Source organism: Sinohyriopsis cumingii, chromosome 7 (assembly GCF_028554795.1).
Source record: "Sinohyriopsis cumingii isolate HCF-2022 chromosome 7, ASM2855479v2, whole genome shotgun sequence".
NCBI classification, from domain to species: domain Eukaryota; kingdom Metazoa; phylum Mollusca; class Bivalvia; order Unionida; family Unionidae; genus Sinohyriopsis; species Sinohyriopsis cumingii.
Genome location: NC_142967.1, coordinates 59,761,642 through 60,015,495, shown reverse-complemented (window position 1 = coordinate 60,015,495; position 253,854 = coordinate 59,761,642). Strand labels below are relative to the sequence as shown.

General features: G+C 35.9%; 2 protein-coding genes across 2 annotated transcripts; one reads left to right on the top strand and one right to left on the bottom strand.

The window, feature by feature from the left end:
* Positions 1-6,526: 6,526 nt before the first annotated feature.
* Positions 6,527-24,979, bottom strand: LOC149795348 (uncharacterized). Its single transcript, XM_089965123.1, has 5 exons — positions 24,700-24,979; positions 18,050-18,479; positions 10,666-10,994; positions 9,976-10,306; positions 6,527-9,283 (listed from the first exon to the last, which is right to left on the bottom strand). The coding sequence occupies exons 2-5, from the start codon at positions 18,147-18,149 to the stop codon at positions 7,944-7,946; spliced, it is 2,100 nt and encodes a 699-aa protein (XP_089821249.1). The 5' UTR covers positions 18,150-18,479; positions 24,700-24,979; the 3' UTR covers positions 6,527-7,943.
* An 83,081-nt stretch (positions 24,980-108,060) lies between these two features.
* On the top strand, positions 108,061-233,267 carry LOC149795347 (limbin-like). The gene is made up of 29 exons (XM_089965122.1): positions 108,061-108,155; positions 110,358-110,518; positions 110,666-110,785; positions 115,061-115,244; positions 119,119-119,222; positions 121,759-121,830; positions 126,252-126,389; positions 130,573-130,664; positions 138,971-139,048; positions 143,139-143,382; positions 144,483-144,563; positions 145,715-145,825; positions 147,632-147,856; positions 153,939-154,018; positions 156,091-156,323; positions 165,745-165,936; positions 176,286-176,395; positions 177,324-177,421; positions 182,015-182,107; positions 184,390-184,498; positions 190,557-190,703; positions 193,456-193,557; positions 202,509-202,634; positions 208,734-208,787; positions 209,853-210,016; positions 213,814-213,901; positions 215,477-215,652; positions 220,738-220,839; positions 225,017-233,267. The coding sequence occupies exons 2-29, from the start codon at positions 110,360-110,362 to the stop codon at positions 225,297-225,299; spliced, it is 3,765 nt and encodes a 1,254-aa protein (XP_089821248.1). The 5' UTR covers positions 108,061-108,155; positions 110,358-110,359; the 3' UTR covers positions 225,300-233,267.
* The last annotated feature ends 20,587 nt before the right edge of the window (positions 233,268-253,854 follow it).

Here is a 253,854-nt window from a genome sequence, read left to right as displayed (position 1 = left end):
AGAAATAAGCTGCGTAACTTTAAAAAGTTTGTCTAATGTCCGCTAAAATTCAAACGCCGACTGAACCCAGTCGAACAGGTTATGTATTGGACAAATTATTATTGAGGTTTCACCCCCGCGTTTCCTATGCGTACGTACATTATCTGAGGAGGAAAAATAACATACGCAGCCGTATGTATTTGGGTTACCCCCCACCATGCGCACGTACTAAATGGACGGCCCCTTATATGATATGATCCTGTATTCATGAAACATTTGTTATTGTTGTAGGGTTTAACGCCATTTTTCAGCACACGCTAGGCTATACATTGGCGGCCAATATTAATGGTGGAGGAAGAACTCGGAAAGAACCACCGAACCACGAGAAGCTATTGGCAAGCTTTCTCACATACCCACATAAAACATTTCTAAACTGTTATTGTTTGCAGGGTGGGTGCTAACTTGCCTCTGGCAGAAACTTATAATTGAGTGAACTAAATCTGATTTCACATGGATCTTTTTTTTTTAAAGTAATGTACACGTGTCCTGTCTTAGTGTAGTTCCTTTAACTGGTTCCCATTTTCATCCCCTCTGGGAAGATAAATTATATCTTTTGAAGTTCCTTTATATTTGTTAAATTAGCCTTGCAGTCAGCATGCAAAATTGCTGTCGGTCTGATGCTAGCCGATTTCAGCGGACTGGGGCAAACAATTAATAGTCAAGCCAGTCCGTCTTTTTAGGCATATCGGGTAAGTTTAGTCTGCAGATTTTATATTTATATTAAAGAAATGCTAAAAACCAAGTGTAAAGTGAATAATGGTGAATCGTTTCTGATCACGCGTGAATCGGGGTAAAATGAGAAAATAAATAACTTGCGCTTAATTTTGCGTTCACTAGATGCTGGTAACTCCAATTAAAGATGAATGCGTCTGTGCGACGTCTGATGACCTGCTGCTTCGATGCACAATATCAAAATATTGATGTATTTAGATGCCTTTAATCACGCCAGAGGCAAAAATAGTCAGTGGGGGAAAAAAGAAATATTCAAAAGGAATACCATATGAAACGAAAACTATAATCGGGTTACAGAATTTGCTTGGAATATAGAAACTGTATGCATGCTAATACCATGACAATTGTTACAGTTCGTTCAGCTCAGCCTAGCAAATGATATCCGAGACTGTAGCCAAGTGAATTTGCACGTGAGCCTCGCAAAATTGTAGCTAAACTTAACAAATTCATTTATTGCATGAATGAGTTCAACACCAATTGTTTTATTATACGATGCAACACTATTGCTAGAATTCGTCTTTTCGCATACATAATTTCAAGAGCAGCTTTACATTGACTACCAAATCCCAGTCTTTTGAGGCTGGGTCTAGTTTTGATGCCATCAATGACAAGTCAATGGATGAAGCTCCTACTTCATATATAAACTATAATTCAGATTGGTCACCAATGATTACATTATGATGCCCAGCTATAGATGAGTTATGTATGGATTTGGATCAGCTGAACTTTAAGCATCGTTGTCCTGGTCGGTAATTTTAGGTTATGTTATGCGGAACAGAATAAAATAATAAATTTTGCACATGATATACATAGCTTTTTTTTGTTCCGTGTTATAAATAACCATAGTAAGGTGTGATATTCATGTCTACCTGCATTAACCACGAGTCATTGTACAGCCTGTGCTGAAGAAACTAACACTCGACCATAGCAATTGAAAGAACTACCACCCAGTTTATAATCCCCCATTCATATCAAACATCTTAGAAAAGGTTGTTCTATCCCAACTTTTATCTCATCTGAATTCAGTCTTTTTAGCAATGAACAATCTGCATATCACCCTTGCCACAGTACTGAAACTACTCTTCTAAAAGTAGTTAATGACACTCTCTCTGCTTTGGATAGCGGAAAGATTACAGTCCTCACCCTCATTGATTTGTCTGCAGCATTTGACACAATAGACCATGATATATTACTTCACCGTCTTCAGCATGCATTTGGCATTCATGATAGAGCCTTACTGTGGTTCAAGTCCTGCTTAGTCAACAGGACACAAATTGTGTCTGTAAATGGAATACACTCCAGCCCGGTTAATCTACGTTTTGGTGCTCCACAGGGGTCTGTTCTTTGACCTGTTCTCTTCATTCTATACATTCAGCCGCTCTCAAGTGTCATAGATCATCCAGTGTTTCACCAATTGTACGCTGACGACACCCAAATATACAAATCTAGCCACCCAACTGAAGTTGATGCTACTATTCAATGTGTAGAGAGGTGCATTTCTGATGTGAAATCATGGATGACATGTAACAACCTACAGATGAATGATGATAAAACTGAGGCCATTCTGATCACAACACAAGGACTTTCTCAGTCACATCCTTTACCTCAAACAATAAATATCAGCAACACCAACATTAAATTCACACATCCAGTACGAAACCTAGGTGTCACTCTGGACAGTACTCTCACGTTGCACCAACATGTCATGAACATATGCAAGGCTGCATATCTTGAGCTAAGACGCATCAGCTCCATTTGCAAATATCTTTCAGTTGATGCCACTAAAACACTTGTATGTTCATTAGTACTTTCAAGACTGGACTACTGTAACAATTATGTCTGGTTCATCTCAGTATCTACTTCAGAAACTTCAAAAATTTAAAAACACAACTGCTCGGGTCATGCTTAGAGTACCACGATCAGAGCACACCTCCCCGCTGCTCTGTACCCTACACTGGCTATCTATTCGATCCAGAATCAAACAAAAAATGTGTTCCTATGCTATGTTTCACTGACGGACTCCAGTCCAACATACCTATCCGACCTCACCCATGTGTATACATCAGCAAGATACTTACGCTCCTCTTCTGACAATCGTATACTCATTATTCCCACTACGAAAACGAAGTCATATGGACAACGTTTTTTCGCATACCAGGTCCCAGCAAAGTGGAATGAATTGCCCACTGAACTTAGACACAAAGACACAGTGATCCCATTCAAGAGTGCTCTTAAAACTCACTTATTTGGACTGCAAGAACAAACTTAAAGACCTAATAATGTTCACCACCGTAAATATTTTCAGCATGTTTTTATGTTATCTAATTTCATGATGTTTGTGTTTTGTAATAATATCATTATATATGTTTTTTATGTGATATGTGTTGTCTAATGTTGTAAAGCGCTGAGAGCTTCTAAAGATTAGGCGCTATACAAAGTCCTCATTATTATTATTATTATTATTATTATTATTATTGTATAATGAAATGTAGGACCAGTAGCATTTTCAGGTTACTGGTCCGGTGGGCTTGCAGGATTGTTTTGGCGAATTTCGCTCGCTGCTTGCAATCAATTTCTTTCTTCGTTAAGGCATGGCAGACTGTGCATAGATATATCGACATGAATATAGATTGTTTAGTCGATTCTTGACAAGAAATATCCAGCTATTGTCGTAACTAGAATATACTCTGAAACTGTTATGATCTTGATGAGATTTGTAAATGATGCAGAAAGGCTTATATAGAACATACACGCACGCACACTTTTCAAGACGGTGAATAATTGAAATATTTCATCATTTATAAACACATTACCTGCTGTCATTACGAAAAATGGTGTCTACTTTTTAACATTCCTGTTGTGACTAGCTTCATCTATATTGGAGACTTCCTATATCACATTCCTAACCAATTTTATTTTGTTCAGCTTACTCTCTTTTCATTCCATCTGGTCATAGATCAGAAGAGCTGGTGATCTCCTGTTGTCCGTTGTCCAAAGCCCAAGTTTGTTATCATTACTCTGAGGATACTACAGTTACAATTGTCGTGAAATGCTTCACTCATTCCCAGCTCTAATTGGTCCCAGATGAAAATAGTGCCCCTCGGAGACCCAAAAGGCTGACACATCATCATTTTGAAACCATATTATCACTATTCATGAACAGATGGTCTTTTCGTCACGGAGGATGGGACCATTAGGACTTGTTATGATGTCTAGCTGGTTCTAAATGAAAAATAGTGACAGGCTGACATCCAGTATGGCCATAAATGTGGTCATCTTGACAATCGTATTAGCACAGCTCCTTTTGAACAAACGATCATATCGACATGGAGTTTTCATTATAAGATTTCTTGTAGTGTCTAGTTGGTTCTAAATGAAAATGCTGCCCGTCGAATATCCAATATTGAGTCTTGAAAATGTTACACCTACTACGATAAGAATGGTTATATCGACATTCACTTTGTTGTGTTTTTATGTACAAATAAAGATAAAATACCCAATGTCTAGTTGGACCTAAGTGAAAATGTTGCTAATGTAGCCAATATGATTGCCACTGTGACCATATTGAAAATCTTGTAGCTACTTCTTATTTGTAGTTAGTCTTAAATGAAAATGGTGCCAACAAGACATTCAGTGTGACTGCCATGGTAGCCATGTTGAATATCTTGTTAAGCTCATTTGAATATATGGTCATATTACATGGGGTTTTCTATAAAAAGACTTCTTAGACTGCTCGGGTGGCCCAAGTGGTTAGAGCATTAAGAGGTTAGTGCTAGGACTGGTCGGGCTGGTGTCAGGATAGTGTTACTGGCTGGGAGATGATGCTACATGTCTGCGGCATGATGCCCCAGTGCTATACATCATTGTACCGATATGACTAAAATTCCTAAAGCTACGTTAAAAATCCAAATGACACACACACACTCAAAAAGATACCTGGTTGGTCCTAAATAAAAATGGTGCTAATTAGACCACCAACATTATGGTCAAGGTGGCCATCTTGAAAATCTTATGAATACTGCTGAATAGTGGATGGTTGTGTTGTCAGTTGATTAAAAACTTCTTTACTATTTGTAGTTGGTTCTAGATAAATATATGCAACTTTCCAAAATGGCATCAGTCTCATAATAACAAGACCTCCAATGAACGACTACAATCCTGATAATCTACACATGACCACACCGATAGAAATAATAATAATAATAATCTTATTACAATTTTTAGTTATTTCTATATTGAAATTATGCTGTTCTTGTATTAAAATTATGCTCATTCCAGCAGCTCCAGTGGATGCCTTGACGGCCATCCTGAACACCATCTTCTTTTGAACGAATGATCGTATCAACATATGGTTTTCACTTATACATGCATACATGATAATCTTTAGCAATTTCAGAATAAAAAATGAGCTCGTCTGACCTCCAACATAGCACAGTAATGGCCGCTTTGTATTACAACTGCTCTTCATTAAATGGTTGCATTGATATGGGGTTTTCACTCAAATACTTCCTACAATAAATATAATAGCTTTTTGCATGTCTCACCCAACATATCTGCACATTTTTGAGAGAGTTTTAAAAACTACACCAAATTGTTCTTCGGATGAAGACAAAAATCATTGCCTGTATTTCTGTTCTTCATTACGCTTATGAATATATTGACGTGTACATTTGCAAGTGAATTTTGACTAGACTTTACTACTGTATTTAGTTACATTCCAATGGACAAGTTGATAGCTCGCTGACATAGTTCTTGATTCGGGTTATTAAATGTACTGACGTGTGTATGATAATAGTAAGTGTAAATGGATTTCCATCAACCCAATTTGTGGATACACTTTGTATAGTACTACTTCAATATTTTTTTTTATCCAAGAAAATATACATTATAGATTTAGCCAAACATATCGTTTGGGTATATCTTGCCATTGTCCTGGAACAAGTTTAATGATTTTCAATTTATGATATCGATTTAAAGATCGATAGCCATGGTAGAGAATGTTGTACTGTACGGACAAATATATTGTGAACATGTTATCTCGCACATGTAAGACGACGTTGTTATCAACTTTTGCATGTTGAAGTCTCTAAAGAATATCAAAGATTGTTTAAATACTCAGCGATAAAATTAAATGACAGAAGAGACGGATTTATCTTGGATTCCATGAAATTCTTTCTTATCACTACAACGTCAAACCCTACGAGGAATTGTGTTCATCTCTGTGTGTCGAGTACCAATGTCACAAAATAGTATTAATTGTCACGGTGGAAATTGGAAAGGGTGACTACCTTTGTGCTTTCTAAAACAAAGCCATTGTATTTTCACCCCACCCCCCAAAAATGTTTTATCACTGAGAACAATGTAGGGACTACATCCTCAAATTGATGAACCTCTTATCTTGGTAAAGAAAAAATAATCAATAGCGTCCAATATACAAAGAAAGTAAATATCTCAATTGTTTTCATCAACAGATTTTTTAAATATAATTTTATAACGAAAAATATATGAAATTGTGATTTGGAAGTACATATCAGTGCATTATCATTATGCAAATTATTATAGTTTGGGGCAATTCATATAATATAAGCGGGGAAGGGGTAAAAGAAGAAGGATGTACGATGCAGAAAATAATGAAGAAACATGGTTATTATGTACTTTCTATCGTCTATATTTTCACATGTATCATACGCATGATCACTTTGAAGAGGAAATTTGGTGAAACTGGGACATGACCGAAGAATAAACAAGACCCGTAGATGTTTCTAATAATGTTGTATTTACTTTAACTACATTGCACCAACAAACACAATTCCGACCACACTTTTACCGAATACAGAAAATAAAGCATAAATGATGATCGTTTTGTATGTTTACGTAGATATAATTTTCCTGTTCTCAATACAAAATGGAAATAAAATGAAATAACTATTTATTTTAGCCAAGTTTCCAATGTTTCTATAACTGATTACTTTTCGTGTTTTTTTTTTCTCTCCTTGAAGCTAAAACAATCTTGTGAGCTTGAGTTGTTAATATTCATCAAATGTCATAATTCTTTGTCTAAAGTGCTTTAATTCGGCTGTTCTAAAGGATATTGCAAATAAGTTACGAACATGAGCGCCTTGTTACGGAGCACGAGACCTGATATTTTTTGGATGAAAAACATGTTTTCTTTTTTTGTTGTTGTCACTTTCAAATGCTAGACTACAAACACACGATCAAGTTCTTGTATTTTGTATATTCTAAACTAAATAAAACCAAATATTAAAGCTAAAGTACAAAAATGTCTTTGTTATTAGCAGCGGTACTTTTCAGTTTAAACAAGTCATTCGGTTAAATATGTACATTTATCAATAACTCTCGTCATTTTCTACCAAAGATAAAACCTTACCCGGTAAGTTACAATTGAAATGTATTGATCAACTTATTGTAATGGTCATCTGTATTAAGCAATCACGTGTCTAATATATTTTAATGTCAAGTAAACCAAATTGTGTAGTCAAGACATGTATTAAAGCAGCCACCTGTCGTCAGTGTCAAAGTTTATCTCCCTTCTTTTCTTTTTCTTTTTTTGGTGGGGGATGATGGGTCCCTTCTTAGGGCAGGAGGCACTTTCGGTTTGTATATCTCGACAGAAAGAGCTGCAAGTTGCGTTAGTATTAATGCTGCTTATATATTTTTGCATAACGCGGTTGTTAGTATAAATTCATGGAATACGTTTCGTCTTAAATGGATGAAAATAGTATAGTAGCACTAGTCACAATAGTGACGAATCGTACATTAAATGAGACAGGATTTGTGCACTAAATGTATATTCTATACAGACAAAAACGTGCACATATATTCTTTAGATCAGCAGTACAAACGCATCGTTCTGTTATACAGAGCAGTATCTATACAGATTTTGATAAATAAATAAACAAACAAATTAATTAATTAATAAAATTAAACGACAACAGCACATTTGTATGCAATGTACATTCAATGCAATATAATGTATTGAAAGAAAACCACAAATTCTTTAAATTGCTTCCAATAAATCTTATAGCACCCAAAATGCAGGCGTGAACAACCAGCTCAGATGACTGTTTGCATATTAGGGTCCATATCAAGAAGCTTTCGCTGTTATCTTGAAAATTCAGGTCTTTTTACACTGTAATTTTGATATGCCAGTTTTAAAATTTCGGTTCGATTTTGATGTCAAAAAGATCCCGACAAAGCAGAATGTCCTTGACCCTAAAAGGTAGGTCAACTTGGTCAACAAGCTCATGAATCTTGAATCCTAAACTTTTTCTCAAATAATTTCGACATAAGTCTGATAAATGTCGTGGGTTCTGGGTATGCTGAAGTAAAAGCTCCCTTATATCTTCTGACCCAACTGATAACAATTCCTCTATGTCCTCCGACTTTATATCATATCCAGCAAGCAGAAGTAATTTTGTCGTCTGCGGATATTTTCGTTTGATAGAACAATACAAAGGCGACCTTAATTTTGCACTGCTTACTCTATTCATGTCGTCAAATTCGTAGTCGCACAAGCCAATTTTGTAAGCGTTCTCGTGTGCAAAACACTCAATTGTGACATTTGCAAACACGAGTTCCCGTATCACGCTCTCAGCATTCCAGTATACCGCGTGCCAAAACGGAGTAGCGTTGCAAATATCGCGTGCGCCCTGATCAGCACCAAGTTGAAGAAGCGTTCGTAGTGCCGGAATGTTTTGTTCCTCGACTGCAAAATGCAGTGGCGTACGTCCAAAACAGTCACGCGCATTGACATCATGACCATTATGAATCAAGTGACGGATAACCCCATCAACGTTGATCCATTGTGATAAACTCCATATAGCTACCATAGGTGACATGCAAGTTCCTTTCAAATCAAACTGTATTTCCTCCTCTTCGCTGTTAGGATTCTCATCCATTTTATCCCGTTTAGGGTCCTGACTTGTACCACTTGACTCCAAAGATGCTCCACGCCTCCATAATGAACGTGCGATTTGTCTTCCGTCACAGTTGACTGCTTTAGATTTTTGCACGTTTATGGAGTGTTCAGAAACTACATTTTCTTTTTCTTCCATGGTTAAGGCTGCATCACTCATGCAAGTAGCACCGGCAAAATTACTTTGATTGTCATAGCTTTCGACACATTTGTACTCAACCTGCTTGTTGCCTTCGTCGTTTGCATTTTCAGAGTTATCACACACGTTAATGCTCGAAGAATTACGGAATACGCTTCCATGTCCTTTCACCAAAAGACGAGTTCTATTTATGCACCCAAGATCCTCCAGTACAGATATACTATCACTGAATCCAAGTAAATACGCCCAGTCTATCGGTGTCATCCCACACACCTGGACAAACGTGTTAGCGCCATACTGCAGAAGCAGCTGCAGACATTTTGCAGCGTTTCTAAGCACGGCTATAAGCAGGACCGTTGCTGTTATATGATACCCATGGAAGCTGAAGTTAGGACTGCATCCATTGTCTAGAAGAATCTTCAACGCTGAGTCATTGTCTACAAAAAACGAAAATATCCTTATTCATGTATTTGCAAGCTTTTACAAGAAGTTTCAACACTAATGATAACATGTGGAGTATGGATGCTGCTGATAGATGAACCTAGTGTCTTTTGATCTATTCGATAACAAGAATAAATTATGATACAGAGGACTATGATGACAACTGACGTTGTGACTGAACATATGTAAGGAAACTCATTATTTTTATATCTCGCGCCTCTCTCTCTCTCTCTCTCTCTCTCTCTCTCTCTCTCTCTTTCTCTCTCTCTCTCTCTCTCTCTCTCACACACACACACACACACACACACACACACACACACACACACACACATCAACTATAAACTGGTTCCAGATTGGGACAGGGGCTGAGACTGGTGAATTCTTATATCAAAAGAGGGGAGAAAACCAACTACCTAATTTTGCAATTAAGCGTCACGTGTAAGCAATTCCTTTACGTCCATCTTCATCCAAGTCAATCTACCTGCTCATCATATATTTGCCAGTCCCCGTTTCTTTAATAACTTTACTGCCACAATGGGAAAAGATCCTGTAAAACTGGTCTTTTGGGTCCGTTTTTACAGGACATTTTAAATGCCTTCTGAAAATTCGCATGAAATGCATCCATAAAGTATTGAGAGAGAGAGAGAGAGAGAGAGAGAGAGAGAGAGAGAGAGAGAGATTATATTACCTTGTTTGAGTGCCTCCAACAAAGCACCAGGGTGCTGAAGCGCTTGGATCCGTCGTTCGTCTGCGTCTTCCGGTTCACAGTCAGCATCTTCCATTCCAGTTTCGGAACTGAAAACACTTTTCTCTGCTGTTAGTAGAAGATTTATCATTTCCACTGAATTGTTCTGCACAGCGAACATTAGTGGCGTCTGCTCTACGGAGTTTCGATAGGAAAGGTCGAGGTTCTTGGTCATAAGAAGATACCTCACCATGTCCACTTGTCCGTACATGACGGCCAACATAAGCGGCGAGTAGGCCGTGCCGTGACAATAGATCTCCGCATTGATGTCAACCTGTTGATATATTACACATTTAATCAGATGACCAGGCACCATAAATCATAATCAGCCATAGTGAATGACAGCAACAAATTGTCAAATAATGGTCGATGTGATTTATGTTTTACAGACACATACTTTATCATTATGATTTTATTGACTTCTTATGAGATAATATAACTGTAAATGTCAAGCTTTAAGTTTCTTGAACATGTAAATTAGCACTTTGATTTCTGGAAAGTAATGGCTTTCACGCCCCGAATGAATATCATCATTACCACCACCGTCATCGTCTTCATTATCGATATCATCATCATTACCACCACCATCACTACCACCACCATCACTGCTATTATCGTCATCAGTAGTATTACCTGTTGAGTTAGAAGATAACAGAAGACGTTGAAGTGACCATGGATAATAGACAAATGAAGTGGTCTCAACTCGTAAAGCCCAGATTTGGTCTCCAAGCTGCAACCATTTTTCTGCAAGTACTTCAAGACTTCAAACTTCCCCAGGGCAGCTGTTATAAGGATTAATTTTGTGGATGCTTGGATGGGAGAGTGAAGACCAGGGCGGATGTTCCTGTGGACTCGACGGTGCCAACATTTTCCGGTGGATATGTACTGCAGGACGCCCTTTGTGTTCAAAAAATACTCTAAGTTCCTGGCACATAGGCAGTGGTTGGTAAGCGTGCTGCATTCTGTAAAACATAAAAAGTAACTCTATATTGTTAATGTGTCAAAATTTATTTGGCTAAGAAACAATAGCGAGTTATGGAGTTATTTGAAGATTATTGTCTACATTAGGGTGACTATAACATTCGCCTTTGCATATCTCAAGTTAAATGCATTATCATACTAAACTAAAACAAGAACAAAACAAGCCTGTACATGTTTGGCTTCGTTTTTTTGTGACTCATACTTACATGTACTTAACTATGCATGGTATTCTTCTGAGTGACCGCAACCGCGCTTTCTATTTTGTTATCTCACAGAACTAGGCCTGTCCAACGTGTAAACGGGGACGAGATTAAGTATAGAGTGTACGAGTGAGCCGCCTGCTGTTGGATGTCCATGAACGTTGAGCTGATACCCTGAACGTATGATTACAAACAACGCTCGACGTCGCTTCCAGATATATTTATACGTTATCAGCATTGGGCGATAACTAAATGATTGATTGCCAGTGTCTCTGCTTGTCTAACCTTAAACAGTAAAGCTCTGTACGTCTTTTTGGATTCACCGTATAACATGTAGCACGTAGAAGCGATTATACTTGCCTTAGAAGACAGGTGGGGGATGCGTGCATTCAAATGTCATTCGTTTGCTCTCTCTCTCTCTCTCTCTCTCTCTCTCTCTCTCATGTTGTCGAACCTATGTTGTTTTAGGTGCTGTCATTTCTAATCTTCACTTTAAACCATGGGGTCTCATATCATCCCACCTCTCTACTGAAGTCATATTTCTATCGGATAAAGGATAATCTCGGATCACTTGAAAGACAATACGGTTAAATGTATGTGAAAATTCATGCCTTGGGATTTTCCATTTTAACTGGTTTAGAGATATGAAAGCACTTCATTGTTTGTTTTCCTCTTCTTTTATAAGGGCATACACACAATTTCCAAAAATAGATATGTACGAAGTGTAAGAAAATAAGTACGTATTTTTCGTGCATTTTTTCCAGACCAGGGGCTAGATAGGCTTTTACTAGGCTTTTTTATTTTATTTTGATAGAAAGGGTGTGCGTGTTATCTCTGCGAGAGCGAAACGTATTTTGTTTTTTAGTATCTCGGAAGAGTACGGAATATAAGAGGGTGAGATAGATTTTCCATTTACTCTTTGTAACTAGACAATGTACAGGTCTACTAACGTTCGATTTTGAATTTCGTTTGGAGCATTGCTCATTTCTTATCATTCTGTACAGAGCTAATGAACATGTTATTTATTACAGAAAATCCTGTCAATACAGCTCTTAAGACCAAGGCGTCGTATCCAAGGAGAGCAAAGAGAGTGAAATCCTTTTATATATTTTTTAAAACTGTTGGTAGTCTAACAAGCAATAAATACTGTCTTTATCTGTCAATTGTAAATTTTCCTTTCCAACAGCACAATCGAAAACTTAGTTCACTTGTATCGCACACATGGATTAGCTCTCTGGAGACAAAAGGCAAATAATCTTGTTTGAATTACCTTAAAAAGTGTACATTTTTTTTTACAAATGTGATCTCAAAGGGGTAATATATCCATGACCCACATGGAACTCCTCCCACTCAGTAGATGGTCATAGTCCACGCTCCTTTTGCTCTTTTTCTTTATCAAAAATCTGAGTTAGACATCTAAGGAGAATTATTTACGGTTGGGTAGGTGGGTAATGAATGATAAGTTAAGCGGTTTTACTTCATTTTCATTCAAAATATACAGATGCCTCAACCTGAAACAGATTCCCTGGACCAGATTTATCTATACCTAGATGCTGAATCCATAATGCAAATTGTCAAAGTGTTTGTGCACATGTTGTGCGAATTTTTATCTTTTTTTTAAAAGCCCTTAAGCATTAAGCACATGTTTATGGAACATTCAACGTTAACACTCGTTTCAGTTTTTATTCACATGAGATAAAGGTAGAAAGACATTAACTCGTTCGAGCAAAATATGTCAGATCAGTCGTCGTCCTTCAATGTAAACTATTTGGAATTTCTCAAAATCCACTTGACAAACGGCAACCAAATTTTGCAGTTATCACCCTGGAACGAAGGGCTTTCAGGTTTTAACCAATGCTGCAGATTGGTTCTCAAGGAACGAAGGGCTTTCAGGTCTTTACCAATGATGCCGATTGGCCCTCAAGGAACGAAGGGCTTTTTCGATCTTTACCAACGATGCCGATTGGCCCTCAAGGAACGAAGGGCTTTAATGTCTTTACCAATTATGCCTATTGGCCCTCAAATATCGCTGTTGTTACTGAAAACATTTTCTAAAAATAAAAAAAACACGATCGATTTCTTTTCACAAGCAGCCGAATGTAATTGGATCAAATTTGACAATGGAATCACAGGCCAGTTCGATAAGGGTTGTTACGTCCCCTAATTTACCCATGATGCAACGCTCTTCCGGCGAGCAAATCTATATGCTGCTATGGTGCTGACCCATATTTTTTTAACAATAAATAGATGAGCTTTTAGAAATATAGAGGGCACGGGGTACACATTTATATTAATATGATTTCACGCTGTTCATTATCTTAACGTATGATTCATAAAATTCATATATGTAGTTATTAAAAGTTTCTTGTATTAAAATGATCCATCTTGTAAGAAAATATTAACTCAAGGACCTTGGAGTCTCTCAAAACTCTATATCCTTTTTGAAGCATCGTAGAATATTAAACCATATTAATCAACACATGATTGATTGATTCATTCATTCATTCATCCATCCATTCGTTCATTCATTCATTCTTTCCGTGCCTTTTCATTCTTAGCGTTAGGGGTATATCAGTGTACTATGTATGTCATATGCAAATGTTTAACAAAAACAATAGTGAAATCCGTATGTTCTACTTAAATCTCCATCACACTCTATTTTAATAGAAAGGAAGTAGCCACATCAGAAATTAGTTAATCGTAAATATGATCGAAAAGTTGAGTCGCTGACAGTTGCCAGAAAATCTTAAATTCACCTACATTTATATGAGAATCACTTGAATACAGCACTTAGATGAAATATTGTTGTTGTTTTATTGCTTTTTGAAATCCAAATTTTTGTTGTAAAATTTTCCCTACTCTCACGTTCTTCATGGGGTCATATACGGTCATATTAAAAAGACTTTTATTTCTCATTCTCTTCGGTTCCTTGCTTTTTTGCCGCCCCATCACTACCCCCTTCCAACCCCCAAACCCCACCTAAAAAAAACAACAACAAAAAAAGAAGAGACGTATATCTTGGATTCTGTACGTCTGTCACACTTTCGTTTCCGGTGCATAACTTGAAAGTCGTTTGTGATTCGGGATAAAACTTGGTATCATAATACATCATCATAAAAGGTGCCTCGTATAACATTGGGGGTCCTATCTTCAAGGTTAAGAATGGCTCGATATTTCGAGATTTCAATCTGATTTCTCCTTCGCTTTACATTCTGATTAAATCAGACTGTCTGCTAAATAACATCAGATCCTTCTAAGATGGGCGAGACTTTTTATACCCCAAACTCACAATAGTGTATATCGTCTGCAACAATATGGTTCATATTTTCAAGGTCAAGGACACTACTTAAATATCTGAATTTTCGGTCACAGTTTCCTTTCGACTCTAAATGTTGCAGCCGTTTCAGATTAAGGAATGTATCTGGGTATACGTACATATCATTGTTAGATGAAGGCATGTCAAGTGTAATATTGGGGTTCTATTTTGAATGTCAAGGTTATCGTTCCATTCCATTCTTTAATTTAAGAGCCTTTTGAAATTAAGGGAGGCAGCTTTAAAGCTGGAAGACATTCAGATTCACTGACCTACATATGTTTCTACATTAGCGCGGGGAACAGTGGGGATTCTTTCTTCAAGGTCAATGTAGTGGTGCAGCATGTTGAAACTTTCCATTACAATGTTTGTTCCATTCTATAATTTTGGAGCCATTTGAAATGAAGAGACAAGGTTTAGTATAACTATACCATCACTGAAAGGCGTGCCACATACCTAAATGGTAGCCTTATATTCGAGGTCAAGGTTGCAATTCAATATTTTAGGTTTCAGTCACATTCTTCATTCAGTTTTTAGCTTAAAAACTGTTTAAGACAAACGGATGAAGTTTTGCATATTTATGTATCGTAACCAGGATATTTGTTGCATTGCACGTTTGCCGTCAAGGATATAGGTCCGTATTTAATATTTCTGTTTCTGCATTCTGTCGTGAAGGCTGTTAGAGGTACATAGATAAACAGCAATACGCGTATTATAGTTATATGTTACTGTATTTGTATTGGAAAATATGAACGAGTTTTTTTGGATGGAAATACTGCACGACCTTGGGAGTGCAGTATATCCATACGACAAAACTATTTCATATTTCCCCATACAAATGCAGTAACCTTTTTATTATATACTCAATTTTTTTATTCTACCTAAGGTTTAATTATGTAAACAAAAATACACTACACGAAACAAAGTAACTGAATGTTTGCCGTATTCCAAACTAAATACACAAGCGCAGATTCATCATTACACACAATAACATTATTAAAGCCCAATTAACTCCGCCCAGATAAATTTGAACTTAGTCGCACGCTAGACATAACTTTCAAATGAAAATGGCGTTTTGGTCTACTTAAAATTGAAATTTGGAGTCATATTGTAAATGAATGTGCATTGCAACAACTTTTCCATTCGATCTGGAATGAATAGATTTTGGTATTTTTATCGTTTCTACGAAATTTCGTGATCATGGACTGGATTTATGTACCAATTCTACACGAAGTACATTAGATTTCAGCGGTGACGGAGCAGCGTGTTGACATCTGCAAGTGTGTTTCTGTTCTGCCATTCAATATTTGAAATCATGATATGGGCAAAATATGAAGTCATTCAATTTCAATTATCAAAAAGACGCTATGGAATACAATGTGTACTTCATTTTGAGTGCATTAAGGAGGATGTTATTGCACTTGGAATATAGTCGAAATTACAGTACAATTTCGAAATGCGTAATCAAGGTTGAGAACCCATGACATGGCTCATGTAATTCGGATTTGCAGAACTACGAAAGTACATTTTGAGGAAATTCAAGATATAAAACTGTGAGTATATTTTTTGCCAGCCTTATTACCAGCTAAAAAAGACATTGTATGCCTTGTCACTTGCATGTTATTTGTAGGTACCCAGCAATTTTATGAAATATGGCGTCTATCACCAAAATCCGAAATACTGTATCAAACGCGGAATGTAGCAAAGCAGCTGGTGTGTGGCAGTCCACAAAACATCTGTTTTAGTTCATTCAGAAACAAATTTAATCAACCAAAACGTAAAGCGTCTGCTACACGTGTGTACATGATTTGTTTACAAAGTAGTTCCTAATACACTATTGGGCACACGTGTCCTGCACGTGAGTGCAATTTGAAGGTGTGAAATATTGTACAATACTGAACGATTCTAACAATGTAAAGTTAAGGGAGAAAAAAATGAGCATATAATAATGTTTCATATTTAATGTCAATGTCACTAATAAACTTTCTAACCCTTTTTTCTGCACATTTCTTCAAATGCCTTTGAAAAATGTCAATGTTACTTTGTTACCTTCGATGTTTGTACAGTAGCTTTACAACTGTCTTTAAGAGCATGGTAATATTTTATTACCATGATTTGTTTTTACCTCACCAGTGTGTGCGGAGAACAAAATTTAATCGAATTTGCTTGTTAAAATTGGAACTTTCAATCTGAAGTTTGAAGTTGACTTCCAATTTGCTCATAAACATCTGACAATTCAAAACCGATTAATTAAATCGTGTCACTAGTGGGCTATGAATGATTCCAATTAATACAAAGCATTTTTTTCCGTTTATAGGTTTACATTTGTTGCTTTCATTAGCTTTTCTAAGCAAGACAAATACACCCTGACCTCCATTATATGACATCTATAATGTTACACAGGGTTAATCAGATGTTTGCCTTTGATGGAATAAATGTCCATTCAATGTCCCCAGATCAGCATACGGGAAGGATATAAACAGTCAAGATAAACCTTGCATACTTCACTAAATACAGAGGCCAAAATACCTGGCTACAACTATATTATACACTTTTATACATGGGGCCACGCAGGTCTAAGACAGCCTCTGGTTGTTTTATTTACCTTCTTGTGCAGTTTGGAACACAAACTTCAGTTAGGAATGACAAATCACCGTCGTGTGGTCTGTGGGCTCGAATCGATAACCGCCATATTCACAACAGAGCCGGATTGGAGGTTGGGGTATCCTGAGTTTCCGACCCCCCACCCTGCTAAAACAAAAGTACACACAGACACACACAAACGTACAGTCACTTATCACTTGATATTTGACCATCGTTTTATTGTTGTACGCTTTTATTGGGTATTATGCACATTTTGCGTAAACAGACGCACAGACTTTAGTTTTGGTGCTCTTCCAAGGAAAGTCAGGGCTCTTTTTAAATTTTTGAAACCCCCTCCCGCTCTTCAACTCTTGACCTGATTAGGCCCTGCATAAATATTAAATTTAGGGCAATACTCTAACTCACTTAGCCATGCAGGCTTGCACGTAACAATCGAAAAGTAGTCCTATTAACGTATCCACATAAGTTGCACAAAGTCAATACACTGTGCACTTGTTTATGCGCAAAACCGAGGTGTAAGCTGGAAGTGGGTGTATGTAAGAATGTGATAGCACCCCCAACAAAATCCACACCTTCAATCTCACCCAAAATTGTATCTAGCAGTCAGAAGGACTCAGACACCTGTAAATAAATAATTTTTCACAAAGTATCCGTGCATAAGGTCTTGTCGCCAAATAGCGTTTGCTCATAATCAAAAGACAAAGTTAGTGGATATTGCCACCACCACCTCCACCCCTGTGTGAAAATTTGTCGGGTCTTTTCACGTTATTCTTTAGCCATCATTTTTGTCCACCACTCAGATGGCCGATGTACCCTTCCTTTTATATTCTGTTTATTGTGTTGCAAGGAGCTGTGGAGATATGCAATAAGTGGAGAGAGAGAGAGAGAGAGAGAGAGAGAGAGAGAGAGAGAGAGATACCAAATGATATCGGTTGATCAAGAAGAGCTCTTTCGTTGTCGAATCCTTCAACTGCTACAGACTGAGGCTTCTCAATTAAAATGTGTACCAGTCCTTCCATATTGCTGCCCAATAACTTAATGCTTTAATGTTTGTTATTAATTTTCGTCATTCAATCCGTTTATATGATTTGACTTTAAACTATTCCCCATCATTTTGCATTCATGTGTACTCTTGGTGGTGATGCTGTGGTTGTCCCCACCTCCGTAGTTGAAGCTGCTGGAAATGGTACAATATTTGTGTTTAATTCTGGGATGATTCTCATGTTTTTTTTTTTCTCCCCCTAATATATTAACGTAAATTTATTTCGTTGCTAAGTTAAGGCATATAAACTCCTTATTCGTTCCCTTTTGGCAAGTCCATTTACACACGTTTTCTCCATGGGTTGTATCTGAAAGTATAATTTATAAATTGTTGAAAATAACCATTTTACTCTCTTTGGAAAGGAGCTGCATTCCCGCTGCTATGTCATTTAATGTAAGTTAAGTCATTTCTTTTAATAACCTAGCTCGACTCTTGGTAACCCTAGTACTTCTGCAACACTAATAATTCAGGGTATGTAGATTGATTTCTTGAAGGAAACATATACACGTGTATTAGTAAACAAATGGCGCAAAACTGCATCTGTATTAAAAAAATAGTGACTGTAAACTTAACACAGTCCAGTTATCCTTATGTAGCTTTCATTTAATTTTCTCTTTCTTTATATCACTTCAAAGTAACGGGGGGGGGGGGTGTTTGTGAGATTTGGATTTTTAAATTAGCTTTAACAATTTTTCCAGTCATATCGTCAAAGTGTCTGCAGTGTGACAGTTCATTGTGATGTCCAGCACTGAGACACCATGCCGCAGACATGTAGCATCATGTCCTACACAGTCGCATTATCCTGACACCATGTCGACAAGTCTGAACACTAACCTCTTAAAGGCACAATAGTGCAGCTGAGGGTGAATTTGCTTGCAAAAATGTTGGGACATTTATGTATATCACCTGATTAAATACTATCTAAAAGGCAATTCTGGGGTAATGTCAAATACGTAGAGGTTTTCGTTATGAAATACGAGCTCTCTGAAATCTTCGTACGTAGAGGAACAAATCTATCGTCTCCATATTGAAATTCCGCTCGGCAGTGATCGGCAAATCCCGAACGAATAACAAACATAATTGCGGTGACGGAAATTTGCATAATTATATGCCGTATTGTTAACACTAAAGATGATGACGTAAAACACAACCACACTACGAGACCGCGCCAAATGTCAACAACAGTGAGTAAGATCTTCTTCTGATCTCGTTCTTTTCTCCTTATCCTTTTCCTTTCTAATTTTAATTTTTATAGGAAACATTGAAGTGTATGTAAAACTACATTTATAGTTATATTTGAACGTTTTTGTGGTACGAAAATAATTTAAATCGACGTGCTGAGCGCCAAGCGAGGTAACTGTTAGTACCATTGTTAGAAGTCTTTGGTATGATTCGGCTGGTGTTCGACCTCCCGCATCAGAGGGGGATGCACTTATCACTAAGGCCACCTAAGCGGTCGATCAAAGTAAAGGATATAAAGGCATAATAAAAGAAAACTTTTTATAGTAAAATCGGAAATTAAAAACTGAAATTTGTGGTCACTTACTGAATACACGGTCGATAAGGTGTTTTGTAGTTTCCAATGTTAAAAAAATTATTTGGCATTTTTGTTCGTATGTTATATGAAACAAAAATAGACAAAAGTATGAACAAAAATGAATTTATATTCTGAGTTTAAATCGCAATTCAAGACTTCTTGTGGATAATTCAATTATGCATACTTTTGCCACAGGTTGTCCAAGTGCATTGAAAGAGTGCGCAAATTCGATTTGTCACCAAGTAAGGAAACTTTCAGTTGAGAGGGCAATCTTTCCTTCATCAAAGTCCCTAGGCCTAAAATGACCATTTGCATGTAAATGACCGCATGGGATGATCCGCGTTGTGATTTCAGATTGGTTGAATTTTTCAGTTGTATTCAGCTTGAATTTAGCTCCTACCAGGGCGCGTTTCTCCTAATTGGTATATGCCTTGCTGGTTGAGCAAGTTTGCTACTTGACACAGTGACTGACACCTGATTTAATTGATCACTGATAAATGTTAATTGGCGGTCTGCCAAGACAAATCAGCTGACACATGCTTTCTTCAAACCTTATTTGATACATGAGAATAATAATAATAATAATAATAATAATCCATGTGTTTCATCAATCACACCTTATTAATCCATGTAACATGTTGTTCCAGCTTTTTATAGCCCTACTATGTGGTTTTAAAACTCTGCTTTTAACCTCACTTTTGACGTCTACCCAGCTGTATGGAAGGTGAGGATGTTTAGGTAACCTGCAGTGAACTGGTGTCCCATGTAGAAGGAGCTGATCCACTCTCAGTTGCTTTGACACACACGTACAGAAAAAATGTTTATGGTTCCATTCGTATGAATCCCCTGATGGTTTGCGAAGATTGTAGTAATAATCTTTACATGATAAAATGGACAAGCGTACCATACGAAACATTTGCGTGGAGCCCATCCAGGTAATCGAATGGTAGGTTATTTGAAAATTCGCCAAAGGGTAGATAAACATTCCTACTCAGTTGTTTCGCATTGACCGTAAAATAGACATTTAAAAAAATATTATGATGTGATCAACAAGGATGAGGAGGTCGCGGGTTCAAACCCCGGCCGAGTCATACCAAAGACTTATGGCAATGGTACCAGCAGCTTCCTCGCGCTTGGTGCTCAATATGAAGCGGTTAATGTTAGGTCTGGTCGGCCTGGTGTAATGATAATGTGACTGGGTGGGACATCATGCTACATGTTTGCGAGATGATGCACCAGTGCTAGACATCACTATAAGCTGCCACACTGCAGACATCGTAACGATATGACTGAAAAATTGTTAAAGCGACATAATAAAAAAAATCCACCACCCACCCACCCACAGGTAGACTGCTCTTAACCTCACGTGTAATCTCACACACATAATGTGATCAAATTAAAATATTTGTTACAGTTACAATTTCACGACAGTTTATTAAAGTCAACGACGTTATCATCTTCGCTAGCCAAGGTTCCGATATGATAATCCTGTAGATAGGGTTGTCACATTGGAACCTTGGCTAGCGAAGATCCAACGTTTTAGCAATGTAACGACACCTATCGAAGAGTCTATGTTTGGCAAAAGGTTGAAGGGACCGTGGGTGGCCGTGTTGTCTAAAGCGCTCGCATTGTCCGATCACTGCTATCTCACCTCTGTCCTCGTGGGTTTGAGTCTCTAGCTCAACCACTGTCGATATATGAAAAAGCTGCCAGTAGCTTCCCATGGGTCGGTGGATTTTACCTAGGTTTTCTTCCTCCACCAATTCTACTTGTCGCCATGTATAAGTGTTTTGCGCTCTGAAAAGTCGTTAAACTCAAAAACAACAGCAACAACAACAGCAACAGAAACAACAAAAGAATCAACAGTAATATGCTCCGGGTGCTACTGCTTACCGAATCACGCATAGTTCACAATTCGATTGATCAGTGGTGAACTGGAATTTTTAATACAAAACAAATGGTGCTTAGTATTTTTTGTCAGCGGCGTACTGAAGGTAAATATCGCCCAGGCGACAATGATGGCCCAAACCGGTTTTGGCGCCCCAACACCTCTGACGCCCAGGTAAACCTCCCCGTCCCCCCCCCCCGTTATTACGCCACTGATTTTTATTATAGTGACTAGGTTCATCCTACACATTAAAGCATACCTGTATAGTCCGAGTTTCCTGTGACCCTTGTAACCCCTTTTTTGATATTTAGACATTTATGTTGGGGTGTAGGGTTAGAGTCAATTCCCTATCGACAAGTTGGAATTCGCCGACACCATTTGGTGTCTGCATAGGGTAGCCACTTACTAACCGGCCTAGGAAACTAAAACGGTCGTTCACCGAGAAATACCTGCATGAAATCGATATGAATATGATCTATTTCCTCAAAAATAGCGAATATAGCATTCTTTATATCTTTAATCCGCTGACAGACGAGATGTAACTACAGCGTTGATGAAATTTGACCTGGAACTATCCATTCGGATTCCGAGTCACATGACCACACAAATCTCGCAACCTACATGTCAATGACATCAGAGGTCCAATACTCACGTGATATCAAAAATATACCATTTCGAAAATTGTTGTACATAGAATTCGAAAATATTAATTAAAAGTCACGTAATCATTTTACATAAATATAATGTACACTTAATTACCAACATATTTATTTTGTCGGTATCGCAGCAAGTTGGAGAAAACCAGATTCATCAAATTCTAAGCACGTGTCGGCAATGCATTTTGTTGGTATCACGTGACTACCGCATTGACATGTGCTCTCCGCTTGTTGAATATGGTTCTTTCCAAGTTGCTCAACATTTACAGATTTCTGGTCGTTGTTTTCAGAATAAATATTTTTAGAAGTTTATGTTCTTTCATTTTTCTGTAAATAGTACGTGACTTTCATTTATATGTTCCATTTTTTTCCTGCAGCAACATTAGAAATGATTTATTGTTGATATCACGTGACTATTTGAACTCTGATGTCATTGACATGTAGGTCGCGAGATTTGTGTAGTCATGTGAATCGGAATGCAAATGGCGAGTTCCAGGTCAAATTTCATCAACGCTATTGTTCAGGCTAGTCTCTCAGCAGATTAAAGATATAACAAATGCTCTACTCGCAATATCTGAGAAAATAAATCATATTCCTATCGATTTCATGCAGGTATATTTCGGTGAAAGTTCGTTAAAGTTTGCTAGGCCGGCTAGTAAGCGGCTATCCCATGCCGACACCAAATGGTGTCGGCGAATTCCAACTTTTCGACAGAGAATTGATTCTGAGCCTACACCTCAACATAAATGTCCAAATATCAAAAATGTGGTGGCATGGGTCAGAGGAAACTCGGACTGATGCCTGTACGATTGTACACACATAATTCAGCATAACCGTTGAGTTTATACGGCAGTCTCACCTCTATCAGGTGTAAAACAACAAATTAAGTTACAGCACCGTGAGTTCTACAATGAAATATTGTGAAACTACTTGGGCGACCGACTCATCGTCACAAGGGCTCTGACAAACAAACGGTTACAGGCAGATAGTTTGCAATCTTACTTTCCAACGATCTTCTTGTATTAATGTTGATAAATATTTTATTGACTATCGTTAGCTTTCTTGTAAAGCGCTCTAGAGTGTCTTATTTTTCCCCCAGAAGTAAATTGGATACAGCAATAAACCGTTGCAACTGTAGTCCGATACTATATATGATTCCACGTCGTGTACCAAGTACGGAAATACCTTCTTGCACGGGTACGAGTCGCGAATGCGAAATCATAAATTATTAAAATGACCCATGAATAAAACTGAAACAAGAGATGTAGTTTAGATTTTCTAAGAAACAATATTTTTCGTCTGTGTCTTTGCGTTTGTCACTTTGTCTCTCATTCTCTTTGTTCAATATTGTGATATTTTACGCGGTGCAGATACAAGTAATTACATCAAAACAAGTGTTACCCTGCTTTTCACATACCGGAAACAATGTGATCTTTCCTTTCCGCATATTCGTTCATACACGTGTGCGTTATGCCGCTAAACTCTGTCTTTGTTGTGTTAACATGAGTTTTAACAGTTGGATAACATTTTCCTGCAATGATCATTTACGTTCGTCTACTGTGCTTGAGTGCTTGCCCTGATGAATGCGAAATGTTGCACAACTATTATAGACTCTATACCTTTGGAATATGGCTGGAATTAAAATCCATATGCGCTATACCTTTGGAATATGGCTGGAAATAAAATCCAAATGCCCGTCGCTGCTTTTTACCCTTGTGATCTATCAGGAGTGTAACAGGGTGGTGGTGGTTGAAGAGGAAATGGACTGTGTATAAATGAAACGAGCACTAGGATGTTCTTATTTACTACGATCTTCTGGTCAGGTTTTATCTCCAGAGTGATTGTTGATAACTACATGAAATTTTCCACTTTTTCTACTTTATCGATATAGAATACTCCTGTCACTTTTGGAAAGTTTCATCTTAAACTAAATTATTAATTTTATAGTTTGAGTTTAAAGTAAAAGTTTTTTTTTTTATCTCACAAGATTTATGAATTTTAGTTAGTATTTACCCCTCCCCACACCTTCGACGATGAGGTGAGAGTTTCTACATGCGTAAGACATGAGGGCTGGCTGAGCAAAATGAAGAACAGACAGTGAAGCAAGCATGCTGCAGGTTTAAATTTGTATGTTCAAAAAAAATAATGATATGTTTAGCAAAATATACAAGATCGTTTTATTTTCTTTTTTTACTTGTTGTCCCAAATCAACAGAAGGAACGTCTCCACCCATACGACCAACCAGCTATTGAAACGCTTGTAGAAAATAAAAGTCAGGTAGCATAACCTTAGATTTCCGCGTTCTCTCGTCATATATGATTGTTGCTGCCTAAAACTGACTGGTCTGACTGCTATACAAATATTTATTTCTCACAAATATACGCACATAATCAAGAATACACCAGTACTGAGTATATCAAAGGTAAATACTCGTTTTCATACATACCTGGTCATATTATATCAGCTCTCTCAGCTTTGAATCTATTAGAATGTGCATTAAATTTTAAATTCGTGCCATGGTCCAAAGCCTTCGTATTTTCTTGAACAATATTTCTTGACTTTTGTTTGTGGCTATCCCCAGAATGCTGATCCTTTTATGGGCACTCGCAAACTAATGAACGAAGACTTTCGAAACAGCCGACTGCCTAAATATGCTAGGATTGCTATTATGACTGTGTCCTTTTCCAGTATAAATACACCTTGAACCTGACCCTAATCAGTATTGACTGGTTTTGATTATTACCAGTTAACCTACGCTACCGGTGCTACTAAATGGTGTTTTGAAGCGATCAATGGTTCAGATATGCACGCTACTGTTATGGGAAACACTATATTTCAATGTCCCACCTTGTTCCAGGCGGTAAGACATGCTGAAACCCGTAATGATTTTTAACAAAGCACTTAGATCTAATTTATAAGCAATGGTTTGTGTACAAGATTTATACCACGTCGTTATTTGCAACAAAAGAGATAAAGATATGTTTGAATGAATGTGGAATATTCATACAGGAATATAAAAACACAGTAGATAACAATTGTACAGCTGCACTGTAATTAGATATTGTTTTATTCATTTGATATGCTATATCGTTCATTTGTTTGAGCAAACAATAGCAATGGCAAAAAAAGAAAACAAATTTATTCTATTCTAACCTGTTTTAGAACAATGTATTATAAGATCAAAACTAAATTTTATGAACACATTCAAATACCTGACACAGTTTCGTGACTATGGGGGCATCATTTTTTTTTTGTCGCATAATGCGCCGTCAGATCAGGGTCTAATCGGTTCGTTCAATCTATGGTTTAATGAAAACGGCGCGAAACCTAAATATGATCTGCCGGTTTATTATGTGGCTTGTGTCTACGGTGATCGCAGTTTCGTGCAGGTCCAACATGGATAAATAATGTAATAGGTACAGCTTGACAAAACTTACAGATCTTTCATGAATATCGCGGTGTTTTTACAAGTTGCAATGCATCAAGGCCCTGAATATAAGGAGAAAAATATCAACCTTTTGGTATGGGACACCAGACCATGGCATATTAACCCACGGTTGATCTTCGTAACTGTTTACAGCTAGGTCAGCTGACTCAGCTGTCGGTTAGAATTGTACTGAGCAAGAACAAACAAACAATTTGCAGGAGAGACCCCATCTTCGCTAGCCATGGTTCCGATATGTTAACCCTATCTACACCTCGGCGGATCGAACACATATTTCTGTGATTTGGGTCTGTGAATTTCGTTGGATAAAAATTAAGTTGTTCAAATTTGAACAGTTCCTACATGATCGAGCCAAGGTGAGAACACAGCTTGAATGGACTCATAAATAAGCAATTTTCCAGTGCTGGTCCGTGTTGGTACAAATACCTTTCAGTCAAATACACCTGTAATGGCTTCTCTCTGGTCTATAGTCATAATTTTCGATGTAAAACTTACAAAGTATCCCTTTGAAGTCAGTTGCCTCCACCATTTACGGCCGATATACAATGTGCCGCTGTTACACGCTGTTGGTTAGTTGGCATTACCTACTAAGAGAGGCAACTCATGAAATCCAATAGATGTCGACAAGAGAAAGCACTATATCTGCTCTATTCGCGAGGGTGGAGAAACCTCGAACTCGTGACTTTACAACTGACCAGTGCGCCAATCCGATTAATACCAGATCTTCACTGTAGCGTAAGGCAGTGGAGATCTGGTTTACTCAGATGGACCAGTGCGCCAAATTTCAGGTCAGGCTGAACAATCCCTCCCCACTTTTGAAGCATATAAACTCGACATCTGCTGTCTTGCTTAACATTCTAACATTATGCACGTTTCCCTTGTTGGAACCTTGCATTGTATAGAACCTTTATCTTTTCCTCTCATTCATGAATGATGTAAACTTAGGTGAAATAAAACCAGGAGACTTTATAACTTTAACATACTGGCATTTTTTTCTCAGAACAAAAGTGCATAATCTATGAATTGTGTGTGTGTGTGTGTGTGTGTGTGTGTGTGTGTGTGTGTGTGATGAATACTTGTTTTTCAGACAAACAAAATCCATCCATTACTGACCAGCTGGAAAAGCGGTTTCAGTGCGCATGTATTCACAATATGACTATAAATTTCAGTTTTAAGCAGACCAAAACAAGACTTTTTTTGAAATATGTCGAGCTCGCGACAAAGTTCAAAGGTCGCTGGTCCGTAATATGTGCGCGTTAATATTGTTGTTGTATACTGATGAATCTATGGTTGTGTATTTATTTTGGAATACAGTATAAATTCAATTACTTTGTTTCGTGTAATTTATTCTTTTTATTATTAAGCCCTAGCGAGAAAAATGAAACTGAGTTTATTATAAAACGTTTACTGCATTTATTTGGGAAAAAATTAACTCGTTTCTTCGGACTAACACTGAACTGCATCCCGTAGTGATTCCAAACTTCCCTTAGTGACTCAAAAGTTCCGATAATGACCCATCTATGTTAAGTTCCCCTACATCCCAATACCCTACGTGGACCCAGTGGGAAAAAAGATGCGGCCGGTTGAACATGGGGATTTTATATGCATTAGTTGGTGCTGCCATTAACTGTTTATTCACACTTGACATTCTGTTCGTAAGGCAAATGCAAACTTTCTTTTGGAGACTTTGTTGTTGAGTAGTGCCTGATAAGGGGCAACGAGTGACAATTCTTCCAATATGAAGGTCATCAAATTTGATTTATTTTCAAAGAAAAGTTTTGAACTGACGTCTGCAAAGCATCTATTCGCAAGCTGAAACGTAGGTTTTTGCATGCGATTTAATACCGGTTATTAGTTAGGTTTTGCTCATTCATCGATTACAACCGAAGTGTATTCTTCGTGCAACGCAACCCGTATTTAATATTTCCTGACTTGTATTTGTCAGCTTTGGTTAACATAGGCTAGAATTGTCCCGATTTAAAAAAAAACAAACGGCATAAAGGATATAGAAGATGCCAAAAAATTTGTACTTTTATTCATTAATTTTTAATTTCTAACCTGATTGTGGCCAGGTGTTCCAAACACCGTCAACTTGTTGGCGTTTTGAATCAAACGAGAGTTTCATTGGTAATACGGGCGCCATATTATCACGGGTGTGTCTATATTTCCAAGCATCGGATGTAATGTAGTTCATCGTCTTTGATAATCTCAACAATCCCGTCAATTTTGGAGTTACATCTCTTTGAATACATTTATTCAAGCCAGTAAATGACGATACAATATGTAAGCTTGTCATTTATTTTGTTTTACCACTTCATCGTGTCTTTTTACATTCCTATCAGTAATCCGTTTAGAAGCCACTATACAGTCGCAATAATGACTGTCCTAAAGTTCGTATATATATATATATATATATATATATATATATATATATATATATATATATATATATATATATTTGTAAGTTGTAAATAAGTTGTTTAATGATACCTGAGTTCAAGGTCTAGCCTCATTTACTAACTTAGAATGTTACGGAAGCTAATTTGTAACCCACGTCATGGTCATTTTACTGTGTCTTAGTTTTGTTTAAAAGCCCGAGGTAAACGGAATTATTCATTCCTATTTTAAGTTTGGTTAATGGAATTATTTACTGTTGTGTTCATATATAATTTCAAGCGAATCATTTATTTAAATTATCCATTGGAATTACAAAGTGATCACTAACTTTTGGACTTAAACACTATTTTGGAATTTGTGCGAATTCATTTAATGACGATCTCGATTATATCATAGTGATACACCAAGACTGTTGATACATCAACCTACTAAGGACTACTGGTACATCAGTACTTTTGGGCTTGTGAAAAAAACTTTTAGGATTATTTGGAATTTAGTTCACAATACTTTAAGTTCATTTTAAATGTTCACATTTTTATTCTAACGAAATAAATTATTTAAGACCATAGAGTCGTAACAACAACAAAAAGAACAACCCCTAATCCGGCTACCATGGCCGATATGAGATAGATGAACCTCAACCGGCATGGCAATGTGAATAACAAGGTCTTACTTGTAGCTGACTAGTTCATTAGAATGTGATTTTGGAAAGCTCATGTTCTTGAGATACCATGTCAGGAGCTTCTGCAATTATTGATGCTAATTTGTTACAAGTCCTATTGTACGTAGAAAGAAGCTGAACTTGAAAAAAAAATTGTTAATGTTGACTTTAATTGGAAATTCTTGCTGTGGTTTGCTCTGGTTTGTATCTTCTTTTCCAGAGAATGACTTGAGCTTGGATTTTACTTTTTGGTGATTTCTTATCCTCGCAAACTTTTTTGCCGGCACCACCTTCTCCTTCTTTTTTATTACTTCAGAACATCGTGTTTTTAAAAGGAAACAGAAGGAAATATATAGACCCTTTTACAATGGCAATAAGAACAACAAGCATTACATAAAACAACAAGAAAGGAGACAGCATCAGGGGATGAAAACGATGAATAAGCAATAGAAAGAAGTACGTGAGATTTCTGATGCATCTTCAGGGGAAACCAAAGAGAAAGAAACCTACACCAATATCCAAACATTATATGACACTGAGTATCAGCAAGATTGCAGCGGCGGCAGCAGCAACCACCACCGTGTTTGGTTTTTTCTCTAGTGCAAAACTTAAGTCTCCCTCCTATAAAATATGTGTGACTGTGTCCATTATAATTACTACAATAACAAATCAAGACATGGATACACTTACGTGTTGGTGTATACTTGTAAACTAAAATTAAAATGAAATTTCAAACAAGTTACAAAGGTCAAATTTTTCTCTTTTTTTGGATTTTCTTGTTTTGCATTTTTCACTGTAATGTTTTCTTTTGCTGTTTTTTCTGCTTGTCTTGCATTGAATTCATTTGCTGGAATGGGTCCTTTTCTGTTTCTTCTGCTTCGGAACGCGTCTCTTTGTTCATTTTTACTTTTTGTGACACTGAAGACTAATATCCTTTTTCTCAACAATTATAATATATATCTTTACTTTTGTCTACTGATCTGGTTTATACTCTCATCGGGATTCGTTTTCTTTGACGTTGGGGGACGTTCTGGAGGCCCAAGGTCTTTTACCTTTGCAGACATAACAGGTATATTTAACTTTATCTCAATATGAGTAGTCTTCCTTTTCTCCAGACGTCTTGTTGGAATTCTATTGTCGTATGACACAATAATCTTTGATAATATATGTGCTCAGTTTTGACTCTTCCATCTTCACAGATTAATAGTAAAACTGAATTATAAGCCGTGTAACCCTTGAGAAATCAAACTTGTATAGTTCACCGTCATTAAACGATCATAGCCTTATAAGGAAACATCACAAACAAAGAAACGACAACGTTCTGTCTCGCCACATAACGTCAGGGAAGTTTAGGCAGAAGCTAACTCTAGCGACCCTGAAGACGAATTATAGATCCAAATTCAATACCATCCACACCCTCTTTAAAACTAAGAGTCAAAATTGGCCATGAAAGAAACTAGATCGTTAGCTCCAGAAGACATTCGATCTACTCACATTGTGACTTACATAAAATTTAGAACGACAAACACCAACTTTGTGCAATTTAAAGAATTCAAGTCCCAAGTCACGGAAGGGATAACAACTGCATTCAGTATCGACTTACTGGAGTTTGTGTTAGAGGCGTTGAAACGACCGTGCCGAACTGAACAGCACTATCTTTTAAGCCTTTTAATTAATAAAGACAATTTAAAATTTCCTGCCTGGATCGATTTAGGACATAGATAAAATTAGTCACTTCATACATATTCGATAAAGTTCAGTACGTACAACAATCCCATGATGGTTTGACATAACCTATGGAAAAGCCACTCTTCAAATGAACCTGATCAGACGGGTTTATCCCGCGCAATGAAAGCGATTATAGAAAAGCGGTAGACAATCGGACAGAGCCAAACAACGGATGGAAATAGAACTATATTTGGAACAAATATGAATTTTCAAAGAACGCGCGCGCGCGCGCGTGTGTGTGTGTGTAGGGGTGGAGCAAAATACGCTCTTACGCTCTTAACTCTATAATGAGCTAAACTTGATTACGGCTGTTAAGTGTATGGATAACATGGAACCGTTGCTGCAACTCGGGAGTAGTGAATAGGGCCACCCTAGCGTCAAGGGGACTTACCATTAAAAACACCCCTGGGCCACTCTAGCGTCAATGGAAATTTAACATGGGAAAAAATCGTGGGCCACTCTAGCGTCAAGGGAAATTTAACATGGGGAAAAAATCGTGGGACAATCTAGCGTCAAGGGAAATTTAACATGGGAATAAATCGTGGGACTGTCTAGCGTCAAGAGAAAATGGAACAGGGTCGGGACCCTATTTTAATACGGTCCAGACCTGATGGGTCCATGGAAATGGAACAGGCGAAACAATTGAAACAGGGAGGGGTCTCTTTTTTTTTTTTAAAAATAAAAAAAAAATATAAAAGGGGTAGGCAATTGAAAGTCTATCTCTTTTCGAGAGATGTGGGTGGACCTGAAAAGGGCCTTTGGGTTTTATGTTAATATTAAGATATAATAACATAAAGGGCACTGCATTGGTCTTCTTCTTGTCCTTAGGCTGCGCCTGACTGCAGGACCGCAAATCAGGACTCTTTTGAGGCATCCTTGACGCTCCACATATACTCTTCGCATCCACAGACTGGTGTCTGTCCTGTGGACAACTGTCCACTTGGATCGGACATACATCGGTATGTCTGTCCGGAACATCATAGAAGATACAAGGGTTGAAGATTGGACGTCGGTATACATGTTGAGGCGATGAGAACAACTGAAGGAATGCAGTGAACTGCACTTATTTATAGGGAGGGGAAGGATTGAAACGGATTGAGTTTGTTGACCAATCCAAACACGCGTTACAAAATTCAGTCAGCCCACATCCAATCCGAAGAGAGCAGTCTGTGACGTCACGTGGTCTATATAGATTCGCTAGCGCCTGTGCGCAGTCAATTCATGCGACAGTTATTCAACATGACGGAAACTCAGAAAATGATCAATTGGGGTGCACCAGCAGTGGAGACCACCCAAGGGAACCCGGACTTACTTTCAGAAGAGGTGAATTGGAATTTTGTGGATTTTCTTAACTCGCAAGAATTTGTTCTGGAACCTTCGTCACCATCTTCATTACCGCACGTGGAGAATTTTAGACAGAGACAGAAAGAAGAATTGGAGAAATTTATACAACAGCAAAAGGAAGCGGAACAAGCTTTTCTCCTACAGCAACAACAGCAAGAAGAAGAGGTAAGAAAAAAACAACAAGAAGAAGAAGCAGCAGCAAAGAAACAAGGGTGTGAAAATCAAACGGTCACGGTACTGTTAGACATTATAGCGGAGTTAAGAAGTCTGAAACAAATGTATCAGACTTCTTTATTACGACCGAAGAGAATACGACCTTCCCGAGCTAAACACGGCAACCCTGTGACTAAGCCTACCGTACCACCCTTAGTGATTTCAACCAAATCATCATCATCATCATCAACAGTACGCAGTCCAGAAGTAGGCCTTGGCCGTGGCAAAGGCTTAAGACAGTTAAAGTTGATTGCTTAAACTCACCCCTACACCAAAAAAGGCCCTTTTCAGGGCCACCCACGTCTCTCGAAAAGAGATAGACTTTCAATTGCCAACCTCCATTCAAACTAAAAAAAAACAACATTTTACCCCCTATAGTACGTGTCTGTGTATATGAGTGCGTGAGTGTAGCTTCTTATTTTAAAATCAAAACTCAAAGACACTTACCTTTTCATACCTAATTTATTCTTTTATAAATATTTACAATCCAATTCACAATTCACAACATAACACTTTAAAAAGTTCATACACTTCTTCTATCTCATTGTTCACTCTCTGTTTTTTGAATTTCTTCACAGTCACAGTCTTTTCCTCCTCTTCCTCCTCACTTTCTTCCCTTCTTTTCTTTTCCTGTTTCTTTTTCTTCACCTGTTTGTTTTCTTCCTTTTCTTCCTCTGAAGAATCCCTCTCTTCTTCTGACTCTTCTTGTTTCTTTATTGGGCAATCTGGAGACCAATGTCCTTTTTCTTGACAATGATAACAGGTATCTTGACTTTTGTCTCTTTTAACCCCTGTTTTTCTTTTTTGCCGGTCTGGACACTCTGAAGACCAATGCCCTTTCTTCTGACAGATATAGCAAGTATCTTCACTTTTATCTCGAAAAGAAGGAGAGTAGTCCGAAGGCTGGTCTGAAGAAAATTTTCTAATGACCCCTCGCAAAGTTCTGATGAAACGTTCGATCTGGGTAGTCTCTTCCATCGTTCTACTCGGTTTGGGAGTGAAATGAATAGTGAAAGGACAAGATACTTACCCTTTATATACGCTGGTCTGCCAGGACTATAAAGTAGCCCACGGTGTTTAAACTTTAGTCATTTGACATTTTGCTATCAAGATGAAACGATTCAATTCATATGAGAAGAAAGAAGAAGAAAGTAAGAGGCAGAAACCTGATCTATCGCCTCGTACCAGGGCTGAAGTCTTGGCACAAATTCATGCCAGTGATTTTGAAGAGGACATGAGTGAACCAGAATTCAAACCCTCTAAACAAAGTTCACCATCCTTAGTCAACCCTGAAAACTACTATTCCATTCGAGAGACAGAAATGCGCTCCTCTAGAAAATTTAGAACCACGGCTTACAAATACACGGTGAAGTTTAAAGATTTCAAGTCCGAAGTACCGTTGGAGAAAGCAGAAGGGTTCATCACCGGGGTGTGGGATTCTTTACTTACCACACTCAAGCTACAATGTCAACCCAAAGAAGATGATCGCTTGAGACTTTCCATACAACACGACGGTTTGAAATCCCCTGTTTGGATCGAGTTTAGCACCCCTGCAGAATTGACTGCTTCCAAAGTCATGGACAAAATTCAACACGTACAACAATCCAATAACCAGTTTGACATCACCGATGGAAAAGCCACACTGGACATGACCCACGTCTCTCCTCCTCAAGGGACTGGACGCAAAAAGATGTTATTGGTGGACGAGCTTCGCAGCACCAAAACAAGTCTCATCCGAATTCACAACCCTCAAGACCAGATATGTTTAGCCAGGGCTATCGTGGTGGGACGAACCTATGCCAACAAGAACGACACGGCAGAATGGAAAAGAGCCTGGAAAACTATTCAACAATCGGACCGAGCCAAACAACGAAGTGAAGCAGAACTCCTGTTACAACAAGCCGGCCTGTCCAAAGACACACCCTGTGGCATTCCTGAAATGCAAACATTGCAAGATGTCCTAGCTCCACGCTATACCTTGAAAGTGCAGCCTCAAGAAGTGCGTGGGCCTCTGTTGTTTCGAGGGAAAGACTTTAAGGATGGAAAATACATTCATGTCTATCCTCACGATGACCATTTCGATACCATTACCACTATCACCGGATTCCTGGGATACATACATTACTGTGAGAAATGTGACTATGGCTATAACAATCGAGAGCAACACAAGCATTGTGGATCGAAATGCTCAGGATGTTTGGCCTCTCCACCCTGTCTGAACGAAGGGCAAGAACCAGTGCATTGTCCTGCTTCTCTGCGCACGTTTGTCAGCCCTACCTGTTACCAATATTTGAAGACGCAAGGTTCACAGCAGAAATGTGCTTGTCAACTCCTGAGATTGTGCCCTACCTGTGGACAAGGCCTATGTACCAATACAGTCAAGGCACACGTATGTCGAGGAAACAAAAAATGTCACATTTGTCATCACATCGTGGACTTGGAACACCAATGCTACGTGCAAAAATACCAACCCCAACCAGAGAAAGAGGATGGTCACCAGAAGAAAGGCAATTTCATCTTTTTCGATTTCGAATGCATGCAAGAGACCGGCATTCACATTCCTAATTTCTGCGTGGCTCATCGAGCGTGCGAGAAGTGCATTCAAGAACCTATCTTGAGTTATTGTCCTCACTGCAGCAAGATTCCTGGAGGGCGTGAAAAAATGTTTCGAGGGCCGAACACGCTAGCCGATTTCGCCCGATGGGTCTTAGACCCCATCGACAAGACATGGAGCCAAGAGGACATCGAACGTTACGGAGATTGTCATCGCCATGCCACAGTGATGGCTCACAATTTCTCCGGATACAATGGACAGTTTCTTTTGAGGTACTATACGGAACAAGGCACCGAACGTCCTAAAGTCACTTTGAACGGAGCCAAAATCATTTTCATGCAAGTGGGACAAGTGCAGTTTAAAGATTCGATGAGTTACTTGGCCATGCCTTTGAGTCGAATGTCTAAAACGTTTGGAATGACAAAAATGGCTAAAGGTTATTTTCCTCACTTTTTCAATACGGAAGCCAACCAACATGCCGTTCTACCCCATTTACCTGAGGCTCACTATTACGACCCCGACAACATGCGAACCGAACAACGAGAAGCTTTCTACGCTTGGTACCAGGCTCACGCCTCGGACCCTTTCGACTTTCAGGAAGAAATGCTAAAGTATTGTCGTTCCGACGTGGACATTTTACGGCGTTGCTGTGGAAAATTTCGAGAACTGTTCATGGAACACGGAGGGGTCGATCCTTTGAAAGAAGCTTGCACCATTGCCAAAGCGTGTTCCTTAGTGTACCGCCAACGATTCATGCCTGAAAACACCGTGGCTGTCATCAGTCCTCAAACGACCAACTATGTCAAACGTCAATACTCGGTCAAAGCCCTACGCTGGTTACATTACTTGTGCGACAAGGAAGACAAGTGGATTCAGCATGCCCGCAACGGAGGGGGCGAAAAGACCATCGGAACACATTTGGTCGATGGATGGGACTTAGAAAACCCCAAGATCGTGTACGAGTTTAACGGTTGCTTATTTCACGGATGTCCCGTCTGTTACCCTGACCGCGGCACTAAAAATCAGTTTTTACAACGAACCATGGAAGACTTGTACCAGGCCACTTGTCAGCGACACCTAAAGTTAGAACAGGAAGGATACCAAGTGGTGGAAATGTGGGAACACGAGTACGATCACCGTTTGAAAACCGATCCCGAATTTAAACACCTCGTGGAAAGTTACCAGTTCATGGACCCCCTGAACCCGAGGGATAGTTTGTACGGAGGAAGGACCAATGCCACATGTTTGCTGTACCAAGCCGACGAAGAGAAAGGAGAAGAAATCAAATACTTGGACGTGTGTTCGCTGTATCCCTACGTATGCAAATATTGTCGCTTTCCTGCAGGGCACCCACAATTATTCACCGAACACATCGACCTGAAAAACATTCGACAATACGAAGTCTTGATCAATTGCAAAGTTTTGCCTCCCACGGACTTGTACCATCCCGTCTTACCTCACCATTGCCAAGGCAAACTGATGTTTCCTTTGTGCCGTACTTGTGCCGAAACGTGCAACCAAGATCAACCTTGTCATCACACCCAGGAAGAACGGACCTTGACGGGGACGTGGGTCAGCGTAGAATTGTTCAAAGCTCTGGACATGGGATATCAACTGTTAGTAGTGTACGAAATTTGCCACTTTCCCAAGACACAACAATACCACAAGGGTGACCCCACGCAGTAAGGCATTTTCGAGATTACGTGGATGCCTTTTTGAAACTGAAGGAAGAAGCCAGCGGCTATCCTTCCTGGTGTCACACTCCCGAAGTCCAAAAGACATTCAAAGAGAAATACCGGACACAAGAAGGCATCACTTTAGATCACATCGAGAAAAACGAAGGCAGGCGATCGTTTGCCAAAGTGATGTTAAATTGCTTGTGGGGCAAAATGGCACAACGACCGTGTTTACCCAAGACGGAATATTTGACCGAACCTTCCCGCTACTTCCAGATCATTCACGACAAAAACCAAATTCATGAAACACGTGGACGTCGTTCGCGAGAATTTGATCTTGGTCAATTACGAAGAAGATCTGGACTTTGTACAAGACGACCCCTTTGGAAATGTCATCATTGCGGCTTACGTGACAGCTCATGCTCGCTTAAAATTGTACGAAGCTTTAGAACTGTTAGGGGAACGTGTCCTGTACTTTGACACGGATAGTTGCATTTACATCCATCACCCGAGTCAACATCACCCTGACATCGAAGGAGACCGTTTAGGAGCCTGGACAGACAAGCATCCCGACGACAAGATTCTAAGTTTCGTCAGTGGCGGTCCCAAAAATTACGGCTACGAATACCGGGACCAACAAGGAGAAGTGCACACGAAGTGTAAAGTGAACGGAATGACTCTGAATTATCGTACCAGTCGTGTGGTCAACTTTGGGGTATTGAAAGAAGCCTTGCAATCTGGAGAGGATGGAAACTTTAAAGTGACCACTCACCAACCCAACAAGATTGTACGTTTACCCACTCACCACATCGTCAGTCGACCCTTGGAAAAAGTCTATCAAATCGTGTACCAGAAGCGAGTGCGACTTCCCAATCATTTCACCTTACCGTATGGACACGTCGGTATTGGCCTGTATATAAAAAGGAACCCTAGGCAAGATCGATAGTTCATTGTGACTACCAAGACCAAGCGAACAAGATGAATACTTTCAGAGAAACACAAAACAAGTTCAGACAGGCACAATTCAAGTTTGGGGGCTCTGAAGTGGAATGCGATTGTGAGCCTTGCGATGGGAACGATGCTGTACGTTGTGACCTTAGCGATGCCGTAAAGCATCATGGGAACTTTGTTCTCACTACCCCATCATGGAAAGTGATGCTGTGCGTGTCAAACCTGAGGGATGCGAAAGCGATGCCACTCGTCCTCTTGGACACTTTACTGGGTTTCGTTTTAAAGGTGAATGTCCACCTTCACGTCTACCTCCCTACGGATGTCATCCAGCCCTGAGCAAACTCCTGTCCATGTCACCCAACCCTCATCGAAACGAACCTGTGAAAGACGAATATTCGTTCCCTGTGCGTTTGTCGGAATACTGCGACTTTGAAAATCGTCTTCAGTCGTTGAAAGGAAAATGGCCTAAGTATCTGGGAGGACCGACCCCCGAAGAATTAGCCAGAGCCGGAATTTTCTACTTGGGCGAAGGGGATAAAGTCAAGTGCTTCAGTTGCGGTGTGTCACTTCACCACTGGGAACCGCAAGATTCGGCCTACCTAGAACATGCTCGATGGTCACCGAATTGTCATTACTTACCCTTAGTGGGACCGAGACATTAAAGTAACTTACCATGTCGTTGAAGAAGAAGAACCCAGACTGGCTAGGAGTCAAATGTTGGACATCACCGAGACCAGTATTTAAACTTCATTTCAAAAACGATATTGAATCATTACCTAAAGAACTGCAAGAGAAGATTTACAAAGAAGTTTGGCAGGGGCTTGCCAGAGTGAAATCTCAATGGGTGACTGTAGAACTTTTATGTCAAGAAATTCACAAGAGGAAAGTGAAAAAAGTCAACCAGTGTGTTCGATTTCTCTGGGTCAAGGGTGCATTCATCCTATTATATTACTCTAAACCGTTTACATTAAAAGAGTTCAATGAGATTCTTGGACGTTACCCTGAGTGGCAGTGGTCAGAAATTACTCACTATGTGGATTACTTTTGCTCTAGGAGAAGATTGTGAATTGTACGGACTGACCTATTCATGGATGCTTTGCTAGAGAACATTCGTGCTTTGCCTGTGGAGTTGAGAGAACGCATTTACCGAGAACTGGTCAAAATACAAGTGAAACGTAAAGAATAATTGCATCCGTTACGTCACCGGTGTTTGAACCACTGGTACCTGAATGCTATACAAGGGCTGATTCAGTTGAAAGTGTTCCATTGGACAGACATTGATCAACGACCCCCTAGTTTTAAAAAGGATTGGTTTGCTATTGATGATTCTATCTACTACAATGTAAACTTACTGCATCGAATTCCAGAGGAAGAGTTAACGAATTACCAACATCTTTTTCACAATGTCAGCTTTGTGAAAGAGGAAACTTCTGAACGAATTGTAATGTGCAAATTAGTGATGACACGATTTAAATTCGACACTGAAGTAAAACCATGTCTGTGCAAACGGTACATTTCTTGTGTCAGAAAGAGGATTTAGTATGACCTATTCATGGATACTTTGCTAGAGAACATTCGTGCTTTGCCTGTGGAGTTGAGAGAACGCATTTACCGAAAGCTGGTCAAAATACAAGTCAAACGTAAAGAACAGTTGCATCCGTTACGTCACCAGATCTTTAACCACTGGTACCTGAATGGCATAAGAGAACTGATTCGTCAGAAATTGTTTCAGTGGTCAGACCTTGTTTAATACTTCCAGGCCTCCAATAATCCACGTATTGATCATTTTGGTTACTTCGAGATTCACCTAGTGCAACGCATTGAGGAAGACAAGTTAAAGGATTACCAACATATTTTACGTGGAATCTACTTAGAGGAAGAGGAAGCTTCTAATCGAACTTTGAAGTTTAGGTTACAGTTTGGAGCATTTAGATTCCCCACTGGAGAACGAAGATCTCTGGCTAGAAAGTACGTGTATTGTTTCCGAAACAAAGAGAGTATAAAAACAGGCTGCCATGCCACGACTTTTATCACATGTAATTGAACAGATTCCGTGGCAGGAACTCAATGACCATATTCAAACCGTGGATCATTACCATCAATTATTACAAGAACTGTATCCAATCAATTTGGGACGACGCATAGTGTGTGTCTTAGTGACTTGTTTTCTGGGATTTCGTTTACCAGCCGATTCCTTGTGGACTCTTTACGAACAGTACTTACCACCCCAATGGCCTTAAATGGTCACGAAAGACTCCTTTTACTCAAAGCCTTGCGTTTTCATCTGGATACTTCTCGACCTCTACGGGAAAAAAAGATTCGTCAACTTTTAGCTACCGAAGACGTATATGACGATGTGTGTGTAGCTTGTGACTTAACACCCCCATTGGACAGATGTCCGTGACTGGAAAAAAGGGGGTTTTGAGGCTTGGACCCAAGAAGTGGCCCAGTATGCACGAGAGCTGTTCAAGGAAAAAAGTTACTTTTCAACCTGTGTTAGTGACAGTACCAGAAGAAGAAGAACCCGTCACCCAGGATAGGACTGTCGTGGACATGCCTGAAAGACCCTTTCGGGAGGACACTTGTGTGACCTTACCCCCTATAGAACTGGTCAGAACATTACCCAAAACATGTTGTACAGACACTTGTGTTTATTCCACGTTAATGGTTTTCATGTGCCTTTTATCATTGTACTTAATCCTTTGACTTTTATGTATTTTTGTCTTTCGTGTTCATGTTTAAAACATTCAATAAACGTGTTCTGAAAAAGTATATAAACTCTTGTCTTGTCTGTTTTCGTGTCACAAGTGACATTCCTAACACTATGGCTACCTCTGCTGTCTCTGCTCCCTCTTCCTCCACTGTCAAAGTCATCGACGAACACTTAGATCGTGCCTGTTGGGAGGCTTTGTATCTTCGCCATCCCTTTAACATGCTTATTGCTGGACCTAGCGGTTCAGGCAAAACCGAATTCGTCAAACGTTTGATCGAACATAAACATCATTTGATCGATCGACCACCTCAGCGGATCGTGTGGTGTTACAAAGAGTGGCAATCGGCGTACAACCTCTTGCGAGAAAGTCAAGGCGATTCCATCGTGTTTGTGGAAGGCATTCCTAAAGAAGACGACGGCATCGTCTCTGACTCCCGTCAAACCCATTTGGTCATTTTTGACGACATGTTAGGAGAAGACGAAGAAGAAATTAAACTGTGGTTCACGCGCAAAGGGCATCACCGTAATGCCAGTGTCGTTTACATCACTCAACATTTGTTTCAACAAAGTAAAGCCCATCGCACCATTAGCCTCAATGCGCATTACGTGGTCTTGTTTAAAAGCCCTCGAGATAAATCGCAAGTGCAAGTCTTAGCCAAACAGTTAGGAACGCCTTGGCTGACTCAGGCGTACGACGATGCCACTCAAATTCCACACGCCTATTTACTCGTCGATTTGAAACCTACGACCCCCGATGATTTGCGATTTCTTACCCACTTGTTTCACCACTGGTGCCAAGACGGAGGGCCTGTCCTGTACACGTCTACGTCCTCGACTTAACTTCACTCAACTAAAAAATCTATAAAAACCTCAGACCCTTTTCGTCTGTCTCACACACATTTTGAACATGACGTCCCTTCAGTCGCATCTTCCCGTCAAATTGATTCGTGCCTTGTATGGCATCAGTCGAGAAAAAAATCCACAAACACGAGCTCGTGTCTTGGAAGCTAGTCTCAAAGAAATCTTACGATGGTTCACGGTGACTGCACGTCAATTACTGCAGGGGATCATTCAGATTCCTCATCAAACCAAACGCTTTTTTGATCGAAAGAAAGTCGCTTTGACCCAACTGGCCGATCCCCGCATCGACACTCAAACCAAAAAACAAATCATTTTGAAACCTGGAGGGAGCGGTACTCTAGGAGGGGTCATCATTCGCTCTCTCTTAAGATGGGATCCTAATGCCCCCAAAGTTCTCCCCAAGAAAAAAGTCAAGCGAAGTTCCAAGAAGAAGAAAAAGACCAGGTCCCCAAGGAGACCTGTGTCTCCAAGAACTTCTCCAGTGGCGGGACCCTCCTCTTACCAGACACCACCCCGGAAAAAGAAAAGAAGCCCCCAGAAAAAGAAGCAGAGAAAAAGTCCCCAGAAAAAGAAAAGTCCACAAAAAACTAGTCGCAAGAGAGGCACTTCGGCCAGGACGCAACCTTACACTCGCAAACCACGACCTGCAACGGCGGTGACCGCGTCTCCGGCAGCCTCAAGTTCATCCACTTCCCCGTTGATGACACCAAGAACTGAAGAGTACTTGGAGACGTTGATCACACCAAGAACTTCTCCGTTGATGACCCCAAGAACTTTCCCAGTGGCAGGACCCTCCAATTTAGTGGCAGTGGCTGCTGCTCACAAAGTACCTGCTCCCAAAATCAAAGTTCAAGAAAGATCGGGCATGTTACAAAGTTTGCTGGATTTGTCCAAGCAAGAACTGGCTCGATTTAGTCCGTTGCGTACCCCTGCACGACGTGTCATGCCTGTCCTGAAGTTGATAAGACGTAAAGACAATCAAAGGCGACGCGTTCCAGTATAAAAAAGGTGTGTGACCAAGTAGGGTATCAGTGTTTTGGTGCTCCTGAAGATGTCATCCTGCAGGAAAACATCCCTCTTCTAAACAACCCCAAGGAAAGAAAAGGAAAGGACTACCTCATCGTTTAGTCAAACATGGGGACATGTTATCTGTCCTGTCCAAAGCTTCTCCACCCCTACGAAAAAAACTCATTCAATCAGCCTCCAAAGAGGTCATCGATACCGTGTGCGAATGTTGTTTGAACGTCTTGAAAGGCACGATCCCTTTGTCCAAACACCAGAAACAATGCGTAGACAAACATCGTCACGTTCTTCGCCAAATGGTTCAAAAGAAAATTCCCATTCGTCAAAAAAAGAAGATGTTGGTTCAACGTGGAGACATTTTACCCCTCTTGTTAGGTCCCATACTGAAAGGAGTCTTGGGAACCATGTTGGGAGGACTGGTGGGAGCAAGATAAAAAGGCCCTCGGAAGTCCCAAGATCTCAGAATCGACCCCTGACAATCCCATGGAAGGACGAAAACTAGCTTTAGTGCCTTACAAACGATGGATGGAATACCATCGGTGGCAAGAACAACGCACCCCGCATTTACCTCCCAATCCCCATTTGAGCGATATGTCCCAGTTACAACACGAATTGCAGTCCTTGATGGATCGCCAAGATTTGTCCGAAACAGAAAAATCGCAAAAGTACGGTCAACTCTTGCAACGACTGCAACTCTTTCACCAGAAAGCCTCTGACGAAACAGCTCTTCCCACTCTGAAAGATTTTAAGACCTTGATGAAAAGTCCAGCACCATCACCAGTACCACTACCACCACTACCAGTGACCAAGACAGAAAAGGGAGAAGAAGAAGAAGGGTTTCAAACTCCACCAGAAAAAGTACGCAAGTTAACAACACCACCTACCTCCAGAATTGGATGGATTAAAAAGATGATCACCACCCCTTCTTGTGAAGACAGAAGTGAAGACAGAAGTGAAACAAGAACCGATATCCCCTGTTCAGACATCCTCCTCCTCGACACCTATTGCAGGTCGCACACGCAAAGTATTGCAATCCAAAAAGGTACCCCAAGAGAAAAAGAGTAGCATCCTCCAAGAGTGGGTGTCTTATTAACAAACAAATAAAAATGGAAAAAGTGCTAGCCAGTATTTACTACGATCCCTCCCATCCTGCAGGTTACGCAGGAGGTCAAAAATTGTATCGTGCTGCCAAAACGCGACTGAAAATTCTCCGTTTACTTCAAGTGCAAGGATGGTTACAAGAACAAGCTACCTACACTTTACACAAACCCATTCGACGCAAGTTTGCCAGAAGTCGCACCCGAATGGAAGGCATCGACCATCAATGGCAAGCCGATTTAGCCGATGTCTCTCATTTGGCCAGCTACAATCGCGGCTACAAATATTTGCTTTGTGTCATCGACATCTTTTCCAAATTTGCCTGGGTCGTACCCTTGACTTCCAAATCGAGCAGCGAGTTAGTGCGAGCCCTGCAACGAGAGTTGAAACAAAGTGGTCGTCACCCTCTTCGATGGCAAACGGACAAAGGCACCGAATTTCTGAACCAAGCGTTCCAAAAAGAATTAAAGAAACTTGACATTCATTTTTTTTACCAGCGAGAATCCCGAAACCAAAGCCAGCATCGTGGAAAGTTTTCAACGCACTTTGAAAGAACGTATGTGGAAATATTTTACGCATCACCAGACTCTGAAGTACATCGACATCTTACCGCACCTGGTGCAAGCGTACAACCAATCTTACCATCGAAGCATTGGACGTGCCCCGCAAGAAGTGACTCCCGAGAACGAAGTGTTGGTGTTTGAGCGCCTGTTTGGTACGTCCCCGACGAGGGCTGCCCCCAAGAAAAGTGGAGTGTTGACCATAGGAGATTGGGTGCGCAATGGCAAAACCAAACGCACTTTCGACAAAGGTTACTTACCTAACTGGACTACCGAATTGTTTCGTGTCACTAGACGAGTGCATGGCCGTCATCCTGCCGTCTATAAATTGGAAGACATGAACGGAGAAGTGCTCAAAGGAACGTTTTACTTACCCGAGTTACAACGTGTCACCAAAAAAGAAGACGACGTGTACGACATCGAAAGCATTCTCGAACGCAGAACCCGTAAAGTGGGCAAACGACGTGTCAAAGAAGTCAAAGTACGTTGGAAAGGATATCCACCCAGTTTTGATTCTTGGATCGACGCTTCGCAAGTCATCGACTATAAAAAGAAGTGACCATCATGCCCTTTCACACAGACGCAGCTACGGCGACCGCTCCTTCACCTAGTTCTTCTCTGCAAGATTTACAAAAACAACCTTTGTGGGAGTGGTGTGGAGAACGTGTGCCTAAAACGCAAATCGTCTTTTTCTGCCAAATCTTCGTGGTGTATTGTGTCATCGGGACAGCCATCGCCAATTTAAGTTTGCAACAAGGAGACAAACAATTGTGGACCATTTTATTGAGCAGCTGCATCGGTTACCTGCTTCACAATCCCTCCCTGAAATTCTCCTCGAACGGGAACAACGGGAACCTTGTGTCCAGTGCCAGTGTCAATCACCACTCCAATAACAACAACAACCCTATTTTGGGCGGAGACACTCCTCTGACATCCAGTAACCCCTCGGACAGCCACAGAACTCTGGAATTATGAACAGTAACAACCAATTTTACTTAACCTTACCCAGTGACAGTTCCATGGAGGTGTTTCCCAACAACACGTTGTGCTGTTACACGGCCAAATTACCTCAGACCATCCAATTAGATCACGAAGCCCATTGGGAAGTGGCTTTAGTAGAAATCATTCACCCGACCCAAGTCCTCAATGTCCTTCCCAATCAAAACTTTTTTGATGTGGAAGTTCATGACGAGTAAATGCAACAGTACTTGGATACCCATCTCAAATATAACATAAAAACCCCAGGCACACAAAATCAAAAGTACACCACCTATCACTTGTTCATTCCGCCAGGCTATTATTTTAGTGGTCAACATTTGGTGAGCACCATAGCCTCCAGGTTTAATGTCGTGTTTCTGAAAGCTTTGGAAAGTGTCAAAAAAAGTGTCACCATGGAATACCACAAAGCAGCTCGTCGCTTCTTGATGAAATTTGACGGGAGTAAAATCGTGTCCATTTTATTTTGTCCTGAATTGTTTGACATGTTGGGCGGAGACATGGACATGAGAATGGCCATGCTCAAGAAAAACGAATTACCAATCATTTACGAGAACGAGTCTTTTAGCAAGTTATTTCGTGCCCCGGTAGAACTGAACCAAGGACTGAATTTGATGTTTGTGTACTCCGATGTGGTGGAGTATAACGTGGTGGGACATACCTCTGTGCCGTTACTGCGTGTCATTCCTTTCAAAGTGGATTCTGCCACGACCGCTGACGAGGAAGGTGGAAACACTTACCACGTCCACCGCGAATTTGTACATCCTCACTATTTGCCTGTCAGCAAGTCGTATTTGGACACGGTCAACATTGCTATAAAAGGAGATCTGGGACAAAATATTCCATTCACCAAAGGAAAAGTCACGGTGAAACTCCATTTTCGAAAACGGTTCTCTCACGACTCGTAAGTCATGTATCCAGTGTACCGAGGGGTTGGTCGACAGCGAGGACACGGTTTAGGAGATATGCTGAAATCGGCCTTTCGTTCGGTGGCTCCGGTGTTGAAACCGATGGTGACACGCGGATTGCACGCCTTGAAAGATGCCGCACTGACGCAAGGCAAAGAATTTCTCCAAAATGTCATCATCGACAAACAAAACCCTAAAGAAGCTTTCTTGAGGGCAGGCAAAAATGTCTTGCTGCAAACGGGCAAAGACCTTTTGGGCCGACGAGAAACACCTATAAATGCCCTGCATGCTACCGAGTCAGGCATTCAGCAAGGACAAGGCAGAAAGAGACGATGAAGAAAACACCCTTTCACCAGACTTTACATTTCTAAAGCTAGAAAGGCAAAGAAAAGAAGAACCATCCGAGACTTAGACGTTTTCGATTATTGAGACACAGAGAAAATGATGCACCGAGAGTCTTGCGCCTGTTCCAAGTCGGAACTGGATCTGTTTGCCATGCCCCCCACCATGATGACGATGCAAGAATCCCAATGGGTGGAATTTCACCCCGTCTCCTCTTTGACGGATTCCGCTCTCATCGAGTTTGAAATCAAAGGTCAGCCCGAAGATTACATCGATCTGAATAGCAGTTACCTATACTTGAAAGTGAAAGTGATCAAAACGGACAACACAAATCCAGGAGGCGATGCTAGAATAGCTCCTGTCAACAATTTCATGCATTCCTTGTTCAGCGAAGTGGACTTGTACTTGAATAACAAACTGGTCAGCAGCAACATGGATACTTACCCATACCGTGCCTACTTGGAAAATCTCTTGACGTACGGAAAAGAAGCCAAGAATACTCATCTGGATGCTTGCGTGGTATGGAAACCTGACACGGTAGGTGTAGGCACGTTTATCGACACAGCCCTAACAGAAGATGAAAATCCTCACAATGTGGGGTTTAACGACCGTCGTAAGAAAATTCTGTAAGGGCGTAGTTTAGAACTGATGGATCGTTTGCATTTGGACATGTGGTTACAAGAAAAGTATTTGCTGAACGGGGTGGATATCCGTCTGAGACTGAATCGTAGCAGTGCCGCTTTCCATTTGATGGCCCATGCCAATGAATACAAAACTATCATTCAAGAAGCCCGACTTTACGTGCGTCGTGTGGAAGTGTTACCTAAAGTGGGAAACGACGTCAGTCAGACGTTGAGCAGAACGACCGCCAAGTATCCGATACGACGCGTAGAAGTGAAAACGTTCACCATTCCTGCTGGACAGCGATCTATGATCGAAGATCATCTGTTCCAAGGACAGTTACCCAAGCGTCTGATTGTTGGTATCGTCAGGAATTCAGCCTTCAAGGGAATGTACAACGAAAACCCTTTTGAGTTTCAACATTTTGGCGTGTCCAAGATTGAAGTCAGTCGTGATGGCAAGACCTTGTGTACCCGACCCTTTGAACCTAACTTTGGTGCCGCGAAGAATTACTTGAGATCGTACTTGTCCCTGTACGAAGCCAAGGGACAGTTAGGAACCAACACCAGTCACGGTATTTCGTACGACGATTATGCAGGAGGCTATGCTTTGTGGGGTTTTGATTTCACTCCAGACCAAGACAGCGACGAGGGACATTTCCACCCTATAAAATCGGGTCAGATTCGTGTGGAAATTCAGTTTGCAAACCGAGGCCCTGATGTAACAGTGAACGTCCTCCTGTATGCAGAATTCGATAATACCATAGAAATCAACAGTTTGAGAGAAGTCATTCTAGACTATTAGAAGCTATGGAAGACTGTTATCCCTCTTTACCTAGTGAAAAATTTGAAGATGGAATGTGAGGAGACCGGGGAAGAAGAATCTCAAGACAAAGACGAAGAAGTTATCATGATGAAGTCGAGATGGCCAGAACAAGAAGCCCATTTAGTCTCCTGTTTTGCTACATTCCTGGCAGATATAATGAAAGAATTGATCAAGGAAGAGTGTTATGGATGTCACAACGATCATCCCAGTCAAATTCAACACGACAAATGTCTGATGTTAAGTCAAGAAGAAAAATTGGACGAATATCTGGACAAAGCTTGGGATCACATCGAAATAGAATTCGTGTTGAACGAGTGGTATAAAGGCCTGGATAAACATTCTTCTCCTCTATTAACGTCTATGGAGTGCCGTCGCATCGAATCTCTCTTTGACCAGAGTAAGAAGTCGGAGCTAAACGCCTTTTACTTGTCAGACATTTTCAAGCAAAAAGTCAGGATCGAATTGATCACTTATCATTACCTGTGAAGAAAAAAACACACAAATCAAGGGATACCTGGGAACTTAATTACCTTTTGAACCACAGCTCGTACACGGCTTCTTGGAATCCTGTCGTCTGTGCTAAAGATGAACTCCCTCATCGTAAACCTCAAGACCATCTAGCTTATGTGATCAACACGGACGACAGTCATCTCCTAGGAACCCACTGGGTAGCCGTCTACTTTCCTCAAGAAGGATGTGTGGAATATTTCGATTCGTATGGATTGCCTGCTTTGGAAGACGATATCATTGACTTTATGAGAAGAAATGCTCAGACCACCCGATTCAATAATGTGAAATTACAAGGCACAGATTCCTTGGTGTGTGGACAATATTGTGTGTATTTTCTGCATCATCGCAGCCTGGGTTATTCCTTAGAACATTTAGTGACTCATTTTGATCCTCGTTCTTCTTCTAGAAACGATGTGAAAGTAGATCAATGGTTTTGTGACCATTGTGACCGTGCTTATCTTTTGTCTCAAGCTAGGAAACGTAGTGTCCATCAATGGCCTAATGACTTCCAACAGTGGAAATCACAATTTCATTCACAACGTTGTCAGCCTTGTCCAAAATAATGTGTTAGTTGGAAAAAAAATGTTTGTCATTTGAAAAAAAATGTTTGATGTTATATTGTTGGATTATTGTTAAAAATGTTATAGTTGTTTGTTAGTGTTAAGTGACTTTGAATAAAAAAATGTTGTTTTGAAAAAAAATGCCTTTGTCTTTTTGTTTGGCTATAAGAATTATGATTGATGCTCTTTGACTTCTTACTATCCCTCTCATGACACTCATTGAACGTTCCGACTCTAAAACCGTGTAGGGATGTTTTCCTTCACGTCCGCGCCTTGACTTTAAAAACCGGGGTAGTTTCCAGTCTAACCATCCATTGCCGACTCATCCTCCTACGAAGATGTGCTCCAAACTAGCTAAACTAAACGAAGCCCACGTGACTTTGCATAGGGTCAGACACAGTCTGATACCGAAGCCAGAAGAGATAGAGAATGTGAGAATGTTAAAAGTCACTGAAGACCTGATAGAAGAGCTCTTCAGAGAAGAAGTGAACAGGGAGAAAGAAGAATGGACAGAGAAGTACAGACCTCAGAAACAGCAGAGGGAGCAGCAACAGCAGCAACAACAGCAGCAGCAGCAACCTGAACCTGACAGAGGCTTTGTCGATTGTCGTATCGACACCAAAGAGTTCTTCTTCTCTTTCCGAAGAAGCAGACCTATCGTCAGAAAGTCTATCCTCAGAGGACGTCGCATTCTCAGAAACTAAAAGATCGCCCTAGCTTCAACTTCGTACACAAAAAACAGCCCTTTTCAGAGCTACCCCAATCTCTAGAAAAGAAATAACAATCGATTTGCCAATGTAGAGTAGTGTGAATATAAACACTGACTCTTATGTGGTGTGAGTATATGTGTCTGTGTGGATAGTAGATAATGATCATGTTTTTTTTTTTGCTGTTTGACGTGAGTGGAGAGTAGATTTTGGGTTTGATTTGATTGCTTTGCGTATGTGAATAGTATATTATTTGTTTAATGAAATTTTTTTAGAATAGTGATATGTAGTATTAAAAAGTGAGTGAGTGTTTCCGCGTTGTTTGGTCATGATTTAGGTAATATAAATTTAGTTTTAGGGGATGTTTTCCTTGACGTCCGCGCTTTTAGTATAAATTGAAAACTAATCGTCAGTTGGGCTACCCATCGTCGACCTGTTAACAGCAAGACAATGAATACAAGGATTGTGAAACTGCTAGAACTCCAGATGCACCTGGAATATGCCAGGCGCATAGTAAATGAACTGGCTGCGGAGGCCATGGTAGAAGAGGAAAGAATAAAGAAGGAAGAGGAGGAGAGAAAACAGAGGGAACAGGAGGAAAAGAAAATAGGAGAGAGGATGACTTACAAGATACCAGAGACAGAGGATTGGGGTGCTGAAGCCAATCATCCTCCCTCTGCGCTCTCAAGAAAAAAAGTAAAAGGAGACTGGGGAAGAAGATGTATGTGTGGTGCCAGACCTGGAAGGTGCCATCATTAACCAGGTGCCACTGGAGTTCAAAAACAAACAGCCCTTTTCAGGGCTACCCATCTTTAGAAAAGAAATAGTAATCGATTTGCCAATTGTGTATGTAGAGTAGTGTGAATATAAACACTGACTCTTTTTTTCCGTGTGTGTGTGTGTGTAAGCACTCACGTACGTTTGTGTGGATAGTAGATTATTGGGTTTCATTATAATGCTTTGCGTGTGTGGATAGTAGATTTGGGGTTTGTTAATTGCTGCTTCACTTATGTGGATAGTATATTATATGAAATGAGAAAAGTAGGGGTATGTTTTCCTTCACGTCCGCGCTTTAAGTATAAGAACCCACAAGGTTCAATGTTAGAACCATTATACGGAATAACCAAAACAAAGATGGAGGTGTCACAACTGTTTAATGATTTAAGGCATGTTTATTTTTGGATGGTGGATGGGGAATATGGAGTTGAAAGGATTGAAAGAGATTGGAGGTTAAGAACAAGTCTGCACTACGTGAGCGAACTAAAATTAGCCAGGGAGATGATAGAGGGATTAAATGAAGAAGAAGTGAAGAGATTGAGAGGTCTGATAAATCCCCCTTATTTCAGAGTGGGGACAATAAAAGAGGCCATGGAGAAGGTAAAAGAAGCAAGAAGGTTCTTGGAAGAGATAGAACAAAGGTCAGAGTGGCCCTTTGTCAAAAGGAGTGTTGAACAATTGAAAAAAGGGGAAGAAAAGACGAGAAAGGTGATAGATGAAGAAGTGCAGAAAATCAAGGACAGGTGGGCAAAAGATAGGAAAGAAGAAGAAAATAGAAAGAGAAAGGAAGAACTAGAGAAACTGAACGCTAACTGGATGAAAATCCAACATAAGTTCCGAGCCATGGGTCACCCGGACTGGATACCGGAAACAGAAAAGAAGAAGAAGAAAGGAATGATGGAAAAATAAGGGGATGGATAAAGAAGGTAAGGAGTTAGTTAAAGAAGAAGAAGAAACCCAAAGGCCCTTTTCAGGGCCACCCACATCTCTCGAAAAGAGATAGACTTTCAATTGCCTACCCCTTTTTTTATTTTTTTATTTTAAAAAAAAATCCTATGTTCAATTCCCCTTGTCCCTAGAGTGACCCACACTCTATTCCCATGTTCAATTCCCCTTGTCCCTAGAGTGACCCAGCAATTTTTCCCATGTTAAATTTACATTGTCCCCAGATTGACCCAGCAATTTTTCCCGTGGTCAATTTACATTGTCCCTAGAGTGACTCAGCAATTTTTCCCATGTTAAATTTCCCTTGACGCTAGAGTGTCCCACGATTTTTTCCCATGTTAAATTTCCCTTGACGCTAGAGTGGCCCATGATTTTTTCCCATGTTAAATTTCCATTGACGCTAGAGTGGCCCAGGGGTGTTTTTAATGGTAAGTCCCCTTGACGCTAGGGTGGCCCTATTCACTACTCTCGGGTATGAATAAATGATGATCAAGCCTTTTATGTGCATTGCAATATACGGAGCAACCATCTAACATTCCAAACCAGTAAAAAGTGCAACAAACCTTTCCGCAAAAAACACGAGCAACAAAATGCTTAGCAGAATGGTCATATCCAACCTAAAAGAGAACTAGAAATAAGCCCTGAATAAATTAAATATTTCCAAAATCCACCATGGCCTAAAACCACACCAAGAGTGGAGTTTACCTTCAAACAGCCAGGAAAGAAAAAGAAGACCTGATAGGGATCAGAGCATCGAAAATAAGTACAGATGATCCAAAACTAAAACCCATAAAACACAGCAGTAGGAATGGTTATGACACAAATATACATAGCGTTTGTAAGGAAATTATCAGACGAGTGCGCTGTTTATACTGTATAATTTATTGTGCTATTCTCAGTGCTAAAAATTCATCAGGGCTAAATATCTGCCCCAAATATGACCAAGAAAGAAGTTCAAGAACAGCAGAAATAATTTGGTTCACTCAGCGCACATACCCGGAACTTCTCAGGTCAAAAGAGAAATTTGGGAACTACATATAACAATCTCTTGGCATTCATTAAAAAAATAAGAAAAAGAGGCAAAATATAAGTCAGCAGCAAAAGTCGAATCTCAGCTGTCTAGGACGGGAGAGGAAACATCATGGTCACTGATGGAAGGGATTGGCTAGACCACCTCTACTAGGGGGTATGGTTGGTGGGGATCTGTCAAGCCCCGTCCCCATTGACTAAAGAAAATTCCAGCCCCAAACAGAGACAGCTTAACCCGCACTAAACAAAATAACATTAGGTACACCCACCGAAAAAAAAAAAAAAAACAACAAACAAAACACACGAACAGCAAAAGAAACAAACTGATACGCTAGTAATTAACCGCCTAAGAAAGTAAATACTAAAACACTAACGGAAACTCAGTTAGGTACATCGAAGTAAGAACATCAAGGTCAATAAAAAGATGAGGCGTCTGCATTTTGTTCTTCTCCTTAAGTCGTATTAGAGTCAAGAAAATGGACGACCTGCGGTTAGACATTTCCCAAAATGAATAAATTAATCTAAGTGCGAGATAACTGAAGTAAAAGTGCGGAAGAAAATAACCAAAACAGACCAGAGAACTATTCGAGGTTGTTCACCATGTAGAAGAGACAACCTGTGTCAGCGAACAAGACTACGATTAAGAGAAACATATGTATAAGTAGCAGCAGAAGGGGCGAACAGACCGACTTTGGAAGCGTCCAAAAACCGAAATAAGGCTTCTAACTAAAAATATTTCGAGCTGAGTATTTGCTTGAAATAAATGATTGTCTAAACAAATTGAGGATTCTCCGGTTAATTAGACCATTTATTTTCGTAAATTGCTTTTCTGGTCTGAAAACTCGTGAAATTAAAATTACTATTACAAAAAACGAACCAACTTGAGGTCATGCCCCCTTTGCTGCTATTAATTTATCCAAATATTTTATCGAGTCCGATTCGATATCTTGTTCTAGGATCGTGCAAATTTATTGTTATAAATCCATGCGGAGTAGCTTGCGCTCGTGAAAAGAAGTTTCTGAATTTAATTATATCCATGTCACCGCTGCACCAGGTTTGATGAATATTTCGCAACGTATGTGTATCAACTCCATTAAATACAACTAAAATATTACAGTTATTTCTGATCACTTTTGGTATTTGTGTGTATCGTTGAGTAACATAATAACATCGGTGTTTTTATGTCTACCTCGAGAAAAAATCCTAGCTGGATTTGATTGTTTGTCCAGCATCACATCGTCGTATACAACTAAATTATTAATAAATCCGTCTATGGAATCAACTGATTGTGCTTCATCAATATCGGTTATAAACTCGATAACATCGTTATCTTTATCTATTTGCGCGTTTTCATTAAAATCCTTAAGCACATCATGACATCGTTGATCATCAACTGACGGGGCTACTAAATACAATTTATCCCACTTTAACCATCTCATTATAAGACTGAGTAACAACTGCGTCTTTCCACTTCCAGATGGTCCTATTATTATCATTCTGATGGAATTTGGTAACGCTGGATGGTGCTTGACAGGTTCTCGTTTTCTTGTCGCTGAGAAATCAATTATATCCATGCTGTATAAAATATCCATGGATTTATATTGTGTGAAGTGCAGGACGCGCACCCCGACGGATACACTAACAACTATTATCACAAAAAATAATAGATCAGCGGTTACGGGTGCGCGGTGTGGTACAAAGAAATTTAAATTTATTCCCGGTGATCATTCAGGGACAAAGTCAGCGTTAACAAAAAAGCAACACGGGGGTGATATTGCAGCAAAATTAACAAAATTACCCGGGACTCCGTGGGCTAAATACCCAGGAGAAAAACACCTACCAGGATATAATTATTGCGGTCCTGGTACTCGACTCGATATCAGGCTTGATAATCAGGATCAACCAAAACCAGGCGAGGAACCAATAAACGCTATTGATAAAGCATGTCATGCTCATGATGTTGCATATAAAAGCAATGATCTACAACATAGGCATATTGCAGATGTGAAATTGATTCATGCGCTAGATTCTATAAAAAATAAAAATATCAAAGAAAAATTAGCTAATTGGTTAGTAAGATCCGCGATGAAAGGTAAATTAGCACTAGGGGCTGGTAATATATGAAATGGAATCGATTTATTATTCATCAATTGGATACTGGAAGGGTAAAGCAGCAATTAGTAAACTTGCTGATGCAGCAGCGGTTAAACGTTCTACTGCTAAAGCGTGGTTATCCAAACAGGCAATATGGCAAATTTATCTACCACCACCTAAGCAAATTCGATTTGCACATTTCAGTGTCAGTGTTCCTAATGAAGTTCATCAAGCTGATATTCTGTTTTTACCACATGATACTGTACGTAGAAAAACGTATAAATACGCGCTAACTGTTGTTGATGTTGCAAGTAGATATAAAGATGCAGAACCGCTGTCAACAAAGACAGCTGCTGAAGTTGCTTCTGCGTTTAAACGAATTTATCAACGAGGTGGTCTACGATGGCCACAGCTGCTACAAGTTGATCCTGGCAAGGAATTTCTTGGTCCAGTATCATCGTTAATGGAGCAACACAATACCAAAATACGACGAGGACATCCTGCAATTCATCGTGATCAGGCAATTGTTGAACGATTTAATCGAACGCTTGCTGAGCGGTTATTTGGATATCAATACGCGAAGGAATTGATTCAGGATACGAGATCTCGTGAATGGGTGGCAAGATTACCAAATGTGATAACTGCATTAAATAATGAGATTACTCGAACAACCAACATGAAACCTATTAATGTATTGCAAGCGCGCACATACCAATACAACGACGTGATTTTTCAGCGCAACCATTATTAGGTAATATCACTGTCAGGTATTTATATGAGCCCGGTGAACATGAAGGTGGTAAAAAAAGAGCGACTGATCCTATTTGGAGTATTACGACGCACAAGATATCCACCGTGACAAGATCCTCAGGTAGACCAGCAATCTACAGACTGGATTCAACTGCTCCTCAACGTGGATTTGTACGTGAACAATTACAAGTAATTCCCGATAACACACAATTACCACCCAAATCACTTAACTAGCGCCAAGTGTGCCAGCACCCTGACGTCGATTACATTCAAGACAGGTCAACATGATATTTTCTCGTGTATGACCAAGATTGTTATTTGTTCTATCTACGGTAAATTGTCTTGGATCATTTTTCAGATAGCGCCATAACATTATACAATTACAACTTGCACAATGATTATTCTATTGTTGTTTCAGCGCATTAATAAAATCAACATCAAGATCAAAATCGCGTTTTTTTTATCACACTGTTTATAACTAGATAATTTTTTTCTTATTATATCGCTTTGACATTCGTCAATATCATCACTAATCACTGTCGAGTCCATGACGATTCGTCTCAATTGAGATATTTTTCTAACTCGAGACACTGCAAGATAAACCAAGTTCGACCATTCGATAAGATCATCAATGATCCAAACAATTGTAACAGTAATAGTTAATCCCTGAGATGAATGAATCGTCATCGCGTATCCAAGCGTCCACGGGGATTTATCAGCACGTAGAGCATCTTCAACAACATCAACATCAACTGCAACAATATCATTCAACACAAGATTCTGTTTCCTTGACTCTGTCAAGTGTCCTGGTATATCAACGTCAATATTTTGCCGTCGTGTATCTGCTGGTCGATAACATAACGGAACTGGCAACGTTGGAAACTTTTCTCGTTGTAACTGAAACAACTGCCGTTGAAGTGTATCACGAACTATCTTTCTACTTGCAACGATCAAATCGTTTGGTCTCCACGCGCGCAAAAAGTCTTTCATGGGTGTTTCTGAAATTATCTCGCGCATTACTTCACACTGAATTTTATTCGGTTGTAGTCTGATTAATTTTTTAAATTCCTTCAACGTTGCATCAAGTGCTCTATGATCATCAGATACTTCTTCGAAGTGGTCAACACAATTTTTCAGCCAATCATGTGGAGATGGTCCAGCTACGGGTGGTGGTTGACCGTGATCGCCGCACATTATCACGGCAGTATTTCTTGTTAATAACCAATCAAGAAATATTTTTAATGTTTCTAGCGGTACAGTGCATATTTCATCCCATATTATAATCATTGGAATGTATTTCTCGCCCATCCTTAAAGATGTCCATGCATCACCCTTCCATCGAAAAAAGCTGTGATAAGTACATGATTGTACTCCTCGTTGTTTCATTTCTCGCGCGAGTCTATGTGTAGGTGTTAGCACAATCATATCTGAATTCTGAAATAGTTCGACAGCTCGAGTGGTTTTACCAGAACTGCCAGGTCCGTTTAGATAAACTGTTTTGTGTCTAGTTATTGCATTGTATACCGATGGTGCAGAAGATATCTGATTATTTCTGCCTGATTTTATCAGGTAAATATCTTTAACCGCAACATCAGCGGATTCGGAATAATCGAGTATATATTCCTTTTTTATTCTCCACGAACCCCACGATGCACAAGTGTCTATGTTTAATTTTTCTAACAGTATTGAATATTTTTTACTTATATAAAACGAATCAGTAGCAACTCTGACAGCGAACTTAGAAACCTTATTTATCATCGATAATAGGTTTATTGAAACGTACGCGAACATCGATGATCTTAAATGAGTATACTGCGGTGACTCACCGTCCATGTAGCTCACAATTGTACCTAGTTTATTTCCATTTGACAAGAAAGCTGTTTCTTGACTTATAAACGTGTTCTTGTTCGTTGCATTAGCGATTATAAAATCTAACTCAGCATCATCCATAATCAATCTTGTACAAGGTCGTCTGTGATCATATGCTCCTCCTTGGGTAAACTTGCCGATTATTTTTCTACCAAGATCTTTTGTAATCTTGTTCTCGTAATCGGTTTCATCCGAATACTCCTTTTGTTGTGGTAACCAAACTTCGGTTTTTTTTTCGATATGATATAATTGCTTCGCTGATCGTCAGCGATATTAATATCGCACAATCAAGCATATACCATAATAACACTATTGGTGTCCACATTTTTTCTGAAAAATGTTTTCCAAACCAAACATAACAAATTGGATGAAGTCCTTTAGACATTTAGAATGACTCAATACGAGCAAATCCAGTCAGTTCAAAATCCGGTAATGGTCCATTTATCGATACTCGCGTCATTTCGTGCGTCAGATGACCGAATCGCTCAAAATGCACAGAACAATCTCCGTATCCAAGAAAACTTCCGGGATAACACGCGACCATATCAACTGAAATAACATCTCTGTGATTGTATTTAGTATTCCACAATCCGTCGTGTCCATATTCGACACAACTCAGTATTATGTCATCAAGAAAATCAAACCTAGTTGGTTTCCACGAATTTTTCTTTCTAGCAAAATGAGCCGCAACTGACGGAACAGTAAAACAGTTTCTCAATAGTTCGTCAGTGTCATCAGTATATTGCAGTGCAAGATTTTTCATTTTCTCGTGAAGAAGATCTGTTCGATAAATAACGCCATTTGGTCTCACAAACTGATCAAATTTATTTTTTTCTTCCACACAAGACTGAAATAACCATACTGACACAGGATCGTTTTTACTTATTTCGTTAATAAAATCAAACATATTTCCATCAGAATTATCACCGGGATAACATTTAACAGTTCGATCTCGTGGAAATATTGTTACTGCGTTAGTCCACGCGTGTGCGTTATGATCAATATTTTCGATCGAAGCTCCTTTTGATCTATATTTTGATTCATACAAAATCTCTCCTGTTATCGTCGCTACGGTTATTGGAAATTTTAATCTTTTTCCTAACTCAGCGACATCTTTGATAGACGCACCGGTATCTTTAACCATTTCTCCCCATGTGTTTATTATTTTACGTCTTTTATCCGTTAGACCGTTTCCACGAGTTGAAACGGTAAAATGTTCTGTTACTCGTTCAGCCAGACAATTTATTTTTGAAAATTTCATCGGTGCCAGTTTATCAACGCTGGATTTTTCATTTATCACATAGATTTCATAAACAACCGCGGTCACAGGATATGCTCGTTCATAATACGGTTTGTCAGTACCTGTCAATAGACCTGGTTTGGAATCTCTACTTAGTAAGACAGTTTTTTTATTACCGTGGACAGGATCATATTTGTCACGGATAATCCAATCATCTGTTTCTGTCAACACGACAAATTTTATTCTGAAAAGATATTTGCGATTATCAAGATAGTTATTGATAATTGCTGCTCGTTTGTCGTTCATCATAGCGTCGATGATATCTTTGTTGCGTATAATCTTGAACGTTGACCAGACATGAGATGCACCATCTGTGTGAAATTCTTTCTTGGCGTCGTGAATTTTATTAATCAAACCTTTGTTTTTCGGATCAACCAGATCTTGCATCGGTAGGTTAGGAGATATTCTGTCGAGATTAAATTTATCTCCGCTCAGGGGCTTTATTCGGGATAATCTATCGAATTCGTTCATATTATATTTCAAGCAAATATTTAAATTAAAATATTATGTATACAATGTCTCAATGCAAATGGCTCATGGTGGGTTCATTGACTCGTTGTAATAAATCCTGTAAAAAGGAATTCTGCGGACAACACATGCAAAACTTTCACCGTGGAAGCTTAGGACCAATACCATGTCTGCGATGTGGTGCTGGAGTGCGAGAAAAAACACAGTTGTGTGCGTGTTGTGGTGGTAAACGATACAGAGAGCTTAAAAGATATTATGACAAAAAATAACGTCAATAACAACGCTATAAAATCCGTGGAGGATTATCTAAGTTTTCAGACAAATTATGATTTAAACAAATAATATTATTGTATGATGGAGCAAAATAAGTTTATTCCACATCCTACAATAACAAACTACGAATCAAATATTGATGGCATGATAAGACACTGTCGATTGAAAAAACCAGTTGGTTTTGTCATTAATACTGGCTATGTGATGTTTTCTGCAGCGAAGAAAACTTATTTCTGTCATCTTTTCATATACGAGTGTCACAAGGGGTTTATCAAAGACGGTCTTATGATCGATCACATTAACGGCGTGAAAATTGACAATATTTTTTTCAATCTTCGAGCTGTTACACAAAGCGAGAACTCTGCACGGGGAGGTACTGGTAAATATGACAGAACATTTGTAAGGAGGGCGGTAAAATCCACAAACATAGAGACGGGTGAAGAAATTATATTTCAATCAATGTAATCAGCTGCGAAATACTTTGATATTAACTCGCGTGTGGTAAAATACGTCGCAGAAAATATGACCAAAACTACTTTTTCCAGTAAATATAAACAGAAAATCACCTTCCAATATTATTGAGAAAAACTACCATCACTACCTCAAATGATATTTATTAACCATTTTTTGACCATTTATCCTTTTTTGTCAGAAAGCCTCATTGTTACACTACTGAATTTTTGATTATGCAAAAGGGAGATTACTTCTGTAATATATAGTTTTTTCATAGATTTCCGATTTTTTATGGTCATAATTGGTTAATTAATCATCTACGTCGTAATTAATTATACGAAAGAAAGACATTTATGGTCTCTAACTTACAAAATAGAAAAATAAACGTATTTCCCATCATACCCTATAGCGAGCTATTTTTAAACCTGTTATGAGAAATCGAGGCAAAACATGCTGTTTTTAATGCAGATATTTACAATCTGTTCAGAAATACAGAAATATTTAAACCGATCTGTAGGTGGTAAAACGTTTGATGGTGCCGTGGTAGTACAGAACACGCCGTTAGTGCAAAGATATTACGAGAAATCTTGGCACAGCACGCTGTTTTTAATGCACAAGTATTTACAATCTATTCAGAACACGCTGTTTATAATACAGAAATTTACAATCTATTCAGAACCGCTGTTTTAATACAGAAATTTACAATCTATTCAGAACCGCTGTTTTAATGCAGCAATATTTAAACCGATCTGTAGCTATATAATAACCTTTGAAACATATATGGTTAGAAGAATTCGATAGCTCAATTGGTAACGCATCTGGCTGTGATGCTCGAGGCCGCAGGATCGAATCCCATGACTGACAACTCGTCGGTGGTTACGCATATTAGCGATTTTTATAATTGATTGGGGCACCGCCAGTCCCCCTCCGCTCAACAGAACCCTCAACCACACATCACTGGTAGTTGATACATGTTATGTATCACCCACGGGCTGATTGTTGCGGGGGTGTTCTGTTGAGCGTAGAAAATGGCCTCATTTCATTTCATTCTTTCATTCATTTCATCTCATTCATTCATTTCATTTCATTCATTGCATATATTTAATTACATACTTACTGAACCTGCTAAAAGACTCGAATAGAGGTTCATTCATTGAATATATGTTTGTGCCATCCTTAATTAAGATTGTCGTTCATTGCATACTTACTGAACCTGCTAAAACACTCGAATAGAGGTTCATTCATTGCATATATGATTGTGCTGTCCTCCCTCTTGGGCCTCTAGACCGTTGTTTGACGGGTTAGGGGCTCTCAAAGGGGATAGTATTTCGTGTGCCCGTTGAACTTGGTAGAATGCGATGGCAAGCTACGAGTTCTGGGTTGTGCCGTCCTTAATTAAGATTTCATTCATTGCATACTTACTGAACCTGCTAAAACACTCGAATAGAGGTTCAATCATTCATTGTATATGTTGTGCTGTGCCTCTTCCTGAACTTGCTAAAAGACTCGAATAGATGTTCATAGAGGAAATATTTTTTTATTTTAAATATATATATACTAAATAATGAACTACGAAAATATTAATGATGTAATTGTTGCTATTAAAAAATTGGAAAAAGATGGAATTAATATATCCGATGAATTAAATCCTGAAAAAATAGTTTCTGATTTTGAAATTTTACAAGAACGTAAAACCAAGGAATACACACACTATCATCTGAATACAAGTTCATGAAACGGATTCAGGCGGCGATGTTTTAGTCACTAGCTAATGTAGAAGATAATCAAGTGAAGGAATTCGTTCCTCTCTCTGCCGCAGTAGAAGAAATTAGATTGCTGTTATCCCACGAGTACGAGGAAAAGAAAACAATTAGTACTCGCATAAGACTATTGAGAAAAATTATGCTAGCGAGTAACCTAGTTGGTGAAGTAGTACAAAATAATTCTGGTGAAAATGAAAATGAAAGTTTCGGTAACTGGGGTCCTGTCAACGCTGACCACGTGTAGATCTTTGATCTTAATATTTTATTTTATCATATCTTAATATTTTATTTTTTCTGAAATATTTTATTTATTCTGAAATTATATTTATTCTGAAATTATATTTATTCTGAAATATTATATATTTATTCTGAAATATTTTATTTTTTCTGAAATATTTTATTTTTTCTGAAATTGATGGGCTAGTTGGTACTCAGAATCATGCAAACCAATCAATTTCGTAATTTTGATGGGCTAGTTGGTACTCAGAACTATGTAAAATGATCAAATTTTCAGAAAAAAATAAAATATTTCAACATTTGTTATTTTACGTCGATTTGTTAAGAAAAATTGATGAATTTTCCAATATCATCAGGTCAAACCTCAAGCGGTTCTCTAATTGATTTATCGATAAATCATTAAAAATCAGTAAAATTAGCTCAAAAATGAGATTTTTCATGCGATTTTTGTTAACTTTTCTGGTAATTTTCGAAAAAATGAGGATTTTTAACGATTTATCGATAAATCATATAGAGAACCGCTTGAGGTTTGACCTAACGAAAAACTGTAATCTGACAACTTTTCCTTGACAAATCGGCTAAAATAGCTGAAAAAAATAACAAATTTGACTAAAAATGTTGAAATGTTTCTGATAAAATAAAATAAAATATTTCTGATAAAATAAAATAACATAAATTATTTCTGATAAAATAAAATAAAATATTTCTGATCAAAGATCTATGATAAAAAATCATTGCGATAAAAGTCTTTAAGACGAAGATCTACGATCAGAAATCTATGATTTTACATGTAGATTGACAATCAACTCCTCCCCACGCAGGTCAATTAATCGTCCTATGTGGTCTGTGAGTTTAAAATTTATTCGTGACAAATACTGATTATGTGTACGCAGATAAACAGGATTGGTTGGTACTTGCACGATCAAATCCCCAGGGGGATCTTGTGGTGTGAACGTGTATAGGATGTATCCTTGTTGAGCCTGATTTGATTTTCCAAGATCTATTTGATAACTGCCTTCGATTACGTCACAAACTAGATTAACCGCGATTGTCGATTCTGGGAGATACATGTCTGCCACCGCCGTGTGGATCATTATTATATCTAAGAACAGTTGCTGGTGGAGTTATTTTTTTCCATGCATCGATTATTTTAGGAAAATATTCATCAATGACATCATTGACAGATTTTCTTAATCTATCTGGATCATAATCAGGGAACTTAAACGTTACAATGTCAGCTTCGGGTATTTTGTATTTGGTTGCGAAAAACCTTCTATAATCGCCCGATGATTCAAAAACCAGATTTATGATTCTATTGTGAAAATATTCAATGGTATCAGCTATATGATTTAAAATTTCTATTCGTTTAATAATTTCTTCACGAATAGATGTCAAATCAGACAAATATTCATGAAAAAGATCACGTAAAATAACTAGTTGTTCTTTATGGTCTGAATTTATATGAATGACATTATTGATATTTATATCGTAAAATGAATTATACAGGTTATTACCGTTATCAGCGTTGTGTAAAAGCCAATAGTATTCACCAATATTATTGACACGAAATTGATCCCGTTTATCCCATACTCGTTTTTCTATGTTCCACCAAAAACTTGTATAATTCATTTTAATATTATGATGAAAACTTTTCGTCGATGTAAAATCAGCCCGGGTTGGTTCTTGTGGTCCATGATATTCTGGCGCAATATCAGGTCAACCTAGTACGGATCTTATCGTGGACTGATAAATATCAACGGCATAATCAGGCGAGTTTATTTCAACCGCAGAAGATAGCGTTGGTTCATGAACGTTAATTGATATTTTTGCTTCTTTTCCGGTTATTGATTTTATTCTACGAACAAATTCATCATTGATTTGTTCGATCTCATAACTGCCAGTTGGTATTCCAACAACAACCCAGTCAGGTGTTCCATCGGGTTTATTCTTATTAGCAAATACAAGCGAATTATTTGCTGATGTACCATTAAATGATTTCGATCTGATATTTGGCCAACTATGGTATACTCGTAATTGCGCTAGTGCAATTTCATTAGCGCGAATTGCAGTTGGAAAATTGATGCTAAATTCAGGATAAATCGAGCTTACCGAGATCATCGTGGTCTTGTGTGGGGTTGTGTTCGTCACGATCTGCTGGAGTAATTCCGTCATTATTAATACTCGTACCTTTAATACCAGCGCAATTGTATATTTTAATCATCTCTGAAAATTCAAAATCGGATATAATTCTATCACTGAGACTCGCTGATAACAACGAGGATAACTTCGAGTATGCGAGAGTTGTTATGTGTAATTTTATCATGTAATCGGATAATTTTTCATTCGTGCAAGTACATATTTTTTTTTGCAATGATATTAAGCACACCTGCAATCGTTGTTGCAGCTGAAATACAAATAGTCACAGCTACTGGTGCCATCTTTGTTACCGCGGATAATATTATTCCAGCTCCAGCAACAACAGCGGATATCGAATAAACAACAACGTCGATGATAACTAGTCGTCGTTGATACTTTTTTATTTTTACTGTATATTGTTCGACTCGATCTTTCAACGCTGCCTGCCATTCACGCGCTTGATTGTACCTAAATTTTTGAACGTCGATTGAGGTACTCATTATATTTTATGCAGTAACCAATTGAGGTGTTTCAGCTACAAATTCCAAACACCACCAGACAGATGTTGCGGTTAATTTCTTATCAGCTGCTTCCAGAATAAATATTTCCTCGTTTCCGCTATTTAATATAACAGATACAACCCCGGAAAACTTATCAGTTGAATGACGCCATGGATACGTTGTAAATATTTCAAATTTTGCAGCACTAAACACAGACAGCCTGTACACGCCAGTGACTGTTGCGGTATATTTGATAGTTTTATTTTGCTGCGACCATGTTGCGAATCCCGATGATACCGTGTATACGATGTTGGTAATATGCCCGGGAGTAACCCCGCCGGGAATTTTAATCAAACTGGTTTTATTAACGATATCAGGAATCCCCGCTACGATATTTTGCTGTGTTTGTTTGATCGTGTCGATGTTCGTCTTGATATCAACGAGTTTTATGTCAATGGCGTGCGGAGTGTCGAAGAATTTATCTATGGATTCATCGGCTTTTTGAAAATTTCTTCGAAATCTTCCAAAAGCGCCTACGTGAACGTCATACTCGGCCCTCAACGTGGATAATTTACCATCTACGGTATTGTAGTTGACGTCAACGTATTTTTTGTTGCTGCGTCTTCGTCGGATGTTGGATCTCTCAAAACTACTGTCTTATTCCCGTTCATGCTAAGTTCACCTGTCATTGTGTCACCGGTATTTTTCACGCGATTAGCAACACTTGCTGTAATTTGATTTCTGATGGTTGTAAACGATACACTTGAATCCCTGATTTTGCCGCTGTCAGTAAACACAGGTATATTATCCGTAACTGCACCAAGTACTCGTCGAATTATATCATTCCATTTGATATTGCTCGTTTTTAGTTTACCATGTCCATCCTGAAAAATAACAACCTCATCTGGGTAAACTCCAGCCAGGTTCATAATATCAGCGAGGTCATCCTTAGTCGCGTACTTCGACAGATCAACGTCATCGGACTTTGTCTTAACGCATGAAGATCTTCTTCCGTAAATATCAACCATTATAATCTAAGATCTGTTTAAAACGAAGCGGTTGCTTGTATAATCATGCACGACTTTATGTGGTGGTTTGGATGATTTTGATATAGCGTTAAGTACATTAATTGCCTCACGGCCGCATATTGGCGGATCTGTCATTGTTTGTGTGGGTAGCGTTGAATACCAGACTTGTGCGTGAAGTGGTGCAACATACTTGATAAATTCAACAGGTGGAGCTAACCCGTATGAATCAAAATAAACGATTCCACGTGGATCAACCGCGTATGATACCCAATGAGTACCAGGTCCTGAATTCGAGTCAAGATTAATAATGCCTGTTTCGAGTTGTTCGGTTGTTTTGGTAATTGATCTCGCATAAAAATACCTCTGAAGTTTTTTATTTTTAATCGTTTAGCAGCATCAAGTAAATCAAAATTTGATGCTGGAGCGTCTAACGAATTGATCCTGGAAGCCTTAGACCTCTCCCCCAACGAGATCCTGGCAATCTTAAGCCGCATCCCTTTTTTATATCCATTTCCTGTTGCTTTCTTTAGAGCCATTTCAGCAGCTGTGCCAACAGCACCTAACGCGGCTGCTTTTGCTACGGCTGGAGCGGCAGCAGCTATTAGCGCTGGAATAGCCGCGAGAAGTGGAAAAATACCACCGGTTTTAATTGAGTCTTTAACCGCACCCGCAGAGAGATTAAGTTTGACGCCTGTTTTTGATTGTTTAGCGCCGTTGAAATGTTTAAGCTGGCGTTCTGATAATGATAGTTTATTTTGACCACCCGTGATCTGATCTCGCTTTAGTGATATTTTCATTCCGCAGTTTTTTGCTGAATTTGATTGAAGGTTTTTAATCTGACCAGGAGTCAGACTGACACTAACGTGATGATATGGCATTTTATGATAAATACTTGCCACGCTCCAAATAATGATTAAAGATTTTCCACTGGTGCATCAATGACTCTCATTCGACCACTACCACCTTCAAGTAACATGGCTTTATCGCTGAGTATAACCGCGATTGCTCTATAATTAACATTACCTGTATCTAATGTTGCTTTAAGATGTATATCAACGACAGATTGTTTTGATAGATCAAGATGTTCCAGTGAAAAATAATAAATCGGATACAAAATTCTGAAATCATGCTGTGATATTTGCAACCCAGTATCTACATTTTGATCGTGTCCCATGAATGACATCAAACGATGATATGCACGTCCTATATGATTTTGTGCATAATTTAGTTGTATATTCTCTGTTGGTTCTTGTTGTCCGTGTATCCGTAAGGAAATATTTGTGAGACCTAGTTGGTCAAATATCATATGAGAGTGAGTTTGTGAGTTTAAACGATTATGGTTCTGAAACGCAATAAAAATATGCCGTGGTGCAGAAACACCTTGCTGTGATGCTATATGCCATGTAAACTGACCTTTAACGTCAGTTTGCATACTATGTGTGCTTGTTGTTAACCATGACAACAAGGATTTACCACCTGTGTCCATGAAAGAAATCAATTTCTGTTCTTCTGCGATCGTTGGAGTCATTACCGGCATCCACAGTGAAAGTTGCGATAATACTACTTTACCAGCATCACCAAGAGGTCTCCACAGAGCATCGTTATCATCATCCTTTCTTACAAGAACAACCGTGTGTCTAGCTCCAAAAATAACCTTTTTAACATTCCTACAAAATCCAAAAATATGCGATAGTGGAATTGTACATGAAAATCTTCTGTTGGCTTCTAGCAACATATTTCTACGCGTTGTAAATCCCAAGTTGAAATTTTCATTAGCACCATGAACCACTGGCCACACAGCAGCATCAGCGGTATTGGTATCGTTTCTTGGTCGTCTTATATTATGCTGATCGCTTTCAGGGTTACCAGAATTATCTTTCACAAACATCATTGTGGGACCTGCTGATCTTGTATAATCATCAGAATATCTTGCCAACCCTATTATTGTTGTAGCAACGTCGACATCTTTCTGAATTGATTCAATATTTTTTCCATCGATCATATATGTGGCGCTATCAAATAATGCCATGATCCCGTTGTTGACAAAACCAATTTTTACTTCATTTGCATAATTAGTATTATCCGTTTTTATAATTGTACCTTCTACCTCAATAAAAGCGCCAGCGGGTAGAAAATATCTACTTGTGTCATGAACTTGTAGTTCAATTCTTCCACGTTGATCTGGTGTTCGTGCGTCATAAGAATAAAATTGATAATCACGTACCGATTCATCTTTAATGACAGGTGCTTCCATGTCAGATACTGTGTCGGATACGCGCTTGAACATTTTATTATAATTATTTCCGTCTAACACGTTGATTACCGCGTTCGTGAAGTTCCACCTCGGGAAGTTCCACTTCCTGATATTAAACTTGAAATATTATTTCCCGATTCACCGAGTCCTTGATCTGCTAACGCTGCTAGTTTTTGATTTGCAGCTTGATTTATTATTTTACTGACATCTGCGGGCATAATTTCAGTACTTGGCAATTTTACTGGTTGTCGTTTTCGTCTTATTAATCGTGCTAGTCTATCTTTGATCGCCGAGAACGCCTTACCAGCAACATTGACAATTGCACCAGGAGCTTTTTCACGAACAATATCAATAGCTTTCATCGATAATTGTTTTGCAATAGGCGCTGCTTTTGGGGCTAACCTTGTAAATAATCCCTGAATAACATCACCAAGTCCATCTCCGTAAATTGCTCTATAGATTGGTAATCGTGAGTTTACTGCTCTGACCTGTACGGATTTACGATGATTATTGTGTACTATCATCTTATTTTATTTACCATTTATCTAATCGCGGTGACTAATCATCAATTGAGCTCATCAATAAGTTCTCGGTAAACGCCAATATCCATGATACCACCTTGAAATGAAATAATCGCCGACAAATATCAGCTGCTTCATTGGTTATTTCTGGTGAGTTATTTCGGGCACGTTTTCCCCCTATGAGAACTTCTAACCGTGACACGTCATTGAAGATATTATCAGGACATAAACCAGAACCTTTTTTAGGTTCATCTTGAGATGTTTTAAATACTGGTGGTTGCATTACCGGATAAAATGATTCAGTGATGACCGGGTGTGTGCCAGGTGAATCGCTTCGAAATCCACGTGGTGAATCTACCGGTGTAAATGTCATCACCGGCGCAGAAATTATTTTACGTTGTAAGGGTGGAGGAAGCTGATGTGAAGGTTCCTGTACCTTTGGAGAAAATTGGTATGAAGATTCCTGCTGCGGTGGAGGAACTTCCTGCTGGGAGAGTTGTTCCAGTCTCTCTCCATAAAGTCTTTTTACTTCTTCATTAATACTTTTGTATTCTGGACCTCTAGCTTGTTTTTTGTTTCTATATATGCGATATATCCATCTAATAAGATCATCATTACTTACTTTTTTACGACTGGGTTTTAAAATATTAGATTTATTAAATATACCAAATAACATTATTTCGATAATTTTTTTTTTCTCTTTTTTTTAGTATTTCTAATATCTTCGACAAACCCCTCGTTAAATTTTGCAAACAATTCTGCGTTTACTTCTACTGGTTCGGGTTCAGATGCAAGTTCTTTTCTCACGTCGGCGACTTCAGTACGAAGTTTTCCAATATCTTCACCAACTGGTGGAGGTTGAGCTGCAGCTATATCAGTTGGAAGATCTCGTAAAATCATTTTTGGTTGTTTGGTTCTTCTTGCTATTTTTTCAGTCTGCGCTGCAGTTTGTTCTAATACTGGAAAAATACCCTTTTTCCTCTTCTCATCATCCTCAATATCTCCACATATAATTTTTTCAACAGCTACTGCAGCTTTCTTGGTAGCTGCAGTGACGGGTTTAAATAGTTTTTCAGTGTCTTCTTCGTACTCAACTTGTGCTTCCTGCTGCGCTTGTAGTTTTTTTCTGAATGAATCTCTAACAGGAAGAAATTTTTTAATTGCTTCTAATCGTTCTCGAGCTATCCTTGCAGTATGAGATTCCGGATATACCATTTTATTATAACATAATGATTTAATTATAGCAGCAGAGGAGGCATGACCTCAAGTTGGTTCGTTTTTTTGTAATAGTAATTTTAATTTCACGAGTTTTCAGATCAGGAAAGCAATTTACGAAAATAAATGGTCTAATTAACCGGAGAATCCTCAATTTTTTTAGACAATCATTTATTTTAAGCAAATATTCAGCACGAAGTATTTTTGGTTAGAAGCCTTATTTCGGTTTTTGGACGCTCCCAAAGTCGGTCTGTTCGCCCCCTCTGCTGCTTAAGTATACAATACACCCACCAACCGAGCAAAACATGTATAGTATAACACTGAACACAGAAAACGAACATATTTATAGCATATACACTGTACAACACACACACACACACACACAAAACCTGTCTTCCACATATAGCATCACATACATACAAATAATTTTCCTATCATTTATACGTAGGGCCTTCAGTCTGACCTAAGAAACCCCTCTTCAGACTAAAACTGGGTGGCCCTGGGAAAAAAATGATTGACAAGCTACTGATAGAACTAACTAGACAGCGTCGCGAAACCCAAATTAAGATCATTAAAAGCAATAGGCAACCTCTTTGGTACACCTATCTGGAACACAAAACGGTACGCACATTACACACAAAGTACAAACCGCTTAGTAGCAAAATTCATAAACTCACAAACATTCAAACTGGATGTGTGATTACCACATATTTGGCGCTAGAATCGGAAAAGCCTAAAAAAAAAAAAAAATCAGCAACTAGGCATAATTTTGAAAAAAGTAGCAAAAATGGCAGGTGGTGGGCAGGTGGAGTCGAACAGACAACCGGAAGGACTAAAGGAGTCAGGAAGAAGGACCAAGCATGCATTCAAAGAACACTGCGATCATTGTACTTAAATGAATTAGGCCTAGGCACTTTTTGCTACATTTAATGACCCTGTCTTGAAAATTTACTGAAATACGGATAGGAAATATTTGCGATGCTTATAACTAAATGTAGTTGTTATGGTAACGGGAAAGTAAAACATGAACAGTTGCTCACAGTTTTCAGATTATAAACAAGAAAATGTTTGTATCAATTATGGTTTCATAACAATAGCCCAATCACCAAATTGTACCCTAGTGCTTTAAGGAAAATATGGTAATTTCAGAGTTCAGGGTTGGATCCAGAAATATCTCTCGGTATCGTTTAGGAAAGGGAGCCTCGGATGAAATCCGTCGCTATTGAGAACTATATTCTGAACCACTTTCGTTCGCCAAACCACATCGGAATACTCTTAGCCTTTGACGATGTGTGATGTTCCGATCACAACGTGTTAAACTTTTGGGAAAAAAATTAGACAAGGAACCAGTCTAAAACTTAGAGGTAGCTGCGAGTACCATTTTTATAGGTCTTTTGTATGACTCGACCTGGTTTGAATCCGCAACCTTCCTCATCCGAGGCGGACGCTCTTACCATTCGGGCCACGGGAGCGGCGCCTACAATTTATTGTCGAAGTTACTCGGCTCTCGTCGGAAAGTAGTCTGGTTCCTTCTCTCTCTCTCTCTCTCTCTCTCTCTCTCTCTGTATATATATATATATATATATATATATATATATATATATATATATATATATATATATATATATATATATTACGAAGAGTAATGGAGTGGTGAGAGGTCATTGAACCAGACTAGTCGAAAAGAACAATCCTAACTTTGCGTGGAAATGTCCGTGAAACAGACTGGGACTACATTCCAACTGAACTGGAAATAATAACTGTGACCTTAGTTATATTTCGAATCAATTTGGCTAATTACGAAATAAGCATTGATCGAGAACTTACTTATGGTGGAACTATTTTTTCATTCCTAACCTCTCGGTTAATCCTACAGTCAGCCTAAATAGCCTCTATGTTAATCCTTATTAGTAAAAATAATTTGAGAAATTTACAGCGAACAAAATGTATGATTTTTCACTATGCATCGCCTTAAAATAAACCCCACTGTTATCCGGCGATTTACTATCTAATTTTGGATATTTTTTCCAACGCCGATCAAGTCGGAGGTCACATCTGTCAGGTTAAGGTAAGAAATTATTATACTAGTCACATGGGACATGTAGGCATACAATACCGACTATTTCAGTACTGGGTGTAATTTTTTAGAATTTGATTCTACATACCTTTAAGTGGCAAGTATTCACTTCATTTGGATTCGTGTACATCCATATTCCTTTGGAAGGTCGTTATTTAGACGCTCTGATAGGTGCATACGACAAAATCAATGTTCAAGTACGAAGACATGTCTATACGAAATGAACCTACATGTTTGATCCAGTACAATCCAGATTGACTGTTGCGCACAGTGATGTTACAAAGAAAGCTACGTATGTTAATAAACAAATTCGTACTACGCTCGAAAATGGCGATTCCACTCGACGCGCTCTTAATTTGACCCAAGTTTAGTACATGAAACACCATTGTAAAAGTCCATACCGATATATAATTTTCTTCTGGAAGTTTCACGGTGACAGTAAAGGTGCAGAACATTCAATAATCAGGATTGAATAGACTTTGGTTAAAGAAAAATAATGCTACATTTTACGTGAACAATTTATATTAATTTAAAATGAATAAATGCGCATGCATGACCCATGTGACTTACACTATAGTTCGAAACACGTAGCTATAGTTCTAAACACTTTGTTTATTTTCATTACCTGCCTAGATCAGCCTGATATATCTCTTGATTTTAATTGAAACTAAACACAATTCTATGCAAAAATGTGACATCGCGTTTAAGTAAAGCGAAATACCCCTGCTTACTGGAACGCTTCTGTTGCCGTATCTTCAGTTTCGGAGGCGCGTTGTTACCAAACGGAGCTGGCAATTCCTTACGGATGCAAATCTGAATAAAGGCCAAGCTGTATACCCTGAAAACCAATTAAAACCCAATCAGGACCGGATCTGATGGATGGGAAGCAGGCTGTCCGGGTCCCCCCAGGCTAAAAAAAACCCACAAAACAAAACAAAACAAAAAATGGACACACAGACGTAAAGTCATTTGTCACTTGAACTTTGACCATCGTTTTGTTCTTGTGTAAGTTTATTGGGTATTATATACACTCTGAGTAAATAGGTATATAAACTTTCGTTTTGGTGCCGTTTCGAGGCAAGTTTTCCCTTTTGAAATCTTGAAAAATCCCCCCCCCCCCCATACCAACACTTGGGGGACGTCCATTAATTATGTCAACAATTTTTAGGCAATTTTTTACCCCCCCCCTTGTCAACAACTGTCAAACTTTCAGTGACCCCCCCCCAATAAAATTTTACCACCACCCCCCACACAAACTAACAATATTTTATACGGCGGGCTTTTATGCTAAAAATAGAATTATGGAAATTAAAAGGTCTACAAATAAATTTTAATACATTTTTTTACTTGTTTAACATATTTCAAATGACTATAACACTTTGAATTCATGAAAAAATCGAGAGTTTATATTCTAGCTTCTATCATCTTCCCATGGGGAAGCCAAATGTTTCTCAATTGTTATAATGGGCATAGTGGCTGATTCATTAATTTCTTGTGGAACCGATACACCCGAGAAGTCAACATCATCTTCATCTAACCATTCTGCGTTCTCCATGAGCAATAATTGCCATCAGCTCTCACTGTCTTTTGGCAGCCACTCGTATTGGCCGAATTCTTTGCGGTTGAGGAGCATGTGGTAATTGCCTAGGCCCAAGATCGCGTTGTCGGTGCTGTTGAATATGCTTCTTCAACATGACTTGTGAAGCAACATGGAGGTTACAGATTTTGCAGATCCGTTCAAGCAACGACAACTGAATGGAAGGACAATATAGATCATATGGAAGAATTTTGAATGCCTTTGCCGATCGAGGTAGCATGTTATCAACTTTCAAAGACTGATTGAAGAAAAGAGATGGACATCTGTGCAAGTCGCTCTCAGATGCATCTGGTGCTTTAAGGCCTGTCTACAGTCTACAATCTACACTGAATAAAAACAAAATATGATGATGCAAGACTATGACTTCCTTGGCAAGAGCTCAACCGGTTCAGGATTAAACTGGTGGGCTGTTGACGGGCGAGCGAGTGTGTGCCATACCAACGCACCGACCAATTTCCTATTTTTTGATTTATTAAATTTATTATAAAAAATAACACTGTTTTGACGTCAATTTATCTTGAACTCCCCCCTCCCCCATGTCAACAATTGTCAAACTTCTTCAAACCCCCTCCACCCCCACCCCCCACCCCCCATTTTGTTGACATAATTAATGGACCTGATCTGGTGTGGTATTAAGTTTTGACCCTTGTTGAATTCTGACTCGGTCGGATCATTTTTCAACAGCCGTTATCAAAATTTCACATTAAAATCTGACCCTTTTTAAATGTTCTGTTAAATAACGACCCAGATATAGTATTAAGTTTTGACCCTCGTTGAATTCTGACCCGGTCGGGTCATTTTTTAAACGTTGTGATCGCATAAAAATTAGCCCCATCTCAGCATATATTGCTGAATAGGATTTAGAAGTAACACCATGTTTTTTCTTAAAATGTGTGTCTTGCATGTGTTTCCCTGTTCACCCATATAGTGTTTGATATTTGGATGTGTAGGTCCTTCAAAACCACCTCTGAAGTTACGTCGCTCTCATTCTCAAATCGGTGTCGTTTGATGCAACACACATGATAGGTAAAGGGATGTTTATTATGTCGAAACACCCAATATAGAACGATAAGCTCCGCCCACCTCGTAACTGTTGATATCGTGAAAATGGCGGATTCAGTAGCATCAGCAATAGATTCAATGGACAATATTCTCGACAACATTTCTGAAACTTTCCAAACTGATTGCAAAATTCTTTCAGATCGTGCGTTAACGAAAGGGTTGAACTACACACATATATATATGTATATCAATAAAATTAGGATTTTCGATGGCGAAAATAAGGTCAAAGTTGCAGCACCTTGCTTGCGATCCATGAAGAACTAACATCATGACAAACTTAAAGAAGACATTTTAATAGAAGAGGACAAAAGAGCAAAATCTAGCTGCTCTTGCTTATTAGTTATCAGAATTTCTAGTATGGTTTAACTTTAAAAAAAAATTAAAATAAAGCTTTCGTTATGTGTGTGCACCCGTTAAATTTATATCGTGCATGTATAATTATCTTATAAGAACAAAACAAGTGCTTTTCAAATCTAGAATTAATAATTTTATTATGTTTAGGAAAACAAATATTAAAATTACAGTAAATGAACAATTTAAACAAAGTTGCCTGAGTAATTGAAGGGAATATTTTACATTCTTAACGCCGGGTGAACCTGTATCATCAGTTGGACGGATCAATCATTTTGTAAAGGTATCATTGATAAACTAGTACGTTTAAATTTTTATCAGATCCTTGTAAAACGATCCTTTTTCTTAAGCCCTTAAAAAAGAAGGAAATAATAATGACACATCGAAATAAGCCACTAAGGCATGTTGACAGGATATATAAATGCATCCACTTTTACATTTGTTCCCCAATTAGTGTGATTCGTTTCATCTTACTTCATTGATGTCGTAACATTTGCAGGTGTTGTAAAATTAGTAATTTGCAAGAGATCAATATTATTCTCGTCAGTATGACAAACATTTAAATAAATGACAGGAGATAGCTTGCTGTTATTTATAGTCTCAAGCCTAATAAAGACATAAGAAATATTTTATTACAGTTTCACCTCTTTATTAAGTTAAAATATTTGTTACAAACCTTCTATAAAAATTGTATTCAAAATAATTAAATTTAACATTGTGAAATAATGGATGTAAAAATCCAATTTTTAAAGTATACGGTGGTATTTTGTCAAGTTGACATCAACAAATTCAATAATATCATTATTTAAAAACAGTTGTATGTACTTATATATGAAATATGATTATAAATAATGTATCACTTCTATTGCGGTGTTTAGTTTTGGACAAAAAAATTATTACAAAAATATCATCTTGAATTCGTTCATAATAACGACAATTTGCATCGCATGTGCCCAAAGCACAACGGCGAACTATTTTTCAGGTATATTTTCATCGATTTTCTGCGTAATCTGTCAAATTCCTCTGTATTGTAATAAGGAAGGAACCGAGCGTGGTCTATGTGAGCAAATGTTGCAGACAGCAACGCGTAACTACGCAGTGAAATCGATGCCTATATTTCATTGGTCGATGTGCCTAGTTTGATTGACAGGTCAATTGTAATGTTTGGGTTTGTAAATGACAGAGGAAAAAATTTGTTTATACAGACACACGTTTATTCCACAGCATACATCCTATAATTGACACTTTGTCAGACCTATATTTAGTACCCTATATATCAGTCTTATCACTATCTCTAAGCGGCCGATTCAGCAGTGGGAAAGTCTATATTACCATATAGCACTGATTCTAGAACAGTCATCCCTTCTTTTCTTTCAGAGTTAAAATGTATGTGTTTAAATTGAAAATCAGTTTACTATGGTTCGAACTAATCATATTGATAAGAATACATTTTCTAACAGCAGAAATTCCGATAGTAGAAATTCACGAGTATTTTCAATTTGCGTCTTAATTTTCTGATACTGTACAAAATGGTCAACTTAGAACTGGGTAAAGTATGTTTACAGTTCTCATGGTCACGTCATAATAATGTTCTGGGTTTTTACTGATGAACTCCGTCATTGCCGGTCCCAAGCCCAGATTTTAAAGGAGGAGGGTTGGGCGTGGAGCTAGCAACCAGACCCTGTAAAACCCAACTTGCTACAAAAACGTCAAAAGAGGAAAAACAGGAAAATGAAAGCATGAGGGAGGAAGGGTCTTCTTCTAGAAGACTTATGACGCTATGTGGTGAAAGCCGCGATCCCGCGGAAGCCATAAAGCAGACCACCTTTCTATCAAACAGCAGAATTAACATTGCAACATGGAAATTGAAGACAATGTATGAGGCAGGAAAAAGAACACAGGTACCAGCAGAGATGAGGAACTAAAATCTATCCCTACTGGGCATTAGGACGAAAAGATGGATTCAAACTGGACAAAGAAGGCCGTTGACGGGAGAGATGCTACTGTATTCAGGACATGAGGCAGATGACGTACCTCATATACAAGGGGTGGGGCTAATGCTGGCAAGCATATAATGCACTGATAGGATGGGAATCACACGGGCCCAGAATCCTCACGGCAACATTTAGGACCAAGAAGGAGAAAATAAAGATGAACGTCATAAAGTGATACGCTCCAACAAATGACTGCGAAGAAAAAGATAAGGATCATTTTACAACAGACTACAGAACATATTAGAGAACTTCGCAGATAAAGACATCAACATTCTCATGGGTGACTTCAATGCTAAAGCTGGGTCAGACAACACAGGGAAAGAACAAACCATGGGGATTCAAGGCCTGGACGAGATGAGCGAAAATGGAGAGAGAGTCGCAGACCTTTGTGCACTGAACAACCCGGTCATTGGGGGTACCATCTTTCCCCACAAAAGAATCCACAAGAACACATGGATATCACCAGACCATGTGACAGAAAATCTGATTGACCACATCTGCATAGTCAAGAAGTTCAGAAGATCCCTGCAAGATGTGAGGGTGAAGAGGGGAGAAGATGTGACATCTAGCCACCTCTTAGTTGTCGCAAGGCTGAAACTTAAGGTGAAGAGGAACTGGATGGGCACAAAAGAGAAGAAAACAAAGTATAACATTAGCCTGTTGAAATTTGCAAAGACTAAAGAATACAGACTGACGCTTAACAAGAAGTACCAAGTGTTATAAGAGCTTCTTGAAGATGAGAAGACAATGCGAACAACAGATGGCAGAAAGTTATGGAGGTAGTAAAAAATCAACATCCCCAGAAGTACTAGGCTCCATTAAGCACAAGCAGAAAGAATGGATTTCAGCCGAAACTTTGCGCAAAATCCAGGAGCAGAAACAGACGAAATCAGCAGTAAATAGCAGTAGGACAAGAACTACAAAAATAAAGGTACAAAAAGAATACACTGACGCACCAGAGAAGTGAAACAAATCATTAAGATAGACAAGAGAAACTACGTTAAAGGACTGGCAGCAGAGGCAGAAGAAGCGTCCGGAAGTTGAAACATGAAGAAGCTGTACGACATCGGCAAGAAGCTGTCCGGTAAGTACAGCAAAACTGAGAGACCCGTAAAGGACAAGCAAGGAAAGACCATGGCAAGTACAGAACACCAATTGAACAGATGTGCAGACATAACATTTTGAAGCACTGTTGAACAGGCCAGCACCACTAAATCCCCCCAGAAATCCATCCAGCCAACGCAGATTTCCACATAAGCTGTGACAATCCCACAAGAGACGAGATCAGGAAAGCAATCACCCAGCTGAAGAACGGCAAGGCAGCTGAACCTGACGACATTTCAGCAGAAGCCCTCAGGGCACACCTGAGATGAAGAAGTACCGACTGACTAGAAAGAGGGATACCTCATCAAGAAAAAGAAAGGCGACCTCAGCAACTGCTCAAACTACAAAGGAATCACACTCTTGTCAGTACTAGGGAAAGTCTTCAACCCTATCCTTTTGGAGGCTGTCGACCCACATTTACGAGATGATCAGGCGGGATTTCGGCAGAACAGATCTGTACGGACAAAATAGATACTCTTCGCATCATAGTCGTGCAATCGTTAGAGTGGAATTCTTTTCTATACATCAACTTTGTCGATTATGAGAAGGCATTCGTGGACCGATAGACACTCTGGAAAATTCTTTGCCACTACGGCATACCAACCAATCTAGTGAATTAGGTCAAGAACGCTTGTAATGGAATGTCCTGCAGAGTCATTCATTTAGGACAGCACACAGACAGCTTCCTAGTGCGGACTAGCATGAGGCAAGGCTGCTTTCTGTCCCCGTTTCTCTTCCTTCTATCCATCGACTGGATTATGATGACGTCAATCAAAAGGCGGAGAAATGGGATCCAGTGGACATTATGGAGTCAGCTTGAAAACCTGGACGTTGCCGATGATCAAGCGCTCTTGTCCCATAGTCAGCAGCAAAAGCAAGACAAGACCGTCCTACTGGCAGGCACATCAGCACAGGTTGGCCTCAACATCCACAAACACAAGATTAAGATCCTCAAGATCAATTATATCAGCAACAAACCAGTCACACTGCATGGAAGTCCCCTGGAAGAGGTGGAGTCCTTCACGTACCTGGGCAGCATTATCAACCAGCATGGTGGCACAGATGCAGACATCAAGGCAAGGATAGGAAAATCGATAGCAGCTTTCATACATCTCATACATTTCATATATACATTTCAAGAACATCTGGAGCTCCAAAGAAATTTCGTTGCCTAGCAAGATCAGACTGTTCAACACCGATGTGAAGTCAGTCCTACTGTATGGAGCAGAGACATGGAGAACCACCAAGTCGGCCGTAAATAGAATTCAGACCTTCATCAATAGCTTCATAGGAAGAATTCTCTAGATCCGCTGGCAAGACACCATGTACAACCTTCCAGCTTCCAGTAGAGGACGAGATCAAGAAGAGATGGTGTGGTTGGATAGGGCACACCCTACGTAAGCTGCCAGTCATCATTGCCAGACAGGTATTAAGGTGAAACCCTCAAGGCAAGCGGAGAAGGAGCCGACCAAGAAACACCTGGATACGCGACCTTGGGGCGGACATCACTAAGATGGGTCACACCTGGAGTCAGCTCGAGGGGTTGGCACAGGACAGAAACCTTTGGTGATATTTTGTGGGCGGTGAGTAAGGGGTGACGGGCAAAACTTTTTTCTGATGGTCGAATTCAACTTCAGCATGTTCAACTAAATTGCCATTATTTGAGATACATGTTATTGTTATTGACTCTCTCGATCCACATAACAGTTTACAGCTGCAACATACTACACTATTTATATGTAAAACATAGCTACACAATGCATGTGGTAAAGCTTCTAAAAGTTTTGCATCATTTTGGACACACATAATCCTTCAGGTAGTCTGGTGGTTATCTGACTCGTGATGATTTTCTTAATGTTAAGTCTGATGTTGAACATGTGTTGCATGCATCTTCACCCTTCTGTAGATTTATTGTATCAAATGCTGGTCGTCCAATAGAGGAATATGGGGTGAATTCTTTACTGTCTTGAAGAATGACGCATTTCTAGTGATCTGATGGTCTTCTATTTTCGCTGCTATCATCGATCATGTTTTGTTGATGTTTGGGGTTGACAACTTGTCTTGCTTTTCTTGCGTCGCTTGAACACTGTCTCCAAATTTGAAACCTGACTTCGCTTTTCGAATTTGACCTGCATAGCTCTTCATCCTTTCCTTTGTGTCAGTATATGTTTTTATAGTTTTGTTGTCTTCTGATTTCATTTGCATACTTGTGCGTTTATTCTTACTTTTCGTCCAAGTACCATCTCGGCGGACGATATGTTGGTTGTTGAATTGCGTAAAAAGTTACATATTTCTTGCTTCCAATTTTTATGTTCCGCATTAGTTGCTTGAATCGCTTTTCCAATTGTCCGCATAAACCTTTCTGCTTCACCATCAGCTTGAGACCATAACTGTATGATTTTCCTATGCTTAAATCCCATGTATTCTGCAAATGTTGTAAACTCTTGTCCATGGAAAAGAGGTTCATTATCTGTTTTTACAACTTCTGGTATTTCGAACATTGAAAATATCTGGTCAAGTTGCGAGATGACAGTCTTTGCAGCTGGTGAGTTAATAATCGCAACGACTGTATACCTTGAGTAGTCATAGATAAATACCATTAAGTATATTCCAGATGAAATCCATGCTAATTTGAAACCAATGGTTGTCTGGTATAATTGTCATTTTTTAGCAGCTCCGTCATTTGCTTGGATACAAGACATGGTATACAACATTGACAGAAATCCTCTACTTGTTTTTCAATACCAGGAAACCATATTTTCTCACGAAGAAGTTGTTTTGTCTTGACTATGCCCTGATAGTCTTCATGTACTAGCTCTATCACTCTGTTCTGTAGTCCTTTTGTTATTACTAGTTTCCTGTCACACAGTAGGACAACACCATTAGTAACTGGAACGATGTGAGTTCATGTCTGATGCTTTGAAAATGTTTACAAGGTTTTGTTTTGTTTGGTTGAATGTTTACAATTTGCAGATTGTATCGATCTGATAACACGCTGAAGGTCCTTGTTCACTAAAGTAGCTATCTTAATCTCTTCAGTAATCGTAGCTTTGGGTACATATATTGCGGTACCAACTATACAACTCCAGGTGAGTAATATGATAGAGTGGTGGTTTTGGACCACTTTTTCAGGAAGGGTCGCTGCTATATATAAAATGGTGTGGTTCTTGACCGATTTGTTAAGAGGTGGTCACTTCCATGCATAGAAAGGTATTTTCTATAGCTGTATCCATATGCAGCACAAAATGGGGTGGTTTTGGATCATTTTTTTCAGTGGTGTATTTAAGCGGATGGATGGTTATGGGACATGGGATGAAAGGTATCAAAACAAAGGGGAGTTTTGACTCAGTGTGAGTGAAAATATATTAGAGGCTACATTATAGTGTACAATGATTGATGTTCGAGAGACATCATTGTCTTATCTGCGACTATGGAGAGAATTGTGGTTGGACACACTGTGAGTCACAGAGTCGTCGCCGATGTCCACAGCAGAGTTGACTGCGACAGTGAAGGATGACACTGAGGAAATACTGAAAGGCTTCGACGAGGCTGTGACGTTTGTAAATCATGATTTGCGTTATATTCCAGAGATGTTATTTTGTATGGTGCACATAGAAGAGTATGAAGATGATTATTGGAGGAGACCATGTCAAAGTCACCAGGGACCAGTGCAGAGATATATTGAGCAGTACCATCTCCAGAATAAATTAAGGCAATAAATCTATCAGCATCACAGCGAGATCAGTTTTGTCAGTTGTCTAACCTGTTGACTTGAGCTTAGCTTCCAGGTCGTCAGAAATTTATAAAATTGTATTAGGTGTTTGAGCGTATTTTTGAGGTGATGGTACTTCCATGGCATGCAGCGAAGTGTCAACCAGTCTATGTTAAAAGGTGTCAGCATGTCATGATAAAATTATAGTGGAGGAATTAGTGCATCATGCGCTCAGTTCGTCGGGGATGTCAAGGCCGCCGTCGGAATCCAAGAGTTAAAGCTGTCCAGATAATCCAACCATTTGACGAGAGATTTGTTACCTTTGCCTGAAAGAACCTTTTCGATCCTGAACACCGCTTGGTTGGTTTACTGTAATTCTTGCTCGTAAAAACAACCCTTGATGGATCGTCCTGAGGTATCTTCAAGCATGTACGTGACCGGCATTGTTTTCTTGAATGTATCCATCACAAAGATTTCCTCCGTCCAGCTGAGTGTGTATCGTTTCTTCTATGTGATTTGTCTGCTGATTCTCACTTGGTCATCTCCCTGAGATTTATGTATATAATTAAGACTTATATGACCTCCTGTTTTCGGTCACGGTCACCATGTGGGGGTTACTGTGTGGTATCGTAGTTCACTTGCTAGTTCTAACTACTTGTTCCCCCTAGTAGCCGAAATCCATCATGGAAGCTTATTGATGTGTATTCAGATTGTGTGATAATAAATACTGTTTGTGTAACAATTTGAGAATCCCTCGTTTTTATGACATGGTGTCAGATCTGACTCCAGAAGATACAAAAACTTTTGCAGTGAGTGGAAATTGAGAAATTCCAGGCACCGGAGAGCTTTAACTTTGGGGAGCCAGTTGTGTGGCCGGATCGTAAACAGCGTTTCACGCACTTTAGGATCGCCACCAAACTAAATAAGGAAGATGAGGCAGTTCAAGTAAGTTCACTAATATATGCAATAGGGAAAGAAGCAGAACAAATATTTAAATCGTTTGAGTTTGCTAACGCAGAAGATGCCGCCAGGTACGCACCAGTTTTGCATAAATATGATGATGTAATCCAAGAAAGAGCATGTTTTCACGAACTTAGTCAAAAACCAGGAGTGTCTGTGGAGGAATTTGTAAGAAGCTGTATGAAATTGCCGATCATTGTGAATTTGGCACACAAAAGGACGAAGCAATAAGGGATGGTCTTGTGATTGGAATTCTGGATAAAGAGGTTTCAGAAAAGCTACAAATGGAGGCCAGCCTTTCCTTTGTGAAGGCTATACAAATAGCGCGACATTCAGAAATGGTAAAAAGTCAAATTAAGCGATCAAAGTCAGACGGTCAAAGATTTGGATGAAATTTCTAAACATAACAAGGAATCAAGCACTTAACCATGCTCGACCAACCAAAATGGACAGCGTCAATGGCGAAAACTAAAACAGATTGGTCGAACAACAGCACAACAAATATGTCACAAATGCAACAGGAGGCATAGTAGAGGGGAGAGATGTCCCGCTAAAGGAAAACGATAAAGAAGGTGTAACAAGTTTGACCACTTTACCATTGTCTGTTGCTCAAAAAGAGTAAATAAGGTCACATTCAATGAAACACCAGCTACAGATTATGCAGAATACCAAGAATCATTCTTCCTTGGCTCAGTACCTATGTGCCATGATAAGAATGAGACATAGCGTGTGATTTTAAACATATTGAATCCTCCATTCACTTCAAAATATACATTTGAGCAGACGCAACAGTTATGTATGAAGCAACATACAACTCTTTTCCAACAAAACCAAAGCTGAGACAATCGGAATCCAAGTTGTGCAGCCCTGGAGGGATTCTGGATTCAAGAGGCGAGTTTATGGCACATACTACTTATAAGGAAATATCGTACCAGTTTCGGGTATTTGTCATTTAGAGACCACGTGCCAATAATCCTCTTGAACGTGCAGTTGCACATGCAATGGGTCTAGTGAAAAGAGTTGAAGAGATCAACAAAACATCTTTTGAGAACTTTGGCCTGTTAAAGTGTGTGCCAGTAAAGATCAGTAAAGATCATACTCCAGGATGATGCCAGGCCATATGTTATAGCAGCACCCAGGCGTGTACCATTTCCCTTGTTGTCTAAGTTGAAAGAAGAACTGTTCCATATGAAGCAGGAAGGCATCATTGAGAAAGTAACTGAGCCCACAGAATGGTGTGCGCCTATGGTATAAGTCCCTAAGAAAAATGGCGAAATCAGAATTTGTGTTGACTTGAAGAAGGCTGTAAAACGGAAAAGATATATGCTCCCTACTCTAGATATTATATCACCGAAGCTGACAAGCTCCACTGTCTTCTCCAAACTTGATGCAGAAAGCGGATTTTATCAAATACCTTTACATTCAGAAAGTACAAAACTGACAACCTTTATTACACCGCTAGGTCGCTTCTGCTTTACACGAGTCTCATTTGGTATTACGTCGGGTCCAGAGATTTTTCAGAGAAAAATGACATAGCTGCTGACTGGCTATGAAGGGGCAGAGGCCATTATGGATGATATACTCATTTATGGCAGAACCTTAGAGGAGCATGACAGACGCCTAAATGTGGTACTGGAAAAGCTCTATAGGAGTAGTACAAGCTCAACCAAAAAAAAATGAAATTTATGAAGAACAAACTGGAATTCTTCGGTCAGGTGATCAGCTCGGATGGCGTACTCCCCAGTCCAGCAAAGGTTGCGCAGTAAAAGAGCTACCTGCTCCACTAAATATCAGTGAGTCGCATCATGGGCATGATCAACTACCTTGGTAGATTTCTCCCAGACTTGTCTACAATAATGGGACCAATGATGGACCTGCTGAAATCAGATACAGCCTGGTATTAGGGCCCAGGCCAGGATTAAGCCTTCACGAAAGTTAAGGATATGCTGACATCCACACCAGTCTTTAGCAGTTTATGACGTTGTCAAGTTAACAGTTGTCAGCACTAATGGCAGCAGTTATGGAATTGATGGGGCAATATTTCAACAACGTGGAGAGAAACTCAAGCCAGTTACTATTTGGTTCAGAACATTCACCCCTGCAGAGGTTAAATATGCACAGATAGAGGAGTGCCTCGCATGTGAGTGGGCCTGTGAGAATTTTTCACGATATCTTGTTGGACTGGACTCATCCAGATTGCTTATTGACCACAAAACCTTTAGTGCAACTGATCAACACACGTTTTAGATATAGCTCCTTTGAGGTGTCAACGATTGTTGATGCGGTTGAAAAGCTTCATCGCAAAGGCACAGTATGTAGCTCTTAAGCTTTTGGTAGTTCCAGACACTCTTTCTCTGAGCTCTCTCCTAGGGCCAGGAAGCCACATACGAAGAGGAAATTGAAATTTTTATAAAGGCAATGGAGACATGCAGGCCAATTTCCGATATAAAATTAGAACAAAGAAAAGAAGGTTACAGGAGTGACCACCATCTGCAGACCGCAATGACTTTCACCAGAAATGGATGTCCGGATAAAAAAAAGCTGTCCCCTAGATGTACATCCATGATTTGCTGTACGTAGCGAGCTCTCAATTCAGAACGATCTTTTTCTTTTTAGGAACAGAGTTATCATACCTACAGTCTTAAGGCCCGGAATTCTTGATAACATTCATGAGGGTCATCAGGGATTAGCCAAATGCCGTGAGAGAGCCCAAAGTTGTGTATGGTGGCCTGGAATCGCGAGACAGATCCAAGACAAAATATACACATGTGAATTTTGTCAGATTAGGAAGCCAGCACAAAAGATGGAACCACTGAAGACAACCTCTCTACCAGACAGACCAATTTGTGAAGCCAAACAAGAAAGATACATGGTAGCTATTGACTACTTTTCATGCTATTTGGAAATTATGCATCTAACAAAAACAACCTCCCAGCAGGTAATTGGAAAGCTAAAGAGCACATGTGCACTATGGGGAATCCCAGAAATTGTAGTATCAGACAATGGGACCAGTTCACTTCCTCAGAATTCATGTAGTTTGCTGAGAAATAAAACTTCAAACAAGTATTTACCAGTTCTCACTACTCACAAAGTGAATGGTAAAGCAGAACGTGGTGTCAAAATAGCAAAGTCCATATTTAAACAGGATGATGTATTCTTTACCTTGACGGCTTATAGAGCCACACCGACAGATGCGACATGTGTCATCTCAGCCCGATTGATGATGGGACGCCAGATGAGGACAACTTTGCCCATTATTGAAAAGAAGTTAAACCCCAAGTGGTCCAACCTCGAAATCAACAGGCAGAGAGACCTTAAGACAAAACAAACATATTAATTCTTTTACAACCAGCGCCACACTACACCTAATTTACCATATATTACTGAGGGAGACAGCGTCAAATGAATCAAATGGCATGGAAATGGTAGCAAGTGGTCAACACAAGGCATTGCTATTCAAGCCGACAAATACCGAATCAGCTACTTGGTAAAAACTCCCCAAGGAATATACGGCCGCAATCGAATCCATGTACAGCGGATGAAAAGCCCTGAATATCTACTTCCAGTCAATTCAAAGTCGTCTACAGACATTGCAACAAAGTCCCCACAGTGTCCTGTCAGGACTCATTTGGAGTCCAGCACAAAGTCTCTCAATAACATGGAACCCGTGCCACCATCTGATGATTCTACTACCGAGCGTGATCCAGTGCAGTTGACCCCTAGCAAGCCAGCTGTACCCAATCGGCCCAACAGTCGAACACTGCAGTGCGGACATTAAGTGAGGGTCGTCCGAAAACCAGCCAGATTCAGTGATTTTGCCTAAGAAAGTGACTTTTATAAATGTGCCAACTCATAGTTTAGTATTCGATTTTTGAATTATTACAATAGATTTGGACTTTTAGGTTTCTATTGCCTTCAGATCTGGACTATCCTGTGCAAGTTTACAGTAACTTATTATATATATCAATTCCGTCAATTCTTTTAGTGGATGGTTCAGATACAAGGACAGTAAATTTATTGCTTACTTATTTAATGTTTCATATTGGCGGAATTATTTCTTCTTTTTTTCCTATATAGTCTAAGCAAAATGTTATGTTCGGATAATCTCAACAGTGGGGAGATATGTGGCATCGTAGTTTACTTGCTAGTTCTAACTAATAACTGCTCCCCTTAGTAGTTGCAACATTAGATAGAGACTACTCCCGGAGGCAGGGGCGCCGCGATCCACCATGGAAGCTTATTGATGTGTACTCAGAACGTGTGTGAATAAATACTGTTTGTGGTTTTCATGACAGTTACTGATGAAGCTTCTGTTGGAAACATTGTAATGCTTCGAAGCCATGCTTGATTATACTAGCTAACCATCTCTGGCAGCTTGCTTTTTGCTCTGGCAACCTCGTCGCTGACTGCGTTGCTGAGGCATTTTGATATATAATATTTCTTACACAATTGATCGTTGTCTACACAATGATGTTCATTTTTCCATTCAGCACGTCCATGGTCATAACTCGATCGGATGTCACTAATGAATAACAAACATATTCAGCACCATAATTAGCAATAGTCCAACGGATCTCGATTTCGGCTGGGGAATCATAAATACGTTCTGAATGTGCTTAGACGCATCGAAATGAAAAATGGGATACAACGTGGCGAATTCATCCAGCAACACCTGCGTGCCGGTATCTGTATCTTGGTATTTTTGCATGGCCTCCATGAGCATCAAGTACACACGTGAATAATTTCTCGTGGCTGCAGCAAAATTACACGCCAGTTCTCATTCTGGATAATGTCCGGAATTGATAACAATATGAATACAAGATGGATATTGTCTGGAATTGATAACAATATGAGTACAAGATAAAATTATACGATCGAATATTTGTTTATTTATAGTTTGATTTTCGCGCGGTGCCGCTAACTGAAAGGCCACAAACATATCTTTGAAGCTCGGTCCCTGGATTCTTGGCCACCCTCCACGACGTGGTCACTTGTGCTTAAAAGAACTGTTGCATGTGAATTCAGTTTTGTTAAAAGTAAAGGTTTTTGGTAAATCAAGCCGATTATAATTCGAGCATGTGATCAGCCGATGGTTTGATTTTAGGCTTATGCAGTGCGAGCCACGTCTTAATGAACTGACCATCTGATAAAGCTCCAACTGCACCCATTCTGTACATATACTTCGTTAGAGAATCTCTTTCTAAGATCAGCATATGTTTAACCCATCTGAAGATCGTGCGGATATTAAGACACTTTCCGAAAATGCAGCACAGTGGAGTCATCATTCAATTTCTTGACTGTAATCGGTAAGAGATCTACGTACAGCGAATCCCACATTGTACTTGCCATGTCGGGCAAAAGCAAAATTATTTCTGAAATTACCTCCGTTGAGAGCATCGGCATAACCAACACCAGCCTCTGGGAGCATATCAGCCATGGCAGCGAATTCTGTACTTGTGGCAGCACCAGTATTGGTATCTTTCAACCACCAAATGTTGGTCGCATACGATCGCATGTAATTATCGCTGAACATCGTTAAATTCAGGATCGTGCTAGCTTGTGGTAAAAATCCATTGATTTCTTACACAGTATGGTTATTCATTTGGTATTGTGCTGATTTAAATAACGACCAACCATTATTCTGCAGCCTGATCTGATCATTAGGGGTATAATATCCTCCTCCAACCAAAGGCTGTATCTTTCCTCTAATCTCCAGAAAAGCTTTGTGAGGAATTAAATAAGCATCCTCGTCACGTGTTTCTATTTTTCTGTGCATGCTCGCATTGAGATTAATGATATTGGTATCCTAATGTTCCACATACTCGTATTCCGTAGTGAAATCGTCGACGGGAGTATCATCGTTCAGCCTCAGGTAATTGGGAGTAAATCTCGAATCCCCAACGGACCTACTATTACTCACCTGCATGCGATTTTGTTTCCCACCGATTTTAGTTCTTTGACCCCGGATGGTTTAACGCTGAGATGATAAAGTATCCGTCCTACCCTCGTAAATTATGAGCTATGACTAGAATGAAACGGGGATCTTTGAAATGGAGGTCGTATTGGAAGTGAACAGCACCGAGATAACGTGCAGTGATGTGGCAGTGATTTCTGACTATTTATCATGCGGTTTAAATTACTCTTCGCAGATACGATCACTCTGTCGCGACATCCAGTTCTAAACATGATTTCCTGACGTTTCATCATCGATAGTATAACAACATGTCGTTTGAAAAGATCACCAGTAAACGTCAGCGCGAGGACATGCTCAAAACATTTGTCGAGCAACAGGCGGCATTACGTCAAAAAGAAATCGAGGCTAAAGTGGATCAGCAGGTGTTTCAGCGCGATGTCGCCCAGGGGTTTCTCAAAACCGTCACATAGCTATCAGCCAAACATCCCCAAAAACATTGAAAAGTACATGTTGTTCTCAATCAGACCCTTTCGATTTATTAATTCGTCCGGTCTTTATTCATCTCGACGAAAGTATTCCAGATAAAATACATCGACTCAAACAAAAACGAATTTACCCTTACGAGTACACAGATAGCTACTCACGGTTTGAAGAAACTTCTGTTCCAAATAAAGACGCCTTTTATTCCTCACTCTACATAGATCACTTCACCGACGACGAATACGACAGAGCACTCGCTGTCTGGAAAACCTTTGGCTGTCAGACTCGTATCGATTCCCACGATGTGTATCTGAAAACAGACGTGCTGTTACTCGTAGACGTGCATAAAAAGTTCAGAGATACCTGCCAGAAACATTATCATTTGGATTCTCCGTGGTACTATTCATCATCCGGTTTATCATGAGACGTTCTACTTATAACACGTCAGGTACAACTCAAGCTTTTCACCGACCCAGACATGTTAATGTTTACAGAGCAGATGGTGCGAGGGTTAATCTCCTTCGTCACAAAAAAAGATGCCCTCGCCAACAACAAATACATGTACAACTACGATCCCAATAAACCTTCTACATATATCCTTTATCTAGACGCCAATAATCTCCACAGGTGGATTTCACTGGATATCGGGTGAAAAGTTTATGCAGGAACGTACTGACGGGTATGTAGACAACGTTGGCTATTTTGTCGAAGTAGACCTGACCTACCCACAGCACTTACATGATCTACACAACAATTATCCCTTCTGCGTCCTAAATGAGATGTTTTCTCCGGAACAACTAGCACAAAAAGACAAATTGGCCATGGAGATACCAACGTAAACGAAAACTAAACTTACACCCAGTTGTCATGAACAAGACCAAGTACATCATGCACTACCGTTTACTAGATCAGGCGCTGATAAAAATTCATCGTTCACTCAAGTTTAGTCAGACTCCGTGGATGAAAGTTACATTGACTTCCATATATTGTAACGAACCAAAGTTAACATAGACTTCGACAAAGATTTCCTCAAACTCCTGAAAACACTAGAAATCTCAGAAAGACTGAAATCGTTAGCGCTGTGCGACGACTTGATAAACTTGTCCCATCGAATGCATTCATGCACATGAAAATTTTTGACGAAGAGTTAGTTGAAATCGAGTCCAGAAAACCCAAGTTTAAGCTGGACCATCCCCATTTACGTTGGTGCCGCTGTACTCGATCTTTCTAAAATGTTCGTTATCGATTTACATTATGGATTTATCAAGTCGATCTACGGAGATCGAGCTAGTCTGCTCATGACGGATACCGATTCACTCATCTATGAGATTCAAATTGAAGATGTTTACCAGGATATGTACGATCACCGAGAATACTTTGACCTCAGTGAGTATCCAGTGGATAACCCGTTTTACTATGCTGATAATAAAAAGTTTCTTGGAAAGTTCAAGGACGAAGCCAGTGGTGATCTCGTAGTCTAATTCATCGCACTAAGATCGAAAATGTACTGTTTCATAACAAATACAGGCGACTGAGTGACTACCCATGAAAAAGCATGACTGAAATAGTGGTCCAGAACACCTACTCTAACATACTACTCATGTGTGTAGAGCTGAAGGAACAATGTATTCAGAAATAAACAACATAACTAGCTACGATTGGTGCATTATGTAAAAGTTGTAGTTTCTGTCAGGCTTAAAAAATGTTGAGTCTTTTGGCAACATATGAGATTATGTTAATTCATATCTAGAAAATATTTTGTAGTTTTAATGATTTTTTTAAATATGTCTTACACATCATTGAAAAGCATCGGTTTTAACTGGCAACTCTTAACCCTGTTTATTTCCTACCGAGTTATTTCTCCTGAATGCAGTTGAGTACCTCGTTCTGTCGTTATCAAATGGACAATCTAACATTGTTCTGTATGACAGTGTGTGACACGCATGCTGACTTAGGATAGAAGTATAATTGTTTCACAAAAACATTAACACTGAGGTCTATGGAAAAACAACTGGTATCGTGATACTAGTCCGATAAATCAACCCCCCCCCCCGCCCCGAATATGTGTTGATACTGATGAATGATATATTGGTCTGATGTCATCTGTTCATTAAAATGTACAATTTTGCTGCATGCAAATCATTCCGGAAGAATCCTGCGTACACTTAATCACATACCGGTAACTGTTAACAGCCATATCTAGCACGAAATTTAAAATGGCCACAGGACAGATGGCTTTGCTATTCCAAGATAATTTACAAGTCACAAAATAAAGATCTTGCTCCGAAATATAATGTACATGTCATCAAAAGAACCCTTCAGCAGACGGTAGCTCCACAGCCACGAGAAATACCGGTAAGTGTATAAAATGTACACCGATGTGTGTTGACCAAAGTGACTGCGAATACTTGCAGCTTTCAGTGAATAGGTGATATCAGCCCCTAACCCGAAAATCAACATTATCTCGGGTGAGGAGTTGTTTTATCGGCCTAATGTAATACCTACAGCATTAACATATATGAACTGAACATAAGCTTCTGCAACTTCAGAATGTTTACAGCATTCAGTTTCAGTCTTGGGATATCGCGAAATGTAATCTGCTGAATTTATTTTTAAACTACTTTGAATTTGTATGCTTGTAATCTCAATCGCCATCTTTCAGTTCTTGCAGAGGGTCGTGATTTTGGATTGTTGAAAATGAATTGCAAGGGCTTGTGGTCACTTATTACCTTAAATGTGTGACCAAACGTTTGCTTCACGTTTCGTCTGTGAATACCGTTTTTCCACATCTGAAAGTGCTCTACTGGCGTTTCCAATAACCTTTCCATTCTGAGTTAATAATGTGCCTAGACCAACATGAATTGCATCTACAATAGCAGCGGGGATGGTGTGTGTGTGTGTGTGTGTGTGTGTGTGTGTGTGAACAGACCGTTTTTGGGAATGTCTGTTTTTGAAAATAAAATACAAGGTCAATTAACGTCGAACCGAAGCCTCTAACCGACCGAGATTTCCTCTAATGGGTTAGCTCATTTTGTTACTTTATCTTTGTCGCTTGTGTTTTCTGTTTTTTGTATGTGTGTTTGTTTACCCGTCGGACACTCATTGTTGTTCGTTCACCCTCCCTGCTGCTGTCTTTTAACCGAAAATTTTATCAAGATCTACAAGATATCGCGACCGAGGATCATGTAAATTTATTTTGATAAATCCCTGTGGGGTAGATTGTGCTTTTGAAAAGAAATTTATTAATTAATCATATCCATATCCCCTGAACACCAAGTCTGATGACTGTTTCTGGGAGTATGCATATCAACTCCATTAAATACAACTAAAATATTACAGTTATCTCTGATCACTTTATGTATATCGCTGAGTAACATAAATCACGTTTGTGTTTTTAGTATCTCCCTCGAGAAAATATCCGAGCTGTATTTGAGTTTGTACAGCATCACATCATCGTATACTACGAGATTATTAAAAAAAATTTTCGAGGTCATCTACAGATACAGCTTCATCAATTGTGCGTTTTCATTAAAATCTTTAAGCACATTGTATCATCGCTGATCATCTATGGATGGTGCCACTAAATATAATTTATCCCAAATCTCATTATCAGATTAAGTAATAATTGCGTCTAACCAGATCCAGATGGACCAATGATAATTGCTCTGATAGAATTTTGTAGCGCTGAATGATGTTTGACTGGCTCATGCTTTCGTGTCTCTCAAAATCAATGATATCCATGTTGTAGAAATATAATAAATAATATGGATTTTTATTGTGTTCGATGCAGAGCATCTACCTACACAAGTGGATTAACAACAGTAATAAAAGAAAATAAAAGGCGTGCACTTACAGGCAAATGTGTAAAATGTGGTACAAAAACTTTTACAAATTTATCTCCCGACACAAAGTGTCTGGCACTGATATCGCTGCTTTACTGGAAAAATTACCAAGAACTCCGTGGGCTAAATACTCAGGAGAAAACAACTTTGATATAATTATTGTGATCCTGGAACCTGACTTGATATCCGACTTGACGAGCGAGATCAACCAAGATCTGTAGAGTAATCAATAAATGCGATTGCTCAAGCATGTCACGTTCATAGCGTATAAAAAGCAAAATCTACAACAACGACATATTGCAGATCTGCAGTTGACTCACTCGTTAAATTCCATAAAAATACATCTCTTAGAGAAAAAAGTGCTAGCTTACTATGAAAATCTGCGATGAAATGTAAACTATGCTAGAGGCAGGTAATTAGTCGGCCGTTTATTATGATAATACGTGAATCGATTTATTATAGCCCAAAGGACATTGGAAAGGTAGAGCAGCGATTAGTAAACTCACTGATGCAGCAGGTGTCTTACGTTCCGTTGCTGCAAATTGGTTAGCACGACAGGCAATATGGAAAATTTATTTACCACCACCTAAACAAATTCAATACGTACATTTTGATGACATCACTCCGAATAAAGTTCATCAAGCAGATATTTTATTTTTATCACACTATACTATTAAAACACGTAGACGTCAATCGCGCGTATAAAATACGCGTTCACTATCGTTGACGTTGCAAGTAGATTTAAAGAAGCAGAACCACTATCAACCAAAGCAGCAACTGTAGTTGCATCTGCGTTTGTACAAATTTATCAACGTGGTGGCGTATCCTGGCAAATAATTTCTTGGTGCAGTATCATCTTTGATGAAAAAACATAACGTCAAAATCAGACGAGGTCATACACATACTGTAATTCATCGGGATCAGGCAATTGTTGAACGATTTAATCGAACATTTGCTGAGCAATTGTTTGGATATAAGTAGCGAAGGAAATAATTCACAAAGACAAAAGATTGTATGAATGGGTTGCAATACTACAAAGTGTGATAGCTGCGTTAAATAATGAAATTACTCTAGGCAATTCCTACAAAACCCATCAATGCAAACACAAGAACACATATACCACTACAACGACATGAGTTTTCAAAACAACCAGTACTATGTAATGTGACTGTAATATATTTATATGAACCTGGTGAACTTGAAGAAAATAAAACTGATCCTATTTGGAGTGTGACGACACATACAATTTCCAGCGTGATTACATCTACGGGTAGACCTGCAATCTACATATTAGACTCAACTGCTCGTCAGCGTGGATTTGTACGTGAACAATTACAAGTAATTCCTGAAGACATACAGTTACCACCTTATTCACTTTTATCAACTGGCACCTCGACGTCGATTACATTCAAGACAGTTCAGCGTCACATTGTCGCTTGTGTGACCATGCCTACTATTAATTCTATCTACTGTAAACTGTCTTGGATTATTATTTGAGTATTGCCACAACATTACTGTGTTACACCTCGCACAATGATTATTATGTTGTTGTTTCAATGTCATGATACATTCAACATCGAGATCAAAGTCGCGATTATTTTTTTTTGTCACAGTGTTCATAACCAGCTATCTTTTTTACTACATCATCGCCAACAACTCCGTTGTCGTTGCCTGTAATGGTTTTCTGAGTTTATTATTTTCTGTGAAAAAGATAACCCTCCGCATCTGAGATATTCTTCTGACACGAGACTCTGCGAGATAAGCTAAATTTGACCAATCAATACGATCATCAACAATCCAAATATTATTATCGGAAATGGTTAATCCTTGTGTGCAATGAATCGTTATAGTATATCATAGCGTCCATGGAGTTTTAACCATTGTTAATGCACCCTTAACAAAACTGACAGGAACTAAAACAATATCATTTAATATAAGATTTTGTCGTCCTCCACCTGGAATCTCAACATCGATATTTTGCCGTCGAGTATTTACTGGGCCATAACACAAAGGTACGGGTAGATTTGACTTGGTCTATGTAACCGAAAGAATTGTTGTTGAAGTGTATCACAAACTATCTTTCTAATTGCAACTATCAAATAATCTGGTCTCCACACTTCAAGAAAATCATTCATAGGAATTTCTGGAATTACTATACATATAGCCTCACATTGGATCTTATATGATTGTAGTCTGATTAATTGTTTAAGCTCTAATAATTCTGGATCAAGCGCTCTGTGATCATCATTAATTTCTTCATAATGATCAACACATTTTTTAACCATTCATGTGGGGACAGTCCTACAAAAGGTGGAGGCTGACCATGATCGCCGCACATTATCACAGCTGTACCTTTCAATAATAACCAGTCAAGAAATATTTTTAATGTTTCTAGCGAACTGTACATATTTCGTCCTAGAAAATAATTTTTGGAATATATTTTTTACACGTTCGTTCATGAGTCTATGTATCTCCCTTCTTTCGATAAAAGCTATGATAAGTATGAGATTTTAACTCATCGTTCGTTCATTTCCATGGCTAGTCTACGTGTAGATGTTAAAACAATCATGTCAACAGTGTTTGGAGAACTCTGACGAAGTAATTCGATCACACGTGTTGTCTTACCAGAACCACCTAGTCTGTTTGGATAAACTGTTTCATGTCTAATCACAGGATCATATACCTATGGTGCAGATGACCATTCTGACGTTTGATTATTTTTGTAATAAGTATCCTTCATTTTAACGTCGGCAAATTCAGAATAACTAAGTATATTTCTCATTTTAGTCTCTATTCGCCCCATGATGCATCAGCGCCTATATGTTGTTCTAGCAATTTTGCATATTTTTTTACTGATATAAAATGAATTTGTGGCGATTCTAACTGAAAATTCAGGAAACCGATTTATCATCGATAATAAATTTATCGAAACATACGCGAGCACTGAAGATCTTAAATGAGTAAACTATGGTGACTCACCAACCAATATAGCTCACAAGTGTACCTAATTTTGTTCATCAGGTAAGTTAACATTACTTCGACTTATACATATATTTCTCTTCGTTGCATCAGCAATTATAAAATCTTACTCAGCATCATCTTTAAATAATTTTGTACAATGTAGTTTACTGATATTTCTGATAAAATCGAACAGATCACAGTTCTAAAACTTGACAGTTCGATCTCGTGGTAATATTGTCACCGTCGATGTCCACGTATGCACATTATGATCAATAATATTTATAGGAGTCCTTTCGATTTATATTTCGATTCGCACAATATCTCTCCTATTATTGTTTTACTTTTATTGGGAATTTTAATTTTTCCTAGTTCAGCAACATCTTTGATGGACGCTCAATTATCTTTGTTTCTGCCTACACATTTACTGTTTTACATCTTAAATTCGTTCAACCTTTTCCACGTATCGCATTTGTGAAATGTTCCTTCACTTATTCTGCAACACAATTTATTTTTTGTCAGTGACGAGAATTTCATCGGCATAAGATCACCAACGTTAGGTTTATCATTCAGCGGATATATAGCATAAATAACTACGGTTACATGATACGCTCGTTCATAATACAGGTTATCAATTCATGTCAATATTCAATATTCCTGGTTTGGAATTTTTATTTAACGTAACAATTTTACCGTCTAGTTCCTTCATATATTTTACTCTAAAAAATATGTTTGATTGTCGAGATAATTAATGATCGTCATCGCTCATTGATCATTCATTGTAGCTTCAATAACACTTCCAGTTTCGCGCATAATTCTGATTGTTGTCCACACATCAGTTGCACCATCGTTGGGGAATTCTCTCTTGGCGTCACAAATAATTTTAATTAGATTATCATTTGCTGGATCAGTCAGAAATCGTCTTCGTAAATCAGGAGTTCTTTTATCAAGATCAAATCTGTAAGAAAGATCTTTTTCAATATCGAATGAAATTCATCCATATAATACTTAAGCAGGTATATATCTAATTAATACATTTTATATTATTTTAATGACCGAACAAAACAAAAATAATTTTAAAAAATTTAAAAAATGTAGGTGGTTGTTACTTGGTTCTATGGATTTTTGTAATCGTAATTGCATAAATAAATATTGTGCATATCACACACAGTATGTGAAACAAGGAAGTAAAGGACCAATTCGGTGTGTAAATTGCAAATATGGAGTACGAGGAAAAACATAATTATGTGCAAAGGCGGGGGTAAAAAGTGTCGAGAACTAATACGGTATTATAAAAGGAAATACAACATTGATGTTATTAACTGTGTCGAAGATTATATGGACAAATCTCCAGATATATATTTGAATGCCCCAGTATTAAATCATGGCAAAAAAGAAATTTGTAAAACATCCAATAATTAAGGAATACGAAGAATCTCGTGATGGAATCATTAGAAATTGTAAATTAAAACGACAAATTGGTACTATCATTAATACTGGTTATTTTATGTTCAGGATTAAAATTAAGGCGTACCTTTCTCATAGATTTACTTATGAATGTTTTTATCGACTAATTGGGAAAGATCTTGCAATTGATCATATTAATTCAAATCCAGGAGATAATACTCTTTCTAATCTGAAAGCTGTCACCCGAATTCAGAATTGTAAAAATGTAAATTTAGAAAGATTATCGCAGTCGTTGAAATAACTGAAATTAAATTTCAATCAATATGCGCAGCTGTTAAATACTTTGACATTAAATCATGTTTGGTAAAATATGTTGCCGGCGGTAGATCTTATCTAGAATTTTCAAATAAATATAATACGTGGATAGCGTTTTATTATGTTTACCTTTCATATAATGAAATTGTAACAAGATAACCGGGTGGGATTTCGGATTCAGAACAGAACACTTGATGGTGATACAAATACAATGTTTAATGATGAATGATTTGAAGGTAGAACAAAAAGACCATATCTAACAAGTGCGTAAATAGGATCCAAATATTGGACATTTAACATAATGATACGCACAGAGTTAAATATCCCATATAATTAAAACAGTTCCGAACAGGAATGAATTATGATATAAACGAAAACTGAACTGATATCAAACAAAAAAATTAAACGCAAGAAAAGAAACCAAGATAAATTACGATACGATTCCACTCAATGATAAGATAAGTCATGTAAACAATAAGTTATCATCCAAATAATGATAAATGATTCATGCGGCCAATCTCAAACTTTGATTCAAAAAAAGGCAAATAATTTTGAAACAAAGCCTAATGATTATGATTTACAAATAAATGATAACGATGCTCACACAAATAAAATATTTCGCACACAGGAAACAAAGACTTTCACTCAATCAATAATGACGTTAACAATAAAAAATTTTTTCGCTCAAATAGCGATAATGACGTTAGCTCAAATAGCTATAATGATAGTATTTATGGTTCTGTAGCAATGATGGTGGTTTTTTATGCTCGATTAGTGATCATGATATGTAACCTAAACGGTGGGAGATAACCTGATGTCCAAAATGACACATGGTACCTTCAGTGCCACCATGTCGAATGGTGAAGGAGCCACCACACATGGCCCGCCCCCTCCCAGTCTATCCATGGATACCTTGGACACTGCAAGTCCGTTGGTTCCGGAGCCCTGATTCCTCTACACGAGATAACCGCAATCTCCCTATGAACCTAACGTGTCCACCGACAGCAGCACACTAGGTACATATCGAGTCACAAAGAACCACCACTCGACACCCAAACCAGCACCATGGCTAAAACCTCCCCTCTAACACAGTTTCGCAGCTGACAACACAAACACCAACAGCTCTACAGTGGCCCAACAAACATGGACAGTCGCTGGCTTTCCCATCAGCTCCATCACATCACATCACAGACAGTAAAGTTCAGACACAAAGACGGAGAGCATCGACTGCTCTAAAGTGGCGCAACACACACAGACAGTCACTGGCTTTCTCATCAGCTCCATCACATCACAGACAGTTAAGTTCAGACACAAAGATGGACAGCATCGACTGCTCTAAAGTGGCACAACACACACAGACAGTCACTGGCTTTCTCATCAGCTCCATCACATCACATCACAGACAGTAAAGTTCAGACACAAAGACGGACAGCATCGACTGCTCTACAGTGGTCCAACACACACAGTCACTGGCTTTCTCATCAATATCGCCTACATGAACTGTGTCTTGCACTTCAAGATACATGACCTGTATGTCTTGTATGGCCCTACAGCTACCGTCAGCCTTAAACATCTACAGTCTATACATCTCTAGTCAACTCTAGACATAGCCACAGTCACAATCACAATCACAATCATGGCCACAATCAGCTACAATAAAACCAAATTGGTGATAATAATAGTTTCTGTAAAATCTCTAGATATATGATAACACATCAACCTCTAATAGTGACTTGTAATTCAAAGTTCAAATCTGCGTTGTAATGAATCCATTATTACGCGATAAGACATTATACACCGAATAAGCTTTGCATATCAAATGAAGTATAAATTTAAAACTTACCCCTATGGCTGGAGAACAATGGAGAGCGTACACTCCTTGACGTGATCCAAAACGACCAATGTCGGTTTTAGAAATCGATCTTACTTAAATCCATAGGAGAGTGAGCAATAGTCAGGGTAAAATATCTGTGCATATAATGTTATTAATGTTCCTTCGTCACAAGTAATTTCTGGCGAGGTACATGTTAATACAGTCGCTTACCCGGAAAAACACTTATTTACCCTAGATAACGTTGCACGCATGTACAACGAGAAATAGTCAAATAGTTCTAAGGCAAAACCAAGTTAATTTTTGCCTAATTCTGTGACAGAAATTGTTTTTTGTCAAATTCGTAACTCGTTCCATTTGTGCAAACATTTTTCAGATTCTGAAATATTGGTTAACGATGTTGATTTTCTTAAAATTCTTTTAAGATGATTTTACAAAGAAAAACCAGTTGAATTTCGTTTTTTCGACAGATCAAATCGCACACAATTCCCTAAATGATTTTGACGATTTCTTAATAAAACACGGTTCTTGATATATTGAAGCTGATGTGTTTTGTTTGAATTAATACTGATTTTTCAACTGAAAATGAACAGAATCGACAAAATTATCAAGAAGTCGTCAAAGTCATTTAGAGAATTGCGTGAGGTTTCGCCCTCTGAAATCTTCAAAATTCAACTGATTTTTCATTGCAAAATCGACTAATATCGGTGAGAAAAAGAGAAATGTTAACTAAATTTCATCAAAATCTCAAAATATTCTAAGAAAATCAGCATCATTAGTAAATATTTCAGAGTCATTTTGTAACGACAAAACTATTGTTCAACGAATATTGTTGCAGAATAAGAAAATAATTTTTCAACTATCATTATTCAAAGGATTTTTTTTTACAAACTAATCAAATTTCAAATTCTCTAAGAGTGAAAATCTTGCCCGATTCTCTAATTGATTTTATGATTTATCGATAAAATACAGTCATTGACAAAGTCAAGATGATGTTTTATGACTGATTTTTTTTAGTGAATTTTCAACTGAAGATCAACCGAAAAAAGAGAAACTTATGGATAAATCGTCAAAATCACTTAGAGAATCGCGTGAGGTTTGACCGGTAGAAAAATAAAATTCAACTGATTTTCAGTTGAAAAATCGACTAAAATATGTGAAAAAGGATTAATTTTAACAAAATTTCATCAAAATCTTATTTTATAAAATAGAAAATCAGCATCATTGATAAATATTGTTGCCGAAAAAAATTATTCCAAAAAAATAATCAGTGAATAACATTTTATTATGCATCATATTTAAGCAATTAGATGTTTGGATATATGAATCAAGAAAATATTAACGCTGTTATAAGTGAAGTTGAAAAATTAAGATCTTTAGGATTGTTAAAATGAACACCCAGCAATAATAAAACTGATAAAACCCCCTATGAGATATTTAATCCTGAATGTATCAAAGGTGAATTTAATTCAATAGAGACATCACGATTATATAATAAATGTTCATTATCAAATGAATATCGTATTTATCAATTACTTGAAGATGCAATGACAGAATTCATTACTTTATATATCAGTGGAAGATATTTCTAAATTCGGCCCCCCCCCCTTTTCTCATTTGATTAGGCATGTTGAAGATATAATATCTAACGAATACGAGAAAAGAAAGATTATTAGTAATCATGTATCTATATTAAGGAATATTTTAGAAATGAATGAAATTAATTCCCCTTCAGTAGAGCATTATCAAGAATCTCCTCAAGAAACTGAGCCACGTTGATTTCTTTTACGGATATCAAAGACGATTTTGTTTTATTGTACGATTTATTCCTTTGTTCTGCGGAATTAATGGCTTCATCCCGCTCTTTTTTGGCTTTAATTTTGAATAATTTTAATTTGAGATATTTATTTGAAGCGGAAATTTTATTATATAAATCCGTTTTATTATTAATCTCATTTTTTAAAACAAAATTTACGAAATCGTCAAGTTTTTGAGTTTTAACATTAATTTTGGATATTTCTATTTTGAGCCTCTTTTGTAGCGCATTTTTTCATTATATAAATCTGTTTCATTCTTAATTTCATTTCCTGCAAGAGTAATGGCTTCATCCAACTCTTTTTTTTTCTAACATTAATTATAGATAATTCTATTTCAATATTTTTATTTGTGGTGTAGATTTAATTATGTAAATATTTTTCATTCTTAATTTCACCTTTTGTAATTTGAATAGCTTCACCCAACTTATGAATTTGCGCAGTAAGATCTTTACGTTTAGTTACTTCAGCGCTTCTGCGGGAAACTTTGTATTTTTATGTTATTTTGTCGGAAAACTTTGTATTTTTATGTTATTTTGTCGGAATTTTATATAGATGATTTAAACCAATATGAAACGTTTTTGCAATTTTTGGTGGTGTATTCACTTCCACGTAAGCTTATTATTTTTTCATCGCTCGGAGATAGGTATGTGGGAGCTCGTGGCATATATTTAGTAAAAATTGCCATCAATTACATCTCATACAAGATTGACTGTTGATGTTATATTAAAAACACCTGGTGAAATATGACGACCTCCACCGTATGGATCATTGTTATGCTTGAGAATATCTGCTAGTGGTGCTATTTTTCTCCATGACGCGACAGTTTTGGGGAAATATTCATTGACCGATTCGTCGACCGATTTTGTTAGTTTGTCGATAATAAATCCTGGTACTACAACTGTTGGTAATTTTTCTTTGGTTATTTTAACAAGTGCGAAAAATAATTGATTAAATATATATTTCGATATACTATCATTTGCAGCATCAAAACTTTCCTTATCTGGGTCAATCACTGCTTTAACGATATTTTCATTAACATGATCAAGATCTGATGTAACCTGGTTTATATGTTTTATTGTGTCAATGATCTGTCGTTTTATTTCTTCAGAATAAAATTGTGTTATACCAGAAAATAAATGTCGTAACATACCGAGTACACGTGTGTGTTCAGATTTAATCTCTCCAGAAATTGCGCTGATATATTCTCCATCGACACATCTTCTCCAGCTCCTGGCATAAAAGTACGCAAGAATCTTTCTAATATAGGAGGAATCTTATCATAATCAGTACAATAAATTTTCTCTTTCATATAATGTGTAAGGCATCTCCATAGACTCTTTCGATATTGTGGAGTATTTATAAATATTTTTTTGTCCTTGATGAAATCAGCGAGTTTTGGTTCTGGTAGTCATTGATAAACAGGTTGTATTTCTGGCTGTCCTAATACGGTTCTGATCGATGATTGATATATATCTACGGCATAATCTAGAGAGTTTATTTATATCGCTGATGATAATGTTGGTTCGTGAACAGTGATAACAATTTTAGATTCTTTTTCTACAATAGATTTGATTTCTGCGTTGGAAGTCATCGTTTAATTGTTAAATTTGATAATTGCTTGTGGGAATACTAACAACTTGCCAATTGGCAGTTCCATCTGGTTTATTTTTATGTGCAAATACCAGTGAGTTATTTGCGTGCAACCCATCGAAAAAATTCGATCTAATATTTGGCCAACTATGATATACTCGTAATTGTGCAAGTGCTATTTCTTTCGCTGGAATTGAAGTTGGAAAGTTGACGCTAAATTCAGGATTGATTGAGCTTGCTGATATATCATAGTTTTTGTCGGAGTTGTATTAGCGACGATATGTTTCAGTGATTCGTTTGACGTTGACATTGTTGTTATTATTATTATTATTTAAATTGGACGTATATTCCGACAGTCATTGCGTCGTTGTAAATCTTAATCATTTCTGTAAACTCAGTACCTGATATTATTCCATCGCTAAAATCTGATTATATCAACGACGATAATTTGGAGTATGCTAGTATCGCTGCATGTAATTTTATTGCATACTCAAAGCAATTTTGTATTTGTATATGTAAATAATATTTTGGCGATGATATCAAGAATATCAGCAATTGTTGTTGCAGCTGAAACACAAATTGTTGATAGCAATACGCCGGTTCAAGCGTTAACAGCGGACGCCGAATACACAATTATGTCAACGACAACTACATGTCTGCAATATTTTTTCACTTTTACTGTATACTCGTCAACAATATTTTTCAGGTTGGTTTGCCACTCACATACTTGATTGCATCTGAAATATTGAACGTTGATTGGGGATCTCGTTATATTCTAAGTAGATGGTAGTTTAGCGACTAATTCAAGGCACCAATAGTACAACAAACCTAAATTTTGTTCTTCGGGTTCCACAACAAATCTTTCATTGTCGTTTTTCTCCAACATCACTCACATATATCCAGAAGATCCAGTTAGTGGAATTGTTGTAGATATAGTAAATGTCGTAGTACCGAGTACTGAGAACCTGTATATACTGGTAACCTCAACGCTATGTTTGATGAATTTATTAAGTAGTGTCCATAAGGCTGATCCAGATATTGCTGTATATACTACATCGTCGGTGATCTTTTTGATGTCGGAGAGTTTAATGCCGACAAGTGTTGGGCTTAGAAAGAAATCAACGATTCCATTTATTCTTTTGCGATAATTCAAAAATGTGTTTACATGAGTAGTATAATCAGATTTAAATGTGGTCGTTATTAATTGAAACTAACGAGCTAATCATTGTGATGTTTCTATTGTCGATGTATTTCTTCGTTGCAGCGTCGTTGTCCGATTCTGGTTCTCCAAAACAGTATTTTTATCATTACCCATATTGAGAGAACCAGTCATTATATCACCGGTGGATCGTAAAAGATCAGCAAAACGTTTTATAATTTCATTTCTAATAGTGATTGGTACATCTGAGTCTCTGATTTTTCCGCCGTCAGTAAATACTGGAATGTTATCCAGGATAGCACCGAGAACTCTATGAACTATGTCGACCCACTTAATATTACTCGACATTAAAACACCATATTCATCAAGAAAAATAACAACCACATCCTGGTCAACTCCAGAGAGGTTCATAATATTAAAAAGATCATTATAATTAGACAAATCAATATATTTTCTTTTCTTGTCTTTGATAGAAGATCTTCCATAAATACCAACCATTATACTTTAAGATCTGTTTAAAACAGAACTTGTGTACGCATATACAACCTTATGAGGTGCATCGGAAGATTTTGACACAGAGTCGAGTACAGCGATTACTCCACGGCCACATATTGGCGGATCAGTTATTGTCTGTGTTGGTAATGTTGAATACCAGATTGCAGGAATACTACTTCTTCCAGTGTCGACATATTTTAAAAAATTTTTTGGTGTCACCAACCCATACGAATCGAAATAAGTAATTCCACGTGGATCAATCGCGTATGCAACCCAATGAGTATCTGAACCAGAACTCATAACGATATTAATGATATCGGTCTCAACACGATTTGATTGTTCTGGTAATTGGTCACGCATAAAAACACACCTGAAATGTTTGATATTTAATCGCTTAACATCATCAATTAAGTCAAAATTGGACATAGGAAGGAGACGTTCTGCGTCTAACGAAGTCCCAAACCGCTTCCATACCACTGGGGAGTTCCTGGTAGTCTTAGAAGCCTCCCCCGCGAAGTCTTCATTCCATGACCTGTTGATTTTTTATATATGCCATCGCAGCAGCAGTTCCAACAGCACCAAATGCAGCTGCTTTTGCAACAGCTGGGGCTGCACGTCTATTAACGCTGGTATAGCTGCAAGAAGTGGAAATATACCACTCGTCTTGACTACGTCTTTAATGGCAACCGCATAAATATTAAGTCTAATCCCGGTTTTTGATTGTTTGGCGTTATAGAAGTGCCTGAGTTGACGTTCTATCAGTGACAGTTTATTTGCACCACCTTCGATTTGTTCTTTTTTAGTGATAAATTTGTTCCGCATTTATTTGCTGATTTGGATTGCAGCTTTTTAATCTGACCAGGAGTCAGACTAACACTAACGTGATGATATGACATTATAATATGAGTGATTTAATTACATGTGTTCTACTGAGGCATCAATAACTCTCATGCGTGAACCAACACCTTCAAGTAACATTGTTTTGTCGGTGAGTATAACAGCGACTGCTCTGTAATTAGCTATCGCTCCTCTTGACACACGAGCTCGAAAGTATTTCAACGGCAGATTGTCTAAATGAATCCACGTGTTCCAGTGAAAATTAATAGATCGGATACATCGTTGTAAAATCTAGTTGTGACATTTGTAGATCAGAATCAGTATTTTGGTCACATCCCATGAATGTCATCAAACAATCATATGCACGTGCTACATGATTATTCTCAAAATTCAATTAAATATCCTCAGATGGTTCTTTATGTCCATTTATTTTCAGTGAAACTTCAGTAATACCAAGTTTGTCAAATATCATTATGCTGTGTGTTTGTGAGTTTATTCGTGTAGCATCTTGGAAAGCAACAAATATATGTCGCGGTGCAGAAACACCCTGCTATGACGCTATCTGCCATGTGAATAAACCATTAATGTTACTCTGAACACTATCTGTGGTCATCGTCAACCATGATAATGTTGATTTACCACCTGAGTCCATAAAGGAGAGCAACCGTTGTTCTTCAGTGAGTGATGGTATTATTGTTGGCATCCACAACGAAAGTTTTGTCAGCATTACTTTGCCAGCATCACCGATAGAGCGCCAGATTGCATCGTTGTCAGTAGCCTTTCTTATAAACACAACTGTATATTTGGCTCTGAAAATGACTTCTTTGAGATTTCTACAAAATCCAAAAGATGTGGGACAGTGGAATTGCGCATGAAAATCTTCTACGACCATCTTTCAGCATTGATCGACGCGCTGTAAATCCTAAGTTGAATTTTGGATTAGCACCATGAACCACCGGCCATACATCAGCGTCATTATTGTTGGCGAAGTTTCTTGGTCATCTTATATTATGTTGTATGTTATTAGCGTGATCAAAAGTGACTTTGTCAAACATCATTGACGGACCAGCTGATCTTGAATAGTCATCGGAATATCTTGCTAGACCCAATATCGTCGTGGCAACATCGACTTCGTTCTGGCATATTTCAATGTTTTTATGTTTTTTTCCGTCAATCGTGTATGTAGCGCTGTTAAATAACGCCATAATACATTTATTAACAAAATCAATACTAACGTCTGTATTATATTAGTATCATCCGTTTTTAAAATTTCACCTTCTACTTCAATAAATGCTTCAGCGGGTAAGAAATATCTGCTTGTATCCTGAATTTGCAGTTCGATTCAATCACGCTGATTTGGTTCTCGTGCGTCATAAGACTAATACTGATAATCGCGTACAGATTCATCTTTAAGATCTGGCGCATCCATATAAAATGCTGGATCAGATATACGTTTAACATTTTATTATAACTGTTATCGTCTAAATCGAAGACCACTTCCTGTTATCAGACTAGCCGATATATTTTTTTCTTTTTTCCGATAGTGGTACACCAGCCAAATGTGCTAGTGTTTTATTTGTAGCTTGATTTATTATTTTACTAAAATTTAAAGGCATAACTTCAGTGCTGGGTAATTTTACTGGCTATGGTTTTCGTCGTATTAATCGTGCTAGTCTATCCTTGATTGCTGAGAATGCTTTGCTGTCTACATCACCAACTGTACCAATAACTTTATCAAGAACAACGTCAATAGCTTTCAATGATAATTGTTTTGCAATCGGTATTGCTTTTGGGGCTATCCTTCTGAATAGACCCTGAACAATATCACCGAGCCCATCACCCTAGATCGCTTTGTATGTTGGTAATCGTAAATTTATCGCTCTAACCATTACAGGTCCACGTTGAGCATTATGTATACTCATCTTATTTTCTTGTCACTGATCTAACTGCATACCTTCAATCACTGCGGTAATCATCAACGATTTCATCGATGAGTGACCGATAAACATTAGTGTCCATGATACCACCTGTAAATAATCGTTGACAAATATCAGCTGCTTCATTAATAATTTCTGGGGAATTACTACCGGCTCGTCTTCCGCCAATGAGACTTTCTAGTCTGTCAACATCGGCAAGGACATTGCTGGGGCATGGAGTAATAAAACCACTTCCTCCAGTAGCAATATCACTTCCATTTGTTTCTTCTGTTCTTTCTTACTTGGTGAACATATTTCTTTCCTTAGTCTAATTTCTTCAAATACCAAATCTTCTTCTTTTTGTTTTCTTGCTCGTTCAACATCCTTAAATTTCGACTTCATTTCTTTTCGCTTCCTTTCTGCTTTTTTTTTTTTAAGTCTCTGCTCAATTTCTTTGTATCTTTGTTCCCTTTCCTGCATTGCTTGTCTAATATGTCCATCTAATGCCTGGTTAAAAATAACATCTTTATTAGATCTAATCTGCATAGTATTAGTAGCGATGCGATATATATCCCTAATCCAATCGGCAGCTTTTGAAGTTTTAACATATTCGGGTTTTACATAATTATCTCTGTCACGATATCTAAACACGGCAATATTAATTATTTGGTCTGGGTCATAGATAGCAGCAATACCTTCGGGCGTGAACTTATCTTTGATGTTAATTCTAACTCTTGGCAGAGGTTGTGGTTGAGGGGGTTGCTGGAGTGGTGGTTGAGCTGCTTGAAGAAGGCCAGCAATATCAACAGGCAATGTTTCAAGAAGTTTTTTGAGCCGCCTCAGTTGCTGTAACAATGATCCTTGTTGTTTAGACACTTGATTTTAATAACTCTTCTGCACCTTCTGTAAATTCCACCTGAGACTCCTGACGCGCTTGTAGTTGCTGCTTGACAGAATCACGTACTGGAATATATTTTTTAATTGCCTCTAGTCGCTGTCGAGCTAATTTAGATGTGTGAGATTTCATTATTGATATAATAATTATTTAATAACTCACACATTACAGCAGCGGGGGTGGGGGTGGGGCGACCAACAATAAGTGTCCGACGGGTAAACAAACACAGATACACTTTTGAAAACACAAGCGACAAAAGGTAAAGTAACAAAATGAGCTAACCCAATTTATAAAAAAAAAACTCGGACGGTTAGAGGCTTCGGTTTGACGTTATTGACCTTGTATTTTTATTTTTCTTAGGACGTTTTGTTTCAAAATTAGACACTTCCAAAAATGGTCGGTTCCCCGCCCCCTGCTACAATTAAATGTGTTTCCCTATCGTACTTTTCAGTCCATTCCCATGGTTGATTTTGTTTGGTTCAGGTTCGAAAAGGTGCATTGATAGTTGAATAATTTGGTACAAATCGTTCAAACATAGTTTGTCATGCCTAGAAAACTGCGTACTTCTGATGTGTTTGATTGAATGCAGCAGGCGAAGTACAAACAAAATTCCATTATATCCCTTTCAAATAAGGAAGATAACTATATTCATAATTTCATTACTGCATGTACTACATTACATTCCTTTTGCTGATTTTATATAATGCATTTCCTTTTTGACGATTCATAAACCATTGTATGCGGAACATAAAACAATATCCGTTAAAATTACCGGAAATCAGATCAAAATTCAACGCTGAGATCATTATTCAACGACTGTGGAAATCAATATTCAACGTTAAGAATTGACCCTGGGTCAACTTTCAACGTTAGTAGCAGTGTGGGTCAGAAGTATATAGGGTCATAATTTAATGCTACACCGATCCTGTCAGTCATACACCAAATTAATGGGAATTTAGAGTTCTTTTAATAGTACCTATGTTTTATTCAGCCAGAATAACCAGTGAAGAAAATCTGGGAAATTTATTTTCCTTAAAAATGCAAATTTCGAAGGAACAGAGAACAATCGTAGCTTATGAAATGCTCGCCCCTGGATGTTCTTGGTAACGGTACAAACAATTGCGAGTGGAAGTATTCCGAATGGATTTATTTGTTTACTTCCTGTGATTGGTTACAACATGAATTCCTAGTTTGATTTATTTAAAACTCATTATTTTGTGGCATATGGTTAAATACTATATCAAATATAGACTACACAATAGTTTAACTAGAGAGCATGATCAGGTGAGGTTTGAAATATTACCGAAACACCGAAATATATTTGAAAATATGTTTGTTCTATTTTTGAACTGCAAAACTTGTCATTTCACTTTCAGTGTACATATTCAGGCCAAAAATAAAAGAAATGAAGCTACATGATAATATGGTTTTATTTTAAATTTCTTATCATTCTTAACACAATCTACAAATAAAGAAAATAAAAAGGCCAATATGTGTCAGAAATATCAAGATTCATTTCATTAGGAGCACTGACCCCAATCCTTTCAAACAATTTTGAGACGATTTGTACAGATGTATCAGATGACATAAAAATCAGCCAGGAACTTTCAGGATTTGGAATTTGCCCTTATCTAGAAATGGAATAAATGCAGCAGCGAAAAATTATGAGATTGTTTGAATATAATGAGACAGATGTATGTAAAACATGCACAATATCAATACGTAAATTTGTTATTAACTTGATTTTTAAATCATCAAAGGGACTGATTGTAAAATATATTTAAATACCTGTTCATAAAATGGACATTTCTTTTTTCTAGTAATGGTTAAGAATTGTGAATGAACATTTAGCAATTTGTGGGTAGGAATATTTGTTGTCTAGTAGTTGTCACAAATTAAATTCTCTCTGGATAAAACACAAATATTTGCTAAATCATTTCTTAATTATTACAATTTGTGTAATGAATAATTACCATTCCATTATGTGTTTTGAGGGGTTCTGGGTTTGAGTCTTGGTTTGGCCAGTGTGGATATGTGAAAAAGCTTGCTTAAAGCTTCTCATGGGTCAGGTGGTTCTTCCTGGGGTTTCCTGGACTCGTCCTAAACCAAATATACTGGCCACCATGTATGGCCATATCATGTGCTAAACATGGCATTAAACCTCCCAAAAATCAGAAATCACTTGTGTTTTGCCTGTTCTGAGGCAATGATGCCTTGACCAAAATATTTTTTCTTTATGCTTGTCAACAATGATCCAGGTGAACAGAATGTTGTTTGGAAATTTGTGTTATTAAAAGTTCAGAAAGACCTTTTGGATACCACATTACAGCCTCATAACCTGTAGCCTGCATAAGCACCCACACCTAGACCCAAAAAAACCCAAATCCAAAATAATTTCTCAGGCGAGCCCCAACTCATTCCTCAGACAAGTCTGAAGATTAAAATGTATGGTCAGGCCTATATTTTATAGAACTGGACTAGTACATTAATAAAGTTTATTACATTATGGAAGGTTTGTGAAACTTGTGTCAGTCACACAAATTGAACATGAATTTAGAAAAATAAAATGGGTCCTTCTTAATACTTATCAGTAATAAATCATTATGAAAAATGTTTAATGTTTTTCTTTATAAATAGGTTTCCTTTAAATAAAGATGAAATCTTTAAGTACATAGTTACTCATTATAAAGCACCTCACTATAACATAATCCCTGGTATAACATAGATATGGTCATGGATCCCGTTATGAGCTACATAATTATAACACCATCCCTGATATAACATGGATATAGTCATCAATCAATCATAAAACACCTCAATATAATATGGGTATGGTCATGGATCCAGTAAAAAGGCACCTCAGTATAGCAGCATCATGAGACAAATGGGTGTAGTCATGGATCCCATTATAAAATTCCTCAGTACAATAGTCGCCTATATAGTTATGGATTATATTGGTTGAATTCTGTTTTAAACTATAATGTACTTGCGTTAATCATGGTGCTTGAACATCATTGTGGTGAGGGGCCACTATACAAGAAGGGTGTTCATACTTAATGTCCATTATAAGCAGATATCCTTTTGTATTGATGTTACTGTTCATACAAGTTTACTGTAATGTTAATTGATGCAACACAGCATGATAGAAAAATATTTTATGAATAATAGTCTTATTTTATACTGTGGTCCCCAGGTAGCTAAGTGGTCCAAGGTGCTTAAGTTTGAAGATCACTCAGACATCTCACCTTTGTTCTCATGAGTTCAAGTCTTAGTTCAACTGATTTTGGTATATGAAAATGTGTGTGGGTAGCTTCCCATGCATTCTTCCCAAGGTCATCCTCCATCAGATATATTGGCCAGCATTTATATCTTATTATGTACTAGAAAATGTTATTAAATTTCACAAAACACACAACAACAAAAAAATTGTTATTTTGACATAAAATATGGTTTGTTTGTAGTACAAATGTTCCTTTTATTTTTCAGCCATGAGGGCCCTATATCACAGACATTGGTTTTCATTACTTTTGCTGCTGGGCCAAGATTTTCAAGTATCTGGCAGTGCTTCAAGTGCAAACACTACTTATGGAAATATTGCTTTTGACACATTTTACTCTTCCTCAGGAAACAGTACTCTGAATTGCAGTGTAAGTTAAAAGTAAAAGAAATTATCTAATGTTTTTCCCCATTTATTATGATCTTTATTTACTGTGAATTTGTATATTATACAAACAGATAAATGGTAGAAGATATTTACAGTCTTGTAACTCTATTATACATCTTATGTGTTACAGATAATCCATCTTGTGAATTCACAAACCAGTCCTTCATCAGTTGGTCAGAGGGCAAGTGTTGTCAGCATCAACAGTAGTACAGCCACTTACCCTAGACTTAATCTCACAATGGCAGTAGAAGTGAGTATATGTAATAGGATGCATTGGTAACATTTGAGAGAGAGAGAGAGAGACAGACAGAGAGAGAGAGAGAGAGAGAGAGAGAGTGAGACAGATAGACAGACAGAGAGAGACTGATTTTTAGCCTTGCCATTTATTATTGTAATTCTTCATTGGCAAACTCATACTGGTTGTTTAGACTACTCCACACTATCATTTTAAAAAATGTAGCAAATGTTGTTTTAGGTAAATCATATTCAGTGATAATCCTTTACCCCTATCCCTCCATCAGTTTTATTTAGTTGTCCCCCCTGGGCTTATCATAGAAAAAATACACTGCTTACATTCAGACTTACTTTTTGATTCATTATCTTTTCAATCTTATTTTTATCCTCTGCTTACAAATAAAGAGTGACACTAAATTGAGCCTGTATATCCATCTACTTTTTCTTCTGTCAGCCCACTTTCTTTCTGCAAAATGTATGACTTGATTTCAGTGAAATTTGAGATGCATTTAGATTTTGGGTGAAACCTTTCCTGAGTTCATTTGTTAGCATTTTTGTACATTATAGTCTAGCAGTGTTATAACCGCTGATTGTTGGTCCCACCCACTTTTGTTTCTGCTTAATAACTCTCCTAATTGTTTCTAGATCTGAACCAATTTTTATATGCAGCTTAGTCAGCATTTTGCAACATTGTTTTGGAGAGTTATACCCACTGATTATCAGACCCACCCACTTTAATTTCTGCACAATAGAAAAAGTTTTTTTCCAACTTGTTTATATACAGACCAAATTGTAGAGCAGCTTAGCTAAGATGATATTTTTATGTTTTTATTGAAATTAGCACAGATTATTGAACTATTTATTATACAACAAAATACCCACATATTTTTTACAATGCTGCCAATAACCACTCAGCAGTGTATCTTAACAGTTGGGCGCCTTTGATGTCATGTAGTGTTCTCTTGTAAACTCTTCCAGTGTTTCCTGTACCTTCAGATACTAGTCTTGGCCACCCATTATTCTTAGATTGTGCATCCTGTGGACCTTCCAAAACTTTTCCTGGACCATGGATTATTCTGAAGCCATGATAAGTTAAAAGCAAAAAAATCCCTTGTTGGCAAAAGAACTCAAGAATACAGAAATAAAAAATTCTCAATTTCAAAAGGTGGAGAAGAAAAAGTGTACTCTTAAACAAAAACCAATTTTAGTCAGTAAGACTGATTATTGTATAATTTATTGATTATTATGTGGAATGTACAAAATGCAAGTCTGTCAATGTTATCGGTCTTATCTCACCTGAAACTCCAGTTTTCCAAAAGCGTCTCCAAATTCTGGTGACTGAGGGTATCAAAGGTCTACACAGACGAAACAGTTGTTCTTATTTTTTTGTTTACATATTGATGACTTAAATAAACTCACAAACCCTGACTGAAATTCCACAAGCCTGGACAGTTTGTATTTGTCAACTCTCAAGCCAGGAGAAAAACCTCCTGATTTTGGAGGTATATCCACACCTACCTCCCAGTCCCATATTATCTCCAGATTTTTTTGCAGAGAATTCCCAGTTATTATTATTATGTCTGTCAAATTTCATTTCTCAAAACAATCCCAAAAACATAGATTGTATACAATCCACAGATGCCGTATTCTAATTTATCACTTGTGACTACTCTTGTGATGAAATAATTAATGTCACACTACAAAGTTTTTTCTTCTTCAGTAAATAGATTGATTAGATTAAACATTATTCATGTAAATTTCAGATGTTTAAAAATCCCTACAACAGTACTATATTGGAGAAAAAAATTATAAAAATAAAATTGTCTCCAGTTAGTTTGTTATCCCATGAATGATCACTGAATGCTGTGCAATTTTCTCTTAATTCAGATTAAATATTTTATATAGTAAACTGTTACATACCATAAGAGTTAAACCTAAGGAAATAAGGTGGGATATAAAACATGGGAAAAAAAGTTGCCACATGTACAGTAAGTTGTGACTGCAGATTTTGAACTGTTAAAATGAAGTTCTAGGCATCATAAGCTACAACAAAATATGACATTGTTTATTTGCCAATCAATTGCAGGTGCTTATATTCTTATGTTACATGTTAAGGCTAGAATAAACAGTAACACAAGAAAGAGTGAAAACAACAAGCTTTGAAAAAATATAATAATTTATTTCCCTGGAAAAATTCTGTAAAAATGAAAAAATATCAACTTACAGGTTTAAGAATCAAATTCTGTAAAAATGAAAAAATATCAACTTAACAGTTTTAAGAATCAAATCCAAAAATAATCCAAGAATATTCCATGAATAAAATTTTAGGATTCCTAATAATAAAATGTTCTAATGATTTCAAGTTCAAGTCCCAACGAAGAATCCAAGATGGTAGATGATGATGTATGCTATAACCTGTAGTGTTGAAGTCTACAGTTCCTTGTATTTTCTGGAAAAAGTATCATCTCCAGTAAATAAATTTACATTACAAAATAGCATGTAAGGAAAAATAAAAAAAATTTAAAACTGACAAACAAACAATTAATTTGAAATAAATATATATTAAATCAGATATAATTAAATCAAATATACATAACAATATACATAGACTTTAACACATGGTTTCTTTGAAGTATGTCTGAATTGCAGCCCTTTTCACAAGATAAATGCTGTGATAAGGATTAACTGTTAATTAGTCACATTGGCCTTATGCTTGTGTACTTAAGTCTAACCTTTAGCTATTAATGCAGTTTACCCACAGCTGACCAGAATATGAAAATGGATGGTTGTTCTGGGGGAAAATAAGGCGTGTCACAGGGAGAAACGGCATGTCCCATGAGCACACACACATTGGGGCAAGGGGGTGGGGTCAATAGTCACCCCATCCCCCCAATTTCACCTTTAAACATGCTTTTGTCTACATCCATAAATTGTCATGGCTGACCACTACATGTGCCCCCCTCCCCAAGTTTCTGCGGGCACCTCTGGTGCCTCCTATGAGAATTTTACCCTTATTGGACCTGGAAGATCAGTCAATATTTATTGAAACTAGCACTTAAAAAATGCTGCACAAAAACCTCCAACCTCCATATTTTTGGTCCCAGTTGCCCTATTTTGTTTGTTATTCTCCCTACATGGCTTTTGAAAAATTGACATGTATGCCGGACTCCAGTTTCCACAAGCTCAAAATTTCCTCTAATATTCTCAGTCACAACATTGTATTAGCTACAGTTCAAATATAAATTTAATAAAAATGAATTACACTTGAACACTATTCCCATAACTGAAATGATCATGCTTTGCATTCAATTTATGCAGTAAAATCTGACTTCAAAGAAACATTGTCGCTGTTCACAAACTTGTCAAAAATATAACACATAGTGGCTTAAACATTCTCTTTCAAGGCAATAATATGTAACAACTTTTGTTTTTGTATTGCATTCTAATATCTCATTGATTTACCTATAATGGGTTGTTCCACTTCCTGATGCTACCTATGCAAGTTAGCACAATGGGTTCACCCACTGCAATCTTCAGCACATCTCACTAGCTATTGTCAGCCAGTTAATGTGAAACTTTGATATGACATCTGACCTCTTTTCTTTTAGTCCACTATGTAAACTGCTCAAGGCAGTTCAATCATTACAGATCACCATTTATACATGCTACATGTAATGGGCATTGACTGAAAGATGCTTCGTTTTGTTGATTTTTTTATTGTTTTTTTTTTTTTAAGATTATGTGTAAAGAAAATTGTGTTTTCTTGAAACATGATAGTGTCAGGGGATTGAGAGTACAAAATAATATTTTTGGCAAAGCTTCCATTTGATTGAAATAAGATTTCAATTTCACGTAGGATGGTGGTATTTTGATTTAGATTACACTGTGTTATGGCATTATGTCAATATTTTGAAAGTACATTTAATCATTTCATCAAAGTTTCCTCAGGCAAACTATTTTCTTTTTCGACAAGTCCAACAGGCGCCTCACATGGGAATACAGGATGGGCCTGAACTAAAATTAGAGGGGCTTTGGGCATCGGGCTATCTGATTTTTGAGCACTGCCTGTTGATTGATATCACACTTGTGTCATATCCAAAATATCTGGTGGAAATTTCAAAGGTTATATCAGTAGCATCACATGACAAATTTGAATTATTTAAAGTATTGTCATGCATTGCTATGGAGGATTTTATCATGGTGCATGTATATATAGAACAATAGAAATTAAATATTTGTTGGAATTTTTTATATGTGAATAGTTTCATGTGATATATTTGAATAATTTCAGGTGTCAAGCACTGTACAGGTTTTCATCAAAGTATCCAACATCGGAAATGGTTCTGCTCACAGTGTTCTTGTTAGAGTTGATTTGACTGAGGGATTAAAGACATATTATGGAACATTGTCAAACTCCTCCAATATCACATACAATGATAGACTTAAGTTTAACTGGAGCATTGGCGTGCTTAATGGTAAATCGCACTACTAGACAATTGCAGGGCTGGAAAGATTTTACATAGAACAAATAATTAATTGAAATCCAGATTTTGTTTTGATGCCTTACCATAGTAGGGCATCTCTCACATCTTGGTTCAGTGTTTGTATTTAGGTCATTTGTAGGCATTGTAGTGGGTCATCCATGTTATGTGAACATATTTCTATTTCTACTCTATCACAGTAAAACTTACCAAAGCAGCTGCTTGTATAAATATACCACTTCTGTGTGTGTGTGTGTTTGTGTGTGTGTCTGTGTGTGTGTGTGCTGAAGCCAGGTTTCATTTGTTTCATTTATAAATATGTCAGTTCAAATTTATCTTTGTATAAAAGAAATTTTCATAAATATTACTTCCAGATGGTTCCCTTAAGTGCTTGATACATGTTTTGCTGGCAAGTAACAAGTTAGTTTATCTGCTTAGTATTTACTGCTTTTTCGTCTGCCAGACAAATGAGTTTTCCAGCCCTGAGTATGGTCTTTCCCTATCCTATTTTCTTCTTGATTTAGAAATACATTCATGTTGTCTTCATGCCTTTTTCCATTGTGAAAGTGAGACATTGAAATCACTCATTCAACATCCTAGATTGATTTTGATGTCAGGGTTACAGCACGTTAAGTTAAATTTTCAGCCCACCTGGCTGTAAGACCAATTGATTTTATGGTATAGCCTTGCAGTCACTGTGCATTGTGTGTTGTCCTTTGTACTTCATCAATTGCCTGTCCATCAACGTTTGCTTGTGACCACTCTGAAGTCCATATTTCTGACGCAGTTTAAGTCAGACTTGGAATATTGACATGTATCATCACAAATCATGGACAAGTTTGATATTGAGCAAGATCCATGGATATTCATAAAGATCTTGCATCAGATTGGAAGCCATATATTTAATCAGCATTGATCAAACTTGGAACATTGGCTCATATTATTAAGATCTTGCTTTAGTTCAGTAATGAGTGGAGTTGACTCATAATTGATGAGGTGACCTTTCGTCTGATTGGCTGAGCATGTTATCACTTTGGAGGTGATATTTCAGATCCTACTTTGATCAAACTTGGAATGTGGTTATATAATCACTATCTTGGATGGACTGAGTAATGAGTGAGATCAATTTTTTTTAATGGGATTATTATGGAGCTAATTGTTTGAACTTATTGCCACTCTAGTCTGATTGGCTCAGCTTGTTTACTAGTGGCTGATAAGATTTTTATAAAAATAAGTAAATTGGCTTATATCATCAAGATATGGAATAAGATTTTTTTATAAGATGATTTATGCATATTACTGAAAATAAGCAGTTTGAAATAATTCAAATTGCATTTCATGTCATACATTTTAACATCCACTTTTATTTGTTTTACGTTTTGGAGGAATTGAGTTTGCAGTTGCTCATCAAGCTATGCTGTAGTGCATTTAACATTTGCCAGTTATATCACATGAATTGTGAATTATTTTATGGCATTTCTTAGATGCTATGCAATGACTAGAATATTATTTGAAATTTAAAGTTTTTCACTTTAATATTTAATTTGTTTTTTTATAAAAAGACCCAAAACAAAACTGTCTTAGTTATGAAATACTTCCAAATCAAGTAACCAAGAGGCAGGAATCCATGGTCTTTGAAAAAACACCAAAAGAACTCATGAATTATATGGTAATGTACTTGAAAGCTATGTGACTACAATATATGTTATAGAAAATCATTGAAGCAGAAATGAATTTGGTGTAAGTATTGTATCTACATGATCTAAAATCCATTACCGGTTGTTGTTTTTGTTGTTGTGGGGTTTAATGCCATTTTTCAGCACACGGTAGACTATGCATGGTGGCCAGTTTTAATGGTGGAGATAGAACCTGGGAAAACCCTGGGAAGAACCACTGACCCACGAGAAGCTATTGGCAAGCTTTCTTACATACCCACATTGGCTGAATCCTAGCCTTGAACCCAAGCAGACAGAGATGAGATGGCAGTGATCCATAGCAGAGAGCGCTTTAGACCACTCAGCTACTAAGGGCCCCTCCATTACCGGTACATTCAGTAATATATGTAAACAATTAAACTCATTTAAATGCCAGAGTATAGCAGGTTCAGACCATAAGTTCATAATTTCCATTTAATGTATTACATCCAACTTCAGTGATTGAATGCTTTAGAGAAAACAGCATTCATTCATGTAATGGCTCAATCTGCAATGAATTCATAATTTCACACTACATATAACTATGCAGTTATTTTGCATCATGGATTTGATTTATGAAAAGATTGCTATGAAATATTGTGTTGCAACTGAAATGAAAATATTCTTTTAACACTTTGCAGTGTATCCTCCTTATGTATTTAACATCAGATGTTTTTCTTCTTCAAATGATGAGAACCTTTACCCTGAACATTTGGGCGTCTCATCTTTATTTGGCTGGATCAATACAAAGTGTTCTTACTTAACCTATTGTAGGACTTTGCTTTGTTAAAAGATTGGTTTTTGATGAGAAAAAAATGTAAATCTAGCTTTTAACCACAAAGAATTAAAACCATTTCATCATTACACTTCATGAAATGGTGAGAAAAATATTTACACAATTGTTGTACATTACAAACCAGGACATTCATGCCGCTTTTCCATATAACTACATTTGGATCTACATAGAAGGTCTAAATTAGCTAAAGTCACTAATGTAAAATATGTGCAGAAAAGTTGATGTAGAATGTAATTTAAACAACTTCACTATGCAGCAATTATTTTGATGCTGTGCTAAGAATCTTTCACTTGATGTAAAGATTTTAATTACTCAATGGGAGAATCACTATACAGTGACTAACCATATCCTTAAATGATGTAGCAATTTGATATCATAAAATAATTAATACTTTGCAGCAGCATAGTGTGATATAAGCTATTTGGCATTTTGTCTATTATAAAATAATTAATACTTTGCAGCAGCGTAGTCTGTTCTAATTGATTTTATGCTGTAATGTTGTCTATTCTAATGTGATATATTATATTCAACATTTCACCAATCATACTTTCAGTGAATGTCATTAAGCATTTTTGTCTAGCCTCCTGTTATCTACAAATTGTGTTCACCATGCAACGAATCTCAGAAATATAATTAAAAATATTTGCAATTTGAATTAGTCACAAACTATTCAGTTGACAGTATTGGAAAATATTTGAAGAAGTATTTATGTTTCATGAAGGTCCAGTTATGACTCTTAGTTCATTCAAAGTAATCAACAGTATCTTGGACTGTGTTTCCCATAGTCATGAAATTGGTATGTGGATATATCACAAAGAGAATAATTCTTCCATACCATAAGTAGATTACTGTGAATTAATTTTTATGATGTGGCATTTGTATTTTCAGACATTGTATCTTTAACCCAGTTAGTCTAGACTAATCAGACTTTGTTTTGACCTTACGCTGAGGAAACTTTGTATGTTGCTGCACTTTAAAAAGTAGCATATAAAAGTAATATTTTCTTACTTCATTTTGTAGCATATGCATTAGTTTAGACACACAACCAAATGGTAATGGGTTTGAATTCTATCCAGCCCAGAATGGATTATCTGTCATAGTCTATCACTTTGCAAGGCTCTAAACTCCCTTTGCCTCATTATCAGTTCTCTATTCCAACCCACATATTGTTGGTTATCCACCTGTACTCCTGTTGGTTAATGGATTATGAATAAAATTGTTGTTTATAATAGTGACATTTCATTGATGGATAGAATATGTTGAGTGATTTACATCATGACATTGTTAGTTATTTATTTTTCTTTAGCAAAATTAAACTTTTTTGAAGTTTTGAACTTTTTGGTATGGTTTTATAAGATCAGTAATATTTCTCATGCAGAAAATGCGAGTATCAGCTTATCATTTGAGGCAGAAGCAAGCAAAGATATTCTTCAAGCAGGATTCAATTACTTTGATGTATCCTGCACCTACAAAGGGTCAGAGGTAAGTTGAAATTGAATGATTTTAGTTTTTAAAAACTCTCCTCCAAAAATCTCAAAGATTTCCAACTGTCAAAAAAGGACAGTTATTGGTAGCATGCTTTCTCTGTGTCTGAACTGTCCTGTTTTCAATCATTTGTTCTATTACATGTAAGGGTTACTCATCCAAGGTCAGCGATATCTGCAGACTTTTTAATTCCTATACCAGTTTCATGCCAAATTCTGTGCTGTTAGGGTACTACTAGAATTTATTTTACATTGGTTATGCCATGTCTTTTTTAGTTTTGTTTTTTGCCCAGCCAAAATGTTAAAAGATACCAGTAAACAAGGTAAAAAAAACCACAAGAAATTTAACACAAGTGTTTCAAAGCCAACAAATATTCATTTTCAAAAGAAATAACTCTCTCTCTCTCTCTCTCTCTCTCTCTCTCTCTCTCTCTATATATATATATATATAGATATATAAAACACAAAGAAAACCAAATCAGTGTCTCTGATACAGAAACAAAATGTAAACAACAGTCTCTGTTCATAAAAAAAGAGTCTTTAATATTTGACACTTAATGGCACATAATGGTAGCATTCAAGGTCACCTCTTCAGCCCCCCCCCCCCCAACTTTACTCTTGTTCCTTTTTTCATGATGAATAGTCCTGCAATCTGCGCATACAGCACATTGGATGAACACTTGTACCCTGTACTTTGGTGTAAAGTCAGACTTGTCATTGGGATTATCATTGGGATTCTACTTCTGTCCCCCAACTTTACTCTTGTTCCTTTTCCATGATGAATGGCCCTTCAATGGGCACCTACAGTACACTGGATGAACACTTGTACCCTGTACTTTGGTGTAAAGTCAGACTTGTCATTGGGATTATCATTGGGATTCTACTTCTGTCCCCCAACTTTACTCTTGTTCCTTTTCCATGATGAATGGCCCTTCAATGGGCACCTACAGCACACTGGATGAACACTTGTATCCTGTACCTTGGTGTAAAGTCAGACTTGTCATTGGGATTCTATTCTATCCCCCAACTTTACTCTTGTTATTTTTTCATGATGAATAGCCCTTCAATCTTCACATTCAGCACACTGGATGAACACTTGCACACTGTACTTGTCATTGCGGTTATCATTGGGATTCTACTACTTCCCCCACCCCAACTTAACTCTTGTTATTTTTTCATGATGAATAGCCCTTCAATCTTCACATACAGCACACTGGATGAACACTTGCACACTGTACTTGTCATTGGGATTCTACTTTTTTCCCCCGACTTTACTCTTGTTCCTTTTTCTTGATGAATAGCCCTTCAATCTGCACATACAGCACACTGGATGAATACTGGCATACTGTATTTTGGTGAAAAGCCAGACTTTTCACTGGGATTATCATTATGATTCTACTTCTTCCCCCTCCCCCCCCCCCCCCGACTTTACTCTTGTTCATTTTTCATAACGAATAGCCCTTCAATCTGCACATACAGCACACTGGATGAAAACTTGCACACTGTACTTTGGTGTAAAGTCAGACTTGTCATTTGGATTATCAAGAAATTTTTCTCTGAATAAACCTGGGAGGGTCTCATACCTTGTGCTCAAAGTAGAGAGGTTGGGAAGTATGTAAAATATTGCTGAACTTAATTGTATTAACTATTAATATCTCTTTCCCAATCATGTTTTCCTGATGATGCACATGCATTGTAACACTTGAGAGATTGTTTAGCCCTCCTTGTAATTTTGTAAGATGTGTTCATTATCCACTTGTAAACTAACAAAAAGGATCTCCCCTTTTCCAATCATCTTCCTGATTCAAAATGTTTGGAGTAAAATATTACAAACAAAAGTCTGATGGAACCACCATTTCTGATTGGCCCTTGTAAACTAACAAAAAGGATCTCCCCTTTTCCAATCATCTTCCTGATTCAAAATGTTTAGAGTAAAATATTACAAACAAGAGTCATGATGGAACCACCATTTCTGATTGGCAAGTGTTTGATTGATTGCAGTCTTTCCTTATTAATACTAAAGTACAAAATTGATAAATACAAGCATCACAGTACTGGAAAAGCATGAAAGTTACCTTGTCTCTGTTTTGCGTGTGGTAGATCACAGCAAAACCTACCATCACGCAGGTATAAAATAAAAATAAACACAGAAGTGGCCTTAAACTGAATAAGTGATTTTCAATTTAAGTGTAGGATAGTCAGTTGAAATTAGAGGAAGAAAATAAAAAAGGAGGTAAGGTCATACCAATTGCAGAAAGTAGAAATATCTGCCTTGGTCAACATACATGGCAGTGAATGCTTTCTTATGCATTTATAAATCCTGGAATGCATTTGTCATATTTTTGGAATGAAAAGATTCAGGAATTTTTCAGTTGATGAATATATAATAAAGAATTGTTTTCACAAAAAAGTGGTGAAGTTCCTTTTTAATGATTTGTTATTAGTCTTGTTTCTAGTAAGACTGATTTTTAATGAATATTGTTTTGATCTGTTTATACTTGTAAAAGTATTCCATATCTTAAATGGTATTTCAGAATGCATCTGAAGAATATGGGCCATTTATTGCTGAGGTTGGGTTGAAAAGGGTAAACACTTACAAGGACAATGTAAGTACTAATTTTCTTTATAATAGTCATTTTGCTAACATAATATTGAATGGAAAGTCAATTCTTTGTCTAACAGTTGCCTTAGTACTAAAATATACATAGACAATGTTTTTAGAAGTTTCTTCCACAAAGTTTATGTTACCAATAAAGGACTTGCTCAAAGGTATATGATACGTATTATGCTTTCTTTTAGTTGTAGTGACTTTATTTTACAAATATAGTTAATACATTTTGGTATCTTTGCTTTATACTACTCATTGATATGCACTGTGTAAGTTTCAGTCCCTAATCTGCCAATCTTGTAAATGCTATAGTTTAGCAATAAGTAAACTAACATTGTCAATGTCTTGCACTGGAGGTAAGAAAGAACCTAGTTTATTTTGGAGTCCAAAAGACAAAGGTCAAAGTCTGCACAATAACTCATGCTATTGACCATACACAGTTATCAGTATTTGTAAATGGTTTGCACTTAGGTTAAGAAAGAACCCAATTTATTTGGGATTAAACGTTAAAAGGTAAGAATCTCAGACAGAAAGAAGAAAAATGGTTTCTGGACAATAACTTGAGTTATCCATCATCTGTTGTTTCCAAATGTTGGGGATGGCTTGCACCTGCAGTGGGGAAGAACCCAATTGACTTTAGAGTCAAAAGGTCACAAAGGTTATGGTCACTGAACTGAACGAATCAAAATGTTTCCACACAATAACATCATTTCTGCATGAAAGACCTCAATCAAACTTTATGGATGGCTTGTATTTGGGGTAAGGAAGAAGCGTACTGATTTGGAGGTCAAAAAGACAAACATCTAAGTTACTTTGACTAAAATTAGAAAAATAGTTTCCAGAGTAACATTCATTCTACATCACAGACCTGGATAAATTATGTGGCTGGCTTACACCTTAGGTAAGGAAAAAACTTTATCTATTTTGGGGTCAAAAGTCAAGGATCAATGTCACTGTGATTGAAAGAAAAATGGTTACTGCAACACATTTAAGTTATCAACAAAGAAAACTTTTAGATAATGGTTAGGCATATCATGTGCTGTTCTTGATACTCTTGTTGCATAATAGTGTCTGTTTTAGACCACATGCCTTAGCCAAAGTTTGTGGTCAAAATTCCTAAGGGAAAATTCATATTGACTCTTGAACAATGGGATTTGCTAAAAAAAACTTTTGTTCTTGAGAAAGTCCTTGACCAAACTTTGTGGACGGCTTGCACTTGGGGAGATAAAGACACCCATGGATTCTGGGGTCTAAATGTTAATGTTCATGGGCATATTTTGTTGAATAAGAAAGTCTTGGTTTCTACACACTAACATTAGTTCAAGAACACATATCCTGACCAAAGGTACAGGTCATTGAGATCCATTGATCAGTAATCTCTAGAATCAGCCATGCTGTGCTATGGTCTAAATAATAATAATAATGATAATTTATTTTCAGAGGTTACAACTCATTTAGCTAATCTCATATGAAGCACTCAAGGAAATACAAAATTTTACACATGTATACAACATTTATCAAAAAGAAAGTAACAATGAACATTATTATGGGTTAATATCACACAGATATTTCAGTTAAAACTTGCTTAATGTCTATCAGTGTGTCATGTTAGTCACTGATTTATGGATGTACATAAGAAAAAAGGAGAAACTGCCAGAAAAAATTGGTTGGAAATATTATAGTATGCTTCGGTAGTTGCAACATCCCAATTTGAACATGAAATAAATGTCATCTCCATTTGAACATGAAATAAATTTCATCTCCATTTGAACATGACAGAATTGTCATCCAAATTTGAACATGGGAAGATTGTCATCCCCATTTGAACATGACATAATTGTCATCCCAATTTAAACATGGCAAGATTGTCATCCCGATTTGAATGTGGCCAGATTGTCATCTCCATTTGAACATGGCAAGATTGTCATCCCAATTTGAACATGACATAATTGTCATCCCAATTTGAACATGGCAAGATTGTCATCCCCATTTGAACATGACATAATTGTCATCCCAATTTGAACATGGCAAGATTGTCATCCCCATTTGAATATGGCAATATTGTCATCTCCATTTGAACATGGCAAGATTGTCATCCCTGTTTGAATATGGCAAGATTGTCATCCCCATTTGAACATGGCAAGATTGTCATCTCCATTTGAATATGGCAAGATTGTCATTCCTATTTGAACATGGCAAGATTGTCACAGGTTTGAAGCTGATCTTAAAGAGTACAAGGTAGTATTTCTGATTGGGACAAGCATATCATTCATGTTAACAGGTTTTTAATTATGACGGATTTTATAAACCAAACTACAAGTACCTTTCATGGTAGTCTCATTATAGTACCTATTGCCTCCATGCAAAATAATTCTTGACATCTTCTAGAATTTATTTTATTCAGTATTGGCAATATAAGCAGATTGATAACATTTGATTATATACTCGAAGAATTTGGCTGTTTTTAGATTAGATACACTCTAAAAATTAGGCTGTTGGTTGATTAGATCCATTCAAAGTATTAAGCAGTTTGTTGATTAGATTCGCCATGAATTAGGCTGTTTGTTGATTAGACACACTCTAAGAATTTGTCTGTTTGTTGATTAGATACACTCTAAGAATTAGGCTGTTTGTTGATTAGATACACTCTAAGAATTTGTCTGTTTGTTGATAAAATGCACTCTAAGAATTTGTCTGTTTGTTGATTAGATACACTCTAAGAATTAGGCTGTTTGTTGATTATACACACTCTAAGAATTAGGCTGTTTGTTGATTAGATACACTCTGAGAATTTGTCTGTTTGTTGATTAGACACACTCTAAGAATTTGGCTGTTTTTAGATTAGATACACTCTAAAAATTAGGCTGTTGGTTGATTAGATTCATTCAAAGAATTAGGCAGTTTGTTGATTAGATACACCATGAATTAGGCTGTTTGTTGATTATATGCACTCTAAGAATATGTCTTTTTGTTGATTAGATTCACTCTATGAATTCGGCTGTTAATTGATTAGATGCACTCTAAGAATTTGTCTGTTTGTTGATTATATGCACTCAAAGAATTTTTCTGTTTGTTGATTAGATACACTCTAAGAATTAGGCTGTTTGTTGATTAGACACACTCTAAGAATTTGCCTGTTTGTTGATTAGATACACTGTAAGAATTAGGCTATTTGTTGATTAGATACACTCTAAGAATTTGTCTGTTTGTTGATTAGATACACTCTAAGACTTAGGCTGTTTGTTGATTAGACACACTCTAAGAATTTGTCTGTTTGTTGATTATATGCACTGTAAGAATTTGTCTGTTTGTTGATTAGATACACTCAAAGAATTAGGCTGTTTGTTGATTAGACACACTCTAAGAATTCAGCTGTTTATTGATTAGATGCACTGTAAGAATTTGTTTGTTGATTAGATACACTCTAAGAATTAGGCTATTTGTTGATTGACTGCTCCAGTAATCTGGTTGTTAGAGCATCTGCATCAGATGCAGGAGACTGTGTTTAAGATCCCTGGCTGAGTCATACCAAAGAGTTACAAAAATGGTACTAACAGCTGCCTCACTTGGAGCTCAGCATTAATAGTTTAGTGTTAGGACTGGTCGGCCTGGTGTCAAGATAATGTGACTGGGTGGGACATCATGCTACATGTCTTTGGCATGATGCCCCAGTGCTAGACATCACTATAAACTGTCACACTGAATACATCATAGCGATATGACTGAAAAATAGTTAAAGCTACATTAAAAAGCCAAATCACACACACACACACACACAAACTGTTTGTTGATTAGACATATTCAGAGAATAATGCTGTTTGTTGATTAAATACACTCTAATAATTAGGCTGTATTTTTTATTAGATACATTCTAAGAATTATTCTATTTGTTGATTAGATACACTCTAACAATTAGACTGTTTGTTAATTAGATACACTCTAAGAATTATTCTGTTTGTTGATTAGATACACTCTAAGAATTAGGCTGTTGATTAGATCCACCCTAACAATTAGACTGTTTGTTAATTAGATAGACTCTAACAATTAGACCGTTTGTTGCAAATGAAATCAAAATTAACAGCTAAGGAAGATAGCTAGCTGCACAAAAATTGTGTAACATTGGTGTCATAGTTTGAAGAAGATGCAGTCAAGGTAATTAAACACAGACTTGGAACCTTTGCATTTCATCAATCTTGTGACAACTGTGTACAACTTTTGATGTAGGGTAGTCACAGAATTTGACATTGTTTCCTAAATGTAATTACACACTTGTCTATTTGTCAGTCAGTGATGTATATGTTGTGAAAAATTTGACTCATGTTTTTGGTTAGTTTTTATAGCCATGTTAACATTTTCTATGCAGAACAAACAGTTCAACTGTGCACAACGTTCCTTCATCCTTTCTTTTCACATTTTCAGCTGTTTTATCAACAGGGCTTTACAGCTCTGTCATTCTTCATGGCTCTTATACTTGGTTTTTTGCTTGTGATTCTTGGATTTTTCATCTACTTCATGATTCGTCGCAAAAAGATGGTATCACCTGATCCAGGAGCCAATGTAAGTATCATTTAGTGAATTATAAGTACAAGACATATGCATGTGTGACTAGATGCATCAACATTAAGTTCTAGCATGTAGCTCCATTATTTTAAACTGTTGCACATGCAGAATACATATTATAAATTCATTCCTGATGATGAATAATAATTAGATTTTGTGAGATCAGGCGAGACATATCATTCTGTGGAATTCTTGTTACAAGTTTTTCTTAAATCTGTCTTACATTATTAATTATGTTCATTGGTTTCTTTTTGATCTGTAAAACCCCAAGTTCGTACCTCCTTGTCGAGTTATTACCTGTTAATAGCAGACATGGAGCAGAGTACATTATGAGTACTCAAGTACAAGTAACTTTGTTTTGTGAAGTTAGAGTACAAGTACTTTCAGCTTTCATAATAAGGAGTAGAAAAATGAGTACTTTTCAGTAAGTACTCAGTACAAATGGAATACTTTGCCATTGCAACTGCTTAAAATTCAAAAGTCTTAGACTGTACTTTTGGATAAAAGAGGAAAAGAAAAATACATAATGTTGCAGTGCATACCTGATTCCTTTATATTAGAAGCATTACCATCTGTACTTAGTTATAAATTGAGTTCAACTGCCAACAACATATACCCTGATCTGCCTTCACATAATATGTCATCAGATCAGGGTTTGTTTTTTGTTCTTCTGATCACTCTTATTAAACTGCATAGACCCATATCTGCCAGTACAACATATGATGCCAGCTTTGGGTCTGGCAATCAGACTTGACTGTTAAGTGAGTGTATTTGGTAGACATATTTAAGAAAACAAGTTGCTCTATTTTACTTTTCAAGCCATATATGATTATTGATTAGAACAAGAAATCATTCATTTGGATGCAGTTCATGTAATATTCATTAAGTTTAAGAATATATTACAGTATTCAAATGATCCATGATATTGTGAGTATTAAATATAAATCCTGGTATTATTTCTTTTATTTTTGCTATCACAATTTTGACTGAATCTTATAAAGTTTGATTTTATATTTTTAACTGGTCTAAAGTGAAAGGCATTGAAAAAAGCAGAAGCTTGAAGGAGTGATTGTGCAGGGCATTAGTACGTCTAAAGATGTATATATTGTTTTGCTGGATAAGAAACAGATGTATTTCAAATGGATTTAAGCACAAAATAATGACTTAAAGTTTAACATATTATGCTTTAAAACACTGGACTTGTATGCTGCAGATTCAACACTCAGGTGAAATTACACTTAAATTTCAAATAAAGAATGGATTACCAGTCTGGTTAAGTTTAGTTGAAACAATTTAAATATCTTTGTTTAAGGATCCTTTTTACTTGGTAAGATATATCCAGTCCATACTATATGCACAAATTCTTGTTTTTCTTGAGGAAATAGGGATACAACATTCTTGTTATTTTCCAGTAGATCATGGGATTCTTTCTAGACTCACAAATGATTCACTCAAGAAGAAAATATAATCACATTTGAGAATTTAGCAAATCTTCCATTTTGTTTTTTCCCAGGATACATTTGGTACATTTGTCAACATCAATTTTTAACTCAGAATGTTAAGGAGAAAAGGTTTACAACTTTAATTGTCTTATTTTTGGTTGTATTACAAAGTGTACCGTGGAATATAGTGTTGTTTTCCATTTCCAAATATAAGTATAGGTACTTTACTGCCTTAAAAATAAGAGCATGAATACATTTGAAAGTATTTTACCTCCTTAAAAGTAAGTGCATGAGTATGGGTACTTTGCCACTTTAAAAATAAGAGCATGAGTATAGGTACTTTATGTCCTTACAAATTAGAACTTGAGTGTAGGCACATTACCTCCTTAAAATAAGACCATGAGTTTGGGTACTTTACTTCCTTAAAAATAAGAGCCTAAGTATGAGTACTTTATCTCCTTAAAATTAAGAGCATGAGTATGGGTACTTGACCTACTTAAAATAAGAGCATGAGTATGAGTACTTGACCTCCTTAAACATAAGAGCATGAGTATGGGTACTTGACCTACTTAAAATAAGAGCATGAGTATGGGTACTTGACCTACTTAAAATAAGAGCATGAGTATGGGTACCTGACCTACTTAAAATAAGAGCATGAGTATGGGTACTTGACCTACTTAAAATAAGAGCATGAGTATGGGTACTTGACCTACTTAAAATAAGAGCATGAGTATGGGTACTTGACCTACTTAAAATAAGAGCATGAGTATGGGTACTTGACCTACTTAAAATAAGAGCATGAGTATGGGTACTTGACCTACTTAAAATAAGAGCATGAGTATGGGTACTTGACCTACTTAAAATTAAGAACATGAGTATGGGTACTTGACCTACTTAAAATAAGAGCATGAGTATGGGTACTTGACCTACTTAAAATAAGAGCATGAGTATGGGTACTTGACCTACTTCAAATTAAGAGCATGAGTATGGGTACTTGACCTGCTTAAAATAAGAGCATGAGTATGGGTACTTGACCTACTTAAAATAAGAGCATGAGTATGGGTACTTGACCTACTTAAAATTAGAGCATGAGTATGGGTACTTGACCTACTTAAAATAAGAGCATGAGTATGGGTACTTTACCGCCTTAAAAATAAGAGCCTAAGTATGAGTACTTTATCTCCTTAAAATTAAGAGCATGAGTATGGGTACTTGACCTCCTTAAAATTAAGAGCATGAGTATGGGTACTTGACCTACTTAAAATAAGAATGTGAGTATAGGTATTTTACCTCCTTGTAATTAAGAGAACAAGTATTTGTATCTTGCCTCCTTAAAAACAAGAGCATGAGTATAAGTACATTACCTCCTTACAAATAAAAATATCCCTACTTTGCTTGTCACTCTGTCTGTCCCTCCAGTTGCTGTCCATACTGTGTCTATCCCTACTTTGCTTGTCGCTCTGTCTGTCCCTCTGGTTCCTGTCCATACTGTGTCTATCCCTACTTTGCTTGTTACTCTGTCTGTCCCTCCAGTTCCTGTCCATACTGTGTCCATCCCTACTTTGCTTGTCACCCTGTCTGTCCCTCCAGTTGCTGTCCATACTGTATCTATCCCTACTTTGCTTGTCATCCTGTCTGTCCCTCTGGTTCCTGTCCATACTGTGTCTATCCCTACTTTGCTTGTTACTCTGTCTGTCCCTCCGGTTCCTGTCCATACTGTATCTATCCCTACTTTGCTTGTTGCTCTGTCTGTCCCTCCAGTTCCTGTCCATACTGTGTCCATCCCTACTTTGCTTGTCACCCTGTCTGTCCCTCCAGTTCCTGTCCATACTGTGTCTATCCCTACTTTGCTTGTTACTCTGTCTGTCCCTCCAGTTCCTGTCCATACTGTGTCCATCCCTACTTTGCTTGTCACCCTGTCTGTCCCTCCAGTTGCTGTCCATACTGTATCTATCCCTACTTTGCTTGTCACCCTGTCTGTCCCTCTGGTTCCTGTCCATACTGGGTCTATCCCTACTTTACTTGTTACTCTGTCTGTCCCTCCAGTTCCTGTTCATACTGTGTCTATCCCTACTTTGTTTGTTGCTCTGTCTGTCCCTCCGGTTCCTGTCCATACTGTGTCTATCCCTACTTTGCTTGTCGCTCTGTCTGTCCCTCCAGTTCCTGTCTATATTGTGTCCATCCCTACTTTGCTTGTCACCCTGTCTGCCCCTCCAGTTGCTGTCCATACTATGTCTATCCCTACTTTGCTTGTTGCTCTGTCCGTCCCTCCATTTGCTTTCCATACTGGGTCTATCCCTACTTTGCAGGTCTGTGTGTCTGTCCCTCCAGTTGCTGTCCATACTGAGTCTATCCCTACTTTACAGGAATTTGGCTTCTGGGTCTTAACTTGGAATGCCTTCACTTTAGCTACAAATACACTTTTGGGAATGAAATGTGTGTGTTTGTTTTGGGGGTAGGTAGGTAGGTACATACATATGTGTTTATTCTTTGTGGACTTGAAAATAAATGCTAATTTGAAGCTGATAATGGCCTCAAAGACTTAGATAAGTGACTCAAATTTAGGGATGTGGGCCAATAATGGTCCTCAGTGACTTTGTTAAGAGACTCAGATTTAGGGGTATGTATCAGTAATGGTTAGCATGGCAATGTGTGTTTTATAAGCAAAGAATTCTAGTTTAATCTGTAAAACTTTCAAAACATGGTACAGTCTCATCATAATCATCCTTTTTGTCCAGGATAAAATGCTGCTGAGAAACAAAGGGAGGCAAATCATGCTAAGTGAAGACGAAGCCATGAAGAAGGGAGGCTATACTATTCATGGGTTCAGGTAGAATAAACTAAAACTAATACTTTGTCACATTATATTATTGATAGTATATGTCCAAAAAAAATTCAGTATTTAATTTTATTAAACTTCTATAATAACAAGAAATGATATTACACATGATGTCATGGTGTCTTAGAAAACAAATGAGTAATATTCGAAGCTTCTGCTTATACAGTACAACCTGTCTTGGAAGATCACCGCTATGAGAGCACCTATCTAGAGAGACCTGATTTTCATTGCATAGATATATTGATTGTATAGTTTATAATCTGTCATGAGAGATCACGTGTCTTGAGAGACTGTTATATTTTTGGTAGACGGGCTGATCTTTTTAGACAGGTTCTAATATACTGCAGAGTTATTCTACTGCACTATTTACGACTTATTTTTAAAAATGTGATTACAGTAGTCCCCCTCCTGAACAGACCCCCTAACCAGTGGCCACCTGCTTCTTACGGCCAGAATTACTTGGCACTGACAAGTTTGTATTTAAAAGTACCCCTCAAGAACAGCCACCCCTCTAATGCAATCACTGGCCAGCATATTGTAAAAAAATGTAAAATGTTCCCCTCAGGAGCAGTCCATTTTTTTCCACATGTATCCAGAACCAATAAATAAGTCATATCATGAAGTACCGCTCTGGTGGCCTAGTGGTTAGAGCATCTGCCTTGGATGGGGGAGGTTGTGGGTTTGATCCCCAGCTGAGTCATACCAAAATCTGAAAAAAATTGTACTAACAGCTGCCTCGCTTAGCACTTAGGATTAAGAGTTTAGTGTTAGGACTGGTCGGTGTGGTGTCAGTATTATGTGACTGGGTGGGACATCGCACTACATGTCTGTGGCATGATGCCCCAGTGCTAGACATCACTATAAACTGCCACACTGCAGACATCATAGCGATATGACTGAAAATTGTTAAAGCTACATTAAAAATCCAAATCACAAACACACACACATATCATGAAGTAAGGTAAGTAAACAGATTATCTCTATCGTCAATACATGTCTCCCAGTGTCAAGTTTCCATTACTGAAAGAAGTACAGTGGAACCCCGCTATAACGCGCCCCGCCATAACGCGAATTCGGATATAATGCGGTCATAGCATGGCTCCCGAAATTTCGTATATTCATTCACACATGGAGAAAAAAAATTTGGAGAAAAGCAAAAAAAAAAAACAAAAGAAATTAACTTCATTTTGGGCATGAGATTAGTTGTGACTTTTAAAATAATATGATCGTGGCATGGTTCCTGAAATTTGAAATTCATTTACGTGTATTTTTATCGGACCGTGAAAATATTTGTTTAACGTACGATAAATAGTGTGTAAAACGTTTATTATAATTTGGTGGAAGAATTCGCGTATGACTTTTAATAATAAACGATCGGAACTTAACAATTTATCCTGGTTCTTTAAGTGACTTTGGAGAAGTGATCGTGTATGAATTCTAAAATAATACGATATATATAACGTACGAGAAATAGTGTGTACAACGCTTGGCTTCTGAAATTTATCAATTTGAACAGGTTGTGGTGAAGTTCCGTATTCTACTCTAGAAGAGAAAACTGGTTTCATTAGGTTTTTGAATTGTTAAGCCGAAGTAAACGTTATCGGAAGTGTTACTTATTACGGATCCATGAGTAAAGCCAGTAAATCGTCTTTGTGATTGTCTTCCATGAATTCTGTATACAGTCGTTGCTCAAACAATAGCCGACATGGGCTTCTTATTTAACTGCAATCACAGCCAAGCAGCAGACAAAGTTGTGGTTGATACAAGAGTCGCACAATTTAATAAACATCAAAGGACGAAAGCCGCCAACATGTATGCTGTGCTTGGCGGTGTGATCAAACAACAAACAGTTGAAAGTAAATAATATCCACTTTATTATCTGTAAATTAAAAGGGTATGAAATTGTACATCCGTTCAGCTTAATTTTGTTTTATATAAAAAGTGATTCGTAACCATTGCAGGCCTTCATTACTTAGTTATTGAGCTTTATCTGTGTACGTTGTTTGCTTATATAAAAAAATATTTTACTGTTATGGAAAAGCAAGTTCAAAAACGCAAGTCGTTTTCTGCTAAAGAGAAACTGTATGCCCTAGATCAACTAAAGAAGGGCAAACAACAAACTCAGCTTGCCAGAGATCTAGGAATCAGCGAGTCCACTTTGCGAGGGTGGAAAACAGATGAAGGAAAGCTCCGTAGTCTACCCAACATTCTTGAAGAGGAAACTGGTTTACAGCGTAAAAGGGTTAAGTTAGCTAATGACAATGTCCTAGATTCAGCTTTGTACCAATGGTTTGTACAAGCTCGCTCAGAAGGTGTTCCAATTTCTGGCCCAATTCTGAAAGCCCAAGCAGAGAAATTTGATCGCCGTATCAATGGAGATGATTCCAAATTTAAGGCGAGTAATGGCTGGCTAGACAGATTCAAGAAAAGGCACGCTATCAGCCAAGTTCTTGTGTCTGGGGAAATCCGCTCTGCTGACAAAGAGGCTGCCAATTCCTACCCGATTGGGCTTAAAAAGTTGCTGGAGGACGGTTGCTACACAGCCGACCAAGTTTACAACTGCGATGAGACTGGTTTATGTTATAAAATGTTACCCGATCGCACCCTTGCAACCAAGACTGACCCTCACAAACGAGAAGGTTTCAAGAAGAGGAAGGACAGAATGACTCTCTTATTTTGTGTTAACAGGTCTGGCAGCCACAAAGTCAGACCTCTGATGATTGGAAAATCGAAAGCTCCCAGATGTTTTCATCATGTAAATATGAAGGCACTTCCATTTCAGTACACTAACAGCAAGAATGCTTGGATGAATAGCTCCATATTTGACGACTGGTTTCACAAAACATTCGTTCCAGATGTTCGGGCTCATTTACGAAAACTCAAGCTGGAGGAAAAAGCTCTCCTCCTGCTGGATAATTGCCCTGCCCACCCCCCAGCGGAAAATCTTGTCAGCAGTGATGGCAAGATCAAAGTTTCGTACCTCCCGAAAAACGCTACGTCAGAAATCCAGCCACTTGACCAAGGCATAATTTCCGTATTTAAACAAAATTATCGCTGTGAAATGATAAAGGGAATGGTAGCAGATAATAACGCATCCGTCGACACATCATTGGCATTACTCAACTTAAAAGAAGTATTAATTTAGCAGTTTTCACATGTTTCTTTTGATGTTCACAAAATCTGAAATAAAAGTTATTTGCACGCTGAAATCATGCGTTGATTGTTAATTATTCTTGCAGTTGTCGCATATGATAAAATTTTAGCGGTATGAAATTTGTACAGACACCGTATGTAGACCCGGGAATAGCTGCATGCAATGACCATACGATATCAGACGGCAAGTAAATGGTTTCAATATTTTGTTCATCCTATATTTTACACGACGAATTCAGACTATTACAAAATTAATGAATATTTTAAATCTGTACGATTTTCAATGAAATTACATCCATTATGGATGAACTGCATGCCACGACGGCACGGTAGCATACGGTGTTGATACACTTTTCGTGATATAGCGATAGTCTGGTATTATCGGTCAATCTGTATTATCGTTCAAACAAATAAAAATTAGTAAATGTTTTTAATGCACAGTAATAACCTATAAATATATTAGCCTTCGATTATTTTGAATATATCTTAATTAATGCATTCCAGTTAATATTCATCTGATGATAAGCCGACTTTTGATCATTGTACATGTATACACGTATATGTTCTCGGAAAAAAAGTTAAATATTGTAAAACCCCGCATTAACGCGACCCCGCTTTTAACGCGATCCGATTTTATGGACCCCGATCATCGCGTTATAGCGGGGTTCCACTGTATTGACTAAAGTACATGTAACAGTAAGGTTAATATTATATCATTGTTTATAAAAGCCGACATTTACAGGAAATGAGCTCAACAATGTTATGATAGAGTTTTGGGCTTCACACATCAGTCGAGTTCTTCTCTTTGTTGATTACAACCAGACGTAATTGTCAAGATCATAACAGGGTCAGCATAGGCTAAAAATAGATTTTGTGCATTTACACACTCACTCAGAGAAATTAACCTGAATAAAAGACAAAGACAGAAAATCCATGTGACAACACATTTATTGCTTCCTTTAGAAAGAAGGCATTTCATCCACTCGACAAAAGTTTTGTCTGCAAATTTAAATCGCATACAGTTAGCAACATCCAAATAAATCATTACCAAACATTAACATGTCATCACATAAATGGAGACATATTATTTTAGAAGAAAGTCGGTTGTTCTACTCAATGATATCGGGTGAGGTGGGAAGGGGTGAACTTGCCAAACAATTTTATGTAGAAAAGACTAGAATAAAACAGTTTTATGTTGAAAAGACTTGAATAAACAATGTCGTAACAGATAAGGAGGTTATTCAGCAGCAGTGGAAAAATAGAGCAAATGGAAAGAGAATTATGTATGTACCAAGATTTAAAAGATGTTTTTGAATGGTTTTGCGATGTGCATGACAACAATACCTGCTTGCTTATCAAGCTTACACCAAGAATAAGAACTATTAAATTATATATTTAGTTGAAATAAGTAAATTATTATAACAAGGAGAACCTTTTAATAATTAATGTTACTTTTAAATGAAGATATTAAATGAAGATATTAAATGCTTTGAAGTATGTAGCTTTCTTACTACACCACACCCTTGATAACTCGCAAACCCACTTATAATGCAGGGTCAGGCATGGATCCCATTTTTTAAACCAGAAAATACCCCAAAAATTGATCCCTATTTGCTGAACTTGAAGAAAATCGCTGTCAAAATTGGTAACAGAAATTTTGATGTAACGCTCATTTTATCATCAAAAATGGTACATAGGATCTGGAAATTTTAATCAACACTATGAAATATCAAATTTAAAAATAGGTCATACAATTTTTTACATTTTCTTTCTAAACAACATTCCTAGTACACTGCAATTAACAATATGTAATGAAATTTTGATCAATGAAAATGTCACTCACGCCAAGTGGAGGCAGTACTGTAAAAAATAAATACAAATTAAATAATTTTTTATCAATTGAAATTTGTGTTCTAGTTCTATCTTTTAGTTCCTTTTAAGTGTAATCATCATAAATGGAATGTGTTCTCTTGTAATTAAACATAAAATGCGTCAATCTACCGTAACAGTTATGTCCGCAAGCGTTTCTCTGAGAACCTAATTAAGTGCCAACTGTGTTTTGATAACTGACTTCTGGAAGTATTTGTTGTATTGTTGCACTGAATTAAGCTGGCCTTCTTTGTATTATCACATTAATTATGTCTTTTGAATCAAATTAAGGAGGTGGAATAAAAAAAAAATTAAAAGGCACGAAAATCCTACAAATTTAAAATCTACATTTGATCAATTGAACACTTATAAATGTTATTGTGTATGTAACATAAACTACCTTAAATTAACTGACTCTTTCATATCTGTGATTAAAGATAACAAGGCAGCCAAGCAAAATGATTACTTCATAAAATAAAGAGTTTGAATCGGACCATTGTGAGCAAGCAAGTTTCAGAGAATTCTTGAACTGGCACTTAGAGATGTCCTCAAGGATGATAAGAAGTTTCATTATTAATTACAATTAATTAATTCACAACATCAATATTGTGCTAACGGAGCAATACAAAAATTGAGTTTCAACGTAGACAATTGTCTCACAAAACAAATGTTGCATGTTTTTGATAAAAAGGAATCTTGTTTGGTGGTGTATCAACAGTTCATCTAGTTCCCTGCTCTGTGGATTCCCGATTTGGCAGGATAATATTAAACACCACTATAGAAACCAGACTCATCAAGAAAACAAAAAGCAGTGACATAATACACTGATTTTTTTATGCATACATGTGATGGTTTGAAACCAGTTGGAATGATCTGTCATATGTTGGACATTTTCAAAATAAATGTTATTTAAACAGAATAACGAACAACTTCATTAGAAAAGCGCTTTATAAAAAATTATTATCCACGTGATTGTAAAATGAGGATTCAGTCAATAAACAGCCCAATTCCCTAACACTGATCCTCCCAGAGTTCTCTCGATGTCAAAGCGATTTTAAAAAAAAAATGGAGATCCCTTGGTAACTCGTGCTTTGCTTATAGTGTGGTCTATGTTTGCGGGCCCCATTGTGCACGAATTTTCAAGGGAGAGGTGAACATACATTACATATACTTCTCACAAACAATTTAGACCCCTTCTGGAAAGGCTGCCCATCTTATAAGGCCACTTTCCCAGTGCAGATGGGGTGGCCATATAAGAGGGGAACCACTGTATTTTTATATGATAAATATAATTAGTTTCAAGTTTAAGTGAAATTTATTAAACTTTTTGAATATATTCAATCTTTTGTTCTTTAGGGCACTCAGTGATAGATGTGATTCACCTTGTATGATAAATTTGCTATAAAATGAGTCCTCATTCAACCCATGTCATAAATTTTATATGCAATGAATCCTCATGTTATTTAAGTTGATAAACTTGTTTTTTTGTCATGTTATGCACACTCTTCTTAGCACCGTAATGTCTGTGGCATCTGAAGTTACGATATATATTTGGATATATGTTTAGTCTAACTGCAAACTGCACAGACTTAAATTTGCAATTGCATAATGCACTGCAGATCTGAATATATGCAGTTTGTAGGGGGTAATCAGTAGAACAAACAATATAGACCCTGATCTGCCTGCACATCAATTCATTGCTTGATGTTCAGTCTATGATAGTGTTCAAATCTGTCTGTCCTAGATTTATCTTTTGTTGATGTGCCCATTCAGATTTGCCTATTCCACAGACAACTGGACCAAAGGGCGTAGTCCTTTTTCCAGCCTGTTAGAAAATTATACAGAGGATATTTGCTTAAATTTTTTCACCCACAAGATGAAATATATCCATTATTCACATGAAACAAGCAAATTTCTTTTTATTTTATGCTCAGATGTATTGGCTAGCAATATGTATAGCAGACTTAAGTGGCAAATTTCTTATGGCATCCGTGACAATAATATTACTGGTTTAATGTTTATGTTCTGCTGTGTTTTGCAGTAGTATCATAATTCTACTTCCCAATTTAAGGTTGAAAAACAATGAAATCAAAGTATTTGCAAGTTGTTGGATTTGAACCTTGGTCATCTGTATGCATGGTAGCCATATTTACACTAGACAATGAAAGTGTCTTTGAACACTTAACCAAATTTCTTGGTCATAATATTATTAATGTTATTGATGGACAGTGAAAAATTATTTACAATATTACATTCTAGTGAATTATCAATATTATATCTCCCAGAAATCCAGAAATTCACTGCCTAGCATAAAATAAATACAGTTAATACTCTTTGGTTGTGACTTTTCATATGAACATAATTGTTGTCCATTATGTTCTAGTTTTGGTAATGTTATACACCATCAAGACACTGTTTACATGCAAGAAAGTGTGTTGTTTGAAAACCCCTGTTGAAACCTTGCAGTGAGCATAATAAAAACTATTTAAACAATAAAAGAAGTAAAATACAAGCAAATAAATACTAATTGTCACAGGTTAAAAATAGAATCACATAACTTCCCCTGACTGACTGTAGCTTTTTTTGCTTTACTTAATCTGCAATATAGATATGAAAACATGACTAATTTTCATTATAACAAAAAGATCACATCCTCACTACAACATGGCTGAGTGGCAAATGCATGATACATATTTTTAGGCAGAAAATGTGTAATGAATAATTAAAAGTAGAAAATCCAATGAGAATTACAGACTTACATTTTAAGCAGTGAAATTACATTTTATTAACAATACAATACATATAATAACAATATACCTGCAATGTAGATATGAAAACAAAACTAGCTTTCATCACAGCAAAAGATTAAATCTTCACTGCAACATGACTGAATGGCAAATGCACAAAATGAATATTTTCCTGCATACATGTGCACATGAAGGAGTTTAAGTTCAGAGACTTGGCACTTGTTTACTGTGTAGTTCATATCAACATTTGGAACATCATACAATTTCTGCTTATAATCATTCTCTAATCCCCCCAAAATTGCCATTAATGTATGTTTGAATTATAATACATCAATTAATAAAATTTAAAAAATCAGCATTTTTAGAACAAAATGAAATAATTAGTTTTATCAAAGATTGTTGTGTATTTTATTGTTTTGGGGTTCATCACGTGAACAACTAAAAAGTCCAAATATTACACAATTTTAAACTGCATTTTCCATTATACTAAACTGAATTTTAGTAATCGGAATTTGTTTTATGTTGTAGCTCTGTATCAGCAGACGAAAGCATTGTGAGCATCCTGGGGATGAGAGACAAGATACAAATGCACAGGGAGATTGACAGGTTAAACTAAATTTACGTTATATATCTGTATGATCCCATTTTGATAAGTTTGCTTTATGTATAATTATCTATGCTCATTTGCTCTTTTGTGTGGTTTTACATCACTACATCAGTCTCTTTCTTTGTCCATTCATCATATTTGTCACTAATGAGTTACCTTCTGTTCAAAGCTCTTCCATCAAAAGTTTAATAAATGTGAGAATGTGCTTTGGTGTGTCATTTCGTAGGACTCATGGTACTAATTCAGCTCCCATAGTAAACCTATGGAAACCCCATATTAAAAATTCAATAACTTTAAAACACCATATTAAAAATTCAATAACTTTAAAACACCATATTAAAAATTCAGTGACTTTAAATTTCTGAATGCTCATGATTAAATATGGAGAAAGCATATGTACTGTGACTTTTTTGTATTTACATTTATTTGGAATGTGTTTTTATTTCCACACCCAAAGAATGAGGTGCTAATTTCAATAATGATTGTTCCAAAATCATGTTTATGAATGACTGAAATTCCATCAGTAAAACATTTTCTTTTCATTTTTTAGTTACAAATAGGATTATGTCTCAAAATATTCATTTTACTAAAATTGTATTTTCATTATCAACCAGTCATGGGCAGTCAGAATTATATTTTATCTTCACCCATTTCTAGACTGTACTAAGGGACTGTACAAAGCATTGTGAAGGGAACCCTTGTTATGTACATGCATTAGAACTGTGCTTACTGGCTTGAAAAGATAAATTTAATTGTGTGAAAAAACTGTTCAAAATAGTTTTATGGGGAGAATATTTTTATTTTAAATCTAACAATCTAGCTGAAACTGCCAGTGACAAAGTTAGAAAAATGTAAATGACAGAGTTGCAAAAAATATAAATGACAAAGTTAGAAAAATGTCAATGGCAAATTAGAAAAATGTCAGTGACAAAGTTAGAGAAATGTAAATGACAGAGTTAGAAAATTGTAAATGACAGAGTTACAAAAAATGTAAAAGACAAAGTTAGAAAAATGTAAATGACAAAGTTAGAGAAATGTAAATGACAGAGTTAGAAAAATGTAAATGACCATGCTTGTTCTATCACCAACTTTTTAGCAAGGGTTTTATCCTCAAAACTGTGAGTAAACATTTGGTAGTCATGTGACTTTGTTTTACATGCTTTGGCAGTTAAGCAGAAAAAGTTCCCAAACCATGATTTTTCAAATTTTAGTTAGGTTGTTTATGCAATGAAAATGTCAAAATTGAATATTCCATCACCATTGCAATAGACATTGCAGATACACATGCCCTGCATACTGCAGATTAAAAAGACTTTCTGTGCTGAATAATGTAAAAATGGTTTCAAAAATAAATGATATACCAGGGTAACACAGAAAGAAGAAATATTATTTTCTTTTAGATGTATGAGATGTCTTGAATATGACCAGCATTTAACTTGTATTAGTTTATTTCAAAACAGTGAGTGTGGTTACAGATCTGGATTTTCTGCAGATTATTCTAAATGTTGAAAAAATTTGCTGATAGGGTCAAGGTCAAGGTCATAATCATAGAAAATTTGCATGAAGGTTTATAGTTAAAGTTTGTTTCCTTTGGTGGAATTTATTTCTACTTAGGGTGAATCATTATATTTGGTCATTATCCTACTCATGAAAATAAGTGCAGTATGGTTTGGATGGAAAAAATTGATTTGTCTATATGTTCTAAACCCCATTGTGAATTTTTTTTTCATGCTTAGGATAAATCACTCAGCCTTTTGACCTTGTAGTCAAGGTTGCATACTTTACAGCAGTGCTTCGATCATATGTCTGGTATGCAGACTCTGGTCTTCTTGTTTTGTAAGATTACAATATAAGAGTTACCAGAAAAACATGTGAAAAATTATATTTGGACAGAATTTGATTTAGGCCTATGCTCCACCTCTACTACTCAGGGACTTAGGCCTTGGTTTATGAAGTTTAGATCTTGCTCAGTATTAAGAGGTTAGTGTTAGGACTGGTCGGCCTGGTGTCAGGATAATCTGACTGGGTGGGACATCATGCTACATGTCTTCTGCAGCATGATGCCCTAGTGTTAGACTCATTATAAACTGTCATACTGTAGACATTGCAGTGATATGACCCAAAAATTGTTAAAGCTAGATTAAAAATCCAAATCACACACTCTTTGTCCCGTGCTATTTTGTTAGCTGGATTACACAAAAAAATCTTCAAGCCCCCCCCCCATGTAATTGGAATATTTGTAGATAATCATGTCCATATACATCTTCTCAATAGTTTTATTTGCATTTCTTTCAGTCCAGTACACTTGTTCAGCTTTGACTATTTTGGTGAAAGCATTTTGATATAATAAAAAAATTATTTTCATTTTTGTTTCTATGCATTTATAGATTACTTAATGAGATTTTTTTGGAAGAATTAAATATATTAAAAAATATAATCATTTTGGATTTCTGAACATTTATGAACATGAATGGTTTGGACTGCAGCTAAAGCTATTTTACAGTCTTTTTATCGCTATAATGACAAACTTGATCTTTGCAAAATGCTGTATTTTCAACATTTTCATTAACTTTTAAAAAACGTTGCTATTTTGTTGTTGTTGTTTAGGCTTCTACTGAAAGGATAACACTATATACTATTAACGTTTTGGTAGGTTGAGAGAAAGAAGCATTGAAGAACTTGTATATTTTTAAATTTTGCCAGTACAAGCTTTGCTTTGATTACTTCCCTTGCTATGTATGTTCAGTCTCATGCAAATTGCAAATTATGAACACGTACAACTATGCAGAAACAAAGTACAGTATGTGTGCTTTTGATAAAGAATATGTAAAATAAAATTATTCATTATATTATTTTACCAAGTAATTCTTGCGAATTGTCAGGATAGTTTTTTTTATTTATAAGTCTTGAAAACTGATAGTTATAAGAATGTGCTCTTTATCCCCATTGGCTAGGGATACAGAAGTAATGTTTCATATGGACTTAAAACATAACATTGTATCTGCCACAAAAAACATGGAGGAATATGTTGACCTACACACACACACACACACACACACACCTTTGGACCATTTTGATAGGTTTTATGGTGGACTGAGTATTTAAAAACTACTGACACTGTACTCACAGAAATCTTTGGTAATCAGGCTGTCAAATTTAAATGTGCTTGATAAATGCATCAGATATTCTTTCCTCCTCCTTTTTGTTGTTGTTGTTGTTGTAGAGCTTAACGCCATTTTTCAGCACACGATAGGCTATACATGGCGGCCAGTATTGATGGTGGAGCCTTCTTTTTGTAAATTGAGTACTGGATGATTTTGTTGAGGGACAATTTCTCCTGTTTGCATCAGTGGATCATTGTCAGACTTTGTCTTCAAGGTGAGCAGGGAGAAAAGAAAATCCCTTCCGTATGACTGTCTATTAAGGTACAAGGTAAACATCACAATGGCTCTTTGTTGAAAGTTAAGGACTCTCATGGGTTAAAGTTTTTTGTTTTGGCTGTGTCACTGATATTCCTGGAAATGTTGTCATCAAATATTGCACAGGAGTTTGCAGTGGGACATAATTCATATAAGAGTTTATATGGAGTCATATAGTCAAAGATCAAAGTTACTTGTGCTTGCATGAATAGGTTTTCGTTAGGTTTTGCAAAGAATTTGATGTAAAAGGCATCTATGTGGATGACAGATCAAAGGTTCATAGGTCAAGTTCATAGGGTATATTTAGCTTTTTGATAGGTGGCTTTATACCAGATTTGCTCCAAGGTTCACCAGAGTAGATGGAAAATCACATATCATTGGCTAGCCTAAATGTCAAAGTTCATGGTCTTAATTAGGGAGGAATGTATTGCCAAGGCTGCAAAATTATTCACAGCAGGTACCATATTAAATGAATGGATTTAGTAGTTTAGGAAAGTATGGTTAGTAAGCTTTCATAGGACTGTAATTTTAAAGTATATAACTTTTTTAATGATTTAATTTGTTTACAAGTGAAGTATTAAGGTAGACCCTCATTCAGCTCCCAAATTATTTCAAGTGCACAATAAGGATAGACTGTTTAAAAAACATTTTTATTTGATAAATCTTTCAGCTCAGATATTTTGTCAACCATTGATGTTGACACAAGCATTGAGGAGGAGAGAAACAATGTCTCTGATGTAGTGACAGTTTTGCTGATACAAGGGTTTAGGTTGAACAATGACATCACCAAAGCACATGAGGATGCTGTGATCAGCAATTACAAGCGTAAAAGGAATCAAATGGACAAGACACAAGATGATGAGTACAAAAGAGAATTAAAGAGATTGTACAAGAAGATTGCTGCCAAGAATAGGGTACTTAACATTGCTTTTCATTTGTCTCATCATATGCATCTTTATGTGATAATCAAAGACATGAATACATGTTGGCAGATGTCAGTAATAGCAAATGTTAATATTTTTATAAGGCTGAACATCAACATAAAACAAATTCTTACCTCAGTGTTTCATGGGAATAATGTAAAATAATGTGATAATCAGACAGGGCATTGTATTGTACAAATTCCTGATGTATTCAGGACTGAAATCAATATTAATGTTGTGAATAGCAGCAAAATATTTTCATGCATTTATGTCTGGCAGCATTTTGTGCTTTCAGATGTCTTGTTTGAAATTACCTGAATATCAAGAATTTCCAAAGGAAACATCTGCAAATATTTGATGTTCTTCATGTTGTACAGTAGTTGTTTGCATTGACTCCTGCATTAGAGATGATATGAGATTTAAGTACATATGTGAACAATGCTTTTTTCTTGTTAGTGTGAAAGAATTCCCAAAGACCATTGTTGCCATGTCAAGAACAGTGTCACCCAAAGATGCTTACAAATTTCTACTTACATAAAACTTTTTACAAACATTTTCAGAAGTTCAGAATTAGCAAGATTTAAAAAGTGAAACACTAACATGATTTTCTCAGTTAAATACCAACAAGATTTTCTCAGTTAATCATTTACAAAATTTTCTCAATTAAACACCAACAAGATTTTCTCAGTTATGCACCAACAAGGTTTTCTGTTAAACACCAATGAGATTTTCTAGTTAAACACCAAAAATGTTCCATTTGAAATAATTTGCAGGTAATTTGTATTTGTAGTCATTCATCAGTATGGTTAGCATTTGTTCGTAATGATAAGTAATTATCCTAGGCTGAGTCTATTGGGTTATTCCCCTTGTATGCAAGGTAGTGCCATGTTTTCTTGTTTTCATCTTGTCAGTGATCAATTTCTTTATTAATCATGGCATATATATTTTTAGGTGAGAAAATATCTTTAACCATAGTTGAGTGTTGAAGTCTATAGGAAAGCAGTTATTACAGCGATACCATTATTTTCTAAGAAATAAAGACATTATAGCTAGTGCTCCACAATAATCATTCAGTGTCTTGCATGTTTCAGGCGATGATGACTCACTTGATACAAAGACAAAGGGCAGAAGAGAATGAAGTAGCAAACACCTTACAAGACCTACCAGAAAAGGTTGATAACACTTATCTACTTGTGACATTCACTTGAAATATAGACAAAGTCCCTAGCATAAATATTTGAGTCATTATATCCTAGGATACAAAAGATTTTGAGCTGTAGTACAGTGATAGGTTCAGAAAATATTGATATTTGTATGAAATGAGGTTTAGCATACTGCAGACCTATATAATAATATGCATAACACAACTTGTATTATGGACATATTGTTTTCAAAAACGAGATTCTATAAACTATATTAAAACATTGATCAGTTATATAGATGTTGTTCAGTTAATTTAGATGTTGTTCAGTTAATATAGATGTTGTTTGGTTAATATAGATGTTGGTCAGTTAATATAGATGTTGTTCAGTCAATAAATAGATGTTAACTGGTCCTTGAAATATACATTGTGCATTTATTCAAACGTTGGTGAACTAAATATAGAGTAATTGATTGATATATAACTAACTAGTATATTGAATTTTATCAAAAAGCCCCAAAACACCTTTAGATTGAAGGATAGAGCTGGTTACCTCTCATTTCATAAGACTGATATATCTATCACAGCCAAACTAGGACTGTCAGCTTCTGAAGTTACCTATGAGTATTCTTTTGTTTTTGAAAGTTGGTATCATTTAAAATAACTCAGCAAAGCATTACAAAAATCTGAATGCATGAAATAAAACTTTTGGAAAGCATCATGTCCAGAGAAAATTCCAACTATGTCCTATGTAAAGTACAATGAAAAGGTAAAACTTTAAATTGATGTTTTTAATGAAAAAACTGGTTTGATGAACTTCTTCCTCTTCACTTTAACCGATTTATTATGGTCATATCTTTGATTTATTTCTGAATGAACACTTTCCTGATATAAATAATTTATGTACTCTTCTTTTTTAAGGAAAAATACTGAAGTAATGCTTTTTATTCATCCTAGTTAAATTCTAGTGGTCCATATTTACCTTTTAAGTGTTCATACCTCCATCTTAATGATTAACATGGCAGCTAATGTGTTCATACCTCTGTCTTAATGATTAAGATGGCAGCTAATGCTGTGTATTTATCTTAGCCAGTTCAAGAAACCTGTTTTTGCTTAGTAAGTGTTCATAAATGTGACAGATGTCAAACACTACCAAAGTTATCAAAATAAAATAAATTTCAGGAGCGAGCTGCAGTTCTGGAACTATTGGATAAGCAGCATCAGACAGAACAGGATGAAGAGACATATCGCCTCAAACTTCAGCAGGATGAGGAGTCAGAGAAATTAAGGAAGGTAATATGCAACAATCCTGCTCACCACTGATCTTATCACACACATTGTGGTCATACCCTGTTACCCATGAGTCATCCACAATGTTATAATGTTGGTCTTGGGTATTTTTAGACTGAACTGTATTGTTACATTTGTTGTCCATTTTGTAAAGATGTTACCTTCTTTTTTGCCACTTTCTGTAGTTTTTAAAACCTCATGTGCTTCAGTGTGACTTTTTTGAGTGAATTAAGTCTTAAATCTTTAATAGGCCTTAATTACTTGATGACAAGTCCATCACAACATTTCATTTTCAAATTTTGGTAAATGTTTGCATAAGAAAGCTTTTGCCAATAATAATTTCCCACTTTAAAGCATACAAGGAAGGACCATAGGGTTTGCAACAGGAGAAATACATCATATCTCAAACATTTGCTGGAGTTTTTTGCATGTTCGACCTGGTCCAGCACTCCTGTGTGAAAGACAAGGTCTCCAACAATGGATCACAAATTGTTATACAGGAAGTTATTTAAATGTATGAGCATGTTTTGTTGACACTGGGGATTAAAAACTACTTTTCTCACTTTGGAAGCACTCTCACTTCAGACCTGTCCGACAATAAACATGGAGGATTTTTATTTATAGGCATCTGTTATGTAGTATGTTCATTTGAAAAATACACCAAAAACAGTGCTGTGACTTAATATTGAATTTCAGGTTTTGCATAAAAAAGATTTTCATCTGTAATTAATTTTGTTGACTGGGGGAAAGGACCCTATTGTTTCCAAAGAAAAATTTCTGTTGGGTCTTAACATTTGTGGCATGTAACATTTATGAAATCTACAAAAATTGGTATGCCACTAAAACTATTGAATTCATTCTTTTCCATGTAGTGTCATTTGCTGTCAGTTTTAAAAATTTCTTGCTCATAAATCAAACACTGAGACATATTTATCACTTTTCAGTAGGCTTGCATTGTCATTGTTGCCATTGTTGAGATTTTGTGCTGAAGTCTTATAATAAGGTAGCATATACAGCCAGACAGGGGAACACTTTAAGGTAGCAACTGCAGCCAGTAAAGGGGAACACTTTTAGGTAGCACCTGCAGCCAGATGGGGGAACACTTTTAGGTAGCACCTGCAGCCAGATGGGGGAACACTTTTAGGTAGCCTGTGTTTGTAAAAGCAATAAAGCATCATCAGCTTAACATCACTTTAACCAAGATGTACTGTACTGCTCCGAACCAGAAGAGAGATTGAAAAATGTCTTAGTAGAGATTTTATCTCTTAATAAATAATCAAAGAAAGCTACATAAAATTCTACTAATTTTAATAACAGTCATATGATAGAAAATTATACAATCAAGAATAAATAAATGACACTTGAGAAATCTTATAGATTTACAACTGGACATAAATTCATCACATAGGAATTTGGTTACAGTGAACAGATGTGATATCAATAATTCAGTCATGCTAAAACAATTCACTTACCAGATATTTGTTTCTGTGTGTATATGATAAGAGGAATATATGATTTTCAACATGTGCAAAATTTATTAATTTTTAAATACTTATTCAGCTGTTATCTCATATGCATTTAGTGGCATATTTTTCTATTTTTATCTTGGGGATATATATTCATAAGAGTAGTACAGGAAAATGCACACCAATGTATACATTATTTACTGATTTTGGATTGCTTGGACCTTAGCTATGTCAGAGTATAAATGTTAAACTGTTAAATACTGCATCAGTTCATAAGCATTTGCAGTTCATAAGCATTTGACATGATCGTATTAGAAACAAAAAAACTTGCATGTTTTTTCAGGAATTTGCAGTACGGAAGAGAATGGGTCTGAAAGAACTTCATCTGCAGTTGATGCAAGACACCAAGGAACAAGGTCAACTGTCCAAACAGCAAGCTGACTGGCTCATGAATGAGCACCGTAAAAATCAGAAAGGACTGGAAAAACTTTATGATGAGGAAATTTCCCGACAGAGAATGGTGTTAGAAGAGAAGTTGGCAAGAAGAAAAAATCTGGCTCGCATGTCTGTATGTTGCATACTATTCATTTTGACGTAAAATTTAAATATCACAGAATTGAGTGAAAGAAAAATAGCTTGAATGAAAGAGAGGATGTGGTATGGTTTGGATTTTTGACCATGTTTATGATTTTAGAAGATAGAGTATTAAACTGTATACAGACATAGGTATCACTTTTCCAGTGACATAGCCAGCATTGTTAGGGCCTGTATTGAGATGTGGGAGCCCAATAGAGATTGACTTTTGTGTCATTTCATCTGTCCATCCATTTACAAATTTTTGCAACTGCCAAAGCTCTGCAGTCCTTATACATAATTAGATGCCTTTTGATTGGTGAATTGCCATGATGCATAGATGTGCATTTCACTGGTTTTATTTTTTCAGGTATGATTTTGATAGAGTTTTTCTTGATCAGTTTTACACCACTTATACACCAGATCATTTTAATCAGAATAGCCCAGGAACTATTGGATTTACAGTGCGACCCCACTATAATGTGCCCCGCGATAACGCGAATTCATATATAATGTGGTTGCGGCGTGGCTCCCGAAATTTCATATATTCATTCACACCAAATATTTTTTTCTTCAAAGTACGTGAAATAGTTAATAAAAACTTTATTATCATTTTGGGGAAGAAATTGTGTATGAATTTGAATATTATTTGGATATAATACAATTGTGGCATAGTTCCTGAAATTTTAAATACATGTATGTGTATTTTTCTTGTACCTGGAATTTTTTTTTTTAAAGAATAAGAAATAATGTGTAAATTGTTTATTATGATTTGGGGAAAAGATTATGTATGAATTCGAATATAATACGATCATTGCATTGCTTCTGAAATTTGGCAATTTCACCAGGTTCTTGAAATGGTATGCCAAAATAAACATAATTGGAAATGTTACTTATTACTGATCCATGAGTAAAGCCAATAACTTGTCTTTGTGATTGTCTCCAATTAATTCTGTATACAATCATTGCTCAAACAATAGCTGACATGTGTTTCTTCTTTAGTTGCATACACAACCAAGCAGCAGACAATGCGGTGGTTGATAAAAGATTCTCACAATTTAATAAACATAAAAAAATGGCTTGGCGGTGTTATCAGACGCAATCAGTTGACCAGTAAATAATGTCCACTTTATTAGCTGGAAATTGAAAGGGTATAAAATTCTACATGTTTTCATCTTAAAAATCTTATAAAAGTATTTTTCACATGTTTCTTTTGATATTCACAAAATCTGAAAGCATGTATTGTTTATTAATTATTCTTGCTCTAGTCTTTCAAATGAGGCATGCAAGTGTTAATTATTGGGTATTTACAATGGATAAAGTACATGGAAACGCATATGTGAAATTTTAGCAGTAAGAAATTTGTACAGACACTGTTCATAGACCCTGGAACGTAATGAACCATACATGTGCTTTGTCTTTCTTAACCTAATTTTGCTGTTAATTTTTTCCATTGAATTCAGACACATAATGATCTGTGACAAAATTACTGAATAGTTTAAATATGTATGCAATTTTTGCAATGGAATTACTTGTAAATGCATTATGGATTAACTACATGCCACGATGGTACAATATCAGATGGTAAGTAAACGGTGTTAATACTCTGTTCGTGCTATATATTAAACGTTGAATTCAGACACAATGATCTGTGACATAATTATTGAATATTTTAAATCTGTGTGCAATTTTTCAATGGATTTACATGCATTATGGATGAAATGCATGCTACAACAGCATGATATTAAATGATGTTGATACCCTATTTATGATATACTTTAAACATGAATAAATGTAACTGGGCCAATGCGTAGTTCTCTGAAAAAAGTAAAATACTGTAAAATCTGCATTAACTTGACCATGATATTAAAAACGTTCAATTTTTCTACCACAATTATTGCATTATAGTGGAGTTCCCACTGTATTTCATTTAATTTCCTATGTGTATTTTCTCACAACCTAGAGATGCCTTTGATGGGTTTTGTCTTGTCAACTCTATTTTGGATAGAGTCATGGCCCAGACAATTAGCTTTGCATCATCTTAAGGGATGTTCCATAGTCACTATAGCTCCAGAATATTCTGATGCAATGCAATTTGGTATGCAGATTGTCCCATACATTTACGTATACTTTTTATAGACCTAGACTTGTCTGGTCCATTTTGGACAAGTTATTCTCCTTGTCAAATATATTCTTGTCTTCTCATGAAAACTTGGAATGTTACGTACATAGTCACCATAACTCAGGAACCATTCAACACATTTTGATTGAATTTGATAGGAATGTTTTCTTTTAAACCCAGATGTTACTTTTATGGTTTTTTTTTGTCCGAAATATTTTGGGACAGAGTTATTGCCCTTGTTAATCAGCATAATATCTTTATACGGGGTCCTTCTTGATTTTGTCATAGCTGAAGAATCATTCAACATATTCTGATTCAGTTTGATGTACATACTGTTTCATAGACCTAAGAAAGTTTCTCTATCAAATATTCATTCATTCAACACTGATGAATGCTTCATTGGTTTCTTTTGTTTTCAGTTATAACATAATGCATAGATTGTTTCAAAAGTGATGGTTGGGTTTAAGTTTTTGGGCTAAATTAAACAACATACCTGATGTTTTTGAGGCTTTCTATGTGTCATTTACTCCATGAACAGAAATATGATTCAGGTCAGTTAGCTTAATATTTTGAACTTTACATGGGATGCTGCTTGTATTGATCTACATCTCTCTCACAATTACATGTACATACAACTCACCCTGAGAAAAGTAGGTCACATTGACCACTTTTTAACTCTCCAGTGAATGTTTGTGCATTTAGCTCTATTTCTTTGACATTGTTGAAGTTACAGTCATGATACTTTTTTGGTATTTATCTTAAAGGTGTACAAACATCATGGACAACTGCAAGTCTTTTTATGCTCCACTTACCGTATTTCATGCATTTTTTGTACCCTTTAAGTTTTCCTACACAATCCAGTTATCAAAATGATAATTATTTAAATGTATCATAATTTTTTGTACATATCACTCTGTATTTTTTGAAAAAAATACATTAAATTATCGGAGATAAAATTTCTACTAAGAAGATTGACATTTGCTAAAAAGATCGAAAATACAGTATTGCCATTTTGTTTTTACAAAAATTAATACTTAATTATTGGTGATAAAATACAATTCTCTTATTGTCATTACAGTATCTACTGCTGTTTTTAAGAAATGGACAAAGGACTTCACAGACTATACCTTTAAATATTATTCTTAATTAGTTCTCCTTATTAAGTCCATCACCATAACAAGACACCACGTGCATTTTAAAACGAGTTCGGAAACTCCTTGATGTTTTCTTATTCAACAAAAATTACATCTCAGTACATGCTAAAGTCAAGACCACACAGACCATTGGTCAGCTAGTCTTATTGTTTCATTATAGTCATATGAACATAAAATATAAAACCCTTGTCATTTTCCATCGTAAATTTGAAAGTCACAGACTCTGTTAAATCGATTCATACATATACAAATACTACCTTTTAAGTGCTTGTTCTATTTTGACTTGGATATAATTAAGATTTTATTTCAAATATATTCTATGACATACCCCACTACAGTATTCTCTTTATTGGTGAGTTTGAATAACAAGTAATGCGTATGATTGCTTTTCCTTATAACAAATTCTGTATGTACAACAGTTTCAATAGTACATTGACAGATTTTCATTTCCCTAAAGAGAGGTTCATTTATCTACTGGCAGCCTCGCTGATTTGACCTCTTCTTTCCATTCTTGCCCTCAATCTGGTTTCAGCTGGAATAACCAAAGCACTAAGCATGTTTAATTACCATGTAAATAACACTGCATAGCCATGTGGTTGTTGTGACAATGTACATCATAATTAATGCAAGAATGAATTGTTAATATAGTGGTGTTTATTCATAACGGAATATAGTAGGGTCGTAATGCATGAGGATTATCACAATCATCAGGTAACTGAAAATAGTCTTTTTTCTCTTCGCAAAAGCTACAAATAAAACCACCCTGAATAAATACAGTCTTGTACACTGACAAAATATTTTTTTATCTGTCTCTCTTTCTTTCTGTCTTGCACACACACACACACACACACACAGAGAGAGACAAATGCATGCTTGCTCATGTGTATTAACTAAAATGTGATTTCAAGTTCTTTTGTTTTTATTGCAATTTGATAATGAGATTATTGTTGCTGTAAAAATACAAGTTGCACTTAATTTCTTGACAATGTGGACTCATATTGTTGCATACCAATAAATAATACCCATAAGTAATAAATGTTCAAACCATCTTAATCAATTTGCCAACATTACACAACACAACAGCTAGATATGCTCTAAATGTAGACGAGCTTGCACACTGAGACATAATCCTCTCTCTTTCTCTCATTCACTAATAGCAACAAAAATCTTTTTGTTTACTTTTATTTGTATTGTGATTAGATTCTTGAGTTGAGAGCAGAATGAGACTGAAAATATATGTTTCCTTTGTATCGTTATGTTGTCGAGTAGCATGTGTTCCATAGAACTTGTTCAGGTATGATCCCTTAATTTTTCATGCACAGGCAGTACCACCAGAATGATAATTATTTATTTTACATATAATTTTTTGAACATTGAAATTAATAATTATTATTTGGTGTATGAAAAATTACATGAAATACAATATTATATTAAAATTTTGCACTTAATGCCATTTCCAGATCACTCACATATGTCACCTTTGTCCGCATGAGTTTGGGTCTTGATTCAGCCAGTGTGGATATTTGAGAAAGCTCCTGTAAGGCAGAGGTTCTTCCTGGGGGGTTTTCAGGGGTTCTTCTTCCACCAAATATACAGGCCACCATGTATAGCCTATCATTTGCTGAAAAATAGCATTAACCCTCCCCAACCAACACTGTTTAACTCATGACCACATCGATATGCAGCCCTTTATGTATAATATATTTGAAAATGGGAATAAAAATCTGTTTATTCAATGTTAAGCTTTATATATTAGTGATTTTGTATTGTATATTGTGATATGTTACCTTCAGCAGGTTAACTCTGCGTTGTATGTGAGTTAGATAAGTGGGCTACACGCATTTCATATGATGCCTCAGATGTAGTAGTTAATCAAGGTAATTACTGATGCATACTCAATGCTTATACTAGAAATCATACTAGGTGTCACTTTACTAGAAATCATACTAGGTGTCACTTTACTAGAAATCATACTAGGTGTCACTTTACTAGAAATTAAACTAGGTGTCACTTTACTAGAAATCATACTAAGTGTCACTTTACTAGAAATTATACTAAGTGTCACTTTACTAGAAATCATACTAGGTGTCACTTTACTGAAATTATGCTAGGTGTCACTTTACTAGAAATCATATTAGGTGTCACTTTACTAGAAATTATACTAGGTGTTACTCTACTAGAAATTATACTAGGTGTCACTTTACTAGAAATCATACTAGGTGTCACTTTACTAGAAATTATACTAGGTGTCACTTTACTAGAAATTATACTAGGTGTCACTAGACAATATGATCAGTCTTGACAAACTACCCAAATATATTCTCATTTTTGAATGTTTGTGCAGGTAATTAAATTTTAAAATCTTGTATTGTTGTACAAAAATACGTGAATGGGTAACAAGCATTTCGATGTACAAGGGGATATCTTAAAATGGCTACGCTTGACTACAACAATGTGATGTGACTAAAGTCAGCTGATCAGAGTATACATGAAGTAGCGGCATAGCACTAAAATGAAAAAGAATGTAAAATGTTCAGGGTTTAGAGATGGGTGCAGGAGAGAAGGCAAAAATCACTGATAGGAAGAGAATAAAGTTTCAGATTTTGTCATATAAGGTATACCAGTTTTCAACCCAAATCACCTTTTGCTAGAGATTTTAAGATGGTGTCACTCATAATGAACATTTATACCTGCCATTTTTTAATGTTGTGTATATATATATATATATATATATATATATATATATATATATATATATATATATATATATATATATATGTGTGTGTGTGTGTGTGTTACAGGAAACCCATGAAGATGATCAGACAGATATTTTGAACACCATGGCAGGCCAGCAACTTGATCTCTTGGTGAAACTGAAAAAGTAGGTCATTGCGCCATTTTACTTTAATGTTACAAGTCTTTGCTGTTATTCAGCTGATGATGTCTGATCATGATAAATATATCTTGATAAAATAATCAAGCTGTCAATTTGTACAAGTGACATTTCTTTGGTTCTGAAATAGACACCTATAGACACTGCCCAGTATGCGTTGGGGCAAACTTTTGACTTTTTCTAAGGCAGTTCACTCAGACATCATCAGTCATAATCATAACATGACATCAGTGGAATGACATCAGAGACTCAGACTACATGAAAGTATTTCATTATTTAACTTACCAGTTGCTATTACTTCTCATTTTTAATGAAACTTTACTTTGATTGAATTAGAAATAGATCTACTTAATGATAATAATAATAATAATAATAATAATAATAATAATAATAAAATAATAAACAAATAATGGTTTTAATTATTGAGGGTGATACAGTTTTGTGGAATTATCTGCCATCTGATCCTCTATATGACATCAGTAATGTGAATACAGGGAAGCTCACAGTAATGTGAATACAGGGAAGCTCACAGTAATGTGAATACAGGGAAGCTCACAGTAATGTGAATACAGGAAGCTCACAGCAGTGGCCATTGACAACAGTTGTTTGGTTGCAATGATGTGTTATACTCAGCACAGAGAAGCTAGCCATTCCAGATTTTATAGAATTATTACAAGCTTGTGAAAATTTTGCATTCTGAATTATACTGGCAAATTTTTTGACAAATTAAAAGGTTTTTGAGGTGAAAATTTTGAAGTGGAGTTTTTCATGTAGGAAAAAAAGTAATTCAGCACCAATATGATACACTGGTAAATAGAACATAATTTATTTGGTAATGAGGTTGTCTTTGAGAAACTTGTTTGAGATTTTTGTCCATAATTCCAAGGACAAGTTCTCGTGTGTTCTCAAATATTCCTGAGTGTGCATGCCCTAATAGATTGAGCTGATCTTGGAACAAAAATCAAGGCAAATCAATGCATGGCATATTCTGCCATTTTCATTCATGTCTTCTCCCACCTCAGAGGTGGTCTCAGTCCAAGAACAAGGTTTTTGATGGTTCTCAAACAATGTTCAGGTGTAAGGGTGAGAGGAACCACAAGAGCATTGTGCTTGGGTCAAGGACTATGTTCTCTTGTCTGGTTCAAGGACATCCACAATATAAACAACAGAATGTACTTAATAATAAAGCAGTCATTGAAAATTTAAAAAGGTGAAAACTGGCAACAGAGATGAAGAGAAAACATTGATGCAGATAATTTTTATAAGAAGAACTAATGTATATGTATTGTTTTGGCAAAAAATGGTAAAAGGTTTCAGGGTTCTGGAATTGGAGAAATGGACATACCATTGTCATTAGTACTACTTGTATAAAGGAATGAATTGGCTTTTAAGAAAGAGTAATTTTGTATCTTTTAATGAGTGTAACTCATTTTGGATGGGCTAGCTAGATTTTTAAAAAATTGGAGCTTGGATATCTGATGACAGCACATGCTCAGCATACTGAGTTTTATCCATTTTTGTATTCTTGATTACTACTTGATATACCCAATATTTAATAGATTAAGTATATTTTATACTTATTATCTTAAACAGTTGTAAGTAGGTCTCACTTGAAGCAGTTTATAAAATGATTCACTAGATAGTCTTATTGATGGTAATATGTCCCATTCTTTAACCTAGCTTTTTTGGTCTCATAAATGTTATATTAATATTATTCCATATTATACTAGAAAAAACTTAATGAGTAAATAGTAAAATAATAGTACATTAATGACAATGGTTTCATATATGTGATAACTCGGTGATCATCATGATGGAAACTTTCAGATGCACATCCTAAAGTTTAGCCACAAAATGAGAAAAACTGGACATTTTCCTGAAGCTGATTAAGAATTGCCTTTCAGTTATCTATTGTAATATTTTGGCAGGTCTCCTGGCAATGGAGAAGAAAAATCTCCCTGAAGGCTGTAACAGAACTATTGCATGTGTTCTGTCAGGATGTATTTTCAAAAATACATTATCAAAACACTGATTTATACTTAATAATAAAATTCTTTCAGACAAGGGATATTAGTTGCTTCACAGGCAGCTAAACTGACAGAAGAGGCGAGACAAGAACTGCTTACCATTAAAGACAAATTTGAGAAAGAAAAGCTTCGCCAGGAGGCAGAGTTGCACAAAAGGCTGAGCCTACTAAAGAAACAACGATTGTCTGCACTTGCTAATCAGCACCAATTAGAGCTCAGTGAATTCGATAAGAAACATCAAGCCATGCAGGCAGAGGGACCTGTTGGTAAGTGTATCAGGAAACAGGGCTTTATAGAAAACTTGAATCCATAAAGAGATGTTTAATAAGTGTTTGGCTGCCTTAAAAAGCAGGCAACAATAAGAGTAATGTTCAGGCCAGGATTTCATTATGGGTGTCATGATGGCCAATGAGGCCAGGATTTCATTTATGGGGCCATTATGGCCAATGAAGCCAGGATTTCATTTATGGGGTCATGATGGCCAATGAGGCCAGGATTTCATTTATGGGGTCATGATGGCCAATGAGGCCAGGCTTTCATTTATGGGGTCATGATGGCCAATGAGGCCAGGATTTCATTTATGGGGTTATGATGACCAGTGAAGCCAGGATTTCATTCATGGGGTTATGATGGCCAATGAAGCCAAGATTTCATTTATGAAGGTCATGATGGCCAATGAGGCCAGGATTTCATTTATGGGGTCATGATGGCCAATGAGGCCAGGATTTCATTTATGGGGTCATGATGGCCAATGAGGCCAGGATTTCATTTATGGGGCCATTATGGCCAATGAAGCCAGGATTTCATTTATGGGGTCATGATGGCCAATGAGGCCAGGATTTCATTTATGGGGTCATGATGGCCAATGAGGCCAGGATTTCATTTATGGGGTCATGATGGCCAATGAGGCCAGGATTTCATTTATGGGGCCATTATGGCCAATGAAGCCAGGATTTCATTTATGGGGTCATGATGGCCAATGAGGCCAGGATTTCATTTATGGGGTTATGATGACCAGTGAAGCCAGGATTTCATTCATGGGGTTATGATGGCCAATGAAGCCAAGATTTCATTTATGAAGGTCATGATGGCCAATGAGGCCAGGATTTCATTTATGGGGTCATGATGGCCAATGAGGCCAGGATTTCATTTATTGGGTCATGATGGCCAATCAGTATGAGAGATAGGTGGGTCACTTTTTCATCAACGGAATTGGAGATTTTGTTCAGCAGAAAATAATCTATCAAGTTCTGACTGCATTTTCTGCAGGTATACTTCACAAATTGCTGACATTCAGACTTGTCTGAATCATGACATTTTCTGTTTTATTTGATGAAAAGAAGTCTTCACAATTGCTGTTGCAACAACCATAAACTGTCATATGGATATCTGTTTTATTACAAACAACAAGCTTGCAAAATGACCAGTTCTTATTTGTTCTAATGTGGAATCCTTTAGTTGGCCAGTATCCAGAATGCTGTCATGCCATAATCATGCGAAAATATTCTTATAAATTTGAATATTTGACAGCAGCATAAGAATGTTTTGTAATTTTTTCATTTTGCCACAACTTTTCTGACTTGTGAAGGGATATATAACAGCAAAAATCATCCAATCTTACTGAATTGATAAATAGTTCTGTCAATTATTTTTTATTTTGTACCCAGTTGCATTAAGTAAATTGTCTCTGTTCAGGTAAGGCATTATTCAAAACCTGAATACTGTCAGACCAATAAATTTGACATCAAATATTAGACCATACTGAGATAACTCATATTTTGAGTTTTTTTTGTTGGGTAGGCTAGAGCATCTTTTAATTTTTTTATGTTAAGATAATTTTAAATTTAATTTAAATTTAATGTAATTATAAATGAAGTATTTAAAGTATATAAAAGAATTACTTTCAGTCACATGGTACAGTAAAACCTGTTATGAGAGACCGCCCCTTCTGCCAACCAAAAGCGGTCTCTCAAGACAGGTGGTCTCTCATAAGAGGTGTGTGAAAATGGACTGGTTTTCAGGGTCAATAGTTAGCATTGTTGAAAAATAAATAATACCCATACTCACTGTACATGTATCATATCCTTTATTCATGAATCTTGTTAAATAATGCATGCATTCCTCTCAAAATATCTTTATATAATAAAGATATACATCTATCAAACAACGAGAATAAAATTTATATTTCAACATCACATTAATATGTACAAAAAATGAACAGTTAGATATGATGTATATATCTTATTTTATACACTTATTCACTGTTTTTTTAAAAGAAATCCATTATACTTCTTTGTTGACATGTTTTACTCAGCTATTTGGTCTGAAGATGTATCTCAATTATTGCCTTTTCCTGAATCAACTTTCCACTTACTGGTATGTTTTTACTCCTTGCAACACAAAACCACTCCCATACTCGCTCGTTCAGATCTCCGTAAACTGTCCGTCGTGCCGTGGCATATTTCCTCTGTGCTTGTGCACCTTTCTGCCATTCGTTTCTAATGGACTTCTTGTCTTTGATTACATTTTGAACTTGCGTTTTACCGACGCTTAAGCTGACTGCTATTTTGCGAGTGGTCTCACCTTTTTCATTTCTTTCAATGACATTAATCCTTTCTTCCAGTGTTAAAATTTTTCTTTTTTTCAGCGGAGATTTTGCCGTTGTTATTAGTGTTGACGTTATAAAGACTAAAGGTTTTGATCAGGTTTTGGGGAATTGTGGAATAAATATATATTATGTACCAATGAATGAAACCAAAAGACATAATTAACTCATCAGGAAACAGTACTGTACATTTATTTAAATCAACAGCGTTATAGCTCGATAAACAAATGTTCCGACCATCTGCACCCACGTAAACAGATTGTGGCTTGGTGAAACACTAACAAAAGAAATAAAAAATAATTTAAAAAAAATCTGGAAATGATTCTCACTTACTAGTATTAAAGACAATGAGCTCATTCACCCTCCAGGCATTATGGATTAACTGGAAAGCAAACGACGTACTCAAACCAACACTGAAGCCCTTTCAAACGATTTCTCACTTGGACATAAGGACTACCGGCGTTTTGTGAGTTTTCATACAGATAAAGAAAAAATACAAACCTCTAAATTGACTGCGTATATCCATCATTACTCCCTTTGATGTTACTCTTACTGGCTATTCACATGACTTCGGCACTACAATGGCGGTTAGTGACATGTACTTTAGTCTGGTTTACTGCAGTTTACAAATGACACCGTACGCTGGAGTTGTAAATTTCACAAAACTGGTACTGTAGCAAGACAAATTATTTTTAAATACTTTATTAGAGCAATCTTTGCTATTTTTGCCATCTTTGTTACAAAGGATTAAATGATGGTTAGAGGTGTTTATCCCGATATATGGTTGTTCAACTATAGTGTTATTTAATGTGCACTTTGTTTGCATACTACATTTATCCCGAGCTCTAATGTTTACAAAGGATTAAGTTAAGGTCAGTGGTGTCAATCTGTTTTGATTTTTTGGCAATGCGGTCGTTCATAGCAGTGTCAAAATGCATATTTTGCCAAGAAATCGCGGTCGCTGGTCGCGTTCAGCAGGTGGTCGTTCATAACAGAGCGTTTATATAGTAAAATCGATCCGTGCATTACGATTGTGGTCGGACATGACAGGTGGTCGCTCATAGCAGAGGTCGCTCATGACAGGTTTTACTGTATAGTATTTAATATAGCCTTCAAAATTTTGAACTCTGATTTTAGAACACAAGTATCTCATCAATATATATATTTTTTAAATATGAAATACATACAAATAATGGGTGCAGCAATGGGTAGTTGTATGGCTCCTTCATATGCTTCCCTTTTCATGGGTAAATTAGAAAAAGATTTTCTTCAAAACGAAAAGTTTAATCCATCTGTTTGGTTCAGATTTTTAGATGACATATTTATGATCTGGAACAATTCAAATGAAGAATTGAAAAAATGTATTGATCGCCTAAATCATTTTCATCCGACGATTAAATTTACTTATACTGCATCAAGTACACATGTTTCATTTTTATATGTAAATATAATAAAAAATATTGATAACACTATCTCTACAAATATTCATATCAAGGAAATTAATATCCACCAATATGTAGAATATTCTTCATGTCATCCCATGTCATGTAAAAATGGTATACCATATAGCCAGGCCAAAAGATACCGACGCATTATTTCAGATGATTGTCAGTTACAAAATTCCTTGAATAAATTATGAACTTATTTCCAAAATAGAAATTATCCTACATATATAATTAATTCTGCGCTGAACAAAGCCTGTAATCTTACTCAACATGAGGCTTTAAACACAGCAGAATGTAAAATAGAGAGTGATGTAATTCCTTTCACAATACAATATAATCCTTCATTACCTAATATAGGTCGTATAATTAATAAATATTATAGTCTCCTAAATTTATCCAAAAAAACTTAGCATCAAATCACTTTTCAAAATTAAGATTTTTTAATTAGAACTAAACAGACAGAAAATAAAAATATACACTTTTCGTCATCTAAATGTAACAGACACCGGTGCTGTCAATGTGCAAACATAAGAGAAAGAACTTCTTTCAGTACAACAAGTTTCTAAGAGAATGAATAATCATCGCTTTCATATAAAATATTATAGAGATCCTCAGTTTTCCTCTAATATTTCAATACACTTTAACACCAATAATCACTCTCTACTTGATTTTTCTTTCATGCCAGTAGATATTGTGCATGGTGACATGAATAGACTCATAAAAGAAACTTATTGGATTCATAAGTTAGATACTCTGTATCCTAATGGACTTAATGCCAATGCACTATATAAAATTGTATAATTTAAATTGGTATATTGTATATCCTTTATAACAATATAATTATATGTATGACTGTTTGTCTCTATTTTATTTTATTATTATTATTTTACTAAATCTATCTATATATATATATATATATATATATATATATATATATATATATATATATATATATATATATATATATATATATATGTGTGTGTGTGTGTGTGTGTATGTATTACAGACTGCATGTCACAAATTCTATTTATGCACTCTATGGAAACAATTTTTCAGGTTTTATGTTTTCATGACTCTTGTAAAATAAAAAATCGTTGTAAAAATGATCATGAAACTCAACAAATAAATAAGAGAATTGTATTTAATTCATTGTTTACAAATATTCTCAGAGCACCCAAAATGGATGCATGATTACATAAGTCGAAATGTGATTAGGGGAAGCTAGAAGTTGTACAGATTTACTGATCTACATGTATACAGTAATACTGTCAATTACTTCAATACATCATCAGAGGAATCTTGAAACCATGCAGATTTACATGTGTACACTGATACAGTGAATCACTGAAATCCATCATCAGGGGACTCTTAAAACCAAGATGGTCATATCAGTTTGTGGTTTTCTCTAAAAGAATTCTTATACTGTCTAGTTGGTGCTAAGTGAAAATGGAGCTGATCTGACATCCAATATGATTGCCACAGCAGCCCTCTTTAAACCTTACTGCTAATCTCCTGAACAGAAAGTCATAGTGATGCAAAGGTTTTAGACATTTTATGATGTCTAATTAGTCCTTATTGAAAATGATGCCAATCAGATATCTAATGTGACCACCATGGCAGCCATCTTGAAAATCTTGTTATTGCTACTCCTAAACAGAAAGTCATATTAATATGGGGTTTGTACCAAAGGACTTTATGTGATTGTTATGACTCTTTCATCTTAAACTTAGTAAAAGAACAAGCAAAATCAAAAAGTTTCATAAAATTTAACAATTAATTTAATTAGCTAATTTAGAAAATGAAACTGTAAGAGGAACTTACATTATTGTGAATTAAATCTCAAATAATCCTGAAATTTTTATCACAAGTCAAAAAGTATAGAATGTTCTGAATTAATTTTAAGAATCTTGAATGTGCTGATGTACAAGTACTGAATCGGTTGATATACCAACAGTCTTGATGTATCACAAAGACATAATCCAGAATGTCTTTGAATGAATTCACAATAATCCAAAAATAGTGTTTTAGACCAAACGTCAATAAAAAATTTGTGATTCTAATGAATAATTTAAATAAATGATTCCTCTCAAATTATAACTGAACACAACTAAACCTAATTCCATAAAGTCTGATATTAAGATAGGAGTTAAGACTTTGTTTACTGCCAAAAAAACATATATAAGCCTAAGGCAAAATAAGATGACCAGGATGTGAGTCATTTTCCATTAAATTTGTAAACAAACTCACTTCCAGAAACTTCTAAGGTCATAATCAATGCTAGATCTTGAACTCAGATAATATTAAAATGCCTATTTATAACTTACAAACAAATGAATCAGGTAAATGATGAAATTTCCAAAGGAAAAACCAAGCGCCTTAACTAAAACACAAGTAAACATGTTTATAAATGATTGTTATCTTAAAGTATAATCAGCAATCATAGACAAAAGTTAGTTATGTAATATGTTGTTTTTAAAAGACCCTTATAAATTTACAGTAATGTATAAAAGTTAAAAACACAATATAGATGTACATAACAATGATGTCTAGTTTGTTCTAAATGAAAATGATGCTGATATGTTAATATGATTGTCACAGCAGTTGTTTTGAAAATCTTGTTATTGCTACCTTTCCAGGACCGATGACCATATCAACATGGGATTTTTGTTAAGACTTTTTATGATGTCTAGTGTGTCTAAAATAAAAATGGTGCTGATCTGGTGACCCAGCATGGTCACCATAGCAGCCATCTTGAAAAACTTGTCACTACCCCCCCCCCCCCCGAACAAAAAGTCATATTGACATGGGGTTTTCATTAGGAAATGTCTTATGTAATCTAGATGGTCCTAAATGAAAATGGTGCTGCTCAGCAGTGATATCTATAATTTACAGAGGTTGTCCATTGATAACTACTTGTAATAGAGTTATAATATTAGGGGCCTCTGGGCTCCCAGGGATTTTGTTGAAGGTCAGATATACACCGATTATATTTACAAAACTATTTTGGAATATTTTTACCAGGTTAAATCTAGCAGTAAGTTACATATGTTTTGCATTGGGGGTTATGTCCCCTTCATTCAGATTTTGCCATAGGAGATAAAAAGTTCAATTTATTTGTTGTTGGTGATTATTTATTTTTCATGTATTGAATGCATATCATGCTATTAAAAGGGATCAGATATACACAACGACTCCATAACACTAAATTTTACTCTGTATAAAGGAGATAAAAATAGAATCATAATTTCATGATACTGTATTTGCTTTTGTATGATTCTCCACAATTGGAACATCCTTGGCCATTTCCTATGCATTTCCAATGACATTAGATCTAAATAGTGGTCATTTTGAATATCCTTCAAGCCTATGGTTATTTTTTTACCATAATAACCTTATTGATAACACGATGAGTCAATAACATGTTGTCACTAATAGCACTGTAAGCAATAGTTTCAGGCTAATGAAACCAGTTGATTTCTACAAAATTTTACATTAAAAACTGCTGGAATAATTTTTAAAAATTAAAAATTAAGGTATGTCATTGATGGTTGAAACATTTTTAGATTTCTGTTTTCTGCATCTGTGATATTAAAAGGATTTATTCTAAGGACCAAAAACCTACCAATTTGGGAAGAATCACCATAATAAACTCTGAGTCTTAAAGTTATTTAGCTCGTAACAGATAAATGCAAAGATGTTCGAAATGAAACCCTACTGCAAAAAGCATATCACTTAGTGCGCTGGTAGATCAGTGACTATGCTATTCATAGAATCTATCATCAGTTATTGTAGCTATGCGCAAGCAAGGAGGGGATAACTCTAATATGCTTTTGAAAATTATCATTAGGCCTGGAGATCAGAACAGGTCTCTTTTTGCATCATACCCTGTGTTAAAGTGATAACATCTTGCATGGAATTATTGGTTTTTATCTTAATTAAAAAAAAAAACAAATCTTGCATATCTAGCATTATTTTAATTCTAGCTCATGTTTTAAGGAGAACAAGGGCATTATGAAGTATTTAGGTTGTATTTTATACTCTTATTCAGCAAATACACTCTCCACACATGCATTTCTAGAAAGAGCAGCAATTTTACTATTATTTAAGAGTTGTTTGAAAATTTTAGCTGATGTAATTTGCACGAAATTGAGTTTTGAATTATGTGGGTCAGACATGTAATCCAAACTGGAATATCACTGCAAGCATGACAGAAGAATTAATAGTACTTAGTGACGTCATTCTCAAGGTGCGAAAATGTTACACTGCAAATTTATATCAACTTTTTGACTTAAATCGGCACACCATATGGCAGATTCATAACTTTTTAAACGTTAGATATGCAATTTTAATAGGACTGATCACCAGCTTGCGAACTGGACTGCTACTTTGGCGCTTTTCAGCAGCAACCTACATTGTTATAAATACGACTTTAACCCTTTGCATCTTGCCAAAGTATTGTTAAGTATAGCCTCAATTTTTCATTTGCTTCTCAGCTTTTGGGAACATATATCATTAAAATTGAAACAATGCACAGTAGCGTGCATTTTGCAATTTTGATTCACCCGGATTGTAATAATATTTTTGAGTAAATCAAAGTGATGTGAATCCTAATGCACAATCAGTGCTCATTTTCTCCAATTACCATATGTAGGAAAAAATTGGAATATATGTTTTAAATTTTTTAAATTTACTCCTAAAAATTGATAAATACCTTAACATTTATTTAGTTTTGGGTATTATAAACAGTGTTTCCATTTTTTTACATTTTGGCAAATTCCCGATTGTTGAGGAAACAACTGTTGATCTCCAAAAGTTGAAAATCTTGATGGCCAGTTATTTTTAGATTTCAATTTTTGAACAGCTCCTGGCTTAATATCTTAGGGTTCATGAGGGAAAAAATATAAATATGTAATAATGAGACCATAATAAATCCAAAGAAGTTAATGTTACACCTTGAAAATGCATTTTTTAAAATACCTTGCACATATCTACTTATTGCACTGGCAGATCAGTGACTATGCTGTTCATGGACTCAGACCTGTCATCACTTAGTACACTGGCAGATCAGTGACTATGCTTTTCACTGATTCAGATATATCATTGCTTAGTGCACTGGCAGATCAGTGTCTAGGGTGTTCACAGATTCAGATCTGTTCTGTCATCACTTAGTGCAAAGCTGATTGGGGACTGTGCTGTTCAGAGAGCTAGATCTGTGATCACTTAGTACACTGGCAGATCAGTGACTATGGTGTTCATAAACCCAGATCTATCATCACTTACTAAACTGGCAGATTAGTCTGTGGCATTCATATACTCATATCTGTCAGCACTTAATGCAATGGCAGATCAAGGACTTTTCTATTGATTCTAATGATGATTTTAATAAAACAGCATAGACTATAACCTGTAGGTGCATTATGTGATGTCAGATCAGTGATGTCCAATTAGGATCTGTGATACAGTTTGTTGTAGCATTTGTTTTTGGGTCCACTCTATAAATATTTTTCTTGTCAGCACTTTAGTATGTCAATTAGCTGAGTAATTTAATTGGTTCCCTGAGCTCATCCAATAATGTATACATTTGATAATTATAATTATGATACATCAGAATTTAGGTTTTTATGCATGTTGTTGCAGACCCGTTATTCTATGCCGAGGAAAGATTGAAGATTTTGTCACAGCAGCGTGTAGAGAAGAATAATATAGAGAATGAACTGGATGAGGAACATGCACAGGAATTGATGATTCTTCGGAAGGAAATTGAAACACAAACTGAAGATGAGCTGAAAAAGGCAGAGACTAGACTTCGGGAAAAGTTGCCAAATGATGGTAAGAGCATCATTCATGAGAAATATCTTGATTATCCTGATTCCTTGATATTTGTCTGGCCTGTGAATGGTGATCAAAGGTACCACTTGTTATGTTTGAGTTGTAAAAGTTATACTAAATGTAGTTAAAATTAAGTTTGAGCCCTATGACACTCACAGTCATTCTGACACTCATGAAAACAAATACATGGTGATATATTGGCATTGTCACTTAAATCTATAGTCCTAATATTTTGTTCTTCAATCCAGTTGTTATCACTGCATATAAACTGATGTGATATAACAGATGTATTAATATGTTCTTAAACACTTCCAGTTTCTAATATTCATAAGACACAGTTTTTGTAACTGAGAAAATTTATCGAGTCCATGTAACAAAATCTCTGTATCTTGCAGTCTTTTTTATTAGACATCCACTCCTTGTTCGAATCTCTCCTGTCTGGTTTGGCCCATTGATGACTAATGGCATCTTGTCATTCAGTTCAGTGACCTCCTTTTTAGTATCTTCGTATCTATCATATATCTCAGACGTCTTCGGTTTCTCCTGTATATAGCACAATCCTGTGTTTGTTTTCACATCATGCAGCCTTGGAGTGCTACTTTTTCTGACGACTACAGCTGGTTCCCAAAGATCTTGTCTTCTGATTCTAACTTTGTCTCCAGAAGTCAGATTTGGAAGCTCTTTATCTGTTCTGTCATACTGTTTCTTTTGCTGATTTTTCTTTTCACCCAGTTTCCACTTTAGGTTTCTTTCTTTTATAACTTGTGAACATAGCTGTATATTGGTAGTGGGTATAGTCGATCGAAGTCTTCGACTCGTCAGTATTTGTGCTGGACATCCAATGTCATCAATTGGTGTATTTCGATACTCCAATATCAATGAATATGGATCTTTTCCATCTCTCTTCGCCTTATTGAAAATTCCATCGACAGTTTGAACGGTTCTTTCTACTAAACCATTAGACTGTGGATACTTGGGACTTGACAGTGTGTTTGAATCCCCAGGTTTTGCAAACTGACCATATTCTTTTGAGGAGAAATGTGGTTCATTATCACTGTTTACTTCTCGTGTTATTCCATGTCTTGCAAAAACTGACTTTGTGTGTGTGATTACTGTGCTTGATCATGTATTTTCTAACTTGGCAACTTCAGAATATCTGGATCAGTAGTCTACTATCAAGACATAGTTGTAATTATTCCACATAAATAAATCTGTTCCAACCATTTCCCATGGTGCAGTAGGTTGTGTAGATGACAATGGTTCTTTTTTATTTGACTTTATGTATTCCTGGCAAGTAGAACCATTCGATACTGTGTCTGCAATTTGTGCATTCATGCCAGGCCAATACATAATGTCTCTTGCTCTTTGCTTTGTTTTCTCAATGCCCATATGACTTTAGTGCAACTCTTTTAGCATTTCTTTCTGAAGAGCATCTGGTATTACAATCTTCTCTCCTTTTAGAACTAATCTGTCCATTTCTGAAAGTTCATCCCTGCAGTTCCAGAAATTTCTGCTTTCAAAAGGTACGAGATGTTTATCATTTGGCCAGCCCTTTTGAATCATTTCTTGTAATTTGGTCATTTTGTTATCACGTTTAGTCCAATTCTTTATTGCTTCTAAGTGTGTATCTGCAATCTGTATATTTGACATGATCATGTGCACATAGCACTCAGTTTCACTATCCATGTTCATCTCAGATGTGTCCATCTGTCTGTATGCTCTTGACAATGTATCTACTACAATTAACTCTTTTCCTGGACAATATGTTAAGTCAAAAACTGTACTTTTGCAGTCTTAAAAGCATTCTCTGAAATCTAGGCGGTGCGGCAGATAGAGGTTTCTTGAGGATCAATTTCAGAGGTTTATGATCTGTTTCAACTTGTACTTGACGACCATAAGTATACTGATGAAATCTTTCAAGACCAAATAACACAGCAAGCAGTTCTTTCTCGATGTGTGCATACCTTGTTTCTGCATCTGTCAAAAACTTTAATGCATATGCTATGGGTTTGCCTGACTGTATCAACACTGCTCCAAGTCCTGATTTTGATGCATCACAACTAACAACGACAGGCTTCTTAACATCGAAGTATTTCAACAATGGTTCTTTGATTAGAATCTGTTTGATCACTTCATATGCATGTTTCTGTGCAGCTTCCCAAACAAAATCAGTTTCACTTTTCAAAAGTGCTCTGATTGGCTCATTCACTGTAGACATATTTGGGATAAATTTTGCTAGGTAGTCGACTAGACCCAGTATTCTTTCAATTTCTTTCTTGTCCATCGGAGCGGGCATTTCTGTGATTGCTATTACTTTTTTTGGGTCAGGTTTAGTACCTGATGATGTCAACATGTGTCCCATGTAGCACATTTCTGTTAGTCCAAATTGGCATTTTTTCCAAATTCAGTGTCAGATTTATTTCCTGGCATCTCTTTAAAATATTTTTCAGTTTTCCATCATGATCTTCCTTTGAAGTTCCCCATACAGTTAAGTCATCTGTTTCAGTCTCCACCCAAGGCAGGTCCTCAAATTACTGTGCCACATGTTTCCGGAACACTTCTTGAGTAGATTTAATACCAAAAGGCATTCTCAGGTAGCAATATCTACCAAATGGGGTGTTAAATGTTGTCAATAACTGGCTTTCCTCATCCAGATTTTTTTGCCAGTAGCCATGATTGGCATCTAGTATGGAGAAAACCATAGCTCCAGCCATCCTTGTGGTTATATCTTCAATTATAGGAAGTTGATAATGCTCTCGTTTGATAGCTTGATTCAGGTTTCTCGGATCTGAACAAATTCATAGTTTTCCTGACTTGGGTTTTTCAACAACTACTAATGAACTGACCCATTCTGTTGGTTCATCTATTTTACGTATTGCATTTTTCCGTTCCATCTCTTCCAAAGTTGATTTAAGTGGTTCTCGTAAAGCTGTAGGAACCTTCCTGGGTGGATTAATGACAGGTTTCACGCTTTTGTCAATTGCGATATGATATTTCTGTTTCAGACATCCTAGACCTTTGAACACACTGGGAAATTTCCTCACGATATGATTCTCTTTATTCCTGTGAACATTGCAAACTACTTGTATTAAATGCAAATCCTGAGATGCTTTGAACCCAAGAATAGGCGGTTTGCTTGTTTTTGTGATATAAAAATCAAGTTCTTGATTCATGCAGTTTAATTTGCATTTGCCTATAACAATTAGTTTTTCACCCGAGTAGCTTGTGAGACAGGTCTTGGTTGGTTTTACTTCAACATTGTCAGTGTTTGTTGTTTCAAAAATATGATTTGGAATGATGTTTACTTGCGAGCCAGTATCAATTTTATATATGACATAAGTACCATGAAGAGTCAGAGTGACATTGCATTCTTTGTTACTGATTTCAGTGTTTGTCTTTGTCACTGTTCCTACAAAAGATGTTTCTTCCTCTTCACTTGAGTATTCTTGCATGCCATGCACCCATTTTGTCTTGCAGCATTTCCGAAAATGATCCTGTTTTTGACACCTGTAGCATATTTTTCCATACGCTGGACACCTACCTACTGCATGCAATTTGCCTCATTTACCACAGTTGATTAATCTGGAGTGTGATTTCATATATAACATTTCCGTTTCTTTGGTTGTGCTGTTTTTTTCTTTTTTCTTCATTTTCACACCATGAACTTCTGATGCAGTTGCTTCATCTTGCAAACTTTGAATCTGCTTTTTGGATTCTTTGTCTGCTCTGCAGATAGCTTTTTGTAATGTCATTTGATCTCGTAAAAGTCTTTCTTTTACTTTTTCAAAATTAGTCCCACAGACAATTCTATCTCTAGTCATTTCATTCTGTAGATTTTCAAATTACAGTTCTTTGCAATCAATTTAAGTTTTGTTACATATTGGTCAATGGTTTCATTCTTTTGTTGGATTCTTGTATTTAATCTGTGCCTTTCTACTTTAATGTTTTCAGCTTCACTGGCCTCAAATGTAAATGTGTTGTAAATGTCTCTACCATCCTGACCAATAATATATAGGAAAGCACTAAATTTTTCTTTGTCTTCCTTATCTGTAAGTGCAACATCTAAGTAAACCTGCATTGTCTGCTTCCACCTCCTCCAAGTTTCTGCTAGATGGTGGGAATTAAAGTCAGTTTCAGGTGGCTTATTGAGTTTTTCCATGATGTCACAATTAACACATAAACTTGTGCATCCAGATTTTAGTATTGTTATGGAGACATACTTCTTAATGGTATAAATCCAACTTATTCCAGAATTTTCACTTCTGACACCATGTTATTAAATAACACAAAACATGGTTTGGTCTAACTACTTTAATGGCTTGGTTCAGCTGACTCCAAACAGAGAATACCTATGCACACTAGTTTCTCATGCTAGTGTTATCATAAGGCATATAGGGTTACAACTGAGTGAGAGCCTGGAGCTGACCTTATGTGACCTGTAACTGTCAGACCATTTGTAGTAACAGAATGTTGATACCAACGGCATAGGTGTCTATGTTTTGGTGGCATGGACATTGATTGGCCTGTGAATAGTGAAGCATAGGTGACTATGTTTTGGTGACATGGGCATTGATTGGCCTGTGAATAGTGAAGCATAGGTGTCTATGTTTTGGTGACATGGGCATTGATTGGCCTGTGGATAGTGAAGCATAGGTGTCTATGTTTTGGTGACATGGGCATTGATTGGCCTGTGAATAGTATGGCATAGGTGTCTATGTTTTTATAACAGTGGCAGTGACTGCCCTGTGATTGGTGAGGCATAGGTATCTGTTTTCTGATAATAGTGGTAGTGGTGATAACTGAGTGTCTGACCTATGAATGGCATGGCATAGGAATCATTGTTATGACAACAGTGGCAGTGGTGACAATGGCAATGGTCACAGAATCAAGAATTTAAGATTGCTTTGTTAAAGTGTTTGAAAAGCATGTATCTACAGCATTAGTTCACACTTAATTCAGATATTACTGTGTTTAACAATAGTTCTGTTGTTCTGCAAGTATTTCCTGTAAACAGTACCCTTCATTATAGAACCATCATTCCATGGAATGAAAAGATTTAAATGATTTCATCTATAAAATAAACACTGATCACAGTTTGATCAAATTTGGCAGAAACATCTTGACATGTAAACCTTTCAATTTGTGCACAACTAATGCCAATACCCCATCAAATGTATCCACCAATTTTAACAGCGGAAGAATTTACATGACTTCTTTTCCAAAACAGAATTTTATCATGTTTGACTGAAACAGCCAGTCATGAAGTCTCTTAAGGTCTGTACAAATGATGTTGATCCACTATCAAATATCACTGCAATTACTACAAATATAAAAAGTTGTAAACAGCTTTTCAAGAATAGAAGTTGACAAATCTTGATAGAAAGCATCTAGCATGAAGACCTCTCTGATTTACACCAATGATGCTGAACCATCATCAATATGGCCACCAATACTAAATATAGATTAACATTTTACTGCTGTCTTTTCAAAAGCCACTCAACTGATATTGACCAAATCAACAGAAATTATCTTGGCATAAAGAGATTTCTAACTCTAACAAGTGATTCCAATCAGCAACTAAAAGTAGAAAAACATTTACACAAGTTTATCTGAAATAAACCTGCTGAACATACTTGCCCAACTTTGACACAAAATAATTTGTTTGAGGCTTTTTAGTATTGGACAATTATACCATGTTGGAACAGTTGTTTTTATGGCATATGCAGTCAAATGTTTTGGAGGAAATTTTCAACAGAAGTATTGTACTGACCCAGTTCTCTTAGTCAACTTCTCATTCATTTTACTGTTAGGATGACATCATATTTTCAACAGAAGTATTGGACTGACCCAGATCTCTTAGTCAACTTCTCATTCATTTTACTGTTAGGATGACATCAGCCCGGTGAGCAGTCTCAGGCCTATGTCTGCCTCTTCTTTTGAAATTATTCTCGTTGGCATCAGAAAGAAAACTTACTTGCCTTTGAAAAGGTATTTTACTAATTATGGTCGATTAAATATTTAGTAAACAAGCTTCATATCCAAACCCTCTTCACTTTTTTAAAAACTTCCCTCCAATGCAAGCTCTTATATGAGTGAAACCACTTTCAGCCCACCAGACACAAAGAATTTGTCATGGCTTTATGAGTTTTTTGCATCATTTATTTGTCAGTATTTTTTTTGTGGATGATCTGTAGAATTGTTTATGAGCAGATTTGTGTGAAATTTTGAATTTAGCCTTATTGCAACAAGAACTCAGGCGAAATGTTAAGTAATCATCCAAATTTTCATTTTAAAGGGATGGTCTGGCTCTGATCTTGTGGATGTACTTGATGTTTTATTTATTAATAGAGTTTGATAACATTTGGAATGTACTTTAATATGAACAAAAGATATGTTTGATTACATTCAAAATCTATGCATATTAATGATGTGAGTGCATATTAATGAGGTGAGTACATATTAATGAGGTGAGTACATGTTAATGAAGTGGTATAGGCTTTAATTTGTTGATCTTGAGAGACTATATTTATGCTCAGATTTTGATGGAACATAATATTTAGCTCTGTATCAACAAGATCTTTCATGCACTCAATAGCCATCAAGACCTGTATATATCAATGAGGCAATATTGAACTGATTGGTGACCTTGTGAATGCACATGAGGTTTAAATTGCTGATTGGTGACCTTGTGAATGCACATGAGGCTTTAATTGCTGATTGGTGACCTTGTGAATACACATGTGGCTTAAATTGCTGATTGGTGACCTTGTGAATGCACATGAGGCTTAAATTGCTGATTGGTGACCTTCTGAATGCACATGAGGCTCAAATTGCTGATTGGTGACCTTGTGAATGCACATGAGGCATAAATTGCTGATTGGTGATCTTGTGAATGCACATGAGACTCAAATTGCTGATTGGTGACCTTGTGAATGTACATGAGGTTTAAATTGCTGATTGGTGACCTTGGGAATGCACATGAGGCTCAAATTACTGATTGGTGACCTTGTGAATGCACATGAGGCTTAAATTGCTGATTGGTGACCTTATGAATGCACATGAGGCTCAAATTGCTGATTGGTGACCTTGTGAATGCACATGAGGCTTAAATTGCTGATTGGTGACCTTGTGAAGGCACATGTGGCTTTAATCATCAACAGAATTTGATGAAACATGCTGTGTAGCTTTATATCAGCAAAATATCAGGCAAATTGTATAGCTGGCCAGGTGTGTGCATGTTAATAAGGTAATGTGGGTTTCAATCAGCCAGACTTGTTGTTAGCTGGCTAAATATTGTTTGGTCAGTTGTTGATGCATTTGTTTATCATAGTATTCACACACCCTCCCATTTGTTTATTATAGTATTCACACACCCTCCCATTTGTTTATTATAGTATTCACACACCCTCCCATTTGTTTATTATAGTATTCACACACCCTCCCATTTGTTTATTATAGTATGCACACACCCTCCCATTTAAATGAAAAGCATTAAGCATAAAAAAGATACACAAAACTTAGCCATGTTATCAATAAATTTTTCATTTCTAAACTCATGTTCACCAGGGGGTCCCTAACACTGTCAACTTATTGGCATTTCAAACCAAAACGGAAGCTTTCAATGTAAACAAGCAGACAGTTTGCTCACTTTCTTTTTCTGGTTTCATGAACAGTCCATTTCAGTAAAAACATTTGCAATGCCTAGTTCTAATATTTCTAACCCAAACTGAACAACTAAAAGAAAGAACTCTTGCATGTGTTCAAAGAGATGTATCTCCAAAATTTACAGAATTATTGAGATTATCAAAGACAGTGCAGTACATCACATCTGTTGCTTGAAAACATAGTCTTGCCCATGCATATATGGAAACCTTGTTATCAAAGAAACTCTAATTTGATTTGAAATGTCAACATTTTGACAGTGTTTGGACCCCCTGATGACAACCAAGTTAGAAATTATATATTGAGGAATGAGAGGCTAAGTATTACTCATTTTTTATATCCTTGGTGCCTTTTATTTGTAAAATTGGTAGGGGAAGAGGATACTTACAAATTGGAGGTTGTGCAAATACTGTAGGCCTACATCGGACATGTGGGAGATCTCTGGCCCACTTAGGCTGCTTGTTGTATGCTTTTTACATGGTGAATGACTCTCTTTGCAGTAACTTTATCCTGATTGCCATGAATTGACAGCTTGTCTAACAGAGTTAAACAAATTTTCTGCAAGGCATTTTTCATGTTGTATGTAGTCTGTGGTGTAATTTCATTCAAGCAGACAGGCATACCTCCCCGAAGTCTGTGCACAATGAGAGTCAGGTAATTATTGATAAGTGTTAATCCTTTTTTATCCCTTCTAAATCTTCTGTCCAAAAATGGAACATCCATGTCATCAGTCAGTTGACTCTATTTGTTCATGTGCATTAAAATGTAAGCATGTCAGTTAAAGACATGAATGGTTATGGAATATATTGGCAAAAAGAGCTAACAGTCTTTGCCCCTTTCTATTCTGATTAAGTGTCACAGTCTATTGATCTGCACAGCTGAGATTGATGTTTGCTGATGCTTAAATGAGACAACTCATATGTTAGCTCTACTCCACAGCTAACAGTTGAATGCACATCCAGAGCTTTGATTGACAGTTGAATGCACATGCACAGCTATGACTGACAGTTGAATGTACAGCCACAGCTGTGACTGACAGTTGAATGCACTGTCCACAGCTATGACTGGCAGTTGAATGCACATCAACATCTATGACTGACAGTTGAGTGCACAACCACAGCTATGACTGACAGTTGAATGCACATCCACAGCTATAACTGACAGTTGAATGCACATTTACAGCTATGACTGACAGTTGAATGTACATCAGCATTTATGACTGACAGTTGAATGCACATTTACGGCTATGACATAGTTGAATGCACATCCACAGCTATGACTGACAGTTGAATGTACAACCATGGCTATGACTGACAGTTGAATGCACATCCACAGTTATGACTGAAAGTTCAATGCATATGTGCAACTATGACTGACAGTTAAATGCACATCCATGACTATGACTGACAGTTGAACACACATCAGCATCTATGACAGACAGTTGAATGCACATTTACATCTATGACTGACAGTTGAATGCACATGCACAGCTTTGACTGACAGTTGAATGCACATCCACAGTTATGACTGACAGATGAATGTACATTCACAGCTATGACTGACAGTTGAATGCACATCCACAGCTATGACTAAATTCTACTGACATTTAAATGAGACTTCACATATATTGGCTCCACTCCATAGGTACAAGTGACAGTTTGCTGACTGATAAATGAGACAACACATGTTTCAGCTCCAGTCCACAGTTGCAACTCACAATGTACTGACCATTAAATGAAACTACATATTTCATCTCCACTCCACAGCTATGACTTACCATCTGGTGACAGTTGAAGGCTATACATATTTCAGCTCCACTCCACAGTTATGACTGACATTGTGCTGACAGTTGAATGAGACAATACATCTTTCACACCATACCACAGCTATGACTAACAGTCTGTTGACAAATGAAAAAGGCTACACATATTTCAGCTCCACTCTACAGCTAAGACTGTCGGTCTGAATGTTGAATGCTGAAGAGTAGGGTTATAACCTTGTGTGCTCTGGAAAAAAGGACTTGAATATCTTGATTCCTTTTTATAATTGCTAACTGTTCCCACAGATTAATTAGAAACTTACTTGTAATTGCTTTAAATCACAGGCCAATCTTAAGGCAGACTTCGTCTGTATACCAAGTTTGTGGTAAAGCACATTAATTTGCATTTTTTGATAACAGATAAAAAAAAGTGTTGAACTCAAAGCTTGACTAGTTTTTATCAAATTAAAATGAGATATTAGTGTGTACTTAATAAAACTCCATTTTATTTTATTGTACTTTTGTTTCAACAGTCAAACAGAATTGATTTGCTCATCATTTGGCAATGTTGTTTCCAAATATAGAAAAATAAAAATCAATCTGTATCACACCACCATTCTCTTTTAAGTAATCTGAGAATTTACCACTGCAAAAGAAATAAGAATTTGACCTTTTAACTCAAATGGTTACTACTTGACTATTACTGCTCTATTACACTGGTTCAGAACTGAGCCTCCATGAACTTTTTATAAACAATATTTTGCACCATTTTGTTAAGCAACAAAATTGAAATTAATCACCTATGGAACCCCAGGAGTGGCATTCTCAATTACATGGTTAATGACAATTGTAACCTATTTTTATTCCCTTTTTATTTGTAAACCTGAACTGAGGTGAAGAGATACCAAATCTATGCTCTCTGTTTCAGAGAAGACTCTTGATGGTGTGCAGAGACTGTTGAAGCAGCATGATAAAGAACTCAGAGAGCTGAGAGCTGGACAAGATAAGAATCGACAACTTCAGATGGTCCATTTTGAGGTAGGGCAAGGTTTTTCCAAGGTTACTAAACTCTGGGTCCACCTAAGCTCTTCAGTTTCCTTTTCAGATTAATTTCCCAGTCATAATACATTAGGAGTACATCCATTACCTTGCATATCAAGCTCTCCAAAGCTAAAATAGACATCTGATACATCTTCTGGTATGTTTTAACAACAGAAGTGCTAAAAGGTTGTCAGCTTGCCAAGCTGGAAGTAAGACTAAAGTGGTCTCCCATTGGATAGAGGGATTGGTGACTGATTTCTTCAGTTGTCAGTTACTATTGTAGCATATGTGCACATGTTTCCAGACATGTAACTGCACTGATGGCTTGGGAGGGTGTGCCCTGGATTATATTTGGGTATATACTATTGATGAAACATATTTTGCTCTAAACATTGCATTATTTTTCATATATGTTACCTGATAAAAGTATGTTATATGAATAGGTAAGAGGAAGAGAAAGTTACCTTCCCTTACCTTAGAGTATTTCCTGTTTCCATTTTCCTAAGGTATGTGAAGCAACCTTAAGTTTTGTGTGAGATATGGGTCAGAGTAATCACATGGTGTAAGAAAGAATCAAGAGGAGGAAATGATTAAATAAAGAAAAGTCTAGATTCATCTAAACCATTTTGTCATGTAGTTGAAAGATAATTGCAGTCCAGTGAGTGCATCTTAGAATTGTTGCCATTATTGTCTAGTTATCATGTGTAACAAGCTTGAATGGCATAGACTCAGAATGTGCTGGGACACATTATGCCAGAAGATCAGAATTTATGCTCTTGGAATAGACTCATGCATAGAATGAAAAGCTTAGAGTCTGAACTACTGGTGTATTATGTGTTGATAGATCTAGGTCTACTTTATGAAAAGTTCTGAATATATCACATATAAGCAGATCTAGTATAATAATCTATATCATCCATTATAGGAGAAACTTGCCAAGAATCGTGAGAGCTGGAACCAGAGGAAGGAGGCAGAGAAAGTAGAACAGCAGCAGCTGAGAGACTATGAGGACAGAGTTGTTAGGTCTGTGGTTTAAAATATAGATAATTTGCATATGTTCCTACTTTTTTACTTCATAAAATATTCCTGTTTATTATATGCTCATTTTTTTCTCCGTTAACTTTACGTTATCAGAATTGTGCAGTATTTTATGATATTGCATTCATGTGCTTCTCATATTGCACTCATGTGCATGACACATGTGCCCAGTAGTGTATTAGGAACTACATTGTAAACAAATCATGTACATTCACATAATAGATGCTTTACATTTTGGTTGATTAAATTTATTTCTGAATGAAGTAAAGAAGATGTTTCATGGACTGCCACTTGCCAGCTGCTTTGCCACATTCTGCATTAACTTTTTTGATGCAATGTTTCGGATTTAGGTTAGCGATAGACACCAGACAGGTCATAAAATTGCTGGGTCCCTACAAATAACATGCAAATGACAAGGCATAAACTGACTTCTTTAGCTGGTAATAAGAATGACAAAAAATATACTTAGTTTTACATCCTGAATTTCCTCAAGATGTACTTTCTTAGTTCTGCATATCTGAATTACATGAGCCATGTCATGGGTTCTCAACCTTGATTACACATTTAGAAATTGTACTGTAATTTTGACTATATTCCAAGTGCAATTACATCCTCCTTACTGCACTCAAAATAAAATAAACATTATATTCCATAGCGTCTTTTGATAATTGCAATTGAAAGACTTCACATTATGATTTCAAACATTCAATGACAGAACAGAAACACACTTGTAGATGTCAGCATGTTGCTCCATTGTTGCTGAAATCAGATGTACTTCATGTAGAATTGACACAGATAAATCCAGTCCATAATCACAAAAAATTCAAAGAATCGACAAAAATACCAAAATTTATTCATTCTAGACCAAAAGGAAAAGTTGTTGCAGTGCGCATTCATTCACAATTTTAAGTAGACTAAAATAACATTTTCTTTCGAAAGTGATGTCTAGCGTGTGACTAAGTTCAAATTTATCTGGGCAGAGTTATGTGCGCAAAAATAATGTTGTTGTGTACTGATGAATCTGCATTTGTGTATTTAGTTTGGAATACGGCATAAATTCATTTACTTTGTTTCTTGTAGTGTATTTTTGTTTATATAATTAAGCCTTTGTTATAATAAGAAAATGAGCATATAATACAAAGTTTACTGCATTTGTATTGGAAAATATCAACTCGTTTCATATTTATCCATACAAATGCAGTAACATATAATTGCCCAACTTATTTATTACTTTACTGTAAAAAGTAAACTCTACTTTATTCTTACTTTTTCACAAAGGGTTGCTGGAAAGTCAGAACTTGTTTAAATGATGCCATTCAGCTGTTCCTTTTCTCAAAAATCGCTCAAAAGATTTTGACCAAATTTGACACAAAGTACACTGGCATAGATAGCTTTCAGTTTTCTTTTACAAATGATACTGATCTGAAATTAAATATGGCTGTTGTTGCTAAAAATATAAAAACATCAGATCATGTGACAGCATTTGTCCAAACTTAATGTAAAGCATCATAATTATATGAAGGTCTTTCAGATTTGTTTGAATAACACCAGTCCACCATCACATATGGCCATCATTACTAAAAAATATTAAAAAAACCCAACTTGAATTGACGTCTTAGAAACTATTAATGGAAATTTGACAATCTTTGCCAAATAAAGATTCTGGCATGAAGAGCTTTCAAATTTATACAAATGATGCTGGTTTGCCATTAAATATAGCCACTTTGCTAAACAATAGAGTATCCTTTGAGTGACTTCTTGAAAATGACTCAACATAGTTTGACCAAATTTGAAAGAACATACCTTGGCATGCAGGGTTTTAAGTTTATACATGTTACCATCAAATTTACTTGCTGTTATTAAAAATAGAAAACTTTTAATAACTTTATCTTAATAGTGGTTTAACAATATTGACAAAACTTTGACAGCATCCTAGCTTGCAGGCCTTTCAGATTTTTAGAAATTACACCAATCTTCCATCATATATGGTGGTCATTGCTAAATATGGAAAAATATTTTAAAAACTTTTTATTAAATAATTGCCATAAAGAATTTGACCAATTCTAAGAGGAAGCATCCTGACATATAGGCCTTTCAATATGTGACACATGATGTTGATATGCCATCAAATATGGATGAAAATATTTTTTTAAAAAAAGTTTTTTCATAACATCAGCAGCATTGGACAAACCATCAAACTGATTCATATTTTGTAGCCAGTTCACTCTTTGATTTGTCTATTAGGCAGATGTAAACTTTGTAAGTGATATCAGGTCCAGTTGGACCTCTTGTTATATTGTCTGGAAATGGAAGAAGTGTTATTAGTACTTACGTCAATGATAATGTCCTTGCAAAACCAGATCAACATGTTTTTAGTTCTGCTGGTCATTGACTAGAAGAGCTTATGGGATGGTCTTTTGCCCATCATCCATCCATCAGATGGTACAGCTTTCTTGAAAATTGCTTTGAGGGTTGTGATGGAAATTTACACACACATTCATCCCGAGGTCTAGTTAATCCTAGATGGAAATCGTGTTGCTCGAATATCCAATATGGCCACCACAGTGGCCATCTTGAAAATCTAGTTATTGCCAATTAGAGACTTGTGGTGTCCAGTTTGTTCTAAATAAAAGTTGTGCCAGTTTGAGGTCCAAGATGGCTACCACAGCAGCATATTGAAAATCTTGTTATCACTACTACTTCTGAACAAAAAGTCATATTAATATGTTGTTTTCACCAGAAGACTTCTTATGATGTCTAGTTGGTGCTGAATGAAAATGGTTCCTGTCACATATCCAATACAGCAGCCATTCTGAAATTCTTGTTATCACTATTCCTTATGAATGGATAGTCATATCAATATGGGGTTTATGCTACATGGCTTTGTACTATGTCTAGTTTCTTCTGAACGAAACTGGTCCTAATTGGACATCCAATATGGCTGTCGCAGTGGCCATCTTGAAGATATTGTTATCACTGCTTCTCTTGAATGAATGGTCACATTAGCATGGAGTTTTCACTGAAAACTTTTTATGATGTTTAGTGCCTCTGTGAACTGCAGTATGGCCACACAATGACCATCATGAAAAGCTTGTTAGGGTTACTTTGCCATGATATTGGTAATGTTGACATTATATTTTACTAGCAGACTTCTTATGATAACATGTTGATGCTAAATGGAAATGGTGTGAATCTGATATCCATTGTGACCACCATGTCTGCCTTCTTGAAATCTTGTTATTGTTATTCCTCCAAAACCAGTTCTCATCAACATTTTCACCAGAAGATTTCTTATAATGTCTTGCTGGTCCTAAATAAGATGGAGCTGATCTGACATCCAATATGGTCACTTGAAGCTCTTGATATTGCTACTACTCTTGAATGGAAAGTCATTTTGATATAGGATTTTCATCAGAAGAATTCTTACAGTGTCTAGTGTACCCAAAATGAAAATGATGTAAACTAACTTTATATATGGCAATGATGGGGGTGTCTAGATGATCATAAATCCCATATAGATGGCAATATCAACTTGGGTTTTTCACCAGTAGACTTCATATGATACCTAATTGGATCTAAATGAAAATGATGCCAGTTGTACATCCAATATGGCTGCCATGATAGTGGTCTTGAAAATCTTGCTATCTCTACTTCCCCTGAATGGATAGTCATGCTGGCATGAGGTCTCATGAAAAGACTTCTACTGATACTTGGCCAAAATGAAAATGGTGCCAGTCTGACATCCATTATGTCCACCACAGCAGCTAATTTGAAAATTATGTAATCACTTAATAATGTCAGAAATGGTTGCAGTACTCAGCAATTAAAAGTAAGAAATGGTCTTATCTTAACTTCCTGGAAATTCTTTCACCCAGTGGAGCATTACTCCTTTAAGAGACTGCTATTTAATCACAACTGGTGGTCTTCCTATGAGCCAGTTATTTGCTAATTATACTTCGTAAGGATGTCATTTGATGTATATAGCCCATCCCCTGGAAGAAGCTTAGTCAGCCTCTGGCAGCAGTTAAAATGCTGAGATCATTAACAGGTTTGAATAAAATCATGTTAGATTGATGACGTGAGTTTTATTTGTACATGTTGATCTGCATAAAATATAGCTTAAAATAAAGCGTTGTTAGAAATGTCCGGATCTAACAGCTCATCAGCTGTATTAAGTCATGTCATGAATATCCACATTTCTTACTTGTTCATTTCTAGACAAGAAGAAAATAACATGAATTGATCATACTATGTGCTCGCCTGTCATGTCAAATTGCAAACAACTAAGATCCTGATCTGCTGTATCATAATGCACCTGCAGATCAGGGTCTATGTTTTTGTTCCACTGATTAATCCTAACAAACTGCACTGAACCAGATCTGCTGGCACATTATATGATGGCAGATCTGGGTCTGTGGAGTTTGCAGTTGGACTTCTCTTATGAGGAGATATGGTTAATACTTGAAAAAATGGTCTTTAATGTCTTCAGAGCAGTATAGAGAATCAGTAATGATACTGTTTCATACTACTGATGCCTAAAACTGCTTTGTTATTGCATTTCCTCTTTTGATGTTTCAGAAAGCTGATCAACAGCCAGGTCACAATGTCTGATGAGGACAGGGACAGGATCCTTAAGGAACATGAAAAACATATGGTCCAACTTGAGAACAGGTAGATACCATTTCTATGTTTATAATGATGATTAGGTCTTTAAAGCTAATCACTGTATGAGTTTTGCAATGCAGGTATTACTTTTAAGGACTAAAATTGTCAAGTAGTTAAATCTGTTGTTGCCTTTTTTATGAAGATCAATTTTATACACTATTTTAATACATCGATTCTCCTCTTATGATGCTTCCATCTTACCTAAAAGAACCCGACACTTGAAAGTAGATCACATCATTCTTTATTGAAGTAGGGCTAATATCTTCTGGTATGTAATACAGAGGGTAGAGCTTTTGTTCATCTGTCTAAACACTTTTGTTTCTGGAGCATATTTTACCCTGCAGACTGTTCCAGTTATTTCAAACAAACTTGGTACATGAAGCATAAGTATTATGCAACCTGCTACATAGGATTCATACATAAGTATTATATAAACTGACAGTGCTAGACCATGGGTTCTTACATAAGTATTATATAAACTGACAGTGTTAGACCATAGGGTACTTACATAAGTAGTACATAAACTGACAGTGTTAGACCATAGGGTTCTTAGATAAGTAGTTCATAAACTGACAGTGTTAGACCATAGGGTTCTTAGATAAGTTGTTGTTGTTGTTGCTGTGGGGTTTAAAGCCATTTTTCAGCACATGATAGGCTATGCATGGCGGCCAGTATTAATGGTGGAGGAAGAACCCAGGAAAACCCCGGGAAGAACCACCGACCCACAAGAAGCTACTGGCAAGCTTTCTCACATACCCACATTAGCCGAATCCTAGACTCGAACCCACGCAGACAGAAGTGAGATGGCAGTGATCCATAACAGAGAGCGCTTTAGACCACTCGGGGCCCCCTCTTAGATAAGTAGTACATAAACTGTCAGTGCTAGACCATAGGGTTTTTAGATAATTAGTACATAAACTGACAGTGCTAGACCATGGGTTCTTACATAAGTAGTAGATAAACTGACCGTGCTAGACCATAGGGTTCTTAGATAAGTAGTACATACACTGACAGTGCTAGACCATGGGTTCTTACATAAGTAGTAGATAAACTGACAGTGCTAGACCATAGGGCTCTTAGATAAGTAGTACATAAACTGACAGTGCTAGACCATAGGGTTTTTAGATAATTAGTACATAAACTGACAGTGCTAGACCATGGGTTCTTACATAAGTAGTAGATAAACTGACCGTGCTAGACCATAGGGTTCTTAGATAAGTAGTACATAAACTGACAGTGCTAGACCATGGGTTCTTACATAAGTAGTAGATAAACTGACAGTGCTAGACCATAGGGCTCTTAGATAAGTAGTACATAAACTGACAGTGCTAGACCATAGGGCTCTTAGATAAGTAGTACATAAACTGTCAGTGCTAGACCATAAGTAGTATGTTAGACCACAGAGTTCTTAAATAAGTAGTACATTAACTGACAGTGTTAGACCATAGGGTTCTTACACATGTATCATATAAACTGACAGTGTTAGACCATAGGGTTCTTAATTAAGTAGTACATAAACTGACAGTGTTACACCATAGGATTCTTGCGTAAGTATTTTATAAACTGACAGTGTTAGACCATAGGGTTCTTACATAAGTATTTTATAAACTGACATCATTAGACCATAGAGTTCTTATATAAGCATTATATAAACTGACAGTGCTGGACCATAGGGTTCTTACACAAGTATTATATAAACTGACAGTGCTGGACCATAGGGTTCTTACACAAGTATTTTATAAACTGACAGTGTCAGACCATAGGGTTCTTACATAAGTAGTACATAAACTGACAGTGTTACACCATAGGGTTCTTAGATAAGTAGTACAAAAACAGTGTTAGACCATAGGGTTCTTACATAAGTATTATATAAACTGACAGTGCTAGACCATGGGATCTTACATAAGTAGTACATAAACTGACAGTGCTAGACCATAGGATTCTTACATAAGCGGGGAATGAGGAATATGGAATCTCTTGATGACACCATTTGTTGGCCATCCTTTGTATAAAGCCATCTTTTAATCATAGAAGGAGTGGTATTATGACTAGTTACAGTTTATATGCCACATTGACCAACTCTTCCTACAGTGTACACCACATTGACAGCCACTCCACATTTTAAGCCATTTTTATATCATAAATGTGGTGACCTCATAAGAAGGAGACCACTGTAGTCATAGGCTACATGATGAGGGAATTGTTTAGTTGAGTAGTTACTTTAACGAAATGAAAATATTGTAAATTAGTTAAGATCATGTTTTTTAATATGTCAACAACTTTTTCAGTTTAACATTGAACAAGCTGCGGCAGAAGCGGATGGTGGAGGAGAAATTAGCACTTAAAAGGGCTCAACAATTGGAGAAACTACAGCAGAAACAAGAAATGGAGAGAGAGGTACAGCTATGCTCCAAATATTTTTGACTGCATGCAAATTATCATATCAGTTGAGTCATGGCATGTGATACTTTTCAAATCTTTTGATGGTAATCTAGGTGAAGGAAAAGCATGAAATGCACTTTAATATAGTTTCACTTGTTAATATATTTAACATTTGAAACAAAAACAAAACCACAACAATAAAATTTGCATTTGTTATAAGCTTATTTTTGATGTAAGAAACCTTTTTCTCAGCATGACATGTACTAGTCTTTTCTGTCAAAAACATTTCCCATCCCTCTGTATCACACCAATTTTGTGTTGTAATATTATCTGATACTCCTGAGTCACCTTCCTTGAAAACCCACTTATACTATATCAGGTTACAGGTAGAAACTGTTTTCTTAAAGAGCTGTTTTATTGTGGCATTTTGCTACCACCACCACCACCACCACTACTACTACTGCTACTACTACTACTATTATTATTATTATTATTATTATTATTATTATGTGGGTGTCAATTTAGATCAAACATATGAAAATAACTTCAGTACAGAAAATCTGAAGGAGCCCTGGTGAGAAGAGAAAGTAAAAACAAAAAAATCACAAGCATACAAGACTATATTAATACATAATGAAGATCTAGTGGCATCATTCAGTAGTGTAGGTATTATTATAATGTCAAGATATTGTCCTCTTCAACAAGATGTCACACATATTTAAAAGTTAGATTATGCAAGAAGTTAAAAGACAGAGACTGTCCTGCTGATCTGACAGTGTTATGCTTGCACCAGATTAATGGTGTTATTAAGTCAGTGCAGCTTTCTTAATACATTGTCAAATCAAAGAAAAGTTCTAGCAGATATTTTGATAAATGTGTAATTACTTTCTGCAAGTAAAATGTTGGAAATTTACATCCACCCATGTAAGTTTCCACCAACTTTGTATCAAATTATCTATTTTAGTCAAGCATTCTTGTAAAGAGCTACTGAATGCTGCCATGAAATAAAAGACTGCTGATTGTCCAAAAGAGGTGGAATGTTTCTAGGTCATGCTCTGGCATTATGCATTGGCATTATGCTTTGGCATTATGCATTGGCATTATGCTTTGACATTATGCTTTGGCATTATGCATTGGCATTATGCTTTGGCATTATGCATTGGCATTATGCTTTGGCATTATGCACTAAAGAAAAGTGATTTCCAACATGGCCAACATAGACTAAAGCTTGAAAGTCATGTTTTTGCTAATCCTTGTGAATAATGGATGGTAGTGTTGACATACAGTTCCATTAAAAGGCTTCTTATAACACCGAGCTGATTCTAAATAATTATATTTCTAATCTGACCTCCAGCAAAGCTACACTGGTTTCCATCTTGAAAATCTTGTTATGGTTACTCTTCCAGTAAAAAACTAATTGTAATATGTAGTTGGTATACCGTATTTCTTGTAATTTTTCATACATGGAAAAATAATTATTAATTTCAATGTATCAAAAATTATATGTAAAATAAATAATTATCATTTTGTGGCAATAGCCATGCACAAAAAATAAAGGGATCATACCTCAGGACAAGGTCTACGGAACACACGACACTCGATAACCTAACATACAAAACTTATGTCCAAGGCCGGTCTCATTCTACTCTCAAATCAAGTATCTGATTGTTGTTATGAGAGAGAGAGAGAATAATCTTTATTGTTCATTTACCTGTCAGTTGTGTTATTCCTTATGTAAACACTACAAGGGCACTGTTATATTCCATTCGCAATTAAAACCTGAATAAATAAATCATTTTGGTTGTAATTATGAGATCCATTGTCAGTAGGTCACAATGGTATGCAGACGTAATATACATGCTAATTAAATATGCTTGACCTTTAGCTTGGTCTTTTCCAGTAAATACTGGATTGATGACCAGATTCACCTCTACAGATCAAATTAAGGAGGCTCTTTGTAGGGAAATGAGGCTCCCTATGGGGTGTTGAAAATGTGTATGACAAGCCCATTAGCTCAAGAACAATATTAATCTACTGAGACTTATGCTGAAGCCAGTTGAAAAAATGGAAAATGTATTTAATAGATAGAGAGAGAGAGAGAACAACAAAGCAATGTGTATCAAAAATTATTTTTAAATTATAAACACAGCATGTTATTTTCAAGGATATAATTTGTGACCCAACCTTGGACAATTGCACAAAACAAATGCAAAAACATGATGTACTGAGAAATTCATAATGTTGATGAGTTTTACAAGTCTTCCAACTCAGAATCCTCAAACCATTCACATTCTTCATCACTAGAAAGACTTTCCAATTGAGCTGCATTGTCACTCCTTATGCAATGGTCCTCTTGACCATTTATTGCATCTGAAATGACAGTAACTTTAAAACTACTGATTATCATGTCCTTTTTGTTCTTTAACTCTTCACTGGCTGAAAAAATCCAGTCAATCATCTGCTGCTTTGAAGGGGCTGGAATTTTTTGGACTTCCACCTCACCAGCTTCTCTGGTTGTAATAATTTTGGAAGCCTCGTCCTTCATGTATGTTGACCATTTTTTCTGCAGCAGCCCCTGGAAAGGTTTATTTAGATATACATCCAGTGACTGCACTTTACTTGTGCATCCACCGGGGATTACTGCCATTGTTGTTCTGGATTTTTTCATGGAGTTTTTAACTCCATCAGTCAGATGGCCATGGAATGAATCCAGCACTAGGAGAGAAGGTGCACGCTTTGTGTGCGCTTTCCAAACTTCATCAATATTATCCAACATTAGGTGTTCATCCATCAATGTTTTTTGTTGAACTTTCACTACAACTCCCTTTGGGAAATTTACAATTTTTAAGTTTCTTTTTTCCTGAAAGATTATCATGGGTGTCAACAAGTCACCAGATGCCAGGCATGTCAGTACGTAAGTTAAATGGTGCCAATGTCACTGCCGGTACCTCTAATATGCACTTCTCTCGTCCCAACTTTATCACTTATCTTCCCTGAAACCAAGTCGAAATACACTGGCATTTTGTCCATATTTCCAATTAAATCAAATTTCTCCTCCCCCTGCAGCCTTCTTATATATCTGGTAAAGAAGTCAATTTTTTCCTCTTGGTCTCAAGGTAGATTTTGAGATATTGTAGTTCTGCATCTCAGAGCATGTCCATTTCGCTTGAGAAAGCTATCAATCTATCCTCTTGAGCCCTGAAACTTTGGATTTTCCTCCTGAATATCTGCAGTAGCATAATTTTATAACATCTCAATTGTTACAGGCAGATGATGGTCCCACATACAGAGTAACCAGGATAAAATTTCCTGCTCCTTTTCATGCAAATACGTCAAGGGTCGGCCAGCACCTGGGATGGATCCTTTCTTTGTCCTTTGAATATTTTTCATGGAGTCAATGACTTTTGCATTTATTATTAAAACTAACTGGGTTTTTATAGTTTTTACTGCATTACTATATTGAGACAATAAGAATAGTTGCCCAATGGTCTGTGCTCTTCAGTTCATCCTGATCTGAGATATTATTTTTACTGAATAAATAAACTCAAATGGCTTCTGAACTCATTTTCAAATGCACACATTTCTTTGTTACACTGACTGACGTAATAAAGAGCACTCATTAACAATGTTGTCCAGCTGTTAATGAATAGTGATATATATTGTAATGACAACAACAGAACAAAAACATCAATCATTATATTTTCTTGTCGATACAAAAGACAAAAGAAGGGCAATATGATGAATGCAAATAGATTCTCAGTTAACAAAACATTTGCCCTTTCTGAGTAAGCTGAGCAAAGGACTTTCTACACACTTATAATTGGTGAATATTTCTTTAGATAACAGATAATTCAGTTTTGTGTTTCACTGAGGAAACAAATATTTATATTTCTCATATGGGATTATACCAGATATACTTGGCAAAGAATAAACTAGTCGTTTTATGTATCTAAGTGATACTTCAGTATTTTTTCTGACATTGTTTGAAGTGTGATGAAAGTAAAAAACATAAAAATGTGTAGTGAAATAAAATAATAAAAGAAAGAAATTATCAATGACCTACATGCATGATTATAAACGATGATTGTTATATTGCGTGAATCTCCTGTTTTACCATTCATTGCCTCAGTTAAGAACATGCCCAAAGTTAGTCACTATTCGTAACTTGCTTAGCAAAACAATACCCTGGTCATTTGATGTACCTAAATCAAACTTTGGTATATGTTTGAAACCATTTGAAATTTAAACCTGTCTTCAATTTTAGCAAAATGAAATAAAAATAATAGATAAATAAAAATGCAACAAAAAAATGATTTTATCTCTTAATGTTAGCTGTACAAATTTAAAGGGCACTACTTTTTTATCACTATGGCAAAAGTAAATTTTCACAGTAGATCGTTTTATGTACAAAAAAATAATAGGATGACCAAAAAGACATGAAGTTTTGTGTACAAAAATATATGATAGATTTATTTAATTATTATTTATATGGCTTGATGGTGTATGAAGAATTAAAGGGTACAAAAAATAACATGAAATGTTGTATTTTGCTACTTTTAATGTAACCACTAAAATGTTTGTCTGATGACTATCTTTAAAACCTTTTTTTATCTACTTCCTCAAAATGGATATTGTATTTTCACTGGGTACATCCTCAAAATGGATGGTTGTATAGACACTGGGTATTTTCCCCAATTGGTTGGTTGTATTAACACTTGCTAACCCAGTTGGTTGGTTGTATTAACACTTGCTAACCCAAATGGATGGATGCATTGACACTAGATTTTCACTTAAAGACTTTGACAATATATGGCTGTTTCTGAATGTAAATGTTGCTGATCTGATCTCCAACATGGCAACCATAATAGCCATCTTATAAAATCTTATCACTCCTCATCTATAATGAATGGTGGCATTGATTCTGGGGTTTTACTTGAACATTGCTTGCATCAAATACTTGGTCTTGAATGAAAATGGTAAAGATCTGACCAACAACAAGTCACTACTATTGTGAATGAGTTTTGAAAGCAAGATATTTTTTACTTAGGGTTGAGTCAAGGTTACTGCTTTCATTTTTGTTCTTCATTGAGCTTATGTACACAGTGACTTGTACCTATACAAATAGTTTTGATCAGATTATCTCGATTCTGATATCAATTTCAAGGTCAAAAGTCTTGATAGGTTTTATCTCTAATGAGTTTTGATCATGATAACACAAACAAATATGAATGGATTTGTATCAAGCCCATTTTGTGGATATATCTGAAGAATACTTAGAATGGTGCCATTTCAGTAAAGTTTTTTTTCTGAATATAAGTTATGGATTTAGCTAAACATGTGGTGGTTATCTTTGGCCAGAGACTGATATAAATTCAGTAGTTTTCTGTGTTCTAGGTCAAAGTTCATGACAGCAATTTTTGAACTGATTAGAACATTTAGAAAAATATAATTTGTTACTGAATATGGTATGTTAGAGTTTCTCAAGAACATCTTACATGGTTTCAGTATTAAGCAGTAAAAACAAAAGACGAATAAAAGTAGAGAAGAAACAATCTTTTCATGGAATCCTGCAAATACTTCTATGGCAGTAGAATGCCAGTCCCTCTGATGGCCTCATGTTACCATTTTTGTGTCTATTTTGTTCTTTAAAACATAAAACTGGAAATGGGGCCCCGAGTATCTGAGTGGTCTAAAGCGATCTTCTTTATGGATCACTGCCATCTCACCTCTGTCTGCGGCTGTTCGAGTCTCGGATTCAGCCAATGTGGGTATGTGAGAAAGCTTGCCAGTAGCTTCTCGTGGGTCGGTGGTTCTTTCTGGGGTTTTCCCGGGTTCTTCCTCCACCATTAATACTGGCCGCCATGTATGGCCTATCGTGTGCTGAAAAATGCCGTTAAACCCCACAACAACAACAACAACAATAAAACTGGAAATATTTTGATTTCATAATCCTGGCTACCAAATACCTTTACATATACAAACAGATGCCAAATTAAACCATTCATTTTTACAGGTATTTTGTAAACATTGGCATCAGTGACAAACTAACTTTTTATATGGCTTTGCATTATAGAAGCAGCGACGTGCAGTTGACTACAATGCTGAAGAATCTGATGAGGATTCGAAGAAAGCTAAAGTGGAGTTGATGAAAAAACATGTGGAACAGAAAGTGTCAGTTTTGCAGGGACAGAAACTCAGCTGGGATGAGGAAATGGAAAGTGTATGTACTTAATAGTATAAACCATGTGTTAAAAAATGTTTAAGAGACTGGTGAAATTTGTTTTTTTTTTATATTCAGACTTATTGCAGTGCTCTGATATCATCACACTTCTCATCAGAACCAGATAAAGTTATCCATGTTATTAGATCATCTTATATTAAGGGTAGTTCATAATGGGGCATAAGAACACAAAATTAAAGTAGTTTGTGACTTTAAAAAAAAACATTATGATTGGTTTTCATCATTCACGAACTGAATTCAAGGAAAATGAGATCATTTAAAATGAGATCATTAACACTAAACTAGAAAGTAAATTAACCCAAATTAATGATTTCAGGTCATCGCCTTTGCTATACAAAAATTTTAACATTACTCTGCATTACTAATGACTAAATATTTCAAAACAGTCCTTAAGTACTAATTGCCTTGCCTATGAAATTACAATGCATTACTAATGACTAAGCATTTCACCATTACCCTGTAGTACTAATGGCCATGCATATGAAATTACCATGCATTACTTATCACTAAGCATTTCAACATTACCCTGTAGTACTAATGGCCTTGCCTATGAAATTACCATGTATTACCTATGACTAAGCATTTCAACATTACCCTGTAGTACTAATATTCATACATGTGAAATTACCATGCATTACTTACAACTAAGCATTTCAACATTACCATGTAGTACTAATGGCCATACATATGAAATTACCATGCATTACTAATGACTAAGCATTTCAACATCACCCTGTAGTACTAATGACCATTATACATATGAAATTACCATGCATTGCTTATGACTAAGCATGTCAACGTTACCCTGTAGTACTAATGGCCTTACCTATGAAATTACCATGCATTACCTATGACTAAGCATTTCAACATTACCCTGTAGTACTAATATTCATACATATGAAATTACCATGCATTACTTGTGACTAAGCATTTCAACATTACCCTGTAGTACTAATGGCCATACACATGACATTACCATGCATTACCTATGACTAAGCATTTCAACATTACCCTGTAGTACTAATGACCTTACATATGAAATTACCATGCATTGCTTATGACTAAGCATATCAACGTTACCCTGTAGTACTAATGGCCTTACCTATGAAATTACCATGCATTACCTATGACTAAGCATTTCAACATTACCCTGTAGTACTAATATTCATACATATGAAATTACCATGCATTACTTGTGACTAAGCATTTCAACATTACCCTGTAGTACTAATGGCCATACACATGACATTACCATGCATTACCTATGACTAAGCATTTCAACATTACCCTGTAGTACTAATGGCCATACACATGAAATTACCATGCATTACCTATGACTAAGCATTTAAACATTACCCTGTAGTACTAATGGACATAAATACGAAATTACCATGCATTACCTATGACTAAGCATTTCAACATTACCCTGTAGTACTAATGGTCTTACATATGAAATTACAATGCATTATGTATGACTAAGCATGTCAACATTACCCAGTAGTACTAATGGCCTTACATATGAAATTACCATGCATTACTTATGACTAAGCATTTTGAAATTACCCTGTAGTACTAATGGCCTTACATATGAAATTACCATGCATTACCTATGACTAAGCATTTCAACATTACCCTATAGTACTAATGGACATAAATATGAAATTACCATGCATTACCTATGACTAAGCATTTCAACATTACCCAGTAGTACTAATGATCATACATATGAAATTACCATGCATTACGTATGACCAAGCATTTCAACATTACCCTGTAGTACTAATGACCTTGCCTATGAAATTACAATGCATTACTAATGACTAAGCATTTCAACATTACCCTGTAGTACTAATGGCCATACACATGAAATTACCATGCATTACCAATGACTAAGCATTTCAACATTACCCTGTAGTACTAATGGCCATAAATACTAAATTACCATGCATTACTTATGACTAAGCATTTTAACATTACCATGTAGTACTAATGACCGTACATATGAAAGTACCATGCATTACATATGACTAAGCATTCCAATACTACCTTGTAGTACTAATGGCCTTACATATGAAATTACAATGCATTACCTATGACTAAGCATTTCAACATTACCCTGTAGTACTAATGGCCATACACATGACATTACCATGCATTACCTATGACTAAGAATTTCAACATTACCCTGTAGTACTAATGGCCATACATATGAAATTACAATCCATTATGTTTGACTAAGCATTTCAACATTACCCTGTAGTACTAATGGCCATACATATGAAATTACCATGCAATACTTATGACTAAGCATTTCAACATTACCCTGTAGTACTAATGGCCTTACATATGAAATTACAATCCATTATGTTTGACTAAGCATTTCAACATTACCCTGTAGTACTAATGGCCATACATATGAAATTACCATGCAATACTTATGACTAAGCATTTCAACATTACCCTGTAGTACTAATGGCCTTACATATGAAATTGCCATGCATTACTTATGACTAAGCATTTCAACATTACCCTGTAGTACTAATGGCCTTACATATGAAATTACCATGGATTACTTATGACTAAGCATTTCAACATTACCCTGTAGTACTAATGCCATACATATGAAATTACCATGCATTACCTATGACTAAGCATTTCAACATTATTCTGCAGCAATGCCTTTAAATGATTCTTGAAACTGAAGAACCCCACAAAAAATGTATTGTTCCAGATTCGAATTGATATGATAAAGGAAAGATCTTTGTCCCTAAAGGAGCAAGAAGAGCGACTGGGGGCCATGATAGCATCCCTCCAGATGGAAAAAGCAAAACAGGTAAAACTTTGATTGTCTCATGATATATTTTACAAATTTAAAATTATATTGCCTCCAAAATTGGGGCCCCAAGTGGCAGAGTGGTCTAAAGCACTCACCGCTATAGAGCACTGCCATCTACCCTTTATCTGTGTGGGTTCAAGTCTCAAAATCAGCAAATGTGGGTATGTGAGAAAGCTTGTCAGTAGTTTCTCAGGGGTCAGTGGTTCTTTCTGGGGTTTTCCAGGGTTCTTCTTCACCATTTATACTGGCTGCCATGTGTAGCCTGTCTTGTGCTGAAAAAAATGGTGTTAAACCCAACAACAACAACAACAACAACAAAATCTCCAAAATTAAACAATAAACATATGCCATCCATTCTTATAAATGGACCACAAGAACAACAATTATGTAGGGGCCATACCAATCAACAGCAGACACCATGGAAAAAGGCAAAACAGATGTTTGTACACAGGTGACATCTATGTACAGGTTTACCTTTTAAAATTGGTTTTGAACAAATACCATGTTATTATTATTGTTTTCATTATTATTATTATTATTATTATTATTATTATTATTATTATATCAAGATTGTTTTATGTGCACTTTTAAGCAATTATACAATTTGCACATGTTATTCTCTTCCGAAGTCATGTTTCACACAAAATTACTCTATTCTGCTCACTTAATCCATCCTAAAAACTAAATCATCACTCAGTTAAAATAAGCACTGATCTTAGTTTGTTTTGACAAAACAATAATTTCACTACTGACTGTAAAACAGAGAAAAGACCCTTTTGTCATTCAAATTGTACAAGTTGCTCTTGAAAACAGCTGTTTAAAAATATCTGGATAAGCCAGTTTCTCAGCTCATTGAGATCAAAAGACAGTCGGCTTTTGTGAAAAGACTGTGATAAATAGGAAATCAAAAGGAGCCATATAAGGCAATTTTTTTGTGACCTATGAACTGAGACTTTGCCTGCCTTTACAGAAAAGTTTTAAATATTTAATGACCCCAGACCCTCCTCAAATGGGATGTAACGTGTATCTCTTCTCAAAGACAAACTTTTTTGGGTCCTCTCCACGTTAGCAATAATCTTTTCTTTAGTAATATGACTAATGGGAGTAATGAAGGCAGAGAATTGCCAACATTGAAAAATATAAATGAGCTGTCAAAATAACATTATACATATAGTATCGCAATAATATAAAATGGTATCTAATAAGCATTTATAGCAGAAACATTTACTATATGCTTAAAAGATAAAATATGAAAATATTGGTGTTAACGGTGGGGTGCATTTAGATAAAGGTCATTTAACTTAAGCTCAGCTGGTATATATGTAGTAACTAGAAGGACAAAGATGGGTCTTCGTTTCATCACAAGGACCAGATTTATGAAGGGGTTTCACTTGTATTGAAAGTATTATCAGATTTTTTCTCTGCAAAGTTGTGAAATTTATCATGATTATAAAGAGTTATTGGTTCTTTAATATTTTCAGCAATAAAAACAAAAACATTATTGAAAACATTAACAATATCTTCATTTTCATTGATACATACACAATTCTTTCTTAAGGTGCAATGTTTGCTAACTCCTAGTTCTTTAAAAATGTTCCAAATGTTTCCTGGCATTTGTTTAGATTTATCAGTCAGTTGTTGGTAATGAGATTTTTTGACCATTGTGTCTTACAACATCATCATTTTTCATATTTTCTTATCAGTTGATGTTTCCCATGTTTAATTCAGTCACATGGATTTATAGCTTCTATGATTTCAAGTGTAAGCCAGTTGGACTAAGAGCTTTTAAAATAATATAATTGTCTATAGTGTTACAACTCTGTGGTCTTAAAGTTATTTTTAAAATTCAGCCAATAATTTATTTCTTTAGAATACAAAGTGAACATTTAGGAAAATCTTGCAGTATTGTGAAGTAAATCCCAAAGTCCTGAAAGTTCTATAACAATTCCAAGAGTATGATGTTCCAGTTGAATTCCAGTGTTCCAGATAAATTCCAGTATTGAATGTGTTGATGTTCCTATAGTCTTGAATGTGTTAATGTGCCAACAGTCTTTTGATGTATCACAATAATATTATCCAAAATGACCTTGTCTGAATTAACTATAATTCCAAATTAATGTTTCAGTCCAAGAATATTATTGAGTATGTTATACCAGTGAATAATATTTTGAATAGATACATCTGTCCAAATTAAGAATGGAATACAAGAATAAGACTGATTCTGCTCTGGATGTTAAGGCAAGATTGAGTAATGTTTGAAGTAAACAACTTTGCTATAAAAAGCTATGAGAGAGTAATAGAGCCAAGATGTAGGTCAGTCTCTTCTCTAAAACATTCAGAATTGTCAACGAGTCAAAACTGATGTGCTAGACATGGATTAAAATAAACATGTTTTCCTCCACTAGCAAGGATCTGATATTTAATTTACAATCTTGGAGAAATATTAGCTTTGTATTATGTTGTTAACAAAAATAAATGTCACCAGTAAGGTAGACCTTTAAAGTTGATTTTGGACTAAGGTCAATTACAAAATACAAATATACTTGAGATATAATCATTGAGAAAAGCCAACAAACAAAACAAATGAAATATACATAAAGGTAAACTAAATACATAGACTCAATACATTTTTAAAATAAAATACTTATCAATGATACATGTCAAATATGAATATTGAGAATCTTAAGCATCAACAGACTATAATTCATCTTATACTATTCTATCCACAGACTATTACATCTTATACTATGCCATCAACAGACTATTACTCATCATATACTGTTCTATCAACAGACTATTACTTATCTTATACTATGCCATCAACAGACTATTACTCATCATATACTGTTCTGTCAACAGACTATTACTTATCTTATACTATGCCATCAACAGACTATTACTCATCATATACTGTTCTATCAACAGACTATTACTCATCTCATACTATGCCATCAACAGACTATTACTCATCTCATACTATGCCATCAACAGACTATTACTTATCTTATACTATGCCATCAACAGACTATTACTATGCCATCAACAGACTATAATTCATCTTATACTGTTCTATGAATAGACTATTACATCTTATACTATTCCATCAGCAGACTAGTATTCATCTCAGACTATGTCATCAACAAACTATAATTCATCTTATTCTGTGCCATTAACAGACTATTACTTATGTTATACTATTCTATCAACAGACTATTATTCATCTCATACTATGCCATCAACAGACTTTTACTCATCCTATACTGTGCCATCAACAGACTGTTGCTCATCTTATACTATGCCATCAACAGACTATTACTCATCTTGTACTATGCCATCAACAGACTATTACATCTTATACTATGCAATCAACAGACTATTACTCATCCTATACTGTGCCATTAACAGACTATTACATCTTATACTATACCATTAACAGACTATTACTCAATTTATACCATGCCATCAACAGACTATTACATCTTATACTGTGCCATCAGCAGACTATTATTCATCCTATACTGTGCCATCAACAGACTATACTCATCTTATACTATGCCATCAACAGACTATTGCTTATCTTATACTATAACATAAACAGACTATTACTCATCCTATACTGTGCCACCAACAGACTATTGCTCATCCTATACTGTGCCATCAACAGGCTATTACTCATCTTATACTATGCCATCAACAGACTATTACTCTTCTTATACTATGCCATCAACAGACTATTACTCATCTTGTACTGTGCCATCAACAGACTATTACATCTTATACTATGCAATCAACAGACTATTACTCATCCTATACTGTGCCATTAACAGACTATTACATCTTATACTATGCCATCAGCAGACTATTACTCATTTTATACCATGCCATCAGCAGACTATTACTCATCTATACTATGCCATCAACAGACTATTACATCTTATACTATGCCATCAACAGACTATTACTCATCCTATACTATGCCATCAACAGACTATTATTCATCTTATACTATGCCATCAACAGACTATTGCTCATCTTATACTATAACATAAACAGACTATTACTCATCCTATACTGTGCCACCAACAGACTATTGCTCATCCTATACTGTGCCATCAACAGACTATTACTCATCCTATACTGTGCCATCAACAGACTATTACTCATCTTATACTATGCCATCAACAGACTATTGTTCATCTTATACTATAACATAAACAGACTATTACTCATCCTATACTGTGCCACCAACAGACTATTGCTCATCCTATACTGTGCCATCAACAGACTATTACTCATCTTATACTATGCCATCAACAGACTATTACTCTTCTTATACTATGCCATCAACAGACTATTACTCATCTTGTACTGTGCCATCAACAGACTATTACATCTTATACTATGCAATCAACAGACTATTACTCATCCTATACTGTGCCATTAACAGACTATTACATCTTATACTATGCCATCAGCAGACTATTACTCATTTTATACCATGCCATCAGCAGACTATTACTCATCTATACTATGCCATCAACAGACTATTACATCTTATAATATGCCATCAACAGACTATTACTCATCCTATACTATGCCATCAACAGACTATTATTCATCTTATACTATGCCATCAACAGACTATTGCTCATCTTATACTATAACATAAACAGACTATTACTCATCCTATACTGTGCCACCAACAGACTATTGCTCATCCTATACTGTGCCATCAACAGACTATTACTCATCCTATACTGTGCCATCAACAGACTATTACTCATCTTATACTATACCATCAACAGACTATTACTCATCCTATACTATGCCATCAACAGGCTGTTACTCATCCTATACTATGCTATTAACAGACTATTACTCATTCTATACTATGCCATCAACAGACTATTACTCATCCTATACTATGCCATCAACAGACTATTACTCATCCTATACTATGCCATCAACAGACTATTACTCATCCTATACTATGCCATCAACAGACTATTACTCATCTTATACTATAACATAAACAGACTATTACTCATCCTATACTGTGCCACCAACAAACTATTACTCATCTTATACTACGCCATCAACAGACTATTTACTCATGCTATACTATGCCATCAACAGACTATTACTCATTCTATACTATGCCATTAACAGACTATTACATCTTATTCTATAACATCAACAGACTATTACTCATCTTATACTATGCCATCAACAGACTATTACTCATGCTATACTATGCCATCAACAGACTTTTACTCATCCTATACTGTGCCACCAACAAACTATTACTCATCTTATACTATGCCATCAACAGACTATTACTCATCTTATACTATGCCATCAACAGACTATTACTCATCCAATACTATGCCACCAACAGACTATTACTCATCTTATACTATGCCATCAACAGACTATTACTCATCTTATACTATGCCACCAACAGACTATTACTTGTTCTATACTATGCCATCAACAGACTATTACTCATCTTATACTATGCCATCAACAGACTATTACTCATCCTATACTATGCCATCAACAGACTATTACTCATGCTATACTATGCCATCAACAGACTTTTACTCATCCTATACTGTGCCACCAACAAACTATTACTCATCTTATACTATGCCATCAACAGACTATTACTCATCTTATACTATGCCACCAACAGACTATTACTTGTTCTATACTATGCCATCAACAGACTATTACTCATCTTATACTATGCCATCAACAGACTATTACTCATCCTATAATATGCCACCTACAGACTATTACTCATTCTACACTATGCTATTAACAGACTATTACATCTTATACTATGCCATCAACAGACTATTACTCATGCTATACTATGCCATCAAAAGACTATTACTCATCCTATACTATGCCATTAACAGACTATTACATCTTATACTATGCCATCAACAGACTATTACTCATCTTATACTATGCCATCAACAGACTATTACTCATCCTATACTATGCCATCAACAGGTTGTAATTTATCTTATAAATCATCTTGAAAATAAGTTTCTTCTCATTGAAATTTTTAATAATGTTTAAGAAATTGTATAATTTAGGGGTGAAAGAATTGGTCTTGCATGCTAGAATATTGATTTATGTGGTGGATGCTTGATTGAATTGATTTTGATTTAAAAAATAGCTATGCTCAGATGTTTTGAATGTCCTTACAACAACATGGTTTGGCTAATGAGATACAGAAGTATTTCTCAATATAACTGTGACTGATCATTATTTTTTGCAAATTTTGAAGTAACGGGTGTGATTTAAACCAAATTCTTCTTCACAACTTCTTATGGACCAGGTAGCTCATGGTGAAGAGCATCTGTATGCAGTTGCAAGTAGTTGTTGACCTCTCTTATCTGTAGAAAGTGCTTTTAAATGCTTCTGCCAGATTCCAGTTGAATCTCCTTTCAGTGCCTTGTTATACATGTGCATCTAGATGCCTCTGCACCATCCACATAGAAGCATATTTCAGTGCCTACAGCAAACATCAGCCATCCTGAGCTGGTTTTCATAGTGCCACCTTTGGAAAAAAGCCATATTAGAAATTTAATCAACATTGTATCACATCACATGGTTTCTATTTAACACACAGTCATAATCTACTTTTAAAGTAACTGGGTCAGATTCTCCCTTATCTAGAATGGAGGAAACAGATTGTTAATCACTTTCTTGAGTTTTGATGATGAGAAAATGACCATGAAGGCCTCAGTAATTGAGATAAAGCTTTGATATTGATGTAGATGATGCTGATTTTTGATGATTTTCAAATATGGATAATGTAGTGATACAGACAAACCAGTAGATTTAGAGATTGAGAATTTAGGTCAGCTGTTGTTGGTCACACAGCTTTACTCATTTGAAGGTGAATCTATTCTTTCAAGATTGTAAAGTATATAAAACATAAATGAGTGAAAAATAATTATACAGCTGCCATAAAAATGATAATTTACTCATAAATCTATCTATAGATAAGAAATATGTACAAAAAATGTAAAATGGTTAAATTTTTATGTTGAAACTAACATATTGAACTACTCTAAATTTTACAGGCAAGCCTATTTACATGGATAGAACACTGCATTATGTGGTTTTGGCACATGTATATTAACAGTTTTCACAGTAACAGATACTGGGGTAAAGGGTTAAGCAAAGAAAAATCTTGTTTTGCCTTTTCTGTAAAAATAGAATGGATCCATGCCTCCCTCTGTATTACTAGCATGTTTGCAGGTTATCCAGGTGTTAAAACATGAGGTAGCAGGTATACCTGCCAAATTCCATATTACCTGTCAGAGTAATATTACAGGTACCTCCAATATTTGAATAAGCTGCCTAGGTGATAAACCAATCAGATTTGGAGAATTGTCTACAACTAGCATAAAATATTCATCCTTGTCTTTTTCTAGTGTGTCATATTAGTTGTATGGAATCTCCAGGATAATGCAGTGGTCATATCTCTCCTTTGCACCTCCATGGTCCTTGATTTGATCATAGAAGCTGTCTTATGTATGGGCCAGTCATTAGTTGTCATTCAAAGGACAATGTTTTCTTCATGGTCTAAAGTTATCTCTACAACTCTTTTTGACAAAAAGTCACAATGTATAATAATTATTACAAAATGATTTGCAAATTGTGACCATGACCTTGACATTTATATTGAAAAAGTGTTCTGATTGAATTTTCTTTGAAAGAAAGTTGTTATTACATTGGGGATGAAATTGAATGGAATCCCAATCCATTGTAAATTGCATGCAATTATAATAAGGAAAATAACAATTTACAACATTATTACAGTAGAAGCTGCTATATACCACTCATTCAGTAACATTTTACCCCACCATGCTGGCTGTCATGAATGCCTAGTAAGTAGGTCAGAGTTCTCAAAATAACAATTTACAACATTATTACAATAGAAGTGCTATATACCACTCATTCAGTAACATTTTACCCCACCATGCTGGCTGTCATGAATGCCTAGTAAGTAGGTCAGAGTTCTCAAAATAACAATTTACAACATTATTACAGTAGAAGTGCTATATACCACTCATTCAGTAACATTTTACCCCACCATGCTGGCTGTCATGAATGCCTAGTAAGTAGGTCAGAGTTCTCAAAATAACAATTTACAACATTATTACAGTAGAAGTGCTATATACCACTCATTCAGTAACATTTTACCACACCATGCTGGCTGTCATGAATGCCTAGTAAGTAGGTCAGAGTTCTCTGTAGGTCTTTGACACTGGGAGTTCTTAACTCTCAATCTCCAATCATTGGGAGTCTGGATATGAAAACTATGGGTCCAGGTGAGAAAAGAAGACAAGTATTTAAATATCCAAGATGCACTAAAACCATTTACAGAAATTTCTCTACGTAACACAGACATATGTGCCATAGACTGTTTTCTGCAACAAAAGTTTGTCAGAGCCTGAGGATGTGTTTGAGACCAAGGGTCATGATCAGTTACTTATACATAAATTATACACGAATTACCTGAAAAAGAAGTGTTTTAATATATTGAAAAGCGTTTCTGTTGTTTGAGTATGGATGGTGTCACAAATTGTACATGTTCAACCACCTAAATGGCCCTGGAACAATGTTATAACAAAATGTACTATATATACTCACATGATGCAAGTCAGGTCCACCTGCAAACAACATGGACTGTGATTTGCCATATAATGCACCTGCAGATCAGGGTCAATGTTGTTGGTTCAACTAATTAATCCTAACCAACTGCATAGACCCAGATCTGACAGCACATTATGGGATGACATATATGGGACTATGCAGTTTGCAATTAGATCTGTCTTGTACATGAGAATATACAGTTCAAGTTGGAATTAATTGTATAATTGATATTAAAACATTAAAAATGTATTATTATTGTTTTTAAGCTTGCCAAGATTGAGGAGCAGCAGAGAGCTATACATGGCCTCAAGAGTAATTTGATAAATGACCTGAGTGACAGAGGAATTTTGAGTAATCCTGAGTGCCAAGCCTTCCTCAATAAACACTATGAGGTATGCAGTGTTGATTTTGTCTTGCCTGTGTTAGCAGATGGTGATGATGTTTTCTCTTGTTTTTATACAATCCTTGTCATTGGCTGGTCATGGATTGGAGAGCTATCATGTGCCAGATGTACAAGAAAGTAAAATGATATATGATACAAAATAATGTGTCATGTTCATAGACACATGATAAATATAAAATATATTAAAAAAAAGATAAAAAGAATTGTCTGCAGGGGTAATGAGAGAGAGAGAGAGAGATGCTATATACAAATATACAAATGTTCTAACATACCAGACTCTTAGCCTAGCTGTAATGATTTTAATCTAACACAAAATTTATATACAAACTTCAGCTTTCATTGAATTATCCCATTTACAAATCTTAAAAGCAATTTATGAATTGAATATATCCAAAATTTAAAGTAAAGTCTGCTTTTCTCAATTCTGATATTCCTAATAATATTTATTGACTATCAAATGTAGGTAATGTATATGTGTACATTCAATTTCTATCCAATTAAAAATATCTTTCCAAAAGTAGGTCATGACAGGACAGAAGCAAAATAGATATTTAAGGTTTTCAGGATCTGCTTTGCAAAAAGAACACATATTATACCAATTTTAGTAAAAAATATTACCTTTTAGATTAGATTCCATGTGTAAATCAAATTTAAAACTCTCATTAGTTTGTAGATATAAATGGTAATCGAAACATAGTGCCTAGTTTTTCAAAGACAAAAACAAATATTTTTGATTTTGACATTACCAATTCTTTTTTAAAATAGCAATCAAATTTCTTTCAGACCATTGCATAAGGGAGATTCCCAATAACTCCTAATATTAGAATAAAAATTAATTTCAATAATTTCTTAATTATTTATGGAGAACTTTACCCCCAAATATTGTGAATTGCCCTTGATTCCAGTTAAGATTAATTTTTATGGCAAACTCATAAATACTGAGGAAAGGTAATATACACTTTCCTGTTGGCAACATTAGCAGCAGTTCATTGTTAAAAATTGGGGTATTTTATTTACCACCATATATTTGAGATGGTTTCATGTAAATTCATAAAACTTCAATGATAATGATTGTATCTTTTTGTTAAGAGTATTATGCACCAAGAGCACAAAGATAGCACTGAACCTGTTATACTTACTGACTGTATTTTTGAATTGGGGTCAGGCAAGTGATAAACAGACAACTTGTTTTGTTACTGATATACAGAGCATGATATAGACTTCATGATATACGCATGATGATGTAGACCTCATGATATACACATTATGATATAGACCTCATGATATACACAGCATGATATAGACCTCATGATATACACAGCATGATATAGACCTCATGATATACACATCATGATATAGACCTCATTATATATGCATTATGATATAGACCTCATGATATACACAGCATGATATAGACCTCATAATAAACACAGCATGATATAGACCTTATGATATACACAGAATGATGTAGACCTCATGATACAGACATTATTGTATAGACCTCATGATATACACAGAATGATATAGACCTCATGATATACACAGAATGATATAGAACTCATGATATAATTATGATATAGACCTCATGATATACACATTATGATATAGACCTCATGATATGCACAGAATGATATAGACCTCATGATATACACAGAATGATGTAGACCTCATGATATACACATTATGAGATAGACCACATGATATACACACTATGATATAGACCTCATGATATACACACTATGATATAGACCACATGATATACACATTATGATATAGACCTCATGATATACACAGCATGATATAGACCTCATGACATACACATTATGATATAGACCACATGATATACACATTATGATATAGACCTCATGATATACACATGATACAGACAACATAATATACACATTATGATATAGACCTCATGATATTACACATTATGATATAGACCACATGATATAATTATGATATAGACCTCATGAAATACACATTATGATATAGACCACATGATAGACACATTATGATATAGACCTCATTATATACACATTATGATATAGACTTCATGATATACACATATGATGCAGACCTCATGATATACACATTATGATATAGACCATGTGATATACACATTATGATATAGACCTCATGATATACATATGTGATGTAGACCTCATGATATACGCATTATGATATAGACTACATAATATACACATTATGATATAGACCTTGTGATATACACATTATGATATAGACCTCATGATATACACAGCATGATATAGACCTCATGATATACACATTATGATATAGACCTCATGATATACACAGCATGATATAAACCTTGTTATATACACATTATGATATAGACCTCATGATATAATTATGATATAGACCTCATGATATACACATTATGATATAGACCACATGATATACACATTATGGTATAGACCTCATGATATACACATTATGATATAGACCTCATGATATACACATTATGATGTAGACCTTGTGATATACACATTATGATATAGACCTCATGATATACACATTATGATGTAGACCTTGTGATATACACATTATGATATAGACCTCATGATATACACATTATGATATAGACCACATGATATACACATTATGATGTAGACCTTGTGATATACACATTATGATGTAGACCATGTGATATACACATTATGATATAGACCTCATGATATACACATTATGATATAGACCACATGATATACACATTATGATATAGACCTCATGATATACACATGATACAGACAACATAATATACACATTATGATATAGACCTCATGATATACACATTATGATATAGACCACATGATATAATTATGATATAGACCTCATGAAATACACATTATGATATAGACCACATGATAGACACATTATGATATAGACCTCATGATATACACATTATGATATAGACCTCATGATATACACATTATGATGTAGACCTTGTGATATACACATTATGATATAGACCTCATGATATACACATTATGATGTAGACCTTGTGATATACACATTATGATATAGACCTCATGATATACACATTATGATGTAGACCTCATGATATACACATTATGATATAGACCTCATGATATACACATTATGATGTAGACCTCATGATATACACATTATGATGTAGACCTTGTGATATACACATTATGATATAGACCTCATGATATACACATCATGATATTGACCTCATGATATGCACATTATGATATAGACCTCATTATATACACATTATGATATAAACCACATTATATATTTATGATATAGATCTCATGATATACACAGTATGATGTAGACCTTATGATATACACATTATGATACAGACCTCATGATATATACAGTATGATATAGACCTCATTATATACACAGTATGCTATAGACCTCTTGATATACACATTATGATATAGACCTCATGTTATACACATTATAATGTAGACCTCATGATATACACAGTATGATATAGACCTCTTGATATACACAGTATGATACAGATGTCATGATATACACACCATGTTATAGACCTCATGATATATACAGTATGTCACTGACCTCATTATATACAAATTATGATATAGACCTCATGATATACACATTATGATATAGACCACATGATATATATACAGTGTGATATAGACCTCATTATATACATATTAGGATATAGACCTCCTGATATACACATTATGATATAGACCTCATAGTATATACAGTAATGATATAGACATACACAGTATGACATAGATCTCATGATTTTTAACCCCATCAAGAATCTGATTTTTTCTCATCGTAATTCATTTTTACCAAACTAAATTATTCAGAATTCTTGATTTTATTTTTGAATTTGAAATCAGAATGTAGAAAATCAGTTTCATTTTGCATGGATTTTACAATTGTTTTCCATGATTGCTTTGTAATTGATAGTATGTTCATAATGAAAACTAAAGAAAGAACTAGTATGGCAGCTGCATTGCAATTTGCATTCATTTTTTGATAAACCACACCATAATAGACAAACTGAGTACAAGTGTTGGTTAACGTATTATGTGGAGGATAAATGAAGAACTTTAAAATGTGAAAAATTTGTGCTCCATTAATGGTGGTATTTTTTAATATCTGGGCAGATAAATGGTGGTAATGTTTGATATCTAGGCCAACATATCTTGGTAATGTTTGATATCTAGGCAGATAAATGGTGGTAATGTTTGATATATAGGCCAGCACATGTTGGTAATATTTGATATCTAGGCAGATAAATGGTGGTAATGTTTGATATCTAGGCCAACATATGTTGGTAATGTTTGATATCTAGGCAGATAAATGGTGGTAATGTTTGATATCTAGGCAGATAAATGGTGGTAATGTTTGATATATAGGCAGATAAATGGTGGTAATGTTTGAAATCTAGGCCAACATATGTTGGTAATGTTTGATATCTAGGCAGATAAATGGTAGTAATGTTTGATATATAGGCCAACATTTTGGTAACGTTTGATATCTAAGCCAACATATGTTGGTAATGTTTGATATCTAGGCAGATATACAGTGGTAATGTTTCATATCTGGGCAGATAAATGGTGGTAATGTTTGATGTGTGTGTGTGTGTGTGTGTGTGTGTGTGTGTGTGTGTGTGTGTGTGATTTGGATTTTTAACATAGCTTTAACAATTTTTCACTCATATCGCTACTATGTCTGCAGTGTGACAGTTTATAGTTATGTCAAGCACTGGGGTGTCATGCCACAGACATGTAGCATTATGTCCCACCATCACATTATCCTGACACCAGGCTGACCAGTCCCAACACTAACCTCTTGATGCAGAGCGCCAAGCGAGGCAGCTGTTAGTACCATTTTTGTAAGTCTCTGGTATGACTTGGCCAGGGATTGAACCCATGACCTTATGCATCTGAGGCAGACATTCTAACCACTAGGCCACCAGAGCGGTGGTAATGTTTGATATCTAGGCAGATAAATGATGGTAATGTTTGATATATAGGCCAACATATGTTGGTAATGTTTGATATCTAGGCAGATAAATGGTGGTAACATGAAAATCTGCACAAACATAACTCATGTTGATCTCAAATTTGTCACTGAATGAAAATAACATGAAAATAGACATAATACGAAGAATTTTCATTGTTTTAAAGCAACTGTCTTCTTGTAGTGGGTGGTAGAGTCAAAGGTTGGTTTTAAATATTACAAGCTGAACCACTGAACCAGCCCAGCTAGTGCAGTCAGGTACCAAAACAGATTTAATAATATTTCAATACTTATAAATTTATAACAATGGAAAATAAATTACGTAAAAATAAGAACCTGGTTTATACACATTTATTTTTTAATTAGGGTTATTTGCCACATTTAAGATGTTAAATGTTTGTGAAGACAGCTTTATTTTACTGGTTTACTCTTTTGATGAAAGCAGTATATCGCTCTAAAGTTTTTTGATGATTTGGATTTCTTCTCTGCTGGAGTGTGTTTACCATATGTACTCACTTATAAGTTTAGTCCAAATGCAAACAACAGAGGCCCTGAGCTACTAATGCATATTGCACTGGCAGATAGAGGTCTGTGTATTTTGTTCTACTGATTACTCCAAACAAACAGTATAGACCCTGATCTGCTGGCACATTATGTGGTGGCAGATCTGGGTCTGTGCAGCTTACAGTTGGACTTGAAATATAAGCAAGTATAGATTTGTAAAAATATAGTATTCATTAGAACAAGAAACCTAATTAACAGTGAATAATGGTTCTCCCAGTATTGACAATTTTACTCCAACTTGTTGAGACTATCTGATGATAATTTAACCTTTCTTTCACATTCAAAATTGGTATTAGTCTGTCGGATATCATTGAAGAATTGCATTGTTATTTTAACCATATGTGCACAATTAAAATACTTGAAAAATTAAATTACATGGCATGAACATCATTATTTGTCTCCAAAAACAGTGTCCAAAATCAAACAGAAATTACTATAAAAAAACTCATGTATTGGGTGCTTAAATGTTTCTTGGAAACTAAAAATACTGTATATTATTATTGAAATTTGTTTTCAGCAACAAGAACAGTTGAACAGCAAAATAGAGGCTCAGAAGGAAAAGCAGGAAAAGGTCAGTAAAGAAAATATAACATACTTTGTAAAGCCATCTTTATTTACAAAATATTCACTTTTTAATGAATTTTTAAAAAATATTTTCCAAAATTAATGAATAAATAAATAAATGGGATAAAATTGGTTGGAGCAAATGACATGGAAGTCCATTTGTTGTAGTGGTGTGAATTATCTTTTAATTTCACAGCTATTTATGCAGTGCTAAACAAAGTAACACATAGAATAAGTTCATTTTCCATAAGAAAACATACTCTTTGAAAGTTTTGGAAATCCTTGTAAATTTATTTTAAAAATATTTTGAGGCTGTATTAGCTATGTCTAAAGACCTCTACTTTGATTTTATCAAATCAAATCAATATTCATCGTAATTTTGATCAGAACAGTATATTTCATATAAGTGCAGTTCAAGAATTTGCTTATAGTCATTCAATACAGTTAGATAGGTCCCACAACTGGGGTTAAGCATCATACTTTCCAGAATATTCTGATTCTCTCAGGTGGTATTTTGATGTTCACATGTATTATGAATGATTGATCTATGATTCTCACAGGTGGTATTTTGATGTTCACATGTATTACAAAATGATTGATCTATGATTCTCCCAGGTGGTATTTTGATGTTCACATGTATTACAAATGATTGATCTATGATTCTCCCAGGTGGTATTTTGATGTTCACATGTATTACAAATGATTGATCTATGATTCTCCCAGGTGGTATTTTGATGTTCACATGTATTACAAATAATTGATCTATGATTCTCTCAGGTGGTATTTTGATGTTCACATGTATTACAAATGATTGATCTATGATTCTCTCAGGTGGTATTTTGATGTTCACATGTATTACAAATGATTGATCTATGATTCTCCCAGGTGGTATTTTGATGTTCACATATGGTATTTTGATGTTCACATGTATTACAAATGATTGATCTGTGATTCTTCCAGGTGGTATTTTGATGTTCACATGTATTACAAATGATTGATCTATGATTCTCCCAGGTGGTATTTTGATGTTCACATGTATTACAAATGATTGATCTATGATTCTTTTTTCTAGGTTCTGAAGAAACGTTTGCGAGAAAGGTTGGAACAGAGAGAGAAATCCATGTTAGAAGCTCAGGATGCTGAGCTCCGAAATCTTGTGGCCCCCAACAAAACTGCAACCAAGATTAAGAAGATGCTTCTTATTCATAAACACATGGTAGACATGGAGAATTTCAGGTAAAATATTCCATTTTAATGCTACACATAGCTGCCAACCCTCACGATTTTGGCATGGATTTCATGATTTTTTCAATGATTCACAAATTCACACAGCAAGCAAAAAATTCATGAAAACTCCAATTCTCAATTATTTTAAATCTTTAATAAAAAAAACTGATTTCCTGTTAAGCACTAGTCATGATATCAGCAGTTGCCGATACGGTCTGGTACTGCTGGTCATGATATTAGTGGAACTATAGTTGATTGGTACAGTTGGCCTGGTAGCAAGCGTTTTAGCGTATTTTAATCTATATGTATAAGAGTTGTTTTACAAATGCTTTTGAGAGGAACTGGGGCCTAACCAGAATTTTACCATTATCATTTGGCACCGCATCTTGAAAATGTCTTCACCAACAAAGAAAAAGAAATCTTTTGAACAAAAAATGAAATTTAGTTTGGAATATACAAAAAATTGGCCTTGCATTCAGCCTTCAAACACTGAGATACATCATGCTTTTTGCACACAGTGTGCCACAAATTTTAACAGTGTGACCGTGGTGGCAGAGGATGTGAGGAAGCACATTGGTAGCGAAAAGCACATAGAGGTTGGATAATTAAGAACTCACAGCAGATTTCAGCTCTCGATGGAAGAACTAGAAGCTACCAATGCTGAAGCATAGTTTTTGAGTTTTGTTGTTGAACACAATCAACCTTTATCAGCTGGAGACAATGCTAAACATTTGTTCTGACAAATATTCACGGACTCGAAGATCGCTTCACGAATTCATGTCAAAATTCACTAATTATGAGCCTGGAGGGTTGGCAACTATGGTTACAGGCCACTAAAACAAGGAGTTGTAGAAATGGTTTGACCTATCCATCCATCCATATGTGCTTCTATTTGTCTGCCTTGTGAATGCTCTGGTATTTTTATATTTATTATTAGATATGAACCAAATTTGTTGAGAAGCGTGGCTGAGTGCAATCATAAGCATTATCTCAACAACAGCATGGATGCGTGAAGTCTTATCTCAACAACAGCATGAATGACTAAAGCCTTATCTCAACAACAGCATGGATGAGTGCAATCATAAACACAATCTGCACACATTTCTTTGATTTATGGCTGTTGATCTTCTTAGCCTAGGCATTGCTAATGCGTAACCTTTTGAACACCTGTACAGAAATTTCTCATGGATTCCATATGGAATACTTCAGGAATCCATATGGAAGAGATATGTACTGGAAAACTTATGGAATCAGACAATTTATTGTATATCAGTTCCATAAGTACTTCACAGCAAATGAAAATTCCAAATGGAATAAAGTTGCAACTTTAATCCATAAGCACTTTTTTCCATATGGAAATCAGGCTCATGTATTATAGCATCATGGAAAATACTCTCTGAAGAATTAATAACCTAAACTACGTGATTCAAATATAAATATTTGTGGGAGTTAGAGTACATATATATGTCAGTGTAGCTGATGTGGAAGGATGAATATATACTCATATAAATTTGAAGAAACACATGCATGTCAGTTTTCTTTAATTTATTTCCACAGATGTTTAAAAACAAAGACATGACCAGAATAGTAGAGAAAATGTAAACATGATCAGAAAATTAATATCTGGTAGTACAAGCATAGATGAATCTTTGGACTTAAAAAATTTGGTGCAAGGTGGATTTGGGGCTAGATCTGATGTTTACTCTGAAAAATTATTTCTTTTGCTTCCACATTTAGATTTGTTAAAACCTAAACTTCATCTTAAATATAGTATATACACATATTTAAGGCTCTTGATCATTGTAGCATCGGCACTTCTAATGCATAATATTGCTGACATTCTGGCTTCAAGCTGTATTATAAAATTTTAGCCATATTTGAAGCTATAAGAGCTTGGATGAATCAGATGAGGAGTATGCTCTGCACATATTTCTTAAATTTTGTATCTTGTTTGTGTTAGTATAGGCATCACCAATGCACAACATATGAACACTTTAGCTCTCATATTTATAAGTAGATTTCAGTTAGATTTGTGAAAGATCATCTTAACAAACTTTTTAGATGGGTTTGAGATTAGCACACTCTGCTCATATTTCTCAGAGTTATGGCTCTTGATCATCATATTATTGGCATTGCTAACTTAGAAGTTTTTGAATACTCAAGCGTCTACTTTTTTTCATTTGATTTAAACCAAACTTTGCTGTGGAGCATCATCTCAGTAATGTACTTTTTAAAATTTATGCTTGGTAAGTCAAGTTTCCTGGATCCACTAGGACATGAACATTCTGTCTTGTGCATTGTCTATTTGATCTGAACTGACTTAGCTGTGCAGTCAACCTCAGCTTAACAAGGTCTCAGATAACTGCTGCAGACATAACATTTTGACAATATGTTACAGAGTTATGGTGCTTGAATGACTTGGGCATCTCACTTTTGTCAGAACACTATAGCATTAAACTTGTGTTATTTGATTTAACCACATTTGCTCCTCAGCAAGATCTCAGACGACTTTATGATGACCAAAATGTTGGATTGTATTTTACAGGGTTAGGGCCTTTGACTGATATGCCATGAATCTCAATATATATTGAATAATAGCATCCAAATCCTTTGTGTCTTTTTAAACATAGTACCTTTATCTCAACTAGATCTCAAGTGAGTTTGATGACAAGCATATTTGGACTATATTATACAAAGTTCAGGGCCTTCATTGACTTGGGACATTTTAATGGCATGTGAAAACTAGCATCCATGTAATATTTTTTCAATCACTTTAGCTATGGTCCCAATCAACAGTTTTTTAGCTCCTAAACTACAAAATTTACTATAAATCTGTAACGTGTAACCTGTAAATAATGCTTTACATTTGTATTTAAAAATAAGTTTTTTTTAAGTGACATAACCTTATATACCTACCATAGTGCAGACAAAATAAAGCTGTAATGTCCGTTCTTTATTTTGTTTCTGCACAATAATTTTTAGTTCTCTGCCATCTACTGAAACATAAATTTGTAAGTAGTGAGCATTTGGGGCAAGTAAGAAAGCTATAAATTTTGGGTTTAAATGGTCAAAGGTCAAGACTGCATGCACTAAAAGAACAAAAATTGATTTCACACAATAACTTGACTTGTATACCAGATACCAGGACCAAATGTTCTAAATGTTTGCAGTTGAGACAAGAATGACATCTAATGGATTTTGGGTCAAAAAGTGAAATGTCACGGTCACAGTGACTCTGAGAAGAAAAATGGTATCTGCATGATATCCAAGTTCTACTTGAACCAGTCCTTGTGGATGTCTCGAATATGAAACAAAGAAGACACCTATTCATTCTGGGATTCAAATGTCAAAGTCACAAGGATGGAAAGAATGAAAACCATTTTCCACCAAACTACATAGGTTCTGTACCAATATGCACTGACTAAACTTTGTAGTTGGCTTGCATTTGAAACAAGGACAATGACTGTTGATTTTTGAGTTAAATGCTAAGTCATGGTCTGGGGGTATCCAAGAAGAAAAATGGTTTTCACAAAATAAAGTCATATGTCACAATCAATGCCATCAAGCTTTGTGGATGGCTTGCATTTGAGACAAGAAAGGCATCTTTTGATTGATCTGCAAAGGGACACAACTCTTGTCACCTTGGATAATGTGTTGATTAGCCTAGCCTCCATCTAATTTAAAATCATGTGCTAAGAAAAATTAACTGTTTGCAAACTTATGAAAATCGATACTCAATTAAAATACAAACAGAACATTGAATATGTATATGTTAGCAATAATTCAAACATATTTTCATTTTAAAGAAACCAACTGGACCGTGAGATTAGCCAAACATTGGAAGAAGTGCAGCGTCAAAATGAGATTGTCAGGATGCAAGCTCTTCAGGAACAGGTAAATGATTTTGCAAAACACTCTTCAGTATAATACATTCATCATCAAGTAATTAACGTTTCCACAATTGATCATTCAATGGTCAGATGCCTAACTCTTGTTAATATGAATCTAAAAACCATCTGACCAATCACTGACCCATGTAGAAATTGTTGAATAAATAACCTGTGCTGGTTGTATATCAAGGTTATACATTCAGAGGGATTTGATGAGTGTTACTGTGTGTATCCATTTTCTTAATACATCTTCAAACATAAACCAGGCTTGTTTATTAATTCGTCTTGGCCACTTTTTTTATTCTATGACACTCTAATTTGCAGGTTGGAATTATAATGTTTTGTTATGAGATAAAGAATTCTACAATCTGCATATAACTTCCCATCATTTTGCTTTAATGGTTCTTGAGTGTTTTGTAGTGCAAATTCTGATGGAAATGACGTTTGAATATACATGCACACAAACTCTCCAGATCAAGTTTGTACTTAAGTCTCTCCTGAGTGTTTCAACAAGCACTTGCTCACAGCAAACCCTATCATCTTTATTCTTATCTGATCAGTTATGAAGAAATGATATCTACCAAAAACAGTTGGGTTTTTTCGACAATGAAAACAACTTTATAAAGCACATGCAATCAGAGTACAGCTTATGTAAGAAAGAGCAAACATGAAGGCAATCTGATCATATAAGGATGTATTAATTACATACTCATTTAGTCTTATCTGCTTGATCTGCTGGTTAATACAGCTGGTTAATCCATATTTCTGTATCATGCACCCAGAATTCAACTACTTAGAGGCATTCTTTGATGTCTGCACATTTTTATATGCAGTGAATCAGACTTTTATAAATACCAGTTCGTTTCGAATTTCAGTGAAGTTGAAAGTGTTTCTGAAACATAACAGAGGGTGTATGTAATAAATACAAAACTGCACTCATTTGATATGACTTGTGAATATTATATTGACCTGATGACCTCAACATATCCCCATGCCATATCAAACTTGTTCTTGGTGTCAGCTCTGAAGTAAATACTTCTTGTGTTTGTGTTATTCAAAATAATTCAGAGTTAAATTTGAATGATTTTGATGCCATTACCATCCCCTTACCATCCCCTTACCATCCCATTACCATCCTCTTACCATGCCATTACCATCCTATTACCATCCCCTTACCATCCTATTACCATCCCATTACCATCCCCCTACCATCCCATTACTATCCCCTTACCATCCCATTACCATCCCCTTTCATGTTTTAAATAAGATATAGCATGCTTTCAATATTACATTTTCAAAATACCTTATGTACTTGCTTATAAGTTGAGTCCAACTGTAAAAAACATATCTAATGGCATAATGTGCCAGCAGACTGTGGTCTGTGTTGTTTATTTACTAATTATGTACAACAAACTGCATAATGCACTGGCAGATTTAGGTCTGTATATTTACACTTGGACTTATACGTGAGCATATATAGTATTTATCAGTTGGTCTTGTAGGCTTATAAAAGGAGGAATACTAATTTTTCCACTAAAGTAGGTTTTCAGAATGCAGTCTAACCTAATAACTCTTTCAGGAGTTGCAGTTCATTGGTGGTCTGGTCAAGATTGGTCAGTTTAATAAGGAAGAACTGAACACTGTCCTGGGAATATTGTATCCACATAAAACTGATGCTGATATCTCGGACATCCTGGTCAAAATCTATGACCCCAGTACAGTGGAAAAAGATGGAAATACCACACCTCGGGCTATGTAAGTGTACTATGTAATGACTTGACCTGGTTCTATAGTCAATACATAGCAGCTGTATTGACAATATTAGTTCATTGTAGTAATTTCCTGATATTGTAACGACATGCTTATGGTCATTGGTTACTGTGATAACATTGAATCCAACATGAAGGCTGCAGTTACTTTTACCATGCTACAACTGGTTAACAATATTATGCATGGTTGTTAAATAAATTTTATTAATGCCAATAACTTTGTGTATTAAAAGTAAATATCTAATATTTATTTTGTTGATGTGCTAAAATTAGCCCTAGATTCATGCTTTCATGATGGGAAATGATTTCCTTGAAGGAATTGTGATGGAACTTACTCCACATAAGTACATTTTTGGTTTTTCCCTTAACCCTTTAGCCATGACTACCGTATCTAATCATCACCTGTAAATAGCTCCTGAACCCCAGTGACGTATATATGCAGTGTCGATAAGCCTAGTTTACTACCCCAGTGTCGCTTATGTGCGTATAGTTCCACAGTACTCAAAACCCGAGTGTCGCATCTATGCGGACATGACTGCTATGTTAACTAAACGTTGATTGGTTGAAAGTACAGAAGTTTACATATTTTTGATTATCATGACCAATGAGAGAACTGTTTACTCAACATTTTGATACAAGTGTGAAAGCTGAGAGGTTAAATTTAGACACTGTCAGGGATTTTCTGCACTTTACGAAACACGTGTAGCTGAAATAAACAAAGATGGATTCTGATTCAGATATGATCAACTTTAAAGGGTTCAATGCAAACGATATTGCAGAGTTTAATGGATCATTCTTAGAAAATCGATCAGATATTGATATTAGTCCTATTTCAACACCAGATGCAAGTGATTTTGAATCGGATGACAAGGTGGACATAGTCCCACTTGCACAATGGAGTTATAACCTCACCGTGTTCGAGATCAGTGATTTTGATTCTCATGTTGGGTCAACAATCAAGCTTGGACTAAGCAATGAGAACGATTTTTTTCTCAAGTTTTTTCCTGACTGTCTGGTGGAAAAGCTTGGGAAAGAAACAAATGATTATGTCAAGAAAATGGGGGACCAAAAACAAGTCCTGAGGCTGAAATGGTATGAAATCAGCATTACGGAGATGTGGACATATTTTGGAATATACATCATCATTTATGTGTGGATAATGACTGTTTTGAGAGGTACCACTCTCAACTTTGTAATATAAAGTGGAAGTATATGAATAACAGACTCTATACAAGGAAATCCAGCAAAAAGCTAATGAAATAATAATATAAATGTAACCATGTTTTCATCGTCAGTTTCTGTAGCCAGCCTTGATGATGCTCTAGTATTCAGCCTAGGAACCGGCCTCAGTAGTCTCAGTAACTGATATGACAGCACTCGGCAGTAGTGAACTGCACAACAGCTGTAGTAACTAAAGGGTTAAGCAGATCAAGTGACATTAGAATGGCCAAAGGCTATGTCACCAAATTTTATTTGGTCTGCATACAGACAGTGCTTAATTTTGCAAGTGTGAATTTACTGTCTAATTGAAAAATGTGTGATGAGTTGATGCATGGAATGGTATATAGAAATGACACCTTTAGCAAACAGCTTTGGATGAATCATACCAATTTACTGCTTTACAGTGACATAAACTATTGAAAGTGCTAAAATTTAATTTGTTCATCAAACTGAGGTGAAAGAAGAGTAGTATCACTCTGAGTTGAGGGATCCTGTCATTTCTTTAGTGACTGATTTTGCTTGTGCATCGTGAGCACACTCATTGACAGGGCTCACAGATACCTTCTGGTTTTCTTCTCGTTCTTAAGTTTGAGATGCTGAGTAGTTTTCTCCTCACAAGGGAAGTAATCCATCAATTCTCTCAATGATTTTTGTCCTGCCCTCCAATATCTCAGTTTGACCATGGATCTCCTTGTTAGGGGTGGCTTCTTCATGAGACCCCTGTAGTCTGATGATTCATTGTCTCAGTGATGGCAGAAACTTTGACAACTAGACCAAATGTTAAATGTGCTTTTTTATATTATGAGGCTAAATCTCAGCAAATGGGAGCACCTCACTTAAACATTTACTGGACATTCCATTTATGGAAAAACTGCCATATATCATGATATGCATGAATGGCAGTCTGATTGTTGGGGTGCCAGTACCTTGTCCTGTTTACACATGAGCAGGGTTTGGTTCCTTCTGGAGCAGTCCATGCATAGCACCTCCTGGAGATGAAGGTCACATGAATGCTAAAAGATTGGCAAGAGGTGCTATCTGAAATGGGCATTCTGATTCTTTCAGACATCAACTGTATTCAGTTTTTTTTGTTACGGCATGGAAAATTAAATCCCCAGATCTCTGCCTTATTTTTTATCTTCTCAGGTGGTGTAATAGTTGACAAATCCAAATTAAAATACTTCACTCCCCATATGGAATCAACCAATTCACACAGAATGGTCTATCAACCCCTTGCCTTCAGTCAAATCTGCATGTTGGTGTTGATTGTTTCCCTTACTTGGGAAAAATCTTGGATAAATGACCACCAAATGGTTGAGATACCCAAGGAAATCCTCCTATATCCATGCCTTCTGAAACAACCACAAATGCAGGTTTTGCGTCCCAAACCAGAAATGCTGAACCAGCATGCCTGTCTGATAGCAAACAATAGATCAGAAATAAACAGTTATGTAAACAAATGTGGAACAGAATTACAGAAGGCTCACCACTTTGCAAACTTATTAGGGGAAATACAGAATGTTTTTCTAGTGGTGGAAATGGGTAAAGATATCTCCTTTAAATTCATAATTTTGCTATTGAGAAGAAATTACCATCAGTTACCATCAAGGGCTACCACTGAAGGTGCCTGTGAAACTACCATCAAATGCATCACATCTGTGTACTGTCCTTTCATTGAAACTAGTTTTGTCAGTATCATATGTTAACAGTCCTCTATAAGTTTGTTTACACCATGTACTTGGGAAAAAAAAACACTCCTTCTTTACTTCATCAGCACTGAAGACCGTGTCCCTGATTTCTCTTGGTTGATTGCAGTAAATGATGAAAGTGTCTAAGTGACCAAACTGTGGTATGTCACTAACATTTTCAGGAAAATGTGTTGGACTCAAACACAATGAATGTGTTAAAAGTCAGGTAATTTATCACATATGTTTGCATGAGTAATCTGTACAAACTGTACTGCTTTGACTGGCAGGTCATCATCTGATGATGAACACTGCAGTTGAAGTGAAAGCTGCTCCGTTGCATATGGCTGTAAGAAACTCACTGCAGAGGGACTTAAAATGGAGTGTCTCTCCTAGAAACTCAGCTTCCAGCAATGTCAAAACCCATGACATGTTGCTTTGCAGTAATGTATGGCAAATCTCTTATCTGCAGATGCCGGTTAAGGGTTACAGTTATAATTGTTATTATGCTGTGACATGGTGGTTAGTGCTCTCTCAAGCAAAAGAAGAGGGAAAGAAAATTATTATCTCTTCTCCCCCCACCATCCCATTTATACCAACTAACTGTGAGCAGTATAGCCTTCAGGTAGTTGAGCTGTATAACATGCTTATTCAGCAGCACTTATATTGATTGTCTGAGAAAGAACAACATGCAAACTTGACCTAGTCACCTTTGATTAAATTTAGTTGGCAACACCCTAATTGATTGTCTGAGAAAGAACAACATGCAAACTTGACCTGGTCACCTTTGATTAAATTTAGTTGGCAACACCCTAATTGATTGTCTGAGAAAGAACAACATGCAAACTTGACCTGGTCACCTTTGATTAAATTTAGTTGGCAACACCCTAATTGATTGTCTGAGAAAGAACAACATGCAAACTTGACCTAGTCACCTTTGATTAAATTTAGTTGGCAACACCCTAATTGATTGTCTGAGAAAGAACAACATGCAAACTTGACCTGGTCACCTTTGATTAAATTTAGTTGGCAACACCCTAATTGATTGTCTGAGAAAGAACAACATGCAAACTTGACCTGGTCACCTTTGATTAAATTTAGTTGGCAACACCCTAATTGATTGTCTGAGAAAGAACAACATGCAAACTTGACCTGGTCACCTTTGATTAAATTTAGTTGGCAACACCCTAATTGATTGTCTGGGAAAGAACAACATGCAAACTTGACCTAGTCACCTTTGATTAAATTTAGTTGGCAACACCCTAATTGATTGTCTGAGAAAGAACAACATGCAAACTTGACCTGGTCACCTTTGATTAAATTTAGTTGGCAACACCCTAATTGATTGTCTGAGAAAGAACAATGTGCAAACTTGACCTAGTCACCTTTGATTAAATTTAGTTGGCAACACCCTAATTGATTGTCTGAGAAAGAAACAATCTGTAAACTAGATATATTGACCTTTGAATTTTACTTCATTATGGTCTTTATTTGATAGTTTAATGATAAATAAATCAAAGATAACCTGATATAATGATATTTTGGAATATCCTATGACCAATGTCTGGTTGCTTGGAACAAATGCCAGACAAAACCATTGAACTGGCAATCATATCCAGCAAATACAGGGATTTAAGAAAGCCTCATACACACACACACACACACACACACACACACACACACACACACAAAATCACCATCTCACACTGAGAGACATTGAATATTAACAAAATAAAAGCATATTGACTGACTAAATCTTTGACAAAATCTAAAGGTATAATTAAAGGGACCTTTCTTACACATGCCCAGAAGGATACAGGAATCTTTCAAATTAAATAACATAATTTTAGAAAATATAACATGCAAGTGACTTTCTGACTAAATATATAAACCTGTTGACAGACAAAATATACAAGAGTAGCGAGTGAATATTAACAGGATAATGTAGATGACTGCTATTATATAATTATTGTTCATTTATTTTGAAATTACCTTTTAGCTCTGAAAAAAACCCACAAGCATATTTATGTATTAGCTTTCAATGATGTATGCACATAACACAAGTATTTAAAACTAATTTTAATCATCCTGAATTCCTGATGATGTTTGCCTACAATAATAACAATTGCAGATATTTGTAATAGCTTTTTTTATTTTTACTTCAGCCCCTTGAGCAGGAAAAATAGTTCCCTGGTGAGCAGGATACAGGCAGCCCAGATGCCAACTGCTGAATCAAGGCCTTCATCCAGACTCAGTGATACTCAAAGGTATCTTATTTACTTGGGCCATATTCAGTGATACTCAAAGATATCTTATCTACTTGGGCCATACTCTGCAATACTCATAGGTATCTTATTTACTTGGGCCATACTCATCAATACTCATAGGTATCTTATTTACTTGGGTCATACTCAGTGATATTCAAAGGTATCTTATTTACCCAGGCCATACTCAGTGATTCTCAAAGGTATCTTATTTACCCAGGCCATACTCAGTGATTCTCAAAGGTATCTTATTTACTTGGGCCATACTCAGTGATATTCAAAGGTATCTTATTTACCCAGGCCATACTCAGTGATTCTCAAAGGTATCTTATTTACTTGGGCCATACTCAGTGATTCTCAAAGGTATCTTATTTACCCAGGCCATACTCAGTGATTCTCAAAGGTATCTTATTTACTAGGGCCATACTCAGTGATTCTCAAAGGTATCTTATTTACTAGGGTCATTCTCACTGATACTCATATGTATCTTATTTACTTGGGCCATACTCACTGATACTCAACAGTATCTTATTTACTAAGGCCGCTTCTGATTAACTGAGCTTATTACCACTCTGGAGACCATGTTTCTTCTGATTTTGATAAAACTAGGAATATACCCTTTACATTATAAATATTTCTGATAAGTTTGGTTATGAAAAAGAGTGACACATATTAGTATTCAGATCTCGCATTTGATAGTTCAAGTTTGTTACCAATCTGGAAGCCATGTTTCTGATCCAAATTTTGATCAGACTTAGAATACAGCACACATGGTCAAGATCTCACATGAGTGTGATAATGAGTGACATTCACACATATTAATGAGATGGTCATTCATTTGATTGGCTTAACTTAGTACCAAGTGTCTGTTCTAAAACTTATTTTTTCTTTTGTTGGATTGGGGGGGGGGGCATCTAACTCACCATTTTAAATAAAGGGAGAAATTTTGTAAATGGAGGAAGAACATAATGAGGACATAATGGGAATGCTTGATTATATTATGCATAAGTTTTGCACATCCAGTTGATAGTCTGCTTAAATTTGTAGAAAATTAGCATCAATCCTGCAATCTTGTGACCTAGAATGGAACCTGGATACCGCTTTAGAGATTGTATTTCTGATCCACTTTTGATTACATTTGGTAGACTTAACTTATCAATACCTAAGATGATGGCAATTATGAGCAAAATTTAGGCATAATAATAAAGTTATCTTGCATTTGATTGGTAGAGCTTGTCAATGCTACAATCACTTTATTTCTGACCAGATTTTTTTAAAACATGGTGAGAAGAGTTTTAGCATCAAGAGGTGTTTTATTATGAATGTGATCTGTTCATATTAATGAGGTCATCTTGCATCTGATTGGCTAAGTTTGTAAATACTAAATTAGCAACTCTCGTTTGGATCAAATGTTATCAAAATTGGTAAAGATGCTTATATCATCTAAACATCCTGTCAGTTTCATTATGAATGAGACATATGCATATTTATGTGATCTTGTATTTGAGTTTCATTATGAATGAGATCTATGTATAGTCATGTGATTATGTATTTAAGTTTCATTATGAATGAGACCTATGCACATTTATGTTATCTTGTATTTAAGATTCATTATGAATGAGATATATGCATATTTATGTTATCTTGCAGCTGAGTTTCATTACGAGTAAGACCTATGCACATTTATGTTATCTTGTATTTAAGTTTCATTATGAATGAGACATATGCATATTTATGTTCCGAGTGGTCTAATGCGCTTTCCGTTACGGATCACTGCCATCTCACCTCTGTCTGCGTGGGTTCGAGTCTCGGATTCAGCCAATGTGGGTATGTGAGAAAGCTTGTCAGTAGCTTCTCGTGGGTCGGTGGTTCTTTCTGGGGTTTTCCTGGGTTCTTCCTCCACCATTAATGCTGGCTGCCATGTATAGCTTATCGTGTGCTGAAAAATGGCGCTAAACCCTACAACAACATATTTATGTTATCTTGCATCTGAGTTTCATTATGAGTAAGACCTATGCACATTTATGTTATCTTGTATTTAAGTTTCATTATGAATGAGACATATGCATATTTATGTTATCTTGTATCCGAGTTTCATTATGAGTGAGACCTATGCACATTTATGTTATCTTGTATTTGAGTTTCATTATGAATAAGACCTATGCATAGTCATGTGATCTTGTGTTTGAGTCTTTAATATCACTCAAGAGACTGTATTTTTTTATATAGAGTTTTGATCAAACTTGGCAAATATGCTTGTATCATTAAAATCTTGCTTTAGTATGATTATGAACAAGGTCCAAACATATTTATGAGGTTATGCTATATCTAATTTGCTGAGCTTCTGGCTTCTCTGGAGACTGAATTTCAATTGAATGGTTAAAAAAAAGCCTATGCCCTCCTTATCTTAGAAATTCTGTAATAAATAAGATACACATTTGCCTTGATAACTCATGGGCATTTGCCTTGATAACTCATGGGCATTTGCCTTGATAACTCATGAGCAATGGGGTTCATGAACTATAACCATGGCATAGGTGAGGGTGAAAAATAGTGAGAAAGACTCAAGTTTGGGTTGGAGGAAAGAGTGGCAAGCAACTACAAGAATTACAATTGTCATTGTCCAACTTTCATCTTATGCATTTATGGATATATGGATATTAGTTCTTAAGAAGTCAAATAAAGTCATTAGATAAATGATAGCAGGCTTTTAATACCAAGTTCACATGCAATACTTAAATATTTGTGTATCAATAAAGTTGGAGTTGTATCCCTTTTAAGGTCAGAACACATCTATCCATCTTAAGCAAACACAAACAAATAGCTTCAGAGCCCGATTACACTCATAAATTGTCAGAGCCAAATCTATAAATATGCTTTTACTGTTTAAAATAGCAATTTTAAATGTCAGGATACACTTCTTTGTTGATATTAATAATAAACACAGCTGACATGGCAGTTGCACTGCTCCAGAACACTACACCTAGAATGGTGCCCCAAAAAATTGACTGGAGTATGAAAAAGACAAAAACATGTTTTATTAGAACTGATAAGTTATTTTCAAATATATTGTTGCAAATTTTGAAGGATAATAAACAGAACAACCAAAGACAAAAAGTGTCTGATTTCATAAGAAATTTGGCAGACCCTATGTCAGATTACTGTGATGTTGCTACATTTCATGTACTGTGATTGATTGCAGACAATAAATATTTGAAATAGCTTCTGTCATAATATCAAAGGGCCATTCAGTCCATGACAGTTGCCTGAATGCCAGCTTAGTGCTTAGTTAGTTGTATTATTACAGCTGATTTTATGTTGTTGATTTTAGTGTTATCAATGCACCAGTCTTTATACATGAGGTTCAACAGTTTTGTCTCAATGCTTTAGCCAGTAGACTTGAGGTTCAACAGTCTTGTCTCATTATGTCCCAGTCATTAAATATGAAGTTCAGCAGTCTTGTCTCAATGCCCTAGCCATTAGATTATGAGGTTCAGCAGTCTTGTCTCAGTGCCCTGGCCATTAGACATGAGGTTCAACAGTTTTGTCTCAGTGCCCTAGTCATTAGACATGAAGTTCAGCAGTCATGTTTCAGTGCCCTAGCCATTAGACTGAGGTTCAACACTCTTGTCTCAATGCCCCAGTCATTAGATATGTTGTTTAACCAGTCTTGTCTCAATGCCCATCATTAGACATGAGGTTCAGCAGTCTTGTCTCAATGCCCTAGTCATTAGGCATGTTGTTCAACGTCTTGTCTAAGTGTGCATATTTATATGCTATGTTCATATTTCTTTTTCATTCCTATTAATTTTGAATGATATTCAGACATTTTAACCTTATAAAATGTGTCATTATTGGACAATCAGTATGATCAGCTTATTGCAGAACAGTCTTTTCTTTGTCATCATCCATTTCTTAATTTTATTACCAACTTTTAAATGGGGCTGTGCTAAAGAGACCATGTGCAGTAGAATATTTAAAACTCAAAGACAATGCAGTGGTCTGAAAATATTTAGTTTTCAAGATTTTCAGGGTTGCAGACAAGAGAAAGATTTACACAGTGACCAAGCAAGTTCTGTGATTGGTTAAAAATATTCAGGTTATTAATGTTTCAGTTAAAAAACTTTTGCTGAATATTTAATTTAAAACTCTTTTGGCATGATTCATTTATCTTTTGCAGTGCCAAAAAAACCACAAAGAAGAAGAAGCCAAGTCTTGCATCAGAGGACATTTACAACCACTCTGCATTGGATGAAGATATTTCTGAACAATATAATAGAAGTGCACAGGCACAGGATACGGATGATGAGGAAATTGTTGAAGCAGAAATGGTCCGACGACCACAACCTGCGAGGCTTCCACCCCTTTCAACAGGATTTGACAAAAAACCAAAGAAAAAGAAAAAGAAAAACTTCTTAAAAAAGGCACAGGCAATTCAGGATGATGATGATGATTTACTTTAGCAAGTACCAATTTTCCACATGTAGGACACATATATTTATCTACTCATACTTTTGTTTTTTCTTATATGGTTAGCTTGTTGACTGATTTAATTACACATCTATGGAGACATCAGTCCAATGTTATTTTTCCTGCTACATTTCCTTCTAAATTTGCATATTTTAGTAAAGATGGAGAAATGAGTAGATAATATTCTCATCCATGCTTCTATTGTTTCTGATACAATAGCACCAGCCTTCAGGTTACAAGAATTTTGATTTTGCTAACAAAGCAAATAATTTTAAAGTTTGTCTTAATAGCAGTAATACAAAACCTGTCACTTTTGCCTTGTTTACCTTCAGGATGCAAAGTCCCCTCATCTGAGCTCATATTTCTACCATCTTAATATACAAAATCTTTTAGAAATCTATGAGAGAGAAAACCCAGAGCCATTGCACTTAACTACCACGCTAGGAAATTCTTCCTGTATTTCTCAGACACTTGTAATGCTAGGACATGTAATTCACTTATAGAAAATTGTCTTTGTTTTGTGTTTAAAGACATTTTTTGCAAATTATTCCAATTTTTCAGTTTTAATTGAGTGATTATCCCCTCAGTCCTAGAAAAGTGTATTGATGATATTGTTTTGGTGGACTTTATTGCACCATGTTAAATTAGTGTTGCTCTTCTTTATTTTACCCCTTTTAGTTATCCATTTTTACCGTAAATAATTCCTCCTATGTTGCAGTTCCAAAATTGTATTCAGTACTTGATTTGGCAGTATCCTAATATTTTTGCCTTGGCTAAGTATCACTACCCAACTGAGGCTCCAGAATCTTAATACCTAGTGTTTATCAATTGTGGAATTTAATAATTAATCAGTACATGCTTAGCCAGTACCTTTCATTGAAGTAATTTTATTTGCACTGCTTTCTACGTAATTTGGATCAGTACTCACTTTGTCAGTACAGCTTTAATTTTTTGCATTTAAGAATTTTGTTGCACTGCTTCAACAAGTGCTAGCTTAGGCAGTACCAGTTTAATTGTTGCATTAAATAACTTTATTACACTGATGTGGCAGTTTATGTTGCAATCAAATATTTGCATCATAATTTCTCTTTTAAAAAATGTGGGGGAATGTGGAGACAAGAAGACCCCATAAGATTCTCAACTGCCATTTATCTTGTAAAAAGTACATATGAACAGATGGTTGCCTGTTCTATTGTCTATGACCTGGCAATATTTAGGACCTGGCCACAATTCAACACATGTATATAGGGAGGAATAAATGCATTTCTTCCCCCATATTCCTCAGTCCAAAGAGAGTATGGGATCCTTACCTCCTTGATCCCAGGAGTGTATCTTCCTCTTCCCTAGAAAAGAATACTGCCCCATTGGGACAGTTTGAGTTCTACAGGAATTGGAATGTGACTCCTTTGTCTCAGTAGAGTATGGAACTAATCATTCCTCAATTCCAGGAGCATATGGGATCTGTCTCGTGAAGTCATCAGACATAGTGCTCCTGAAGAATCATGGAACTCTATTACAGTAGAAACTTTTTGATCCCAGGAGGTCATGTGATCTCTCATGAAGTTGAAAGACAAATCTCCTGAAGAGTCCCAGAACTTCATCAGGGTAACTACTCCTCAATACTAGGAGCACATGGAAGATCTGTTTTTCTTACTGAAGAGATACTTAATGCCCCTGATGAATTGCAGGACTCTATGAGGGTCAGCACTCTGTTGAATGTGTCAGAGACAAGATCAAACATCCCTGAGAAGGGGAAGCAGCCATATTACTCTGGATCATCTGATGGAGGCTTGTTCATCAGATCATCATTGCCTGACCTCCATTCATTGGTCACCAGTCAATGGAGTCCTATCAGCAGTATGGGTATATATCCCTACTGTTCCCCATCTCCATTCTACCAATCAATCCTATTGGGGATAGGGGTTGGTGTATACTCGTATAAGAGGGATAAGAAATATTTCCCATGATCCTAAAAATCCTGCTACTAGGGGCAGTCCCACCACTGAGGAGTTGTGGAATTAGAACAACCTTACTCCCTGGTCTCCCTCTCATTAGAGAGCCACTAGGTTGAAAAAGCCCATCTCCCCTTTGGAGTGTTAGCAGGACAATAACATCCTTTCAGTTATGGTGGACTAAAACAAGTTCACTGAGGAAAGAGGCAAGACAGTCCATCATCCTTCCACCTGTCAGATCAGGTGGAAAGTAGCATAGATGTGGTTGTTTCCCCCCAGGATTTGTGTCCCAAGTTTTCAGGCATGGAGAACAATTTCTTACCACTTTGGAGAGACCCTTGTGGGACACATTGCAACCATATTTCCCTTTACTCCCCCATGCAGACATGGTAAGGGAGTTTCCCAAAAAAGTTTTCGACAGGTCAGGAATTCACCAAGCAAATTATGGGGTGGCCTGTTCCCCCATTAATGCAGCAATTGTTGGTTTTAGAATCCAGTCCCCTTGCTCTTGGATAATGGAACATCTCAAGTGATTTCATTGGAGACCTGGGGTCGCCTTCCAGTCAAAACAATGGAGGTGCTTGGGCTTTATGCTTTTATGCTAGTAACTATAGCCTCACATGCTGATCTCTTATCAGCAGCTTCCTTCAGTCTTGTGAAGGAGTTATCATTGTTACCGAATCACTGTAAGAACCATATTTGGGCTGCTTCATAGTCTGGGTCTGAGTCAAAGAGGAAGAGTATTGAGCATGAGCTGATGATGTGGTAGTCAGACTGGGTTCTGTCTGTTCTAAATTTCTAGAATATTCCATGCAATGGGAGGTTGGATTTATGAGCTCAGATGAGGGAACTTAGCATCCTTGAACGTAAGCAAGGCAAGAGTGAGAAGTAAGTATTACTTTACTAACATTATTTTAACCCCTTCCTCCTGGCAAAAAAATCCTAGTTTTTAATCTATTCGGTCTTTATGCTGACAAAACACAAGTTCATCTTTCGAAAAATTATTTGTAAAATGTCAAATAATTGTGGTCTTTACTTGGCTCATCATTCCCAAGAATACACATGTCTATGGTAGGAGATATGTTTTTGCTTTTAGTACCAAGATTTCTTTCTCAAATTTGGTGGCTATAAATGAGAGCATAGGTCTGAAAGAATTGCTTATAGTTATGGCTTGTTTACTTGTGTGTGTGTGAATATATATATATATATACATATATATATATATATATATATATATATATATATATATATATATATATATATATATATATATATATATATATATATATATATATATTGCTCAAGCAAATAAAAAAAGTAACATTCTTCAAGAGATAGGTGTAAGGTCCAACATCTCAAGTTTCTAACCATGAATACATTGTTCTTTTTTAGGAAGATGCACTACAAGTATCAATCCAGGGTTTCATTTTTTGAACTCTTAATTTAATTTCTTAGTGGTTAGGAGATTTAATTTACTTCTGCAGTTTAATTGTATTTGTGTTACAAGGTCAGTATGCATAATGTGCCAGCAGATCAGGGTCTGTGTTATTAGTTGTACTCCTAATACACTGAATAGATCCAGATCTGCAGGTGTGTTATACAGTGGCAGATCTGGGTCTATGCAGTTTGTAGTTTGATCCAACTTAAAAACAAGTACAGTATTGACTTCCATCCTGTGAGAGAGAAGTTTTTTATGTGAATTTTGTAAAGAAACTTTATGATGATGTACCAACAGAGAGAGACAGAGAGCTTAGGACTTTTTGAAGTAATGCAATTTATGCAACATCTTTTAAATTTAAATTTTAATATTTGTATACTTTTTACCTTTACCTTTTTAAAGTTACATTTTAATGTCACAGAGAGCATTCTGGCATAAGGTCTTTTAAGTTGAATATGCTCTACCATTCAATATGGCTGCCATAAAAAAAAATAGAATACAAAATATCTTTCAATATCAGAAAGCATAATACTGAAATTTCCAGGCCAACTGTCCTAACATTTTTCTTTGAGCTAGATGTCTGGCAGGTGAGTGACCTCAAGCCTATCCAGGTTTCTTGTATTATTTAAGCCACCTAGAGATAACATGCATTCTGGAATATAAATGTGTCATGCATTATGGCAGAGTCCTTGTGACATCATTTCACACTTATTCGAGCTTAATAGTCAGACCCTTTCTGGGCTGACATGTTAAACAATGGCCAACAAGTTTTTTGGAAACAAAATTTGGTATAATCCATGACACGTTGCTTAAGGTTTATATGTCATTCTTGGTCATTACACCTTGTATTTTGGTTATATAACTTCAGATGAGCACATCGAAAACTATCTTGTTAAATGATTCAACTGATAGGGGTATTTAAATTAAATTATTGTAATTACATATTTTAAAATAGGTAGAACTAGTTAATCAGCTGCCACTAGAAATAGCAATTTTTTAAAAATAGATTTTAAAAGTTCTCAAAACTTTGCTGATCATCAAAAGATTCACATTAAACATGAGGTTGTAAAATGGAAGTTACTCATCAGTAGCTTAAATCATCATCATTTGAATAGATGAACACATGACGATATCTGTACATGAGCCTTCATGTACATTTATTGGGGATGTATCAGAATAGTTTTGAAATTGTTATGACTATGTAATGTTCTGGTAATGTTTTTGAAAGTAAAGAACAATAATTGCTTGTTTAGTGACAGTTGATGAAATATTTTTACCTATTTGTAATTACAGTACTTTAGTTTATGCACTCCTGACAGTTGGAATTACATAATATATAGAGTCTGCTTTGCACATTTAAATACATATGGCCAGAATACATGGTGTAATGACAAAGAAGGACACAAAAACCTAATATGGCCTAATTTTGAAAATATGTTAATTACTTTGGGAAAAACCAAATTGGTATTCATGGTGTGCTACAATATGAGAAATCTTTGGAATAATAAATAACATATTTACAAGTCATTTACTTTATATATAGCAGACAACTTGGATTTTGTCTACTCTGTTCACATTTATTTAATATATATTTCACTTTTTTATATAAAATGGAGGATACATTCTGATCAAATATGCAGCTTTGCATTATTTATGATGTGAAAACTCTTGCATTTATTATTACATGAAAACTGATGTGAATCTTACATAAAGAATTTGTAGTATTTGTAAGTTTTTCTTGTATATATTGGAACTATTGTGCAGAGATTAAATATTCAACTTTCTGATTGTCGGCAAACGTTATGATTGGTTAATACAGATTACATAAGAAACTAATGTAAATACTCATTTGTGTCCAACTGCAAACAACACAGACCCTGATTTTCTGTTATATTATGCATTTACAAATCAGGATCTTTGTTGTTTCTTATCAGACTACTCCTAACAAACTTGACAGACCCAGATCTGCCAGAGTATTATGCAACAACGTATTTAGGTCTATGCAGTTTGCCATTGGATCTGACTTGTACAAGAGTATAATCAGTATCAGTATTTGTTTTCATGTAAAATATTAAAAGTACTGATATTTCATCCTAGAGGGTAAGGAGTCTTTTCCTTTAGTATTCTAAAGACTCCCTCAACTTGAGTGCACACTATTTGAGGATAGTTAGTGATGTATACAGTTGCTTAAATTCAGAAGAATAATAGTTGCATTTCATAGAGTTGAATATTTTCTGATTGACTGTTTGATCTCAAGGATGAACATATATTGAGCAGAAATTAAAGTCTGCAAAAACAAACAGTGCAACAAATCAGATGACATCAAATATGTTAAACTTAGATTTTCTTGTTCTTTGTTTGCAATTATATCTTTGACTCCAAAAAATGTATATTGAATTATTAATTAATCTAGAATTTCTTGCACAGTAATGGGTAACAGGTTCATTGGTATTTCATATTTTCAATGACTTTAATATTTAGAAGTGACTTATTTGATAAAATGTTTTTTCAGCTGACTAAGCCTGTCCATTTATGTCAGTGTATTTGTTCTCCATCTAGACATTTACAATACCATATAAGTTAGATCCAACTGCAAACTGCATAGACCCAGACCCGTTGTCACCTAATGCACAGATATAGGGTCTATGCAGTTTATTATGAGTAATCAGTAGAACATAGACCCAAATCTGCCAGTGCATTTTGCATCAGATTAGGGTCTATGTTGTTTGCAGCTGAATTTATATGTTAGTATATAAGGCAGGAGTCTAAAACTCATATGATCAGTAAAACTTTTTCAAAGCAGTTTGTATAGAAGCAAGACAGTTGAAATGTTGGAAACATTGGCCCAAGGGCTACATCAGTGAAACTTTTTCAAAGCGGCTTGTATAAAAGGGAGACAGTTGAAATGTTGGAAACAATAAGTAAATGATGTAACAATCAGAATTTCATCAAAACTGACTGGCTGTGAAGAAAATTTTTCAATAATAATTGTACAAATATTCTGGGTGTCATTGTGGGCTGCAGGAAATAACTCCATGGGTTACATGTTTGATGTAGGGTATGTATTATACTGTTATGACTTAATTTCAGGTATGTACATTTAAAACAATATGCATCACAAAGTGTTTGTTTTATTTACTGTATGTCAAAAGAAAATATTAAGATGATTACAGACACTGGATGTTCTGTGATATCTTTTGTACTTTGCTTTTTTCACAGCATGGGCACAACACATTATTTTGTTTATTTGATAATGGAATGAGTGTAGAAAAAGTACATTCAAAGGCTTATCTTGCTGAAAGAACTTCAGTTTCGTTAAACAGTAACAAGAAAGTACTGCTATTCACATTTATTTTTTTACCAATATGCAAAAAAGATACACATCTCAAAACACTGAACAATCTGTTGTCAGTTGCTTGTTAATTTTTTTTCAAACTGAACTTAGTGTAAAGTATTTGTTGTTTTGAGTTTAGAAGGAAAATTGCAGGAAAAAAATAATACAGCTAAAACTCTATGTCATGCTGTGATGAGATTTGTGCCATCTTACCAGCTTTTAACACTTTTTTAAATGTAGCAATTACATCTTTTAACGTTTATTGACATATACATAACATTGTATAAATCTAATTAATGAAATATATTTGTGTGTTTTTTATACATATTACCACATGTATTTCTGGTTTCTAATGATATTTTGCTGTCTTTATTTACATTTATAGGCTCAAAGTATTTTATTAATCCGTCCACTGTCTACCTGTTTTTATGCCAGTACATGTTCCACTCAGCTGTATGTTAAATCTTTAACACTCTGGGCATTAAGACCTTTGCAACTGTGATTTAATTCTTGTAATGTAAATATATTTGTTTTTATTTTAGATTTTTTATCCTTGACATTGATAATATTTATCTCTTTTTTGGTCTGATTTTATTAATAAAAGAGGAAAGAATGAAATACATAAATATGACTGACAGCAGATACAGAGTAATACCTTTCTGAGCAAGTGTGATTGAGTAACTTTATCTTTTGCATGGTTGTACATCTTTGGATTGCCTCTTTTCTGCTTACACCATTGTTTTCCTAGTTAATATCAAATTAAAACCTGATATAATTCTCAAATTAATTTGTATGGCCTGACTATTATCAAATTGAAAATGTGATATAAATCTCAAATTGATTTTTATGGCCTGACTAATATTAAATTGAAAACATCAAATAATTCTCAAATTAATTTGTATGGGCTGACTATTATCAAATTATATATATATATATATATATATATTAAAGAAGATATGCTTACAGTTGTAATTGGTAAATGCACCTTTAAGACCTACTAGTTAAGACATTTTTGAATATTTACCTCTCATTTACTTTTGAACTTTATACTCTAGATTTTCAACAATTATAATGTTTTAAAATCTAAATTTACAATATATTTCTTGCTACAAACATCACAAATGTATTATCACAGTTTCACAAATTGTATATTTATTTTCTTTACTGTTGAATCTATCTTTCATATTCCACTTAGATACCGGGTATATCATAGTCATGAATAAAGTGTTTAAATTTACATCATTTCTTGTTTTTTAAACTGTATACCTAGTGTTAGTCCATAGCTTAGCCACAATAACAGCTAAACATAGAGCTTTTACAGGATTCATCAACTGCATTTGTGCACAATAGTTTGAACTTGATGATAACAAATTCACAGTAATCAGTGTTCACATTTTTTTATATAAAAAGGAACAAAAAAGTTAAATCAATCAGTTGAACTCAAGTCAGCACTTTGCTATCCAGAAATTAACTCTACACCAGGTTTGTTATAATTGCATTCCATTGTATTTAATGGTTTTGCAGTGCAGTCATGAAGTTATGACTATGTAGGTGTCTCAATTGTCTTATTTATGGACAGATCCCAGAGGCCAGCATATGAAATGACTGGAAGCCTCCCAGCCAGTGTTGATTTTATTTATATAAAGCACTGGTCTAAGGAGAATTACTTTTAAGACTATATATATATACATATTACTATACGAGGATGTATATTAAAATCCCTACAGTTGACGAATCTAGGGACCTTGATTACTACAAATATTGACACCCTAGCGCTAAACAAGCAAGTTCAATAATTCGCTCCATACTGGGTTTCTGCTTGGTATCGAACATAGAACTCTTTATGCAAGATAAGACAACTATTGCCTGCCTGCACGTTCCAATGCCCATACTACCACAGCTACTGCCAAATCACCAGAAATGATGTTTTGGTAGCCGTTCATATACGGTACTAGAATGTGCAGACACTCTCAAAACTTAGATATATATATTATTTGTCCCAATATACCTTGGCACTGGCTAGGTTAGGTTTAGATGATCTATCATTTATAAGAGCTAAAATTCCTGATGATAATCATTTTTTAATAGCTAATGTTAGTGAAGCTGACGTTTTTGATATGCTAATTAAGGTGAATATTAATAAATCCTCTGGATTGGATGGGATTGATCCACAAATTCTTAAAATTGCTGCACCAGTAATAACAGTCACTAATGCATATCATAAACTTAAGTATAATGAGTGGTAATTTTCCAGAAACACTGAAATGTGCAAAGGTTCCACCTATCTTTAAGAACGGAGAAAAGGAGGATCCAGGGAATTACAGATCAATATCAATTCTACCTGTTTTGTCAAAACTATTTGAAAAGCATGTAGCCATTCAGGTCTATACATTTTTTGAAACATACTCTCTATTTCATAAAGCACAATCAGGATTTAGACAGTACCACTCATGCCAAACAGAACCGACCAAATTAGTTGATCTTTGGCTGAAGGAAATGGATAATGGACATATGACTGGGATTGTTTTCCTTGACTTCAACAAAGCCTTTGATCTTCTTGATCAAAAAATTCTGCTGCAAAATTTGAACTGTTACAGGTTCGACAATCCTTCTTTAAACTGGTTGAGATCATACCTAAACCAAAGATCTCAACAAGTAATCCTTGGCAATATTAGCTCTCAAACTCACAGAATTCATTCAGGGGTCCCTCAAGCCTCAGTTTTGGGCCCTCTCCTCTTCTTTATCTAAATCAATGATCTACCATTAAATAATGAATCCACAAATACAGATTTGTTTGCATATGATGCAACCTTGTATACATCTTAAGTTTTGATACTGAAGTTATCCAAAATAGATTAAACTCAGACCTTATTAGAGTCCAAAACTGGGCACAACAAAATAAGATGGTAATTAATGAAGGTAAAACAAAATATATGATTTAGGGGACATCACAAAAGCCACACAAGTCAGGGAACCCAGAAATATCTCTTGCAATAAATAATCATCCATTAGAAAATGTCAAACATGCAAAGCTTGTAGGTGTGACCATAGATAATAATTTATTATGGAATGACCATACTGATACTCTTTGTAAAACACTGTCATCCAAAATTGCCCTACTCAGCAGAATCAAGAAATATTTATCTATGGAAACTCACAATCTATGCTGCAAGTCATATATTCTTCCAACAATGGATTATTGTTCAAATATATGTGGAAACTGCTAAATCTGAGCTTGACAGGATTTATAAACTTCAGAAATGAGCAGCATGTGTAATTTTAGATGCATCTATTGATCATTCCTCAAAAGCATTATTTACAGAATGTCTACATGAAACTGCACCAGAGTATCTTCAGGACTTATTCAGACCTTTTTCAACACAATACCAGTTGAGATCAATATCACATGGAAACCTTCTACCACCAAAACCAAGAACAGAGCAATTTAAAAAGAGCTTCCAATACTCTGGTACAGTTCTGTGGAACAACCTTCCATTACATGTAAAATCTGCTGTATTTAAGAAGAGTTACGAGCATGTATGTGCTTCTAATAGATAATGGAATTTAGTATTTTAATACTAAACCTGTTAAAATAAACAGTAATTATTGCTATCTTCATATAATGTGCATTGTTATACTCTCCTTAAGAGGGCATCAAGGGAGAAGAGTCCCTGACTAATGAGTCACCCTCTATAAATAAAGCATTATTATTATTATTATTATCCAGCCATCCAGCAATACACCCCATGAATTTCATTAGCAGGATTACACAAAAACCATTTTGACACAGACATGAAATTTGGTAGGCATGTTTGTTTGCATGCACAGGTGATATAATTTCATGCTAATTTTCGAAGTTCTTTTTAAAAAATTTAAATTTGTGTACTTTCCTTTTTGGAGGTGAAAATTGTATTAGCAGGAAGATGCATAAACTGTTTGACCAGGAAAATTGTGTAGTAGGCATGTGTAAATGACCTCATTTGTATACATGTTAGATGACCTCATTAGTATGCATGTGTAATTTACTTCATTAGTATGTGTAGATGATCTCATTAGGATGCATGTGTAGATGACCTCGTTAGGATGCATGTGTAGATGATCTCATTAGGATGCATGTGTAGATGACTTCATTAGTATGCATGCTTAGATTATCTCATTAGACTTTTGTGCAGTTGAAATCATTTATGAAAGCTTGATCAGTTTGTGAAAATTGCTGCATTTTTTTAATCTAGTGGGAGCATATATATTTAACAAACAAAACTCTAGCTGTTTTTTTTCTAAGCACAGAGTATGATCCCTAGGTAAGAATGAAAGCATGTGGTATGATCCATAGGTAAGAATTAAAACACAAAGTATCATCCAAAGGTAAGAATTACAACACAAAGTATCATCCAAAGGTAAGAATTACAACACAGTGTATGATCCATAAGTAACACAATGTATGATCCATAAGGAAAAATTAAAACACAAAGTATGATCCAAAGGTAAGAATTAAAACACAAAGTATGATCCAAAGGTAAGAATTACAACACAAAATATGATCCAAAGGTAAGAATTAAAACAAAGTATGATACAAAGGTAAGAATTACAACACAAAGTATGATCCAAAGGTAAGAATTAAAACACAAAGTATGATTCAAAGGTAGAATTAAAACAAAGAATGATCCATAGCTAAGAATTAAACACAAAGTATGATTCCAAGGTAGAATTCAAACACAAAGTATGATCCAAAGGTAAGAATTACAACACAGTGTATGATCCAAAGGTAAGAATTAAAAGATAAAGTATGATCCATAAGTAGAATTAAAACACAAAGTATGATCACAAGGTAGAATTAAAACACAAAGTATCATCCATAGGTAAGAATTTAAACACAAAGTATGATCCATAGGTAAGAAAGTACATGGTATGATCCCAAGGTAGAATTCAAACACAAAGTAGGATCTGTAGGTAAGAAATTAAACACAAAGTAAAATATATAGGTAAGAATTAAAACACAAAGTATATTAACATAAATAGAATTAAAACACAAAATATGATCAATAGGTAGAATTAAAATGCAAAGCGTGATCCATAGGTATGAATTAAAGCACAAAGTACATGTATGATGTATAGGTAAGAACTAAAGCCAGCATTAGATATTTTATTGTTTACAAATACAAGGTTAAGTACAGAGCAACTTAACTTTGTTTTTCCTAGTGATTTGACTTTGATCTTGGTAACACTGCCAAACAACCTCCATGACATTAATCTTTGACCTTTTGCACTACCCAACAACCCTATAGCACTGACCTTTGACCTTGTATCTCATCTATTAAATGTATGTTTCAAGTCTGATAACAATCCATAAAATGAAAACAAAAGCTATACCCATTTCATAATACTTTAAATAATTTATCCCTATCACTACAAGCAACAATTCACTTATAGCCCTTGATCTTGTCCCTTATGGTTGTCATCCCCATGAATGAGCAATGCACACCACAAGTGAATTCAGTTCAAAATCTGTCCACCCAGTCTCCATGGACCCTTGAATAAAAGGCACTAGGCAAGTGTCAAGTGTTACCAAGACTGCAACCACTAAATCTCTGAATATATCAATGGGTGCAGTAGAGACCATCAGATCTCGAAAACAAACAACTGACCACCAACTTAAAATGCGATATATTGACTCCATGACCTTGACTGTCTATTATAGTATAACACTTAAAACTGAAATCAAAGTCTTATGTTTTCTAATAACATTCTATCTACACACTAGCCTTTAAAGAATCAAACCATAGACTGCAAATAGTGTCACTCCTCTAGCCAATCTTGAAAAAGTGTCATGTACTTCCTGCATGTCACATGCTCAATTCTGATTGGTTACAAATCCATACTAAGAAAGATCAGAAGAGTGCATATTTTCCTTTCATGGATGACCAAAAGATTTTTTTAAGGAAAAATCCAAAGCTCAAAATGAATTAAGGAAAGTATATATACAATTTCTATTTAGTTAACTCTTAACTGGACCTTATATACATCTGCATCCAGACTGACTGTAATTGTGACTGAATTATTCTGCAAATATGATCACTATTTCCTAAAATAGCCTCCTGTCCTTCCTCATCCTCCACTCTACCAATGCCTTGTTAAAGTTGAAGTCTCACAGAGGAGGTCCTTCAACTGAAATCATCATGAGTCTGTTGAGAACCCTTTCTTCTAGATGGCTTCTTCCAGCAGTTTTCATACGATTTTGATTACTGAATCCTCTCTCACAGTCAGTGGTTTGGTATGACATAACCATGGCCACTGATGCTAACTGAAGAAGATCTGGAAATGTGTCTGCATCATATTGATGTACAATCTGCCAGAGTCTGCACATTTTGTTTCTAGGGTATATTTCTCTTTTAATGATAGTCTTAGCAAGAGACCACTCTGTCAAAACATGTTTTGGCTCACACAAAGGGGGCTTGATAGCTTCTTTTGATTTCTTCTCCTGACCAAAATGATTACAGAGAATTTTTATCTGGTCATAACCAAACATTTAGCGGCAGAGAGGGTGAACAGCTCACTTGCTGGAAGGTCCATTTTTGAAAAATAAAGCTTCCTACAAAAATGAAAATTACAAAGTCAATAACATCAAACCGAAGCCTCTAACTAAAACTGAGAGTTTCTCTAATTGGTATAGTTTTTTTGGTACTTCATTTTTGTCGTTCGTGTTTTTCTAAATTTTAATGCGTGTTTTTGTTTACCCACTGTGACACTTATTTGTGGTTGCACCCTCTCTGCCGCTGTAATTAAATCATTATTATATCAATCTCTCAACCAAATATTTTATCAGGACCTAAACAATATGATATCGTGATTGAGGATCATGTAAATTTATTGTTATAAATCCATGTCGAGCAGATTGTGCTTCTGAAAAGAAGTTTTTGAACTTAATCATGTCCATATCCCCACTACACCAAGTCTGATGAATATTTCACAGAGTATGTGTATCGACTCCATTAAACACAACTAAATTATTGCAATTATCTCTGAGCACTTTAGGTATTTGTGTATATCACTGAGTAACATAAATCACATCAGTATTTTTATGTCTGCCTCGAGAAAATGTTCTTGCTGGATTTGATTGTTTGTCCAGCATTACATCATCATATACTACTAAATTATTAATAAATCCATCAAGGTCATCTACATATGGGGTTTCATCAATATTGGTAATAAAATTAATAATATCATTACCATCTTCACCCAACAATTTTGCATTTTCATTAAAATCTTTAAGTACATCATAACATCCCTGATCATCAACTGACGGAGCTACTAAATACAACTTATCCCATTTGAGCCATCTCATTATCAGATTAAGTAATAATTATGTCTTACCAGACCCAGATGGACCTATGATAAATTCTGATCAAATTTGGTAGTGCTGGATGATGCTTTTCTGGCTCTTGCTTTTGTGTGGCTGAGAAATCAATGACATCCATGTTATACAAATATAATAAATAATGTGGATTTATATTGTGTTTGATGTAGAGCATCTACTCCCATAAGTGGATTAACAACAATTATAACAAAAAATAAAAGAGCTGCACTTACAGGCAAGTGTGTGAAATGTGAACAAATAAATATAAATTTATTTCATCTCATATGAAAACAGGTGGTGATATCACTACTTCATTAGGAAAATTACTAGGAACTCCATGGGCTAAATACTCAGGAGAAAAACATCTTCCAGGATAAAATGATTGTGGTCCTGGAACCTGACTTGATATCCAACTTGATGAATGAGATCAATCAAGACCTAGAGAATATTCAATAAATACTATTGATCAAGCATATATGTTCATGATGTAGCATATAAATATAAGGATTTACAACAACAACACATTGCAGATGTGAAGTTGATTCATTGGTTAAATTCCATAAAAAATAAATCTTTCAGATAATCATTAGCTAATTGGTTGGTAAGATCTGTGATGAAAGGTAAACTAGTATTAGGAGCCAGTAATTAATCAAGGATTATTATAAAATAATGGAATCGATTTATTATAGCCCAAGAGGATATTAGAGGGATAGAGTAGCAATTAGTAAATTCGATGACGCAGCAAATGTTACACGTTCTGTTGCTGCAGATTGATTAGCACGACAGGCAATATGGCAAATTTATCTACCACCACCTAAAAAAGTTCTGCATGCAAATTTTGATGTCAGCAGTCCTATTGAAGTTCATCAAGCAGATATTTTGTTTTTACCACACAATACTATTAAAATTGGCAGATGTCAATCACGTGCATACAAATACGTGTTAACTGTCATTGATGTTGCAAGTAGATATAAGGAAGCAGAGCCATTATCAACTAAAACAGCAGCTGAAGTTGTACCTGCTTTTGAACGAATTTATCATTAAGGACCTTTGCGATGGCCCCAGTTGCTACAGGTTGATCCTCGCAAGGAATTTCTTACTGCAGTATCATCTCTGATGAAAAGATCAACACGTCAAAATCAGACAAGGACATACTGCAATTCATTGTGATCAGGCAATTGTTGAACGATTTAATCAAACACTTGCTGAGCGGCTATTTGGATATCAATATACAAAATAAATAGTTCAGAAAGATATGAGATCTCGTGAATGGGTTGCAAGATTGCTAAGTGTGATAGCTGTGTTAAATAATGAAATTACTAGTGCAATTTCTATGAAACCCATTAATGCAATTACAAAAAAAACCCACATACCAATACCACAATAGGACTTTTCAAAACAACCAGCATTAGGTAATGTGACTGTAAGATATTTATATGAATCTGGTGAACTTGAAGGTGGTAAAAAAGAGCAACTGATCCTATTTGGAGTATTACAACACGTACAATTTCCAGCGTGGTAAGATCCACGGGTAGACCTGCAATCTACAGATTAGATTCAACTGCTCCTCAATGTGGATTTGTATGCGAGCAAATACAAGTAATTCCAGAAGACACAATTACCACTGCATTCACTACTGTAAACTAGCATCTCGACATCGATTACATTCAAGACAGGTCAGCATCACATTTTTGCGTGTATGACCAAGACAACTATTGATTCTGTCTACGGTAAACTGTCTTGTATTATTATTTGAATACTGCCACATTACTGTGTTACAGCTCACACAATGATTATTCTGTCGCTGTTTCAATGTCATGATAAATTCAGCATCGAGATCAAAGTTGCACTTATTTTTTTATGTCACAATGTTTGTAATTAATTTTTTTCTTACTATATCACTGTTAAGTTTCCTGAATTTGATCATTATTTTCTGTGAAGTCTATGATAACTCTCCGCAACAGAGATATTCTTCTAACTCGAGACACTACAAGATAAACTAAATTTGACCATTCGATACGATCATTGACAATCCAAACATTTGTATCAGAGATGGTTAATCCTTGTTTTACTACTAGGCCCATTGAGATAAACTGTTTTATGTCAATGCAATACCATAGCTTCCATTGAGTTTTGTCCATAGTTAACGCGCTCTCAACAACACTGACAGGAACTAAAACAATATCATTTAATACAAGATTTTGTTTCTCTGATGATCCTGGTATACCAACGTTGATATTTTGTCATCACGTATCTGCTGGTCGATAACACAATGGTATGGGTAGATTTGACATTTTTTCTTTATGTAACATAAATAATTGGTGTTGAAGTATATCACGAACTATCTTCTACTTGCCACTATCAAATCATTTGGTCTCCATAAATTACAACAATTGTTTTTAGGAGTTTCTAAAATTATTTCATGCATTATTTCACATTGAATTCTATTTGGTTGTAGTCTGATTAATTTCTTAAACTCTCTTAATTCTGGATCAAGCGCTCTATGATCATCAGTTATTTCTTCATAATAATCCACAAGTTTTTTCAGCCATTTATGTAGAGACAATCCAACAAAAGGTGGTGGTTGACCATGATCACCACACATTATCACAACAGGATTTTTTGTCAATAACCAATCAAGAAATATTTTTAATGTTTCTAATGAAACGGTGCATATTTCATCCCAAACAATAATCCTCAGAATATATTTTGCCCATTTGTTCACGAGTCCATTTATCTCCTTTCTATTGAACAAATTTATGATAAGTGCATGATTTAATATTTCTTTCTTTCATTTCTTTTGCGAGTCTGTGTGTAGGTGTTAATACAACTACATGTGTATATGAAAATTCCAAAATAATTCAATCACATGAGTTGTTTTACCAGAACCTCTAGGCCCATTGAGATAAACTGTTTTATGTCTAGCTACAGGATCAAATACAGTTGGTGCTGATGACAAATTTTGATATTTGATTTTGTTGGTAATAAGTATCCTTAATTTCAACGTTGGTGGATTCAGAATAATAAAGTATATTTTCTTGTTTTATTCTCCATTCACCCCCTGATGCATAAGTGCCGATATGTGGTTGTTCTAACAATCCTGTATTTTTTAATTGATATAAAATGAATCCATAGTGACTCTGACAGCAAACTCAGAAACTCTATTTATCATCGATAATAGATTAATGAAACATACATGAGCATTGAAGATCTTAAATGAGTAAACTGCCGTGACTCATCATCAATATAACTCACAATTGTACACAATTTAGTTCCGTCTGATAAATCAACATTACACCGACTTAATAAATGTGTTTCTATTCACTGTATCAGCAATTACAAAATCAAGTTCAGCATCATCCATAATTAATCTTGTACAATGTCGTTTATGATTATATGATCCTCCTTAGGTGAATTTACAGATTATTTTTCTGCCAAGATCTTTTGCAATTTTCAAAATCAGTCATGTCAGGATTTTCATCATCAGAATATTCCTTTTGCTGTGGTAACCAAACTTGTTTCTGTGAGCTATATAATTGCTTCACTTACAATCAACGATATCAGTATTGTTACATTGAGCATATATCGTTAATAATACTGTTGATGCCCATTTTTTCTAAAAAATGTTTGCCAAACCAGGCATAATAAATCAAATGAAGATCTTCAGCAAACTTAAACGACTCGATACAAGCAAATTCAGTCAGGTCAAAATCTGGTAATGGTCCATTTATCGATACTCTGATCATCTGGTGTGTTGGATGTCCAAATCGCTCAAAATATTTAGAACACTCTCTCATACCAAGAAAACTTCCAGGATAACATGGAACCATATCAATCGAGATAACATCCTTATAATTATATATGGTATTCCATAATCCACCATGTCCATATTCGACATAACTCGATATCATTGAGAAAATCAAGCCTCATTAGCTTCCATAAATTATTCTCTCTAGCAAAATGAGCTGCAACTGATGGACTCGTAAAACAGTTACTGAGAAACTTTTCATGCATATCATCATCATGGGTGTATTCTGACGCAATATCTTTCATTTCTTCTTGAAGAGATTCTGTGCGATAAATATCTCCATTAGGTCGTACAAACTGATTATAGTTTCCATCATCGGAACTCTGAAATAACTATACTGATACAGGATCATTCTTACTTATTTCATTAATAAAATCAAATATATCTCCTTGGTAAAATTTAACAGTTTGATTTCGTGGAAATATTGTTACTGTATTAGTCCACGCATGCACATTATGATCAATAATTTCAAACAAAGCTCCTTTCAATTTATACTTTGATTTGTACAAAATCTCTCCAGTTATCGTTTTTACCATTATTGGAAATTTTAATTTCTTTAATAGCTCAGTGACATCTTTGATAGACGCTCCGGTATCTTTAAATATTTCTGCCCGATCATTTATTATTTTATGTCTTTTACCTGTTAAACCATTTCCACGAGTTGAAATTGTAAAATGTTCCGTTACTCACTCGGCTACACAATTTATTTTCGAAAATTTCATCGGGTTTAGATCATGAACACTCGGTTTATCATTCAGTGGATATATTGCATAAATAACTTCGGTCACAGGATATGCTCTTTCATAATAGAGTTTGTCAATACCAGTCAACATTCCTGGTTTGGAATTTTTACTTAATACAGCAATTTTTTCATTATGAAGGTCAGTGTCACGTTTGTCACTGATAATCCAAGTATCGTCTACTTCCTTAATAAACTTTACTCTGAAAAAATATCTTTGATTGTCAAGATAATTAATAATCGTTGCCACTCATTGGTCATTCACTGTAGCATCAATAACACTGGTGTTGTGCATGATTTTAAATGTTGACCACACATGAGATGCATCATCGTTTTGAAATTCTTTGTTATCATTATGAATACTTTTAATCAGAGTTTCCATCGGATTAACCAGAGATCGTCTTCATGGGTCAGGGGTTCTTCTATCAAGATCGAATCTATATTCAGAAGGTTTAATCTTAATCACTGATATCTTAAATGCAAGAACAATGAGCTGAATGGAATACTACCTTCTCAAAGCCAACTGAAAATAAGTTATATATAAATACAGGACGTCATTTTCTTTTAACCATTGAAAGGACAGTATTCAGCAGGATCTCACTTGAATATTAAGTGGACACAATCAGGACCATGTTCAGTGGTGGCGTGGGAAAATGATTTGGTATTCCTTAAAGGTATGATATTAAGTCAAACTTTTTATAGGGATAAACAATCGAATGCCTGACCTAAATATAGGTACAAATTTATTAAGCTACGCAAAGCCTTGCTTGAAATATCAGCATTTATTCTTAAAAAGGTTGTGCGAGCAAGGTGACAAGTGTCCTCCCTTGTAGTTATTATATAGAACATGTATGACTGGTCAATTGTAAGCAACGATACAAGCCCCTGTGGTCAGATGGACCCTTAGTTTCATTGCCGCCATCTTTAAGCACATCATCACTAGCATCGTCCGATATGGAATTAGCCTGAGGAAGTGTTTTTTTGCTGTCATTGTGCCTATTGACAGAAACTTCAGCACCCTCAATATTATTAATAGTGTTACTGCTAAAATAATGAAAAAGTGTCCGAGTTTTAACTGATTTTGTCATTTAACACATTTTCCCGCCAAGCCAGCCTCTGTATCAAATGTGCTCTTCTGACCTTTCTTATTAACCAATCAGAATTGAGCACATGACACACAGAAATATGTGACGTATTTACAACTATGCAAGTACAAAATATTGGCCAAGAGTGACAACTGGGAATTTTACAGCAATAAAATAAAATAAAATAATGCATTCTTCACAAATAAATGCGCACAATTCCTTTTTTTTTGCATGATTTTGCCCTCACAGGATTAAATATTTTGCGGGAAATCTTAAATTGGGGGGGGGTGCACGATCACGTGTCCTAGATGCAACCCTACCATGGTCCATGAGTAGCAATGGATTGCTCCAATGGATAAATAACCTTTTTAACCTGCAACTTTATGATCAAAATAATACTTTATTACTTTTTAAAAAATGATCATGTATTTCACTGAACTGAGGTAAATAATTTTTCAATGTTAATCCCTTTAAAGAACAAAAGTGAATGAATTTGTCAAGCTGTTTTGTGGACTTCCAAAAATGTATTACTACCTCCTAAACAATGTATCATTCTTTGTAAGAAATCATGCATATTTATTAAAAATGATTTTTATCTAGAGAAAAATACAAAGTTTGAGATAAACTGTTAATGTCATTTTATCAATTATGTGTAAGATATATGACTTAGTTGTTCTGCATAAACATGATTCATTGCTTGGGGTGGGAGGCATTTATTCAAAATTACTTTTGCACAAAGTATCAATTTTATTATCTTAATGTGCATTTAATGTTTATTTGTTGTTTTTTTCTGAATTATTTTCACTTAAACTGCCATGAATGATCTAATAAATTCAATATGTGATTTCACCAGGACAAACAAGTGAACAAAGAAACATGTAAAAGGACAGTGACAGTATTACAACAAATTAATGTATGAACAGATAAATGAATGTACAAGAAAAGATATAAATACAATGACTAAATATATGAATACGTAAAAAAAATGAGAATAAACTAGAGAATAAGAAACATACATTACAAGCATGTAAGATTATAAGATCAAATAGAAAGCTTATTCATTATTGAGTATTTGCCCCAAAAATGAATTTCAAAGCAAATATTGTGAATTTATTCCTACCGGTATTCTTAATAATGGAATGATTAACCACTTGAAAATTACACCGATAGATTGGCCTGTGTACACTGAATATAAATACATCAATTCACATTATGTCTTTACCTAAACAATGCCTTGACTGAGAAAACAATTAATTGATCTGCATGGTTGATATGCTCAAGTGAATGGTTTAAGCAGAAAGAAACCAGTTTGGCTAGGAAATACCCAGCCATTGACCACGACAAGCTGATGACTGTTTACCAGTAATATGTGACTGTTAAGTGAAAATTTCATGGAAAGAAATTGGAATGGCTGCCAAGACCAGGTGACCACTTTATAATGGTGATCATTAGGGCAGGTTTGTAAATGTATTTCTTAATGAACAACTCAGATCAGTATTTTCCAAATAGTGTCTTGCAAAAGAAAAAGGTACATAAAAGGTATGAACCGAATGAATACAGAGTTATAGTCTTCTATTTACAACTTAAGTAGTGGGTTAAATGGGGGTCTGAGACCAAACCCCCCTCTCAGGGTTTATTTAATGAACATGAAATGACTATACAGAACTGTTTTTATGGTACTTGGATACATTGCTGAACTTAATTAGAAGCAATATGGGTATAATTTTCAAGGAGTTTTGCCACTGCCCAATTATATTTTTTCCTGATAATAATATATTTTGAATTAGAGAAATATGTTTTACTCATATAGCCAGTAGATGAACACAAATGTGAGTGGATTAAACATTGTGGTACAAAGAGGCCACATGCACAAGTACTGCTTTATCCATCACGACAGATAAAAAAACAAACCAAAAGACTTAACTTGATCTGCTACGTATATGGTGGTGGAATCGATGGAAAGCATACTATGTGCCCAAAATGCAAGCTGCACACTAGTTGTTGTCTGACAGACACTGAAAGCAAATGAGGAAATAGTTCAAAAAGGTACCCCAGGACCTGTAATCCATCAGTAAACAAAGTCTGAAGCCTGCTACCTTGCCTCTAGTCACATCAGCCTCAGCCATAGTGCCATAAGACATTTGTGCATGTTACTAAGTGTTGCTGCACACTAGCAACTCCAAAGCACCCAACACTACTGTTTTAAAACCCCAACCAACTGGCTGTCATTTTACACACCTAGAGTCTTTATGCTTTTGAGGTATCCTCGTAACTGCTAGAGGTGCCACGTGACAAAAGACCCACCATAGTATGTTATAACATTTTTATTTGATGATGATGTTAATTAGGTTGATTGGCCAAGTCACATGTGTCATTTAAGGTCTTTGGTCGATGGTTAACTGTTAGCAATGCTTTATTTTGATCAACTGCCATACTAATTCTTGTTAACAAAAGCAAGTGGGTTGCAATGTAGTCTAGAGACTAAACGGCAAGAATTATTATATCAGTGTAAAGAAAGATCTTACCTGGACACATCATAATATGGTTAAAAATGTTCATGATAAAAAGGAATTGGATGGTAAGGTTTTTCATGGCCTTATCAATGACAAAGTCAGTACCCATATATTCTACCTGCTTCTGAAAATGCATTAAAGCCTTATTTGTGGAAAAACTCCTAGGTGACCTATCATCAGCGAGAATAATTATCCTACTGAAAAAATAAGTAATTTAATAGATGAACATACCAAACCATTTGTAAAAATTATCCCCTTATATATTCAAGATACCATGAATTTAATAAGCAAACTTCAGTCCAACAACAATTTACTGGATGATTTTGTTTTGGTTACAATGAATGCCACTTCCTTATACACTAGCATTCCCAACCATAAAGGAATAACTTAAATGGTCAGAGTTTTGGCAATAAACAAACCCAACTACTGTCTCTTAGATCAGTGTATATTTGCACTATTTAAACAAGTACTACAATGCAATAATTTAAACTTCAAAGATTCCCATTAACTACAAATCTGTGATACTGCTTTGGGAACCAAAGTGGCCCCATCTTATGCCAACAGCTCTAAAAGCAAATTTGAACAGAAACTGCCAAAGTCAACACCATATAAACCTTTTATTTATTTAAGGTTTAAAATGACATTTTTATTTACTGGAACAGAACATAGATGGAATTACAAACATTCCATCAATACTGTCACTGTACAGTGATTGCAGAACTATTTATTTTACAATGGAATACTCCAAGCAAAGAATCATTCTCTGATACTAACATATTTTGGGAAAATATTAAAATATTATACTATGATTCCTACCACCCCTCCATTGCAAAAAAATAAGGTCTGTACAGTTAATTGTTTTATGAGAAAAGAGGCTACTATACCACAAACTAGAACAGAAGCTTTAATTAAAGCAAGACATAAAAACAGTTCAGATCTAATTACCCTACTGAGAAGGTCAATAAATCTAGAAGTGTAATAGCAGCTCTCTTTACATACAACAAAGATAATTATTTCCTCTGAAAAACAATTAGCTCTCTGTAGTCAAAAGTGAATTTGACTCTGCCAGAAAAATTCCTAAAATCCTTCCACTGGTTTTAAATTTAAGCAACCATTTAACATGAGCTAAGTTTTCAAGTAAACACCTGGGGTTTACATATAAATCATTCACAAAGTACTAGATCATGAAACCTATACATGAAAATGGGAGAAATAAAAAATACTGAAAAGCATATTTACAACCCTTAAACATACTCACCTGCCACATCTGTGGCAAAAAATACGAAGGTGGGAGTAAAAGAGAATTCCAAGTGAGAATAAAGAACACCTTAAGGATATCCGAAATAAGGAGACCCAAATGTCTAAAACACTTTAACCAACCTGTCCACGTCATAAACTGTGTTCATTATCAAAACACAGATATTACCTAATCTGATCCAAAGCATTCTAGCAGCAACATAAAACAGAACTATAGAACTTTATTGGATCACCAATTACATCACTCTACATTCCGTAGGGATGAATATCTCTGTTTAAATGGGTATCCACGCATTTTAATTTTAACAGTAAAGTGACCATATTAACAGCTGAGATAACAACTGCTGAATGAATAGTGACACAAGTGACATTGTGTCAAGAATAAGGTAGGCGGTTGCTATATAAAATTCTAATTAAACAGCTGTTATAAATTAAATTCCTAGTTAAATGTGTTTAATAATTTACTTTTAAAGTAAAAATATTTTATTGCAAACTTTACTGTGTAAAATCTGACAAAATTTTACCTTAACCAAAAGTTAAACTGCATCATCTTGCCTGATGAACATTGTGACAACTATGTCTTGCCTCTATGTGAAACAAATTGAGTGAAAACTTCATTTTCCTAGCAAAATGTGCTTTATTAACAATTTGTATTGCACAACAAAAGGTATCATTGCATTGCTAGATGACCTTCCAGCATTAAAATATATTTCAATAAATAAAGGTGACAGTCTTATGCCAGAAGCAACATACATGTAAGTCAATATTGTCTCAAACAACTGGAATGTATACCATGATTAAAACAAGAATCTAAAAATGAATGCTCAAAAAATATAACAGTGAGTAATGAATTCGTGAGAAATGAACTTTTAATAAAAGATAAAGTCCAAAGAGATATAATTTGCAAATAAAACTGTTTTAAGCAAAGACCACATGTACAGTAAGAACTGGACAAAATTTAAATTATTATTTCAATATCATTTGGTCAAATACTGATAAATATTGTTACTGTGAGGGAAAAAAAATCAGCAAGAAAAATGTTACAATGTCACTCTATCATGTCAGTCACACAAAAAATGTAATTTGTGCCTTTTTTCACTAAATAAATTATATCAATTAAAATTCTTCACAACTGGGTATGTGTCAAATACAGTTGCACCTGTAATTAAATTACTCTATATTATTTAGTGCACAACTTGGGGTGTACCCCTGGTTCACAAGTGGTGTTACAGTACAAGAATGGTAATTAACAAAATTTGGTAAAATTAAGAAAAGGCACAAAAGAATATGAAAAATATTGCAGGGAGATTTTTATCTAAACAATCTAGTCTCTAACAGAAAAACTATGTGTTAATTTTATACAATCCAAAACTAAAGAGATGCTATATTTTGGAGTTAAAGAGGTTAGACACATTATGTGCTAAAGTGGGCAGAGTGTTAAATGAGACTTAATCAGAATCATTTTGTTGGCCATCAAATTTTCCTGTCTACAATTCTCTTTTTTTAAATTTAGATACAATAACTAAAAACCAACATAATAACAATGCTGAATATTAAATTTGATCAGGTTCTAATTAATTCTCTGGAATGGAAAGGAACACAAAAGAAATTAAACAGGATTACAAAGCCTAACATTTAAAATGAACTAATAAAAAATTTCATAATTAATTTGGTTAAAATAGGATAATAATTAAAATGAGAGGTATTATCATTGGGGGGCATCATGAAGTACCCCACTCACTACAATTTACTTCGCAGGGTCTTAAAGAGTGAAACTTATATTGGGGAAACAAAGGAGAATGGGCATTCAACTCCTCTAAAATATTAAATGCAACACTGGAAATTCAGGTCATTTAAGGAGTTATCAATACAGGGATTGGACCACTAATTCCCCATAGAACTTTATGTTAATATATTTTTTTTAAAAACATGAAAATAATGTCTTTATTAGATTGGCATATAAAACACTCATACTTTCATTAATTTGAGTAAGAGAATTTTTTCAGCCTTGAAAACATTTATTCTGCAGTATTTTTGTGTGCCTCATCTGCACCTAATAATATAGGGTTACGCTTGAGTCTGTATGTTATTATGTCAGTAGGAAATTAAATACAGCATACCAAAATGAAAGTAAATATTTTGTTGTCAACCACAGTACACAGATTGAAATTTATGAAATATACAATGGAAGAAAATTAAATCCATTTACCAACCAATGAGTGCATCTCAAAATATTAGTGCCTACAGAGCAGCACATCAAATTTGGTTGAAATACAACAATACTGGGTATAAAAATGATGCAAACAGACACTCATGAGCTATAAATCTTCCAAATGATGATGTGGAACATAAGAAATTAAACTCATTCAAGGTCTTGTCAATATAAACCTTTATGCCAAATTTGGTTAAAACCCTTTCTTGGTTAAGTAATGCTGTGAAAATCTATGTCAAGATGACAGAAAATCATGGACAAGTAGCTTCTGTAAATGATGTGGCAGAATTCTATAAACCAAATTAATCCAAGGTCTTATCAATAACTGGTCAAAATCCAAATGAGCTGCACAAACCAAAGATTGGTGGATGGAAAATTAAAGGCCGTAACTATCCAAATCCAACTATCCCTTGTAAGATATGCTTCAGAAACCAAAGTCATGAGGATGGACAACTGGGGATATAACTCTTGTTAATACAGTTATGGTACACTTAACAGTTCCATCAAGGTATCATGAATATGAAGCCAGAAACCAAACTTTGGTTGAAATAATAATTTAAAAACAAATAAATTTGATAAATTTATGCCATGGAAACTGAAGTCTAAAGAATGGACAATTAGGGGCATAACTTCTGTCAAGAATATTGTGGAATGCTGGAAATTAACTCATTCAAGATTTCATCAATTTAGTGCCAAGTACCAATTTTGGTTGAAATTCAACAATACTTGGTAAAGTTAAGCTGTAGATAAATTGAGGTTAGAAAAATGATGGGCCATCAGAGGCATAACTCCTCTTAATTGACAAAGAGGGCCAGAAAATGAATCCTTTCAAAGTCTCATCAAAATTAAAACTGCATACAAAATTTTATTAAAATCCATCAATTCTGAACAAAGTTATTTTGTGGAAACTAATCTGTTTATGGATGGACAGATGAATGGGCAGAAGTGATTGCTATAAGAATCTATGTTTAAATGATAACAAAACAAGTATTCAAAGAATACACCATTGATTCAAACCCGCAACAAAGCATGCAAATCATTTTGTGCCATTTTTCCCAGATCTCAATGAAAAAGTTTGAAAAGGCACAACCAATTAACTACAAATATGATTTATTACTTACCTGATCAAGTGCCTGTGTAAAATTTTCCTCAATACATGTGAATTAAGAAAACCAATTAAAATCTATTTCAGTATATTCAATTAATCATAAAATGTAATCATAAAATCCATATCGAGAATCTAGACCTATAAAATTAAGCTAATGCTTTAATCCATCATAGAGATGAAAATAAGAATTCATATCAACCCATATGCACACAAGTGAAAACAAGACAGACCCTGATAAGCTGCCACTGTATAATGCATCAGCAGATCTAAATCTATGCAGCTATATACCTGCTATATTCCCATTGTGTTGAGGTTTTTACTGAGACTCAAAATGTGGTTTTTTTTGAGATCCCAAGGGAGGCAGTAAGCATGAACTAAAAAGGGGACATCATCCAATTGAGAATAAGCCATCTTTTCATATAAGCCTAAATAAAATGACTGGAAATTCAAAACTTACGAAAAAAACAATAACTTGTCTGTTTCTATAAAGCATTTAATACACTTACAAGGGAGAAGAAAAAAAACTGTTGGTTGATTTAGCATTTTGTAAATATCGTCACCACACACATATACATCTGTGGAAACACTCACATAATCACAACCACAGTGACATTAAATAAAAATATGCATACAAATTTATGGTGAAAAAAGGCTTAATTAGATGTAGCCTTTGCTGCTCTTGATAGTTGAATAATGGGCTTGAAGGTAATGCAAGTGTTGCTAGTGTTCATCTTTGCACTCATTAGAAATGGGATGGTACTGTTGTTCAAAATTGTCTGCTGGATTCTCTGAGCAAATCATGGTCAGAACTGAGTTGTTCGGGATGATCATAATGTCAGCATTGCCGGAACTGTATATGATGCAATTTGACCATGAGCTATAATTGTCTCTATAGGAAAATGAATATACACCACATTTGGGACTGACCGCTTCATTGGGGGAACGGGGCCAATAATTTCAAGTTTAATGGGGTCTTAAAGGTAATACTGCAATAATAAATGCCTCTATTCAGTATGGGTGTTAACACTTTATCAACACAAATCAAATGTGCAAACATGTGCTTATTGTCTTTCCCCCAATCTATTTCATGGCTAAAATCATCCTGAAAAGCACCGGTCAATTAGCTGGTATTTAACAAGATTAAGATAATAAATGATAACAAAGAGAACTAACCTCAATATTCAATTCAGCATATCAAATATGTCCTAGTTTTGTATGGATGTTCAATACAGGATGTACTACTATTTTGACAGATGACATATACCCCAGAATGACTTAATGTTGATATGTAGTATGTACAAAGAATTAGATGCTCCCTATTGCTGCTGTGCATGACAAAGTTAAACTCTGTCAACCAGGAATTCTGAAATATTGTTTTCTGCTTGGGTCTCCTTGCTTCGCTGATAGCTTATTGCCTCCTGAATCACAAATATTTTCAGATATTTTTTCAGTAGTTATACAATTATCAAATTATCTACTAAATGTTAACTTGGCATCTTTTTCAACTAGGACCAATAAGGCATCATAGGAAGTCTTCTGGTGAAAACCCAATGTTGATATGACTTTCCATTTGAGAGGTGCAATGATAACACAATTTTCAAGATGGATGTTACTGTGGCCATTTCCATATGAAACTGGTACCATTTCTACCTAGTACCAACATCACAAAATGTCTTTTGGTGAAAAGTAGAAAGTTGAAATGACTTGCCATCTAGGAGAGGTAGTGACAACAAAATTTTCAAGACAAG

What these genes read in the sequence shown, in the direction of transcription:
- LOC149795347 (XM_089965122.1), top strand. Translation starts at nt 110,360, where the DNA reads ATGAGGGCCCTATATCACAGACATTGGTTTTCATTACTTTTGCTGCTG. An exon ending in AGATTGCTGCCAAGAATAGG is followed by an intron (nt 143,383 to 144,482) that starts GTACTTAACATT and finishes TGCATGTTTCAG; the next exon opens with GCGATGATGACTCACTTGAT. An exon ending in TACAAGACCTACCAGAAAAG is followed by an intron (nt 144,564 to 145,714) that starts GTTGATAACACT and finishes AATAAATTTCAG; the next exon opens with GAGCGAGCTGCAGTTCTGGA.
- LOC149795348 (XM_089965123.1), bottom strand. Translation starts at nt 18,149, where the DNA reads ATGGAAGGACTGGTACACATTTTAATTGAGAAGCCTCAGTCTGTAGCA. An exon ending in TGATCAACCGATATCATTTG is followed by an intron (nt 10,995 to 18,049) that starts GTATCTCTCTCT and finishes TATGTTTTACAG; the next exon opens with AATGCAGCACGCTTACCAAC. An exon ending in GTTGGAGGCACTCAAACAAG is followed by an intron (nt 9,284 to 9,975) that starts GTAATATAATCT and finishes CGTTTTTTGTAG; the next exon opens with ACAATGACTCAGCGTTGAAG.